The 265,248-nt window shown below is 56.0% G+C and overlaps 7 protein-coding genes and 1 long non-coding RNA gene across 32 annotated transcripts; 6 read left to right on the top strand and 2 right to left on the bottom strand.

Annotated features, from left to right (window-relative positions):
• The first annotated feature begins 77,122 nt into the window (after positions 1-77,122).
• Positions 77,123-100,952, top strand: ADRB2 (adrenoceptor beta 2). Its single transcript, XM_048320071.1, has 2 exons — positions 77,123-78,507; positions 99,542-100,952. Exons 1-2 carry the CDS (start codon positions 77,337-77,339, stop codon positions 99,574-99,576), a joined length of 1,206 nt encoding a protein of 401 aa, XP_048176028.1. The 5' UTR covers positions 77,123-77,336; the 3' UTR covers positions 99,577-100,952.
• Positions 100,953-121,349: 20,397 nt separating this feature from the next.
• SH3TC2 (SH3 domain and tetratricopeptide repeats 2) lies at positions 121,350-142,715 on the bottom strand. 7 transcript variants are annotated; one of them, XM_048320136.1, is made up of 19 exons: positions 141,888-142,715; positions 139,801-140,031; positions 137,844-137,948; positions 135,076-135,180; positions 134,684-134,811; positions 134,181-134,286; positions 133,751-133,894; positions 133,467-133,668; positions 132,931-133,004; positions 132,122-132,317; positions 131,071-131,207; positions 130,869-130,910; positions 128,912-130,597; positions 128,637-128,817; positions 127,155-127,305; positions 126,586-126,708; positions 125,951-126,101; positions 125,010-125,206; positions 121,350-124,771 (listed from the first exon to the last, which is right to left on the bottom strand). In XM_048320136.1, exons 3-19 carry the CDS (start codon positions 137,851-137,853, stop codon positions 124,580-124,582), a joined length of 3,825 nt encoding a protein of 1,274 aa, XP_048176093.1. In that variant the 5' UTR covers positions 137,854-137,948; positions 139,801-140,031; positions 141,888-142,715; the 3' UTR covers positions 121,350-124,579. The 7 variants fall into 7 exon arrangements, with proteins under 7 accessions (XP_048176093.1, XP_048176088.1, XP_048176089.1 ...); XM_048320131.1 differs by lacking the exons at positions 139,801-140,031; positions 141,888-142,715 and adding an exon at positions 139,571-139,703; XM_048320132.1 differs by lacking the exons at positions 139,801-140,031; positions 141,888-142,715 and adding an exon at positions 138,806-139,003.
• An 8,340-nt stretch (positions 142,716-151,055) lies between these two features.
• On the top strand, positions 151,056-197,338 carry ABLIM3 (actin binding LIM protein family member 3). Of its 10 annotated transcripts, none has more exons than XM_048319896.1 (23): positions 151,056-151,352; positions 178,068-178,205; positions 180,367-180,550; positions 180,684-180,796; positions 182,695-182,821; positions 182,924-183,017; positions 186,026-186,113; positions 186,650-186,708; positions 186,939-187,010; positions 187,381-187,536; positions 188,377-188,406; positions 188,915-189,044; positions 189,821-189,919; positions 191,197-191,247; positions 192,445-192,564; positions 192,806-192,870; positions 193,195-193,342; positions 194,017-194,046; positions 194,464-194,522; positions 195,017-195,077; positions 195,276-195,283; positions 195,809-195,889; positions 196,166-197,338. In XM_048319896.1, the coding sequence occupies exons 1-23, from the start codon at positions 151,340-151,342 to the stop codon at positions 196,679-196,681; spliced, it is 2,442 nt and encodes an 813-aa protein (XP_048175853.1). In that variant the 5' UTR covers positions 151,056-151,339; the 3' UTR covers positions 196,682-197,338. The 10 variants fall into 10 exon arrangements, with proteins under 10 accessions (XP_048175853.1, XP_048175852.1, XP_048175855.1 ...); XM_048319895.1 differs by having other exon boundaries at positions 192,430-192,564; XM_048319900.1 differs by having other exon boundaries at positions 151,059-151,352; positions 192,430-192,564; positions 196,242-196,505.
• A 1,707-nt stretch (positions 197,339-199,045) lies between these two features.
• AFAP1L1 (actin filament associated protein 1 like 1) lies at positions 199,046-219,567 on the top strand. Of its 6 annotated transcripts, none has more exons than XM_048320199.1 (19): positions 199,046-199,131; positions 211,322-211,450; positions 211,934-212,017; positions 212,305-212,402; positions 212,540-212,651; positions 212,986-213,084; positions 213,461-213,672; positions 213,925-214,104; positions 214,762-214,848; positions 215,076-215,169; positions 215,296-215,448; positions 215,852-216,063; positions 216,328-216,473; positions 216,787-216,865; positions 216,979-217,093; positions 217,249-217,413; positions 217,617-217,795; positions 218,048-218,176; positions 218,433-219,567. In XM_048320199.1, exons 1-19 carry the CDS (start codon positions 199,116-199,118, stop codon positions 218,454-218,456), a joined length of 2,313 nt encoding a protein of 770 aa, XP_048176156.1. In that variant the 5' UTR covers positions 199,046-199,115; the 3' UTR covers positions 218,457-219,567. The 6 variants fall into 6 exon arrangements, with proteins under 6 accessions (XP_048176156.1, XP_048176155.1, XP_048176154.1 ...); XM_048320198.1 differs by having other exon boundaries at positions 217,614-217,795; XM_048320197.1 differs by having other exon boundaries at positions 216,976-217,093.
• Positions 219,568-220,982: 1,415 nt separating this feature from the next.
• Positions 220,983-232,850, top strand: GRPEL2 (GrpE like 2, mitochondrial). 3 transcript variants are annotated; one of them, XM_048320009.1, is made up of 5 exons: positions 220,983-221,094; positions 225,643-225,811; positions 226,973-227,054; positions 229,004-229,205; positions 230,252-232,850. In XM_048320009.1, the coding sequence occupies exons 1-5, from the start codon at positions 221,027-221,029 to the stop codon at positions 230,406-230,408; spliced, it is 678 nt and encodes a 225-aa protein (XP_048175966.1). In that variant the 5' UTR covers positions 220,983-221,026; the 3' UTR covers positions 230,409-232,850. The 3 variants fall into 3 exon arrangements, with proteins under 3 accessions (XP_048175966.1, XP_048175967.1, XP_048175968.1); XM_048320011.1 differs by lacking the exon at positions 220,983-221,094 and adding an exon at positions 221,273-221,519; XM_048320010.1 differs by having other exon boundaries at positions 229,004-230,344.
• A 2,051-nt stretch (positions 232,851-234,901) lies between these two features.
• PCYOX1L (prenylcysteine oxidase 1 like) lies at positions 234,902-237,915 on the top strand. Its single transcript, XM_048320252.1, has 6 exons — positions 234,902-235,010; positions 235,280-235,486; positions 235,923-236,097; positions 236,178-236,389; positions 236,478-236,618; positions 237,102-237,915. The coding sequence occupies exons 1-6, from the start codon at positions 234,902-234,904 to the stop codon at positions 237,758-237,760; spliced, it is 1,503 nt and encodes a 500-aa protein (XP_048176209.1). The 3' UTR covers positions 237,761-237,915.
• A 435-nt stretch (positions 237,916-238,350) lies between these two features.
• Positions 238,351-244,416, bottom strand: IL17B (interleukin 17B). Of its 3 annotated transcripts, XM_048320331.1 has the most exons (4): positions 242,109-242,365; positions 240,543-240,608; positions 239,361-239,647; positions 238,351-239,173 (listed from the first exon to the last, which is right to left on the bottom strand). In XM_048320331.1, exons 2-4 carry the CDS (start codon positions 240,561-240,563, stop codon positions 238,915-238,917), a joined length of 567 nt encoding a protein of 188 aa, XP_048176288.1. In that variant the 5' UTR covers positions 240,564-240,608; positions 242,109-242,365; the 3' UTR covers positions 238,351-238,914. The 3 variants fall into 3 exon arrangements, with proteins under 3 accessions (XP_048176288.1, XP_048176290.1, XP_048176289.1); XM_048320333.1 differs by lacking the exons at positions 240,543-240,608; positions 242,109-242,365 and adding an exon at positions 244,267-244,416; XM_048320332.1 differs by lacking the exon at positions 240,543-240,608 and having other exon boundaries at positions 242,109-242,363.
• Positions 244,417-248,279: 3,863 nt separating this feature from the next.
• Positions 248,280-257,175, top strand: LOC125333951. Its single transcript, XR_007207023.1, has 2 exons — positions 248,280-248,480; positions 255,040-257,175. It is a non-coding gene; the product is annotated as an uncharacterized LOC125333951 (long non-coding RNA).
• Positions 257,176-265,248: the final 8,073 nt, after the last annotated feature.

The following is a 265,248-nucleotide window of genomic DNA, read 5'->3' as shown; positions in this document are numbered from 1 at the left end:
CTAACCCCTATCAGATGCACTAGAGCTCCTTGGAATATTCAGCAATAAGTCAGAACTCTGAAAAATGGGAGCAGACAGTGCAAAAAATAAAGTCTGGTAACAGACTGTGCTCTGGGTTCCCCACACGCTCTGCTATACACGGCAGCTTCATGTTCTCGTACACAGAGCAGCACAAAACAAAACTCAAGCTGAGCATATTTTTCCTCCATAAAGATGACATTGCAAATGTGTTTTTTGGAATTAAAATAGCATAGCTGTTTGTAGAGTTTCTAGTCACCACGGTGAAAAGAACTGATGGACAAAGGCGTTTTTCTGCCATCAATTTCCGTACATAATCTTCATACCAAAAGCCCAGACAGCCTTTGGGAAGGCTGGCTTGTGTTGATAATTAAAATCCCAAACGTATGAGATAAGCTGAGTGCCAAATGCTGAGCACTTTGTCATCTGAGAACAAAAAGGCACAGAGCTCATCTGCTTTATTGGGTCCAAATGGGAAGGTCAGGCCTGGTAAGAAAGCCTAAAGAACAATTATTAGAGTCTGAGCACATGCCTACTAATTACAACAAAAGCAGAAATTCCTTGTCTGTGCAGACATTTAAACCAGATCAAGGAACCACACAGAGCTCAGTTGTTTTCATTTCAGATTTTATCTGAGGGCCACATGGGAGTTTGCCTATATATACAGTGTATAATCAAAGATATTGTAGAATCACAACATCAATTAGGTTGGAAAAGAGCTCCAAGACCATCGAGTCCAAGCTGTGCCCCATCCCCACCTTGTCCCCAGCCCAGAGCACTGAGTGCCACGTCCAGGTGACACCTCCAGTGGTGGGGACTCCAAACCTCCCTGGGCATCCCATTCCAATGCCTGAGCTATGTCAGGCTGGGGAGAGGGATCGAATATCATTTATCCAAAACTGTAAGAAATTTGGAAGACAGTTGCAAAGTTTCCTAGGAGTAGGCGTCGATGTGAGTATTTTATCATCGGAGTATGGTAATCCTGCAGGGAAATCATGGATTGTGGGGAGGCACTTGGGATGCCCACTGGGGGGGCTTCTCCCTCTGGATATCTGCTGCCCGGTGAGATCCCAAAACTGCCCCTCACTGAGGCCCAGGGGGTGGAAACACAATGTGACTCTGTTCCATAACAGGGTGGCTGCAGGGCTGCGGGCTGGCGTGGGAAAGTCTGTCCCCAGCAGCCAGCAGTCTGCTTGTGGAGCCTTGGAAAAACACACCAGAGCTTGTTATTCTGCCTGTTTGGGGCTGAATTCTTTCACTGGATACCTCGTTGTTCTCACACGGAGTATGGAGCACATATATCTGTGTTTGTGTGCATAGAAACTCTCAGGATGGGCCAAAGGGAATATTGACAGCCTGACCCCACATTTCAGGATGAACTTGCAATGCACTAACAAAGTACTGAAGAAAAAAACAACCCTTTCTTGAAATGGATTATTTCTTTTGGAGGTTATTCCTCCTTAAAATAAGTTTCCCTGAGCTTTGCAATCAGAGTTTCTGCACTTCAGTCTCAGTTCTGCTCCAACACCCACTGAGGCCTTGGACAAGTCACATAAACTTGGCTGCTCTGTTTCTATCAGTAGATCAGTGTTTGTCTGCACATCTCTTGAGGGCATGGCCAGGATTAATTAATTCTTACCCTTTTTGACTCTCTAACTGCCTGCAGTGGATGGGATGTAAAACACTGAACATCAAAAGTGACTTTTCCCCAATGAAAGGGTATCATGGATTGACTGTCCCCCAGAGGTACCACTGCCCTATGTGGTTATGATTATTTGGGGGGGATCACAAACCCTGCAGTGCCAACAGCTGGAGGATTTTCTTTGGGCACAAATCCTACTGGACTGTGTTGCCCTGGGAGCACCGGAGGGATGGGGTTTGTGGCCAAGGAATGCAGTGTGTAGAAATCCCTGAGGAGATCTCCACGTGCACTGTGCTGGACTCTGGAGGAGGCACCAGCATGATCAGAGGGATGGAGCAGCTCTGCTGGGAGGAAAAGGTGGGAGAGCTGGGATTGTTCAGCCTGGAGAGGAGAAGCTTTGGGGTGACCTCAGTGTGGCCTTTTAGTGCCTGAAGGAGCTGCAGGAAAGATGGAGGGACAGGACAAGGGGGAATGGATTCAAACTGCCAGAGGGCAGGGTTAGATGGGATTTAGGGAAGGAATTGTTCCTTGTGAGGGTGGGCAGGCCCTGGCACAGGGTGCCCAGAGCAGCTGTGGCTGCCCCTGGATCCCTGGCAGTGTCCAAGGCCAGGCTGGACAGGGCTTGGAGCAGCCTGGGATGGTGGAAGGTGTCCCTGCCTGTGGCAAAGGAATTGGAACTGGATGATCTTTAAAGTCCCTTCCAACCCAGCCCATTCCACGGCTCTGTGATTGCCAGGCTATTTCCTATATAATCCTATATAATAAAATATTTCCTGCACTTCCCCAGGTTTTCTCTCCAGCTGGGCGCTTGCTGTTTGCTCGCCGTCAGTGGTGGTGGGTTTTGCCATCACATGATGATCCAGAGTGATAAATCCCTGTTCTCTGATGATTCAGCTCTGTGTGGGAACAAGGATGAGATGCTGACAAATTGCATCAGCACTGAAACTTCTCTCTCAGGCATCCACATTTTGATTTTTAGTGGTGCTGCCCAGGACAGCACTATCAAAGTCTTCACATTGTAAGTGAAATTGTTCCCAGATTTCTTCCATCCTGCTTTTGACAGATGGGAAAGGGAGACACGGCTGATGAGGTTATCAGCCAAAGGTCCCACAGGAAGCAGAAGCGGGAAGGAACTGTGGAGTCCAACTGCTCTTTTTCCTCCTCAGACTCTGAAGAGATTCAGCAAGTTGCTATTTTCAGATTTACTTCCCCATGGCTCTTCCTGAAAGCTGCTGAGGCTGTAGCCTCATTTTCACAGGCTGGAGGTTTCCCTGAACAGCATTTCTGTTTAGATGTGATTTTCAGGAATGCTGGCTCCCATTCCGAACTTTCCACCAGCAAATTTTAGGCTGATTCCAATCCTGTATAATCCATCCCTTACCAAAGTGACTGGTAGCGATCTCCACCACCCAGAGGCAGCGAGGCTGCGTCACAATGATGTGAAACCAGGCAGGGTCTGTTTGCCTGGAATGACCAAGGGAAAGAAAAATGCAACCGAGGAATCCCTGTGGCTGAGGAACCCCACCAGACACCAGGACATCCCGAGCTGGCCAGGGATGAACAGAGTGAGGGTTGTGTGTGTCCTCCAGCACCTCTCCAGGAGCACAAACCCCATTCCTAAAGCCTTGGCACACACCTCTGTTGCAGGAATTGCTGGCTTGGGAAGTTGGAGCTCCTGAGGGAATTTCCATCGTTGGATCATTGCTGTGAAGAGCAATGTTGTGCTTCTCTCCCGATCTCTGCAAAGCCCTCACCTGCTCCTGGGAGCTTGGGGTTCTTTATCCATCTCTGTTAATAACAGGAGGAAAAGTGATGATACCACTTGCTTTAAACATTTCTGCAAAGCTGTGAAGTTTTGTTTGCAATTGCTGGAGAAAAGGGGTCACCGGAATGGCTAAAAATCACTTTTTAATGTGCAGCATCAGAAATGATGGTAGGAATCTCTGGAAGTGGTAGATTCCACAGTAGGAACCAGGTTGGACAGGGTTTGGATCAACCTGGGATAGTGGAAGGTGTCCCTGGCTGGAATGAGATGATCTTTAAGGTCCCTTCCAACCCAATCCATCCCATAATTCCATGATTTATTGCTTTGTCGCATCAGGCAGGTTTTGCTAATCAAAATATGCATTAAAAAAAAAAAAGAAAAATGAACCTTGACTGCTAAAGCAACAAAAGTGAAACACTGCTTCCCTCCTGTGGTGACCTCCCTGATTGCACAGCGAGACGCTGCAATAAATGGCACTTTTTAAGTGATTTTTAAAAAATTATCATCATTATTCGGATGCCATTGCAGCCAGGCAGTCGCTCACATCCCGCTGTCCTTGTTACAGCCCCGGTCTGACGAAGCCCAGCTCTTGCTGCTCAGCCAGGCTGGAAGCCCTGAGAACCTTATCTCCTCGCAGGCTGCTCTTTGTGGCCAGGTTCTCCTCTTTCAGCTGCCTTTGAGCAGATTCTCTGCCTGGCTGGGTGCTGCAGTGTTCCATGTCACTGTGCTTAATAATGAAGGGGCTGAGCAGCAGCGGGACAAAGGGAGCTCCCACCCCCTGCACATTCCCGGTGCTGCTTTGAAGCTGGATCACGGAGCCAGCACAGGGAACAGGCCACACTTGGGCTGTGGTGATGCCATTCCTGCATGTTCTGCCATTATTCCATTCATTTTGTGTTGTATTAATATTTTATTGATATCTGGAGGCTCATTCAGGAGCTCGCATCTCCACCTGAAGTGTCCGAGGATGGTTGGATGGAGCTCGGAGCAAGCTGGGCTGGTGGAAGGTGATCTTTAAGGAATTGGTGGAATTGGGTGATCTTTAAGGCCCCTTCCAACCCAAACCATTCCATGATTCCATGACACTGAAGTTTGGATGTAGGATGTGGTCTGCTGTAGAAAAGGAACATAGCAGGGACAGCATAAAAATATCTGTGATCATGAATAAGCGAGAAGAAATAGGGCAAGAGATTTGGAATTCCTCTTTTCCCTTCTTTTTGTTGTGCAGGAATGAAGGGATGCACAATCAGCGGTGACAGGATAAGTCAGGGATGATTAAAGATGATTAATTAAAGATTAATTTTTTCATTCTCCCAGACAACCAACAACAGGAGGAGAGGGAACAGCCTCAGGCTGGGCCAGGGCAGGCTCAGGGTGGACAGCAGCAGGAATTTCCCCATGGAAAGGGTGCTCAGGCCTTGGCAGGGGCTGCGCAGGGAGGTTTGGAGTGCCCATCCCTGGAGGTGCCCAAGGAAGGGCTGGAGGTGGCACTCAGAGCTCTGGGCTGGGGACAAGGTGGGGATGGGGCACAGGCTGGGTTTGATGATCTGGGAGATCTTTTCCAACCTCAGTGATCCCGGAATTCTGAGCAGAGAGTGGAAGAAATGAGCAACACCCAGGCCACGCTGCTTCTCTTTCAGCTCTGAGCTCATGAATACCAAAAGTTCCTCTGGGAGAGAAGTTTGTGAGTTGCCTCATTCCTGGGTTTTTAACTCCCAAACGTGAAGCATTTGCAATCAAAGAGCTATTCCTAGACAGAATATACAGACAGGCCTCTCACTCAGGACTGGAAATTGGGTTCATCTGAGGAGAAATCAGCCAGCTTTTGGCGGGAGGAGAAGGAAGGGTGGAAAAGGAAACATTCTCCCTCCTGTCAGAACGCTTCTGATAAAATTAAAGCTGGAGCAGATGGGGATGGTACAGGCTAATGTTCCCATATGGCAGGATCAATCAGGCACAGAATATGCTGCTTTAAGAGACGTGTGAAACTGATAGATGTTAATATTCCAAATATTTTAGCTTTGGATTTTGAGCATTCTCCCAGGCTGTGGAGCTGGAAGAAGATTCCCGTGCTCAGGAAGGGTTTGCCTGGCCTGCAGTTGTACTTTGGTGGGACATTCATTCCTTCTCTCTATCCTCAGCTGGCTGAGCTCTTGCTTTGCTTCCTGCTTGGTGCTGAGGGCAGGGGCTCAATCAGAAGGGAAATGGAGATGGGGAAAGGAGCAGGAACAGAAACAGAGACAGGGAAAGGAACAGGAAGGGAAATGGAGATGGGAAACGGAGCAGGAAGGGAAATGGAGATGGGAAACGGAGATGGGAAATGGAGATGGGAAATGGAGCAGGAACAGAAATGGAGACAGGGAAAGGAGCAAGGTCTCGCTGTGCAGGCAGGGCAGGGCCCCTGTCACTGCCAGGTGCTGCCTGTTCCATGGTTTTGTGGGACACCCAGGGCAGAGACACTGTCAGGAACCAGGACCTGCCACACTGTCCCTGCAGCAGTTCATTTCCACCTAGAGAAAAGCAGGAATTCTTCCCAGCTCTTAGTTCCTAATCCTGACAGGCAGTGTTCAGAGGTGAAGTATTTAGTGAATGATTCACTTTTATAGGACTGATCTTTGCATGGAAACGGGGAAAACACCCCAAAATCCCAACCTGAACAACCCCCCAGCGTGGCAGGACACATTCACACCGAACTGGTGGATGATTTCACCTGGCTGTACATCAGAATCTTCTCTCTTCTTATCACTCTTGTCTCTGAGGAGCTTATTTCACGTGTGCTGTGCCTCTACGGAGTGGTGGAATTGCACCAGGGGTGCTAAACATGGATCAAAATCTGTTTGGAACTTCGGACCATGATATTAACCATGAAAAACAATAACGACAACAAGAGATCCTGGCTTGTGAGCACTGTTGTTTGTCCCTCGTGCTGGACACGGCCTCGGGATGTGGAATAGGATCCCATTGTTGTATTCCCAATAAACAAAGAGGCAGATTCTCCTCGTGCCTTATTAGATGGTCTTTGTATGGGTGGAGGAAAATAAAGTCTGTGTGGGGCAGAGCAGGTGTGAAGGATCCTCCTGGGCCAGCCCTGCTGGGGACGTGGCCTCCAGTGCGTGTGAGGAGCCCAGGGAGGGGGACAAAGAGAGAACCCATGGATTCAGAGGGATAAACATCACTTTAATTTCATTTTCGACACTCTGCAAAATATTCCCAGCAATTTAAACTGAAGGGGTGCAGGGGTTTGAGTGACTCTTCAGGGCTGGGAACCTCAAAGGGAGATAGGTCAGGAGTGGTGCTAAGGAGGAGTCTCCAGGATTCCTACAGGAAAATTCCCTGTTTTGTTGTGGTTAACAAGGAAGCCTGGATTTGGGACAGCTCACATCCCACCTGCAACCTGCTGATCAGAGATACTCATGATAGGAAACACCTGAAAAGATGGGAAAATGGTTTAAATATTGGTATTTATAACATGGGAGCATCATATTCCTGCCCGTGGAAAAATTAAAGACTTCTTAAATCTGTGCTCCAGGCCCCTTGCTGCTGGCTCTAAAACACTCCATGTTTTTGGGAATGGGAGCTGTGAGTGTCAATTTCTGAGGTGTCCTTTGACATTTGGCTTCACCAGTGTTCAGTGCCAGGTCTGGGGGCTGGGCTGGCTGAGCTCTGTCACAGAATTCCAGGATCATTTTAGTTGGGAAAGCCCTCCCAGGTCATGGAGTCCAACCTGATCCCCACCTTGTGCCCAGCCCGGAGCTCTGAGTGCCACCTCCAGCCCTTCCTTGGGCACCTCCAGGGATGGGCACTCCAAACCTCCCTGCGCAGCCCCTGCCAAGGCCTGAGCGCCCTTTCCATGGGGAAATTCCTGCTGCTGTCCACCCTGAGCCTGCCCTGGCCCAGCCTGAGGCCGTTCCCTCTCCTCCTGTCCCTGTTCCCTGCCAGCAGAGCCCGACCCCCCCGGCTGCCCCCTCCTGTCAGGGACTTGTGCAGAGCCACAAGGTCCCCCCTGAGCCTCCTTTGCTCCAGGCTGAGCCCCTTTCCCAGCTCCCTCAGCCGCTCCTGGGGCTCCAGCCCCTTCCCAGCTCCGTTCCCTGCCCTGGACACGCTCCAGCCCCTCAATGTCCCTCTTGCACTGAGAGCCCCAAACTGGACCCAGTATTCGAGGTGTGGCCTCACCACTTCAGCTCTCCCCTAAAACATTTGAATGCATAAACCTTGGAAAAAGAAATGTTCTTTGTCAAAAATAATGATAAAAAAAATCTCTGCGCTTCCACCATCTCTGTCAGTGTCAGAAGTAGCTGCACACGTTGTAATCAGAAAAGAAACACTCTGAGCACAGGCAGAAGAGATGAAGTCATTTGTGTCCCCATCCTTCCAGCGAGGCTTTGTTCCTTATCTCTCACTTTGCATCCAAACATTTGATTTTTCCTGCCTGAGCCTGGGATTCTGCATTTGTCCTCGGCGAGTTTCAGCTGACAGATCCCGTCCCATTATCCAGGTCCATCTGAATTCGGGAGCTGCTCTCTGTGTTGTCACAGCTCATAAAGCTGCATTATCTTTGCTATCGGACAAATCAGTTGTTAATGGGCAGAAACAAAACGAGCAGCTCTGGCCCCACCTGAGTTGGGGGCTGCATTTTCTCCTGCTGAGGCACCAAAATGACAGGGCTTTGTTTGTGTTCCTGCTCTGCTCCCATGGCCCTGCTCACGAGGCTCTCACGCAATCCTGAGCACACAGATTTTTACAGCCAGGATATCTCACATCTGCTTCTGCCCTGTCCATCGGGCTGTTACTGTCAGGGGAGGAAACCAGGCTGATTTGATGTGATTTGCTCCTGAGAAAGCCATGCTGGCTTTTTCCTCGTAATTTTATCATCTTCTAGGTGTTTATATTGATTCTTTCATCCTTTGTCCCAGGATCTTGCCAAGAAATAGAGTTGGGCAGGCTGGTGGATCACTCCTGAGGCTCCTTTTTCTCCTTTTTTAAAGCCAGGGCACTGTTTGTGTCTCCTGTCCCTCATGTCCTGTCACCACCTTCTCAGACATCCTCACTACTGCCTCAGAAATTTCCTTGGATGGTTCACAAGTGTTCTGGGGTGAATTCCTTCAGCTCTGCTGACTCCAGGACATCCACACATTTCCAGAGGTGTATTCCAGCCTGGGGTCAGCTCCTTTCTAGCACAAGGTGAGAGAAAATGATGGAGCAAAGCAGATTTTCTCCAAAACAGAGCCCACACAAAGACAGGCGAGCACCCAAGCTGGGAAATCCTGGCCTCCACATCCCAGGAATTCTGCCTCTCCCACAGATCTGCAGGAAAAACGAGGCTGTGATGTTGCAGCAATTATCTCTGATAACTGCTGACCTCCTGATGCTCCTCTGAGCTGCAAACCACCCTCGTCAGGCTGCTGGGACGCTCTCTGAGATGTTGGTTTCGGACTCAAAATGGTCTGTGAGGATGTCTGGGACCCGCAGGAGGATGTGGAGGTGCATCCAAGGATTTCTGGCAGCCTGGAACTTGCAGGTGGGACTGTGAGAAGGAGTTGGAGGATCTGAGCACGGAGCACTCTCTGGGCTGGGGACCCACTGGTCCAGGGGATAATTCCTGTCCGGGGTCATGTCACAACCTTCAACAAAGACCAGGGAGCTCTCTGCATCTTTATTTGGGTTCATTTTTGCTGGTTTGAACCCATCAAACTCACATTGGTGCAGCTTTACAGAAATGAGAGATGCTGACTCTGAAACCAGTGCCTGGGACACTCCACATCTTAATTTGGGGGCTTGATCTGGCCCACAGAGGGGGCTTCAAAAAAAAAGAAAAGTGAATTATCGCTGGGCAGGCAGGAGGGGAGAGCCCGGTGTCAGCTTGCAATTTCCAAGTTGTTTATTTCATTTATTAATTATTAACTCCCAGCCTGTCAGGAATACATTTACAGTGGGAATGAGAGTGGGCAAGATTAGATCATGCTCATACCTTCCCGAACAATTCAGCTTTTTATTAAATTCCCGTTTATGCTGATGAAATTATTTGAGGGACTATTAACAAGATCCATAAAAATCCCAACTCAGTGCAGCAGGAAGTGGAGGGTTTATGAGGTTTGTGAGAAAGCATTTATCACCTGGAAACACATCCCGGGTAGCTCAGTCCAGTTTGCTTTTAATTTAACTGCTCAAAAGTGACTGGATGCCTTATTTTGTTCACACTTAAATCACCCGAAGCGTTCCAGAGCAGGACTTCCACCGCATTAAGCTTCAGACCACTAGAGAGAGCCAGACTAAAGTCAATGCCCGGCTGTGCAGCCTGAGATGGGAACGACAGCTCAGATTCAGAGCAAATAAATCAAAAAGTGTGATCAGAGCTCCTGCCTGGGTCTCAGGGCTGAGGTGCTGCACCCAAAGGGCCAAGGGCAGCTCCTCTGCCTTGGAAGTCTGGATCCATCTGTGCCAAATGGATCCTGCAAATGCTTTGGAAATTCTGCCCTTTCCATGGATGAGGTTTCAGCATCACCCAGTTCTTGTCCTGGGGCTCTCAAGGAGCTAAATCCCTTTATTGAGGGTTTTAATATTTTATTTCTTGCTTTTCAATTTCAAGGAGCTGATTTCCTGTGTCTAGGGAGATCTCTAGTCTCATATCAGCTATGCCAGGGGTAAAAATAAACAACCAAGGGGATCAAGGAAATTCCTTCTTCAAGGGGTGACATTAACACAGAATCATGAGAAAACTCACCTCAGGAAAAAAACCCAGCCGTAACAGCAGGCTAAATGCAAGTTTTTAACTTGTAAAACAATATTTACTCATAAAAACTGGCTGGCAACTCAAAAAACCGCAATCCTAAACAACCTGTATCCAGCAGAGCCATTTCATTGTGGTTTGTGGCCCTGGCTTTGAGCAGCTCCATCACTGGCAGGGAAGGGACACTCAGTGCAAGGTGACACACACGGGATGAGTTAAATTCCAGCATGTGCCTGTAAATGAGATTTTGGGGAACCTGTTTTCAAGAGCAAGCCACCCGATTTGCTTCCTGAGGGAGGAAAACACACAGCAAAAGAGCAGAAATCCATAAATTCATCAGTTTGGTTTTTTTCTTGGAGTCCCCAGGGCCGTGCCAGAGGTCCTGTATGATGAGCTAGGAATGATGAGAGGCACAAATTGCCCTCTGCAGTGCAGTTCTCTCTGGGTGCTGTCACCCAGCAGTAAAATCCAATTTACAGGGGCTCCATGCTCCCCACCTCCATCCTCAGCATTGTTTGCAGGAGGGTGCTGCCCATCCCAGAGGTTTCTGTGTGTTCCACCTGCAGTGGACCGAGGGGAGAGGTGGACAAAACCCTCCCCAGCTGCCTTCTCTGCCCAAGGGGGTGTTGAGATCATGACACCCTTGATTCCTTCGGTCTCCTTTTCCCGTTTTCCCATGTAAATGTGTGCTTCCTTTCCTGAGCACCTCCCATCCCACCTCACACACTTTCTCTGAGGGAAGGCCCGAGGCTGTGCTGTTCCCTGCTGGAGCTGATTCCATCTCCCAGCTCCTCAGCCACGTCGTGAGGAGCTGCTTCAGCCCCCGGCCTGACAAACACAGCGCTGAGGAATGGTTTTTCCACTTTGCCAGGCAGCGGAAAAAAGGCTCTCCTGCCACTCCTGGAGCCATGCAGAGACGAGCACTTAGTGGGCTTTGGGGAACAAAGCATAAATATTTCAGAAGGGTGCTTTAATAAGTGTTTGTTTGCTCAGAAGCTGTTGGTTCCTTCTTGGGGAGTTGCTATGGTAAAACCACGTTGGTTTAAACAGCAATAATGATTCTCTCCTCGTGTCTGGGTGTACGGGAGCTCTTGCAGATCCCAGTGTCACCAGTAAAGGGATGGGAAGGTGGGGATGGAAGAACAGATTTTGTCTGATGAGATTTTGTCTGATTTTCTGAGCACGTTCTGGTACTGCCTGTCCCAGACTTTGTGTCAGGGAACGGAGGCTTCAAAACTCGCACAGGACTTTGAATTCCATCCTCTCAGCACGTTATTCCTGGATTTAGGAACACCCAATCCGCCCAGGTGGCAGAGATGGGGGATGTCATCTGCTCCAGCACCTTTAGGAAAGGAGCTGGAGTTGATGCTGGAGAACTGCTGCCAAAACGTGCAACAGAGGCAGACAAAACATGAAGAGCCAAAAATAGAAGGGCTGCCTTAGATAAGGGGCTGATGGACTTGCTTAAAGCTGTCTTTCTGTATTTATGGCACAGATTCCGGCGTCTCTCACTCGGACTCTTCAGGAGTGCTGGCTGCTCTCTGCTCAGCAGGAGCACACGGCCCTCCCTGTGTCCCCAACGAGAGCAGCAGAGCTTAGCGAGGCACTGCTAAAACCCGGCCAGGAGAGGGAATGTCCTTTGTGCTGCTCGAGGCTTGTTGACATGGGAACGGGAGCTCATCACACGGCATCTCCTTTCTTTCACACCAGCAGGGAACTTTCAGTATCCAGCCCCAAAACCAGGCTCAGAATGCCTTGTGCCGAGGCCAGGCTGTTCCCCTCAGTGGTCAGCTGTCTCTGCTCCCCATTTGGATTCCTGCTGTGTGCCACAGAAAAGCGGGAGCTGGCACATCCAGCCTGGGCTGGGTGGTTTTTGTTGGGCTCTTCTGCTCAGCCTCTGTGTGTGACTCAGGAAACGCAGGCTGGTGCTGCTCCCTGCTCCTCTCTGCCGTGCCTGGATTCAGGGCATCTCTCCAGCACCTTGGACGTGGTAAAAAGTCTTATATTGGATTCAAAAATTGTAACTGCAGGAATCAGGGTTCTGTAGTGTCTGGGGGATCCTGGGAAGCTCCCTGGAAACACACCCTGGAATAATGGAAGAACCCCCTCAGCTGCCTGCCCACCCCGGCTGTGCTGCTGCAGGAACGATCATTTCCCACATTTCACCTCCACACTTCATCTCCCAGCCAGCTCTTCGTGCTAAAGCTCTATTAACGATGACGTGACACCTCTGAGATCCCAAAAAAGCCCCAAAGCTGGGATCAGCAGTGAATCAGCTGGCAGAGCACAGCAATCCCCTGCGCTCACTCCTGTCACCTCTCAGAGCTCGGGACAGAAATGGCATTGTGAGCTTGCTGTGCAGGCAGAAAACCCACCCAGGCACCTCTGCAGGGACACAGGGGACTGCCAGCTGGGCTGGGATTGGGATAACACATTTGTTGTGTCCTGTATCTCCTGAATTTTCTCTTGGCAAAGCGGCACCTCTGTGCTTCACATGACGAAGCTCGTGTGGCTCCGCCTTGCAGCTGCTAAGATTTGGTCGAATTTATTGCCAGAAGTTCAAAGAAACCCGGTGACTGCTCCTCAAACCCTCTTCACAATCCACACAACATAAACACATTGTATTTCCAGCGATTCCTTTCTCTCTCCCTCCACGTGGGTTGCAAATTAACTGGGGAATAAGCACTGCAAACATCAATAAATGCTTCATCCTGCGGCCTTCGGGCTTGGTTATCCACCAACAACTCCCAGGGCACAGCCAAAATATACAGTTCAGTCTCCGTGGTGCTCTGGTTGAACACCTGGAGAGCAGGACAGGACACTCCACTCCTGTTTCCCTCTGCTGCTGTAGCCAAAATTGCCCCTGACGTGGCAGAGCTGGGCAAGAAATTCCCAAGTGAATCCAGGGATGTAACACAGGACAACATCCTGAGGGCTCTCAGGAGATCAGAGGCCACGGAGAATTTTTGGAAATTCCTCAGCAACAGCACTGTTTTTACGGACAGAACAGGTCCATTTACTCAGAGCAGAACTTTCTGTGGGAAAAGTTCCCAAGAGAATACCAGAGGCATTGTTGAACCTCAGGTTTGGAGCTGGGAATGCTCAGGGATGGGATTCTCTGAGGGATTTGCTGCTTAAACCCATCCCAGGTTGGATTTTAGCCTTCCCTCCTGCCCACCACCCTCCTCCTTTCCCACAGTGCCCTGCAGGGAGCAAAAGGATCACTGGGAAACCTGGATGTGTTTTCCATACGGAAAAAAATCCTCCTTTCCACCTCTATTTCTGAGAATTTTCACCTGGCTTTAACCCCCCAAAAAAGAAGAAGAAAAAAACCCCAAAAAAGAGAGAATGGGGTGACCCAGGAGCACCCCAAGCAGAGTAGGGATGGGAAGGGATTTGGGGACATCCTGAGCTGCCTTTGGGGGCTTTGGCTCTGCTGAGGACTGGGCTTCCCTCGGCATCTCTCCCTAGAAATATTCCAGGACCTCAACTCCCCAGGAAATCCATTCTTGTGGTTTCCTCCCTGCAGCAGCAGGGCAGGCTCAGGTGGGATGTGGTTCAGGATCCCACAGGCTGAGGTGGCCAGGGAGAGTTCCCACTTCCTTCCAGAGAGTTTGGAGCAGGTTTTGGAAAATAAACAAAGCCCAAACAAAAGCTTGTCCAGGAGCAGGGCTGGCTGCTGCCCCTGCAGGTGCTATTTTTACACCTGAAGTGTTTCCAAGCTCCCAAGAGCAGGTCCAGAGGAGACAGCCCATGGGAAAGGCTCTGCTGAGCAGGAGAGGTTTCTTCCTGTTTATGAAGTGCTGAGATTGTGTTTAAAGCAGGAGGGAGGGACTTTGTGGCCCTGCTGCTCAAGGAAGCCCCGGCTGCAGAGCATTTCCCTTGCCTGGCTCAGTGGCCAGAGAAAACAATTGCAAAAAAACCCCAACACCTCAAAAAAAAAAACCAACAAAAAAAGCAGATTTTTGCCCTCGGGTTTGGCTGAGGGTATGAAAGAGAAGAATCCGGGTTCCAAAGTGGATCCCATCCCAGTCCTGCCCTGGAGATGAGGATCTCCATGTGCACTGGCTGTGCTGAGCTGTCCCTCCAGGCATCCCAATTTGTGTTCCCCACGGAGTAAAAAACTCCTTTTACTGCTCACAGGAGGCCAAATCCATTCCTCACAGGCTCCAGGAGCTCCACATCCTTCCTGTGCTGGATCCAGCATTCCAGAGTGGAGCAGAGGGGCACAATCCCTTCCCTTGGCCTTGTCCAGGTCCCTCTGGATGAGCCCATCCTTCTTCAGGTGTGTCAGCCACAGCCTCACCTTGGGTCACCTCCACGTGAAAATTCCTTCCCCCAAAGCAGGGGCTGCCCTTCTCCTTTCCCTTCAACTGCAGCCTCACAAGGATCTGAGGCATTCCAAAACAATTCCCTTTTCTCTGAACATCTGAGGGTCACCCAGCTCCTCCTGGTCCTTGCCCAGAAGCCCATGAGCAGTTTGTGCCGCTCTCCTGAGCTCTGTGACTGCTCAGGGCCTGGCATCAATGGCCCAAAATGACCCTAAAAATCCCCTCCTCGGTGTGGGGTTGTGGCCTTGTTGGTGCTGGGGGTTGGCCCTAAAAGGTTTTGCTCTCACCAGCTGCGAAATGCTCATTTCCCCCCAGCCCAAAGGCAGGGAAAGTGAAGAGGGAGATCTCTTTTCCTGGCTCCCAAATGCTCCATGTCCCTGCTGGCTCTCCAGAGGAGAAGGATGAGGTGTGCGTGTCTGGCAGGGCTGTGTTCCCTGTTTTCCCTGAAATCCAGGCTGGATGCAGCCAGGGGGGGTTGGTGGGGCTGTGCAGCCTCGTGGGAGCTCTCCTGGTACCCACTGAGTGCTGATGGAGAGCCCACAGCCTCCTCTGAGCTCCTGAATCCCATAAAACCGGGCAGCCGCTGCATTCCTGGAGCACCTGGAGCAGTGTGGATAAATCCAGGCAGCATTCCAGGGAGCACAGCTCCATTGCCCAGCTCCCAGCACGGGGAAAGCTCGGCTTTGCTGAGGATGAAGCATCCCAGGGCAGGGAGTGCATCGTTCCTGGTGAGGCAGCAGGGAGCCCACGCCACGCGTCCAGGAACAATTCCAGGTTTGGATGCTGCACACGGGAAGGGAATAACTCAGCCCAGCTCCTCAGCCAAGCTTTGGAGAGCTCAGGGATGATTGCAGGGTCAGCAGCTCCTTCCAGCGAGGGTTCTCTGTGTGTGTCCAGCCCTGTCCAGCACCTCGGGGCTCTTGGGCCAAGGTCCAGCTCCTGGACGTGCTGGATCTCACACGAGGTGTCCTTTGTGAGCTTGCAGAGCATCAGCGCCTGGATGGAGCTCTGAGCCACCTGGACCAGTTGCAGGTGACTCTTTGACAGCAGGGAGGTGGAATGGGAGGATTTTTAAAGTCCCTCCCAACACAAACCATTCTGGGATTCTGGGGTCACGGAGAAGCACTGGCCAAACCCCACCCAGGGATGGTCCAAAACATGTCCAGGGTCTCAACCTGAAGAGAAACATTATCCTAATTCAACTCAAAACCTTCCATTTTGCTTCAGTTTTGGATAATTAAACACTTTCAAACCTCCTTTTTTTAAAAAAAAACCCTGATTTTGCTTTGTTCTTTGAAGAACATGTCAGCTGTGAAAACAAATGAGATTTAAAAATTTAAATTTCAAATTTAAAATGACTTTGGTTTTAGCTCCTAAACAGACCATCTGGCTTTAAGAATATTGAAACAATGTGGGCTTTGACTTTATCAAAATGCTTTTTTCCCCCCACCTCAGCTTCTGTGAGTGGAAGGATTTGAAAAATTCAGCCTTTTTTGGGAGAGGAGAAACAATTCCCACGGCATCCTCTTCCAGCTCCTAAATCTTTCGCAAGTCTCAGCTGCCTCACCCTCAAATTCTGCTGTAATCACAGGCTTTTCACCCAATAATTGTTTACAGACAGCTCCTACCTGTTCCCATCTGTGCTTTATCAGCAGCCTTGGCTGGAGCAGCATTTTCTGTCAATAACTGCCAGGAGTTCCCAGGATACCAAATCTGCTTGGGCCACGTGGATGCTGAGAAGCTCAGAAATTGCTGGGGGAAAAACGAACCATCAAAAAGTCCCTTCCAAGGGGGAAAAGGACCAAAAAATGATTCAAAAGCACCATCAAGAACCTCTTTCCCAGCTTTGATCCCTCCGGGGATGTGGGATGTGGGACGTGGGATGTGGGATGTGGGATGGGGCAGCTCTGCCAGGAGCAGATGGGAAGGGAAAAGGAGACAGGAAAAAGGAGACAGGAGAAAGGAGAAAGGAAGAAGGAAAAAAGGAAAAAGGAAAAAGGAAAAAGGAAGAAGGAAAAAAGGAAAAAGGAAAAAAGGAAAAAGGAAAAAGGAAGAAGGAAAAAGGAAAAAGAAAAAAGGAAAAAAGGAAAAAGAAAAAAGGAAAAAGGAAAAAGGAAAAAGGAAAAAGAAAAAAGGAAAAAAGGAAAAAGGAAAAAGGAAAAAGGAAAAGTGAAGGTCCCTCTGGATCCCCTGACTCAATAAGGCAATAAATCCCCTTCACCCAAGAGGTTTATCCAGTTCCTCTGGGCTGTTTTCAGCAGGGAAGGGGTTTTTATTATGGCAATTCAATAAATTCGCAGGGATTCGGGTCAGGAACCTCCTGGCCATGGCAGAAATGCAAAGCTTCAGGAGGCACCCATCCCATTATGGACCTAATTTAATCTCTCTGCAGATAACTGTGATAAGGGGCCAGCTTCATCCTCTGTTCCTCCTCTCCTCATTCCCTGCAGGAGAGAGGTTTCCATCTCCCAACCCCTCCTGTAATTTCTCCCTCTCTGCTGCTTCTTGAAATGAGCTGGAAATGATTTTATTTATCTGGTCACATTCCCCTCTCTGTGGTCTCCACTAATGGGTTCTCTCTGCCCCTTTCTCCCTCTCCTTCTCTCTCTGGGGTTTTTCCTGCTGTGCACTTGGACCTTTTAAAGTGTTCCCAGTGATCCTCCTGGAGAAACAAGGACAGAGGACAAGGGAGGAACCCTCTGGGCCAGGCTGAGCTGTTTTTAGGGACATCAGTGACCCCCTGCACAGCCCAGGCTCTGTTATATTTATTTTATAGGGAATTTATGGGATAAATACACTTCTGTCAGTGCAGGGGTGGTCACAAATGGGATTGGCTGGCGAAATTAGGGTCAGAGTGGTTTGCAGGATGGGTTCCCTTCCTTGGAAACCCTTCTGGGAAGAAATTCTTCCTGAGAATTCCCTGAAACTCCCAAACAACGCTCCTGACAGGGAAGGCAGGTCTGCCCTTGGATTCTTTTCCATCCTTTTCCCAGCAGCTGTGGCTGCCCCTGGACCCCTGGAAGTGTCCAAGGCCAGGCTGGACAGGGCTTGGAGAAGCCTGGGACAGTGGGAGGTGTCCCTGCCCATGGCAGGGGGTTGGAACAGGAAGATCCTTCCCAACCCAGGCCATTCCATCATTCTGTGATAAACAGGCAATAAAACTGGATCTCAGAACGTCTGTAGCTGTTAACAAAGAACCTCTCAGTGCTCCACGCTGTTATTTTGCTGCTGCTGATGATGGGAAAATGGGCAGGGAGCAGTCAGGAAACATGGCCAGAGCTGCTGATTAGTGGCAAATTAACACCAGGGCCAAGCCTAGAAGGGCAGAGTCCTGCCGGGCAGTGCCTGAATGTAACCCCAGCAGAGCAGCTCCTATTTGCACCTACTTCTGTAAAATTAAGCTTTATTTCTCTACTTCTACTGAATTTGGGAGCCCAGCTTTATTCTCAGAGGGAGAATATTGTCTCCAGAGAGACTCTTGTGGTGCCTGGGACAGAGGCAGGGGTCAGAGCACTGCACCTCCTTCATCCTTCTGTCCCCCTGCCATCCTCTGCTCCAAGCAGGAGCGGGAGACTTTATTGGCACCTTCCAAGCCATAAAATAAACGATCCCAAGAGCCCAAGGCTGAGTTTGCATTCCGTGCAGAGCCTGGCTCCTGTGCAAACCCCAAGGGAACTGGCAGCTGGCTCCTCACTCTTCCACTCCTTTTTTAATGAAGTGTGGTGGCACTTTGGGGGGGACCTGGATGCCATATGGCACCCCCAGTGACCCCCAGACGGGGCTGGTTGTGAAAGTGGCATGAAATGAAAGGCAAACAGCAGGGCTGTGCCAATAAATGAACGTTCTGTCCTGCCCAGCCTCCCCTGGGCCGTGGGGAGGAAGGTTGGTGGCTCACCAGCTGTTCCTCACCACAGATTATTTGCAGTTGCAGAATTGCTCATTTAGAGCCACTCTGGATGCTCTGGGCTCCAGGAGATCCCACATTCCCAGGAGTTGGAACAACAACAGATTGGAAGGGCTGTCCCTCCCCAGCTTGTCTCAAAGACCTTTTGAGACCCCCCAGTGTGTGTTCCTCTGTCTTCCAGCTCCATGGGATGTGTAAAATAAATTCCTGCACTTGGAGGAAGGATCATTAAGCTCCTCTCATTGAACTCACCACGAGGGGAGGAGGGGGTGTAAATGAGCACTGCAGGGTTTTTGTTCATTCTCGAAGCAATGCCAGAGCATCTTTTGCTCCAACTGGAAATTAAAAGCTGATTTTCCTGTTTACTCTCACCCCAGACTCAGCCTTGGCATGTGGAGCCTTGCAGGTCATTCCTGCCATTGATGACCGTGGCACTGAGCTGTATCCCAGGATTTGGGTCTAGGTGGTGGCGTGGCTTCAGTCACTCTCCTGGGGCTCTGCTGCCTGTGCAGGTGGAGGAGTGGAGGCACAAATGTGCATTTTTAGGGCCACTGCAGCAGTGCTGAGGGTGTGGCTGTGTCTCACTGCTCCCAGATTCCTTCCCACTGCAGGTGAGCACAGGGATGGAGCTGAGGGAAAATGCCTGAAGTAATCAATAGGAGCCAGGGAGTGGGATGAGCCCTGCAGGGGAGACTCCTTCACACAGAGATTTTTGCCTCCTTTTCACAGAATGAGAATGATTTGGGTTGGAAGGGACCTTAAAGCTCATCCAGTGCCACCCCTGCCATGTCAGGGACACCTCCCACTGTCCCAGGCTGCTCCAAGCCCCAATGTCCAGCCTGGCCTTGGGCACTGCCAGGGATCCAGGGGCAGCCACAGCTGCTCTGGGCACCCTGTGCCAGGGCCTGCCCACCCTCACAGAGAACAATTTCTTCCCCATATCCCATCTAACCCTGTCCTCCATCAGTTTGAAGCCATTCCTCTTTGTCCTGTCAAATTCAGCTCAGAAATTTGGTGTCAGGGCCAAGCACACGAAGCAAGCCCAGGGAATGGGACAGGCAGCCCCTGACTGTGGCTGTGTTTTACCTTGCAGGGGTTGAGCTGTGCCGGGTGCTGCAGTCAGTGTAAACAGCAGGGTGAGGGCAAGCCAGGCTGGGCCCACAGAAAACAACCTGGCGTTTAATTACTGCCATTATTAATTCATTCCAGCACCTGAATGTGAAATGAGAGAGGGATTCAGCTCCTGAGTGACCCAGAGCTGCTCTGTGGGCCTAAGCAAGGGCCTTTCATGAGGGGAGGTCACTCCATCCCAGTGATGGATGCTGGGCAGAACCTCCTGTGCCACGGTGATTATCCAACTATCACAACAACTCCTGTCTCCTGTGGGTCTTGCCAGGCAGGATTTGTCACTGTCCTGCCCCAAATACCCACCCCAGCTGCCAGGGGAGCAGGGGCTGACTGTGCCTATTCACCAGCCTGCTCTCCATGGCGGGCACTGAACAAACCAGCCAGTGTACCAGGGCTGGGCAGCTGCCACCAGCACCGGGGGCTGCAGCAATGTTCCACCTTGCTCTTCCTGCTTTTCCATCCCTCACAGGAAGAGCTCCTTGTTTCCATGCCAGCTTTAGTGCTGGCGCTGGCCCTGCTTTGGTTGAATGCTCTCCTCTGAGAGCAGCTTTCCGGGAAGGACAGGGGCATAGTTAGGCTTTACTTTTATGGCCAAGACAGAGAGGCTGTGGCCAGGTCCAGCTCAGAGCTCAGGTGAGTGGCTGAGCCCAGAAATGAGTGTCACCATGTCCCTCTGGCTGTGCAGCACACAGAGGGCACAGGGACAGAGCTGGCAGTGCTGAGGAGCAGAGCTGGCACCCAAACCGGCCCAGACACCAGGGCTGGCTCGAAGTGATGCCCAATGTTCTGCAATTTATTCCCCCACAGCACAGCTGGGTTGAGCCTGGAGTGCCAGGACAAGGGAATAGGTTCAAACTAGCAGAGAGGAGGGTTAGATGGGATACTGGGAGGAAATCCTTCCCTGTGAGGCCCTGGCACAGGGTGCCCAGAGCAGCTGTGGCTGCCCCTGGATCTCTGGAAGTGCCCAAGGCCAGGTTGGACAGGGTTGGAGCAGCCTGGGACAGTGGAAGGTGTCCCTGCCCATGGCAGGGGTGGCACTGGATGATCTTTGAGGTCCTGACAGTAAAGTGAAGTAAAACAGTGCCCCTTCCTCCTCATTTTCCCATTCTGCCTGTTGAGGGGATCCGTAATAACTTGCAGCGGACCATTAAGAGTCACGTGGCGTTCCCAAATCTAGAGGGGGTGAAAAATCCCTGGCTCATATTTCTGGCCTTTTTTCCTCTGTCTCAGACCAGGTGTCCTCTGTCCCATGCTGCTGACCCCACTTGGCTCACTGGTGCTAAACAGGGACAAAGTGGGCAGAGAGAGGCTTTGCTGGCTCAGCACCCCTGGCATGGCCAACATCTGCTGCCACCCCAGGGCTCCTCTGTGCTGCTGGGAGAGGGGATCTGCGGCACAGACCTGCCCAAGTGCAGATCCCATGTGTCCCTGGCTGCTGGCCCTCTGCTCTGGCTCCCTGGAGGTTTCAGATATAACCTGCTTCGTAGCTGCTATTCTGGGGGCTCTCTGTTTTCTCCTGCTTGAGCTCCCCAGGCATGTGCTGCTATTTTTTCCGGTAATGCTCAGCATTACTCCACACATTTCTTTTTAGAATAGACACTTTTAGCCCTGATTATGCAATTATTACTCCCCAAAATAATTTGCTGTGTGAGCTGTGGGGTTTGTTTTGGTTTTTTTTTTTCCCCAAATAAAAACAGCAACAGATTTTGCTTCATTTCTTAGCCCTGCCAAGTGGTTTTTCCCAGGAGTAGAATGGGCTTCTCCAGGGAATGTGTGCTTCCCAACACACATCACTCCTATCAACGTGTCTAGCTCTGATCCCTGCAAAAATCACCAAACAGGCCCAGCTTTCATAGTCTTGGACAAGCAGAAAAATATTTATAGGAAAGGAGGACAAGACTACATGGAACTGTGGGGACAATTGCAACATTATTCCCAATTTGGGAGGGCTAAAAACAAATCCAAAGCAGAGGAACTCAGTGTCTCAGCAAGGTGTGATGGTGTAAAAGCACCATGGGATGAGTTTTTTCTGTCTGAGGGAATGAGAGAAGCTCTAAAATGCTCAGCAGGGCTATCCCAGCACCCTGCCTGTGCTCTGCTTCAGCTCCAGCCCTGCTCCCAGTCCAGCTGTGCCCTCTCCCAGTCCAGCTGGGAGCAGCAGCTTTGTGGTTCCAAAGCTGGAGTTGCTGCCAGGCATTGAGGGGGAGCCACAGGGACAGAGTTTGCTGGTGGTGGGGGAAAAGTGTCTCCAAACCTCGTGGGGTTTGGTCAGAGAGGTGGAAGCTGAGCCCTTTGGGACGCTTTCATTGGAGAGTGGTCCTGGTGTTGGGACAGAGGGAATTTGGGAATATTCACCAGCTGGATGTCCCTGAGGAGCCTGAGCACGACCCAGGGTGGTGGCAGATGGCACATGGGCCTGCAGGGAGGTGTCTCCTGCTTCCAAGCAGGGGCAAAGTGAGGGCAAGGGGTGCCTGTGCATCGATACCCCCCAGGACAGGAGCCAACGAATGCCATTGACGTCAAAAGTGACCCCGCCAGCGCCGAGTGTCCCGTTACAGGCAGGAGCATTTAGCTCCAGGAAAATGCCTCCCTGCTGGAGCTGTTGCTGCTGCCAAACATGCCAGAGCTCCTGGTAGACTGGAGAGTCCTCCAAGGAAAACAGCACAGAACTCGTTCGGAGGAGGGACAAGATAAAACTTCCAAGCTGGGCAAAGTGAAGCAACTCCCGATAAAACTCCGGAGGCCAATCTGCCTCCATGCCCTCCCTGGCCCCACAGAGCCACTGTGTGAAGAGGTTCTGAAATTCAGAAAAGAGCCTCCAGAAGGCTCTTCATGCAGGCCTGGCAAGGATGATGCTATCCCATGTTTGTGGGATTTAAGGACCGAGGCCAGCAGAGGAATCTGCTCCCCGGGGTTTGCCCCAGCACCTGGATGGAGCTGAGCCAACAGGACAGGAGATGGTGCTCAAAGCCTGAGCAATCCAGGCAGCCCTTCACATCCCCGTGCCTGCTGTCTGCACGTCCTAAAGCTCCGTGGCAGGCCAGGGGGAACACAGCAGTTTTCCTGTAGGGCTGGGATGGGGCTGGGATCCCCAGGGATGCTCCCTGGATGAGCTGGGTGCTCTTCCCGCCAGGGCTGGAGGTGAGCAGCCAGGGCTGTGCTCTCCAGCTGGCATTCCTGCCCCTGGGGAAGGGCTCCAAGGTGAAAGAAAGGAAAAAGTATTTTAGACTGTCCAAGGAATAGCTTGTGGATGTCTGGGAGAGCTGCTGGAGGCACCTGAAGCTCCCGTGCACTGTCTCAGGTGTGACATCCACAGCAAGAAGGAAACCATGTTTGATCTTTCCTTTTTGCTTACCATTTCTCACCTTTGCATGAGAACCCACTTCCAGCCCTGTAAAGAGCTTTTTCTGGGAGAGAGGTGATGTGCTGGGTGCTGCCCACCCCACCCTGGCTGCCAGCAAATCCAGCCTGGTTAAATATAGGCTCTGAGGGAGGCCTTGGGAGCAGCACTTCAACCTGAGGTCCTCAAACATGCCTGGAAAAATTCCACTTGGCATCAGGCACTTCACCCTCTGCTGCTGTTCCCTGCTGCTTTTATCCACACAGGATCTCCAAGCTCTGGGCTGTGGAATAGCTGCTATTTTTGGGGGGGGCATTCGATATCTTTCCATTCCCTGACCATTCCTGAAGGTGCTGTCCTCTCCTCCAGGCTGGGACACAAACAAACTTCCCAGCTGGATTCACTGGATTGCAGGACCAAGGGCTGGCTGGGAAGGTGTTGGGAGGCTGAGGCTGATTGGTACCCAAATATTCCCCATCTGCTTTGGGATTTTTCTGTCACAACCTGTGCAGCAGTACCTTTCAAGAGCTCCCACATTTCTATTTTGAACTGCTGCTTTTCCGAGAAGGAATTCTTGTACCTTCTCTTTCCACCCAACATCTGTGGCTTTTGTTAGGAATTTTGGCTCTCGGAAGAACAAAATGCTTTGAGCATCTGTTCTGTTCTCACACCAAATCACACCTCAATCACCCACACAGCTCTGTAGCAGCCGGGGGGTTTGGCTGGGATTTCGGTGTGGAGAACATGGATTTCACAGCAGGGCTGATGCAGAGGTGCTGTAGGGAACCTGCCACAAATCCTGGGGGGATATTCCAGCTGCTTTTTTCCCTGCCCATCCCTGCCAGGCAGCTGGAAGCAGTGAGCTCTGCCCAGTGCAGGTGTGCAGCACAAAACCCCTCAGTTTAGACGTGTAGGATAAGCCTGGCCTAAAGCTCTCCAGACAAACACAGATTTTTGAAGGCGAGGGGAAAGGTGCCTCCTGCAGAGGTGTGGGAGATGCCTGAGGGTTTCTTTGGTGATGTCCCACTCCTCTGATCCCAAATTTGACAGACTTGCAAAATCCTGCTGCTTTTTCCTGAGCTGGCTCCCATCTCCAGGCTCGATCCTCACTGCTGTGAGCTCACGCTCCTGAAATCATGAGTGAGAGCAGGAGGTGGAGAGGACACAGCAAACACCAGATGAGTTCTTTCTCAGGTTTATGGGAGGGAGTTTGTGTTGTAAAGCTGTCAGGAGGGTGGAACACGCAGATCTGGGGAGTCAGGCCTTGCTCCCCCACGCTGGCCAAGCTCCTGTGCTGTCCTGGTGTCACTGGCAGGGTGGAGACAGGGCCTGGCTGGGCTCTCCATGCTCTGATTTTTATTTGTTTGGATGCCTGATCTATCCCCAGTTGAAAAAATCCTGCCTGCTCCTCAAAGAGCTTCCTGAACTTACCATTGCAGGGGCAAGAAATCCAGATTTCCCTCATTCCCCAAAAACCCAAAACCTAAATACGACCTCATTCATGCCTGCAGAGCATCCCTCTCCTCCTGCTTCCATAGAAAATGCTATCAGGAGAGCATTTGGGTATTTTTAGCTCCTTTTAATTGAAGTGGCAGCTGGAAAGCAGGAGGAGAGATAGCACCACACTGCCAGCCAGCTCCTACAGGTCCAGCAGCTTCCACATGGACACGTGGGGATTCAGGACAGGTCCCTGAGCACCTGGGACATGTTTGGGGCAGCTCTGAGAAAAGCCACAGCAGCCAGGAGCTGTAAAAACTCTGTGTCCTCCCAATCACCAAGCTGAGCCACAAGTAATTCAGGTTGTCACCCTGCTGTCCCCAGCCCCAGAGCACAGGCAGCACTTTTCTCTCCACTGCTGGAGGCCTGACGAGTCTGGAGTCAATATTTGCCACCCCTTGTGCTTGTTAGTGGGAAGAAAACATCTCACCCAATGGTTTTGTTGTCCAGTCTGTGTAAATGTTTCTATTTTAACAAGGGACAGTGAGCAATGAGAGCTCTGCCCAGTGCAGCTCTGCTGTCCCTCCAAGCCCCAAACCATGGGGGTGCCCCCTGTTCTCCCCATGGGGGATCCCTGCAGTGGGAAGGGCACCTGGAGGGCTGCAGGCAGCTCTGGGGCTTGTCTGTGTCACCCATCTGAAAATCAGAGAATCCCAGAATATCCTGAGCTGGAAGGGACCCACGGGGATCAGAGCCCAAGCCCTGGCCCTGCCCAGACCCCCCAACAACCCCAGCCTGGGCATTCCTGGCAGCGCTGTCCAAACGCTCCTGGAGCTCTGGCAGCCTCGGGGCCGTGCCCATTCCCTGGGGAGCCTGGGCAGTGCCCAGCACCCTCTGGGGGAAGAGCCTTTCCTGATATCCAACCTAAACCTCCCTGACCCAGCTCCAGCCATTCCCTGGGTGCTGTCCCTGTCCCAGAGAGCGGAGATCGGAGCTGCCCTCGGGAGGAGCTGCAGACCTCGAGGAGTCTCCCCTCAGTCTCCGCAAGCTGAACATTCCAAGTGCCCTCAGCAGCTCCTCCATGGCCCCTCCAGACCCTTCCCATCCTCGTGTCCCTCCTTTAGATGCTCTCCAGTAGTTTTAGATCTTATATTGTGCTCTAGCAAATTTTTCCAGGATTTAGTGCCCACTCCCAAGTTTTTAGGACATCTCCAAAGCTCTGGTGAGGCCGTGTAACCATCCATGACCACTCTTGGGCAGCCAAGTGTGGCTGTGCTGGGCTCACTGCTGTTCTCTGCCATGACATTAAAGGCAGCAGAGCTTTTATTGCTGTTGGGGATGTGAGGAGTGTGGAACATCCAGCTGGACTCCTTCTGTCTGCAAAATGAGCAGGCTCAATCTGGAAACAGTTGGGAAGAAAACAAATGGGAATCACTGCAATGGCTTCTTTCTGAATTTACCTCGGAGAGGAAAATGCCCTTTCCCAGTTTTTCATGGTACAAGGAAATGTTCACACCTCAGAAACAGGGTGGTAAACGTGGTTAATCTAAGGACTACCAGCCACAATTAATTCCCTTTGCAGTGTCTAATGGCTGGAGAGGATTTCATCTCACAGGATAAACCCATTCCAAGGCAATTTCCTTTATTATTCCAGCTTGCAAATTGCCTGTTCCTATTGGGCTTCGACGCAGGTCTTTTGAAATTTAACACATCTGCCAGTTTATAAAGTCATTATTTTTAATTAATAGATAAAGTTCCTCCGTTATTCTCCGAATTAACTCCAGCTGAGGAGGAGACAGAGCCAATAAGTGGCTGTGTGTATTCACTGGGAAATTCTCTCAAAATGCTGTGATTAAAGGTGGAGAAAGGGATTTGGGCTTTATTTGGGCAGATAAATGGAAAAGCAGAGTGAAATATTCCTTGCAGATGCCAACCTGCCCTGCTCCCATGGACCAAAGAGGAAAGTGGCCTGGGAATGGCAGCGACCTTTTTCTGGGAGCACTGGACAGTTGTCCCTGTCCTGCTCCCCACGGGGCTGAGCTTGGTCTGGGTTCAGAGCAGCTTCTCCTGCAAGGTCTGGACACACATGGAAAGGTTTGGGAAGAAGGAGGAGGTGGAGTAAGGATGGGAAGCTGAGGTTCTTGGCTTTTGCTCGGCCTGCACCAGTGTCCTGGCATTCCAGAAAAGCAGTTTGGAAGAGGGATACCAAACACTGTGAGTTTATTCCTGGAGGATTCTGGAGGTCTCTCCTGGCTCCTTGAGGACTCTGTGATTAAAGAGCTCCACTTGACCTGGCGGGTTTGCTGTCAGCGATGGAAAGATTAAATTTAGGACAAATTGATTATTCCACAGTGATGTGTCTCAATAGTGAGGCAGGAGTTGAAGGGTAACAGAGTCCCTTAGAACAACCTAAAAAATATATTATTTTTACATCAAAGTAATTCCTGGATCTTCCTTTGCCCTGTGTTGTTCATGGCTCAATCACATCCATCATCATGGAAAGGGTTTTTCCCCAGGAACAGTCCTGGCTTCCAAAGGAGAGGTCACAGTGACGGAGGGATAGGGGAGAAGCTCCCAAAATCCAAGTGGAGAAGGCAGGGTGTTCTCACAGAATTCCATCCATGGGGGAATGGGAGGCAAGGAGGGAAAAAAAAGAAAATAAACAGTGAAGATCTGTCAGGGTTTAAGAATCTGTTAAGGTCAAACATCAGTTTAAACATGAAATCCAGCCCAAGCACAGCCAGATCTCAGGAAATCACAACTGAAATATAAACCAAAAATGAGATTGTTTATTTGGCATCAAATTGGACTTTTCAGGATATTCTTTTCAAGTCATAAAGATGAAGAAATTGTCTCAAATTGAAGTGGCCAAAGAAAGAAGTGCTGTGAACAGTTCAAGCCTTGCTTCAGTGACTGGCCAGGCTGGGTTTATGAGCTGAGAGTATTTCCATGGACGTTCATGGGGTGTTAAATCAATCCACAACTTCAGAGACTGAACATGGGAAGAAACCATGGTTATCATTTGATTTTCAGTGCAAGGCATGAAGTTTCATGGGACACCTCCAGTTCTGGTCCCTCCTGCTCTGTTTATGCAGCAGCAGAAGTTTTCAGGGCGATGTCTGCAGATCACTGGGACCCAAAGGTTGCTGAGAAAGGCAGTTTCACACATTCTTCACAGCAAACCACGTATGTGACATGGAGAAAAAAAACCCTTTATCTTCACTGGGAAAGTTTTAGCTGTCCATAAATGAAAACACACTTGAAAAGCTCTTGGAAAGACATCAAAGTTTAGGCTAAAGGCCAAAAAAGGACAGTTTTCTTTGTTGCTATAAAGGGCGAAGGAGCCAAGCCACAGACAAGGACTGTCACTAAACTGTCTCAGAGAACCTCAGGGTGGCAAAGCCAAAAGCTTTGGCCCTAAAATTTGCCTGAAATGAAACTGGGGATTAGACCTGGGAGAGTTGGGATTGTTCAGCCTGGAGAAGAGAAGCTTTGGGGTGACCTCATTGTGGCCTGAAGGATCTCCAAGAAAGATGGAGAGAGATTATTTACAAGGGATGGAGTGACAGGACAAGGGGGAATGGCTGCAAATGGACAGAGCTGCTTCATCAGGCTGGAGCTGTTCAGAAAAGGTTCCAGTCTGAGGGGGTTTCATGCATGGGATGTTTAAAGGGAAAACAGATAAATGAGGGGAGAAGTGCAATTCCGAGGCTGCATTCGGATGTTTCAGGCAGTGGCACATTCCAAATGTGTAAACAGGCACTGCTTTTACTGCACCAGGATGTCCCAGCAGAGGGTCTGAACAGCTGAGGGATGTGGGGACCTCCTGGTCCAAGGCCTGGCTCTACCACGGCATTCCACTGGCTCCTGGATTTAGGAAGTAAATCAGGAAGATAAATTGCTTGACAAACAACAAAGGTCCAGTTAATCCTCACCCTGCCAGAGCCTCCCCAGCCTCACAGGAAAGAATTACTTCCACATATCCAACCTAAATCTCCCCTCTTTCAGTGTGCAGCCATTCCTCCTGTCCTGTCCCTCCAGTTCCTGATGAATTGTCCCTCTCCAGCCTCCTTGGAACCCCTTCAGATACTGGAAGAGGCTGAGGGGTATCCACACAGTCTTCTCTTCTCCAGGATGAATATCCCCAACTTTTTCAGCCTGTCTCCATAGGGAATGTGCTCCAGTCCCCTTATCAACCTCGTGGCCCTATTACAGACCAATTTTTCAGGAAATTCAGGGGAAAATGCAGGGGAGAAACTGTAAATGACGTCCCCTGAAGAAGATCAAGAGCGCTGTGAAAGCTTGGAGAGAGAAAGGGAACTGCTGAAGTGCTGCAGTGAATTCCCAGCACAGTTTCACTCCATCCACCCTCCTCCAGATGTTTGCCTATAAAAGGTTCACTTAAGCTCCATTTCTTAGCTAAAAGGGTTGATAGCAAAGATCTTTATCCTCTGCCTGGCTACTACTCTGATGAGCCAAATAGACAAGCCCTGCCAGGGAAGAGCCTGTTCTGGGAGCTATATTTGTAGCTGTGAGAACACAAAAAGTTATGCCTTTGGAAAAGAATTCCCTGATTTCTCAGATGTCCTTCTGGACCCTGGCCTGGCAGCTCATTTCTCTATCTCCAGTTTTCATCTCCAGATTCCTCCAGTTGAGCAGCCAGAGGTTCTGAAGGCACTGGCACTCCGAGTTCTTGCTGCCCTGGAGAAACTCATCCTCAGAGGGTTGTTAATCACTGGGTTTGTTATCCTGCAAATGGGGGCAGGGACGGAGGAGCCTGGATGGATTCTGGGAGCTGGTGCAGAAGCTGGGGAGCCTGCGCTGAGCTCACTCCCTTCCAGAGCACCACAGAGACAAAGCTCTTCCAGTTGTGCAGCTGAAATCCTGCACAGGCTGGAGGCTCCGTGGCCTGAGGAGCAGGAAGGAGATGCACCCATGGGACACTGTCCTGTTCCCAGCCACATTTTAGGGTCAGATGAACACACAGCCCTGTTTGAAGAACCAGAGTGACCACACTGGAGCCTCAGCATGTGCTGGGGATGTTCTTGGCCTCCCTATCCTGCTTTGTTATTCCCTCATCCAACCCTGGCCTCACTTCCCCGCCAGCGCCCACAGACCTGCACAAAGCTCCTCCTTTCCATCCACTTTATTGTTAAATATCCCAAAATCCCAGCAGCTCAAGGGACACCTTTTCCATTTGGTTTCTTGCTTGCCCCTGGCAGGTGGGGAGGAAACTTCCCCTCCTGCAAACAGCTCAGATATCTGCTCCTGATCCAGTGTTTTTCCATTTTTCATGGAGTCACTCCCAGCTGTGAGGGAGTGGACAGCTGCTCCTGGCCCCAGAGGTGAGCAGGAGGGATCAGCCAGGGAACATCTGTCAGTGGAGAAGGTTCGGGGCACGGAGCTCAGTCCACAGCGTTCGCTCCCTGCAGCTCCCGGCTGCAGGAACAGCCAGGAAGAAGCTGTTCTCCCAGGATGAGCCAGGAGAGGGGATACAGGGAAAAGAGGGTCAGTGGTGGCAAAACAAAACACATTCAATGCTGACAGCCTGCAGGGATGGGCCAGGAAATCCAGCAGTGCAGGAGAGACTGCAGGGAAGCAGCTGGAGGAGAGGGGCTGGAAGGGGGATATCTGGGAAGGGCTGGAAAAGCCCTGCCTGGAGTGTGTCCCTCCTTCTGCACCGAGTGGGATCTTTAGGCTGGAGCAAAGGAGGCTCAGGGGGGACCTTGTGGCTCTGCACAAGTCCCTGACAGGAGGGGGCAGCCGGGGGGGTCGGGCTCTGCTGGCAGGGAACAGGGACAGGAGGAGAGGGAACGGCCTCAGGCTGGGCCAGGGCAGGCTCAGGGTGGACAGCAGCAGGAATTTCCCCATGGAAAGGGTGCTCAGGCCTTGGCAGGGGCTGCCCAGGGAGGTTTGGAGTGCCCATCCCTGGAGGTGCCCAAGGAAGGGCTGGAGGTGGCACTCAGAGCTCTGGGCTGGGCACAAGGTGGGAATGGGGCACAGGCTGGGACTTGATCTTGGAAGACTTTTCCAACCTCAGTGATTGTTTGATCCCAGCATCTCTCCAAAGCCAGGGACCTATTCCCAGTCTTTTCACAGTCACAATTCTCCCCCTTTGTGGGTGACAGCTGCTCTTGCTGGCCAGCAGAGCGTGGCTGGAGGAAGCCATTAATTTGTTTTTCTATTGAAGTTTGATAAAAAAAAAATGTTTTCTTGTGACCATGACCAAGAAAGGAGGCAAAAGCACCAGGCAAATAAACAGTGCTGAGTGTCCCTCAGAGCTCTGTTTATGCTTCTCCCCTGAAAAACAGCTTCTCCCCAGTGCAACGCTCCGGGATAGAGCTGGGAAAAGGGGGAGAGCTGGGAAAAACAGCCCAGGCAGAGCAGGGGGTCCCTGTCACTTGTCCACACAAAGGGACAGCCACCCTGAGTGAGGTGGGGTCATGTCCAGCTGGGGACAAGTGTCCTGCAAGAGGCATCTCTGCTTCCCTTTCTCATTGATGGAGGGGCTTGTGCACATCCCAGCAGGAATGTGGGAGAGGAAAACCCTCCTGGATTTGCCCTGAGCCATCCTCAGGAGACAAGAATGTGTCACCTGCAGGAGCAGCGATGTTCAGGATGGACAGGCCAACATTTGCCAACGTTTTCCCTTCCTTCCCACTTGGAGCTTGGCTGCCTCTGCTTTTCCTCACAGTGCCAGAGATGACCACAGTGGTGCCAGCTTGGTCTGAGAGCAGGTGGGAAGCGGCCAAGCCACCCCCAGCGTGTCACTGCCCATGTCCCCAGGCAGAGAGAGCAGCAGGGACAGACAGGGAGTGCAGGGACGAGGGGCTGTGCCACACACGTGGCACCTGAGCTGGCAGTTCAGTCCTTCTTGCCCTTATTCCATCTCTTGGGACCCAGCCAGACAATATTGATCCCCTTGGAGGTGAAGGGATAAATGCTGGCACCTGCAGCTCTGGTCGATGCAACCCAAATCCTATAAAACCCCCCCCCAAAAAAGCTGCACTGAGATTCCTCCCTGGGCTGGGTTTGTTGGCAGCTCTTGCCCGGTTTAGGCGGCACAGGTGGGCACATTCTGGGAATCAGGGGCTCTCCTGGCTGGAGAGTTCCTGTTCCATGGCCTGGCTGCAGAGTGGACATGGAGAAGGTAATTTCCCTGAACTAGAGCATTTCTGAGCAGTGCCATTCCCAATGATTCTGTTTCTAATCCCTGAAGGGATTTTACAGAGAGATTGGGAAGGACGAGGCTGGATCCATTTTGGAAGAGCTGTGATGGTTTGACAGAGAGGAAAAATCCTGGTCCTAACCAGCACATTCCTGCAACTGCTCTGCATTTCCATAAGAGGAACTGGGCCACAACCTGCTTGAATTGTCCTCAGATCTGTAATTTTCCCCCCAAAATGTAATGTCCTGTTTGTGAAACCTCCCAATTCCTGACCTGAGCCCCCAAAACAATCTTTGCCTTGCTCCTTCTCGCTTTCAAAGCTGTGTTTCAGTGCTGAGCAAAGCAATGCCCACTCACAGATTGTGTTTACAGCAGGATTTTGGATCTTCCAGTATGAAAAATGCTGCAACTATGTCAGTTATTCCCTTTCCCATCAGTGCAGAGCAGAGAGTTCAGTCCCCTTTGGGAAACTCTTCTCCATAATTAGGAAAGTGTCACGGAAATTGTTTATCCTAATCAGGGAGGCTGGCACTGTGAAGGCTGTGAACTCTGCAAGCTCCCCCAAAACAAACTGAGCTTTTCTGTGACCCCTGGTGGGGTTTAGCAGAGAGCAGGGGACTGAGGGGAGGATGTGTGGCACTACTGAGGCAGATGGAACTGTTCTGATGCCACTGGCCTGGCAAGGATGGTGCTTTGCCAGTGAAAGTCCTGCTTTGGGGCCATTTCCAGTGGTTTTCGCAGTGAATTTTCCTGAGGGAGTTGGTTCTCCTCCACATGGGGACAGAGGTGAAGTGAGGCCAAGCCTTGCAGGGAGAATTCAGCTTCATTTTGGTTGATTGGGGAAGATCAGTTAAACAGAATTGGAATTTTGACCTTAAAGCCCATCCAGTGCCAGCCCTGCCATGGGCAGGGACACCTCCCACTGTCCCAGGCTGCTCCAAGCTCCATCCAACCTGGCCTTGGACACTGCCAGGGATCCAGGGGCAGCCCCAGCTGCTCTGGGCACTCTGTGCCAGGGCCTGCCCACCCTCACAGGAAAGGATTTTTTCCTTCTTGAAGATTTCAGAGTCCTCTTCCTTCTCCTGCAGAGCCCAGGTCGCCCCCACAGACAACAGAGTGCTGGCAGGAGGTGGCTGGGAGAAGATGGAAATATCCCAAACACACCAAGCTTGCTTTTTCCTCTTTTTTTCCTGGCATCACAAATGGATCGTGGAAACAAAAGGTGGAAAAACGAGCAGAGCATGAATACAAAAAGCAAATGTGGGGATTCTTGGTTTGTGCTGGGCTGAGCCATGGCCTGGCTGGTGTGGGACACTTGGTGGCACTGCAGAGGTGGTGAGGTGGCAGATGGCACCTCCAGACCAGCTGCTGGGGAAGGAGCAGCATTCCAATGCCAGTTTGTGTGGAAAGGCTCTGTCCCCCGGGATGCAGCTCAGGGATGTGTGACTGTGCCTGAGTCATGCCAGGCTCTCTGCCAAGGGGCTCCATGAGCTGGATCCATGTCCTGCACAGCCCAGAGATTCCCATTGAAAGCCCTGTGCCAAATCTCCACTCTTTGGAGAGCCGTTCCAAGGAGGAATCCCACCTGGGGGACACAGGAGTGGCTGATGTGTCAGATGGATCTGATGGAACACGTTTGGCTGATGCAGGTGTACTCAAAGATGGTTTTGGCCCTTTTATTCCACTGCCGTTCGTCAGCCCTCATTAAACCCAACCCTGCCCTGACAAAGCACTGGCAGCGAGACTGCAGAGCTCAGCTTTGTCCCTGGGACAACTTAATCTTCCTTCAGGCTGTGGCTGCTGTGGAATAATAAAGCGTCCCTGCTCGGATGTGCTCTCCCAAAGGTCACATCCTTTCCCAACACCCTCTCCAGTAGCCCCGGGCTGTTGTGGGAGGGGAAGGGAGTTTCTGTCCCCACGAAGGGATGTACTGCCAGTCCCTGCTCCCTGCTCCCGTTTCAGAGTGTTCCCCCTGCCCTGCCCTGCCAGGCTGATGCACCTTTGGACCGGCTCCACTGCTGGAGGAGCCCCAGCCCAGTCTGAGCACCCAGAGCATCACTGCAGCTTCTTGCTGGACTCGTGTCTCTCAGGGTTTGCTTCTCCCCATCCTGTGCATCTCTGCACTCCCAGGAAGATGCTGCTGTGAGGGCTGGTGAATCCCACAATCATAAAGGTTGGAAAACACCTCCAAGGCCATCAAGTCCAGCCTGTGCCCCATCCCCACCCTGTCCCCAGCCCAGAGCACTGAGTGCCACCTCCAGCCCTTCCTTGGGCACCTCCAGGGATGGGCACTCCAAACCTCCCTGGGCAGTTCCAATGCCTCACCACCCTTTCCATGGAGAAATTCTTCCTGAAATTCCCTCTTTTCTCTGTTTTTCATAAGCAACTTCTCAGACCTGTTTAACTTTCACCCTGCTCTTCACGTGGCCTTCATTTGTTCTCAACTCTGCAACAAATCCACCTCCTCTGCAGTGCTACAGCCTCCATGTGCCTTTGCAAAGTTTAATTGTCCGGAGAATAATTAAGCTGAGCTTCTCTTTCCCTGCTGTGCAGCAGGAAGGTTGTAAGAGCAGCTGAGCTCTGCCACTGGGGTTTGTTCCAGCCCTGTCCCTACACCACACCTGCCCTCAGTGGGGTTGGGGCATCCTGGCACCGATCCCTCCTTCCCACAGGACACCTTTTGCTCCTCACAATTAAGGCAGGAGTGACAGCAAAGCTGCGGCTCCACAAAGATTTTGTGTGATGCTTCTGCACCATGGTGGTCAATCCTGAATTCCGGAGGGGAAAACACCTCATTTGACCCTGTTTTGGGGAAGTGTGCCCTGCACCATCCCTTGCTGCTGCTGGCGTGTAAACCCAAAACCTCTGTGCCAACTGTGGGACAGCTGAGGAGGGGACAGCTCACTGGCCACAGCCTTGGAGGTGACTTTGACTTTGGTCCTACAGTGGATTGATGGAGCAGAGGGAATTTTTTTAAGTAGGAAGCAATGGAGATGGATCAGGATCCTCCCACAGCTCTGTACCGTGGGACTGGTTTGTTTGCCATTTGAATTATTTCTTTTATTCTTTAACTTCATCAGGGCTCAGAGAGGGATGTGGAGGCTCCTCCTGAAAGCCAGCACTCCAGAGCCACTCATTCCCAGGGAACAACTGCTGGGAACTTCACCTGGCGTGGCACAAAAGCTCTGCTGGTTGGCAGCGTGGACAAAGCCTGAATGGATAAAAAATATCCCAGGAATGAGAGGTGCAAACAGCTGAACCCTGGCCAGCCCAGAGGGAAAAACGCTGGCATATGGATATGAAGGGCCTGCCAGGGAGCAAACTCTGGGGCTGCTGATCCAACGGGCATCCCTGCAGGAATTGGGATGGAGAGGTTTGGAGCACAGTTGTGGGAGGGAGTGCTCCAAACCCACCGCGGTGCTGAATTTCCAGCTTGCTTGGACCTGACAGCAAATGTCCCCTGTGTGTGACCATTCCAGGCCCTCAAGGTGTTTCCTACATCCCCCAAAGCTGCCTGGCCCGTTTAGGATCCCAATCCATGTGCTGGGAGTGTGGTGGGAGAAGGCGGCACTGAGGACTCAGCTGTCCCCTGCAGTCACCTCAGGGCTTCTGGAACACCAGGGCTGACTTGAAAGGGGCACAGCTCGTCCACAGTTCACATCTTGGGGGGATGTGTTTGCACATCTTGGGGGGATGGGTTTGCCCTTCTCACTGGAGGAACTGCTCAGACCAAGGCTTTTCTCTCAGGGCATTGCACACTCATATTTACTTTCAAACCCTTAAATTCTATGTCATACTCAAGACACTTCTCCCAAGGAGCAAGAATTATGAGGCTGTAAAAAGGCAATTTGTCAGCTTGGAAATGCTGTTCCAAGCTTTGATGGATTTCTGATAAAATTTGAGACCTGCCTTCCAGAAAACAATCAGGAAGGTTACTGGGAAAGCAGGAAGGTTTGGGAATGTTGGGTGTGAGGGAAATGAGGACATCAGAGGTTCTTTCCTGAGCCTGAGTGAGGAACATGAGCTGAGCTGATACTTCTGGAGAGCTGAGTCACCTCTTTGTAAGGTTTCTTGCAGGGTGCTGGGGCCCCTCTGCTCTAAACCATCATCTCAGTGTGGAGAACCCTGCAAAGTTGGTATTTCCATGAATATTTCATGTTTAATGTGAGCCAGAAGAAGGAGCAATGCATAGTCAGCTGTGAGTTCATCCCCAGGAAATAGGATCACTTCAGAAAACACATGGAACGCGTCACTGCTCATTAATTATGCAGAACTTAATAAATTGCTGGATACAGACTCAGCTCAATTGCTCCATTTTTCCCGTGCACAACAGAGTGGAACTAAGCCCTGCCAGATTTGGGTTTCTTGTGTTTCAATTCCTCTGGGGGGAGCATGTGGACATTTCTTATCAGAAACTTGGAGTGAGAAATAACCCTCTTTGCTTATCAGTGGCTCCTGGAGCCTGATCAAAGGATGTTTGCTGTGCCACGGAGCTCAGTAGTGCCTGACTTGGAAGGAAACTCGTTTCCTGCCACGAGTTCTTCCATGCCTTGTTCTTGGATGGAATCTTTATCCCTGGATCTCCTTGTCTTTCTATCAATCCTCTGTTCAGATGTACTCCTTACCCAGGGGAATGCTGCCAAGGAGATCTGTGGGATTTTGTCCTCAGTAGATTGAAAATTTTGGGGAAAATGCTGTTCGTGGGAGAAGGAAATGATTTACACATTTTTGGGTCAGGTTTTGTGAGTGTTTGTGTCCCACAAGGATTTCCCTTCCCCCAAAAGTGCTGAAGTTTTTTATTTTGACAACTTGAAAGAAACCTCTCAGCCTCATCTTCCAGAATCACTGCTCGGTTTTTCCCTTTTGAAGTATGACCTATATTTTAGAGAAAAAGTGAAAAAGAAGAACCAATGCTCCCCAAACAAAATAAATCTCTTATTTTGGGTCCAGTTCATCTTTTTCACCACTCTTTTGCACAACAACAGAGGGGAAAATGCAGCTCTGCTCAGGCTGAGCTAATTAATTTTCCTCTGCTTTCTTTGTTCACCCACAGCTGAGAAATTGGCTGTTCCTACAGCTTTATTTGGAAATGGGCTGGGAAAGCTTCTTATTCAAACAGTGAGACTGTAGGAAATACCCCAGGGATCTCAGGAGGAATAACACCAGGGGACAGCACTTGGGCTGGGAGCATTCCTCTCTTTTAAAATCCCGTTTTTTGCAAAAGAGAAAGAGAATCCCTGGGAATTAGCGAGGGTGATGGCTGCTTTTCAAGGAGCAGGGTGATACAAATGATCCCAGTGCCAGAGGTGGTTCCCGTGGTGCTGGGAATGTCACCGTGGGGCAGGAGGAGCTGCGGGCCAGGCGGAAGGGAGGGAGTAGGGCCTGAGTGACTGAGGCACTCCATGACAGGGCTTTGGCTCTGTTTTCCCGAGTTATTTTTGCTCCTAACGAAGCCCTGGGCTGGTGGAAATGAGCTCAGGAGCTCAGGGCTTCCTGTGGTCACCTGCCAAGGCAGAGGCGGCCGGCCTGGGAGGCTGCAGGGCCTGCCCAGGCTGTGCCAGCCCCACCACGCTCCCCTGGGCTGTGCCAGTGTCCCCGGGCTGGCCAGGGGCAGGGGACAGCCCCCACATGTCCCTCAAGGGACTCCTGAGCCACAGCCCCGAGTGTCCCTTCTTGGACTCTGTGTCCGGCCCAGGGCTCCAGCAGCCTCCCCAAAAACACAGCAGAGCCTGTCTGCATCCTCCCAGGGGATGTTCGCATTCCCAGACCGCTTCCCAAGAGAGCACTTGGCTTTTTCCTGAATTGCTGAGTGTATTCCAGAGCAATTCCACAGAAAGCCTGGGATAAATGAATCTTTTCCTCTGCTGTTCCAACTAGTCCACGACTTCATTTAACTCTTGGGACACTGAACTCATGGGAGGTTTAAGTTGTTTGGAAATGGTGCTGCAGGAGGTGGAGAATGGAGGTGGCTCAGCAAGTCCTGCTTTTCCTGTGGATAACGTGCAGCTGGATACTGCCAGTGGATATGGAATACTGGACACTTGGCTCATCAGAGTAGTAGCCAGGCAGAGGATAAAGATCTTTGCTATCAACCCTTTTAGCTAAGAAATGGAGCTTAAGTGAACCTTTTATAGGCAAACATCTGGAGGAGGGTGGATGGAGTGAAACTGTGCTGGGAATTCACTGCAGCACTTCAGCAGTTCCCTTTCTCTCTCCAAGCTTTCACAGCGCTCTTGATCTTCTTCAGGGGACGTCATTTACAGTTTCTCCCCTGCATTTTCCCCTGAATTTCCTGAAAAATTGGTCTGTAATAGGGCCACGAGGTTGATAAGGGGACTGGAGCACATTCCCTATGGAGACAGGCTGAAAAAGTTGGGGATATTCATCCTGGAGTCTGGGACTCCCCATATAAGAAGGACATGGAGCTGCTGGAGCAATTCCAGAGGAGGCTGCGAAGTTGCTGAGGGGACTGGAGCACCTCCCATATGGAGGGGCTGGGAGAGCTGGGAATGTTCAGCCTGGAGAGGAGAAGGTTGTGTGGAGACCTCACAGCCCCTTCCAGAGTCTGAAGGGGCTACAGGGAGGCCGGAGAGGGAACTTCATCAGGAATTGGAGGGACAGGACAAAAGGGAATGGGTTCACACTGACAGAGTAGGTTTAGATTAGATATCAGGAAGGAATTGTTCCCTGTGAGGGTGGGCAGGCCCTGGCACAGGGTGCCCAGAGCAGCTGTGGCTGCCCCTGGATCCCTGGCAGTGTCCACGCCAGGCTGGACAGGCTTGGAGCAGCCTGGGACAGCGGAAGGTGTCCCTGCCCATGGCAGGGGTGGAATGAGATGATCCTTAAGGCCCCTTCCAACCCAAACCATTCCATGATTCTAAACCAGACCAGCAGAGGGGGAGAACAGGTCCCTCTCACCCACATGGTGCCCTTCTCCTCCTCCCCACCAGCTCAGTTTCAGCTCCCAGCCTTGGGAATGTGTCCTGTGGATCTCTCCAAGATGAACACGGTGTTCCCACTGGCCTGGGGATCGCTGCCTCCTTCTGTCTAGGGATGGGAAAATGAGCAGGGAACACTTCAGCATCCTGATCTTTCCCAATGAAGTGCTGGGTGTGGGAGGGCTGCACAACCAGCTCAATGCTTTTTGGGCTACAGCAAAATTCCTCTCTAATTCCCCAGCTCCCAGGAACATGGAAGGCCTATCCTGGAGCAGTTTCCAGCAGGGACACCATGAACAAGTCAGCTTTAATCTTATTATCTCAATGATGCTCTTAGCCTAAATCAGCCTGGCATCCTTTTGATGTATGTCCAGGATGGATTGTATCTCTCCCTGTTGGAAAGGCCACGGAGAACTCTGTTCCTGGGCTGTAAATAAAGGGAGAAAAGAAAAATCTTCCTTGTTGATGAAGTGTTTTACTGGCAAACTGGCAGCACAAGGAACGAGAGAGAAAGAGGAATGATCAGAGGTCAGACCTTCTGAAAATAGCGTGACTTTTGGGGAACAAAGCCCCTGCACTCCATGAGGAAATCCCAGGCACCAGCACAGGCTGGGATGGCCCTGCTGGAGCAGGAAGGTGGCACCAGTGACCCACTGCAGCCCCCTCCAACCTGACCCATCCTGGAGCTCTGGGATGTTCCAGGAGTCCATACCTTCACATCTGATGATGATAGGAAGCAGTTTTTCTCTTCCTTGTGCCAAAAAGAGCTGAATGAAAGCCCTGTGTAATTCCAGGGCGTGGTGGGTGACAGCACCATGATATCACTGCCTGGCAGTGCCAGCACCCTGCTCTCATGGCACAGCCCGGTGCCTTTCCAGGTGTGGCAGCAGGAGATGGGATCTCACCTGCCTGAACATTCCAGCGTGGCACTGACTCCTCGCCCAGGGAAGAGAGGAGGAATTTTGGCTTCAGCCCCACACTTCAAACTGATCTCAGCGGGGTGGTTGCGTAAGTATTTTAAATTTTTTTGAAGACATCATCTCATAGGGTTATTTAATCAGCCTTTCCACTGTTGGATTTTTTGTCTTCACAAAGCTTGAACCAAAAAAAGGGATGGACCAGAAATGAGGGTGAACCTGCCCAATCTCCCTGTTCAGGCCACAGAACTAAAAGTCAGCTGAGAAAGGAAACACGGGAAGCTCAATCAGATCTCCACAAGTCTCTCCATGCCATGAGCATGGCTACTAATGGACACTGATAAGGGAAATAATTCATTTTTAATTGTCAGGATTGCTCTCTCAAGCACATCCCTCCAAAGCTCCTTTTGCTTCCCCAGTGCTCACCCTTTGGCTGAAGCCCCTTTGTGAGAAGGACTCAGTTCCCACGGGTTTCCAGCTTCCCAGCCCTAAACAGGGATGTCGAGGTTGCTCAGAGGCTTGGGTCTGCTCAGATTCCTGGATCTGTTTCCATCCAGGAGAGTTCGGGGCTGTGGGTGAGGAGAGGAGCCTTGCAGGAATTAAAAATAGGCAAGGCAACGCAGGCTGCAGCTGGCAGAAAGTCCAGCTGGCATAGTCAAGGGAGATAAATTCCCGGGAATTTTAGGGTTTATGAGAGAGAATAATTCCCTGTTTTTCTCTAGACCCGTAGGTCTGAGCATCCTCTCCTGTTCCAGAGCTGTGGGTGCTGCCTGCTGGCCTCCGCTCCGAGCCGTGCCTCTAATTGTTGTAATTAACTCACTGTGTGAGAGTTAATTACAACACATCACTGCCTCAGAGCCCACAGAGGGAAAAGAGACCTCTTGGCACAGCCCATCCCACAGGATCAAATCCCTTTGCCATCGATTATCGGCTTTCCCAGGGCACTGATTTGCCAGAAATTCCCCTCTGGGCTCCGGGCTGAGGAACCTCCCTGGCCCCAGGGAATTTTTGTCTCTCAAGTGTGAAATTGCAGCAGAGGGGAAGTGGAGAAGGGACATTAATTCATGGGACAGCTTTGCAAAGATAATTTGTATTTCCCTCATGCAAATGCTCCAGGAATATGAATGACCTCCTGCAGGGACTGCTCTCAGTTATGTTTTGTTGTCGGAACTAAAATCAGGGATTGAATTTACCTCGGACACAAGGTGGTGGGCAGCAATGGGATTGCCAGGAGCAGGAATTTGTCCCTGTTATGACAAGAATATTCTCAATATGACATATCTTATCATTAATAAAAAGCAATAATTTTAATTAAAAATATAAAAATTTCTGACAGGTGGAGATGCTCATTTGCAATGCAGATCCCTCCAGTGCTTTTATTTGGGAGGAAAAGGATAAAAATGAGCTGGTTCCAAGGGATTTTTTTTTCGCTTTTCATAGAATCATGGAACCATCCAATGGTTTGGGATGTAAATATTCAAGGCCAGGTTGGACAGGCTTGGAACAACCTGGTCTAGTGGAAGATGTCCCTGCCCATGGTAAAAGGTTGGAACAGGAAGAGCTTTAAGGTCCTTTCCAACCCAACCCAGTGTGGGATTCTGTGATTCCAAGAAGGAGAACGCAGCCATGGATATTTGTCCTCAGAGCTCCTGGTGGTTATTAAAGATAAAGGTTGGAAGGAACAATCTTTTCAAAGCCAACTCAACACCAACGGCTCTGGGAGAAAAGCAAAAACCTTCAGGGACTTGAAAAATGGTTGAGGAACATTCAATTGGGGATTTTTAGATGTGAGTAGAATGAATATTTATAATAGATTATAATAAATATGATATAATAATATAATATGTGTATGCCTAATATATATCTATAATACCTGTCATATATCTACATATAGTAATATATTACATGTAATATATATATGTGTGGCCTGAGTTATTTAAGGTCTTAGATAATACATGAATTATTTGATGTTTTATATATAGCACATGGCATTAAAAAAAACCAAACCCTCAGCATCTGCCAAGAGAGCCCAAAAACTGTCTCTGGAAACAGCCCAGATCTTTTCCAGTGCATCTAAAAAGAGCACCTGCGTTCAGCGGTCAGCAAATGTTGCCCAATTGATGGCAACTGTTGTCAACATCAACAAAAATAGATGGAATAATGAAAGATTTCTGCTGACATTCTCAGATACAACGTGTGCAGCTTCCACCTAGCCACAAATTCCATTGGCTACAAGCTGAACAGATTTTTTAGGGAAAAATTATCTGGGGGGAAGCTGCCAAAACTCTCATTATTCCCTTGGTGAATGCAATTATTGCATTGCTGGTATTGTTCATGTTGCTTTTTAAAATGTTGTCATGTTCATATAATATTTAATAATATCATATTTTGTTCTAAAAGATAAAAATAGATTTCAAAAAGCATCAGGGGCCGATACCTCTTCTTCCACTGTAAATGTTCCCAAGCCTTAAAGAAATCCCAGGAGTCCCATCAGAAATCTATGACATAAAAAAGGGCTGATTCCTGGTGCATCTGAACTGAGCTCAAAGCCCTGTGGAAGGATGAGCCTCTTCCCTAAATAACTGATCCAAGTGTTGCTGGAAGGGAAAGGAGACAGGGAATAAATCCTGTTTTTTCCAAGTGTTATTAAATTAACTTTTCCCCCATCGTATTATTGGCAGAAGTGCCTGATTTGAGCTGGGTGAAATATTCCAAGATGCCAGGATTTTTCCCATAAAGGAAAAATACATGGGAATTTGATTCCAGTTGACAAGTTGGGAATCATTAGGATAAACAATCTCCTTAGGAAACTAACCCATCCTAGTCCCTGGTAATTGTTGTGTAAGTTCTCGGCGTCCTGAAAAATAAATTAATTAAATAAATAAAGGTGGGGAGGAGGAAAGTAATTAAAATAATTGGCTTCCTAATTTGCTTGATCAGAAGCAGCAGCATGGATTTGATTCCCTAGGACAACGTGTCCTGCTTTGGAAAAGGAGGAAACACTCCTTGTCCTGCTCCAGTGGGAGCTCCAGAGCAGCAGAACAGGCTCAGTTTGACTCCCATCCTGCCCTAAAAGTGCTGGTATTTTCCCAGGACAAATTCCAAGGCTGGAGGAACCGATGGATGAAGTCGACAGCCACAGAGAGCACTCATGGAAAAGCCTCTTTGCCTCGGGTTTGAGAGGGAGCTAGAGCAGGTGCTTTTCCCGTGGATTTTTGGCAGCGGGAGTTGCTGCTCCCTCAGGGTGGGATTGGCTCTGCAAAGATTGGGCACTCCCAGACCAATATTATGAGGTTGGAATGTTGGGGTTTTTTTCTCCAGCCAGGAACTCTTTTCTACAGTTCAGAAACTCTCAGCAGTCAGGAAAATTAAAGGAAAAGAGGAAAATTAAGCATAAAAACCTCCAGAACTCAGAGAGCTACAAGACATGAACAACTGGCGCTGTTTTCGTGGAATCACGGAATTATTCAGGTTGGAAAAGACCTCCAAGATCATCAAATCCAAGCTGTGCCCGATGCCCACCTTGTCCCCAGCCCAGAGCACTGAGTGCCACCTCCAGGAATTCCTTGGACACCTCCAGGGATGGGGATCCAAACGTCCCTGGGCAGCCCCTTCCTTCTGTGAATCCAGCAGTCTGGCTGCTCTCCTGGAATCCCACCAGATCCCTCTGGATTGTGGCTGGAGTCGGTGCCTGTTTGCAGGGGCTGTTCCTGGGCATTTATTCCAGATTTAGGGTCCCCACTGGAAGCCCACAGTGTGTGAAGAGGGAAGAAAATCTCCCCATGTGCTGGCACACGGATCTGCTCCAATTAATTTCAGGGATGAGCCCCTGAATGCTGCACACTCATCTCCCCACCCTTGACCAAGGTGCTTTTACATCAGGAGCCTCAAATCCCCACTTCCCAACTCTCCTTTTCCAGAGGTTTTTTTGCCCAGGCTGGGTAAGCCTTGCTGCAGGGGAGGACACACACAATAAACAGCTTTTCGAGGCTGATTTAATGCCTCACCAGCTCTCCCGTTATTAATCTACCCACAGAGGAGGTTTATTGCTGTGTCTACCACAGACTGATAAAGATTATCACGGAATTAATTCCCGACAAGTGTGCTGTTAGGCTTGGAGCCAAATGCTCCGAGTTATCAGTGTGAATAAATACTTGAGCATAATTTCTCAACGAGCTTGTCTTAAATGGACTTCTAAGGCCAAACCTCTGCAAATAAACGCTGGGGAAAGTGAAAAGAACAAACGTCACCGGGTTCTTGCATCACATCCAACAGATGTGACATGTTTGGTGCAGGGCTCAGGGTGTCTGTGATCCAGAAATACCGCCCGGGTTTCCCGGAATGTGGCAGAGCTTCTCCTCTGACCTCAGCATCTTCATCCTCCTTGAAGAAGGAGCATGCATCCTTCTTGGTTCTTGACCTTCTGTCCTCACACTTTCTGTCTTGCACTTCCCAGCAGAGCCCTGAGACTTTCATTTTCAGTGAAATCCTCCTGCCGTTTCATTTTCGGTGAAATTCCCTCCTTTCCTGCTGATTCTTTCCAAGGAGCCACCAGCTCAAAGAGACACCGAAGCTACAGAGGCTGGTGATGAGCACAGAGTTCAAAAGCAGCCAGAAACGTCTGGGCATCGGCCAGAAGCGTTTTCTGTTTGTGCAAGTGACAGAAGAGTTTCCATCATCTGTTGAAAAGTGATCCTAAAAATAACTTTCCCTCGAGTGCTGCACAGCCAGAGACCTGTGCAGAGGACACGGGTGCTGGCAGCTTGGGGACCTTCACCTGGGAGAGGAAGGGGAAGGGATTTGAAACTAGGGAAAGGCCAGGACCTTTCAAATACTTCTTGGAATACTTCCAATCCTTTTTCTTTCCAGCTCATCTCTTGCCTGGGTTGCATCTCACAGTGTCAGGACCATATTCTTGCTGTCCGTATGGAATAATCTTGCATTTCCTTTACTCTGGGATCTGCACAATTTATCCAACCCTCTTCCTTCCAGGAGGAGTCACACTGCTGCTGCTGCTACAGGGGAGGTGTCCCAGCAGGCTGCAGTGAGGCTGGAAGAAAACCTCTGGGAGCCTTTTAGAGACTTGGCAGCACCTCCAGCTCCTGTCTTAGCTAAAGGCTTCTTCATTCAAGGTGCTGGAGCACCAGAGTGGTGCTATCCTGCCTGGATGATCCCCAAAACCCATCTATAGGCTCCTGGAGCGGCCACAGTAGGGGGAAGGTGGTGGGAGAGAGAAATGTCCCCAGGCTAATGGTTTTTTGCAGCAGGGCTTCACAAACACTCCCACAAGTCAGCCCATGGGTTATGAGGAGATGGGAACTGGGCCAAGCTGGGCCCAGTCCCACTGTGGAACCGGTGTCTGTATCTTAAACAAACCAGTAAAGAAAAGCAACGTCTCATCTTTGTGTTGGAAGATATCCCAGCACAAGGTCTGTTTGCCCGCCTGTGGAAACTGTGGTTGAGGAGGAATTTGGGAAGGGGAGCAGCAAAAAAGTCAATGTTTTGGGGTGGGATGGAGCCAGCTGACAAGTCCATGTGCCCAGCAGGTCAGGCTGTGGTGACATGGGCTGCTGTCCTGCTTCAGGGCTGGCGGCAAGCTGTGCCTGTCCCCAAACAGGACACGAAGGAATGATGGAGACACTCAGACATATAAAATGTGGGATGTGGTTCAAACCCTGCCACTGGCAGGAGAGAGGAGCTCAGATTTGGCCAGTCCTGGTGATCTGAGCATTTGGAGAAGGCAAATGTGGATCTACCTCTGCTTTGAGGGGCAGAATTGTTTGTGGAGCCCACCAAGGCTCCCAGTGCAGCTTCCTCAGGGTTTAAAAGAAGCCGTGACATGACCACGGCCTGCCAATAACTGCAGGAGACAAGTGACACAGTTAAGTAGAAAAAGGATGAAAAAAATCCTGCTGGCATTCCCAAGGTAAGCAGAGCAAGGGAAATACAAAACTGGGCAAGCAGAGGGCTTGTCCTTGTGGGAATCCTGTGAGCTCTTCCCTTTATGAATCCTGTGGGCTCTTCCCTTTATGAATCCTGTGAGCTCTTCCCTTTATGAATCCTGTGGGCTCTTCCCTTTATGAATCCTGTGAGCTCTTCCCTTTATGAATCCTGTGGGCTCTTCCCCATTGGAATCCTGTGTGTCACATCAGGCAGTTCACAGTGCACTCTCAACAGGAGTTTCTCGCCAAAACTATCTCCCTTCTTCACCCATAAAATTGTATTTTAAAAGAATTTTGTTATAAACGGGACTTATGAAGTTGGCCTTCGTAATTAGCCTTATGAGGGTTTACGGAAATAAGGGATTGGTATATGTAAATTATGTAAATAGGTTAGTGTTAATTGTTCAGGTTTCTTGTTACGTGTTTTCGTTATGTGTTACCGAGTTGAGCAGTTAATTGCTCCGGTTACATTTAATGAGTCATAGTTAAATCAGAGTGTATGTATGTTCCAACTATCCCTGTAACGTCCTGGTTCTTGTCGTTATTAAACAGTCAATAATGTTCAATTATCACGAAATTCTAATATAAAGGGTTATGGCCAACAAACGTTGAAGGGGACTTTCCAGAAAGTTCTCCGTAGAGTGTCGATCAGGATTCCAATCAAGACGAGACCCCTCCTGATCTCTGAGCATGGTCCAAGTGGGCAGACCCAGACCGAGCCTGCCCCGAGTGGGCGCCATAAAGTTGTAACTTTTCTATTTTTCAAATTCTGTACTGCTTCGTGTGTACCTGTGAAGTTTCTTGTACACAGGGGTGTGCCGGGAACCTCAAGTGGATCTATGCTCCCTGACTGACACTCTGAGGGTGTGAGGGCAGCTGCACGGGCCCTGCTCCGTGTTCCTCTGCTCAGACCAGCCACACAGCACTTCATCTTTGTGTTCTGGGCGTCCTAATTGTTATTTATTCCTTTGTTAATAAATCGTTTAAAACTTCACACTGTGACGCGTCGCTCTTCACAAATTTTTAATGCTTTTAAAAGTCCCCGACTGCCGCAGAGGGTGGGGAGTATCCAAAGCTTGCTCCTCCTGCCGCTGCCTGGAATGACCTCGGCAGTCCTGGCAGCACCTCCCGGCCCAGGAGGAGCAGTGCTGCTCAGGAAACTTTATGGCAGCAATAAAACATTCTACACCTGGATTTGGGATGCCTGACCGCTGGAAAATGCTTGGGAAAGGCGCTGGTGGAGCCCTTTAATTATGGTTATTTCGGAGCATGTCTACAACAAACCTCAGTTGCATCAAAATAAATAAAGCAACAAATCCTGGTGATGCCATTATTGCCGTGAAGGGGAAGCTCTCAAAGGTTTGCTGAGGGCACCCTGCAGAGGTTTCCAGAGGCTGAAGGTGGCAAATTGGCTCCACGGTTTTTCCAGGAGAGGAAGCCCATGGGGCGAGGCAGGGTTGGACCTGAGCCCTCCCGGCGCAGCTCAGGCGGGGTTTGCAGGCTCTGGCTGCGGCTCCTGCGAGCCAGGCTTTGTCCCCATCTCCTCTCTCTGATTGCCGGGCTGTCCCCGGGAGGAGCAGGGTGTAAATCACTAATTAACGCCTCCATCCAATTTGTGCTGCTTGGACATCTCCGGCACGGGCTCCCGGGAGAGGGATTCCCTAATCTGTTCCTAATCACCGAGGCTTCAAAGCCACTTAAAAGGCTGTGCCTGCCGCTTGTCCCCCTGCAAACATCCATCACATTCCCTCCGATGCCACGGCCGGGAATTCTGCAGCGCGGGGGAGGCTTTGGAGCGCTCGTCCAGCATTCCTGACATCCAGCTGGTTTTATTGGCAGCGGCGATGATGTTTTAGGAATCCCCTGCTGTTTGGAGGGGATTTCAGGAACAAACAGGGCACCAAGGGCAGCACTTTTGAGTATTCAGTCAGGTTTAATGCTGCAAATACACTGGATATGAGTTAAAAGGTTTGGGAGGCAGCGGGAGGGACCAGTGTGTTCAGCATCAATCCGAAATAGAGAATGTGAAGTAAGAAACTCAATAAAGACATTTTAAACCAACAAACTGATTCCCAAATAAACCCAACCCCCTCCCTGGTCAAATCCGAGGTGTTACAGCAGCCTTTAGACATTTAAAACTTTAATAATAATATAAAAAATTACCGTAAGCACTTATTGAAGTTGAGGCAGCAGCAAATCTCATTCTGGCTTAAACTCAACTTGGTGACACATTCTCATGGCAGGGGGCACATCCCAGTGAGTGTGATCTGAGAGGAAATCACATTTTTAATTCCTCCTGGCATTGCTGCTGGTTGCCAACCTGCTGGAAAATGGCATCACCAGTAATCAGAGCACAGTCCCAGTCTGTCACACCGGTTTGCCAGCCTGTTACTGGGAGGACTTTTCTATCTGTACATTTATCTGTCTTTTCACCCTGAAATATTTGGACAGCATCACCAATAAATAAATAAATAAATAGGCTCTAATTTGATGCATGCAATCAGCTGTGAGCATAAATTTTCCCCAGCAGCATTTAAATTTCCATCCAGCCAGTATTTTCCTGAGTAATTGAGAACCGAAATCTCATCCCCAACAGGGTTTTGATGGAGGCAGCGTGGCTGATTTCTTTAATTAGTGGCAATCATGCAGCATTGTATTTAAAATGTACACACAGCAAAGATGGGGGACTCATCTTGAGCCAGGGGCATCTTTGATGATTTCAAATGTGGAAGTTTCTTTGGCTCACAGGTGAAAAGGGGTTTTGGCTCAGTCCTGGGGACCAAATCCAACCCTTTTTCCAGGGGCCATTCAGTGCTGGAAGGGACTTGAGCAGGGCTGTGCATCCTCACTCCTCCTGAGCCACCTCACAGAGAGGGGCTGGAAAGCCTGAGCATCATCAGGAGCATCCCAAACCAGGCCTAAAACTCCTTCCCTTTCATGAGAACCAAAGCAAATCTTTTCAAAGTTAGTTATTCTTCCCAAGAGATTCATTTTCAGACCAAAAAAAAGAGATTTTAAAGCTGTTTCTGTTGCCAATGTGAAGAGCTCAGTTAGTGTGGATATTGTGATGACACCTTAACAGGCTGCTGCTCATCTCTGGGGTCTGTGGGACTCGGAACACTCTGCTCTTCACATCCCAATTTAGGGGAATCAGGCCTTAATTTGCCCTCATAAATGATGTTCTTTCCTTTCGAGTTGCATCATTTTGGATGTGATCCTCCTCAAGAGGCAGGGACCTTGTTCAGCAGCTTCCTGGGAAGGGGAAGGAGCCCTGAATGAGTTTGGAAAACCAAACTGGCTGCTCCCAGCAGTGATGTGGGGACAGAGCACAGCAACAGCTCTTCCTGCTCTGTCCCATCCCAGTGGGAACAGCCAGCCCACCTCCTCCAAATCCCTGCTGAGTTCTGCTCATTCTCTTTCTCCCATTTTTGGGGGAGAAATGGCCCAATCCTGACCATCCCTCGATTTGGGCAGCTGATACCCAGCCCTGCCTGTGCTGGGAGTTAGGTTTTTGCAGTGTGGGAGGGTGTGGTGGTGTTGAAACGCTTTCTATTCCTTCATCAGCATTCAATTTATTTAAAAAATAAATAAAAATCCCCGTGAGCCACAGTGGATTGTTTGATCAGCAGAGAGCTGGTTAGCAAAGGAAAAAGGGTGGCTGAGCTCGGTGCAAAATTCTTGGAAATAATTCAGGGATTGCACTGGAAGGAAAAGACCCCAGGGCAGATGTGACCAGAGGGGGATGGAATTCAGATTCTGCTCAGTTCTCTCAATAAATGAGGAGTCTCTGGGTGGGTACTCCCAAAAACAGAGAGGAGCTGCAAATAAGGGTGCTGAGCCACCTTTCCCACTGGAAGCTGGTTTCCCTTGGAAGCATTTTATGGGATAAACTGGGAGATAACAGCACTGTGTGTGTCAGAGAATAACTGACCCTCACTCCCATTACATCCCCGAATGCTTTCATCTCCCTGCTGTTTATGGCCCAGGATAACAAAATCCCAAAGGATCCAGGGGCACCTTTTCAAGCACAAGTGCTGGAGGGAAGGAACCCAGCCCCAGCTCTCCGGTGCATCCATGGCCAGCTGCTCCTGTTTGACATGGAAATTGTGCCTGCAGGCAAAACCTTGGCACCTCTGGGGAGTTTGTTTGGCCTCAGAGAGCCCTGGAGCAGCTCAGGGATGCACAGGGAGAACCTCTGGCATTGAATCCACCCTCAGCAGACACAGGTGATAGCTTCAGGAGGCTCTGCTGCTGTTAGGGAGCACTGGAATTTCAGGAAATCGTTGCCAAATTGGCTTTTGTGCCTGTTCATCATCATCAGCCCTTCCACAGCGGGGTCTGGGCACGGACAGAGATGAGCCTGGGACAGAAGGGATGGGATTGGGATGCTTTGGCAGAGCTCTGCAGGAGGATTTTGCACAGAAGCTGCACATTCTCCACTGAGTTTGGCACGTTCAGCCCTCTCCAACACCTCTGGCATTTCGCAGAGCAGAGAAATAGATGCCAAACTCATGGATGGCTCCTTTGGATGCTCAGGCAGAGCCAAGGGAAAGCAACCAGCCACAAAATTCCTTCATGAGGATCTTTTTTCTAGGCTGGGAGGGGAAACTGGGAGAAGCTTTGTGGGATGGGGCTGCCAGAACAAGCTGCATCCATCACCAGCTCCATTTTTTTTCCCTGGAAGAAGGGACAGCTGTTAATTTATTTCTTTGTCTCTGCTCCATGAACAGGATCAGGGAAAAAACCTGGAAACAGTGGGACAAAATGCCTCTGCACATGGTGATGTACACAGAGATGGAGGATTGATGCTTGAAGCAGTGGAGGAATTCCAAACATGTTTTCATCTTCTGCATCCTGCCTTTCATGCCTGCAGCAGTGGGAAAAATGTTGTCTTTACACTTCTGCCTGGAAAAACAATTAGGAATGTTAATTGCACTGCCCAGGAGGTGGAACAGGGGCTGGCCAGGAAGGAATTTGTCTTTGCTCATAAACAGGAAGGCTCAACCTTTCCCACCATTCTCCGGGAAGGTGTCGGGAGGATTTCAAGGAGCTGGAAAATGAGACTTCAGTGGGAAAAGCAGCACAAGGAAGAAATGAAAATAGGGAACAACAAAGCCAAGGCACCATCCAGGAGCAATCTCTGCTCCCCTCCTGCTGAGGGGAAAAGAAGGATGGAGGCACCTCAGCTGCTCTTTGGAAGTTCCCCAGAATTTTCCCAACACCCAGGAGCACCCAACATTCCCCCTTCTCCCCTAAATTAGAGTTTTCACGGACAGAAGTCTGAGTTATTCACAGAACTCTGTGTCCTGCTCATCTCCACCATTATGGACTGATGGGGGTCCCATGGAAAGGGATTTTTGGGAAGGAAACCATTCCTTGCTCAGGTTGAAACTCTGAAACCCAGTGTTTCTCCTCAGATTTTGACTTGGTTGTTGAACCTCGAGGTTTTCTTTCAGAAACATGGCTTTTATGGTGGAAAATGTGACAGATTTTCCTGATTTCAGGTCTCCACCTTCATCCCTGTGCCGAGTGCAGCACGATGCAGGACACTGGCAATGTGAACTCTGCCCCTGCAGGCTCTCAAAGCACCTGAGCTGGGGCTATTGAATTAATTTCATTTTTTTTTCCTGCAGAATTTATGTAACCTGGCCCACGATTTTCCCTGCCAACAATTCCCAGTGGAAATATAGATATCAGATATGAGCTCTGGTTATCTCTGGATAATCTGTGTGCAAAAAAAACGGGTGAAGCTGAAAGTTTTGAGCCTCCTTTTGCGTTGCTTTTCAGGTTACTTATCCTCAGCTCTTCCCAGGACACAGGGAACTAGGGCAGGGCACTTGGATAACACCAGGCAAGTCATTTCCCCTCACTTTGCTTCACTACTCCCATCAGGAAAAGGGGAAAGAGGAATATTAACTTCTCCTTGAGGGGATAACGAGCTGGCTGCAGGCTCCTGAGCTGGACAGCCCATGTGTTATTATTTAATACTGGATAACCAAAGTCATTTCCCACGGGGCTTTGGGATAACATGGCCTTTAGTGAGTGTTAATTGACTTTTCTGTGAAGCACCCGATCTGTGCCTGCATCCCTTCATCAAAGCTGTAACAACACAGCCTAAACGTCCAGCAAATATTTAAAAAATCAAGTTTCCGTTGTGCTCTGCTTGCCAAAAGTGGTGTGCTGGCCCTTTTTGCAGTGATTCAGAGTGTCCGTTCTCCCTCCTGGCAGTGCCAGCCGCCGGCAGAGCGCTGACGTCCGGGATGTTCTGGGAGCAGCTCTGCCCCCCGGCCCTGCCAAACAGGAATTGCTGCCGAGGTGCCCCAGGGACCTGAATCCCATCCAGTGCCGAGGCAGGGCAGGAGCAGAGGGTGCTGTGCCACAGCTGAGGTTTGTCAATGGAATCACGGCCTGGAGTGGCAGATCCCAAAGGAGCAGGGCGCCATCTCCCTCCCCTAATTCCCAGAGCCACCGGGAGTTGTTGGCAGGGAAAACTGTGGGTCAGGTTACATAAATTCTGCAGGAAAAAATTAAAAATGATTCAATAGCCCCAGCTCAGGTGCTTTGAGAGCCTGCAGGGGCAGAGTTCACATTGCCAGTGTCCTGCATCGTGCTGCACTCGGCACAGGGATGAAGGTGGAGACCTGAAACCAGGAAAATCTGTCACATTTTGGCTCTGTCACATGACCCACTTTGGGTCCTGGCCATACTGGATGAAAACAGATGGGTGAAGACAGATTTCCTGTAGGGATATTCGGCTCTTTCGATGTTCCCCCTCCTGCTTGGAGCAGCCCCAAGCTTTTGGAGGATGTCCGGGAGCACCAACCATAGGGATAATATCCAACTGCAGGAATAACCCCCTGGAACAGGGCTGTTTATTCAGGGACATGCCCTCATTTGTAACTTCTGGGCAAGTTCAGATGGCTCCAAGTCCTGGGATTCCAACCAGCACTTCCTGAATAGGGAACAGAGGTGTCCTGGCACCAAGGGGAGCTGCCTGGAAAGGAGCATCCCTGTGGAGAAACTGAGACTCTTTGTGTGCTCCTGGCACAGCCCCTGGCACAGCCCTCGCACTTTTCATGGGGCTTTTTCTTCCCTTCCTGGCATTCTGAATTTTCTTTCCTTGGGAAGCTCTGGGAAGAGGGGGCTGCCAGCGGTGCTTCCGCCAGATTTAAAGAGGGTTGCTCCCCACAATTACTGTGGGGAAAAATGCAAATTCCCAGCCTGCAGAATTCCTTGGCACAGGCTGTGCCCAGTGCTGAGACCCCCTCCAGCCCTGGATAACCAGGAGCAGCTGCCCTGGGCTTGCCCAAAATCTCTGGTTTTGGTTTATATTCCTTTTTATTGAGGAACACCAAATCAGAATCCCAGGATCACTGAGGTTGGAAAAGATCTCCAAGGTCATTGAATCCAGGCTGTGCCTGATGCCCACCTTGTCCCCAGCCCAGAGCCCTGAGTGCCACCTCCAGCCCTTCCTTGGGCACCTCCAGGGATGGGTACTCCAAACCTCCTTGGGCAAGTCCAGCGCAAGATGAGCCTGGTCTGTCTGCAGGAACAACATCCAAAGTTTGTCCTTTCAGGTTCTCTTTCCAAACCGTGGTTTCTTTGAGCCCCTGGCCTTTCCAGGGATGGATTTGTGAGCTGTCATTGTCACCTGGGGCTGGCCCAAAGCCCCCATGTGCCATCCCAGAGTGAGCAGAAAGTCCTTCGGACATGGATGATTCCTGACTGCTCCAGCCAAACCCTGCAAGGCTCTGCCTTTCCCTGGGAGCCTCCCAAACCATCGGGGCCTGCTGGTGGAACCAGCCAGGAATCATCTCCCAGCCTCAGCTGCTGCCCAGCAAAGTCTCCCTTGCTTGTTCCCCAAAAGCAGCAGCTTGGTGTGTCTCCCTGTGGGTCCCAATTATTCCTGTCAGTCCAACATCCCACTCAAATCCAAGTGATTATCCATGGATTATTCACAGAACAAATGTATTTGCACCAAACGCACACGCCCAGGCTCAGGAATGACATAACTCATGCCTTGGGTGGTCAGCAATGGCATTATGGCCTGAAGGTATTTCTGGGACATCTGTGATGGATTCAGAGCAGTCAGCAAGGACTTGGCTCTTCAGGAAGTTTCTGGAACTCCCAGTGCACTCCCAAGGCTTTTGCTGATTCCTTGACAGCTTTGGAGGAAGTTAATTCATTGCAGGAGGTAAAACTGTCAGGAAAGGCTCCTGAGGCCATAAAAAGCCTGTCTGAGTATTTAACTGGAGCTCGTGGTTCGTGCAGCTCCTGGAAGGACAAGGAAGGATTTAGGATTGGAAACGCTGTGCAGGTACTTGGAGGCTCGGTGTCAGAGAGGTTTCAGCAGGATAATTCCCTTCCTGCTCCCCTTCCTGGGCTTGCTTTAGACACATATTACAGTCTAATCCTCAGTTTACTATTTTTTTCCTGTCCCAGAACTACAGAGGTTCAGGATTTAGGAGTGTGAGGCTCAGTGTGCTTGAAAGGAGCTTTCCTGGAGAGTCAGACTCGCAGCAAATTTTCAAGGATTCATTTGAAATCCCTTCTAAGAAGGCTCCTGCCAAGCCTATCCAAACAACAGGAGCTTTTCCATCCACCCTACTGGGCTTTGGGAAATGCTCTGTGGCACAGCAGGGAGCTTTTGTCTGGCAGAACAAGCTCTCCTGAAAAGAGATCGGATATGGGAGCAATCCAGGTGGCCCTTGGTGGCCTTTTATTTCCTGGTGCTCACTGGTTCCGTTCTCCAGAGGGAGAGCAGAGAGGCTCTGCTGGGAAAGGGCTGCACAGGGCCTGGGATGGGGCTGCGCTGGTGAGGGGGTGATGCCACTTGGGGGGAGAGATGCTGGAAAACAGGCAGGAGGTGTTTTCCCAGTTATCCCTGCCACTTCATTTGGATGAGATCCATTAGCTGTGCAAGGGAAAAGTCCAGGTATTTTATGCCAGGCTGGTGAGGATTTGGGAGAACTGTGCAGAGCTGGTGACTCCCCATGAAGGGCTGCAGCTCCAGTGCCAGGGCCACGTGGAACAGCGATAGTGGGAGGTACTGGAAAGGGGCTGTACGTGCCTGGTTTGTGCCCTTGGAGTTATGGTTCTGTCCTTTGCCACTCGCTGATGTCCAAACATCATTTCCAGCGGTGCTAAAGAGCTTATGAAACATTCCCATTTCCCACTTCCCCAGGAAGGAGCACCACAGAACCCCTGTTCTTTCGTGCCTTCTCATGGTTGAGCTCATTCCAGAGGTCAAGTGGAGCACAGGAACTGTGGACACCTTCCCTGGGAGGTGGACATCCCTCCAGGAGCCAGGAATTCAGGGGTATTTATAACCTGTGCCCAGGGAGAGGAGAGGGCTTGTTTTAAAGGAAAATAGGCAGGAACAATCAATATTTGGGAGACTTCTGCTTCCTTCAAATTCCAGCCAATACCAGGACAATTTTTTTCACTGGAGAAAGAGGTTACAAAGGAGGAAAGCTGCTTTTGAAGGCCTCTACCCCACAAATATCCCCAAAACTTCAGGGAGGTGAAGCAGGAAAAATGCATCCTGATAATTTGTTTGTGAAGTAACTTGGGAGTGACACAAACTTCTCCCTGGAGCCCAATGTTCCCAGAGTTGTTATCCTGCTCCCTGGCTATCAAATAATCAGGAGAGGCAACGAGGAGAATTTTGGCTCCTGGCATGACCCAGTTTAGAATCCCTCTTCCTGGGAGAAGGAGAGGCCCGATCTCTTTGGACAGAGGGAAAGCTGGGATCACAGCATCCTTCCCAATAACGCAGGGGAATTCCCAATTTGCATTTGTGGGGTTTTTTCCCCACCCACACAAATTGGCAGTGGCTGATGGGAGGACAGTCCATGTGGGAAGCTGCAGGGCAAGGATTGGAAACTGGAGGAAGAGGGAACATGATGGTGAGCCAGAGAGAGAATTATCCAGGAAAAGGACTATAAGGAATTGTAGGAAAGAAGGGAAAGAGCAAAACCAGGATCAGATGAACAACGTGCTCAATGGAACAGCAAGAGCCAAGGAAGGGACAGCCTGGAGAAACAGAGGGAGAAAGGAGGCACCTCACCCCAAATCCCCTTGGCCACTGCCACAGCCAGCAGGGATTTGGGAACGGCAGCAGCCGAAGGCTGTGAATGCAGCAGATTTGAGGGAGGTGGCTGAAGAGCAGCCCAGGGATCCATCCCATCGCAGGGAATGTGGGCTGCTCTCCAGCCCTGCGGGGTGAAGGGCACTGCACTCGCCCCAGGAAGACGCCAGGCAAGGCACCAAGAGCACGAAAGGAAACAAAACAAAGTCATCGGCATTCGGTCGGGACTTCAAAGCTCCGTGCCACGCCCGGGCCAGTTGTTGCTGTTCGGGCGGGAGCCAGGAGCCAGGGCTGGAATGAAGAGGGGAAAAGCTGCTTTATCTTGTTCTGCTCGAAACCTGTGTCAAACCGAGCACCTGAGAGACAGGGAGAGAGGAGAAAGACTCAGAGCTGTGTCTCCAAATACATCTTAGGGCCATCAGACCACGTTAAAAGCTGACCTAGGTGACATTTGTCCTCTACATTAGCTCAACGTCAGCATTTAGCACCCAAACCCATGAAAATTCCCAAGTTCCCCGGCTGCTGAGGGATCCCAGAAAACGCCACCTCACAGCCAGCCTGGAGCTGAACTTAGGGAGGAATTGTTTGGTGGGGAACAGTTGGAAAGCTGCTCTTGCAGAAGGGGTTTGTTGACAGAGAAATTGGGAGTCCAGAGTTTGGTAAATATTTTTTAAAAGCTGGAAGTCTGGCTTATGTTCACAAATGAGTAAAATTAAAGTGCTGACATTCTTCCCAGGAGTCTCAAGGGGACTCACATGGAAAACTGCTATGAAAAGTTTATAAATGGTGGCATCACTTGTTAATTTTATTAAAATGTGTGCCCGCAGAGCAGCACTCAGGAACGACTGCCTGGGGGGTTTTCAGGCAACCTGCTCCAGTGGAAGGTGCCCGTGGTGGGGGGCTGGAAGGAGCTGATCTTTAAGGACCCTTCCAACCCAAACCATCCCGGGATTCTGGGATTCCAGGAACCAGCCAGCAGAGGAGCCCAGCAGAGGTGAAGCCAGCACTTTTTGCCATACGTGGGATGTCAGCGCCTAGATGATGAGCAGCGACTTGTTGGGATGCTGTGACTTGTCCTTGTGCCTTGGGGCTCCAAAATCATCACTTTGGGCTGTGGGAGCAGTAGAAGACGTGGCTGTTCCCAGCTCCATGTCCACTTTTGTGTGATTTGGGGCTGTGGGGTTGATGGAGCTTCCTCTTGTGCTGTGATTCATCACCTGCAGCCGGGGTTGTGTCACCCCAAGTGCTGTGGCAGCGTGGGCAGCGTGGGGCTGGCTCTGCCTCCTGCTCTGTGCAGCTTTGGGCATCACAAAATAAATGTATATCGAGTTATTGGTGTCCAAAAAAAGGGCTGTGAAGGTGGTGAAGGCCCAGCCTGGAGTGCAGCCTCCTCTGACCATCCCTGCCCGACTCATCCCCCAGAGCAGTGGGATGTGGAGTTGGGGTCTAGGCTCTGACTCTCAGCCCTGCTGGTTTGAGGTGCAGCTTCTCCAGGAGAGGTGGCAACCTCTGAAATCAGCCCTGAAATGAGCCCAGCTCGTGTTTGGATGGCTCATGACTCAGAGGTGTGAGTAAATGTGAGAACACTCTGCAGCACAGCCGCTCTGATGGGAACACTCCCTCTTTCACACGCTTTGGAGGTGATTTTTTTTAAAAAAATAAAATCTAAAGGGGCAGAATATGAGCAACAGCCAAGGAATTTATTTGCCCATGTGCTTCCTACCTCTCTCTCACATCTCTCTTCTCCTGCAGCTTTGCCCATGGTGCAGATCTGGGTGGAGTAGAGGGAATAAAGGTTAATTTTCTTCGTGGGAATCTGTGTTTTTTCACATGGGGTGGCTGCACTTGCACACTTTGCTCAGTGAGGGAGGAAGGCAGAGCTCAGGGGGTAGTGGCAAGAAGAAAAAAGCAGGTGAATGTTTCTGAAGCAACATATGCTCAGAGGAAAAGGTTGTAGAGATCTTGGCTAAATATTCCTGAGACAAGAACACATGTCTGTAAATGGAACTGGACTTTAGGGGGAAATTATTATGGGATCAAGGGAGAACACGGCAAAACAGGAGTGGGGTGGGTGCAAGAGGTGATGGAGAGAGCCTGGGAATGGATGTCCATGGAAAAACACTGCCTGTGGCACCTCACGTGCCTCACCCAGGTTAAAAACCAGCTCCAAAAGGGAATTTGGGTTCCTGATGTCCCCCAAGAGAGGCTGGGTGTGTCTGGTGCCTGGGCTGGCATCGGGTTCACATTTATGCAAACCCCCCCAGCAGTGGCATCTCTTTGCCAGCTGCCAGAGTGAAATTCTTGTATTTTGAAAGGCCTCACACATGGAACATCAAAAGCAAGAGCAAGGACTCTCCAAGCTAAATCCAGGCTGGCAGAAACCAGTCCCTGTGTGAGCACGGAGAAAAGGCTGTGCACTGGTATCTGGGTGGAGCTGGGTTTGGGGATTAGCTGAGATCAGTGAGTGACTCCAGGGCAGCAGGAGCTGATTTCTGTGTCTGGGGCCTGTGAGAACCAGCTGGGAGTGACTGAGCCAGGCGGGATCCCTTTGGAAACCATCACACCTCACCTCCCTGCAGTGCTGTGCTAAAGGCTGAAAGCAAAGCTGTCCAGCTGAGGTGGCAGCCCCAGGTACCTGGGACATCTTCAGCTTTCATCATCCAGACCAACTGCTCTCATTTTTTACCCAAAATAGAGCATGGGAATGGTCTTGAGAGCACCTGTGATGTTTTTATCCAAGGCTGTGGAGAGCACAACAGCCTGGAGCAAAGGAGGCTCAGGGGGGACCTTGTGGCTCTGCACAAGTCCCTGACAGGAGGGGGCAGCCGGGGGGGTCGGGCTCTGCTGGCAGGGAACAGGGACAGGAGGAGAGGGAACGGCCTCAGGCTGGGCCAGGGCAGGCTCAGGGTGGACAGCAGCAGGAATTTCCCCATGGAAAGGGTGCTCAGGGATTGGCAGGGGCTGCCCAGGGAGGTTTGGAGTGCCCATCCCTGGAGGTGCCCAAGGAAGGGCTGGAGGTGGCACTCAGAGCTCTGGGCTGGCAACAAGGTGGGGCTGGGGCACAGCTTGGATTTGATGGTCTGGGAGATCTTTTCCAGCCTAAATGATTCTGGAATTCTGGGAAGTGCCACTTTTGGGTGCCACTGAACCTGTGCTGACAGTGGGATAAGAGACAGAGCAGACACTGGAAGGTTCTGTAAGACCTTGGAGACACCAGTGAGAAGAAGGCAGGAGAAACAGTAATTGGGAGTAAATGGAAATAAATGGGAAGGTTCGAGCTGCTGACACATGAAGGGAAATGGAAGTGGCACAAATTAGGCAGTGACTAATGGGACACTGCAAACAGAGGGACTCACACACCAACGAGGAAAGGAAAGCAATTAGGGGGATAGTTAAGAGGAATGGCATGACTAATTGAAGGAAAGTGTCAGCTGAATGTCAGGAAATAATTCCTAAGTGGGAGCAGCTCAAGGCTGTGGAACAAGCTCAAAATGAGATTTCCTGAGCTGTTCAACCCTGAGTGAAACACTCAGAATCCACCACGGACCTGGCGACAGCCCAGGCCTGAGCTGCTTCTATCGGAGCCTCTGCTCTTGTCACAGTTGTTTTAAAAACAAAATGATGTTCAAGTCCATAAAACACAGCTAAATTTCCACTCAGCCTTCGCCACAGGAATCCTTCATTCCTTGAAGCTCCTGGTCAGGCACAGACCTTTGGTTCCATAAAACAGCCACGGAAAGATCTCCAACACTGATTGAACGTGTTTGCCTCGAAGCCTTCCTTCTCCTGAAGTTCACAGAAAGCCAAACAACCTCAAATCCTGATTTTATCTTTATTGTCCGCCCTGGAAGGTGCAGTCATTTTCTGATTCATTTACTCCTGTGGCCAGTGCCAGCTCGATCCCTGGAACTGCCTGTCTGGGAAGCTGCTGCCTGCCTGGGATGGGTGCTCTGGTGTTTTCCAGCTCAGATGGAGCTGATTTCCACTTGCCATTCCTTTTTCAACATCCCCTGTGCCATGAGAATAGGAAAAGAGGTGGAGTCCCAACAAAACTTGTGGAATTCTGAGCTCCAGGGGAAGGGAATCCCAGAATTGGTCATAAACTCGTGGCACAGGGAGTTTGTGTTGATCCGGAGTTTGATATCAAGAGATAAGCAGCACTTCCAGATCTTTGCTTCCATCCCTGATGAATACAGGGCTGCTCTGCAAATCTGGGCTGGTTCCTGAAGTTTGCCAAGAGTTCCCACCATCTCAGACCCCACTGGCAGGGAAATTCCCTGCAAATTCAGCCCATCCTTGCTTTCCTTCCTGTGTCCCACGCCACAGCTCCTTTGTGACCAAAGAAAACTGGATGTGGCACTCTGGGCTGATGACAAGATGGGGATCAGGCGCAGATTGGACTGGATGATCCTGGAGATCTTCTCCAACCTCAATAATTCTGGGATCCCGAAAGATTTCTGGTATTGTTTTGAGATCCTGGAGCGGGAAGCTTTCCTGAATGGAAATTCCTTCCCAGCCTGCCGAATCCAGCTGCCTGTGGGATGTTGAAATTCCTGTGGTGACTTCAGAGCAGTGCTAAAGGCTGACTGAGAAGTGTCACACAGCAGAGGTGTCACTGCAGGACTGATTTACACCATAATGTGAACTTCCCAATCCTGGAAAATTGGGAACACAACTCAGCAGTGAGGAGAGAGGCTCCCTGGGGAAGGAGTGTGAGGCAGGCACAGGGCTTGGACAATTATCCAGGGACAATTCCCACCACACTCCGGTGAACTCTGCTCTGCTCACCACGAGCCATAGCAAGAGGCAATTAATATTACTTAACTTTTGGCTGGTTTTCCCAAATTTGGTGTTGTTGACTCATTTGGGAGCTGCATAATTTCTTGGGAAAGGTGAAAGGTTTCCAATCAGCCAGGACAGAAACAGAAAAAAATCACTGACCCTGTGGTGGATGTGGACTTTCCTCTGACCTTCAACTGCAGTTCCTCAAGCTGCAGTTTTTAATTTTCATTCTCGTTTTTAATGCAGAGTAACTTTCTTGTAGCCTCAGAGTTTAAATTCGTTGCTGATTTCACTGATTTGTGGCATAATGTTGTAAAATTTCCAGCTGGTTTTGAACAGAAAAGACCTAATTTGGGGTGTAAATGAGTCACAGACCTCACAGGTTACAAAGAGATGGAGGAAGAGAAAAAGAGACTGGGAGGGTGGGACGATGACATCCCTTTTTATGTGGCACTGATGCAATAGCACAGATAAGGAGCTACAAAGGCTACAAAGGTGAAAGTAATTTACGTTAGCAGAAAATAAAGCATTAAAAACAAAGGGGTTTTTTTGGGTCACTCATTGAAAAATGAGCTCCGCCTGCGGGAAATCACCAGCGAGTGGCACATGGTGAATGTCTGCTCAACATCCTGAGGGCTAAAAATGTTCTTGGCACTCCAGGCCCCAGCTCTGCCCGTGTCCCTGTGCCATGCCACCCTCCAGCAGGGCATGGTTTGTCCCTGCAGTGGGTGAGGAGGAGCTGAGCCCTTGGTAAAGGACAGCTTGTGGTGGCCTGGAGCTCTCTGTCCCCTTGGAATGTGTGGTGTGTCCCATCTGGGTAGTCCAGGATAACCCTGCAGCCCTTCCCAAACACGCCTCAGGGCAAAGGAATCGGGATATCTGTGCAGCTGATCTTCCAACAGCAGCTTCTGCAGAAACCAGGGAATTCCTTGGGCTTCCCCTTGGGAAAACCCAGTGCCTCAAGGGGAATCCCTGTCCTGGTGTCACAGGAATGGCACTTCCCGACAGGAGCTGTGGCCTTCTCCTCCCTCTGGTCCTAAATTCAGCGGTACCGAGGCACAACTGTGTCTTTGATCCATCAGGATCAGGAGAGCAGGGCTGTAATTCCTGCAGCAGCTCCGCAGAGGATCAGGAATCCTCAAGCACAGCCAGGGCTGGGGGGCAGTGCTGGCTGTGTGCCCCACTCCCCCAGGAGTCAGGGATGCTTTGCTGAGTTCCCACCTCAGCTGGAGCTCGCTATCCACATTTCCCTGGCAGGAGAAGCTGCTGAGGGCAGGAGCAGCCCAGATTTGCTGCAGGGCACAGGTGCTGTCTTGCACTCAGCCAGGTTTCTACAGGGACCCATCTTCGGGCTCACCTCAGAAATCCTCACTCGGAAAACTGTGGCTATCCCAAATTCCTTCTTCCCTCCGTTCTCCCCCAGCCACAAGCCCCATACCTTCCTTGTACTGGAGCAGTGCTGGAAGCTCTGTTCCTGGAAAGGAGTCATCGAGGGACTGATTTCCATCTCCACTGCGGGCACCAGCACCGCAGCAACTGCTGGCTGCACTCTGTGTCCAGCTGCTCTGTTCCCATAATTGAGTGGATCTGTTCGAGAGCCTTGTGACCCATCTGCTGGCACTCGGTCCTGGAAAGAAAAATAAACACTGAATTTTCACTCTGCTGGTTTTGCCTTGAGTTCTGTGCCCTCAGCAAGATGTCAGCTCTGTTCTTCTACCGTGTGTGCATGAGGAAAGCCTGGAGAAGGATCCCTGGGAATCTTGTCCAGGGAAAGATTTATCAGCTAATGCTGAGCTCCAGCAAAGTTTTCCCCACACGTGTCCAGAATTCCTGAATTCCTGCTCCCAGAGCTGCCAAGCTTCACCTTAGGGATGGAGAGATCAAGAGGAGGATGAGGAGGCTGCAGGAACAGCTTGGGGGTCTGTGACCCTGCCACCCTCCCACTGCTGAGCGGGACAGGGAGGATGAAATCCTCTGGGATTTGCCATCCTGTTTGTCACCAACCAAGGATTGGCTTCTGCTGGTGTCAAAACTGCTCAGTGGGGATTGTAAACCCCAATTTGGGGTGGTTTCCATCACGACAGAGATGCTGAGACCTCTTGGTGTGTTGTCTTTAGACTTTCCTTGGAAAAGGTCTGGTCTGGAGCAAGGTGGGGACACACTGAGAGCTCCCTGTACAAATCCCTTGGGAAGCTCTACATAAAGGGAAGCCAGCTGAGCGCAGAGGGAAATAAAAATCATCCAGAACTGCATCCAAGCATGACTTGTATCCTGCTCTGCATATCTGTGGAAAATTGGTGGCCAGCCCGTCTGCTGTGGGAAGCCTGTGGGGTGACAGCAGGATGGGACATCCCAAGGGGCCCTTTGGGGTGCGGGTGACTCCAAGCAGCCCATCCCTGGCCCTGTGCTTCCTGGAAAGCCGGGAGCTGGCTGTGGGAGCAGGGCAGGGGAGATGAGACCTTCCAGCTCATCGTGCTGAGTGCAGCACCCTGCTCCGCGTCGGACAAACTGCTTTGCCCTTTTCCAGAGCTGCCTCCGGAGCTCTCGGGGTCACGGCGGTTCAGCCACGCCAGCTCTGAGGCGGAATTTGTTCCGTGGTGAGAACCAGCGGGAACTCCAGGCTGTGGATCAATGGGAGATCCGTGTGCAAACTGCATGGAGTGAGTTGGTGATGGACAGAGAGGCTGAAGGCTCAGGAGTGGGCGAAGAGAGCAGTGGGACCATTCCAGGCCTCCACTTCCAGGGGTGTTGCAATGCTGGTGATGCTGAGCCTGTGGATAGTGGGAAAACACCCAGGAAATGATGGGAATTTGCAGGTTTGGGCCATGAATCCAGTGTTTCTGGTGTGGGTGTCCGGTCTAGTCATGAATATCAGCCTGTGTCCCCCACAGCTGGCAGCACACACGTGGTGACATGGCCTTGGCATCATTTAATGCCAACATGCACAAATGTCATATTCTGATTGTAATTAACGAGTTCTAATTCAGATCTCATCCAAAAAACCCTGCCAGGATGAATTTTATTTGCATGGACTTTCTGCTCATTCTCCTTTCAATGCCAAAACCCACTGGATATTGCCCAAACCCATTTGAAACGCTTAAAAAATTCTGCTTCATCGCTGCATTACTTGGTCTCCAGGATCTACAGAAGTTTCTGCTTTAAAGATGTGAAGGAATTTCTTCCTGACTTTTCCAAAGTATTTTACCCCCAGGCACACAAGCGGGAACGTGGCAGTGAAGTGTTCTGGGTCTCTTCCCAGCAGTGACCCCACTCTTAAACAATCCGCTCCCAACCACTCCCCTGATCCAGTGTTCCCACCTGGCCAGGGTGTTGATAAGGCAGGAGGCTGGGATGATGAATTGATGGAGGTTTCCCTGTGGAATCAGACCGTGCCATGATGGATTCCTGACGTCAGCAGGCTGTGGAAAAACCTGGAATCCCAGAAAACACGGCCAGATCCTGCTGGCCTGCTCTGGGAGCAGCAAACAAACACGAATTCCCAGGATAATGCCTGGAAAAGCCTTACCCTGGGCATGGTGCTGTGCTCCTGCTCTTTTCCTGCCGGGATTGGAGCCCTGCAGAGCTGGCAGCTCTTCCCTGCCTGGTTCAGAGCTTCAAAGCCTGCTGGTATTTCCTTTGAGTCGTCTGGGAGAAGAGGCTGATAAGGCTGGCCCGGGGCTCAGGGAGGTGTCAGAGCCTCTCTGTGCCTGCCTGGAGCTGGAGATTCCTCCAGGGACATTCCAGGGTTGGATTTTAGCTCTCCTGGGTACAAACTAGGACGGCTCCTGGCAGGAAAAGCTCCCTAGAGAAGGTCAAGCCAACAGGAACCACTTGAAGAACAGATTTCACACCATGGAAGAGGGTTACATGTTCCAAACCCCGTACCCCAAAGGTTTGCAAACTTCCTCAAGTCCCTCTGTGATGTTTCCTGCTTCCAGACCAAGTTTGATGCACATTTCTGACCCTCTGAAGGTTTGGAAGCACTTTAAGGACTTTTTAAGACAATTTCGTTGTCCCTGTCTGAACAAGTCAAAGTGAGCGTACAAAACACATGGATAAACTTTGGAGTAGCATCCCTGTGCCTGACTGTGCTCTGGTTCAGGGGGAATTCCATCGTTTCTTCAGCAGGAAACACGCTCGGTGCTCTGATAAATGTAGCAGGGATGGAGCCAGGACTTTGCATTTCAGCACAGGGTTTGTTCAGAGAGACCCAGGGGAGCTGGAGGAGTGATAGCTTCCACAGGGCTCAGGCAAAAAGCTGCATGGGGTCACTTCCACCCCTCACTTCCAACTTCCCCTGCGCTTCCCTGAGGTTCTTCCAAGACAAACAAACCCCTGTTTGCCGAGGTTTTCCCAACCCTCCCTCTGACACCAGAGGAGACAAATTCCCCAAAGCTTTTTGCAGCAACTGCTCCTGAGGACTCTCCTGCTGCTGCTTCCTCCCAGATGACTCCAAGGTGCCAGGAGATCCTTCCTGTCCCATCCAGTTGGCTTCACGGTGGACGAAGTTGGAGAAAATAAATGGAAACCCCAACAAAGCTCTCGTGTGCTGTTGAGGGAGCTCTGCTTGGCATTAAAGGAGATCTGCTGCCAGGCTGCTGCTGAATTCCAGAGTTTTATTTCCTGGGAAAACAAGTGACCCAACAGGGCCGAGCTGCAGCTGGAAGAGGATGGAGTGGGATGGAACTTCCTCACTGCTCCAGGTCCTGTGGCAGTGGGAGAAACCTTTCAGGGCATACAGAGAGCGTCTGGGAAATGGGAATTGCTCTGTTACTGATTGCCTGCGTGTCCCTGGGCATAATCTTCCCATATTTCCTCTTCTCTTGGATTACAAAACAATTGTATTGATTCTGTTCCTCTGCTTCTGCAGGGAGCAGTGAGGACCTTGAGAGGCCTTTGGTCTTCCAAGTCGTGTAGATAGGCAGAAATTTAAATACACGTGTCAGACACTGAACCTGGTGCCAAGCAAAGGGATCGAGCTGGGAGAGGTCATCACAAAATTATGTCTCACTCTGGATTGTGCCAGAAATTCCCTTTGGTTTTCTTTCCGTGGCGAGAGGCTCTGTTTACGTCAGAAAGAATCTTCAGCCTTTCTGCACCAGGCTGGGAAGCTCACAGAAATCCTGGGATGAGGCTGATGCTGTCCAGGGTCTCGGCCAAATGTGCTGTACAAATCCCGGAGTTTCCTGCACGTTCCAAGCGTCTCCAGATGAATTTAAGATGTTCAGGATCGAGGAGACGTGGAAAAAGGGGATAAACCATGGATGGTGTCCTGTAACACCAGCAGAACATCAATCCTGCACGAGAAGTTTGTAATTCCACTCATATTCCCAGATGGCACCACCAAACGAGGGGAAAACCTCCAGAAACTCCTTGTGGTTTCAGCTTTAATAACCCTGATCCCCATTCCCACCTTTCCTCAGTCTGGAAAAGCAGGATGTGTGAAGGTCCCTGACACTGAACTGACATTTTAATTGATTTTCTTATCATCTGAAGCGTTACCAAGTCTTGTCTTCCTCTCCTTCTGATTAGCCTTCTGTTGGAAAGGAAGAGGAGAATTTCAGAAAACACCTCCCAGCAGGAAGCAGGAACATAAAGAATGATCCCAAGGAGGTTTTTATACAAGTGGCCAAACTTTTACCTCCATGGACAGTGAGGAAACTTTTCCCAGGTGTTCTGCACACCTGGAACAGGAGGAAAAGTCTATTTTTCCGTGGTTTTGGTTTTTTTTTTTTTTCAGGAATCCTCCTTTTAAATGAGTTTTGGATAGAGGAATTCAGCACTAAAAGTCTTTAAGTATTTATCAGTCTTATCATAACCAAGAATCAGTAAATGCCTTCTAAATCTTGCCTTTATACAGAAAACAAACCTATTTTGTTATGTTAGTGCTTCTGTGTCTAAAGTAGGAAATCCCCAGTTTTTATGGATTTACCTTTCACATTATGAAATATTCCTCCTAGCCCTTAGAAACCCATTCAGTTCTGCTTTTCTTGTGGTAAACAAGAAGAGCTATCACCCCTATCATAAATGAGTTTTGTTTTTCTCTCACATTAAGCTCTTTGTCTCCTTAGGAAAAGCAGAGACACATCCAAAAAGTCCTTTCCATGCATTTTTTGATGCACAGTTTTCCTCATTACCTTAAGCTCAGAGGCCAGTTAGGATTTCCAGGAGTTCTCCGAGCTACAACTCTGAAATGTTGTAGGATTTAAAATGCAAGGAGAAATTACAGCCACAAGCTCCTTTCAGTGCTCACAAATGCAAACCTTCCCTGGATGGAGGAGAAGGATTCCCCTTCCCTGGATGCAGGATATGGATTTCGTGTTGTTTTCCTATTAAAACACTTTGGGACTCTCGACCTTCCTACCCTACATGGTCAGATATGAAGACAATTCCCTGCTCGGAGCCCTGCCAGCTGATGGCCCAATCATTCCTCAGGGCAGCGTATTCCATGCCCTGAGGATGGAGTGCAGGATGGAAATCCACAAGGATGAGTTGGATTTCTACCCTGTGGAATTGTTCTCAGGGCAGAGCCAAGCCCAGCTCCACCGGGATGGGGGATTTTAGGGATACCCCTTGGAGACTGGCTGCAGAGCCATCTGCTGCTGCTGCCCGACAGGAAGCTGTAACAGGATCCCAGAGGAATCACCTTTCCAAGGCAGGGAGAGCACAAGGGTCATCCCCATGGAATACCAAGACCAGGAGCTCTGGAGCAGGCAAACGGAAGCTGGAATGTCTTATAATTACAGGTGCTGCCTGGGCACTGACAAATTAATTGTTAGACAGTGCTGGCTTGTCAATACTGCAAAAATTCCCTCTAATTGCACATTGCTTCTTCCCTCTCATTCCACCTTTTCCTCTGCCTGCATCCATGGGAACATTTATCCCCGGAATTCCCTCTCTGTGAGCTCACGCATCCCATCCCAGTGTGCTGGAAAATGAACCTTTAATCTGAGAGGGAGAAATTCTTTCCAAAACAATAAGGAAAGAGCTGCTTCTCTCTTGGAAATAGGTGAAAACATTTTTGCAGCAGCCATTTCATTTCTTTCCTCTTTGTTTTTCCTACCCTGTTAACATGTTTTAAAGTTAATTACGATATTCCTGTTGTCAGCAGGGCTCTAGAAGGGACTCAGTGCATCTCTGCTCCATTCTAAGGCAAATTTTCCCTTCTCTCCTGAAGCACTGAGGGGATAATAAAAAAATCTTCCACAGGACATTAAAATTTTCCTTCCCACCAGCAGCTGTGAGTCATGTCCAGGCACAGAGGTTTTCCCTGGGGAACAGAGGAGGTTCATTAACACCCACAGCAGCTCCTCCAGCCTGTGGTGCTCAACACCCTCACTCATCCCATTTGTCCCTTCAGATCCAGCCCCTTCAGCTCTACTTTAATAAAACAAACATTCACCCTTAGGAGGATTCCTGACTTTCTTAAATCTCCTGTCTTCTTCCAAGAAAGGCCCTTTAGGCTGCTCTTTTTAGTCCTCTGCTGTCCTGAACTATAGGAACAAAAGGGGTTTTAATCAATATCTCCCAACTATTCCGAGCCTGGAGCAAAGAGAGGTGCAGGGAGCAGGCACAAAGGTGTGGTTTGTGAATTTGGATGCTGGCAGGCACAGATTTGCTGACTTTAAGGAATTAAAATGCGAAAAAGTGGATGAATGAACCAGGAAAATCCACAAGATTCAGGGAATCCCCTGCCTAGAGGAGAGAGCCCCAGGATTTTCCCTGTTCCTCTCCTGCAGAAAGGATGGCAGTGGTGCCTTCCAGGCCTTTCCCTGCCCCAGGGCTCTCCCAGCTCCTTGGTTCTGCATCCATAACATCTCTGATGTCACTGCTGGTGGCTCAGGAGCAGGAATGGGGGGATTAAAGGAACATTTCCTGTGAAAGGGACACCCAGGTGCACATGGCCTGGATGCCAGAGCCCTCCTGCACTCCAGAGCTGTTCCCTGTGCTTGTTGGAGGGCTCATAACCAAGTTCCTGCCCCATTCTGATGGTGTCTCACAGAGGGCTCCAGGCAGGAATATTTTCCTGCCCTCCCCTGTGGCGCTGACAGCATTTGAATGCCCCAGCTCCAGGCGCTGCACGAATTTAGAAAGATTTTATCTCCAGAGAAGCATCAAAGAGCTGAGGGCTGGGTGTCTCAGGGCTGGGTGTCTCAGGGCTGGGCCAGACGCTGGAATTCCTCCCCCCACAGCGAAATTCCTGTGAACTGGGGTCTCCCACATCTCCCACAAAAGCTGCTGACTTCATTTATAACAACAATAACCCAGACTGCGAGGACTGGGTAATTAATGAGCTTTAAATCTCTGGGGGGAAGGAAAGCGTGGGTGACTTGGCTGGTGATGACAGTGCCAGGGCCAGACCCACGGCCTGCTGGTCCCACTCTTGCTCCCAAGGAGGAGGTTGTTACTCTTGGCACCACATTCCAGAGAGATGCAGCCACTCCAAGCTCCTTTACCTGCCCCAAGGAACCATCCACATCCCTGGCTGGGAATGCTGGACTCAAGCTGCCAGCAGGTAAAGGAGAGGGGTGATGTTTATTTTAGTTTAGCTTATTTAAAGCCTTATAATTACTTTTCATCTGGCTGTATCCATAATTATTTATTCTGGGCTTCGAGCAGGACTTTCCCCTTTCAAACTGCACCCACTTGAACTCAGCAGCTGCCTTAACTCATGCCATAGGAATGAGCTGAGATTTCCAGGGAAAGGGAATGCAAATCTTCCTGTGAAATCAGCTACAGCCACCCTGCAACTCTAAATCTGGACAGGGACAGGGCTCTTTTCCAGATGAAAATTCTGGGATGCACTGCCTCACATCAGACACTGGATCTGTCCCACACCTCCCTGTGCCTGTAAAATCCCCCACAGCCTTTTAACCTCAGCCAGGCCCTCAGGAAGTGATTTCAGATGTTGTGGAAACTAAAGGAGTGAGTTGCTCTCAAATGGCAGGGACAGGAGCTCCTTCCCCTCAGTCACCTCTTGTTTTTGTGGGACAAAGCCTGGTGCTCCCATCAGTTCTTGGTGGTGACAGCTCCTGCCCTGCCTTAGGCCGAGCTGAGTGTCCAAGCCACCCACAAGATGCGGCCCCAACCCTAATGGGGACATTGTGTTGCTGTGATCTCCTCAATCTCTTTATTTCAGCAGTTTAGGAGGTAAAACAAGGATCTGTGCAAATATCTGGCAAGAAACAAGGGATTTATAAACCGGTGACAGACAAGAATTCCTGTTTGCTATTCCCTGGTGTCCCTGCATTGTCAGCTCCGGGGTGGAGATGCTGCTGGGTGTCTCAGGGCTGGGTGTCTCAGGGCTGGGCCTCTTGTTTTTGTGGGACAAAGCCTGGTGCTCCCATCAGTTCTTGGTGGTGACAGCTCCTGCCCTGCCTTAGGCCGAGCTGAGTGTCCAAGCCACCCACAAGATGCGGCCCCAACCCTAATGGGGACATTGTGTTGCTGTGATCTCCTCAGTCTCTTTATTTCAGCAGTTTAGGAGGTAAAACAAGGATCTGTGCAAATATCTGGCAAGAAACAAGGGATTTATAAACCGGTGACAGACAAGAATTCCTGTTTGCTATTCCCTGGTGTCCCTGCATTGTCAGCTCCGGGGTGGAGATGCTGCTGGGTGTCTCAGGGCTGGGTGTCTCAGGGCTGGGTGCCTCAGGGCTGGGCCTCTTGTTTTTGTGGGACAAAGCCTGGTGCTCCCATCAGTTCTTGGTGGTGACAGCTCCTGCCCTGCCTTAGGCCGAGCTGAGTGTCCAAGCCACCCACAAGATGCGGCCCCAGCCCTAATGGGGACATTGTGTTGCTGTGATCTCCTCAGTCTCTTTATTTCAGCAGTTTAGGAGGTAAAACCAAGGATCTGTGCAAATATCTGGCAAGAAACAAGGGATTTATAAACTGGTGACAGACAAGAATTCCTGTTTGCTGTTCCCTGGTGTCCCTGCATTGTCAGCTCCGGGGTGGAGATGCTGCTGCTGGACCACACCTGAGCCTTGAGAATCAAAGCTGCTAAAGGGACACAGACCTGCGGAAGGGGCGAATTTGAGCTTGCCAGGGCTAATTTTAGCACGAGGCAGCCTTACATCATTTTCCTCAGGGCTGGCAACATCCAAAAAAAAATTAAAATAAAATCAAGCCCAGATTAAAATCGCCCAATTACTACCGCGCAGCAAATAAAAACCCTCGCCAGAGATGTAATCTATTGTGCCATTAAATCCCGGTACCACACAAAGCCCCGGTCCCAGATACCATCTCCGAGGTGGATGCCGCACACAATAGCCCATCTAAAAGCAATTACTGGCATTGTTTAAGGAGTTAAACTGGGTTTGTTTAAGGAGTCAAGCTGCGTTTGTTTAAGGCGTTAAGCTGGGTTTGTTTAAGGCGTTAAACTGGATTTGTTTAAGGAATTAAACTGGGTTTGTCTGACATTCCAGAGGGGCTGAGGCGCGGAAAGAGCCCGGGTGGTGCCTTTCGCTTCCAGGGGCTGCTCTGCCTTCAGCGCCACTTCATGAATGAGAAAATGAGGATGGAATAGAAGAGGTGGGATGTGCGACAGGAGCTGGGCATGGGCTGCGGAACTGCCCCGGAGCAAGGGAATGACTCAAACAGGGTTCACAGCACGGCCAGGCTGAGAGGGAGCGAGCGGTGGGAGGGTGGAGAGGGAATTCTGCCTGTTGGACACCTCACCCGGACACCTTCGTGCTTCCCACCCTTCTTGCGACCAGACTCGGCCCCCAATTAAGCAAATGAGGTGATCGTAATCAATTAAACAGTCTTTGTATGGTCTGGGAGTGGCTGTGTCCAGGATTCTCAGTGTGATGGTTTTTCTCAAACCCAGTCACTTCTAAAGGATCCTCCTGTCCCCCAAATCTTGCAGAACTCAGCCAGTGACTTTCTTTTAGGGCATCCATTCACTTCCATGCTCAAAGCAAAATCCCCGTGACAATTCCCACTGGAATTGTCCGGTGCCTGTGTAAAATGGGAGGACTGAGGGTTCAGCCAAGCAGAGTTGAGGCAAGCCTGGGAGTAACCTAAGGCCCTTTGGAACTGTGATTTTCTTTTTCCAGCAAGGTTTTCAGGGAAAGGATGGGATCTTTTATGTTATAGCCACAGAAAAAACCAAACTTTTTAGGACTCTCTTGTGAAGTTGCTCAAAAAGAGCTGACAGCAGTGGATGCCCTCTTAACATGCCTGGAGGAATAAGGAATTGCTGCTTGTGCTTCATTGAGGGAAAACAGAAAATCATGGGCACAACGACTGCAAAGGTCCGTGGGATCCAGCAGGAAAAGGTGATTAAACCAAATTCAACCCCCTTGGGTTTGCCCCAGAGGAAGAACATCCCTGCAGCACCCACCACAGCCATCCCACCCTGCAGCAATTCCTCCTCAATCCATCCCCTCGCAGCTGAGGCAAAGCTCAGCAGCCACTCAGCTATTTTGGGTTTGATACGAGGCAGATTTGATAAGAAAGCTCTCAGGAAAAACCGAATTTCCTCTTGGACTCAGCAGAACTGGGCACATATTCCGGCACACGGAGTTCCTTTTCCTACAAGCTCATGCAGCAGCCTTCTAAAATTAGGAGTGAGGTGGAGATCTGTCCTCCTTGCTCACAGAACCAGTGTCCTCAGCTCCAGAACTCACCTTGGGGGCACAGCAGACCCTCCTGGATGGAGAGGTGGAGAGGGCAGAGCTCCTTGTGCTGTTTCCATGGAATATCTCCTGTATCCATGGCCATTATTTATGGGAGTCAGAGCTTTACACCACCGGAGGTGCCACACAATTTGCCTCCTGCTTAATGACACTGAGAATTGTCTGAGCAGCTCAGGACCCCGGGAAAAAGGCAGCGAAAAGGTTTTAAATCAGAAGGCACCTTCAATCCAGCCAAAATTCAGTGCATTTGTCTCGGAATCAGCCTTGGCCTCACACCATGAGTGTGCACCTCCAGCCCAGGCTGCCAGGAATTTATGGCCACATTTAGGTGACCTCATGTGGCCCCACTGCAGCTGGCTGGTGTCCCCTGTGACCTGCTGGTGGGGGTGATGGAGCAGAAGCCACTCAAAAAACCCCCACGTGTGGCAAACTCCCTCTCTGCAGCCTCCCAGGAAACCAGATCTGGGACAGGGCAGGAGAGCTCTGCTGGCACCACGGGTCAGGGGGCACTGGCAGGATCAAGCTTGAAGTGGGAGGTGTGGGCTGGAGACAGCGATCTCCTGTGCTTGTGAAAACCATGTTCAGTCATGGGAAAAGCAGCGAGGAGAAGAAAAAAGTGGCGATAAGCATCTTTTATCTGCGGCTGTCGCTCCGCTGCTCTCTCCTGCTTCCTCTGCTGCCCTCGTGTTGTGTCCAGGGTTGATTTACGGACCAGCAGCTCAGTCTTTGGCCCAGGGACGATGAATGCCTGGTGCTCAGCTGTTCCAGCCCTGTCATGTTCCACACAGATGCCTCACTTCTCACCGGGGTCATCGCTCGTGTCCAGCGGTTTCCTTTTCCCTTGGTCTGGGCTGAAACACAGTAATTGCTTCCCTGCAGGTGCTGGGGCTGCAGGGGTTAAAAGCTGGGGTCTCCCACACCCAGATACCCTGGAGATGCACGGGGAGGAGCAGAGCATCCTCCAGCCCTGCTGCACAAGCTCCTGCTTTGCTCAGTTTCCCTTCCCTCGGGTGGGATGAGGTGGGGACAGTGGCACGTATGGGAGCTTTAGGGAAGCGCCAGGGTCAGGCAGGAGCTGTCCCAGGCACTTCACACCACCCTGCAGCCCCCAGAGTGCAGCAGAACCCCCTCTGCAGGGCACAGCGTGGGCAGTGTCCCTGGGGGCAGAGGTGGCAGCATCACCCCCTTCCAATGAGGCAGGAGTGTCTCTGTCCCTTCTACTGTCCCTCCTGACACAGGTGAGTGCAAAGGGAGCCCTGGGCTTTCCTCCTGCTCCTGGAGCAAGGGGACAGCCCAGAGCTCCCTCCTGGCCATGCAGGGAGCTCCAGAGAGAAATGAGCCAATAAAAACCCCACTTTATCACTCAAACCCTATTTCTGATTGCACCGTTCTTCCAACAAGGATAAAGGAGAGATTAACGGGGAGCAGAGAGTCAGGGCTGGCTCCCTCTCATGGCTTGGAGGCAAGAGAGGAAATGAGGAGCCAGGAGGCTGCACTCTGCTCCCCCAAAAAACCTGCCCAGAGCACCATGACCTGACCCTGCCAGGCTGCTCTGAAGCAGGAGCTTGAGGGAGCCTAAAGAATCATGGAATGGGTTGGGAGGGACCTTAAAGATCATTTAATTCCACCCGCTGCCATGGGCAGGGACACCTTCCACTGTCCCAGGCTGCTCCAAGCTCCATCCAACCTGGCCTTGGGCACTGCCAGGGATCCAGGGGCAGCCACAGCTGCTCTGGGCACCCTGTGCCAGGGCCTGCCCACCCTCCCAGGGAACAATTCCTTCCCGATATCCCATCCATCCCTGCCCTCTGGCAGTTTGAAGCCATTCCCTGTGTCCCATCTCTCCAGGCTCTTGTCAATAGTCCCTCTCCATTTTCCTGTAGGTTCCCTCCGGCACTGGAAGGCTGCAATTACATCCCCAGAAGAAGGCACAGGTGACCCACACAAAGCGTCCCCGTCCCTCCTGACAGCCACACCCGGCACATCCAGAGGAATGCAGCCGGAAAAAGAGGGGAAACAGAGGGAATCCCAGCTGCCAGGTTGTCCGAAGGGTGCCCGGGTGTAGCTTGGGATGGGCAGCAGGGGCTGGTGTGAGCCGGCAGCCGGAGGAGGAGCGATGCCTCCCCGCTCTCCGCATCCCGCTGCTGCCTCTTCACACCCTCCCCGCGGCGACACCACTTCCCTGCAAGGAATTGCACAAATTCCTCTGCCGCCAAACACTGGTTTTGTTGAGGATTGCCACTTCCGAGCGCTTGCCAAGAGCGTGATCTGGCCAGGCTGCTTAACTCCAGAGTGTTTGTGATAAACATCTGGGCAGGCAGGGTTTAAGGAGCTGCCAGCATCCAGCTCCTCACAGTCCTCAGGAAAGTCTTCCATGCCCCAAAGCCCGGCTGTTTATTCCAATTAATGTCAGTTGGGCTGATAAAAGTGATTATTTCTCTCTGCTAGCCCTGCTTTCTCATTGATCCCACAGGCTGCTCTTCAAATGCCACTCAGCGAGGAGGGAGCACACATCCAATTATGAAAAGGGAAAAGATCAGCGTGATGACAAAGCACCAGTGGGGCATGAAACAAATGAGCTGTGTCTGGTTTTGACACCTTCCAAGCCCAAGAAACCCAGAAGGAGGCATTTTGGGGTTTTCCCTCCCCCCCAAAAAATTCAAACTGAACTGTGTTCATAACATCTCTGAGGTTTGGTGTTGTGTTTGCTCAAAGAAGAAGCCTTGAAGCTGCTGGACATCTAATAATTACTCAAAAGCACAGGTAAAGTCATGCAAACCTCAAGAGCAAGTCAGACTTGGGGTGATGGAATTTATTTTCATGTGAGGCAAATTCCTGCCTTTTTTTTGGAACCTGTGGTCACTTGTCCCACTCGATGTGGGCCACAGCTGTGTAGTCAAAGGCAAAAATCGGCTCAAGCCATGGGCCCACTCTGCCACACCTAAAAGGTGAACAAAGATTGCCAAAGAGGAAATCGAAGGAGAAAATCGAGGAACGAAAATCAGCATTGCTCTGCTTCCTCCAGCACGGCCTCTTAACCAAAGCCCAGGCTGAGGTTTCTTCGAACAGAGCGCAGCAAAGACAAAATATCAAGCTGTAAGCAGGGCTGGCTCATCCCTGCACCCTGGGCCACAGATTTACAGAGTCCTGCAGCAGCCTCTGGAGAGGGATTGCCAGAGACAGGGATTCCTGGATAAAACACTTGTTGCAAAACAGAGAATTCGGCTTTGTCTCTCTCAGAGCTGGGGTTTCCCACCACATCCCCAAATCTGCTTCTCTTCCTGGCAGGGCCCAGTGCTTCCCACAAGGCTGAACTTCTGTGGGATGAACATCCGTACGTTTATTAGGATTGGGCATTTAAATCTTTTGGAGTGCTCGGATTTGGTGTCAGAATACTCAGAAACAGCCCAGCAAACTCACCTGGACACTACCTGACATCTCAGGTTCCTCCTAGAGCTGTCACACCAGCTCTTACAAAAAAAAGGGGGAATAGGGAGCTGAGATAAGGTGTAGCTCCCACACCTTCTGCTTTTCCTTCTGGTTCTGCTCCGTGCTCCCACTGCTACATCTCCTCTGTGCCCCTGCTCTTCCAGCAGCTTTTGGCCGTGTTTTCCCTGCAAAGTGAGCGCTGCTGGCCCGGGAAGGGAATGGATATTGCACCCAGCCAGGGCTCTCTGAGCCCCTGTGGGTCACAGCCCTGCCGGGGTGAGGTCTGTGAATCCAGCAGGTCCCAGCTGTACCCGGGCGTGTGTGCAGGGGATGGCCCCGTTTATCTTATTTATCTTCTAGGCAGGGGAAGCTGCAGGTAATTAGCTCAGATCATTAGCTCCTCCCAGCGCCCCTGCTTTCCCAGATGCCTGCAGTGGGAGGGGGTGATTTCTGGATCTTCTGTTCCCTGTCTCTTCATTTTTAAACCTCTGAGGTGTGTGGATGCAGAGGGGGAGTGTGGAAAGAGCAGGGAAGCTGCCGGTTCCGGGAGGTCCCTGCCGAGACAGACACTTCATACCACTGAAACTGCCTTTAATGTCATTTCCTGATTCTCATCTGCCCCTCTGCTTTAAACCACAAAACTTCCTCCCTTCTCTATAAATAGCCCCAGCACAGCAGACATGGACACCCAGCGGGCCGTGCTGTGGGGACATTGGGGTCAAGACTGCAAAAAGTGGGAAACCTGGCCCTGGCACCTGGCCCTTGGCACCACAGTACTGCAGGAAAAATGAGGCACAATCATGCAAACCCATCAGATTCCAACAGCTGATGAGTTTCAGATAAGATTCAACATCAATAAGTGTTTAATTGCTGACAAAGGCAGGTGTCTGGCACTGCCTGTGCCATGGGAGGGCCGAAGTGCTGCATCCAACCAGGGACCGACCTGCAGCTGCTGCTGGTGGCATTGGGGCAATCTGGGCAAAAACGAGTCTTTATTTTCCCCCTTTCTGTGGCACAGGGAAGTTTTAGAACCACAGCTTTCAGCTGTCACCTCTGAAAGCCCCCGGGGCCAGCAGAGTGAGATGTGTCTCTGGGAGAGTGGCGTTGGTTCAGAGTGATGGCAGAAATGAAACTCCAGAGGCAGCGTTATCTCCTGTCAGGCTAAGAGGAAGTTTTCAGGATTCCTTCGCCCTTATTTAGCAAATTTGTTTGTTTTGGAGGGAAATATTTGTGATAGTGCCTGGCTCTGACCACATGCCTGGCTGCAGCATGGCCGGCCAGAGTGTCCAGTGGTCACTCCCTGCCTGGTCAGTGCTCCCAGGAGTGAGGGGCGTCTCTATCCTTGACCAGCTCTGAGATTTCTGTGGCTCCCGCACTTGGATACACCCACTGGGGTGCAGCAACAGCACCGAGCTGGGGACTGACAGGGATGGGGACCTGGGTGACATCCTGTCACGAGGTGTCACCAACGAGGATGGGCTGCCAGGGGTTCTCCAGTGCCAGGAGCCCCAGAGTCCTCAGGATTTTCCCGGTGCCGTGTGTCCTGGTGGCACCCAGGGAGCACACAGGATGCGTGGGTGAGGTGGGAACGCTCCGCGCAGGCAGCGTGGGGACATTTGTGACACAGGGCGTGCACGTGGGGCACTGCAGGCAGAGGCCAGGCGGACACGGCGGTGCGTGGAAAGCACAGGGTCACGCCGGGGCGGGGAACAGGAGGGGGCACACACGGAGCAGGGAGAGCCCACGGTGCGGGGACGCGGCGGGAACGCGGCGCCGGGGCGGGGACGCGCGTGGGGCAGGCGGGGGTGGCCGCGGGGTGCGGGGGGGCTCGGGGTGCGGTGCCGGCTGCCATTGGCTGCGGCGGGCTGATGTCACGGGCTGCTGTCACTTAAAAGCTCCGCGGCGCCTAACGGGCTGGGACACGGGCTGGGACACTGCCGGGACACTGCCGGGACGGGACGGGACGGGACGGGACGGGACGGGAGCGGAGCGGTGCCAGGTGCGCGCAGCCGAGCGGCCCCGCACCTGTCCCGCACCTGTCCCGTATGCGCGGCCCCCGGAGCGGCGCCGCGGCTGCCGAGCCCTGAGCAGAGCCGAGCCCCCCCCCCCCGCCGCCCCCGGGGCTGCCGCCGGGCCATGGCCGCGGCGGGGACAGAGCTGCCCGGCGGCAACGCCAGCGCCAACCAGAGCGCCGCCGACCCCACGGTGTCGCGGGACGTGTGGGTGGTGGGCATGGGCATCCTCATGTCGGTGATCGTGCTGGCCATCGTCTTCGGCAACGTGCTGGTGATCACGGCCATCGCCCGCTTCCAGCGCCTGCAGACTGTCACCAACTACTTCATCACCTCGCTGGCCTGCGCCGACCTGGTCATGGGGCTGGCCGTGGTGCCCTTCGGGGCCTGCCACATCATCATGGAGATGTGGAAGTTTGGGAACTTCTGGTGTGAGTTCTGGACCTCTCTGGACGTGCTGTGTGTCACGGCCAGCATCGAAACCCTGTGCGTCATTGCCGTGGACCGGTACTTCGCCATCACCTCCCCGTTCAAGTACCAGAGCCTGCTGACCAAGGGCAAGGCGCGCGTGGTCATCCTGGTGGTGTGGGTGGTCTCGGCCCTGACCTCCTTCCTGCCCATCCAGATGCACTGGTACCGGGCAGACCACGAGGACGCCATCCGGTGCTACGAGAACGAGATGTGCTGTGACTTTTTCACCAACCAAGCCTACGCCATCGCCTCCTCCATCATCTCCTTCTACCTGCCCCTCGTCGTGATGGTCTTCGTGTACGCCAGGGTCTTCCAGGTGGCCAAGAAGCAGCTGCAGAAGATAGACAGGAGCGAGGGGAGGTTTCACACCCAGAACAAGGAGCAGGAGCAGAAAGGGGGAGCCGGGCACCGCCGCTCCTCCAAGTTCTTCTTGAAGGAGCACAAGGCCCTCAAAACCCTGGGCATCATCATGGGCACCTTCACGCTGTGCTGGCTGCCCTTCTTCATCGTCAACATCGTGCACGTCATCCAGGACAACATCATTCCCAAGTACGTGTACATCCTCCTGAACTGGCTGGGCTACGTCAACTCTGCCTTCAACCCCCTGATCTACTGCCGGAGCCCCGACTTCAGGTACGCCTTCCAGGAGCTGCTGTGCCTGCGCAGGTCCGCCCTGAAGATGTACGCGAACGGCTACAACAGCAACGGCAGGAGCGACTTCAACGAGGAGGACCACGGCTATCCCCTGGCCACGGATAAAACCTGCGACTTGCTCTGCGAGGAGGGCTCCTTCCCTCGCCCCGAGGACTTTTTGCACGGCAAAGGTACTGTGCCCGGCGGGGCGGGTGCTGGGGGCTCCGGCGCGGCACGCGGGGGTGGCACAGAGGAGCCTTTCCAAGGAGAATCAAGCTCCTTATATAACAACAGTGATTCTCTTCTAGAGAGCGCCTGAAACCTAATGGCTGCAGGAAACCCCAAACTCAAACTCTCTGCAAAGCGGGGCCGGCCCCGGGCAGGCGGAGGGGCTGCCGGCAGCCCCCCTGGTTCGGGGGTGGGGGATGCGAGGCTGTGCAGAATGCTCGTCCCTGGAGGGACTTCCTGGCCGTGGCCGGGACTGAACTACCTCATGACCTTGCTGGGAGCTGGGAGCGGGGCTGGACCCCCCATGCACCGGTGGCAGCCCCGCGGGACTGCTCCCGGTCCCTTCTTCACAACGCAGCTGGCGGCCGCGGGGGTGGCAGGACACCTGAGGCCGGGGCGGTAGGATTGTCCAGCCCAGGGGACGGCGCCGAGGTGGCATTGTGCGACAAAACGGCGGGGAAGGGATGCAGGGAGCGGGGCTGAGCGCGGCTCGGCAGGCTCGGGGCTGCTGCCGGCGCTGAGTCAGTTTGATCACCGCCCAGGAACTGCGAGCATTTCGCGGGGCTTTGTTTTGCCGAGTGCTACGGGACTTTCTGCAGGAAAAAAAAAAATAGAAATAAACGGAGCGTTTGCCTAGAATGTGAGCCTGTGCCTGCGGGACTCAGGAATGTGGCACTGGGAAGTCGGGTGACACGCGGCGACAATCACAGCCCAGCGCTTTGCGGCCAAGCAAAAGCTTGTAAAGCGCCCGGTTTGTTTAACTCCAGGGCTCGGATGACAGCGAGCCGGGGAGGTGGGAGGGGAGGAGGTTTGGATTTTCCATGGCACCTTGGAAGCGCAGCTCCGGCCGCGGGACGGCTGCAGGTCGCTTGCGGTGCGTGCGGAGGGGTTTCTGCCCCGTGTGCCAGGCTCTGCCAGGCGTCCCCGGGCAGGACAGGGCTGCCTCTCCGGGAACAGGACGGTCCCTGGCTGGAGGGGAGCGGCGATTTGGTCTGGGGGCGCAACCCGCTGCGACAGGCTGGACCCGCGGCCGGGAGGATGTGCAAGTGCGGGGTTCTTTCAAGAATACTTGAGAAAGGTGCAGGAAAAACCGCTCCCGGGACCTGCCGGTGCTCCGGGGGCCGCGGTGTCCCGAGGGATGCTCGGGAGCCACGGGGGTGTTGGTGGCGTTGTCGCTGGGGCCGTGCCGTGGTCAGTTTGGGGGTGTGGGGGTCGCTGGGTGCCCGGCAGGGCTGGATGGGTTGTGGGTGGTGGGTGAGCAGCCCGGAGCCGAGTCCCGATGCAGGAGGAGGCAGAGGGGCTTTGGGGCAGCGCCGTGCCCCGTCCCGGAGGGGCCGTGCTGGGATGGGGGTGGAGCGGGGTTTCGGGTTACCGACACCTCCCGGCAGTCCCCGTGTGGCCCCGGCTCTCCTGGCTGCTCTCGGGACCTGCCCCGAGCTCCGGTGCCGACAGGGCTGGAGGGGAATTCCCCCGGATGGGCAGGGAGCAGGGAGGGTGTCACTGCTGCTGCTCTCTGCTGCTGCGAGGTGTGGGGACAAACTCCTCGAGCCCTCACACCCCTCAGGGTAAAACCCAAGGCTTTGGGAACTCCTACTGCTCCTTTTGTTCTTTCCCAAAGCGGTCCTGATGGAGAAGGGTGCTGGGAAGGAGGAGCAGCTGTAGGAGCCCTCTCCTCTAACCCTGTGACTGAGCCGGCTCCTCTTGTCACCTTCGCAGCTCAGCACTGCAGCAGGGGCAGGGAACGTGGCTGAGAGCCCTTCCCTCATCTTCTGTCTGCCTGTGCCCTCACCAGCAGTGCCCCAAGGCCTCGGAGTGTGAGGCAAAGGAAGGGTGTGGTGAGACGGTGACACTTTGTGGCGTGAGAGGCCGCAGGGCAGCCCCTCAGATAAACATTAACAGGCTGCTGAGCACGGGGCACCCGGGGCAGGAGCGGGGCTGGCAGTCAGGTGCTCTTTGCTTCGTGTTGCACAAGCACTGAGAGGTGAGAGGCTGTGGGGTGGTGTGGAGTCGGTGTAGGAGCACACTCGGTGTAGGTACACACTCGGTGTAGGTACACACTCGGTGTAGGTGCACACTCGGTGTAGGAGCACACTCGGTGTAGGTACTCACTGCAGATGCAATGTAGCTCATTGCAGGCTGTGATTATTAAATAGCATTCAGGGGAAATGAGAATTAACCTTTGATTGCAGAGATCAATATCTCCTGCTTGTTTTATCTCCTGTATTTTGGCTCTCGCCAGGCGCCTCTATTCTGTGATGCCCAGTGCACTGTGGGTTTGAGGGTAGCAAGGGCACAGAGGGACAAGGTGTCCCACAGTGATGGGGTCAGGCCAGCCCCCAGCAGGCTCAAATTCTCACCAGTTTGAGGCAGGACCCTCTGGCACAGAGAATTCCCATGCCCACATCTCTGTTGTGGTTTGTATTTTCACTGTGATTAATTATTTGCATTTCGGTAGCACTCGTGGAGCAGGATTTGTTGTCCAAATAATCGCTCTGTTTTTTTGGCTGCCTCTTCTTACTTCAGATATTGTGGCTGTGGGTAGCCAAAGCTGAGAGTTGAGCAAGTGATTATTTACAGAAGCACTCCAGCATCCAGAGCATGTGGACGTGGAAGGGACAGGGAATTTTGGGCTGTTTGCACTGGACAAGTGACCTCGGTACTGCAAAGCTCAGCTGCAGTGTCAGGAAGCCTTTGCAGTGGAGTCTGAGAGCTGAAGAACTGATTTCTTTCCTCTAAGGCAATGTTAGTAAAACTGGTGAAGTAGAAACTGCGCTGTTCTGGGGGCAGCTGGAATCAACAGAGAGAAATATTGGAGGAAAAAATATTCTGGCACCACCAAAGCCAAACCTTTCCATGGTTGGAAAGAAAGAGCTTTGTCCTGCTAAAATATTTTATATTAAAAAGGTAGTTTTAGAGACAAGTTAAAAAATGGAGCATTGAAGTCAGGAGTCGCTGTTTAAACTGGATTTTAGGATTTTACACTGGCAGAGAGTTGGCTCAGCTTAAACACATCTGACAAAACACACGGCAGTGATTTCATCCGAGGGAAATCAGTGACAGATATTAAATTCTTCCTGCAAACAGAGCAGGCCAAAGCAAATGCTGTGCTGCTGACTTGTACCTCCTGCCACTGCCACAGAGGTGGGGACACAGAGGGGACACAACCCCCAGGTGCTGGTGTGCAGCCAGCTGGAGCTTGGCCCTACATCCACTGCTTTTATCCACTTCGGCCAAACAGATTGGTTTTGTTTTTCAAGTCTTGGTGGAGTGAACGTCACAAACACGGCTTTGGTGTTGTTACAAAATACTGCCCTCGCTGTGGGTCACGCTTGGGATCGGGGCAGCTGCAGTTCCCACATCAGGGGTGTCTTGGCTTCCTCCCCCAGCACAGGAAGCTGCTGGGTTATGCCAACCCTTTGCCTCTCGGGAGAATTCCTGGACAGCTTTGGCTGTCTGGGCAGCCAGGGCTGGAAACGCTGCTTGCTGTGGCGCTGGGGAGATGTGGAAGTGAACAGGGAGCTGGCAGAGGGAAAAGGGTCTGGGTGCAGATCCCCACCTGGAAGTGTGGCTCGAGCTCCTTTTGAGGACTGGCTGTTCCCAAAGTGCCTCAAATCCCAAATTGTTCAGCAGCTCCTGAAGTCCAGCGTTGCCCATGGGTGCATCTTGCACTGGCCTGGGGTGTCAGGGCTGTGCCTGCCCCAGGAGCTGGGCCCCACCCTGGGGTTCAGGTGAAGGTGAGGCCCCAGCACAGCAGAGAGGGAGGGCAGAGATACCAGTTATTAAATGCCCCCAAGTGTTTGAGAATCAGCCAGGGATGAGGAGTGTGGAAAGGAGAGCCCGCAGAGGGAGCGGGTGTGTGAGCAGCACCCAGCGTGCTGCTCCTCAGCTCTGGCCCCTCACAACTGCTGGGCTTTGCAGAGCTTGTTGCAGGGGTTATTTACTATAAGAGTCGTGTTCGTGCCACCCCAGGAGGGCACTGCCAGGCTGGCTGGCAGTAAACAGCAGCCTGGACTTTATCTCCAGCATCTCTTTTCCTTCTGGGATAGAATCACAGACTCTTTTAGGCTGGAAAAGGCCTTGAAGGTCAAGTCCAACATTAACCCAGCATTCCTGTTGATCCAGATCCCTTTGCAGAGCTGTCCTACCCTCCAGCAAGCCGACGTTCCCCTCCAATTTAGTGTCATCTATGAACTTAACGAGGATGTACTCAATCCCCTTGTCCAGATCATTGATGAAGATGTTAAACAAGACTGGCCCCAACACTGAGCCCTGGGGACACCACTGGTGACTGGTCACCAGCTGGATTTATCCCATTCCTCACAACTCTCTGGGCTTTTAACCCAGTCAGGTTTATCCCAGTGAAGAATGGACCCATCCAAGTTAAAGTTTCTCCAGGAGAATGCTGTGGGAAACAGTGTCAAAGCTTAATTAAAGTCCAGGTAGGCATCATCCACAGGCTTTTCCTCATCCACGGAGTGGTCATCCTGGCACAGGAGATCAGGTCCTGTTTTCCAGCCCAGGGGGTACCTGGAGGACAACTGCTCTTACTCCAAAAGACCAGGAAGGCCTTGAGTACCTCAGCCTCTCCCTCATCCTTTGTGTTTCCCCAACAAAGGATGGAGGTTCCCCTTAGCCCTCCTTCTCTTGCTGATGTATTTATAGGAACATTTTTAATTGTCTTTTCTGGCAGCAGCCAGGTTAAATTCTAGCTGGGTTTTGGTGCCTCTAACTTTTCTCCCTGCATCACCTCCCTTCATCCTTGTTGTCCTGAGTTTCCTGCCCCTTTTCCAAAGGCCCTAGACTCTCCTTTTTTCCCTGAATTCCAGACAAAACTCTCTGTCCTGCCAGCCTTGTTTTCTCCCCTGCCGGCTCATCCAGCACACCAGCACAGCCTGCTCCTGCACCTTTAATTCCAGCTCCTGCTGCCAGGAGTCTCAAACCTCCCCCCAGACTGAGGGAAGGGCTCTGTCCCTCCCTTTGCCAGCCCTCTGCCTCCCGGTGTTTATTTTCCCTGGGAGATGAATCCATTTCCCAAGGAGATGGGTTTGTGAGCGCTCTCATTCCTCTGGCAGGAGGGAGCATGGCCTGCCCTGCCTGTTCCCTTCTCTGCTCTCTGTCAAAGTGCCACCCTAAAAGCAGCAGGGAAGCTGAGGTTTCCTGACCAGGCAGTGCCTGGCAGTGTCCCTGGGCTGTGGGGACGGAAGGGCCACGGGGGGAAGGTGCTGCTGCTCTTGTCACAGCGTTCCCCCCGTGTTCCCCTCCCCAGCTGCTGGGGCAGCCCCTTGGCTGACCCCACTGTTTGGTAACTCCTCGGTCTGCAGTGGGATCGGGGCCCAGAGCGGTTCTGCAGGTTCAGGGGAGCACAGGCTCTTGTGAAAGCTGGCCTGGCCTGGTTGTTGCTGTCGGCAGACAGGCAGTGCCACTCCAGGCTCCCTGAGACCGGTGTTTCGCAAGATGAGGGTTCCTTTCGTCACTGTTATCCCACTCTGCTTGGTTTCTCAGCTCCGCGGCCACCTCGGCATCTCCTCCCTGTGCAAAAATCTCTTCCAGTGTGAAAGCTTGGCTGTCTCTAAAACTCCGACCCAGCAGCCCCAGCATTTCCCCCCCTTGTTACACTTTTATTGGAGCTCTTCTGCAAGCAAACATGAGCGCTAATCTCCCTTGCTGGGGGCAAAGAGAGCATTTTGCAATGAACACACAGCCCGGGCTGTGAGGATGCTCTCACTTGGCCACACCCTCTCATCAACACATTTCTGTGGGGCACCAGCTGCCCCCACAGCAGCCTGGAGGTGCTTTCTGTCATATTCCAGAGCGGGTCAGGAATATCCCAGCAGCACTGGCTCCTGGAGATGCTGTTCCTACAGCTGGTGGCACGGGCAGACCCTGTGGAACAACCTCTCTCTGTCGTACCCTCGTGTTTGCCTGGCACGAACAAAGCCCAGCCAGCTCAGTTGGGGTTTTAGGGACACAGCCTGGGTCCAGCCGGAGCTGGAAACGGGAGTTTCCACAGCTTGGAAGGAGGTTCTCTCTCCTGGAGTGTTGTAAGAGCAGGACACAACCCCGATACCCCTGGATCGGGCAGTTGGAATTGGTGTGGGTAAAGGTGCTGAATCAAGCACGATATTTAAGGGGGCACCGAGCTTTTCCAAACTTTCACATGAAAAAAGTGGATTTGCTGCTCCTCCGTGCGTGACATTTCAGTTTTCCCATTTTCCCTATGGAAAGGAGCATCCAGCTGAATTTCTGTGCGATATTGCCAGTGCCAGTGGGAGAGGATTGGGAAATATTTCCTTGTTTCCTGTCCTTGGTAGGTCGTTTTTGCACAAGTGCATACCTAGGTACGTGTGTGTGTCCATTGTCTGTGCACAGCAGTACGTAGATCTGTACATAAACAGGGAAGTGGAAAGGCTTTGCTGTGCCAGCTAAATGCAGAGATGAAGATCTGTATGTTCAAAACTCGGAGTATTTATTGCAGCTCCTACTGACTGACGTGTTTAAATAAAGAGGGTTTATGGGGTTTATGCTCTAGTCAAGTGTGTGTGCTTAAAGCCATTTCTCCCATGTTTTCCAACGTTTTCCCAGTGAATCCTTCAGGGCTCATTAAAGAAAACCAGCGCCTCAAGGAGCAGGGAGGAAACACAGTGTGGATAAAAATGTCATGAATTTATGCAGTGCTTTGAACCCTGGCAATGGGGACGGGGTTGTGGGTGCTCAGCACTCTCTGGTTTTCCCCTCTCCCATCAGGATCTGCAGACAGGGGTTTTAAACCCCACCTGCTTCTCTGTTTGGACTGGCAACAGTGGCAGCCTTGGATGGCTCCTGTGTTCCCACAGCAGCACTTCCAGCAGCTGGGAGGGTTTAATCCTCTGTTGCTGGTCACCAGTGCCAGATCCCCTGGGACTGGGAGGGAGCTGCAGCTTCCCCAGCTGTGGGGGCTTGGGGTTTGGGCTGGAAGAAGGTGATGGGGTGACTTGTCCTGCAGGAATGGGGTGGCAGCAGGACGGTGTGGCAGGAGTTAGGACTTTTTTAGGATTAAAAAGCTCATGGAGGTGTTTCCTTGGATAAACATCCACTCTCCTGGCCTGTCCTCTGTTACCGGTTGTCCTGATGTCCCTCTTGCTTCAGGTGGGGCTGAGGAAAGACCATGAGTGATGCAAAGCAGGATCGCAGCCCAGCATGTTGCAATGACAAGGATTTTGTGCCCTTTGTGCCACCTAAGCCCACGGTGGAAGCCTTGGCAGCAGAGGCCACTGTGTGCCCAGCACATTGCGAGGCTTCTCCTTTCCACAAAGAACAGCAGGGAATTGGTGAGCAGCTCGGACAGGGGGAGATTGCACCAGGCACTTCCAAAACACATCAGATGCCCGAACTATAATAATTTGTGCTTTCCAGGTTTAGAGAGCCCCAGCCATCGCTGACTGCAGGAGGGAAAAATCAGCCAGACCTTCGGCATCTGTGGGGGAGCAGCAGCTGCCACCCATCTTCCCCTGTTCCTGTTAAAACAGGACATTCCTGCAGGGGACATTCCACATCCCATCCTGGAATGGTGGTTGGTCTTAAGAGGTGCTCAGAGCCAGTCCTGGTTTCCCAGCACGAGGTGATTGCCCCGAGGATCCCAGCTGGCTCTGGTCCTCCAGGAATGCCAAAGGAAAGGCTTTGGGGAGCCACAGTGGCCACTGGCAGAGCCTGAGGGCTCACAGACACAATTCCACAGGCACAGAAGCCACAGCAAGGGGATCTCCCAGCCCTAAAAACAGTCCCTCAGCAATTCAGGGAGGTTCAGGCTCTGCAGCCTCAGCCCAGGCCTGAGAAATGCATAAACAGCCAAGTGGCCTCTGGCAAGGCCCTTCCAAGTCCTTTTTCCCTCATGTAAATATTTTTTCCTCTTAAGTGTATGCAAGTGTGAAAAACCTCTCCTTAGTCTTTTTTTTTTTTTTACCTCCCTGGCTGAAGGAAATGCTTGTTCATCCCTGGGTGGGAAGAGCTTCATTTTGAAATCTTGCAGCTGAAGAGCCACGCTGCTGAAAACATTTCTTATCACCCCCAAAGCCATCCTGCAACCAGATTAAATGGTGCCTGTCAGGACATGACCTCCTTGGTGGCTGTTGGATGGAGGTCCCATGGGACAGCAAATTGTGAGGCAGCCTTGAAGAAGTCTTCAGAAGCAGTGCAGAATATCCCTGGGACTTCAGGATTCCAAAGCCTGAAAGTCCCACCCTGTTGTGTTGGACATGTGAGTGGAAATGTGAGGCAGTTTTTTCTGAGAAAAACTGGAGCCCTAAAATCAGTTTCTTGCTGCCTGACCCTGAAATCAAATGTTTTTTTCATATCAGAAGTCATATTTTCTGATAGTTGGTTGTGACAGGAAGTGTGTCTGTATGCAGCAGAGCTGGTGGGAGCCCCAAAATATCTGCAGGAGAGCAGGATGGGGGAACTGGGTCAGTTCACTGGGGAATCTGTTCTCACTGCTCAGAGCTTTCCTCCCACTCCATTCCCCTCACCTGCTTGGCAAAGGCTGGGATCAGGCTGCTACCCCTCTTTCCCAGCCCTCTGCCAGCTGAGCTCTGTCTCCTGAGGATCAGCAGTTGTTGCTGCTTGTGGTTTCTGAGGCAAAAAGTATCAGTGCCTTGTGCAAGAGAACGATGCTGAGATAAACCTTTATCAGCCTGGCCTGGTGGTGAGGCCTCAGCAGAACCCAAACCCTGCTCTGATGCTCTGCCTTGACATGAGAGTGGCTCGTGACCTTCTTTAGAGAGCCAAGCCAGGCTCATGAGCTGGGGTTCAGCTTTACAGACAAAAAATCCCTTTGGCACAGCACTGAGGCAGAGGGGAGCTGCAGAGGGCAGGAAAAAGGGAGAGCACAGGCACAGAGAGAAGGTTTGTGACTCACAACAACGAGGCCGTTCTCAGTGACGTGATTTGCGCCGCTCACTTGGAGCTGGCCCCGTGCTTCCCTGTCCCTCCGGGGCTCCCTGCTGCAGAGAAAGCCCCTTCTTCAAAGGGGATCCTCGGGGTTCCTATTTATAGCAGGAAAAGTGCTCCAGGAGAGTCTCCCAGCCCTGAATGAACATCTTCCTGGGAGCAGGGCATGCACAGGCTGTTCCCCTGCAGCCCCGGCCCCTCCTGCTGACATTTGCCAGGCTGGAAGGGACGCTGGCATCTCCCTGGTGCCGCAGGTGGTGCCACACGAGGTGGTGGCACAGCCTGGCAGGGCCAGGAGGAGGCAGGGCCAGGGCCAGGCTGCTCCAGCGGGGCTGCCCGGCCCCTTCCGTGGTGGGAAGCGAGGGGAGCGTGCTGTTCCCAAAAGGAAAGGTCAGAGCTGGGGGTGAGGAGCCTCCAGGGCAGAGCCAGCAGTGCTGGCTGGGACTGTGGTTTCGAGGCAGGACTTGGGGATGTTGGCCAGGAGAGGCAGGAATTGTGGCCAGGAGAGACAGAATTAATTGAAGATGGGCGGAAAGGATTGTTGGTTTGAAGGGAAGCATGAAGGGCCCTGCAGGAGTGCAGGATGAACAATTCCTACCGGCCTGGAATGTCCCCCTGGACCTCAGAGAGACCCAGCATGGGGTGCTGGGTCCATTGCAGCTGCTCAGGTTTGGTCTCAGGCTGGGCTGGCTCCAACCCTCTGATTCCAAAGCTGTGCTAAGGGCTGCAGGATGGGATTTTAGTTCGCCACCGTTACATGGCCCAGCTTTGGGAATTTTCCTTTCCCATATGATTTACAAAACCAGAGGCTTGCAATAAACTCAGAGTGGATTCAGGGATGGTTTCTTTCTCTGTCCAAAAATTCCATTTAGCACTCAAAACTTGGAAGGGGAAAGATAATGGTAAAACTGGACAACTGTTTTAGGACATGTTTGGACAACTGCAGCTGTCTAAGGAGGCTCCCATCAGCTCTGCCATGAAAGTCAAATCCAGCACTGAGTGGTGATGGAAGGAATCTCTGGAACATTGGTAAAGGGAAAGGTGGAGGCAACCAAATAACAGAGGCAAAGTGAAATATAGCCCAAGGAGAGTGTAAAAAGATGGGGAAACAATTCAAGATGAGAAATCAGTCCTAGGAGGGAAAATGACTCGAGCACCAGCAGGAAACTCAAGAGGCTGGATCCCCTGGAAAGGGAGGGAGAAGGCAGGAATGGGCTGCAGAAGAGGAAGCAGGGCTGGGAAATGCTGTGAGAGCAGGATCTGCACCTCAGTGCAGGCAGCCTGACCGGTGCCTCTGCCCTCCCACGTTGGCCATTCCCCTGTCTGCTCCGGAGCTTTGTGGGGAGGAAGGTTGCCTCTGGAATGAGCAGTAGCTTTGCTTCCTTCTCAGAGCTGCTCTGCTGCCTGCCAAGGCACGGCTGGGAGGGTGTGGAGCAGGCGTTCCTGTCATTCTGGAGCCGTGGATGCCTTTGGGGTGAGTGTGTGACAGGTATGGAGACAAATCAGGACAGCCGTGCTGTCCCCCTGCACGGGGATGGCCACGGTGATGAGGAGGTGGGAATGGGGAATCACAGAACCACTGAGGGTTGGGAAAGACCTCTCAGATCATCGAGTCCAACCTTTGACCACTTTGCCAGCCCGAAGAGTTGGAGGGGAAATGGGGTTTTCCCAGCTGAAGGGCTGTGGGAAGGGGTTGGGTACCTGGGATGCTGCTGGGCTTTGGCACCAGTGTTGCTCCCAGGAGTTTTGCTGCTCTTAGTTTGCTCTTTATTTATCACCCTGGGGTGTCTCCACCCCAGTGCCAGGGGAGTTGTCCAAGTGTCCAGCCTAATTTATACTCCCAGAGGTGGGAAGGGGAATGTTGGTTTATTTTTAATGACAATCCCCTCTGCCTTGTGCCATGGGGCTCCAGTTCTGGGAAAAGCAGAGAAAAAACACCCCCAGGCAAATGAAACCATTTTGCTTTTACCTGCAAATGGCATCAAATATGTCCATGATGCCAGGCAGCAGCTGTGGTTCGTTTGGAAGGACCAGGTCAGCGTTGTCACCTCTCCTGCTGTGTCCACCCCACTTGTCCCCGTGGTGACCAGGGCTGTGGCCCTGCTGTGTCCAGCGCCCTGGGAACAGGAGCACCACTGTCATTGCCACTTTGCTGAGGTGATTTATCCTTGGGCAGCCCCAGAGGAGGTGAGGAGTGGCCCAGGGAATTCCAGACTTCCCATGGGAAGGTGGCAACCCACAGGATGGGGACCTGGGCAGGACCGTGGCTGGATTAGGGATGTGAAGCATGACCCAAATCTGGACAGGAGCTGTCCTGCTGTGCAGGGAGCCCTTGGAACATGGAGATATCTGTCCAATGTCTGTATCCACCCCTGAAAAGCAGCTGCCTGGGTTTTGCAGTCCCTGGGTAGAGATGGTGCTGCTGCTGACACACACACAGGACTTGGGGGTGCCCAGATGTTCCTCCCGGCTTTGTGTGTAATTCCTCAAGACCTCAGTCCTGTGTGAGGCACCAAGGCTTTGGTACGAAGGGCTTGCTGAGCGGCAGGAAGACAGAAATGCAGCGTGAAGGTGTCACCCTGCTCCGAGGTGACAAAGAGCGGGGCCCAGATTAGAAACCAGTGTGTGCCCTGGTGACTCATCGCCCATCCCGGTGCCACCTGCCACTGCCGCCTGCCAGGACCCTGCTGCCTGCAAGGGCACCGTCCCTGCTCACATGCCCAGGAGCTGGGAGAGAGGATGCTTCCCAATTACCGCACATTGTCCATCCTTGGCTGCCTCAGCAGGAATCTGAGCCCCAGCCCGATGCAGATGCACCCAGGGATGAAACCCTTCTCTTTCTTTGCCAGTTTTGAGGGTGTCTGGGAGACACCTCCGTCCAGGTCTTTCAGATCACAGGGGAGACGAGACACCAGAGCTGGACCCCCGAAGGATAAGACACAATCCTTCACTCCAGTCATGCAATCCTTGCCTGGCAGTAGTGGAAAGCCATTTTCTGCTGTATTTTTTCAGTCTTGAGTAATCCTAACCTAGAAGTGACTGCATCCCCTTCGAGCTTATTTCATTAACCTTAAGTACCTGCTAAATTCTCTTCCTCCAGCCACTGAGGAAACGGGTTGTGTTTGCAGAGAACTTTCTTCCTTCCCCCTCCCCTCTGGCGTGATTCGTCCGAGGGTGCCTCTTTCCATTTCTCGAGGACGCCTTATGTCTCTGTGAGTGGAGAAGCCAGAGGTGATTGCATCAATGCAAACGGGGCCGGAGGTGTCGCAGGCTGATCGTAGCAATTTCGGGACAAACGCTAATTATAGGGACAGCCAAGCCGGGCCCACTCTGGGGCTTCCCACGAGGAAATGCCCTGTGGGTTCAGCCAGGAGTTCCAATTCCTTTTTGTTACAATTAATAACAGAAACGTGCTGATTTCTGGAGGAACCACAGGGATGGTTTATCCTGCTCAGAAGTTGCTTGGAAGTTTTTCAGGCAGTGTCTTTGCAGAAGGAAAGGGGTGTCCACCTCTTCTCTGGATAGATGGGACAAGCCAGAGGGACATCACCTCCTAAACCTGTGTCTCCTGCCCTTGCTCTGCGCTGCTTCTCTCCGCAGGAATCCTCACCCCCATCCACGGCTCCCTCAAAGGATGGCGATGGGAATAACAAGCACTTTGTTGTTAATGATAGAGACAATTTAGAGATGAGCTGCTGAGGGATTAAAGGGCTGCTGGACTGGTTTCGGAGGTGAGAATAATGGAGCTGAACAAATGTGTGGAGCTGAATAAATCCCACCCGCTCCTCCTTTCATCTTCCTGACATGGAATCCGTCAACGTTTGACTTCCAGTAATTTATGGAAAGCTCAGTTATCATTCCCAGACCCTTCTTACGGATTTCTGTGCACGGGAACCACTCTCTCATTGCACAGCACAGGTTTTTATTGGCCACTTTATGTGATCCTGAGCTCAGCTCTGTCCTCCTGCCTTCATAGGGAGTCTTGGGATCACCAGGGTGGAGGAACCAGACAATGTCACCCAGCTCTGTAAAAAGCTGGGGTCCTTCAGATTTCAGTGCTGTTATAACTATGAAGGTGATTCAAAATAAAATACACCTGAAACCCTTCCATATCAGGCCCTCCAAGAGCTGTAGGTGAGCTCCTTCAGCTCCTCTCATTCCTGCACAAGTGTTGGGACCATCCATTTCCAAATGGGGTTTCAGGTCACAGCTGGGCCTCTCAATCTTCCTAAACAGGAGGGAAATTGCAGTAAATAAGTGACCAGAATGAAAACCTTGCATCCCCTTAACATCCTGCCCCTGCCATTTCTGCACATTCCTGGACTTTTCCTTCTGCAAGGGGTGTCCGTCTCGTTTCCAGCCCCATCTCTGGGAATCAGGAGGACAGACGGGGCTTGCTGTCATTGTGCACAACTGGGATTTGCCCTGGAAAGGGCGGATAAAGCAACCCCAAGCTCCTTGGCTGAGGACAGAAGTGCTGCTGCTGACAGGGGCATGGGGGCAGGGCTGCATCCATCGAGTGCAGCGGGTCACTGTGACTGAAACCATGAGATCACCAACGAGCCGAGCTCCACCCCGCAGGGAAATCTTTTTATATCTCCCCACGGCAGATGCCAACCATGTGCTCACTGCCTGCAGAAGGGGCTTGCCAGGGAGCCGAGCAGGAGAGCCCCGCGGGCTGCGCTGCTGTCACCGCTGGGAGCCGGGCTCTGGGAAAGCGGGTTGTGTTTACCCAGGTGCGATGCCCGCTCCACCCGTGGGTGCCTGGCCCTGCCTGGGTGCTGTCTGAGCTGCAGAGCCTCTGCAGGGCCGTGTTGTGTCTGCCTGTGATAGCATCAGCACCCGCTGCCAGCCCCGCTGCGGCGGCGCCGCTCGGCTTTGGTGAGGGAACCAAAGCTCGCTGTGAACCCAGCCGTGCTGGAGCGTTTGCCACACAGGTTCAGCCCTGTAAGCCCTGGGAGTGTTCACCAGGCCTTGGCACAACTCCTGTGCTCCACCCTCTGATGTGGGTGAGGAGGATCAGGGAAAAAATTAGGGATTTACTCTCATGGAGGAGCAGCTACTGCTGAGCAAGCGATTGCCCGAGGCGATTTTGGGAATGAGATTTAAGCTCTGGAGCGGCTTTGGAAACAGTTAGTGGGGATGTGTTGCACAAGAGGCCAGCTGGGGCTCTGTCCCTCTGCCTGCCCCGTGGAATTGTGCATTTCTGATCCGATCATCAGTGATTTAATGGGATGGAAGATCCGCAGGATGCCTCAGGAGCAGCGTCCTCCAACATCCAGTGATTTAACCAAAGTGCAGGAATTGCTGCTTATACTCCTCCAGGTTGTCTGTGTGACTCCAGCAGGAATGAAATAGATGTGTCTGCGATGGGGTTGCTTCTGTGGGAAGTGAGAAATGGGGTCAGTTTTAATCCATGAAGTTCCATGAGGAGGGGGTGGGAAGGAGAGCTCATGGATGCTCCTCACTGGGCAGAGAATGAGGGGCATAAAGTCTCCAAAAGAAGATTTTCCTCTTGCCCTCAGGTGGGAGACAGCAGCATGAGCAGGTGGAGAGGATATCCCTGGTTTTGTGGGAGGGAGCAAACCCCTGGCTGAGCGCTCATTTACCAGGCGCTGTTGGACTTCCTACAATAAAAATCCTTCTGCATTTTCCCCTGACACCGAGATATTTTGCCTAAAACAGTCAAACCGACCGCCCCAACTCCATTTACAAGTTTTCCAAGAAATCCTCGGAGCGGTCGGAGGAAATCAGAGTTCAGAGCTGAATTCCACAAGCGATGACGCCGAGTCTGGGGAGGGATTTGCACTGCTGCAATCCAAATGTCCACAAATGCTTCTACCTTAAAATGTGGGATGTTTTCGGTGTGGATCCCCTCCAGGCAGCCACAGGCACCAGCTGATCCCCCACTTCTGTCAGATCCTTGGCTCTTTCCCGTCTAGAGGATCGTTGGTTGCTATTTTCTTGTGAGGATTTGGTAGTGTCTCCGTGTTTTTTCACATTCCACGACCTCCTGAGCTTGGCACGCAGCAGTGCTCCCACCTCTGTGTTTCACAGGATTGCAGGAACCGGGAGGGAACTCTGGAGATCATCCCAACGTCCCACCAGAATCCCCTGCTCGCAGCAGGGCCAGGGAGAGCAGCTTGCTCAGAGCTTTGTGCTTGGATTGTGGCAGGAGGGAACTGAAATCTCATCCCAGACCTTCCTTTGTGCGGAATCTAAAGGCAAATGGAGGAGAGAATTCAAAATCCCATCCCAGACCTTGCTCTGTGTGGAGTCCAAAGGCTGGTGGAGGAGAGAATCCGTTGTTCCTACAGGGAGAGCGTTGTTCTGCTCATTGTTTGGCTTGGGTTTAAGCCTGTATTAGTTGGAGTATCTGCAGAGGAAATTGGGTGTAAGCCAGGCTTAAGGACAAGTCCACACTCTGCTGGCATCACACCAAGAAAAGGGAATTATAGTGCCACAAACCAAGGGAAAAATGTTGCCTGCGTTGGTTTAGATGGGATATTGGGAAGAAATCCTTCCCTGTGAGGGCTGCCCCATCCCTGGCAGTGTCCAAGGCCGGGTTGGATGGGGCTTGGAGCTTGGGGTAGTGGAAGGTGTCCCTGCCATGGCAGGGGTGGCACTGGATGAGTTTAAGGTCCCTTCCAGCCCCAGTCATTCCATGATTCTATCCCTGCTCCCTGCTCCCTCTGTTGGGAACAACATTCAATCTGTTCCATGATTTTAAAACCCCCACAAGACCCAAAGCAAACAGTGTCCTTCCGCTTCCCCAAAATTCAACAAAAGAGAGAAAAAAACCCTCAGAAAAGCTGGGACAAGGGAAGGAGAGGGAAATGGGATAACAGAGCTTTTAAAAGCCTGTTGCTTTGCAGCTGTTGCCATCCTGGCTGCTTTCCAGAGGTACTTGGATGATCCTCTGCCAGGAAAAAAAGAAGTCCTTCAAACCCATCATTTGATGGGGACATTATTCCTCAGCAAAGGAAATGAAAATCCAGGTTGGGGATTTCAGAATGGAACTGCACCCGTGTGGGAGCCGGGGATCTTCACTCAGGTAGATTTGAGCAATATCCCAGTGCTGGGAGATCCTTCAGGTGGGGACTAAGGACACAGAGGACCTGGATCTTCAGAGAAGTTTGATGCCACAGCCAACAAGTGGAGATGTGGAGTTAATCCGGTGCCTGGCTGGTGGGGAAAGCTGGACATGTGCTAAGGACTGACTGGGAAGTTGTGTCCCAGTTTGGCTTCGTGGCACTGGCTGCTGGATCCCAGTCCCTAGGAGAGCTCATGGGAAAAGGGGATAAAATAAGCACAACCTGGTGCAGGGGAGGATGGCAGGGGAGAAATGCCCTCCCTGGGCTGGTGGATGCTTTGTAAAGTGTCCAGAGGCATTCTCAAGGCTGGGACCTGGGAGTCAGGGATGAATTCTGCAGGAAAGGTGCTGCAGCAAACCCAGGAGCATCCCCCTGTGTCACCTGGAACATCACCTTGCACAGCCAAGCACGGAGGTGCCCGAAAGCCCAGGCTTGGAACAGCAGAGTGGGAGGGATGAGGTGGAATTTTTTCCTTTCCTAGATAAAAGCGATCATAAAACAGACTAAATCTGGGGTTGGGACACTCTGGGGGTTTTTTGTGTTACACCTTGGCTTCTTATCAGGCATTCCCAGGTTCTTCTTTCCCCTTGAGCTGTGCAGAAGCACCTGATGGTTCCTCTCTTGTTGCTGTGCCCTGGGATCCCTCTCACACCCTGCACTTGGAGCAGATGCTGTTTGAAGGTTCCGGGAGGAATTGTTGGCAAATGGGGGATGACAGGTTGCAGAAACAGGATAAAATAGCAGGAGTTTCCAAGGAGAGACTGGAGAGGCAGGAAAGGAAAGGGGGGGCAGTCTGGAGATGAGCTGTGCCAGGCCTGACTGGGCTCTGAGACCCCTGCTGAGGTGCAGACTGTGCAGGGCAAGGCTGGCAGATTCTCCTGGTTCCTGGAGGGCTGGAGCAGGAAATTCCATCTTTCTCTGCCCTCATTCCACCCTGAATCCTTGGATTGCTTGGGGAAGAGCTGCTCAACTGCCTTGCAGAGAGCTGAGTTAGTCCCAGGGTTGGGCTCCATTTCCATGGAGCTCCCACGGAGGTTTCCACAGGGTACACTCCAAATGGAAGGAAGCAAATCTAAGATTTATGGAATCACAGAATACCAGAATGGTTAAAAATCATCTCGTTCCACCCCAGCCATGGCAGGGACACCCTCCACTGTCCCAGGCTGCTCCAAACCCCGTCCAGCCTGGCCTTGGGCACTGCCAGGGATCCAGGGGCAGCCACAGCTTCTCTGGGCACCCTGTGCCAGGGCCTGCCCACCCTCCCAGGGAAGAATTCCTTCCCCATATCCCATCTAAATCTATTCCCTTTCATTTGGAAGCCATTCCCTGTGTCCTGTCGCTGCTGTTCCTGCTGATTTGCAAAACCACTTAGTGCAAAGCACTAAGACAATCCACAGGGAATTTTTTTCCTCTTCATCCTCTCCTTGACCCCTTGGGAAATGTCCCATGGGAGCCATTTCAAACTCCCCCTGTGACTCTGTGGGCAACAATCCATTCCCATTGACTGGAAAGGGAATTTTGACTTTCTCATCAGCTCTTCACCCTGTGGAATGGCTGTCCTTGAGCCTGGGATTAATTAGGACTAATGACCAAAAATGTCATTATCATCAGGCTTCCACCTCTCCTAGGGCTGTCCTGAACCAAAAGAAGGGAATGTAAAGGAGTGAATTCCACCTGGGAAGTTGTTAGCAAGACCGTGCATCCCTTGCTTTGTGGGGTGTGGCTGATTCACCCCGCTGAATCCAAGATTCCCACAGGTGAACAGGCACTGCTCAGGACCAGAGGCTGCAAGGTTTCCTCGGCCAGCTTCTGTTTTGAATATTTAGCTTTGCCTTGTGAACCTTGAGGAATTCAGCTCCCAGGGCAGAGGAAATGTTGGAAGGGGTCAGGCGAGCTGTGCTCTGTCCGTGTCACTGGGAGCAGCCAGCAGCATTCCAGGCCAACATCTGATTTTGTGCTTTTACGAGGCAGATGTTTGGGAGAAGGGATGAGCTGTTTACTCAAGCTGCCATCTCCCAGCCCTCCTCCCTCCGCGCGCGCTCACGCCCGGAGCCCATAAATAAAGATTCCTGGGATCATGCCGCTGTTTGGGCTGCCCTGTCTTCCATCAGGACAAGCTGCCAACCCTGCTCCCCCTGCACCTCAGTTGCACTGGGGAATAAATCAGTGAGGGCTAAATCCTCTCCCGGCGACACGGGGATGAATGCGGGATGGCCGCGCTGACGTCGGCGCTGGCATGGAACTGCGAAGGGGAGTTTGACTCCTTGATTTCAAAGCAGTGCTGCTGATTTACACAAAAAGGGCTTGGGCTCAGCCTGTCCTAGGCCTGAACAGCAAGGCGGGGTTTGCTCTGGGACGCAGCGCTGACGGCAGAGCGGTTCCGTGGATTTTGCTGGAATTAAGTTGATGGAAATGAGTTGTAGCTTGAGCACGCTCTGGGTCTCAAAGAGCTCCAGATCATTAATGAAGGAAAGGATAAATCCTGGGGAAAGTGATTCGTGCCATTGCCCGACATTCCTCCAGGAGAGTCCCACAGGGATGAATCCCAGCCTTGGGGTTGTGTGGGGCTGATGATGGAGAGCAAGGCAGTGGTGCCCTCACACCCTGATGGACACCAGGCAGATGTCCGTGGAGGAACCGGAGATCCCAGCTGATCCCAGCATGTGGAGGAACAATTTCCACCAGGGGAGGAACTGCCCCTGGAAGTGGTGCCAAGAGCTGGCCTGGAGGGGTGGGAATGCTGCTCTTGGCTGCACTTTTCTCCTCCAAGAGGACACAAAAATTGTTGAAGGCAGCAGTCAGGGTGTTAATCCTTGCTCGCTTGTTCCTCTAGATTTTCCCACCTTTTTTTAAAGGATTAGAAGTGAAAGAATGTAAAAGAGGTGCTGGCCCCCCTCTGCTGTGGCTCCAGCCTGCAGCCTGTGGGTTTGAGCAGTCTGTGGATATTTCTCCTTGAATATTAATATTAATAAATATGGATATGAAGTGGATATTTCCTCTTGAAGCTCTAGGGCTTCCCAAACAACCTCACTGCCTAAAGGGAATTTGTAAAGGAGCCTGGAATTCTGGTGGCTGCTCTTGGGGAAGCTGGAGAGCCCAGTGGGCACCTCAGGGCCTGCCAGCCTTGCCCCATAAACGCCCCTGGACACAGGGTGATTTACACCCCTCTCCTGGTGGCACCTGGCCAACTCTGAATTGTTCATGAGTGACTTTTTTAATGGCTCGGAGTGGCTCGGGTTGGCCAGGGTGAGATGCAGTCATGTGTGGCACGGCTGCTCTCAGGGTCCAGGAGGAGCCGGAGGTGACCTGGAGGTGCCACCGAGCAGGATGTGGGGTCAGCAGCTCAGGCTGGACCTGGCACCTGCTGAGAGTGACCCAGAGGTGCCTCCTTGTCCTGCACTCAGCTGGAAGGTGCCCGTGGAGGTGCAGGGAGAGGTAACAGAACCCTGTCCCGGCTCTCCCACCCGTTTTGTTCTCACTGAATGGCTGCTCACGGTGGAGTCTGCTAGGAGGGAAACCAAACTGGGATTGTTGCCATGGAAACTGGAGTTTGGATGGGAAGCTCATCCAGTGGGGCAGCAGGAAGAGGGCTTTGGACTTCTGCCTCCTGTCAGACTGTGTGGCTCGGGTTGGAACACCACACAGTCATTACTGTGATAATCTTGTAAGATATCCAGAAACATCGACTTCCTCTGTTTTCCTGGGAAAAACGAAGCCAAGATCTCAGCCCCCGGCCTGGGAGGGATGGGGGTGATGAGCAGCACCACTCTAACGAGCAAAGCTCTCTAATTACGGCAGCAGCAATTAAGTCCCAGTGGTGAGGGATGCAGAGCTGGAGGCACAACCTTGCTGTGCTCCGTGCTTCCGTTTCCTGAACGCAGAAATGGAATTATTTTGGAATATTCCCTTTTCCTTCCCACTTGAACTCCACAAGCGGCTTTGCCCTGGGAACTCTGGGAATGGTTCAGGCTTCCTTGGAAGCTGACAAGCACCATCTATAGGATTGCTGCAGAAGAGGCCTCGGGATCCCAGCTGAGGAAAAAGGGCAGAGGAGCTTCACTCTTGAGTTTCCAGATTTGTTCTGGAAAAACTCCAGCGTGCTCAGCATTCCACAGCACACGAAGTCACGGCTTTCATCACCCACCCCTCATGTCTGGCTGGATTGTCCACCCTGGATAAACTGCTGGGCCTTGGTCCCACAGGGGAATGTTGCCTGTGGAAATTGCTGGAATTGCAGAGCCAGGATTATTTCACACGGGGGTTTTCTAAAGAGCTCATAATCTGCAACATTTCCAGTTTTCCTCAGGAACTGCAGGGACAGGACAAGGGGGAATGGCTTCAACCTGAGAGAGAGGAGGTTTAGGTGGGATATTGGGAAGAAATTCTTCCCTGAGAGGGTGAGGAGGCCCTGGCACAGGTTGGGAGGGAAGAAGGGAGGGAAGAAGGGAGTGAGGAAGGAGGGAAGGATGGATAAACACACTTTGCAGGGCAGATGGAGTGCAAATAATCTTTTTAAAGAGATGCTGGCAAGGGACACTGGTGCAAATCATCCCTGTCACGTTGGAACTTCATCCTTGATTTGCACAAGAAATACAACTCCAGTTTGGATACCCAGAATTCTTCCAAGAGAGGCATTGTGTTCCCAAAGAACAGATACGGGGTTTTTTTTCCTCTCTGCAGATCCATTTTGGCTTTAAAGCTGTTTTTTTCTCCTACACGCACAGATGATAATCTTTTACATGTCCATATTAAAAAATATCACTTCCAGAAAATAAAAACACAGGCATATTCTGTACTTGTTCCTTTCTCTATCTCCAAATTAATTTCCCATTTTTCCACCTGACTTTTCTGTCATTTGGTACCTCCACAACCAAGGAAAGAGGTTTAATCTCTCCCCTGGCTTTGGCATCTGAATCCCTCCTCTATCCCAACCTCTCCAGGCTAAATTAATGCTGTTCTCCTTCCTTTTGTTTCCCCACAGAGATCCCTGGATGCCCAGGAATGGTCGAGAGCTGAATGATCCAACCTCTGTTCCTCACCACCCTGAGCTCGTGAGGGCTCTGGAGAGATGGAGTGGGAGCACGGCCTGGCTTCCCTGAGCCTGGGGATGCTGTGGGAAGTGACTGCCTTGGCAAAGGTCCTCATCCCAACCCATCGCCCATCGCACAGCGCCTCCAGGAGAAGCTGGGGAAGGACAACCAAGGGACCAGGAGAGGCTCTGAGAGCCTTGGAGGACACTGGGAAAGAAGCTACAGGGAGGGAATGGCCAAACCATGACAAAAGGTGCCGAGGGGTTTTTTTGCCCTTGGAAAACCCTTTCCAAAAGGGAGCACCAGGGCCAGGTGTGGTCTCCAGGTGGTTTGGAAGAGGCACAGCCAGGTCACTGCCTCATGGCCAGGTCAGGAGAGCAGTAGGATGTGCTCATGGCAGCCTGTCCACGCCCTGCTTGGGGATCCAGGTGAAACAGGAATCTGTCCAAGACCAAGAGAGAGAAGCGTGGAAGATTCCTTCTGTTCATTCTGTGCTTGTTTCTCCTTCTGGTGTCTTCTCTGTCTACCTCTTCTTCTCTAGAGAGCACGGGGGGCCCTGACTGTCACAAAGGAGCAGAAGGATTGGCACAGGGCAAATCCTGCCCCGTGCACGTGGAATGTGCCCTTCGTTTGCTCCTTGCTCCCAAAAACCTCCAACTGTCCTGCCTGGACCTCGGCCACTGGAAAGGCTGGGACCTGGCCATCCCTTTCCTTGCAGGAAGTCACATTTTAGCAGGACCAGCCACCCTTGGGAGCCAAGATTTACCGCCTGAGGCTCATGACAGAGCATCCATCCCTCTCCTGCAGCTGTGGGAAGGAGCACATTGAGCTCCTGATTTTGGACCGTGGAAAACCCATGGAGCAGAGAAAGAGATGGAGGGAGTGATGGTCTCAGGCAGGAAACAGCAGGAAAAACTGACTGAAATCCATAGGAAAATGTGCACCTTGGACTCGGCCCAGCTGCAGCTCTCTGGTCACTGAGCTGCTCCCGGAGCTGGGCAGAACGTGCTGGTACTGAACTGTGGGAGCCCCATCTCAGACCTTCCCTCTCGGGCTTCCAGCTGCAAAACCTTTCCCTCAAGTGCAATCCTATTTATTTATTTATTTTTCTCGCTGCTTGATGTGAAGCTGCTAAAGGAGCCCCCTCCCCACAAACACCCAGGGCTGTGGGAGGGCACAGAGCAGAGGGGCAGGACACAAGGACACCTCCCAGCAGACCAGGAGCAGCCTTCTGGTGAAGGTGTCCTGCTGTGCTGGGAGGGTTGGGCTTGGTGGCCTTCAAGGGTCCTTCCAACCAAAACCATTCTGTGGTTCTGGAAGATTTGAAAAGGGTGCCCCGTCCCTGGAAGTGTCCGAGGATGGTTGGATGGAGCTCTGAGCAGCCTGGGATAGTGGAAGGTGTCCCTGCCCATAGCAGGGGGGGGAATTAAGTGATTTTTAAGGTCCCTTCCAACCCAACCCATTCCACGATTCTATGGACACGGGGTGGACACGCGGGGCAAGAGCAAAAGCTGAGACCAGAACTGCTGTCCCTGGGGTGAGGGTGCAGTTTTGATCTTTCAAGGACTAAGAGCCAGCTGGGCAGGGCTTTGTCGGGAAGGACAGAGGCTGCAGGGCTGGGCAGTGCCGCTCTATCCCGATTTTCTTTGTGCAGGGTCTGTGTCTCTGCGAGAGTTGCTCACCTGGGGGGCTCTCCGGTGCCCTGCTGCTCTCCCACAGCTCCCATGCTTTCAGGATACCCTGAAATCCCTTGGCACAGCTCCCAGCTGCTCCAGGAGAACCTGATTTCTCCCTTCCCTCTGAAGTGCTTTGTCCAAACCTGCCAAAGGGAGATATTTCCCAACAAGAACCTGTTCCTCAGAAGATTCCTGGCTGGCTCCAGTCCCTTATTACACACTGGAAACACTGTCCTTGGGATTGTTTCCAGGTTAGGGACATGCAGGGGATCATGGCAGTTCTCTTTCTCCCCAATCCCTGATGTGCAAGGTTGCAGAATGGAAGGGATGAAGCTGTTCCAATCATTTTCCAGCCCAAAAGCAGGGACCTGCTGCTTGCTGCCTCGCAGAGCTGTCCAAATCCCTCTGCCCGTGACCCTTCAGGCTTGTTCCATGGATTCCATCCCCTGGTGGATCTATTTTTAGGCGTCCTGACCCCGGGGTTATTGTGCTGTCCCCTGGGCGGTGGCTCCGTGCTCCATGGCAGGAGCTGCTGGGAGTTTCCCACCTGTGTTTTCCCCTGGAAACTTCATTCCATTTTCCCCAGTGCTGCTCCTCAAGCACCTGCTGTTCCTTTTGTCCTGCCACTCGACCAGTGCTCCTCTTCCCCTTCCAAGAGCCTCCCTGGCTCCCTGATTGCTGCCGCTCCCTGTCCTTCCCGTGGCTCAGCACAGGATGAGCCTGGGCATTAATGAGCCTGTCAGAGATCCAAAGCCACCCTTGGAGCAGCCTCTGGGCTGCTCGCTCCCTGCTGTGGGGTGCAGGGAAGGGGCAAACAGAGCCTAAATGGTTCAGTGTTGGCACTGAGCACTCGTATCCCAAAATATCAGGAAGAAATCCTTTCCTGTGAGGGTGGGGAGGCCCTGGAATGGATTTCCCAGAGAAGCTGTGGCTGCCCCATCCCTGGAACGGCCGGGTTGGAGCCTTGGAGCACCCTGGGATAGTGGAAGGTGTCCCTGCCCATGGCAGGGGATGGGAATTAAATGATCTTCAGTGTCCCTCCCAACCCAACCCATTCCGGGATTCTGTGCTCCGTTGGGGAACAATCCCTGGTAGGGACAAGTGCACGGCCAAGGTCCAGCTCAGCAAAGCCCAGCCTAAGCACTGGCAGTGGGGATGCTCCAGTATTCCCTGTGCAGCTGGACTGGGAACGGGTGGGGGAACAGGGAATCGTGGTCTGTCCTGCCTGGAAATCGCACCCACAGGCTGGAGCTGCAGCTCTGCATGGAAGGAGAGCTGCAGGGAGCTGGGAGCTGGCGTGGGGAGCTGTGTGTGCAGCTGAAGCACCGTGGGGAGGGCCAGAGCTCTGTTCCTGTCACCGAACAAATCGTTCCGACAAATAAAGAATGGAAAGCCCTGCTCTTGCCACTCTTCTTTTCCACGAGTGGCACCACAGGGAGGGGCTGCACGTGGCCTGTGGGAACAGAAAGATGCCAGGGCAGTTTGGGAAGGGCTGCGGCTGCCAGAGGGAGAGGCTGGATGCAGGCAGGATGACCAAGGGGGTTCAAAACACGGAGTGCACCGGAGCAGGTGGCAGAGCCTCTCCGTGGGTTCCTGGGGCTGGCGGGTGATGGATGGCAATAACTCCAGGTGGGAATGGGCTGGGGGACCCGGCTGGAGGGGAGCTGAGCAACAGCAGGGCAGTGGGCGTGGGACTGCGGGAGGAGGAGAGGTCAAAGGAACCAAGGAGGAGGAAAAAAGAGGGTGAAAGGCGATGAAGAAGGTGCTGAGAATCCCAAGGGTTTCACAGGATGACGGCAGAGGAATCTGGAGTCCCCTGTGTGGCCCTGTGCTGTCCCCTGGGCTGGTTCTTCACCCAAATCCCAGATCAGCTCCTTGATTCCTCCTCTCCATCCCAGCTGTTCTCCGCGGTGCCCCGGGGCAGGGTGGCACTGACAGCCGTGCAGCTTCCCAGGACCGTTTGGCAGGGGAAAAATTTGGTCCCCAAACAAGGAAAGAATCAAAATGATACATTTCCAACTGAATTACTGACGAGACAATTAATCACCACAATTAAAACTAGAGGAGATCCTGGAGAGCCCTAATCCATAAAGATGCTCCAGGCAGCAGCGCCCTGGGGGTTTGCACTGCTCCAGCAGGAGCTGCAGACAGCACTGCCAGGGGAATTTGGGAATTGCATCACAGCGCAGCCGGAAAAGCTGCACTGATCCCTGTGGGGTCACCCCCTGCTTTTTGGTGCCACTGAGAACCCCCAACCTCAGCAGCTCATCCCTGCTGTCTGAGCACACTCCCAAAGTCACCTCCTGTGCCACCCACCCGCATCAGAGCCTTGCCCAACCTCTGAGGCCTCCAGCGTGGATTTTCTCCAGCTCCCATCCTTTGAATCTGGATTTACGGAGCTCTGGGTTAAGCCCAGGGTTTTGGGACTGGATAAACCCTGAGCCTGATTTGCCAAGAGCCCACACAACCTCCAGACAGCCCAGAAGGTGTCCAGACATCTTCCTCAAGTTCCTAAAGCTTGAGAGCAAAGAGCTGCGAGGAGACGATTGCAGCACAGGGCTGCAATAAACCCTCTCTTCATCCTTTCATGGTCCGAGGTATGAGCACGAATTTCGGCAGCTTCGAACCTCCCGAGAGCAGCATTGCACATCGCTCTCTCAAAGGGCTGCTAAAGAGCATTGTTAAGCCGAGATGTCAGCGCTCGCTGGCTCAATGGGGCTGTTTTACGAGGCACTTTAATCCTTCCAGGAATCCAGCGACCCCTTTTCCACCGCGGATCCACTCCTCGCTCCTTTTCTGTCCTGTTTGTTCCCCCGAGGCTCTGGCGCCGTCACCTCCGGCAGCCTCGTGGCTTCCAGATGTACACGGGTTCCTAAAAACCCCACATTTGGCCGGATTTGGGGCTACCCGGCAAACAGCAGAGCCTGCAGGGAAAGCAGGGGCTTCTCTTGAGACCGCTGCGATTTTTAGGGTCATTTTGTCAGCAGGGCTGCCAGGCCCTTGCAATACCTGTGGGATGCCTTCCTGTGGTGCCCTGCGGCTCCTGGGCATGGGTTTTGCTGGAGGATGGAGGAGGATTGAGGGGCCGCGCCCTCAGAGAGCCACGGTCACCCCAGGCAGAACCACATCCCCTCGGGATGATCCTTCATCTCCCAGCATCCTTTAAAATCCCGCTTTAAAATAAGCAGCAGGTCCTTTCCCTGCCTTCCTTATTTCCCTTTTGGGGGTTGTGTCTCTTTCCCTGCCTTCCTTATTTCCCTTCTGGGGGCTGTGTCCCTTTCCCTGCTGCCTTAACCCCAATACCATTCCTGAGGTTTTTCCAACATCCTCAGTTGGTGCTTCCTGGGGCACAAACTGATTTCTGGGTCTGACAGCCACATTTATTTCAATTCCAAAGGCACAAATCCCAGAAAACGTTGGATTAAACAACCCCAAGCTGGTGGTTTACCAGCATTTTGATTGCTGTAGGAGAGTGCTGAATTCCCAGGTGCTCTGGGTTGGTCTCCATGGAAATTGGTAGAAATCTTTGGATTGCACAGTCCTGAGGCTGAGGTTTTGTCTCATCAGCTGAGGATGTGATGGGGGCTGCTCTGCTTTGCTGTTTTTGTCAGTGAAATTCCTAATGAAAATGGGAATGTGCCCAGCCCAGGCCGTCACCTGACAGCGGGAAACGAAAAACAGGAAGAAGGGGCGGTACAGAAATGGAAATTACGGTCATTAAAGCCCCAAAAATCCCATCAAAATAAATCTGGGCATTATAAACACTCGGCTGCTTCATCCATGCTGCTTCTCCAGAGCTTGTTGTGGCTGGAAACTGGAAAAGCAGGGAATTATCCAGCGCTGCTGTTAACCATTAACTGCTTTGCTGCAGGTTCTGGCTGCAGCCTGCTTGGAGAGCCTGTGTTTTTAGGAGTTAATTTTCCTTCAAAGGCCACCCAAGCCAATAGAAAAGCTGGACAGGAGTCCAAGGATGCAGGTGACAACGAGCTGTGTTTGCAATGGCAACCAGGCAACCGAGCAGGGAGCTCCAGGTGGCCCCAGGTGGCTCCAGGTGTCACAGCAGCCACATGGGAAAGGGGCTGGGCCTGGAAGCTCAGGATCTAAATAGTCAAGACGGGACAAGGAGGAGAATAAAGACAGGCAGAGGGGACTTCCCAGAGGCAGCAACAGCATCCACAGGTCAGGGAAACGTCAGGAAATAAGGGCCGAAGGAAAGGAGGATTCTTCATCAGGGACAGACAAAGAGGGATGGGTCCATGAAAGAGGGGATATTTAGGCTGGATATTGGGAAGGAATTCTCCCCTGCAAGGGTGGGCAGGGTGCCCAGAGCAGCTGTGGCTGCCCCTGGATCCCTGGCAGTGCCCAAGGCCAGGTTGGACGGGGCTTGGAGCAGCCTGGGACAGTGGAAGATGTCCCTGCCCATGGAATTCAATGATCTTTAAGGTCCCTTCCAACCCAGCCCTTTCCATGATTCCGTGGCTCTGGGACCATCCCACGGTGGGATAAACTGCCTCTCTAGATGGGATATTTTCCTACAAAAGCTTTGGAGCAGCTCAGCTGGAAACATCTGCATCCATCCTGGCAAATCCCGGCCACTCTCCGCAGCCTTTTCCATGGGTCTGCACTGGCACAGGGACCTGGCTCTCTGGGTTTGCCCCTGGGCTGGGAACACAGCAGTGCCCTGCTCTGGGGAGCAGCACGTTCCCATTCCCGTCCCCTCACGTTCCCATTCCCATCCCCTCACGTTCCCACAGGAGCATCGGCCGCTGCTTCCTGCGAGAAACATCGGAAAAATCGTAGAGCCAGAAAGGAATTCCACACCAAGCAGGTTTGGGGCGAGGTTCAGTGTTCTGTTTGTCAGCTTTGAAAAATCATTTCAGATGTTTGTTTGTAGAAAACAAAGAAGTCACAGCTCCCCTTTCTTTGTTCCCCGTTCCAGCGGGAGGGGAGTGCACTGACCCAGGGATTGTTCCTCTTCCTCCCACTCTCCTTCAGCTGGAGAAGTTCTGTGATTTTGATGGGTTTTAAACAGCAGAGGAGGAGGGTGGGGGAGAAATGAGAGCACCCTCTGCATCATCTCCACAAGTGCATTCCAGGACAGAGCAAACAAAGAGGAAATTAAATTTGCCACTTCTCTTTTATCATCCAAACCGAAGCGAAACAAATGCGTCAATCCAAAATGAAATTCTCCCCGTTTCAGAAGCCTCCCCCGAGAAAGTGTGATCAGAAATGATTAATTTTTTTGGAGAAAAAAGACGGATTTGATGGAATCGGACTCTTTGATCCCCAAGCTGTGGCTAAGCAGGGTGCAAGGGCACTTCCAGCTCTCCATCCTGTGGCTGCAGTTGGATATTTCCTGCTGGTCCTTCTGCAAACTCTGGATGGTTTTGGTAAACAGGCAGAGAATCCCTCAGACATCCCGCATCCCATGGGAAGCCAGGCACAGGACAGATTTCTTTTGTGAGGATTTTGTGAGGATTTTGAGAGGATTTTGTCAGGACAGGTAAGAGAGGGGGAATCCCTGCTTGGTCTCCCATCCTGCCACCTCCACCCCAAGCTCTGGTGCATCCCAGGTGCTCCTGCTGGGATAACAGCAGGAGAAATTCCAGTGGGCTCCAAGCAGCCCTGGCTCCAGGGCATCACCTGTTGTTGAGGCTGCCCTCAGAGGGAGCTCAGAGCTATTTTTGGAGCTGCTTGAGGGCATCGAGGATTAACGAGCCCCAAACGCACAAGAGAGAGCTCGGATCTGCTCAGCCACAAACTCTGCCCCAGCTGGGAAAGGAAGGGCCAAGCTGGGATCCTTGGGAAATTTAGGTTAAATTTTAAGGAAAATTCTTCCGTGGGAGAATGGGTGGCACAGGGTGCCCAGAGAAGCTGTGGCTGCCCCTGGATCCCTGGAACTGTCCAAGGCCAGGCTGGACGGGGATGGAGCAGGTCCAGCTCCCAGCTGACAGCACTGGGGACAATCATGACAAGGGACAGGCAATGCAAAGAGCAGAAAAAGCCACACAGGGACTTCACAGGGCAGGATTTTCTTGCTGAGAGGAGCCAGGTCACGTGGTGGCACCCATGGATGCCAGAGGAGCTCCGGAGCTGACGTCCCTTAATAAAGATACATGGAGGACATGGCCCTGGAAAGCTTTCAGAGCTGTTTCCATCCTCCTGCAGCAAACCTGGCCCTTCTCCTGCCCTGCAGCTTCCCCTCTCCCTTGGGTGCTGCAGGCAGAGGGGACCTTTAGCCCAGCAGATGCAGTCCTGAAGCCTCATCAGGGCTCCTTTCCATGTGCACGCCAATCCCAAACCTCCAGCAGCTGAGGGGGTGTCTCCCAGTTAAATAAGCCAAAAAAAGAGGTGGTGACTCCACTGCTTCTCCTGCCCAGGAGGGGCATCCCTGGAGGTGTCCAGGGAAGGGCTGGAGGTGGCACTCAGTGCTCTGGGCTGGGGGCAAGGTGGGGATTGGTCCCAAGTTGGACTCGATGATCCTGGAGGTCTTTTCCAACCTTTCTGTGATGCCTTAAGAGGCCTCCTAGAAACAGAGACTGGACAGGAGTAAGGGAATACAGGCAGGGATTTATTTGAAAGGCCTTCAGAGGTACCCCTGGGGGCCAGAGGCCACTGCCCAGATGGACCCCAAGGTGGACCCCAGGTCACGAGTTCTTCACACTTTTATAGGTTTGGTTCATTTGCATAGCAGGGTTAATTCTCCAATTAAAGCTTCAGTTAATGATGGAATTTCCCCAAGCTTGCCCCCCTTTAGAGGCTCTTTAGTTTATACTTTTTGGGCCTAGGACAGTCTGGGTGACCTCGGAGAGCAGACCCAGACAGGCTTTGTTATGTCTGCCCAGCACAGAGAGCAGAAATGAACAGGCTACGAGAGACTCCAGAGTCGCACACTGGGCAGTGCAGGATTTGAAAAATAGAAAAGTTAAAACCTGAGGCATCATTTGACCCCGGGATTCTGTGACAATGGATGAATGAACAAAACACAGCACCAGAGAAGAGGAAAGGCAGTGGGGTCAGGCAGAGGGGACACAGCAGCACAGGGAGCCTGGAATCACAGCAGCTCTCCTGAGGAAAATTCCCTGAAAACTTCAGGAGAAGCCCAGGGTTCTGCCCCCATTTCCTTCCTCTTCAGCACTGATCCATAAAACCCCCGTGTGCAATGGGAACACAGCCAAAACCCCAAAGCAGTGGCCAGCATTCCCGATATCCCGAGCCTGCAGCTCTGGAGCAGTGCGGTGCTGGGCTCATGGAGGCAGCCAGGTTTAGCTGCAGATGTGTCCCGGGGCAGATTCCAGAGGATCCACAGCTGGGGAGTCATGACTGGCACAGCCCAGCCCCAGCAATCCAGGATTTCCCAGGGAGAAGGGAACAAGCCCATCCCCAGAACAGCAGTGAGTCCCAGGTCATCAGCTGGGACTTCCCTGTGCTTCTCCAGCCATCGATTCCCGGGGTGGCTGCACTGGGAAGAGCCGATGGGCAGTTCCAGGATGTGCTGGAGCCTCATCCCACGGCACGGCCTGGAATTGTGGAGCTGTGTCAGCCCAGCAGCTGCATTTCCAGGGCTGCTTTCCAGAGGGAACCACTTTGAAGGAAGGAAACCCGTTTTTAAGGATTTTTCTTTGCTTAGCTCAGCACTCAGCACCAGCTGCCTGATGAAGGAATTCCCTGAGGGATCCCTCCCTTGCTGAGACTTTTTTCCCTTGATTTTCTCCTTGCAGTGGGGGATAAATTTCCTCAAAACCACCCTCACCTCTGTTTCTCTGCCACAGGCTGCAGGAGGAGCCTTTCAGCTCAGCACTGATCCTTCTGCATGGCTGGGGAGAAGACACAGAATCCCCATCTGTCCATGGACACCTCTTCCAGGATATTCCGTGTCCCCTCCTGCCACCCAACAGTGCAGTGAGGCCAAACTCTGCTCTCCCTCTTTCCCAGGCAGGGAAGGCTCTGCAGAGCACAGATCCCAGTTCCCAGGCAGAAGAAGGGAGGTTCATCCCTGGCCGCTCAGCTCGTTCCCTGTCCGTGGTGTAAATCCCAGGATTTGGGTCTCTCCTACTGCCTGACGTGTGGAGATTCCTCCCTCTGAGCTGGGTGGGAGCTGCAGTGAGAAAATGAGGTCATTTTAATTAAAAAAAAAAGACAGAGATAATGTCTGGGGAAGGAGAGAAAGGAGAGAATTTCCACTTTCACTTCCAAAACGCTCTGCCAGCTGAGGGGTATGTGGGACACTGGGAAAAAGGCTGGAGAAGAAAGACTTCCAGAGAGCCCTGAGGATGAAACGTTGAAGAGATGAATTTCACCCATAAAATTCCTGCTGCTGCAGGAATCCAGGCTGATAATCGGATTGACAACCCTTCAGATCTCACTTAGGGGTCTCCTGGCTGCGTCATGCTGAGCCATCCCTGTGACCTTTGGAATATTCGGCTTTTTGGGGAGAAGCAGAGGGGGAGCTGTTCCTTTGAAGAGTTGAGTCACTGGAGAGCCCTTCTCGCTTTCTGCAGTGGGGTGTGGGGATACCTGAGAGATGAACCCAGTTGGTGCCTGAGAGATGAACCCAGTTGGTGCCTGAGAGATGAAGCCAGTAGGGGCCTGAGAGATGAACCCAGTTGGTGCCTGAGAGATGAACCCAGTTGGGGTCTGAGAGCTGAACCCAGTTGGTGCCCGAGCAATGAGTTCAGTCGATTTCTGAGCGATGAATTCAGTCGATTTCTGAGTGATGAATTCAGTCGATTTCTGAGTGACTTCTCTGATGGGACAAGCGACAGCTGCTGCCCCAGCCCTTCATCCAAGGTGACTCCATCGAGTAGTGCTGGCTGAGCTGAGCTCGAAGCTGGGGCATGTCCCCAAGGGGAGGGACAGACCCAGATCCTGCGGATGCAGAGCTCACCTGGAGCCCCGGGAGCGTGGCTGCCACCTCCAGCCCTGTCCCAGGACAAGGAGGGGGTGACAAACCCGTGGCACTCTGGGGGACATACTCTTACCTTCACTCTCAGCCCTGCAGGCAGATCTCTCAGGGCACTGTCAGGCTGTCCCCTGGGTGGCATTTCCAGCATGAAGTGTCCCCTCAGGTCCGCAGGGCGGGTCTGGCAGCTGGCAGACTTGGCTTTCCTCTTGGCACCTGGTTTGTTTGTCATGGGAGCTCTGGTCATGTTCCCCTGAAGGTTTTGAGAGATAAATAAAGCTCCTGCCAGGCAGGAGGGATTTCTTTCAGCAGCAGCCATTTATCCTTCATGGCTTTTCCTAGGATTTATTGCCTGGCTTTTCTTCTGGAGCAGAAAAACTCGGAGGTGCCTGGAAAATGTCCCTTCTGCCAGTTTTTGGGGGGTGTTTCTTGAACCCAAACTGCATCTCCCCCCTCATTTAAATGGTTGTAAATCCCACATCGCTCCAGCCCCTGCAGCCCTCACACACAGCCAGGCCCTCCAGAGATCCTAAATTTCTGCTTTTCCCCAGAAACCTCTCCCAAGACCTCACATAACCCAACTTCCAGGGCCCCTTCTCAGGGGATTATTGGAGGCAGAAAAAGGAGCCCGACTCACCGTGCCCTGCACCTGCGGCTGGAATTCCCCCCAGACTCGCAGCAGGGCATGGCAGGGCTGATTTTCCATCTGCTTTTCGGGATTAACCCCGCCCAGGGCAGTGCCCTGACTCCATCCTGCCGTGGGCAGGTGTCTCTGCGGTGACAGAAGTGTCCCTCACGCCTGGCCTGTGGCCTGGGGAATGTAGCAGGGGCTCCCAGCAGCTTCTCACACACACACATCCCTGTTTTCCTCCATTTCCCCCCCATCCTCAATGGTTTTGAAGCAAAAGCATGGAAAATCACCAGGAGTTCTGAGTGGGAATTTCCATCCAGAGAGCTGAGTTGTGTCTGGATTCCCGGCCCAAGTGCAGGGATAAATCCCAGTGTGAGATGCATTCCTGTCTTCTAGTGATTAATGCAGCCTCCAGCAACATCCAACACTTCTGCTGATGCAGGAGAATTTATAGGCAAGAGGATCATTTACTGCGTTAGGGACTGAGTAACAGTTCTTTCAACCCACCCATCAATAAATTAAATTAAATTAATGGAAGTGGTCATTCCCCCCATGCCAGGGAATCCCTGAGTGACCAAGGCCAGGTTGGGATAGTGGAAGTGTCCCTGCCCGTGGAATGAGATGATTTTTAAAGTCTCTTCCAACCCAAACCACCCCATAACTCTGTGATTTCTAAAGACAGAGCTTTAGTCTGGCGAAGCCTTGTAGGGAGAGAGTGGGACAAGAGCAATAAAGAGGCTCTGACATGAAATCCCATTAATTGCAACACAATCTGGCAAATGTGTTGCTGGCTGCCAGATTTGCTCATTCTGTGAGCAACTGCACTCCCACATCCCTTCACCAGGAGCTCATTCCCCACGTAAATCACAGCAGGATCCTTCTTCAGCCGCAAGGATTCCTCCTGCTTTTGCATTTTTAGCTGTAGTTTCTGGTTTAGAACACGCTCTGTCCCTCTGCTGGGGCTTTTTCCTGCATTTTCCTGGAGCAAGCAAAGCATGATCCCACCAAATCCCTGCTCTGCGTGGAGCCAAAGCCCAGCTGCCCATGCAAAGGTGCCTGTGGTCAGTTTAGGTCCTGCCACGCAAAATCAGGGGAATTGTGACCTAATTAAGGAAATAAAAAGTGAGGTAATTCCAAAAATAGCTCATGTGGGTGGGCAGACCCTGTCCTGGGCAGTGGGGCAGAGCCAGGCTGGACCCCCAGGCCAGGCAGGGTTTGGGGTTTCAGCCTCTCTGTGGGTTTGACATCAGAACCCACACCTGGAACTCAAGGGCTCGGTCAGGTCGGAACATTTGTGGGGGTGCAGTGAAACCCCACAGGATCCCAGGAGCTGTGTCAGTGGCTGGGGGGTCTCCATGAGCAGACACCGAGCTCCTTTCCCTTTCCACCCTGGGAAAAGCCCTCTCCCTGTCCCTGGGAATGGGCAAAGCTCGAGATGACCCCGCCAGAGCCAAAAGCTGCAGGTGGAGCTGCACAGAAGAGGCCAAACCCAGCCCCGCAGAGCCCAGGCTGGCCCTGTGTGGGATGGGGGGCTCAGAAGCTGCTTTCTCATCCAGGCTTCCCACTAAACCACAACTTTCCCTGAGCCCTGCTCCAGCAGACCTCATTTGACATGGAATTCTGTGCACCAGGCCGGAGTGTCTGTTTCCCAAAATATCCCTGACAGGTGCCCTTAAAATCCTGGCACCAGAGTCACAGCACCGAGCGAGATCCCAAAATGGATTTCATCTCTTTGAGCCCAACCAGATGCAACCCTGGACCTCCAGGTCATTTTTATTTGTCCAGCTTCTCTCAGGAACAGGGACTGGAGAGCAGGAACATCCCCGTGCCCACAGCTCCCATCTGGCTGCCAAGGCACAGAGCTCAGGGCTGGGGCAAGCTCTGGGTTAAAATCTGGTTATTAAAATTATTAGAGAGGTTTCTGTGCCCTAATTAAGGTGCAAACACAGCCAAAGTCAACAGTAGAGATTTTTATTTAACAGTAAATGTGAGGTGCAGGGGGATGGGCAGTGTTTGGATGGATGGATGGATGGATGGATGGATGGATGGATGGATGGATGGATCCAAGAGGAAATTTGGAACATCAACTCCATCCCCTCCTGCCTTTTGCCTTCTGAACTCTCCTGCAAAGGCAGGAAGCTCTCTGCAGGACAAGCACCACGTTTTCCAATTGTTAGTGTCCCTAGGGATGTCATCGACTGGCAGAGAGGGATTTTGTGATCCTCTGCCTCCGCTGGGACCTGTCCTGTCCCCTCTCCCCCAGCCTGGCATTCCTGGGCAGGGCCAGCTCAGGCTGCAGGAGCTGCAGGAGCTGCAGGAGCAGCTCTGCCCTGCCCGTGGTGGCTGTGGGGACCCCGGAGGTGACAGTGGCACGGGTGGTGCATCAGTTGTGTGATCACACAGGGCCTGAGTCCTTCAGAGCTGCAGGATTTCATTCGAAGGCCACAGGGGAATTCCTCATTTGTAAAAATGCACTGTGTTCCACAGGGAAAAAGAAAAAAAATCCCCAGGGACGTGACTGAAATCAACCCAATATCCAGCAGCGAATCCAATCGAGTTTTCCTGTTAAGCACGGGTCTGGAGAACATTGGATTGAGTCACTTACGGCGCTGAATCGATGGGAATCTTCGGGAGTGGCTCCAGCAGCAGGAGCAGTTTGTGCTTGCAGAGAGATGAATGTTGGTGCTGCCCAGTGCTGCAGTGCCACCCCTGCCACGGTCCCCACGGGGGGAGGGGGGTGACACAGGACGTGGGCCACCAGGGAAGGGTCCCCACAGCGTGGCAGCTGTGGAAAAATGCCCTGGAAATATGTAGGAGGCTGTTGTGCGGCAGCTGGGGAGCCCTGTGGTGTCACAGAGCACAACCCACAGGTTTTCCAGGGCTGCTGATAACAGAAACCACAGCACCAGAGGGTCCCAGAGTGGGACAGGTTCGAAGGGACCTTAAAATCATCCAGTGCCACCCCTGCCAAGGGCAGGGACACCTCCCACTGTCCCAGGCTGCTCCAAGCCCCAATGTCCAGCCTGGCCTTGGGCACTGCCAGGGATCCAGGGGCAGCCCCAGCTGCTCTGGGAATTCCATCCCAGCCCCTCTCCACCCTGACAGGGAAGGAATTCCTTCCCAATACCCCATCCATCGCTGCCCTCTGGCACTGGGAAGCCATTCCCTGTATCCTGGCACTCCAGCCCTTGGAAATTGGTTCTCTCCATCTTCCCTGTAGCTCCTTCAGGCCCTGCAAAGCCACAGTGAGGTCACCCCAAAGCTTCTCCTCTCCAGGCTGAACAACCCCAGCTCTCGCAGCCTTTCCTCCCAGCAGAGCTGCTCCATCCCTCGGATCATCCTGGAGCCTCCTCACCCAGGACCAGAGGATGCTCTCCCCATCCCTCTGCACTCTCCATTCCCAGGATCAGGCTCTCAGCTCCCTCACCTGGACCCTCTGCCCACCCCACAGAGAACTCCAGGCAGACTTTGACATGTCCTGGGACTGTGCAACGAGCAAGAGAGCTTCACTTGTACAACTTCCGTCGCATTTGCAGGTTTAGAGCAACCAATTCCATCCCTTTTTTCCACGGCCAGAAGGAAAGTCCCAGGGAATTGGAGTGATGCAATCCCTGAATCATCCTGTAAAGAGCAGTGGTGGGCGAGTGCTGGGTGTGAATCACACAGCTCCTAATTGCAGCCCCCGCTTGGCAGCCAACTGCCCAAGTTGTTGCCTGCTGTCCTGTTTTTCCTTTTCTTTGCCCATTTGACAGTGGCTGGTCATTACAGCCTTTTTTGTTTGGACTTTCTGAGCCTGTTGCCTTCGGCTCAGGGGTGCCAGTAATTTTTTAATGAATTTTCCCCAGATAGAGACAAACAAAAGAGCCGGAGGAGAGGGTTTGATTTCCAGCCTCTGGGAGCGCTTTATAAACAGCTTAGCTGATTAAAAAGACAAGGGTGCTCTTCTAATAGCAGGTTTTGTCAGGGTTCAGCTAATTAATTTCAGAGGAAAATGGAGCATCTTGGTGAAGCAGCCACTTGAGCTCCTTTCTCTGTTCAGCTTCTCTTTGGCTTCGTGATAAAATTTCTGTGTCTCATTTGAAGGGGGTTGGAAGTTAAGGATGGTTAAGGTCCCTTCCAACCTGGCCAAACCTCAACCTGCTGCCCAAATCCCTGGAAAATGTGGGCAGGGTGGGAATGAGGAGCTGTCCATGCTGCAGCCTCAGCATCCCACAGGATAACACAGAGGAAAAGTTGCTGGCAAATAAAACGAATTCAAATTAACCCCCCCTGTCCTCTCCTGCCACACTGGGGGCTCCTTACTGGTAAGAAATCAGGTGTGAGAAGAGAATGGAGAGACTGGCATGGAAAACTGGGATTCATGGAGTGGGGAGAAGTAGCAGGGAGTCTGTGTGACCTCCCAAAGGTGAGGGGCCAACCATGTTGGGGAAGATGAAACAGGAAAGCCTTATAAATATGATTGCCTGACAAAAGATTTTGGGAATATGAAAACTACAGGCAACATCGAAATGAAAGCCACTTTTGAAATACCAGGTCTTAGTTACTGAACAACTGGAAAACAATGGTATGGCCGACTGAAGTAATCCCCTCTTGATGGAACAATACCCTCTGCTTGCAGGCAGGTCCAAGGGTCAGAGCAGACCCTACTAGCTCAGCAGAAGGGGTCCAAAGAGTAGTTTTTAGAAGTTAAGATGTAACACTCTATGGTAATATAAGAACTCTTATAGGCTGTATGTAAATGCTATAGGATTTGTATCTTGTATTAGATTGGTTAGTGACAATTAGAATATTCAGTACAGAAGATGATTTATTGTATTGTAACCAAGAGTCCATCCCTTTCCACTCCTCTCTTCCACTCTCATACTCGCTCTCTCTCTCTCTCTCTCTTACCCGCTTACTCTCTTGCTCTCTTGGGCCTGCTCCGAGCTGAGTCTGGCAGCTCTGAGCAGTGCCCCTATACCCACGCCCTTTGCAATAAACCGCATGTTCCAAGATCTGACTATAGAGATCTCTCGTCTCCGTCCGTCCGAACCCACCTGAGTCCCTACACAACCCCATTCCCAGTTTTGCTTGGTTTTCCCTGAAATCCTGATCATCCCTCAACTCTCCCAGGGCTGGGAAACACCAAGACAAGCGAGGCAGTGCCAGGCTGGGGGAGCTCAGCAGAGCCCAGAACTCCTTCCCTGGGCACCAAAAAATCAGGATACTGCATCCAGCAGGTCCTGCTGGATAAAAGCAGGTTCGTTTCTGCAATCTCCAACCCCGTCCCTACTGCCCTCCCCTTGCTCCACCTGTGAAATAAATGTCTGTTTTTGTGCTCGGCCTCTGCCTGTTCCCCCCGTACTGCTGGGGAAATGAAGAGCTGTGTTTATTCCAAATGGCTTTATTGGAGCACCAGGAAGCACAAATCAATTCCCAAACAAAGTCCAGTGGTACCCCAGGAATCAGAGCTGACAAACGCGGAGATTTGCTGGGTTAAATTAATAGCGAGGCAAGATAAAAGGCAAGGCAGGCCATAAAATGAGTCAGCTACAATAAACTCCCTGAAATTCAGAGCTCAGCAGTAAATAAGCAGCAGAGGGGTTTCGAAAATCAACATGGAAAAGCAAATTCTGGGAAGGCCTGAGTGCATTTTGCCACGGAGGAGTCGCTCCTGCCTTTGCTGCCTGGTGGGGGCTGCAGGAGGAGAGCAATTTCACAGCAAAACCTTCCACTTTTGCAGCTGTTTCGAGGAGAGGAAAATTCAGATTTCTTCGTGTCCTCCTCTGGTGCTGCTGGGACCAAGAGCTGGGGCTTCCCTCTCTGGTTGTGGTTTCCTGCAGAGTTTGGCAAACGCTGATTTTTGGCAAATAAATGAATGGAAGAGGTCAAGCCCTGGGCAAAACGGGAGCAGAGCGGTCAGCACCCACCCCGCAGGACTCCCAGGCACCTCGGGAAGCATCACCCAGGGCTGGAAAGGTGATGTCCTGCTGGGAATCACCCGGGAATGCCGCCCTGGGCGGGCGGGGTGTGGCACAGGGGGGATCTGGGGATGTTCCCTTCCCCCTGCTGGAAGCAGCAATGGGAATTTTCTCTTTCTCTCCTTCCCCGGAGATACTCTCTTTGTTTTTTGGGGGGTTTTTTTGAGTTTAATTAATATTACCTCCTTTTCCCATTGCAGCGAGGTGCTCTCCTAAGCGGCTTTTCCCACTGGAGCTGTGCTGGGATGTCCCCAGCAGCCACCTCTGGTCGCTGCTCATCCCCAGTGACAGGGACCGTCACCCAGGGCAGCACCTGGGGCGCTGCCGGCTGAGCATTTCCCCACCTTCTGTGGGGCTGCCCCGGCTTCTTCCGCCGCTCCTCTGCCCTCTAATTAACTAATGAGGCGTGATGAGGCCGTGACGTGCACAGGGAGTGACAGGGCCGCCGAGTGTGGCGTTTCCCTGGGGCGCCCTGACAGGATTTGGGGGGGGATGTGGTAATGAACGCTGAAATGGGAGCACCTGGGGAGTGAGAATCGCTCAGAAAGGCGCAAAATTCTTCAACCCCGTGGGTTTTCCTGCATTCCCAAGTGGCCACTGCTGGAAGGAGGGGTGGGAGAAGATCCTGCTTTTCTGGGAGTCTGTCCCTCCTCAAGGCACTGGGACACAGATTTTTTAACCCCCCCCCCTTTTTTTTTTTTTTTTGAGGATGTGGCTAAACTTCTGGAACATTCCAGGCTTGGAGCTAATAAAGCTTAAATTCTGCTTAAATTAAGTTACAGGTTCATCCCTTTGAGTTTCATCGCTTTTTGTTTGTGAAACTCAATCCAATGATGCATAATAATAATAATAATAACAATAACAATAATAATATTAAAAGATTAGCTGACGAGCAGGAAATCAATCCCTGTCTCCTGGGCACTCACTGAGTATCAGTGATTTTTTAAAAAAATCCATTTTTTTAAATAAACATGTAATTACTGTCTAACTAAAACTGAATTAACAGGTTCGGCCGACGTGTGCCTGGGTGTGCAGCGGCTCTGGCTGCTGGGGGTGATTTCTATAAGCTCCAGCTTGGGCTGGAAGAGATGCAGGAGCAGCTCCTTGCCATGGTAACCCCTTCCCACCTGCCAGCCCGGGCTGTGTTTTTCTCAGGCAGGCTCTGAGTTTGAGGTGCTGTCCCTCAAAAACTCATCAACCACTGGGTGCAGCCCCAGCCTTCCCAGAAAGTCCTGCCTGCAACCTGGAGAACGTGGAGAAAATGCAGGATTGCCTCTTCAGAGTGAAGCTTCTGGCACCGAGCTGGTGGAAGAGAACTAATTAAATTAAATATCAGGAAGAAATTGAGGCCCTGGCACAGGGTGCCCAGAGAAGCTGGGGCTGCCCCTGGATCCCTGGCAGTGCCCAAGGCCAGGCTGGACGGGGTTTGGAGCAGCCTGGGACAGTGGAAGTTGTCCCTGCCCATGGCAGGGGTGGCACTGGATGGGCTTTAAGGTCCCTTCCAACCCAAACCAGTCTGGGATTCTGGGATATTGGCACACAAATCCCAGCACAGATCCCAGATCCATCAAGGCTGCTCCTTCACGGCTCCCAGGGTGAGGTTTAACTCCTCCAAGGCCGAGCCCTCCAGCCAGCAGGAGTGAGAACACAAAGTGTGGGCTGGGAGGGAGCAGAGGAGCTCCCTGAGCGTGGCTGGGGGAGCTCTGGGAGGTGCAGGAGGGTGATGTAGGTGTTTACACAACCTCAGAGCCTCATAACAGTTATCTCTTACTGGAGTCTGATGTGTGAGAGGCACTGCAGTCACTCAGGACAGGTTTTGGCTTGAGCTGAGTAAATCCAGCTTAATTAATGCTCCTTGGAGCCACATTCCCAAGGGAATGTGCATCCACTCATCTCTGCATCCTCCGGGGGCTGAGATCAGACATCCCAGGAGCTCAGGGTGATGGCTCTGGCCCTGTCACTCACCTCGCTGCCTGTCCCCGAGAGCCACCAGCACCAGGCACAGGGTGACACCGAGGGCAGCTCCCAGCAGCCTTCTGGACGTGACCTCTGCTGCATCTTTTCCCCACTGAAGCACCACTGGAGAGCGATTTTCCAAGGGGTTTTCCTCAGAAATATCCTGCAAAGCATCTCGGCACTGAGGACATTCCATCTTCCTGGTGCCTGGTTCCAGCAGCTCTCCAGGTGCCATCCCCTGCTCCTTTTCTGCTGCTTCAGAGCAAGATGGGAAGAGCAGGACCAGCAGAGGAATGGGCTCCCAGGGAGCTGAGCAGCCCAGTTTACACCTCCCAAGGCATCTCCCGTTGCTCCTGGGATGCCCAGGAAGGGCTGCATTGGCAGGTGGACGGATGCCAGAGCGATTCCACATCCCCACAGCTCCCTGGAGCAGCTCCAGTCCCCCTTTTCTGCTGCTTCCCTTCCTTCCTCTCCCACAGCGCCGCTCTTCGTGTCAGATTTTGAGAAGCGAACCCAAAACAAGGCAGAAATCCAGATGTTGGGAGAAAATCCAGCCTGCCAGGGATGTGGAGGACTTTCAGGGAAGCCTGGGGAGGGGAGGACAGGCGCTCAGAGAGCAGCAGCTGGCCCAGGGACACCCCTTTGTCCCATCGTGGTTCGTGTTTACTTTTTGTATCAGCCAAGGCCTCTCGCCCTGGTTTGAGGGCAAGGAAAAGGAAAGGGCTCGTTTCCCTAAATCCCACAGGAATGGCAGCTGTGGTTTGGCAGGGCTGGGCTGGGAATGCTGCGAGAGCCCGGCGGTGGCTGGGAGGCTGCTGAGGGAACGACCTTTAGCCTGGAGAGCAGGAAATATTAACGAGCTGTTAATTAGCCCAGGGTTTCTCTCACCCTGCACTCGTGCACAGGTTTGGGCTGGGGGGTGTTGGCAGCATCTCGGCCACCCAAAAAAAGCATGAGGAGAACAAAATGTGGTGGAATTTCGCTGTGGCATCACTGAAGCGACATCTGCTGAATTCCACAGGCAGCAGCCTTCCTGCCAAAAAATAAACCACCAGAGGTCCAGTAGGATTTGCAGAGTATCCAGCAGAGACTCTTTCCTAAGTGTCCCTTAGGCTGTTGTGTCTTTCCAGGTGAAAGTACAGCAAGATCAAGGGAATTCCAGTGGAGATGAATTCAGAGAGAGCAGAGGGGCCCATGGTGAAGTGCTTTGTGCCAGTTTGTAGGGCAGGTTCAGAAAGAACTTGAGAACAAAGCAGCTCCTGCCTGGGAGTTTATCAAAACAGCATCAAGAAGGTTTCAGAAGAAAATCTGTCAAGCCCAGCAAAGGATCTTTGAGGAGGAGTTCAGCTGATGCAGGAAGAAAGGACCGAGAGAAGGCAGGACAGGGACAAAGCAGATCCTGCCATCCCCAAATCTTCTGGGGTGCCAAATAACTCCCAAAATAGGCACAGAAGACAGAGATGGCTCAGGAGCTCCTGCCAGGGTTCCCAGGGATGCATCCCTGCCCCTCAGGTGCTCTGCCACCACCCAGAGCACACAGCTCATCCTTCTGCCACACCATGAGGCAAAAGTGGGAAAACGCAGCTGATGGGTCAGGGAAATCTGGGAGAGACTCCTGGGCTCTGGAGTCATAAAGGAATTCACTAAATCCTTCCAAAGCACTGGAGGAAGGGATTAATATTGCAGGAATATTTTAGGATCGAGCCTGGCTTGAATCTCAGACAGGGCTAGGAAAAAGTTGTGCTTCCATTAAACAATCAGCTGCAAGGAGCTGAGGGTGTCCCAGGGAGGATTAAACCCCACAACCAGTGAATAAATCCTGCAGCAGCTGCTCCCCACACACCAGGGTGGGTTTGTGCTCTTGTGTGGCCCCAGAGCAGGGGGAAAACAAAGAAAAAAACCCAAACACAACAGCAAAAGAAAACCACCACCCCGTAACCAGAGCACAGAGGGAGTTTGGTTATGTAAGGATTTATTCCTCCTTCCTCAAAACCCATCTGCTGCTCAGGAGCTCTTTTCTGTGTGTTCATCCCGATCCCTGGACTGCATTCCAAGAGTCTCCAGGACCAAATGCAGAGTCTTTTTACTTTCCCTCCCCTCTCCTGCAGTGTGACAGGAATTGCTGGCACTTATGCTGCTTCCTACACTTGTCCCCAGTGCTGTGGAGAGAAGAGATTCTGGTGCCACTTTTCCTGCCAGGTTCTTCCCAATTTTCCTGCCTGGTTCTTCCCGGTTTTCCTGACTGGTTCTTCCCGGTTTTCCCACCTGGTTCTTCCCAGTTTTCCCACCTGTTTCCTACCTTTTTCCCTCCTGTTTTTTTTGCTTATTTCCTGTCTCTTTCCTGCCTCTTTCCTGCCAGTTTTCCTTCCCGCCTGTTTCCTGCCTGTTCGGCACAAGAAGAGAGAAGAGGAAGGAGAAGCAGCAGGGAAGTGACTCTGGATGGGGAACAGTGAGGCCAGATGTAAAAATAATTCCCAGTGGGGGTTTGAAACTTCTTGTGCTGAGGTGGCATCAGGCAGGGGGCAGTCCTGGAGCTGCCACCTCTGCTGGCACTGCCCGCAGCCACCTGAGTGTCCCTGGCACAAGGTGAGCTCTCAGGGCAGGGCCAGCAGCAGTGCAGGAATTCCAGGCCTATTCCAGCTCTTTCCATCCCTGCACACCTCAGTGCAGAGAAGGAAATTTTATTTAAGTTGCTGCAGCCACAGTTGGTGACTCCTGGCTCTGGCTCAGCCTCAACCCCTGCTCCTCCTCCGCCATACATATTTATGAGCCCAATTATCCCTGAACAAGCAGGTTGCTGTGCAAACAAATGATTTTTAATCTAAATTACCCAGTTTACACACTCCCCCCAGCTCTGCTGAGCAGAACAGCTGGTGTTTACCAAACTCCTCATTACCGATCCAGGCAACACTGGGAGATGCTGCCCAGAGAGGAGCGGCCACCTCTGAGATAAGCTGAGCTCGAGGTTTATCTCTGCTCCTCCACATCCAGCCCAGTTTGCAGCACTGTGCCATGAAGGAATGATGAAAAAATGTCTGCTGATAACAACTGCTATTGTTGGGTGCTCTATTTCTGCAGGAAAGAGTCATTTCCACGAAAACCCAAATAAATCCAGCTCTCTGCCCATATCTGTATTTCTATTTATCAGCATTTCCTTTCTCCTGATTCCACGGGAGGCTCACACCAGAGCTCAGATGATGCAAGAATTATTCCTGCCGTGGTATTTCCACTGTCCAAGAACGAACATATGTGAGAGAAATCCAGCCCCTCGTTATTCCAGGCCTGAAATGGCCCCCTGAGGCATTCAACAAACACGAGATCACGGTGCCAGCGCCGGGCTTTACGTCAGGACTGGGAGTGCTGGTGCCTGGCAGGTCAAACTGGGGAAGGATTGGAGCAGCAAAGCCAAAGCAGGGATGTTCCTGCAGCTCCCGGCAGCCTCTGGAAGCGCTGGGAAGGAAGGCGCTGCTCTGAGCGGCATGTGCTGCTGCACGTGGCTCCCACCAGGCCTATTTCCAGCCTGGCTGGCTGCAGGGAGCAAGGAAAACTCCTGGCCTGGGCATGGAACAGGCAGTCACAAGTGGCTCAGGAAGGAGTCACAAGCCACGGCACACCTGGTGTCGGAGGAGATTTGATCCATCCTTCCCCTTTCCCCTATTTCTGCCTCTGCCCGTGGAGAAGGAGGACGCTGGTGGTCGATGCCTTCTGCAGGATAATTCCTGTGTTCCCACATTCCTTCTCTTCCAGCCTTCTCCTGGAGCAGCAGCACAGCTCTGGCCAGGCTCTGCACCCCTCAGCACCTCGAGGGTGCATCCCTCCTGCTGTGTCCCAAAGAAAGCCCCAGGAATGAGGGACAGCATCCCCTTCCTGGACAGGATGACAACCCCCAGCCTCCAGGAGCTCAGCCACCACCTGGTGACCTCCTCTGGCACAAAGTCCCTAAATTTCTCTGCCCAAAAACCTGATGCCTGGAGGGATGGAATATCCTCATCTTCCCTTGGGCACAGGCCCAGGATCTGGTGCACACAAACAACAGCTTTAAATTTCAGTGTATTATGGATTATGATCAGCCCTGGCCTCCCTGAGCTCTCATCCCACTGCACCACAGCACGTGGGAGCAGACAGGCAGATGAGGGAGAGGGAAAATGAGCTTTTATGGATGGTCCCGAGGAGGAAGACTTTTTTTCCCTGCAGACACCACAAATTTGGTTTGCTGTGATTTAAGGAGGACACATTTGGTTTCAGAGCAGCTCCAGAGTCCCTGTGAATCAGAACATCTCTGTTTGACTCCTGGAGCTCGGCTGAGTTAGGCCAGCTCAGACGCTGAGCCTGTATTTTAATCAAAGCCCTCAGAGCTTCCCGAGCCATCCCAGCTCCTCTCCACAGCCTGATATCCAATCGTCCATCTTCCTCCTGGCACAAAGATGTGAGACGGTGCTTTTCCCCGCGTGTGGAAAGAATCATAGGAGGTTAACGGGTTGGAATGGTCCTTGAAGACCACCTAGACAAAAAGAAAAAGGGGAGCTGCCTGTAAAACGGCTGGAAAGATCCTTTCCTGGCTCGGAGAGCACCAACCACCCGCACTGAGATCAGCTGAGGAAGGTTTCGGGGACCCCGGAGCTCGCTGGATTTCACCCAGGATGAAGATTTCCCTCCTCCGGACTGGGGTCTGAGGCTGCCCGGCAGCACCGCAGGAATGCTCGGTAAACAAGCAGTAAATATTCATCGCCCCGGTGACAAACGCCTCGACGGGATTGGAAGAGGAAGCTGAACTCAGCGTTTGCAGAGAGGAGAGAGGAAATAAATATTCTGCGTTTAACAATCCCAGGCAGGGCAGCACGGGCAGGGAGGTGGCGGAACCGGCAGCGGGGTCTGGCTGTGAAGCCCCAGATGGCCACTGGTTGTCAAAGCAAAGAGATGAGCTGGGAAAACTGCTCCTGATTCCCTGCGCTCCTGCCCGGAGTGAGAGCCGGGCTCGGGCTTTGCAGGGGAGCCGCTCTCGCTGCAAAAAATGGGCATTTATTGCTCTCTGGTGGCCAGACGGGCTGAGCAGCAGAGCCGCGCACTCCTGCCGTGCGCCCGGGAGAACCACTCAGGCTGGAAAATCCCCCTAAGATCACCGAGTCCGACACCAAACCGTGTCCCCAAATGCCACGTCTACATTTTAACACCTCCAGGGATGGGGACTCCAGCACTTCCCCGTTCCAGGGCTCTTTTCCTGTGCTCCTGCTCCAGACCCTGAGGCTGGATGGTGGGGCTGGGGTGAGGGTGGGCTCTGTCTCTGCCCCAGCAGTTTTCTCTGCCCCCGGATGAGGCTGGACCAGCCCCTTTCATCCTCCTCACATCCCAAATTCTGTCTCTCACTGCCAAAAGCTTTGGTGGTGCTCTTTACAGGAGAGGGGTTTGGCAGAGGTGTCATCACAGACCTCGTGGAGCAGACGAGGATAAAAACCAGGCATCAATAAAGGAGTTGCTATTTCAAACACCTTTGGGCCAGGCTGAGCTGCTCCAAGGTGTGGGGCAGCTGTGGGGACAGGCAGGCACATGGCAGCACTTCCCTGTCCCCATCCTGGGCAGGGCACTCCTGAACCTCCCTCCAGGAGCCCAGCCCTGCTGCACCCCCAGCTCCAGCACCGCTGCTGGCACCTCATCCTGCCTGGATATCCTGCCCTGGCTGTGCCACCTCCGCTGTGGGCACAGCCCTGCTCCTGAAAAACAACAGAAGGCTCCCAAAGGCTTGGGACAAGGAGCCCAAACCCTTCCAGCTCCTCAGGACGTGGCGCAGGACCTCTCCTGGAGAGCACACGGCCCTTGCACGGCGCTGCTGGACGGCTCCCACTGGTGTCCCCAGGGTGGCAGATGGGTCACACCACATGGCCACCTTCGCTCAGCCACCGGGGCCGGTCCGTGGCACAGCCTGGCGTGCCCTCAGGTCCCCCTGGGGCTCCGGGGATGGCACCCAGCTTGGCACGGAGCAGGGCTTGCAGCTCCTGGTCTCCCAGCTCGGCGGCTGCGGCGAGGGCCAGCAGGAAGTAGGAGGCTGCATCCTGTTCATCCTGAGCAGAAAGCACAGGGCCGGCGTTAGGAAGTGGCTTCAGTGGAGGTCATGGGGCAGGAGGGAGCTGGAGCAGAGCCTGGGGGTTCCAGGAGGACCCAGGGACACCCGATTTCACCGGAATGGTGCCGAGTGCCAGCACTTCTTTCCAAATTCCCTCCCCCCCACACCAGAAGATGTGATCTCCACCCTCAGCTCTCCACCCAAGCCACAGCACCACGGGAAACCTCATTTCTCACCTTCAGCTTGTGCAGGGCCAGGTTGCCCAGGTGCCAGTAGACCTTGCAGTAGTACAGGGCCTCTGCTGAGCTCTGCAGCACAGGGGGACGCATGGCCAGGGTCTTCAGGTAGCAATCCTCGGCCATCTCATACATGTGCAGCAGGTCATAGGCTGCGGCCAGGCGGTGGAAGGCAACCAGCTCCTGCAGCTGATCCCCTGGAAAAGAGGTGGGTGGAGTCAGCCAGCTCCTGCCATGGATATCCTGGAAAAGAGGTGGGTGGAATCAACCAGCTCCTGCCATGGATCCCCTGGGAAAGTTGCTGATCCAGCTCAATCCATCCCCAGCCCTGCTGAGCCACTTTGGATGCATTTTCTCAGCAGCCTGGGGGCATGGACACCTTGGAGAGGAAACAGAGCCATGGGCAGGGCTGTTGGTGCCACAGCTGGACAGATGGGCCCAGGAGTTTATCATTTTTTACAGTTTTTTTTGGGTGCTGGAGGTCTGTTCCAAGACTGGTCCCATCCCAGACATTTCAGCTGGCATTTTGCCCATCCAAGCTATTTCTGTAATGGGAAGGGGTGAGGTTTTTAGGAGAACCAGGGCAGAGAGGAACTGCTCAGTCCTGTGCCTTCAGCAGACTTCCTGTGCTCTGGGGTAGCAAAAACCCTCTGCTGTCACACAGCTGGAAAAAGGGGAAATGGCCTAAAAAAAAGGCATGATTTAGGGTATGTCCAGCAGCCTTAGGAAAGCAGGAGATCCCCTTTTCACATGGACACTGTTCTCATGCACAGGAGCCAGTGACTCCCAGTGCCCTGTGGGGGAAAATCACTGACTGACCAGTGACTCCCAGTGCCCTGGGGGTGTAAATCACTGACTGACCAGTGACTCCCAGTAACTTTTGGGTGTAAATCACTGACTGACCAGTGACTCCCAGTAACTTTTGGGTGTGAATCACTCACCGACCCTGAGGCTGAGCCTGGCTGCCAGCGTGGCAAACTCCAGAGCCTTCTCATAGCCCTGCAGGCCAATCTGCAGCTCTGCCAGTTTATTGAACAGCCTCAGCTCTGTCTGGGTGGCCTTGAGTTTCCTGGCCAAGGGCACAGCACCTCCCTAAGGAGAGAGAAAAGTGAGGCCAGGGTGTTCCTGGAGGGATCAGCACTGCCTGAGAGGGGTGGCAGAGCAGCAGGACAAGGACCAAGGCAGGGCATGAGGTGGTGGAGCACTGCAGGTTTTGGTTTTAGTCCCTTCTTTCCCTTGAAAATGAGTTTTATATCCCAGAGCGCAGCTCTCAAAGCCTGAGCCTCACATCTCTGCCCTTTCTTGGGTGCCTGGAGTTCTGACTGGGTGTCCCCAGGAGTGACCAGCTCACACCTGACACCACCAGGATTTGTAATGGAAGGAGCTCGTTCCCAATCCCAAATGATCTCTGGGATTTGCAGAAACCATCTGTGCTCCAGGCCTCCCACTCTGGCACCCTCAGGATCACCCCATCCCTGTCCACCCTCCATCCTTTTGGTCTGCCCTGGGGCACAGCCCCCCCCCAGCCAGCACCTTGTGGGGACACAGGGACAGAAGTGCCCAGAGGCCTCCATACCCTGTAGAACTCCACTGCTCGGTGCCTGTTCCTGCTGCCATTAAAGAAGGTGTCACCTGCTTTCTCGTAAAGATCCATGGCCAAGGAGAAGTTGTCCCATTTCAGAGCAGTCTGGATGGCTGCCTGGAAGGAAAAAGGGGGCTGCAGTGACATTTGGAAAGGCAGAGACATGGGTGTGATTAAATAAACCCCAAATTTTAGGAGCTGCTCTTCCAGTTTGCAGCTCAGCCGAGAAAATAATGCTGGAGATGGAGAGAAGCCAGGAGCCTTCTACTGCAAGGACTTCCCTGGCACTTTTCCCTTATTTATGGATATTTCAATGGGAATTGGTCACTTGGCACATCCAGCTTCCTTTGGCACTCCTACATCAATGAATTCACTTACTTTCACCCCAAAACCATCTGAACTCAGTCAATAGAAAGGAAGAGAGGAAAATCAGTGCCTGAGGGGAAGGCAAGAGCTCCTCCTTCCAGCAGCGGGTTTACAGTGCTCAGAACTTCCCCTTCCAGGTTTTCCAGCCCCAAAAGGCTGTGATGGGAATGGGACAGCTCCAGCCACCTGCTCCATACCTGGAAGTACATTTCCACCAGCTCGTCCTCCTGTAGAAGATAATAGAGTTTTCCTGCCTGCAGCCAGGCCTCTGCTGCCTTCACAGCCTCCTCGAGGTCGATGAAGATCCTCAGGCTCTGCTTGGTGCAGTCCAGGGATTGTCTCAGAGCCCTGTGATGGCAACAGGCAAAAAGGCATTTCAGAGTCTCTCTCAGCTGGCCCCACACCACCTCCCCATGGCACTGATCCCCTGCCCGCTCCTCCTGCAGTTACCAAAGTTTGAGGACAAAAGGACTTTCTGAACTCTGAGCAATGTGCCCTGATAGGACCATGCAAGTCTCCATGCTTTAATGCTCAGCCTTTAAGGGTCATTTGGCCACCTTAGGACAATCCAGGACCCCAGCAGTCCCACCCAGGCTGCTCCTCGCCCCGGTGTGATAAAGAGGGGCTCATCCAGGTCACCTGCAAACCCAATTTTTCCCCCTAAACCAAATCCCAAAGTCAGTCCCAGCTCCACATGGGAGCACAGGCAGGGAATGTTTGTACTTACACCTCCCAGACAGCACCTGGCACCCAAACCCCCACCTCAGCCCATTGTTTGGCCCTTGTGCAGCCAGAGGCATCTCTGGCTACGTGTCCAAGCCCCTCTTCCAGCCCCTGCTCACTGGAGGACACAAGGACAGGCAGCAGGATGAGCCAGCAGGTTGGAAACAAAATCAGCAGTGTCCAGGGCAGTTTGTTTGCTTGGTGTCCCTCCAGCTGTCCCGGGAGCCCAGGGAATGGGGTGCTTTGTGATCCTAAATAGCACCGTTCCCATGACAGGCATCTGCTCCCTGAATACCTTCCCCCTGAACTCACCGTGGCCTGGCTGGGGAGGTGAACATCCCAGCTGGGGACAGCCCTGCCCATTTGTCCTTCTGGGACGTGGGAGCCTGCTCTCCACTCTTTGACCCATTTGCCTTCAAGGCCTGTGGCCTGTCCCAGCCTCCTTCTCTCCTCTCCTGCCCAACCCCATCAGCCCCACGCAGGTGTCAGGCAGGAGATTAAAGGTGAGCTGATACTGGGTTTTAAGCACCTTCCATGGGTCCTAAGTCCCTCCCTGGGGACAATCTCCCAGCAGATATAGGGAGGGCAGCCTTGGCAGCTGAGGCTGAACCCAGACTTACTCAAAGAGCAGATAAGGAGCCTGTTTTCACCGGGGAGTGGTGATTAATCACTGGATAAGCCTCCAAAGGAAGCAATGAATTCCCTGTCACTGGGTCAGCTCTGCTGAAGGCTGGACGTCCTGGAAACCTGTGTTTGGCCAGACTCCAGTTCTATCTGGGACAACGTTTGCCCAGCTTTGGCTGGCATTGAGCTGTTCCCTCTCACAGCACAGTGACAAATCTCAGAACCAGAGCTGGGAGGCAGCTGGAGCCACCACACTCCTTCCCACCCCGCTCGAGGGACACCCCAGGAAAGCCACTGCCCTCTGGCAGCATCCAACAGCCCCAGCCACTCACTCAGGTGTGCCCAAAGCCTGGTAGAGCTGGCTGAGGGCCTGCCTGGCATTGCCCTCCAGCTCCCTGTCCTGCAGCTGCCGTGCCAAGGACGCCCAGTGCTCGTGGTAGGTGATGCAGGCCTGCAGGTCGGGGCACACTTTGCTGTAGAAATGGCACAGACACTCAGTGGCGTGCAGCTGACCTGTGTGGCACAGGGAAAGGGAGAAGGACAGGTCAGGGGACAGCGCTGGGGACCTGGCAGGGTCGAACACTGCCCTGCACCCCTCTGTACTCACTCCTCAGGTTCTGCCACTTCAGGGCAAACCCCAGCGCCAGTTCATAGCAGAGTTTGGCGTCTTCCATCCTCTGCCTGTCCACCATGGCCTGTGCCAGCCACAGCAGCACCTGTGCCAGCTCCACGTCCAGCTGTTGGTGTCCCTGGAGCTCGGCGTAGAGCCGGACTGACCACAGCAGGTAGAGCTCGGCCAGCTGAGTGGCACCACACGAGAGGCTCAGCTGGCCCAGGTTAGCCAGGGACACGGCCTGATTCCTCCTGTTCCCCGTCTCCGTGGCCTTGTGCAGGGCCCGTAGGAAGTTCTCTGCAGCCTCCTGAATGTGCCCTTCGCCCCTGAGGGCCATGGCCAGGAGGTTGTGCACGGCCCCGCCCTGGGTCTCGCTGTCCGTGCCACGCAGTGACCGCAGCAGCTGCCGCAGGATGGCCCCGGCTGGGCCCGGCTGCTGCTGCAGGAGGTACATCCACCCCAGAGACAGCGAGGACTCAAAAGCCTCCTCCTCCCCCATCAACCTGCCCAGGGCTGCAGCCCTGGCTGCATAACAAACTGCCCCATCCAGCGCCCCGTGCTGCAGGTACATCCTGGACAGGACGGCGCAGAGCGTCCTCTGGCTGGGCACGGCTCTGCCCTCGCAGCAGAACTGCAGCGCTTGCTTGAGGTACAAACAAGCCAGTGCTGGGATGCTGCTCCTGTCCAGCTGCTTCCCCAGGAGTTTGGAAGCGTTTTGGAGGATGAAGCCAGCTCTCCAGATGGGCGTCGGTGTCCCCCTGGTGCCGCTGGGGACAAAGGACCTGGCGGAGGCCAGCGCGATGTTTGGCAGGCACTTCTTGTCGTAGAGGTGGCACAGGGTGGCAGTGGCATCCAGTGGGCCAGCACAGGTGCTGCTGAGACACTGGAGATGCTCCAGAAAGGGCAGCACCTCCTCGGTCCTGCCCAGCTGAAGGAAGAGCTTGACAATGAGGAAGCAGATCCGGGCCTCCAGGGGAGCGTTGCCCACAGCGATGGATTCCCTCAGGATGTACGTCAGGAGCTCCAGCTCGTTCTCCGAGCTGAAGGAGCGGCCAGGCAGGCACACGAGCAAGGTCACCGTCTTCCCCAGCAGGCAGGAGAACTTGTGCTTCATGTTCTGCTTCAGGTAGATGGAGGCCAGGCTCACGTGCAGCGCTGCCAGCAGGGGCAGGTCCCCAAAGCCCCTGTCCAGGACACTCATGGCTTCCTCAAAGTACACCCGAGCCTGGGAGAACTTGACCTTTTTGATGCAGAGCTTACCCAAGAGGAAACAGAGCCTGACGTGAGCCCAAACTGAACGAGTCCTCTTGGCCCAGTTCCGGGATGTCTCGAGGTACAGGACCAGTTCATCCTCATCAGAGAAACCATAAAAAGTGGAGTGGAGAAAGGAAAAGCTGAGGTCATAAAAGCTCTGAAAACTGGGCACAAAATTGTCTTGGTTTAGGAAGGTCAATATGGGGTCAAAGACATCAGCATCCTCCATGTGCCCAGCATTGAGGTCAATGAAGAATTTGGGATAATCCAGGTCGTCCAGCTTCTCCAGGAGAACATCTTCCAGTGTGGCAGGGGCGGCTTCACTGCCTGGGCTGGACAGCTCCGAGGTGCTGCTTGTAGCCCAGTCATTGATTTCCTCCCAAGACTGGAGCACTTGGATTTCTTTACTGCCACGGAGAGCAGCCTCTGGAAAGGACAGGGAAACCATAGTGGGATTAGAAAGAAATTCTTCTCTGTGGCTGCCCCTGGATCCCTGGCAGTGTCCAAGGCCAGGCTGGATGGGGCTTGGAGCAGCCTGGGACAGTAGAAGGTGTCCCTGCCTGTGGCAGGGGGTGGCACTGGATGACCTTTAGGGTTCCTCCCTTACCTAAACCATTCTCTGATGTTTCCTCATGTCTAAATTCACCCTCAGAAGTCATCACCAAAGCCTCCCCCTCTGTCCCCTCCTCATACTCACCTGGTGGCACTTTTGGGAACATGGCTGTGGGTTCAAAACCATCTGTACAAGGAGACAAACAGAAAACAAAACCCCAAATCCTTGGCCAGTGTCAATGTGCAGAAATCAGCCGAAGTCCCAAATCCACCCACTCCAGCAGCTGCCCCCAACTTGGGGCTCTCCACGGGGATCCAGGGGCTGGGAAAGGAGAGGGGACACTCACCCAGCCGGTACACAGAGGTGATGTCAGTGTGTGCCAGGTCCCCCAGGAGGGTGGCAAAGCGCTGCTCGTCACCATTGCAGGGCACATGCAGGACCGGGGACTTCTCCTCTTCGCTCAGAAACACAAAGCCCTTTCCCCTGGGGTGGAGCAGGAGAAAAGAGTCAGCGTGTCCCCAGCCCCTGACACTGCAGCTGGCCTGTGGGGTGGGGTGGGGTGGGGTGGGGTGGGGTGGGATGGGATGGGATGTTTTCCCATCCGTTCTCTTCCTCCCACCACACAAGTTCTGCTGCAGATGAACACAGGATTTTTGGACATCTTCCCCATCCAGGTTCTCCATGAAGGAACAGAAAGGTACCAGAGGAAAGGACCTATTGGGTTTTTTTGGAATCCAGAAGCCACAGGACAGCACCTGATCTGCTCTGTCCCTTCTGGAGCATCAGAGAAAAGTGCTGCAACTCAGCTTGAGTGACTCTGAGTGAGGAAAGCCCAGCAGACCTTGGTTAAAACCTTGTCCTCCCACACCCATTCTTGGAGAAGAAGCCTTTTGGGATGGGCATTGAACGGGAGCCACCAACAGCCTGAGTCAGGGTGGGATTTGTCACCCTCCCTTCCTGGACAGGTCTTGCCATGTCCTCGGGAGGGTGTGGGATTCTGCTCTGTGCCAGTGGCCATTCTGCCTCCACATCCAGGGGCAGGAGGATGGGAAGCAGGACTTGGTTTCCTCAGCAAGGAATGCTCTCTCCACCCTTGCCAGGCTCCCAGCCCTTCAGAGCCACAAACTGAAGACATTTCTAGGACAAACTGGGAAGCCAGCTTGCAGGAAGCCAGATTAGCCCGGGGCTGGATCTGTTCCTCTCCAAGAACCACCTGAGGCAGGTGCAAACATTGCTTTGTCTGGGCTGCAGCAGAGCCTGGCCAAGGCTTCTGCTCACACCTCAAACCCACCCTCTGTGGAGGTCCTGCAAAGCAAGGCTAGGCTCTCATCCAGCCTTGAGCTGGGATTTGGAGCCTTCCCTCCCTTTTCTCCGGGATTTAATTTAAATAAACTCACAGAGGTTCGCAAGCCTCGGGACTGACGTGTCGGGTGGGAATGAAGCCGATGCTCCCGGTGCTGAGGGATTTGCCCACAAACCAGGGGAGTCCCGGGATGAAGAAGCCAATAATTTCTATGTGGTCTCCTTTGGAGAAGCTCAGCTCATCCCACGCTGCTCCTCTGTGCTCCTTGGTGGCGATGCACCTGCCTTTGACTGGGAAAGCAAGGCAAACAAGGGAATGTCAGTGGGATCCCTGCTAAAACCCCCTCACTGGAAAAGACCTGGGCAAGGAGAGGCCATGATTCCAGCTGGAGATGGCTGCCTCTCTCTCCCCTAAGATTTACTGTGATCTTGGATCCAGATCTCTGCCATTTCTCCTTGAGGAGTGGATTATGATAAAAAATAAAGGAGGGATGGATGAACTCCACACTGGAAATATGGAGCTTCACAGACACCGCCCTGTCTCAAGTCTGCCAGGAGTGAAATCTTGGACAGTTCAAATGTCCATCCCTACGTGACCAACTCCCAGCTGCAGGGACCTCCTGTGTCCAGCATGCTCTGAACTGGACTGGGCTGGGGTTGGTGGGTGGATGGTGGGCACAGGTTGGACCCTCACGATTTGAAACCTCACTCCTGAAAGAATTAAAGGAAACATAAAATTGAAGGAACACACAGTGGCAGAAGGGTGTCACCAGCAGCTCTCTGCTCTCTGTGTTCCTCAGATCATCCTTCTAAGCACACACAATTTGCAAGCTCTGATCTGCATTCCAGAGAGGCCAGAGATGCAGTTGTGGCCAAATCCAGGTTTCCAAGAGCTGTCACTCACCAATGGCCTGGGAGCTCGTCCCGCTGATCTCCTGGGAGAGGCCAAAACTCACAGCATAATTCTTCAGGAACCACCTGCAAGGCAAAAGGGACCCTCACTGGTCCTCCCTGAGCAGTCCTGTCCTCAGGCCAGCCCCAGGGATGGTGTCACACACAGGGGAAGAGCAGGATAAATTTGCCATCTTTGAGGAAGATTTCTCCAAGTAAAAGGAGCTGTGGGTGTCTTTGAGGCTCAGCCAGGTGACCAACAGGAAACCCCACTTTAGGCATTGCCTAAATTTTTTCTGCCACTTCTTCATCTGTAAGCCAGAGATAATGTCCTGACCTAAATCAATACCTTACAGAAATGACAGCTGAAGTAGGAGCATGTCCTTGCTCTGTCCCACTGGCAGCACCTGCACTGATTCCAGTGGCTGTCTTTATGCCTAATGTGGATCCTCATGGAATTGTGAGCAGTTTCACAGCCCAGCCTTGGTGCCAGTCATGCATCAGGATCAGGAAAAGATCCTGCTTTGAGCCCTTTAATTCACCACTTACTGGTAAAAGGGCTGTGGTATCGGCTCCAGAGCTGTCGCAGGCACCACGCCTCGCTGCCCGGTCAGCAGGGACATCCCTTCCCACTTGGAATCCTGTCCAACACTCTTCACATGGATCAGCTCATTCCTGCAGAGCTGCAGGCCCTCCTCACCCTCCTGCTCCGACTTCCAGACTCCAGGCGCTGCCCTGGAGAAAAAGTTCCCTGCGGAGGGAAAGAGTCAGAGATCAGATCGGGGCATCAGCACAGGGCTCCAGCAGAGGATTTTCAGGAATTCCCATCACACCTTCCTGGAGGAGCAGATCCATGTAGATGGTGGCCAGGTGCTCTTCATCCACGGTGACCCTGAGCTCTGTGTCCTCCACCAGGGCACAGTCCAGCCAGAACTCCTGGCCAAAGAGGAGCTGCTCCAGGCAGGTCCCCACATACCCTGAGAAGCCAAGAGGGGGATCAGGGTCAGCATCTCCCTCCCTGGACAGCAGGAAGGGTCTGTGGGGACAGACATAAGGCAAAAGCTTCTAATTTTGTCTCCAAAATTTCCCAAAAGGAATCCTCCTGAGTGTCTTCCACTGATCCAAACAGAGATCTCATAAACAGTGGACTGCAAAGTTTTCCAGTTCATATTCTCCCTGTCCACCCTGAACATAACAGCTCTGTAGTGTCAGACAACGCCTTCTCCAAAAACACTTCTCACACTTAGAGCTTGGAAACGTTACCTAAAGTCAGATACGTGGAAAATTTCCAGACTTCCTCCAGGGTTTTGAAGGTGAGGAAGAAGCGATCCTCATGTGCCTGCACACAGACCAGCCTGGCTGACAGCTCCTGCACAGCACAAAAGCAGGATCAAGGGAGAGTCCTGGAGCCTTGAAATCCAGCAGGGAAGGAGAGTTCAGTCCAGGCTGGGATTTGTAGCTGGGATTTGTTTATGTAAAACCCAACCTGAGAACTCTGTGCCCATCCAGAGCTGTCACCTCCAGCAGGGACATGGATTTGGTGATCTCAGCCCTGTGAATTCCTGGCTATTTAGGGTCAGATCCCCCAAAATGGCACGAGGCTCAGCTTTGCCTCTCACTTGCCATCATTTCATCTCCCCCATCATTCCAGTCCCCTCCAAAGTCCCCTGCGGTGGCTTGGGAGGAACTTCTCATCTGGGTTTGGCATTCCAGCACACATCCCACCATTCCAGGAGCACCCCAGCGCACTGGGATGGGGTTTCTACCTTGAACAGGGCACAGACATGTCTATCATCACTCTCCAGAGCCCACAGCTTCTTCCTGGCAGCTTCCTGGAGCTGGGAATTGCGGCATCGGGAGGAGCGGCTCTCGACAGAGAAGGAGAGCGAGATCTCTTGGAAAGGAGAAGAGCAGCATTAAAGGGGAGGAGGAGCTCTGTGGCACCCAGAGCCACCCCTGCCACCCAGAGCCACCTCTGCCACCCAGAGCCACCCCTGCCACCCTGCCAGGCCCACCAGAGCCTCCAGCCTGGCTGTGATGCTCAAACAACACCAGCCCAGCCCGTCCTCCCCCTTCAGCCGCCAAGGTGAGACTCGAGGCACTGCGGGGGTGGATTCAACCACAGGAAATCTGGGAGATCCCACAGGCAGCCCCTTACCTGGTGGAAAGCTGTCCCTGAGAGCCAGCAGCACCACGGAGGGGTCCGGGGAGCCGTGTCCTGCCTCGGGAGCGGGGCTGCTCTGCTCTGTCACCCCAGCCTTACCTGGAGAGGAGGGGACACAGCAGAGCTGCTGGAAAAGGTGGAAGAGGTTTTGGATCTTCTGCCTCAGCTGAGAGCTCCTGGGAGCACAGCCCTGCAGATCTGGCTGGGGATTGTGTGGATCTGGAGCCACCCTGAAGTCTCACTCAAGGTTGGAGAGATCCATGAGACTGGGGCCTAATTCCATCATTCCCTTGTTGTCCAGCTTTTTTTTCCAGTGCTGGAATGGCTCTGGAGCGAGGAGATTTTCCCTCCTTGCTCCTGGACAGACCCTCACTGAGCAGATTTGTTAAAAGGGCGAATCCCCAAGAGAGATTTTTCTGGAGGAGGCCTCAGCTCCCCAGCACAGGAGAGCCAAGGCCTTGCAAAACTCTTTGAAAACCAAAATGAGATTTTCTCCTCTGGTGGGTATCCCACATCCAGGCTGCATTCTCCCTGCTCCACACACCATCAACTATTGCCATAAAGGATTCAGGGCCTGCAACTCGAGGTGTTAATTATGTTAACGAGGGCTGAGGCACACAAAATTCCCGCCTGCTCTTCCACAGCTGCATTGGTGGCAGAGGGATAACCAGATTAAAGCCCAATTTCTGTCAGTAATCAGATTGGGTTTGCAAGAGAAACACGTACCTGGAGATGTGGAGTTTGGTAAGTCCCTGCTGTGACCACAACTCTGCTCTACAATTCTTTCTATGGAGCCAGCTTTGCCAGTCACTCACATAAACTGGGATTTGCTAAGTCACTCACATAAACTGGGATTTGTGTGCAGAAATATAATTCTTATTTAGAGAAATAGAATTCTGATTTAGAGCTAGCAAGTAGAAAAGAACAGCCCAAGGCTGGACATGTCATGAAGTAGTTTTTCTTTGGAAGAAAAAGCCCTACACTGAACAAAGTCTTAGCAAAGGATTTCATGTGGCAGCTCCATCCCTTCCACATGTGGGGGAAACGGAGAAGGGGAAGCGAAAGGAGGCTGAGGCAGAACTAAATCTGAGCTGGCTGCTGCCATTGCTCCACTCCCGCCTGTCCTCGGCCCTCCCTGTGCCCCAGCAGACCCTGGCAGGGCCTGGGGATGGGTACCTGCTGCCCCTCCCTGGGATGGGTACCTGCTGCCCCTCCCCAGGGATGGGTACCTGCTGCCCCTCCCCAGGGATGGGTACCTGCTGCCCCTCCCTGGGATGGGTACCTGCTGCCCCTCCCCAGGGATGGGTACCTGCTGCCACTCCCCAGGGATGGGTACCTGCTGCCCCTCCCAGGGATGGGTACCTGCTGCCACTCCCTGGGATGGGTACCTGCTGCCCCTCCCCAGGGATGGGTACCTGCTGCCCCTCCCTGGGATGGGTACCTGCTGCCACTCCTGGGGATGGGTACCTGCTGCCACTCCCTGGGATGGGTACCTGCTGCCCCTCCCCAGGGATGGGTACCTGCTGCCCCTCCCTGGGATGGGTACCTGCTGCCCCTCCCCAGGGATGGGTACCTGCTGCCCCTCCTGGGGATGGGTACCTGCTGCCCCTCCCTGGGATGGGTACCTGCTGCCCCTCCTGGGGATGGGTACCTGCTGCCCCTCCCTGGGATGGGTACCTGCTGCCCCTCCCCAGGAATGGGTACCTGCTGCCCCTCCCTGGGATGGGTACCTGCTGCCACTCCCTGAGGATGGGTACCTGCTGCCCCTCCTGGGGATGGGTACCTGCTGCCACTCCCCAGGGATGGGTACCTGCTGCCCCTCCCCAGGGATGGGTACCTGCTGCCCCTCCCTGGGATGGGTACCTGCTGCCACTCCCTGGGATGGGTACCTGCTGCCCCTCCTGGGGATGGGTACCTGCTGCCCCTCCCTGGGATGGGTACCTGCTGCCCCTCCCTGGGATGGGTACCTGCTGCCCCTCCCCAGGGATGGGTACCTGCTGCCACTCCCTGGGATGGGTACCTGCTGCCCCTCCCTGGGATGGGTACCTGCTGCCCCTCCCCAGGGATGGGTACCTGCTGCCCCTCCCTGGGATGGGTACCTGCTGCCCCTCCCTGGGATGGGTACCTGCTGCCACTCCCTGAGGATGGGTACCTGCTGCCACTCCCCAGGGATGGGTACCTGCTGCCCCTCCTGGGGATGGGTACCTGCTGCCCCTCCCCAGGAATGGGTACCTGATGCCCCTCCCCAGGGATGGGTACCTGCTGCCACTCCCCAGGGATGGGTACCTGCTGCCCCTCCTGGGGATGGGTACCTGCTGCCCCTCCTGGGGATGGGTACCTGCTGCCCCTCCTGGGGATGGGTACCTGCTGCCCCTCCCCAGGGATGGGTACCTGCTGCCCCTCCTGGGGATGGGTACCTGCTGCCCCTCCTGGGGATGGGTACCTGCTGCCCCTCCCCAGGGATGGGTACCTGCTGCCCCTCCTGGGGATGGGTACCTGCTGCCCCTCCCTGGGATGGGTACCTGCTGCCACTCCCTGGGATGGGTACCTGCTGCCCCTCCCTGGGATGGGTACCTGCTGCCCCTCCCCAGGAATGGGTACCTGCTGCCCCTCCCCAGGAATGGGTACCTGCTGCCCCTCCCCAGGGATGGGTACCTGCTGCCACTCCCCAGGGATGGGTACCTGCTGCCACTCCTGGGGATGGGTACCTGCTGCCACTCCCCAGGGATGGGTACCTGCTGCCACTCCCCAGGGATGGGTACCTGCTGCCATGTTCTTGTCCTGCCACCATTGTCCCCAGCGCTGCAGTTGGTCCCAGCGGGGCAGGAGCTCAGGGGAGCGGGGCCAGCAGGACTCACACTCCTCACCTGGGGAACACGGAGGGTGGGCAGAGGTGTCCGGATCCCTGGCAAGATTCTCCCTGCCCGAGAGGTGTCCGTGGGATGTGCCACAGGAGGTGGCAGGTGGGACACTGCTCGTGCCACCTCCGCCAGCAGCAGGACAGAGCCTGTCCATGTGTGCCCAGTGCCAGGAAGGGGCCAGGGCTCACTCTGGCTGCTCTCAGGGTTCAGTGTTTATTTTCATTTGGGCCAGAAAGGGAACTGGGAGCTTTTTTTTTCAAGGGACCAATTGAAACTGTGGCTGGGGAGTTGTTCCCGGTTGTGCCAGTGACTCAGTGACCTCCCCGGTGCCAAAATATTTTGTAAGAGTGGGCAGGAAACAGCTCCAGCCCCGAGCCAGGCAGGTCCCAGTGCTCAGGGCTGCACTCCTGGCCCCAGGGCTGGGTGCCCGTGGCACCTTCTGGCCCTGGCTCTGCTGGGGGACACGTGGCCACAGCGGCTGGCCCTGAGCCATGTCCCTCCTCCAGCTCATTGGGACATGCTGGAATGGGAATGGTGCCTTGGGAGATGCCAGCACCCCACGGGCTCTGCTTGGGGGGCTCCTGGGCAGGGAGGGTGGCAAGGAGAAAAGCCAACAGCATGGGAATAAGCCAACCCCCCGAGTGATCCTGTCCCCTCCCTGGCCAAGCGTGCTGCCTCACTCCCTGCACACCCCAGTCCAAGAGGAGGGGCACCAGGAGCCATCCCAGGAAAGGCAGGCAAGGAGCCAGAGGGGCCAGTGCTCAGCGCCAGAGTGTCCCCAAGGGTCCCATCCTGTGGGACAAGCGCCACAGCCACAGCTCCCGCAGCCCCGCCGCGACAGCAGAGCCCCGTGGGCACCTTACCTGTGCATCCCAGCGCCAGGTCCTGGTGCCAGGGGGTCCCCAGGCAGCAGCCCATGCGTGCAGTGACACCAGCAGTGACACCAGCAGTGGGCTGGCAGAGGGCTGGCAGAGGCAGGGCTGCTCGCTGCCCGCCCGGCACCGCGGCTGGGCACGGCCACAATGCACAATGCCCCCTTTGAGCGGGCACTGGCACGGCGGGGGCGGCGGGCACGGGCTCAGGGAAGGGCTTGGGTTGGAGTCACAGCATCAGTCAGGCTGGGAAAGGCCTTTAAGTCTGGCCACAAACCTGATACTGCCAAGGCCACCACCAAATCGTGTCCCTAACTGCCATATCTATGTCCTATAAATGCCCCCAGGGGTGGTGGCTCCACCACGTCCCGGACGGGCTGTGCCAGTGCTTGACAAGCCTTTACATGGAGAATTTTTTCCTATTATCCAACCCGAACCTTCGCTGGTGCATCCTGGGACCATTTCCTCTCCTCCTGTCCCTGTTCCTTGGGAGCAGAGCCCGACCCCTCCGGCTGCCCCCTCCTGTCAGGGACTTGTGCAGAGCCACAAGGTCCTCCCTGAGCCTCCTTTGCTCCACTCTGCCTTTGCCTCCGGGAGCGCAGTGCCCATCCCACATGGCACATTCTTGGCATTCCTCCTGGGGACTCCCTCGCTCTGCCAAGCCTGCCCCAGCTTCCAGCTGCTCCCTCCCAGCTGATCTCCGCCCAATTCCAAAGGCAGAGCTGTTCCCGACGCCGCTGCCAGCACCTCCCTCACCTGTGGGGACACCCAGACCCAGCTGGGGCCCGTCCAGCATCCTCCATCCGGGGCTAGCTGTGATCCTGCACTTCCTCCTTGCCCGATGCTTTTCCCGTGTCACTGTGGGGACAGCTGGCAGCACCACGGGCATCTCTGCCAGCTACATCCAGGTGAGTTCCTGGATCTCACAGCATCCAGGGGTGCCGCAGCCCAGGCACTGCGGGATCCAGGGGACTGGCAGGGCTCACCTCACCCCCGGGGTCAGGGCTGTCCAAACCCCAGATCCAACACCGCCAGGGATGAGCTGGCTGCTGTGCAGGATCCCTTGGGCTTCCCAGGATGAGGACGAGTCTCATTCCCTCCTTGTTCACATCCTCAGACCTTTCCCAGCCCCCAGGATCAGGATTTGGGGTGGCTGGGTGGGCTCACTGCACTGTGGGTGGTTTGCAGAGCATCTCTGGGCAAGAACAACACAGCCCCTGCAAAATAAAACCCAAAAGGTTTAGGGAGAGAACTTAAGGAGGTTTTTTAGGGATGGATTTTTACTCCAGCAACCAGCCAGTGCCACCACTGCAGGGATTTGTGTGCTGGGGTTGCTCCAGGAGCATCCCGGGCTGCATCACAAGCCATGGCAGTGCTTTGAACTTCTCCAGAATAGGGAATAATTAATCCAGGGAGTAATTTAGGCCAGGCTGGATGGGGCTCTGAGCACACCGGTGTGGTGGAAGGTGTCCCTGCCCATGAACAGAGGTAAACTTTAAGGTCCTTTTTAACCCAGACTTGGTGGTCTCCATGATTCCATGACCCAGAGAGGGAATGTCAGGATTCCCACGGCTGGCACAACTGCAGTGCCCCTAAAGCAAAGCATGAGCAGTACCTGGCTGTGGGAATGGCAGGATGGAACCCACCTGCATGGAGCTGGCTGGGAATTTCCACACAAAAGTGAAGCCAAAGCAAAAGCCTTTGCAGGGAGGGTTGCACTGAGCGATGCTCCTGCACAGCCAGAGCAGACTGGAGGAGCGGGGATTCCTAATCCAGATCTCCAAATCTGGGGTTGCCTGGAGAAGGGAGCATCCTCTCCATCATCCTGCCGAGCCCCAGGTGTCGGGGGGTTCTCTGGGCTGGGGTTTGCACTCCGAGCTCTGGGGCTGCAGGAAGGTGAGAGCTGGGCCAGGCCAGCGCTGCTCCCCCTGTGGCAAAGGCACCGCCCGTTCCCATCCCTCGCCAGCCCTGGGAAACTGCACATCTAAAAACCTCCCCGAGCTGACCTAGGGGTGCTCTGCCGGTGCAGGAATCAGAGGGGGAGCTCAGCCTGCCTGTGCTCGGAACGCACAGATGGAATTTTGTGATGGATTCAGGCACATCTTTACACAATTGCGGCTTTGGTCCCGTGCTGTCCAAGCTGTCAGAGCTCGAGCAGGGCAGGGTTCTCAAACAAAGCTTTTTGCCTTCCTCAGAAGGTTCTTGGTTTCAGCAGTTCCTGCTCACCAATTAGCATCAATTTCTTCTGCACAGGGGAACATTTTTTTTTTTTTTTTTAATCCACAGAATGGGGGTTTTTGCTCATTTTCTAAACACAAGTGTCTTCCTCTGTGGTTGTGAAATTCCTTTTTGTTTTTAAGTCTACCTTAGAAACTCAGCAACCAAACCCATCCCTGTACAAGCAAAGCTGTCACCTCCTGTTTGACCTGAACTGGAATTTGCCTTTTGGCCAGCAAGCTGAAAACCTCCCATTCCGCTTCCTACCTCTCTGCCTCTCGACAAATCCTGGATGTCCCCCAGAGGGCCCCCATTGCTGCAGCCTGGCCTGGAAAAGCCCGGTCTTGAGAAGTATGGAATATTTCCTGGAGTCTCAGCCTCTTCCAGATGGGGGGTCTCTGCCTGTGCCAGCTCTCCAGGGGCTCTGTTCCCTTTGCAATCCCAGTGCCAGCCGGCCACGCTTCCCTCCCCTGGGCACGGGACGGGATGAGAGCGGCTGTGCAGGCACCCCTTGGCACGGGAACAGAGCTGGCACCGACACCGCAGCTCTCCAGGGCTGTCACCCGGCCCCACCCAGCCCTGGCACCAAACCCCCTTTCCCAAACCCAGCTCTGGTTTCTCCCGTCCGTTCCCAGCACCCAAACCCAACCTGTCCCTCCCCACCGTGCTCATCACTGCCGCAGCTGAGCCTCAAATCCAGCCTTCAACTCCCCAGCTCCGCGGCCCAACCTGGAATTCCAGAGGCGCTGGATCGCTCCAGCACCTGCCACCAGCGCGTCCCGGCTGTGTGTGCTCAGCTGGGGACAAAGGGCACAGGCAGGGGACAGCCCCGGCGACAGACAGCGGCTGTACTGACCTGCTCCCAGCTCCCAGCTCTGCTTCCCTCCCGGGGAACTCCTGGATGAAATTCCAGCCTCTCCAAGCCCCGAGGGAACGCTGCAGTGCCGGGATGGAGCTCCCAGGGCTGCGGACGTGTTTGCGGGGCGGGCGAGCGTGCCCAGCGCTGCCACTCCCTCACACGAGGGCAGGAATTCCTTCCAAGAGCTCCTTATCGTCCTGGGAACCTCCGCTTCCCAGCAGAGGTCAATGAGTTACCCGGGGCTGGGCTATCAACAGGACACCGCCGGCTCCCGGAATTCCCAGGCACCGAAACAATTCCAGGGAGGCTTTCCAGGGGCTCGGTGTGGCCAATCCCAGCCGCAGGGCTCTCCCATTCCAGCCAGGAGCAGCCTCTCCCGGCCTCACCTGTGTCCTGCTTGCGGTCCTTGGGGCTGGGAACCTTCCGTCCTCGCCGTGCGACAGCGAAATCCCGGGAGAGGCATTCCCGCCGAGAATTCCAGCTCCGAACCCCCCTTCTTGCCTGCCAAAATGCAAATCCAGGCGCACAGAACAAGAGATCTGTGGACCCAGCAGTATTTGTGCATCCCGGCTAAAGTCCGCGGCAGAGGGAATTACAGGGAATTTTTTCCCCTTGGAAACAATGAAACAGTTAATCCAGAGCTTTCCCGATGTTTCTGTTTCCTTCTGAAGCCGCCCGTTCCTCGGCAGGTTCAAAAACGACGCCTCGTGGCTTTTCAGCTTGTTATTTCAAACTGAACCTGAAAGCAAAGGAAGTCAGCCCAGAGCCGGCTTCACCGGAGGAAAAGGCAAACAAAAAACATGAAAGGTCTCGTCTGAGGCCAAAGAAACTCTTGGTTCACGGGTTTGATCCTCTGGTACGGGTGGGAGCACCCACTTTTGGGGTGAGGTGGAGCGGAGCTTTCCTTCCCTCCGCCTCTGCAATGCCCGCGGGGGAGCGCTGGGACACGGGCAGGAGCACCGGGGCCATTTCCTGGGGCCATTTCCTCGTTCCAGCGCTCTGCTTTTGCTTTCCTGGGCACCGAGCAGCGATAAGCACCTGCCCCCTCCAGGTTTTCCACCCTCCTGCAATCCAGGACCCCTCGGGCTGCGCACCCGGAGAACCTGCCCCAAGACTGGGTGGCTTTGGGACAGCATTTTCCCGGGTGATTTTTGGCAGCTGGGGCACTGGGGAAGCGGGGTTCATGCATGGCTGAGGACACGGGGAAATCTCAAGGCTTTCACAGCCAAACTGCTGTGGCCAGTCCCTGAATGCAGCCAGGCTGGCCTGGCTTTAAGGTGTTCCTTCTCATCGATGGCCCTCACTCGGGAATTTTCTTCCACCTCCAAACCCTTCCCTACTTTTCTCAACACAAGGCAGTCCAAAGCTGCGGCTGCTGCACTGGGAATTCTGCTCCATCCCACAGCTAAAGGGTTAAGAGGGCTCCGGGGCTGAACTGAGCTGAACTCAGCGCTTCGTGTTCAGAAATGCTGAGTCCTGCTCCTCTTGTATTGTTTTCAGCCAGAGCTGGAGGAAATGAGCACTCTTGGAAAACTGGAAAACTGGAAAACTGGCTCTGTGTGTGTTGGATGGATCCGTGTGGCTCCAGAGGCTGAATCCTCCACTTGTCATTCCAGCAAAAACTCCAATAGCCACGGCCATTGCTTTGCCAGCAACATAATAGAGCATCTCACGGAATGCTGTCAACATTGAACAAAATATTGATTTTCTCTGTCAATGTTTAGCTGTGATATAGAATTTGAAACTGGACTTTGCAATATTTCTTTATCAGATTCTACTGCAGGGACTGTAATTATGAATTTAGAGAAGGGATTATTCAATATTTCAACAATTATTCGCCATATTGGCAATATATTTGATATAGATTTATTTCCACGGGTGGATTCATCAAAATTTTTATTCTGTTTTGTAAAATTGAATAAAGGCATGTAAGATAACGGTATAGACTGTCATTACTAACATCTTTTAAAACTGACCCTTCAATTCTTTTTACTATATTTCCTACGTATGCAGAACCTGCAATCATATTAAAAGGTTCTGGAAAGAGCTGAAATGCTCTGACCACAGCTGCCAGCTCCACCACTTGAGGAGAACCTTCCACTTGAGAAGAACAGACAGGACCAGCCTTTGCCACACCGGGAGCTGTGGTTTGGGGTCCCCTCCCTGGCACTGGGCTGTGAATGCCAGGAATCCTCGCTGCTCCTGCCCCTGAGCACTACTCCAGAGGCAGCAGCTCGGTGTCACCACCCAGGGGAGCAGTGCAGGGTGTGGGGTTGCACTGGATGATCCCGTGGGTCCTTCCAGCTCGGGATATTCCCTGATCCACGCATTTCAGGGTGTGAGGGGCATTCAGGGCATGCGAAGGGCAGAGCGCATGGCGCCACAAGCACCATCCCTAAGGAGCTTGTCCTAAACTTTGCAACAGGAATGCCTTTCCCTGCCCTTCCCCCTGTGCCCAGTGTCACCTCAGGGACATCGTGGCGTGTTTGGGGCCCGGCGTGGCCTCCTGCAGCCCTCGGGAGGGCTCCTGGACTCCCCAGCCAGCAGCGCTCGGCGCATCCCTGCTGGATATGAATGGTCGGAGCCATTAGATGGCAGCAGGAACCGCTGCTCAGCATCCCAGCATCGGAAAACGGGATTGCCGCCCTGCTGCCCCCAGCAGCTCCACAGGCTGGCAGAAAAAACCCCAAACCCTGTGGGGCTGCAGAATTGGGACCGCCAGGAAAAACGAGGGAAGGTTCCGAAATAGGGGAGCAGCATCCTGAGCAGCAACAGGGACACGAGAGCCGGGTCTGGAGGACATCTCCAGAGGAAATAACCCTCTGGAGCCCTTCTCCAAGGGATTTTTGGGAGCTCACAGCTGGGTATGACTCAGGAGTGAGTGGTCAGCGAGGCCACACGCAATTCCAGCGGGGATTTTATCGTTCCTGAGTTAAAGTCACCCCGGGTCAGGTAATGCTCTGGCAAATCCCGCTGGGAATGTCCAGCCAAGGTTCATCCAGGTGCTGCCTGGATGGAGCTGACTGAAAATCAGCAGGAAAAACTGCTCCAAACATCAAAGCTGCTCTCCTTTGAGAGGTTTCCAAAGGAAATGGGTTTCACTTGGAAATGCCTCTAGAAAATGAGACTTTCAAAATACTTCATCTTCATGTTCAGTTTCCCTTCCAGTCTCTCGTTTTCTTTATTATCCTCTGCTTTTACCCTGGTCCTATATTGCCACTGGAACAGAAATAAACAGGCCAAGGAGAAGGAAAGATGACAAAGTGAATTTATGTGAACCACCCCATCTAATTCCCACAGCTGGAGCTCCAGCTGAACCATCCAGTGAGGGGACCATATTTAGAGAAATCTTTGGATAAAACAGAAAAAATATCAATATTTTTAGACTTCCCTCTGGAAGAAAAAGAGAAAATCTAATTAAGAAATTAATTGCTTATGCTGATCTAGGGGGTTTTTTTGAAGTGCTTAATGATCCGAGCTTCTTGTAAAGGTGTTGGTCTCGATGCCATTTCCTTTTAGAAAGCAACAAAGCAGCTCAGCGAGGCTCAGCATCTTGTTTTGATATTTCCAGGGTGGAACATTTTGATTTTTCGACTTCCAAAGCTTTGCTGCTTTAATTTTTTGTCCATAAAGCTGAGGCTGAAATCAGAATGAAAGCTTTCAGTTTAAGCCAATTAATCCAAACGCTTTGAATCAAAGCCTGGGATGTTTGCACAGTGGTGTTCCCTGGGAATTTATTTCCAGGGTCTGCATTCCATTTTTAGACTGAGGAAGAGAAAAAAAGTGAGATTTCCTAGAAAAGAGATAACCTGCTGCTTACCTGGGGCGAGCCATTCTGCAGCTTAGAAGCGGAAAAAGAAATTATCTCCCCTTACTTACAGCATTTGGCCTCCTCCTGAGGATCTGGAGACCTGGCCTGAGCTCCAGTCCCTGGAGGTGCCCTAAATTCTGCCAGAATCACCCTGATTCCCAGTTTTCCCGTGGAATAATATGAGGAAGGAAAAGGGAATTATTGTGATAATGCCACTGCAGCAATGAGAAAGCAGCAGCATTTCCCGAGGTGAATCGCTCCTTCTGAGCAGGGGGTGCTCCCTGAGGAGCGCTGGGAAGGCGGGAGGAATTCCAGGCAAGTTCTGGGAGTGCAGAGATCCCAGAGCTGGGCTTCCCACAGGTGGTTCATGCTGGGCAAGGCTGTCCATGAACACCTCGTGATCCCGAGCCAGTGGGAAGAACTCCTTCTTCCAGCAGCCCTCGCTGCTCCGGGGTAACTTCCAAGGGCAAACTGGAAAGAACCCCGACTTCCCCTGCCCTTCAGTGGGACAGCAGGGCAGGTACCTCGGGCTGCAGCTGGAATCGAGCTCCCTGTGCCAGGCAGGAGCTGCCAGCTGGGCTCAGCGGGGCGGCTGTCCCCAAAAAGGAGTCACACGCAGGGTGTGACACCGGCATGAAGCAGCCCTGAGCTCAGGCGTTAAGCCCTGCCAGAGCCTGGGAGCCCCGGCCCTGCTGTGGGACACAACAACAGCTCCTCGACTTTTCCGGAGGGCTCCGGGGTGAAAGATTTGGAGGTTTGGGGAAAACCACTGGATTTCAATGCCCTAAAACTTTTGCCATCGCTGCACCTTTAGCCTGGATCATGCAGCACCTCTCCTCTCCTGGTGTCCTGGTCTTTCAGGAGGGAGTGTGAACATTCCTGAAGTGCAGGGCTTCTGCAGGGCTTGTTTTCACTCACCTGCTGGTGGTTTGGGAATATTTGTTGCGTTTGACCCAGAAACTCAGCCTTGGTGAGGACAAGAAGGGAGGAGGATGCAGGAGGATGGAGCCAGAGGATGGAGCCAGAGGATGGAGCCATCCCTTCGTGGCTTTGCAGGATGGCTCGGGGTACAGATGGGCTGTGGTGCATCAGCTTTGCCTGGAGCACATCCAGATCCCACCCATTCTCCACTGCCTGGGTGCTTTTTTCACTGCCTCTCTTTGCACAGCTCTAAAATTAATGCCTGGAAATGAGAGTTTGCTTGAAAATAATCTATCATTTGATTATCGCTTTAATGCAGGCAGCCCGGGGAACAGCTGCCTCTGCCAGGCTGTGTCTCCTCCTGCTGATGTGGGGAATTGCTGGGAAGGGCTGCTGGGGATACTGGAAGAGAGCCAAACCACTGGCAAATGCCTTGGTGGTGGCTGTGAGGAGGAGGAGGAGGAGGATGAGAGGGGGCCTTTGCTGGATCAAGCACCAGGGCCCCTCTTAGAACACCCATGCCCAGTTCACTGCCTCTGGTCCCATTTGTGATCCAGGGAGTCACAAATTAAAATATTCATCTCCATCACGTGGAAAATAATTCTGTCATCACCAGGAGTGTCTGGCTCTGCACTGGGGCAGTGGGCAGCAGCATCTGACCGCTCCTGACCTTACCCCTGCCAGATCCCACCTCCCAGGGGAACCAGGGACGAGAGAAAAATGGATGGGAACTGCCCAGTGAGGCAGAATTTCCTCCCATGTGTCCATCCCATGACACAGCCCATGTGCCACGGTAGAATGGGGTCTCCGGCCCCCTTAGGCTCCTCTGCTGCCTTTTGGGAACATCACAGCCCTGGACTTAGAGGCTTTTTTTGGAAAATGTCACCAGCTTGTGATGAGTCAGTCGAGCCTCTCTGCAGCCTGCCCACTGCTTCGTGCGAGGCGTGGGGCTGTCCCCACGGGCATCTCCCTGCTGCTCTTTGCACTCAGATCTTCCTGCTGAGAGAGGAGAGGCTTCTGCCGGCAGCGCTCGGGCAGGAGCTGAGCCGGGGGGCTGGGGCTGGCAGGGCTGGGTTTGGCCAGCTGGAGCCCCAGGGGCAGACAGACAGACAGACAGACAGACACATCCGTGCTGCAGCACCCGGGGCGAGGGCTGCAGCTGGGATCTGCAGCCGAGGCATTTCCACTCCTCCGGGGATCCTCAGAGCCCGGCAGCAAAGGCTGTGCACCCAAATGACTCCCAGTGGAAGGGGAAGGGAAAACCACAGGGAGACCTCTGGAAGCTGGTGCCGCGCACACGGGGGGTGTGTGGTGTCCAGGTGTGTCGGGAGGGATGCTTCAGCTCCAAATAAACCAGACACGCCAGAGCTGAGACTGCTGATGGACCATCCCCCCTGTGCCTCGAGGATGAGGGTGTTTATGGGATCCTTTAACTCTCTGACCTCTCCTAACTCTGTCTCTCCCAGCTCTGGGACCTGCTATCCGATATTTCCCTCATCATTCCTCATGTGTGCCCAAGCCCCGCGGGAGTGAGGAGGGATCCCCTTCCCTGGGGGCTGTGGGAGCAGCATGGGGGCTGCCCCTGCAGCCCCGGGGACCAAAATCCCTTCCCAGGGACGGCACCTGAGCACGGCCTCTCACGGAAACGCAGGGCAGAGGCACATGGAGAGGTACTGAGCCCGATTTCTCAGAATTCCTGGTGCAGGTGTGGCACGAGATGGGTTTGAGCCCAGCTCCCGGTGATTCCACGTGCCAACCAGCAACTTCCAGCTCTCCAGCAGGTATCAGGCATCAGGGAAAGAAGGAACTCAGTGACTGACCGGGCGGGGGAAGTTTGGTTCAGGTGACTCTCAGCATCTCACAAGGGCATGGAGGAGGGATAAAAACCCAGTGTCCGGGGTGGGGGGATAATTAAATGAAATTAGCACCTTTTTCTCCTCTGTCCTCTTATTTCCATCACTCCTGTGTCCCTTCCCACTGAAGGATGCAGGGTTCCCCTTCCTCTGCACAGCCTGAGCTCCGTGGGACCTGCAGGTGCTGAACGGAGCCGGAGCCTTGTGGGAAAAGCACATCTAATAATTGCTGTGCAAATTCATGTTGCAGTGCAGAGACACAAAGGGATGAAAGGAGGCTGCCTCAACATCCTGACATTTCCTCCTTTCTGACTTCTCATCTCAGGCATCCCGAACATCCTTTTATGGCAGCTCTTGCAGGCAGCTCCCTCAGACAAAGGAAAGGAAATGGGATTTCCAAAACACCCCTGGGCCGGCGCTGATGGTGAGGGGCTCTGAGCAGCGCCCAGGAGCTGCTGGCAGAGCTGGGGAGGTGACAAGGGCTCCTTGCTGCCACCTCCACAGCACCAAAACTCACAGATGCCACTGCAGGGAGCACCTGCCACCCTGCCCGCCTGGCAGTGCCCACTGCCCTTCGCTACAGAGCAGCTCTGGGACCACCCAGCTGGGCAGGGGATGGAAGGGAAGAGGTTCTGAGCACGCCGTGCTCCTGTGCAGCCCTCTGCAAGCCCAGCCTGCCTGTGCTGGAAATCAAGTTGTTCTAAAGGCAGCAAGTAAACAAGATTTGGAAACCAGGTCAGCAGAAGGAGCTCAATTAGCTGCTGAACTGTGGGGACCAGCTCATGTCGTGGCCTCTTATTGACTCCTCAGATGGGCGTTATTGACACCACACACGTCAGGCTGGCTGGGATGGGGGCCTTTCCTCGAGGAGGGGGCACCTGGACACTCGTCAGGCATGGGAAACTTTATAAAAGGCCAAACTCAGTGCCATGGGACAGCCCGAGCCATCCCAGCATGCTGTGTCATGGAATCACCACAGAGCTGTAGAATGGCCTGGGTTGGAAGGGATCTTAAAAATCACCCATTTCCAACCCCCCTGCCACGGCAGGGACACCTTCCACTGTCCCAGGCTGCTCCCAGCCCCAATGTCCAGCCTGGCCTTGGACACTGCCAGGGATCCAGGGGCAGCCACAGCTGCTCTGGGCACCCTGTGCCAGGGCCTCCCCACCCTGACAGGGAGGAATTTCTTCCCAATATCTAATCTAAACCTCCTCTAAAGCCACTCCCTCTTGTCCTGTCACTACATGCTCTTGTAAACAGCGTCTCTCAATCTTCCTTGTATCAGAAGCTCTGTTCCCCCCAGCCTTGCAGGAACCTCCAGGCTCCCCCTCCTACCGCTCGTCCTGCTCTTCCCTGAAGCCTCAGGGGAAGGGACAGCCAAAGGGGACAGGCAGCAGGGCTTGCAGGGAGCCGGCAGCACCGGCACAGCTCACGCGACCTGCTACCTGTCTAGTCACGCCACAACAAACATCTGCTGCAGACAAAAACAGCGAGAGAAAGGCAAAGCCAAAGGGCCTCTCCGAGCAGCTCTCCAGCCCCAGCAGCGGGAGGGATGCGGCGCCTGTCACGCTGCATGAAAAACCTCTTTCATTAGTGGCAGGGCTGGAGCTCAGATCCGGGAATCACAGCAAGAATCACGGCTTGGAATCCCAGCGCAGCTTCCTGGGGGCTCCGCAGGCTGGCGGGCACAGCCCCGGCTCCCTGGGCTCCTGGGGAGCAGCCTGGGTATGGGTTTGTTCTGATAGGGAGCGTTTCACCCACAAAACAAGGAGCTCAGGGCTTTGAAGCCCTTCCAGGAATCCTGAGGTGCTGCCAGCAGGGAAGGCTGCTCGCTGATCCCGAGGGAAGAGCCCCCTCTCCATCCTGTGCAGACATCCACAGCTCCCTTCCCGATCCTGGCGTGGGACAGACACCCAGGCTGCCAGGAGAGCCGGCGGTGCCAGCCTGGACAGCTGCGGGAGGGAATCTTGGCACTGGAGGAAATCCAGTTTACTGCATGAACTGCATCCCTCTGTCCCGGGACAGCATTTCTGGGATGCCCAACCACGGCGGGGCCACGCTGGAGAGCAAACAGGGCAGAGCTGGCAGCGGTGGCACCCAGGGCTGGGCGGGAGCCCCGTGGCAAGGAGGGACCAGCCAGGGGGTTCGGGGGCTGCAGGAGGGGCTGAGGGCAGGACAGGGAGCAGCAGGGCAGGGCTGAAAACAGGGCAGCTGGAAGGGCAGGGCAGCGCGCAGGGCTGGACTGTGGGCAGAACTGAAGGCAGGGCAGGGCAGTGGGCACAAGAGGGCAGCGGGCCGAGCAAAGCAGGGCAGGACAGGGCAGTGCCAAGGCTGAGCATCTCTCAGCCGCCTCCGGCTCCGTGCAGGGGTCCGTGTCCGTGCGGCCACCGCCCTGCCACGCCCTGCCTGGTCACTCCCCTCCCGGCCCCGCCCGAGTCTCCCGGGCCGGTCGCTGCCCGCGGGCGGTGCCGCCGGGCCGGGGCGGTGCCGGGGCGGTGCCGCCGGGCCGGGGCGGTGCCGGTGCTGCGCGGCCCCGCCGCCGCTCCCAGCCGCTATAAGCGGGCGGCCGCGGCCGCGCTCCGCAGTGCATGGCCGAGCCCCGACCGGCCCCCGCCGCTCCGCCGGGACCCTCCCCCGGACCGGTCCCGGCCGCCCCCCGCAGCCGCCAGCCGTGACCTTGGCATCCGCCAGCCCCGGGGACAGCCGCCGTGGGATGCGTTAGCCGGCGGATCGCACGGGAATATTTCTGCTGGGAAAAGGAGAGCGGCAGCCTCCTCCCGCGGCCGGGGAGCGGCAGGAAAAGCGGATTTAAGGAGCATCTTTGGCCCTTTGTTGGATGAGAAGGACGGGGAAGGAGCGGCAGGATGAGCACTAGCAGTGAGTACGGCGTCCTCTCGCCTCGGCTGTGGGAGTGGGGCTGATACCGCACCGAGCTGGCTGGGAGGAATTGGAAAGAAAATGTCATAACAGCGCTGACAAGCCTAGTGGGATGGAATTTTGGGTTATTTTCCTGCCTGCCTTTTGCTTGCCTGCTTTCTGCCAGGCTCTGGCTCTGCCGTGTTTGATGTGGGCTGAGCCGTGGTGCTTATCTCCACGGAGTACTTTTCTTGGCTTGGGTTTCTGGGGTTTTGGAGGGCAGAGCATCGACTGAAATGTCGATACGCAACATGGTGAGAGGCAGCCAGGAGCGCTCTGACAGGCACAGCCTCGCTGCTGCCTCTGCCTGGGAAGAAATGGATGTGAGGGGAGGAGGAGAAGGGCGAGGAGAGACCCAGAAACCTGAGCAAAGCACAGGTGCAATCCTGAAAAAAACCCAAACCTTCTGCAGCTGGGGATGTGGGTGTTCCTGTTGTGCGTGTGAGACAGGGACAGAGGCACTCATGCGCCGTGGATGAATTTCTAAAGAAGCAGAGCTCGGAAATGTGCTGCATAAGATGAGAACTGGCACCAGGCTGCTCACTTTGGATTCTGTGCCCTTGTTGGAAAGTCTGGGAAGATTGATCAGGGTTGAGCAAGTCACAATCAATTTCTTTTTCCTGCCTGATGTGCTGGGTGACAGCTGTGCCCACCTTGCTGGCGCAGCTTCAATCCCTTGCTTTAAAAGCAGCGAGCCCCTGGCAAAGGAGTTGTTGTCGATGGCCACCTGAGGGGCTTCTTCCAGGGATAACCTCCCCAGGGAAGCCCCCCTGCCCCTCGCGTGGGTCCTGGAGCTGTGTGGGGAGCGGAGCCCTCCCCCAGGCACCAAACAGCAGAGCAGCAACTTCTCCATTGCATTGGCGTGCTGAGGTTTCTCAATCCGAGGGCTTGGGGTGGTTCCCGAGCAAAACACCGTGAAAAATGCCGTGGCACGCTGCGAGGCAACAGAACAGGTGATTCCAGCTCTGTTGGGCTGTGTCACAGGCGAGGAAACTTTCCAGGTGCCCGCTGCCCAAGCCACACCTGGGACAGGGGCAAGCCCCCCTCCCGGGGGAGCGGGGCTGGCGCTGCCTAGGTGGGAAACAATAGGGACTGATTCTTTCCGAGCCTGTAGGATGCCTGCTAACAAAGGGTCCTCCCTCTGCTCCTCTGGGTGAGCAGCTCGGCTCTGGTGCAGAGGACTGGTGGGATCAGTGGCCACCGTGGTCAGGTGGGACTGCTAAGCTTCCTCTAAGCCAATTTTGCCAAATGCCTGTTGGTTCCTTTTGGGATTCCTTCCCAGCTCTTAATAGCTGGCTTGGCTGCTGCGGGAGATAAGGGCTGTTTATGGCACTGGTGTCTTCTAACTCTCAGATCGTGCTGCAGAACTCCTTCAGCTGGGGCCTCCCACACTCAGCGAGGTGCCAGGGAGCCCAACCGCGCTGCCTGCCCGCTGTTCTGCCCTGACTCACGGGGAGAGGCCACGGGGCAGAGCCGGGACTCCCTTGGGAGCTGCTCCTCCTTCTGCCACCGCCTGGCTCTGTGGCCCCGGGCACATCACCCAGCAGTGCCAGCAGCTGCCAGGGCTCTTGCCAAGCCCTTGGGGGGCTCTGCAGTCTTTGCCTAAGTTGCCATTCCCCCCTTTTAAGTAGCCACGTGTTTCAGTCAAGGTTTGGCAACTCTGTGTCATCTCCTGGTCACTCGCTGTGCTGGAGGTTGGTGATTTATGGGTCACTCCAGGTCCCTTTGGGACCACACCAGGGGTGTGCAAACCCTGCAGGGCACTGGCTCTGCCCTGTTGGGCTCCCAGCTGTTTTCCCAGCAGCTGGGGTGCTCTGAGCAGGGTTTGGATGCCCAAATGCTGCCTCTCTCCTGTTCCCAGCCATGGCCCGAGCCTCTCCCAGCTGGCCCTGGGAGGCAGGCCGGGGTGTGGGGCCATCTCTGCCGTCAGCAAGTTCTGGGACCGGTGTGAACACTGCCAAAAGCTGCCTCTGCCCATCGCTGCTGCCTCGCCCAGCTCTGGCCATCCCTCCCCAGCCTGTAGCCCTCAAATCCCTCTGCCCACAAGGCACCAAAAAACAAATCCTGGGAGCCTTGTGCCAGTGCCATCTCCATTTCACCACCCCCACCCCCGATGCCACCTGGCACTGACCTATCATGGGTTTTTTCCCCTTCTGCTGGTGGCCAGTGGCTCAGTGGAGCTCGGTGCCACTTGTCAGAGGCTTCCCAGCCCTGCCAGCATGGCCAGCTCTGCTGTTTGGTTTTTGGCTGTTTTTCCCCTTAATCCTGTAGTGTCTGAGGGCTTGGATGTGGTGGGATCCCCCAGGGGCACTCCAGCCTCCCCAGGCTGCTCTCTCTCCCCTGGTGCCCAGGAGGAGGAGGATGGCTGAAGAAACCAGATTGTGCATAGATTTATGATGTCCAGGTGTACTTGGGCCTGCAGGGCTAAAATTCTGGGGCTGGCAAACCAAGGAGAAGCACAGCTGAGGATGAAATGCCACCATCTGATCTGTGAATTCCCACCACTGCTTCCCGTTTTGCTAACGCTTCTCTCCTGCCTGAAGCAGGTGTGAGGCAGGAAACCTGTGGCTGTGGGCCACTGCTGGCCCCAAGCCATGCTGGTGAGCAAATCTGTGAGGCCTCCAGGAGCTCTGGGCAGGATTTGCTGGGTTTATCTGTGGAGATGCTCCATGCACAGCACACCTGTCCTTGCTGAGGGGATGGGGGTTGCTTTTCACCCTGGATTTGAGGACCCCACGTCACCATCTCTCCCGTGATGAAGGCAAAGCCAGATGGAAATTGTGTATTTAAGGTGAAGAGGTAAAACCACTCGATCTCAGGCCCAAACTGTTATCCTGAGGCTGCAGAGCAGCTCAGGTGGCCCTGAGGGTGGAAGGGGTGGGAAGGTGGCCTCTGCTCCTGGGATTCCAGGAGTGCAGTGAGGGTTTGGAGGGCACGGTGTCGGTGTTTACATTCGTTAGGCTATCACTGCCTCGCACTAATTGGTTACAAATGGATTCCTGCCTTAGCAAGCAGGTCTGTGGTGCTGCTTGGCATTTCCAGGGGAGCTGGAGCTTGTAGGACAAACCCTTGGGTAAGACAACGTCCCTTAAAATCACCCCCTGGAATCTCCTCTGCCTGCAGCCAGCATCTCCCTCGGAATCTGGGCAGGGAGTTTGATGTGACTGATGCTGTGTTTGTGCTGAAAGGGTTCAAGCTGTCACTGCCCCAAGGATTTCAGCCTCTGGAGTGGGAAGGATCCCTTCTGCTGCTCTGGAGGGAGCCAGCAGGTCTGGGTGCTGCAGGTCCATGGAGTGCTCTCCGTGAGTCACCCCGTGGGATTTGCACATCATCCCTTTTGGCCCAGCTCTTTTGGGGTGGGAGAGGGGCTGCTGCCAGTCTGGGCACTGGTTTTGCCAGGAGCAAGGTGCCCCTGGTTGGTCTGGGTCTTGCAAAGGACATCCCAGCTCCTGGGTTGAGTTGCGTTCAGCAGGATCTGGATCAGTGTGGTACTGGGTGATTGGGTGCACAAACCTGGGATCTTCCAGATTCCCTTCTGTCTCCAGTGTGCACCTGGAAAAAGGAGACCAGAATCTGATGGCAAGTTAACTCAGGGTGGGCTGAGCCATTTATCCCCATCCTTGGAGCAGCTGGGAGCCTGTTGGAGCACGGAGAGCTCCCGAAGAAGGTTTGGTATGCCAAGTGGAAAGTTTCATCCCAATCCCTGCCACCTCTCAAATTCCTGCCAAGAGGCTCCCCTGCTCTGAGAAGGGGCTGTGGGGAAAGGCTGGACAGCGAAGCATTTGGGAGGGGAGGCTTCCTGACAGACCCTGGTGAACGCAGCATGTTTGCCTGGTTATTTTTGTCTCCCTTAAATCGTGCTCCCGCTCAGATCGTGATCCTCTAAGCGTAATTATGCCGTAATCTCCAGGCACATGTGGTTACAAGGTGTTTACCAGCAAACTCCATTAAGGCCCTGTATAATTAAAGAGGAATCCCGTGGTGCTGCACATCCCTGGGAGCTCCAGCTCGGCTCCTCAGGCAGGTGATTCACCAGGTGTCCCCACCCTGTGGGGCAGGACCTGCTGGGGAGCACAGGGAGGTTTTTTCCCCCCCATGTTCCAAAGTGCAGGGAACCCGGAGGGATCAGCTTGTTGATGTCATGAGCAGGGTGTTTTCCAGAATCTGGGCACCAAAGGGCACTCCCAGACTCCCTGCCCACATTTTAGTCCTCTCAATGCCCTGACTCCGACAAACAACCAGACACAAATCATCCCCTGTTTTCCTGGGCAGCCTAGCAGAGGGACAATCGCCCATTGCATTCACTCTGCTGCCAGAAAATTCCGATCCCAGGCAGCAGCTCTGTCCCTGGGCTGGTGGATGGGCTCTGTCCTCTCTCCAGGCTCTCTTGCCAGCCCTCTTTCCTGGCAGCTGGCCCTTGGAAGAGCAGGAGCCACGGAAAGTGGCCCTGCAGGCCCGTGGAGTGCGTGCTGTAAGGTCGATTGAAGCGATTGAATTCTTTCAGGGGCCTACCGTGCTCGTCTAAAATAAACAGCACATTTTCTAATCACCAAGTGACGAGTGGGTTAGCAGGATAACAGCATTTGGGATGCCAGCAGGCTGGGCTGGTGACAGGAGTCCGTGTGCTGCTGCCTTTGCTGGGAAGGAGGGAACACAAACCCACCCAGTTCCTGCCAGACCCTGCGGTCCTGTCGTGATGGGGCCATCACGAAGTGGTTGGGACACCTCATTCGGTATTTTTGGTTCTCAAATACATCAGTGCCTGAGCTGGGAGCGCTGCAGCACCTCCAGAAAGCATCTGGGGGTGGAGCGGTCGCGGCAGGAACTGGGATGAGGAGGGATGGAGAGTTTTGCAGGATGAAAGGGAACGTGGAGGGAAGGCCCAGGTGCCTCAGGCGCAGGGATTTTGGTTGTGGGGGATTGGAAGCCTGGAGAAGGGAAGGGGGTTGTGCTGGGCCCTCCTGTGCCCAGTCAGGGTCTCAGTGCATCCCTGGGGAGTAGAACAGCTGGAATGCCTGGTTCAGAGGCACTTGCTGGGACATGTGGTGGGATCTCCCAGTCACAGGTGCTCCCATAGCCCCTGTGGGCACACCTGGCTCTCCAGGAAAGGGCTGATTGGAGTTTAACAGGTCCAAAGTGATCTCTCACAGCAGCAAACTCAGCTGCACAGGTCCCATTTCTCTGCTGGTGGCTCAGGTATTTGATAAGCCCCAGTTTCTCGGTGCATTTTTCAGCTCAGGTGGAGTTTTCTGAATGCTTTATCAGTATCAGCCATGAGCCCTGGCCTGGGAATTGATGAGCTTTCTCCACTGCCTGGGGCGGAGAGCAGAAAGAAAAAGGAGCTGCTGCTGTGGTTTCTTTACCCAGCCTGTCTGACCTTCCTTTCTTCTTCCCCTTGCTGGCCTGGCAAGGTCTGCACAGCCCCAAGGATCGTTTGTTTTTCTGTTCATGGACATTTTACTCCCCTTCCATTTTGAATCAGCTTCTTCCTGAGTCTTGGAAAAGGCTCAGAGCTGTGAAGGTCCTTGTGGGAAGGTTTCTCTGAGGAACGCAGCAGTGTAAGGGGGGGGGTGGGCAGGTGCTCGAGGTTTGAAGCCATCCCTTTGGCTCCTGGTTTTCCTTGGCACCAAGTGGCACATTTTGGAGAGCTGTGGGGTAGGGAAAGCTTTTCTGCTGCAATGCCAGCCTCAAAAACCTTTCCTCAGCCCAGCCTGAGCCTGCAGCAGCCTGAGTTTGAGTCCTAGGATTTGACCTGTCCTCAGAGCAGGGAGTTACGTGACTGTTTCCCAGATATGCAGCCAGGCTGCAGGATCAGACAAGCCAAATGTGGAGCAGGACTCGGTGTGAGCTCCCAAATCCACGTGCTGGGCCCTGGGGAACAGCCCCCCTCAGGAACACCTTGCTTGTGAAAGCACCTTGCAGGGCCCTGCCTGTCCTTCCCAGCATCCCAGCTGTGCTGCCAGCCCTGGGGATCAAGGAATTTTCATGGAATTACAGGATGGCCGGGGATGGAAAGGACCTTAAAGTTCTTGTCCCACCTCCTGCCATGGGCAGGGACACCTTCCATGGACCAGGGTGCTCCAAGCCCTGCCCAACCTGGCCTTGGACACTTCCAGGGATTGCTCTTGCTGGAGAATGGGAGCTATTTTTAAATCCTCTGGGGGACTGGGTGGGTCGCTGCCTGCCTCAGAGGCACTTGCTGGGACATGTGGTGGGGATCTCCCAGCCACAGCTGCTCCCAGCCTGGGTTCCCAGGGGCAGGTACAGAGGGTCCCAGCAGGGTGGATGGCCCAGGGTGGCTTTGTTTCACCCCCTGGTGAAGGAGGAGGAGGAGGGGGCAGCAAAGCTGTGCGTGGAACCCATTCCTGAGGCACGGCAGGAGCCACAGCCCCTCCATGGCCCAGAGCTGCCTCCCTCCAAAAGAAGGGGGTTCCTTACCCTGGCCATGCAGCAGGGCTGGCTCAGGGCTGGTCTGGCAGCTGCTGCTGCCCTGCCTGTCTCCACTGCACTGAATCCCCGAGGGCTTTTTCCTAAAAGAAGGAATCAAATCCCCTCTGGCTGCGCTGGCCGGGGTTGGGGCGGTGAGTGGCTCTCTCAGGCTGGTGTGGCTGCAAGCTCTGTGCCATCCGGGATGCCCGTGGTGACCACAGGAGCAAGCAGGTCCCTGGGCTCACAGCAAGGACCCACAGCAGGTCCCCATGGTGAACCAGAGAGCGGTCAGGTGCTGAGACCAGCAATGGGAAGGTTCTCCTTGAAGCCAAACCCAAAGAAACGAGGGCTGGGGCGGGCAGAGGTCCCAGAGCCCCTCCAGGGTGGTGCAGACCCCGCTTCTCTCAGCACCAACCCGTGTGGGGCACACAGGGGTGAGCAGGCAGCTCTGCTCCGGGTTTCCCCTCTCTCTGCTCCCCTGGCAGCAGCCCTGGGTGTGATGGAGCACGGCCGGTCCCCGCGGACCCTCCTTCCCTGCGCTGTGCCGGGGTCCGGCGTGTCCCTCCCTCCGTCCCCATCCCCCGCTGGCACCTCCCGCGCCAGCTCCGCTGCTCAGAGGATGGAGAAGGTGGAGCAAGGTAAGATGAGCCCGCTCTCAGCTCCTATAAATAACAGCGCCAGCCCAGCATCGGCTGAGGGGGGTGGGGGGGGACCGGCTCCGTCCGTCCGAGGCGCAGCCGGGCTGGGCGAGCAGCGCTGCCGTGGGGCCAGCGCTCGGCTCCTGCGCAGCCTGAGCGCCGCTGTGCCCGCACCCCCGTGGCAGTGGCAGGAGGGCATCCTTCCCCCGCGGTGGGCCAGCCTGCTTCTGGCTCTTGCCAGGCTGTGCCGGGGCGCAGGTGGCGTGGGTGGGGGGTCTTTGGGGTGTGGGCTGGGTTTGTGGCCAGATTTCGGGACAGAAGGGGATGGCAGCTATTCCACAGGGAATAAGCAGATTTAGGAGGGGCAAGAGGGGCTTGTGGGGTTGATGTAGTGCCTGTGGGGTTCAGGAAGACCTGGGTCCTGTCTGTTTGTCCAGGCTGTGCCTTGGGGGTCGGTTTTGCTGGCATTTCCCCAACCTTTTGCCCACGAACCAAGCAGCAGAGCAGCTTCCAGGTGCGTGGGCACACAGGGAGAGCCAAGGCAAGGAAGCCATCCTTCAGCTGGTGGCAGCTGCTGCTCCATCCAGCACGAAGCTGGATGATCCCAGCTTGGAGCCTTTGATCAGGGAGCAAAACCATCCCTTCATCCACCCCCAGATGTGATTTGAGAGAACTTGCACTGGTGTCCAACCATCTGGCCCAGCTGCCCCACCAGGGGAGGAGTGGGCTGGATCTGATCCTTCCCCTCTGGAAAAGGAGGCGCCTGGATGAGCTGGCCAGGGAGAGCTGAGGCAGTGAGTGTGGATGTTCTCCCCTCCCCTGCTTTTGAAAAAAAAAGGAAAAGTCACTGCCTGCACGGTGAGTTATGTGGTGATGACTCCTTCTGATGGGCTACATATAAAATCCCTCGCCTCCCTGAGGATGCTCCCCGTTGAAAGCTTTTATGGCATCTTAAAAATAGCCACAGAGGGGGAGAGAATGAGAAGATGGATAGGTAGGTGGATCCCTAATAAGGAGAGAAGAGGAAACAGCTCGAGAGGGAATGGAAAGACTTTGGTGAACGGCATGTGAGTGATTGCTGAGGGAGGGGGTGGTGTGGCCATACCGAGCCGCTGAGCTGCATGCCCAGCGGGAGCAGGAAACCCTATAAAAAGCCTGCCTGGGAGATCTGTGCCTTGCACGTGCTGGGGTGAGCATCAGCCCGGGCTGTGTCTCCTGCAGGCGCTCGCTGCATTCTACAAGTACCCGTTAAAAATAATCCGCAGCTCTCGGCCCGGCTGCAGCTGCTGCTCCTGCGTGATCCCCAAACAGCTCATCCCTGCTCCTTCCCTGCCCGCAGCCTCAGGCTGGAGCTGAGGGATGAGCTCGCTCCTGGATTTCCCTGAGCTGGTGGCCTTTCCCACCTGGGCTGTGCTCCGGGAAAGGTGCTGGGAGCTGCCTCTGCCCTGGCACCTTTGATTTATAATGCCAGGGGTGAGATGTGGGGATGGTGGCACTGGGCTGGGGCTCCGTGAGGGCACAGCTGCCAGGGCCTGGCTGGAGCAGCATTCCCAGAGCCGCTGGCAGGGGTGCCCTGCAGGGGGACAGTCCTGCTCTGCCGTGTGGCACTGCCAGCACAGCGGCTCCGGGACCCGGGGAGGGGCTCCAGGCCCTTTGCTGTGCTTGCGGCAGTTCTCCCCATCACTCAGGGAAGATTTTCCAGTGTCTCCAAGAAATGCTAATTGCTTTGGCTTCTCTTGGTACAGCACAGCCACTGGGCACAAAGGGCTCTTAGTCAGCTGAGAGATCTGCCAGATCCTCCCTCTGGATCCCCTGGAGAGCTGGTGGAGTCTGCCGTGACCACTGCTGAGCCCCACGTCCGCGGGTCCCATCTTCTCCCCAAGCTGGCCCGGACCTGTGGTCCCGACATCCAGTGGCACGAGGCACTGTGACCTCTCTTTGGGATGTGAAACCCCCCAAACTCACCCCCCGGCAGGCACAGCGTGGAGTCAGTGCTCCCCTTGCGCTGCAGGAAGGGTGGCTGGAGGGATAGGGAGTTTCCCATCCTGGGAATGTGGCAGGAGCCATCAGTGGTGCTCTGTCTGTCCTCCCAAGCCCCTGGGGTGCCACTGCCCACCCCAGCTCTGCCCCTGGCAGGAAAAGCCCTGTGCAGGTGGCTTTGTTCGGTGCAGGCAGCTGGGAAACATTCCTTGGCTTTGCCCCTGCTCGAACTGCAGGGAAAGAACGCTGTTAACAAGGCTCCTCTGTCACAGCCGCCAGCCTGTCACATCCAGGCCATCTCCCTCTTGCTTTCTCGTCTTTTTTATCTTTTTTTTTTCCCTCCCTCAGCTAGACAGGAACCCAGGGAAGCAGAGGCTGTGGGGGTTGGCACTGCCCAACTCTGGGGAATAGTGAGGCTGGAGAGATCCTGCCTGATCCTTGTGGGTGGTTCTGAGCTGGCAGCACTGTCCTGGCTGGAGAGTGTCCATCCCCCTCCCCACCTGGAGTGCTGCATCCTGCTCTGGGATCCCAGCACAGGAAAGGCTGGGAGAGCTGGGATTGTCCAGTCTGGTGAGGAGAAGCTTTGGGGTGACCTGATTGTGGCCTTCCAGGGTCTGAGGGGAGCCTGCAAGAAATGTGGAGAGAGACTGTTTACAAGGGATGGAGTGACAGGACAAGGGGCAATGGCTTCACACTGACAGAGCACAGTTTGATGGGATGTTGGGAAGGAATCCTGCCCTGTGAGGGTGGGCAGGCCCTGGCACAGGGTGCCCAGAGCAGCTGGGGCTGCCCCTGGATCCCTGGCAGTGTCCAAGGCCAGGCTGGACACTGGGGCTGGGAGCAGCCTGGGACAGTGGAAGGTGTCCCTGCCCATGGCAGGGAGTGGAACAAGATGAGTTTTAAGGTGTCTTTCAATGCCAACCATTCCACGATGCTACCTCTGGTCCCTGCTCCCACCTTGCCTGCCCTTGGCTGGGAGCATCCCGTGGGTGTCCAGAGGGAGCACTGGCCAGGAGAGGACTCAGGCAGCTGCCCCAGCCCTCTGTGCCTGCTTGGCTGCTCAGGTGGCAGCAAGGGTCCAGTTTGGGACACAGTTCTGTTCCCTGGCAGGCAGGTTTTGGCTCACTTAACCAAAAGCACAACAAAGCCCGTGCTCATTTTTCTCCTGCTGAAAGGGAACTTGTTCCCTGGAAAGTGCCAGCTCTGCCGGGCCCATTGATTGCTTGTTAATTGTCGCTAATGAGGAGCTGGGCGAAGCGGCATCCAGAGGCTCTTGGGGACAGACTGTCGCTTCGGCTCGGGAGGGACATCTCAGCGGGGAAGGGAGCCGTGACCTCGGCGTGGGTGAGCTGAGCTGCATGAATGGGTTCGCTAACGAGGAGCGCTCCAATTCCTGCGCCTGCAGCTCGGGAGGGCAGCGCCGTGCCCTGACTCGGCGAGGGTTAAGAGGATCCCCGGTGCTTTCCCGTACACAGATGGATTTATTTACACGTGGAGAGATTGGGATGGAGAGGTCTAAACTGATCCCTTAAGAGGCCTCCTAGACACAGAGACTGGACAGGAGTAAGGGAATACAGGCAGGGATTTATTTGAAAGGCTTTCAAAGGTACCCCTGGGGGCCAGAGGCCACTGCCCAGATGGACCCTAAGGTGGACCCCAGGTCACGAGTTCTTCACACTTTTATAGGTTTGGTTCATTTGCATAGCAGGGTTAATTCTCCAATTAAAGCTTCAGTTAATGATGGAATTTCCCCAAGCTTGCCCCCCCTTTAGAGGCTCTTTAGTTTATACCTTTTGGGCCTAGGACGATCTGGGTGACCTCAGAGAGCAGACCCAGACAGGCTTTGTTATGTCTGCCCAGCACAGAGAGCAGAAATGAACAGGCTACGAGAGACTCCAGAGTCGCACACTGGGCAGTGCAGGATTTGAAAAACAGAAAAGTTAAAACCTAAGGCATCAGAACCCACCCTGCCCAGGAGGGAGGGCTCAGCCTCTGTGGCCCATGAGCAGCTGGATGCGATGCCAGGGCTTGGCCCCTTGCCGCCAGGCCACCAGTCGGAGGCCGTTTTGTGCCCAGCCCTGATAAAAGGCACCAAGGGCTTTTAGCAGGAGCCAGCCGTGTCTGCCTGCCCGGAGCTCCCCACGCTGGCAGCCTCCCCCTCCTTTGGAAGTCGGGATTCTGGGCGTCCTGGAGAGCTGAGGAGAGCACGAGTGTGGCAAGGAGGAGGGGAGGGGATGAGGTGTGTGCCGAGCCCCTCGTGTGCCCGGGGCAGTTCATTGCCACGTCCCCATTGTCCCCAGCCAGGTTTGGCCCTGCCCTGCTTGGCTCCTCTTGCTGAGGCTCAGGATGTGGCTGGAGGGGTGTGAAGCCCCCTTGGGAGTGTCACACTGGTGCAGAGGTGTGTTTGTACTTGTGGAGACAGCTCTCCCACGGCAGCAGCTCCCTGAGTGCCCGTGCCCTGCTGCAGCCGCTCCTGTGGCACCCGTGCCGCTCACCTCAGTGGTTCCTTTTATCTCCTCTTTGCTCAAATGGCTGAGCTGCTTTACCAGTCCTTTTCCTGGGAGTGTTCTCAGCTTTTCTCCCATTCCTGCCAGGCTTCCATGTACCTGTGACCTCCTCCCGCCCCCTGGGTACCTCCTCTTGTCCTCACAAGTGGTGGGTGAGGCCCCAGCAAGAGGCTGTGTCTGCGGCTCTGCAGAGGGGGATCTTCCCTCTGGGATTTGTTATTTCATTGGAATAAACAGCCACGTGGGATGTTATTTTCCATCCAGCTGAGGGAGGTTGGAATTGCTGCTTTCTGCCCCAAACCCTGATGTCTGGTTTTGGATTCTCTGCCTTTGAAGTGGGGAGGAGAAGCAAGAGTGGAGCGTGTGGATGCTGCTCGTGTTCTTGCAGGGCAAGGGCTGATGTCAAGGGATTAGTGGTTGCACCTCTGCCTCCTACTCTGACCCTGGTTTGGGGTTCAGGTGAGCCCCAAGCCATGCAATGAAGTGTCATGTACTTTGTTTTCCACTGCTTCCAGGCTCCTTTCATAATGGAGACGGCTGTGGGCTTGGGACTGGCTGTTGCTCTGTGCTCCACTTGAGGGTCTCACTATTCTGACCCCTAAAATACCTTTCAGGGGTCTCAGGCAGCCCTGCACCACTTGGGAAGCAGCAGGACAAAGAGCTGGCACCGCTGGGCTGAGAAATGTGCCTGGACTCCAAAACTGGGGCGGAGTGGGAGAGCCCTGAGCTGGTGGGATGTGTGTGACCCAAAATCTGAGCCAACCCATCTGTGCTGGGGAAGGGGAACAATAACTCCATCCATCCATCCATCCATCCATCCATCCATTCCCTGAGGGTCTCTGAGGTCTGAGAGCCACCTCAGGGGGTGGAAGGGCTCCTCCTGTGTCTCTGGCAGGTGTCACCTCCTGCACCACAGTGGGACATCCTGGGGCTGCCAGGCTGGGAAGGGGGACAGGAGGGATCTCTGCCGGGACAGTGGGGCCGCCAGAAAATGTCTCAGTGGGGCACTCAGAGGGTGGTGGTGCTGAAGGTCATCCCAAGGGGAGCAGCCTCGAGGCAGCTCCATCTCCCACCACCGTTGTTGTCCCTCCCCACGGCTCCCCCCTGCCCCAGCCTTTGCTCCATGACTGTTTGCCTTTCCTGCTTTTTTTCCTTCCACCCCACCTTCCTTTTCTCTTCCCTTTCCCCGTTTCTCTCCTGGCAGCTTTGTTCTCCTGGCTGTGTACCGGGGTTGCCATGGTGACTGCCACAGCATCTCTGCATCCCGCAGGAGTGGTCCTGCGCTGCCCTGGCCATGGCGAGTGGCAGGGCACCCTCCTGCCCCTCCCAGGGGCCACCTGCCACCTCCTCCCAGGGATGGAATTCCCTGGGGACATCCCTGTGACACATCCTGGTGTCTGGGGAGAGGAGGGGACAGAGTGGGGTGGCCCTCAGCAGCTCAGGCTGGGGCTGGGGCGCAGGGCTGGCTGCATGGCACAGCTTTATTGCTGCCAGAAACATTCCAATAAAACCTTCCATAAATGTTTTTTAATGAGCAAACCCTACCTGAGGAAAACAGAGGAGCTGCTGCAGCACAGGGAGTCCCCATGGGTGTGGAGGCAGAGCTGCTGGTGGCCTTCTGGTGTCGATTTGCAGATGACAAGATCTCCTTGCAGTGTGTGTCAGAATTGCTGGGCCCCTTTCAGGAGATAATTAGGATGACGTGTTATTAGCTGATTACTGGGGAAACATACATTTACCGAGGATTTATTCTGCACCCAGCATTAATCTCCTGTATAGCTGCTAAACCCCCATAAATAATCTGATTTTGATAATCAATTGCCATTGCAAGTTCTCCTATAAATCTCAATTAAATGCACATTTAACTCGCATCAAGTTGCTAAATTTGCTTGTGCATGTGCGTCCTGCTGCTTGCCTGGGGCAGATGTCTGGGGATGTGCAAGCTCCAGTCTGTTTTTCAGACAGCCTGAAACCAGAATGGGCTCTGCCAAGGCAGAGCAGCCCCAGGAACAGCACCGCTGCTCTCCCGTGGTCCCACACGGAGAATCCAGCACATCCCAGCTCCCTGCTGCTGCTCCCACGTTGCTGTGCCTGGCTCTTCCAGCCTGGGGTTGGCAGTGAGGGCAGCAGGAGGAGGCTCTGCCTCTGCAGCATCCCAGGGAGGGGAGATGGAATTGCCAAAACCCATGTGGGGGCTTTCAGCAGTGCTTGCCTGGGGTGGAAACTGAGATTGGCTTGGGCTTGGTTGAGTCCTGGCCACCTTTGGGCCACTGTAGAGACTTTTCCAGCCTTAGTGCTGGTGGAGGGCTCAGAGGGTGGGGACATCCTGCAGGGAGAAGGTGACCAGCAGGACAAGGTGCCACCAGCTTTCTTTGGAGCTGGAAGGAGATTCCAGCCATTACCTGGGCTCTGTTTGATGTTGGGGCCACACTGACTTATTTTATCTCCTTGTCTTTGCAAGAACTGCACCTCAGGGAGGGCAGGGAGAGCTGGGTGGTTGTGGCAGAGCTCTGGTGACGTGTTCCGTGATGTGTTCCGTGCTGGGGACCTGGTGGGGGCACGGCAAACGTCCCGCTGCCTTTCAGGGTGTGGGATTTTGGCCTCACCTGGGCTGCTGCACCCCAGAGGTGAGATGGTTTTGGATGGTTTTGGAATGCAGCCCCCCATCCCTGCTGTCTCAGGGGTGTCGGCTGGGGCTGTGATGATCCCAGGACTGCACTGGGGGAGCCATAGAAGAAATTATGAAGCTCTTCAGATGGCTGGGAAGATGTCAGAGAGCTCCTCCTGAGCCTGGCTGGAGCCCAGCCTGCCGATTGTGGTGGTGTGGGAAATCCACAAACGTACAGATGGCAGGAGAGCAAAACCTGCTGCCTTTTAATGGGGACAGCGTCGTGCCCGGCCACAGCGGGCAGCAGCTGAGCGTTAGCAGCTTTGGGCGAGAGCAGGAGCTCTCAGGGCCCGGCCCAGGGGGATTCTGCCTCTCCTGGGGCAGCAGCATGGGCCTGTGGAGGAGCAGGGATGCCCAGCTGTGCACAGCTGTGTGTGCTGGTGGCAGGGCTGGCAGGTGCCACGAGCCCCAGGCTGGCTCCCAGGGGTGGCGTGTGACCGCTCCAGCCTGCTGTGTCCCTGGCACTGCTGAGTGCATCCCTGCCTGGCACATCCTCCCTCTGAACCCACCTTTCACCTCTGCCCGCTGGGGTGGGGTGGTGGCTCACAGAGAGACCTCGGATGCTGCCGTTTGTCACCAGCCTAGCATCACCTTGCCCAGGTATTGCTGCACCCCTCGGGGTGCCCTTCTGTGCCAAGGGGCTGTGTGGGCTCCCCAGAGCTCTGTCCCACGGGGTTTGACCCCAGCATTGAGGATGGGGTTGGAACGATGGAATCAGGCAGCAATGGGCTGGGGATGTGGGGTTTTCCAGCGCTATCCCGTGGGTCAGAGAGGCTGCCCTGCACTGCTTGTGGTGCCTGGAACACCACAGGTGGAGTCCCCATCCCTGGAGGTGTCCAAGGAAGGGCTGGAGGTGGCACTCAGTGCTCTGGGCTGGGGATGAGGTGGGGATTTGGCACAGCCTGGACTCCATGGCCTTGGAGGGCCTTTCCAACCCAAACGATTCTGTGTGGCCACGGGGCTGTCCCTGGCATGTCCCTGTCCCCCCCACCTGCTGCATCCACCTCTGCCACCCATATGCAAGGCCAGGTGTCTCAAATGAACTCCCTGCGGGGTGGGGACAATCTTTTTAGGGCCACATAAAGGCTCCATTTGTTGCCTTTAACAGAATTAGAGCGGGGATCATGGTAGATTTAGAAAAGCAGTCAACACCTTCTGTGCAGGGCCCCTGGAGGCTCTGCTCAGCTCCCCCTGGAGGGGCTTGGCACAGTTTTTGGGGGATGCTCTGTGTTAGAGGTCTGCAGGAGTGGGTTTCATCTCTTCCAACCCCATAATTTGCAGGGAGTTGGATTCAGGAGGGCTCCAAGGGGATGTGGCAGTGCCCTCCCTGCGGCAGCCCCAGATCTGAAAGAGCTCTCAGTTGTTTTAGACAGCACCTTCCCAGGATATAAGAGCAGCTGGAGGAATTTGGAGCCAGCCAGGGAAGTTCCTGCTGGAGTTTTGCCCCCAACTCTGAGCTGTAACTCATCCCCTGGAATGGGACTGGCTGGGGGGCTGCTGCTCTCGAGCCTCCTGTCCCTCTGAGCACGTGCTGGCGGCATTGAGAGGGCTCTGTAACAAATATCCCTGCCCTGCAGCCTATTTCTGGGGCCATCGTCCCCTCTGTGACGCCAGGGCTTGCTTTGCCAGCTGTCACCCCCAGCCCAAATTCCCATTTCGTTGCGTTAATATCCATGCAGTGCTTCTGGATGGGGATTTGATTTCCGCTGGCTCCCCGGAGTAGAAAGAGTTAAAAATAGCAAATCCAACACCCCTCATTCCCTGGCTGTGACGCAATCTCCCAGGTTGGAGTTACAAAGCCGCCAGGAATAGGGTTTAAAATAAAACAAGGGAGTGCTCTGCACTCTGCAGAGTGGGAGAAAGCAGCTCCAGCCTGGAGGAAAGACATGGAACAGCCTCTGGATTTATAAAACACGCAGGAGTTTGTCCCCCTTGCGGTGCTCATGGCCAGATAAGCGATGCTGCACACACACAGCGATTAGTGGGGGAATTCAGGAGGCTCTCAGCCCACCAGGGAATCCACAGGAGAACCCAGGAAGGAATGAGCTCAGTGCGCTCTGCTCGGGAGCACCTTGCCAAGGCTCAGCTGGACACTAAACCCGGCCAGCAGGGCAGTGATGTGCTGGATCCAGCAGCACCGAGGCTCCCTGGCAGCTGCAGGGCGCAGGCAGGGACAGAGCAGACGGATCCTCTCCCAAAAGTGCTCCCAGACTCTGGAAGCAACAGTCTGCTGCAAGGTGGCGAGGTGCCAGCCTGGCTCTGCCTCATCCAACGGGGCTGCTTCTCTGATCTGGCAGAGAAAATCCTAAATCCCCACGTTTCTCTCTCTCAGACGCTGCCCTAGTTTAAAAATGTCAGCTCCTGGCTTTTCTTTTGTAACATTTTAAATATAGCACCCTTTCTGTTTTCTGATGGATGCGCCATATGCTGGGGAAACGGCACCCGAATCCACCGGGCTGGTGGGCGGGGGTTAAAGGGAAAAAGCATTTCCATACGGGAAGCTGCAAACACAAAACACAGCAGCAGCGAGCAGCAAATCCCTCCTGCAGCAGCCAGGAATAAGCTCCTTTCTGTCCCGCCTGTCTCCGGGTGTTGGTGTGAGGAGCGAGCCTGAATGTTTCCATTGTGTCACCTCCTGTCCCGGCCACCCTGGCACTGCCTCCACAGCGCCCAGCAGGAGATGCCACCATCTGACAGCTGCTTTGCCCTTTCCTTTCCTCAGAAAGCTCCTTTGCTGCTTTCTCTTTGGGGGTTTTAGGGGGATTTTCCAGCTGGGATGGGTCCCTCGTGCTCCAGCTCGCCCAGACTGCTGCGGGCCGGGCTGGGGGTGGTGGTGGGTGGGTTTGGCAGCCAGGGGACGGTCCCCTCGGGCTCCCTGCACTCACACACAGCCAGGGCTGTCTCCCAGCACTAAACACAGCCTCCGTTTAGCAGGAAATCTGGCCTCAGCAAAATGATGAGCTCAGGCTTTTCAGCTTTTGGCCGGGACCTCAAGTTTAGATTATTCCACTCTGCACATCCCTCAGCTTTAGGACCAAGTGTAGCCCCTTGCATGGACCCCCCAAAACCTGTCCAGCCCAGCTGGAGCGGAAAATAGCATCCTGTGGGCTGGGGCTGGGTCCAAGCCTCAGTCAAGGTCGCCCCTCCTGCTCTCTCTGGCTGGGGCTCCCCCACTTGTCACACCTCAGGAATCAAATCCAGGGGAGGAGATGGACTTTGGCCACTGCCTGGCTGCCAAGGTGGCTGTGTCCCTCGAGACCACCCTGCCAGGGGAGCAGGAGAGAGGCTGGGGTGGCCCAAAGCTCCTGCTGGCAGTGCCAGCTCAGGTTTGGCTCCATGCCCGGAGGGTGGGGGGGATGCAGTGAGGGATGTGACAGAATCCCAGAATGGTTTGGGTTGGAAGGGACATTAAAAATCATCTCATTCCACCCCCTGCCATGGGCAGGGACACCTCCCACTATCCCAGGTTGCTCCAAGCCCTGTCCAACCTGGCCATGGATGACCACAGTGGAGGAGGGGATGTGGGGAAGCTTTTCATATTTGCTCTTGCTCTGCAGCACCGGAGATTTGGGGCTGTGTCCCCTGGGTGTGACAGGTCCAGCAGGGCACAGGGCAGCTGCTCCCAAGGGCTTGGCCGGACACTGGCTGCGGGGTGGTGTCCTCCAGAGTGTGGCCTCAGCTGGTCCTGCTGCCCCTGGGATTGATTCACAGAGGGCCACCAAGCACAGCCACGTGTCACTGTGACTGCTCAGACGGTTGTGCTCACTCAGATCCCTGTCCCAGGCTGCTGTGTCCCTGTTCCCAGCCCAGCCCCGCTTTTGTGCCCGTGCACATCATCCCCCTCACGCCTCCCCGCTCCTGCCCTGTTTGTTTGCATCCACAACAGCTCAGGCCGGAGTTTTTAAGCTGCACCAGATGTAAGGACCAAATCCCATCCTCAGCCTCTCAGCGGGTTTCCCTCCTCAGCTGCTTCCCGTGAAGCTTCCTGCAGCCCAAAATGCCGATCCCAGGGAGTGCTGCACATCTGCTAGGGCTGCAGGAGCTGCTGGGAGCCGCAGCAAACACCGGGAGCATGGGCAGGGCATGTGTGGGAGGCGAGAGGGCAGGAAGGTGTTTGTGCCTCCTGCCGTGGTGCTGGCCGTGCTGGTGTCGGTTTTGGGTGTAAAAGGGCTGGGTTTGTGCCACACCTGGTGTCACCTGTCCCTGCTGGGGCAGCTCCTCCCTCACTGAGCTATTCTGGGTCTCCTCCACAAGCCTGACCTTGTGTCAGAGCAGGATTTGAGCTCAGGGCTGGGCCCAGCTGAAATCCTCGCAGAGATTTCAAGAGCAGGGGATTGCAGAGGTGCAGTGTCCTTGCTCCTGCCTGGGAAAGTGGCAGCTCACAGCTGTCCTGGGCACCCACCCCAGCACAGGACCTGCCACCAGCCCTGTGGTACCTGGGGACAGCTCCCTGCTCCAGGCTCGCCAGGGCTCCTGCCCTGGGCAGCCATGCATTGCAGCAATTATTAATTAAAATGCAATCTATCCTTTCTCATCCTCTCCCCGAGACAACAAGAACTGCTAAAACATTCTCAGGGATAATAGGGAGGGGAATTAAGCAGTTCCTGGGAAATCTGAGCGGTGCCTTTTGGAGATTTCTCGCTGTTCCTGGAGCCCACGATTCCCTGTCGGGCTCTGCATCTCCAGCCCCACTCTCTGGAAATCCCAGTCCTGCTGGGAATGCAGGGGGAAAAGCGCTCTGAGTGTGATGCTGGGTGTGGGGATGAGGATCTGGGTGTCCCATGAGGGATGTGGGGGGCTCAGCCTGGAGCAAAGGAGGCTCAGGGGGGACCTTGTGGCTCTGCACAAGTCCCTGACAGGAGGGGGCAGCCGGGGGGGTCGGGCTCTGCTGGCAGGGAACAGGGACAGGAGGAGAGGGAACGGCCTCAGGCTGGGCCAGGGCAGGCTCAGGGTGGACAGCAGCAGGAATTTCCCCATGGAAAGGGCGCTCAGGCCTTGGCAGGGGCTGCCCAGGGAGGTTTGGAGTGCCCATCCCTGGAGGTGTCCAAGGAAGGGCTGGAGGGGGCACTCAGAGCTCTGGGCTGGGGACAAGGTGGGGATGGGGCTGGACTCCATGGTCTGAGAGAGCTTTTCCAACTGAAACAATTCTGGGATTCTGTGGCTAATCCTAGTGGAGAGCAGCTCCTGGTGCAAACATGGTGCCGGGAGCAGAGCTGGGCAGCAGCCAGGAGGATTTTCCCCCAAATCCCAGTTCCATCCCAGTTGAGAGGCCTGGCGCGGGCAGACAGGCAGCAGCCTCCCTTGGGGGTCCCAGTCCCTCCCAGTGTGGGGGGCTGTGGAGCCCAGAGCTGTGCTGGGAGGGGCTCCCGTGGTGTCTGCAGAGACATAACCGTGTGAGCACCAGGAGCCCTGGCTGCAGCTGCAGTTCCAGGAGATCCTGTTGCCATGACAAGCTGTAAGAGTGTTATCCAGGAAAAAAAGATCCAGTTGGGGATGGGAGGGAAGGCTGCCAGTGTGGAGGGCACATGGATCCCATGGGAATTGCGCTCTGGTGTGGCTGTGTGGCTCGGATGTTCAACTGCACAGGTTGAACCTCTGACCTTCCAGGGTTACACCTCCAGGTGCTCCAGCCCCTTCCCGAGCTCTGTGTCCCCCAAATTCCCACACCTGGGGGTGCAGAGCCCTGCTCCTGTCCCCTCACCCTCCTCCAGCCCCCAACAGCCATCCTGGCACGGTCCTGGCAGGAAAGGGAAGGTGTCAGTTCTCCCAAATAGCGACAGGACAAGAGGAGATGGCCTCAAGCTGTGCCAGGGGAGGGTCAGGTTGGACATCAGCAGGAATTTCTGCATGGGACGGGTGCTCAGGCCTTGGAACTTCCAAGGGAGGTGCTGGGAATGCTCCTTTGCCTGGGGAGTGTCACTGCAGCCCTGAGTGTGAGGATGGCACGTGCAGCTGGTGCTCGTGGTGCTCCCTGGCCACTGCCAGGCTGGGAGTTCTCGGGATGCAGTGGAATTCTTGGGATACAGCATGTTCCCTGGCTCTGCACAGCCCAGGGTGGAGCTGTCAGGCTGGGGGAGCACTGGCGTGCCTTTCTGTTGTCTGCACTCAGGTCATCAGGTCTGAGGAAGAGCAACTTTTCCCTCTTTTTGTTGGGAATCTGGGAAAATCACCGCAGCAGCAGCAGACAGTGCTTCCAGCAAACCAGGCTGATCCCAGATCCCTCGCTCAGGACACCCCCAGGGTGCTGCTGGAATGGGGCTGGGGGTTCCTGCAGGGCAGGAGGTGAAACCTCTGCTGAGCCCCAGCGGGGTTTTTGGGTTTCCCTGGCACATTCCAGCCCTGCCTGTGTGGGAAGTAAACATCCTGCAGGCAGGCACGGGCAGCTGCCTGCGGCCAGGTCAGCATGGGAAGGCAGTCACGGCTTCCTCCACGCTCATTTGGAGAATAATTTCCACGGATGCAGCCAGAAACAAATTCTGCTGTGCAGGCAGGGCCCTGGCTGTTCGCTGCTCCAGCTTTTTGTTTGTTTTCCTTCCAACCTCTTGATTTTTTCCCCTTGTCTCCTTCCCTCTTTACCCTTCTCCTTTGTCTCCTCTGGGCGTTTTTGACCTCCCTCCTCTCTCTTTTTGCAGCGTGTCCCCGTGTGACCCAGCTCCCACGCTGGCATAATGTCGTGTCACGCCCTCGTGATGCCTTGGCACCTATTTGGGCACCTGCCACACTCACAGCCCTGCCTCCCGCTCCCAGCTACAGGGTGTTCCCTCCCTCGTGTGATGCCAGCGCTGGCCCAGCACCCCCAGCCCCGTGCCCTCTCCCATGGCGGCATGTGCCCCTCCAGCTCCTTGGTGCCATCCTTGCAGCACCCACAGCTTGTGCCCTGTGTCCCACCAAGGGAGTGCCAGCGGCGGGGGGTGAGGGGCCAGCGTGAAGCAGGGGGGAGCAATAACTGGTCCTGATCTAATTAGGGAAGCCTAGGGCTGGATTAGGAGCTGTGGCAGTGGAGGGTTTTTAGCTGTAAGCCACAGATGGCTTTGCCTGGGAGCCAGGAGAGGCTGGCATGGACTGGAGGGGGTTCATAATCCCACCTGGAATACTCTCCAAGCTGGCTGACAGCTTTGGGAGCAGCCCAGTGCTGGCTCCGGGTGAGCTGGGTGGTCCCCGCTGCCCCCAGCCCACTGTCCCACACCGCAGTGCCTGTCCCAGCCCAGTCCTCGTGGATTCAGTGCAGACAGTGGCAGAAGCAGCCGGAGCTGCTCCAGGCTCAGCCTGTCCCACAGCAGATCCCTGCTACCCGTCCTCAGCCCATCAGGAGCACTCAGCCCGCCCCAGCCTAAAAATGTAAATATTCAATAAAGAGCCACGGGATGCTTCTGGGTTTTACTGAGGGGAAGGATCAGGAGAGAAAATCCTCTGCCCAAAGGTAAATCTGGCATTTTCTCCTTGGTGGGAATGGCTTTTATCCGTGGCAGCTCCATGGGGAGCCGTGGGCTGAGCACCGAGATGGCCGTGCAGGGCTCAGATTCACCACCGGAGCCGAGCATCCCGACTGTTGGTCCCTTCCTTTATTTCAGGGATAATTTGGCTGATCCCTCACCTGGGTGCCTCACCCAGCTCTGTGCTGCTGGCACCCCCACAGTGTCAGCTCCTCAGCAGGGACCTGGGGTGGACTCGATGGTCTCAAAGGTCTTTTCCAGCCTCGTTAATTCTGATTCTGTGTCTGGAACAGGCACATGCCCACATGCCGGGGTCACGGCAGCCCCACAGGACGCAGGCTGCGGCTGTCCCGTGCCTGCTGAAGGACCAGCACCATCTGGCTCCCAGCCCATCCTTCCCTTCCTTCCCAAGGCGTTTTTACGGCTGCAGCCAAGCCCTGGCCGCTGCAGGACAGCAGGCAGGAGCCTTTGGCCCCGCTGCTGATGAGAAACCCATATCCCGTGGCCCTGCAGTTCCCACCCTTCCTCCCCGGCCGCCCCTGGGACACAGCACAGCTCCTGCCTGGAGGGGAAATCCTCCCCCTCGCCCTCAGCTCCCCTCTGGAGCCGGCCGGGTCACCCTGGATCCGTGCTGCAGCGGGAGGATTTGGGGTGCAGGCTCCTGGGGTGCCACCTCCTTGTCCCCATACCCCAGCAGAGGTTTCCTTTACCTCGCTCTCTGCCCCCAGCCCGGCCCGCTGTGTCCCATCCCCGGTGCTTCACCCCGGCCTCTCCCTCAGCCTCCAGTGCTTCCAGCAAAATTCCTTCCTGGCCAGTCACTGCCGCCCCTCAGCCTTGACGCCTCCGGGGCTGCTGTGCTGGCAGGGCTGGGCTTCCTCTTCCTGAGCCTCCCCAGCCCTGCTCCCGACCCCCTCCTCACCCCAGAGCCGTGGAATCGGCCCTTCCCGGGGTCTGCCAGCCGTGCCCACCGGGAATGCCCGGTGGGAATGCCCAGCTTTCCTCACCCTCCCCGCTGCAGCTGCATCCCACCGCCAACCCGTGCCACGCTGGTGCCACCACCCACAGCGGGGTTCTGAGAAGAGGATTTCCAGCCCCAGGGACCGCGCTGGGGGTGGGGTGGGGAATTGCTCAGTGCCGGGGAGCAGTGGGAAGCAGTGGGAAGCTGCTGGAAGGAGTTCAGCCCCATGGAGGTGTGACAATTCCTGCCAGCATCATCTGCCCTGCTCCCCCAGCGTCCAGCTGACATCCAGCATTCCAGGGGCTGGATCCATCCCATGGTGACACCCACACCTCCTTACACATTCCAGGGGCTGGATCCATCCCATGGTGACACCCACACCTCCTTACACATTCCAGGGGCTGGATCCATCCCATGGTGACACCCCCTTGCTGCAGGTGCCAACTCTCAGTCCCTGCATCACCCCTGGCACCCACCAGCCTCAGCTTCCCACGGTGGCACTGCCTCTCCTGATTAATTTCAGGGTGAATATTTTGCTTTTCCATGGTCCCTTTCACCTGTGGCTCTCCCAGCACTGTGCAAATATTAATTACTGGCAGTTAATTAAGCTCGGCATGCCCATCCTCCTGTGGAGATGCTGGGTCACAAACACACTGGCAGCAGAGCTGGGTGGGAGCTCCCGGCTACCTGTGGATAATGATCCCAACCCCACCTGGAAAAGCTTCTCCCTGATAGACCTTCCCAGAGGGCCAATGGGCTAGGAGAGGGAAATAGGTGGGAAAAGAGCAGCACCTACTCTGGTCCCAGTAAGGAAGGAGGGGTGGATCTTTAAAGATGCCTCTGGGTGCCCCTGGAAAGCTGCTGCTGGGGTATGTGGGGCTGTGGGATATGGGGCTGCCGGGGGGGAACCCAAGCTGCTGGTGGAGCTGTGCCCTGTTATTCGTGTTGGTGGTGAGCAGCAAACCCTCCAAGGCAGATGGAAATTATCCCATTCTCCTTCCACTCGTGAAGGGCTCGAAATGTTCCAGAGGTTCAGCATTTCCGCATCCTGGTGCAGGGCTGGACGCTGTGCAGGAAGAGCACAGGAAGACAAACAAGGTCGTTGACCCTCCTGAAATGAAGGAGGGGGATTGCCCAGGGGTGGGAATTGCAGATTGTTCATGGGAGCAGCCCTTGGGCACGGTCCCTGCGCCCTCCTGGGGGACTGAGCTCCTCTGCTCAGCCGTGGGGGTTTGTTGGGGGGCTGTCCCCCTGCCCGGGTCGCACACTGGCTGTGCACGGCCACCGCTGCCTGACCCCGGGGCTGCGCAGGGCAGCAATCCCTGACCGGAGGTGCCACCTTAATCCGGATCAGTGGGAAATCTGTCAAGTGCCCACGCAGCCCCGTGGCGCTTCCCTGCCTGGCTGTGCCCTCAGCCCATCAAGAACCGGCCAGGATGCGGGCACAGCCCCACAGGAGCTGGCCCTGGGCAAGTTTTGCGCTGAGAGTGGAGCACAAACGCAGGAATTGTTGGCCCAGATGAGCTCCGAGCAAAACAGGAGCAAAGTGGGGGCAGGTTATGGCATTCCTTGGGCAGCTCCCACCCCCTCTCCACGCCTGCTGTATCCCAGCCTGCGAGGCCACTAATGCTACTTACATTATTAGTGGATTATTTGGGTGTAATGAGCTTTGCCCCGCTCAGCTGGCCCTGTGCTCGGGGCTGTGGGATGTGTAATACTTCCTGCACGGGGCCACAAGGCGGGCAGCTGCTGCCTGGAACACAGGCACACAATGCACCAATGTTCCCGGACAAAATTCCAGCCTGGGCTGGAGATTAAGCACGAATCAGGGAGCTTTGGGCAGCGCTGAACAAAGCGGGAGGGTGAGGGTGCCCTGAGCTGGGTCCTGACCCGTCCCCACGGGCACTGCCAGCAGTGACTGGCTCAGATCCATCTCTGCCCGTGGTGGGGCACAGCTGAAAGCATCTTTTCTATCCTCAGCTTCTTCTCCTCTGCCTTCCTCCCATCAGACCAAGCAAGGGCTTGGCGATGTGTTGCTATGGGCACCAGGAAGTTTTCCCTGGAGACCAGCAGCCCGCACTAAGCGATGCCTGCATGTTCTGACATAGATTATTATTTTTGCCTTCCCCTTTTCTTCATCGTGAATGTTGAAGTGTGGATGAATTCCTGGCTTTTCCCCCTGCCTCTGTCCTGCTTTCCTCTCCCAGCTTTGTGCATTTCCATGGCTGTGTCCAAGGGCTTGGCTTCGGCTTCGTTCTGGGCCAGGGTGTGAGCAGTGGGTGCGTGGGAGGAACTTTCAGCTCTGTAACTCTTGCTCTGCTGGAGACCCCTGCGGGGAAGATCCCTGATTTATTCCAGCCTCAGGAAATCCTGTTGGTCCCCTCAGGCAGCTGCAGAGCTCCTGGGCACCCATTACCATCACAGGAGGTGCTGGATTGCTTTTCCCAGGGCTGGTGCCTCTTGGGTGGGGGTTCCCTGCTCCCTTCGTTGTGTTTGGGACCTCAGAGTGATTTAGGTCTAGACTAATTAGTCTCTGCTGGGCTGAGCTCCAGGCCTGACTCCCATTTTGCCACTGCTCTGCTGGCACTTGGCATCCTTTAGTGTCTCAGGTACCTCTGAGAGCTCTTGGCTTGCAGGGAAGGGAAGTCCCAGCAGCTCTTGGAAGTCAAGGCCGGAGTCTGAGCTTTGCAGGAGGGCACTCAGAGCTTCCCTCGCAGCCCATTCCCAGCAGCTCCAGGGATGGAGGGTCAGCCCATTTCCCGGAGGGAAGCGGTGCTGTGTCTCTGGGCACTTGGCACAGGGAATGGGATTGCACTGTGACAGGGTCTCAATGTCATTTTGACTTCTCCTGCTTGGCTTTTGAAGGCAATAATGGGCTGTTTCTGTTCACTGTCACTTGATCTGCCCCTGGGTGAGTGAGGAGCCCCTGCTGAGTGATCTCCTCTGTCCTGTGCCCCTTCTTCCCTGCTCTGGAGCGACTTCACAGGCTGGCTTTCAATCAGCTGCTTCTCTTGTTCCTGGGAATGCAGTTCAGCCCTGGGTCAGAAAAGCTCCTGCCTTTTGCTGCTCAAGTTGCCCAGATTGTGGCTCCCTCTCAGAAATCTTACAGCAAATAAATCCCGTGCTGCTCGGGCCCTGCCTGCAGTGCTTGGCGTGGTGTCAGCCTGGCTGGAGCTCCTGCACAGCCCAGGCACTGCCAGGTGGGGCAGGGAAAGCAGGAGCTGCTCTGGGTTTTCTCCACGTGTTTGGGAATTGCCTTGAGACAGAAGGATCTGCACGGAGCAGGAGGATTTTACCCTGCTGATGCCGCTGGGCATCACCTGTGTGGTGTTCCCAGAGGGGTGAGGAGCAAAGGTGAATCCCAGCACTGTCTGCAGCAGGAGAATTTCAGCTCTTGCCCTGCCCTGCCCTGCAGCCCCCAGCTCCTTCCAGAACCTCCACGCGCCGTGGGGCCACTCCGGAAGGAGCCGTGGGCCTCGGGATGCTGCTCCTGGCTGAGGAGGTGACAGTCCCACCAGGGCCAAGCACTCGGCTGCTGTGATGTTTGAAAGCTCCTTGACAGATGACTTCTTCCCCCAGTTCCTAAGCAAACAAGGAGGAGCTCCGAAAACACAACAGTTCCTTCCCGTGCTGCTGCCAACTCGGAGCTCGCTGGGCTGTCTCAGAGAGGGTCAGCAGCCACCAGGGCTGAGCAGAGCACTGGGGGCTGGTCCCTGCAGGGTCCTCCTGCACCTGCTATGGGGACAGGAGAGCATCTGGGGAGCTCTGGGATGATGCTGTGACCTCGTTGTCCATGCAGGGACAGGGAGCGGTGCCCAGGTGCTGACACTGCACAGAGCTTGGGACTGCAGACCAGGGAGCCTCTTCTGTGGGACAGGGAAATCCCAAATCCAGACAGGGCTGGGCTCCCATCTCAGAGTCATTGGGTGCTGTCCTTTGCCCTCAGCGCTGGCCTGATGTCCCCTGATGCCACAGCCACCAGACTGAGCTCAGTGCAGTGACACCCAAATCCTAACACACCCTTCCCCTCTCTCCCTCTGCCCTCCCTCCTTTCTGCCAGCAGTTCCCTATCAGCAAAACCCCTACACCCCTGGGAGCGGCTCCTCTGTCATCCAGTGCTACCGCTGTGGGGACACCTGCAAGGGCGAGGTCGTGCGTGTGCAGAGCAACCACTTCCACATCCGCTGCTTCACCTGCCAAGGTAGGATAAGGATGCCCAAAAAGCTGCTGCCAGCTTATCCCACAGCTCTGGGTGCCAAGCAAAAGGCTGGGGACACACCTACCAGGCCCACTGAGGTGTGGTCACACACCTAAAGGGGGCATGTGGTGTGGCACAGGGCAGGCAGTGCCCCTGAGTGGTGCCAGAGCCACTGAAGGGGTGGCCAATGTCACCACCCTGGAGCCCATCTGTGTCTGGGGGCATCACCGTGTCCTTCAGCTGCTCCCAAAGCAGGAGGAGGAGGAGGGGGAGGAGGCACTGCCAGCCTGGCTGAGGTGGGGAGATGCCCAGAGCAGTTCCTGATGGAGCTGGGTGACACATCCCTGCCACCTGCCTGTGGGATGCAGCTGGGACTTGGTGGCCCCCAGGGCTGGCAGGAGTGGAGCAGAGAGGTTGTTTGGGTCCTCCTGGAGCACCAGAGGAGAGCTGCACGGCTGTAAAGCTCGTGGTGCGTGGCGGCTGCTGCTGCTGAAGGGCTCCTCAGCACCTTTATTGGAGCAGCTGCTCTCAACCAGCTTCTGCAGGCTGCAAAATCTCCCGTTCCTGGGCTTTTTAAAGGCCTCTGGTCTCCCAAGCTCCCTGTGCTGAGCACAATCCCCACCCCCTTGGCCACACTGTGCTCCTCTCCAGGGAGCCGTGGGTTTGCTGGAGGTGACGCTTCCCTGGGCCGTCCCCACCCTGCTGCAGCCCCGTCTCCCCGCGGTGTGGGCAGCCCCGGATTTTTGGGAAGGGGGAGTGTCTCGGGATGCCCTCAGGGCTGACCTGCACCTGCAGGGCCCCGTGCTGAGCATGCTGCCCTTTCCCAGCTCGATCCTGCAGGAGCTGAGCATGCAGACAGAGAGCTCAGACAGCCGCTAGCTTCAAAGGGCCCGGGAGCCAGCAGGGAGAGCCTGGCAGCGCTCACTGCCCGATTTCCAAGTGAAAGGGAATAAATAATGAGAGGAAATCCTCCTGTCTCACCTTCCCTCGCAGCTCTCACCTCCTGCCACCTCTGGCTGGCTCCAGCCCCACTGCCTGTCCCTGACGTGTCCCCGGGAGCTGGCACGGGAGTGAAGCCATGGGATGTGCTGTTCCCACAGCAAACAGGGCACAGAGCAGCCTCGTTTTTTCTTGTTTCTGCTTCCTGATGCTGTCCCCAAGCTGCTGGCCTGTCCCTTGTTGCTAACAGGATGTTTGGGACACCCAAATTCCCCCTGCTGGGTACCCCCAGCTGCAGGGAGCAGCTCAGCCAAGGGATGCTCCACAGGACAGGAGCTGCATCTCTGCCCCCGTGGGCCCTGCAGCAGCGGGTCCAGCTGTCCCCTGTCACCCTGAGCTGGCCCACAGGTGCAGGGACAGGACAGAGGGGGCTGAAGGACAAAGCAGAGACCGAGGTGGGCTGTGCCAGCGGGTGCTCAGTCGCTCTGTGGTCCCCTCTCCGCGCTGTCACCTTGCAGGACAGAGGATGGGCACCGTGCCCAGGCCCCAGGATCTCCCTGTGCCACTCCAGTGCCAGGCTCTGCTGCTCTCCAGATCTCTCTGTGGCTGGAGAAGCCGTAGGAGGGAGCTGATGCTGAGGCCGGGGCTGGCCACATCTGCTTGGATTCCTGTGATGGGCTGTGCACCACTCACACTTCCCACGGCAGGGCAGGAAGCGAGGCTGGGCTGGACACCTGTGGAAAAACAAGCAGACAGAGCTCCAAGCCCAAAATCCCGGGAGCCGTTCCCGTCAGGACACGGCTCCGTGTGCAGGGAGCTCATCAGAGGCAGGGCAGGGACGAGACCTCTCCCCAGCTGTCCCTAGGGCACTCCCAGCTCTTTGCCAGCCCTGTCCGCAGCTTCCTGACACCACGGGAGTGCCAAGCGGAGGGGCTGAGCCCCAGCCGGGTGCGGCGGCTCCAGGAGGGGATGCCCAGGCCGTGCCAAGCCGTTCGTGCGCGGTGCGGCAGCGCTGCAGTGCAGGGGCTCTCTCCCGGCTATGGGATTCCCTGTGGGAGCGGCCCCATCCCACAGCCCAACACTGACATCTTGTGGTGCCGGGGGAGGCCCCAGAGCTCTGGTGGGAAGGGAAACCCTCGGAGATACCCGCAGGAAGCTGGAGAGGCGGCAGAGGTGGCTCAGGGACCCTGGACCTGCCGTGACGGGTCCGTGTCCTTTTCCCCAGTGTGTGGCTGCGACCTGGCCCAGTCGGGTTTCTTCTTTAAGAACCAGGAGTACATCTGCACCCACGACTACCAGCAGCTCTACGGGACCCGCTGTGACAGCTGTGGGGACTTCATCACCGGCGAGGTCATCTCTGCCCTGGGCAGGACCTACCACCCCAAGTGCTTTGTCTGCAGCACCTGCAGGTGAGTGGAGGTTGTCACCAAGGGTTTGTGACCTCCTGGAGAAGCCCTTGCCCGGAGCCCCTGTGCTCCCTGCTGGCCCCAGGGAAGGAGAGAGATGAGCAGCTGACCCCTCCCCACCTCTTCTTGGCCGCAGGAAGCCATTCCCCATCGGAGACAAGGTCACGTTCAGCGGGAAGGACTGCGTCTGCCAGAACTGCTCCCACTCCCTCCTCAGCACCAAGCCCATCAAGATCCACGGGCCCAGCCGTAAGTTGACTGCTGTCCTGGGATGGATGCTAAGAGAGGGACCATGAGCCCCTGGAGAGGGTGACAGGACGGGCTTTGGGGCCACTGTGCAGCCCTGCAGAGCCACGGGTGTCACAGAGGTGTGGGAGGAGGGACGGGGCAGTGCTGCGGCTCCACCCAGGATTGCAGCTCACCGCTGGTTTCGGAACTCCCCCGGCCTGTTTGTGACCTTGGCAGGGTCACCACCCTGGCAGGCACTGTCTGAGCTCATGGGGACGTTCTGGAGCTGGGTTTGCTCGGAGCAGCAACCCTGGGAATACTCCTGGGACTGTCCCAGCGCTGGCGTTCCTCAGTGTGTCTGCAAGCACTGAAAGGCTTTTCATGCTCATCCCCTGGGGAACCCCTAGAACTCAGCTGGAGCGATGGGCAAGCTCTTTTGGGTGGGTTTGGCCTTGCTTTAGACCCCAGGTTGCGGGGACCTTCCCTTCCTGCCATGCTCAGCAAGCCCTGGAGGTCAGTGCCAAGACCAGAGCCAGGACTCAGTGTCACCCCTGGTCCTTGTCACCCATGGTCCTTGTCACCCAGTCACCACGGTGGCACTGCTGGTGGCAGCTCAGGTGCCGATGAGCCCCACTGCGAGCCCCCCAAGCTGCCTCCTTCCCCCCAGCCCTCAATGGAGGGGACGTGGCAGGGTTGGAATGAGCCCAGGGACAGGAATTCCTCCTCCATGGGCTCCCAGAGCTGCCCAGAGCCAGGCTCTGCCTCCCTCCCGCCTTCCTCTCCCTCCCCATCCCCTTCCCGGCCCTGGAGCGGGGTCACCCGAGGACACCATGCCTTATTCATGGCAGCTGCAGGCAGACGGAGCCTGCCCCTCCCGCACGTGTCCCTCGCAGCCCCGGTGGCCCTGGCAGTGCCACCAGCAGGGTGGCAGGGGAGCTGTGCGGGCTGCTGGTGCATTCCATAGGGAAGGCATCTCTGGAAGGAGGGTGCCGAGCCTCTCCCTGCAGCCCCAGCCCTGCAGGACCTGAAGCAGGGAACAGATCCTGCTTTTTTCCAGGGGTCAGAAATCTTCTCCCATTGGTCCGGCAGGCAGGGATTTGGCACGGGGCAGCCTGGGAGGGGCCTGTCTGCTCCTGCTTCCCCCTGGCAGGGAGGGGGTTAAGGAAAACCCCCCTCCAGGCAGACCTGCTGCCCAGGGGGAGGTGAGGACAAGGAGGAGCCAAGGTCAGGGGTCCGAGGCCCATGTGCTTCCTGCTCGAAGCCCTGATGGGAGCCAGGGGAAGCAGGGGAGGAAGGGAGGCCGGTAAATAGCGCAGCGGGGCCGGACGTGGCTGCCGGACAGCACAGCCCTTCCTCTGCCGGACACTTCCCACCCTTGGGGACCTGCCAGGGCAGCGTGGCCCCCTCAGCCCATCACAGAATCACAGAATGAACCAGGTTGGAGAAGACCTTTGAGATCATCAAGTCCAACCTGTGACCCAACACCTCCTCATCAATTAAACCACAGCACTGAGAGCCTGTCCAGGGTTTTTTTTAAACACATCCAGGGACGGTGATTCCACGGCCTCCCTGGGCAGAGGATTCCAGTGCCCAATCACTCTTTCTGTGAGGAATTTTTTCCAACTGGCCCTGGCTCAAACTCATCACCCTGAGGGAGACCCCACTCTGTGCCAGCAGTACCTCAGAGGTCCCAGCTGTCCTCCTGGTTCCTGTGCTGGGGACAAGCAGAGGTGACAGATTTCCATAATGAAATGATCCCCACGAGGCTGCCTCAGGAGCAGGGTGTAAGAAAAATCCCTGGAAAAGGCAGGGCGTGAGTGGAGTGCCAGGTCACACAGCCGGGGTGCCTCGGGGTGACCCAGAAGCTGTGGGTGTCCCTGCTGTGCTGCCGTGTCCCACATTCCCTCCTGTCCCCCCAGACTGCGCCGGCTGCAAGGAGGAGATCAAGCAGGGCCAGTCCCTGCTGGCCCTGGAGAAGCAGTGGCACGTCAGCTGCTTCAAGTGCCAAACGTGCGGCATCATCCTCACCGGCGAGTACATCAGCAAGTGAGTGCCACCGCCCCGCGACACTCCCGGGCTGTCCCCGCGGCTGGGCGGGTGGCGAGGGGCTCGCCTGCCGCTCACCCCCTCCTCTCCCTCTCTCCCAAGGGATGGCATCCCGTACTGCGAGTCCGACTACCACGCCCAGTTCGGCATCAAGTGCGAGACCTGTGACCGCTACATCAGCGGCCGTGTCCTGGAGGTGAGTCCCGGGGCTGAGCCGCCCCATCGCGGGCTCTGTGACAGGGACATGCCCTGGGGAGCTGTGGGAGGTGCCACCCTCCATCTCTGGGGGCCGTGGCTCGTGCTGCAGCAGCTCCGTCACAGCGTGACCACCTTCTCCAGAGGGTGGGAGAGGGGAAAACAACACCAGACCTTGGATAGCAGAGCTCGGGAAACACCCACAGTGCCCTGGGGGTGCTGGGACACGTCTGGAGGTGTGGGGACATCAGCCCTAAGCAGCCGCTGCCGTGCCCGGCTCTGCTGTCCCCAGCACGCTCACCCCAGCCCTCCTCTGAGCGCATCCCCGTGCCGGCAGCCTCCTGTTGCCTTGGAAACGCATCCCGCACTGCTGCCCGCTGCCGAGCCGGGCTGAGGGGCTGCAGCACCCTCCCCGTGGGCAGCGGTGCCCGTGGAACACCCCTTGGCAGGGCAGAAACCGGAGCGGAGGGTCCCCTTCGCTGGGAGAGACTTTGCTGGGCAGGAGGAGCTGCTCTGGCAGGGCCCTGGAGGGATGCAGGGACTCCCCAGGGATCCCACCATGGATGCAGGTGGCTGTGGGACACGTTGGGGCTGCACAGCTGCTGAGAGCAGTGAGGGATGGTTTTGGGGAAGGACAGAGAGGTCCATCAGGGCTGGTCCTTCCCATCTCCTGGAAGGGATGTGTCCTCTCGTGTTTTCTGTTCTACCCCAGCGCTGGCAAGGAAAAAAAAAAAGGTGCAGAAAATCCAGTCTGAGGGTAATTTAAAGGCTCAGGAGGCACAGAGAGGGAAGCCTGGTGTGATTTTTAGATGGCACAGAGAAGCAGCAATGCTGGAATTGTGCTCTGTCACTCCTGAGACCTCCCCTTCACACGGCTGAGCAGGAGGGAAGGGCTCCCACACCTCTGCCAGCCCCAGGTTGCAGCTGCATCCCAAAATCAGAGGTCCCATGGCTCTGCAGGTGCTGTGGGCTATGGTGGCAGGGGCCATGTGGGTCTCCAGCCTGTTCCACTCACAGCCCACCAAGGAGTGATCCCCCTCCCTGTTCCTGCCAGTCGGGCTGCCCTGGGAGCTCCAGCCTGTCCAAGGAAGCTGGAACAAATGGCCAGGAGGCTCCCAGCAGCTCTCCCCAGCCTGGGGGGCTGTGTGTCCCTGCTTTCTGCTGACTCCAGGCTCCTGCCGGGAGCACGAGCTCAGCCCTGCAGCAGCTGCCCCAGGCCGGAGCTCACTGGATCAGCAAATCCGAATGGAGCAGGACAAAGCCCTGACATCAACTCCCTGCTGCTGCTCCTCCCCTGGGCAGTCTGAGCCCCGTGCCAGGGTAGAGCATCCTCAGGCACCCACGGGTGTGAGCAGGGTGGTGTCACCCGGTGTGGGAGGGGGGACCTGGGATTCCTGTCATAAAATCGTGGAATGGGTTGGGTTGGAAGGGACCTTAAAGCTCATCTCATTCCAACCCCTCTGCCCACCTTCCACTGTCCCAGGTCGCTCCAAGCCCCGTCCAGCCTGACCTTGGACACTTCCAGGGATGGAAGCCTGAGCTCCCCACCCTCCCTGGGATGTGTTTGCTCCCAGCATTGAACCATCTGTGAATCCAGAGGCTTGAATTGTCCTCTCTGTCAGAGTGTGAAATGGAAAGGGCGCCTTTAAATAATTTTAGGCATTAAGGAGCCTCCTGGTGCTGTCCCAGTAGCCCCCAGGGCGTTCCCAACTGCTCCGAGCTGCCCAGCCAGGCTTGGATGATTAATGAGTCTTTAAGGGACCCAAGAGATAACGAGCAGGTCCTTTCCCTCACTGCTCCACCAGTGTTCCAGTACAAGCTGGAATAATAACCAGAATGAAAGGAGCAAGGTTTGTGCATGGTTTGGAGGAGTTCTGGGTGTTCAGATGGTGGGTGGCTTTTGGAGAAGGTGTGTGGTGAAATGGAAGTTGGGAATGGGCTGGGACATTCCCAGGGAGCAGCCAGCCTCCCTCCACATGGACTGGTTTGGGTTGGCACAGGGCTGTCCCCTCCCTGCACTGCAAAGAAAGGAAGAGGGGTCCAAACTCTCCAAACTCATCCTCCTGCCCATCCTAAAACCTTCCGCTCATTTTTCGCATAAACTGGAGGGACTGGCTGCCATCTGCACCTAAGAACACTGAATTCCAGGTTGATTTTATGGGCAGCCCACGGGCAGGTTCTCAGTTGCAGCAAATTGCCCTCTTTTTTCAGCCCCCTCTACCACAACCCTCTCCTTTAAAAGCAAAAGCCTCGTCTTCCCTCTGCCACCTTCAATTATTCTCCCTCTTCTTTTGGTTTGTTATGGGTGTAAAAAGTTCTTTCGGGTTGAGCTGTGACAGCCCAGATTCCTCCTGCCCTGAGCTGGCTCCCAGTTCCCAGCCCAGCAGAGAGCCCATAACTGGAATGCTGACAGACACTTTGAGGGGAGCAAGCTCCCAATTTCAGCTCTTAACCCTGTCAAAAGAGCCAGAGGAGCAGCCTAGCTTCCTCTCAGCTGGGGAAGAGCCTGTTCCTAGCACTGAAATTGGAGCAGAAGAGGAGAAAAGTTCCTTTAGGGTCAGGAACTGGCAGTGATAGACAGGGAGGTCTTTGGGGTCCCTTTGCTGCTCCCCTGCTGTGACATCCAGGGCCAAATTTGCTGTTTCTGCTCAAATCTGTAGAGAAGGAGCTGATGCAAAGCACAGCTGCAGAGGGCCTTGGCCATTCCCAGAGTGTCAGGGTTGCAGGGACACTGTCCCTGGTGGTTTGGGACCTCCTGGCTCTGCTTGCTGTTGAACATTCCAAGGAGAGCTGAAGGCTCCTGGTCTGACTCGTAGCCCAGCAGGTTGAAAACAGGGATGAAGCCATGCCTGGTTTTCTCCATGGGATATGGAGGTCTCCAAGGCCGCCCCAGACAGTTTGATCACCGTGTCACTGTCTGCAGCAGCGAGGGCTGGCAGGGTCACCCAGGGACAGGGGCAGGTCCGTGTCCTGCCGTGCTCAGGGGCTGCTCTCTGCTCGCCCGCGCAGGCAGGAGGGAAGCACTACCACCCCACCTGTGCCAGATGTGTGCGCTGCCACCAGATGTTCACAGAGGGAGAGGAGATGTACCTGACAGGTAGGGCTGTGACCAGCGTGGCTGTGGGGGGTTCCTGCTGGGGGGAGTGGGGGGTTTGGTTCCTTATGGCACTTGGAGGGGTCTCTTTGTGCAGCAGTGCCGGAGATCCCCCTCTCCACTGCTCCCCAGACCCTGTGCTCTTCCAGAGCCCTGCAAAAATCACTTCTCTCCATGAAATCTTCCCTGCCACTGAACGGGGAACTTTTTGTCTCCCTGCACACCTGGGCACAGTCCAATTTCTGCTCATTCCAACCCAAAGGATGGAGGTGCTGGGATGCCCCAAGCTCAGTGTCACCCCAGTTTAACCAGCAGGAACTGGTTGGGTCACCCAAAATCCACCCAGCTGAGGTTTGGCCACTGCCCTCAGTGCTCCAGAGCTGTTCCATTCCTCATCCTGGACACGCAGTCTCCACTGCCCTGCACGTTCCCGGGGCACTGCTGCAGGTGGCAGGGACGTGGCAGGGGGACCCGGCTGACCCCTGGCAGGGGGGTGACCGTGTGTGGGGCTGAAACACTGTCCCTTTGCTGCCTTGCAGGCTCTGAAGTGTGGCACCCCATCTGCAAGCAGGCAGCCAGAGCAGAGAAGAAGCTGAAGGTAGGCAGCAGGGTGAGGGGCATCCCGAGAGGTGGCATGTCCCAGGTGACACTGTCCCCGGGTCCCTGCTGGGAGTGAACTGCCCAGACCTGGAGTGGCTGCCCACAGGATGATGGGTGGCCGTGGCTGAGGCTGTGAAAGTGAAATTCAGCCCCCAAACCAGCACTTTGCCTGCTCAGGGGTCCCTCCTTGCCATGCACTCACCTGCCCTCACCTCTCTGCCTCCACAGCACAGAAGGACGTCGGAAACCTCAATCTCCCCCCCTGGCTCCAGCATCGGCTCCCCAAACCGTGTCATCTGCGTAAGTCCAGCCCTGCTCCACGCCCAGGGCCCCAGGGATGGGAACAGCAACTTCCCGTGCTGCTCTTCAGTGGGACAAGCCCAGAATTTGGGGACAGCACAGACAAACCCCCTTGTCCCAGCAGCACGCTGTGCCACCAGTGCCGTGGCACAGCTCAGGAGTGCTCAGAGGGGCACAGTCCTGCCCTCCCAGCTCCTCTGCCCTCCCCACTGCTGCCTCTCAGGCCTCTCCTCTTACCTGTCCCTGCTGCTGGGGTGACAGTGGGCTCTGTCTGCCCCGTGCTGGCTCCACACTGCGTGCTCCAGCCTCCCTTCCCTTCTCTCCTCCTCTTCCTTTCCGCCTCTCTGTCTCCGTCTCTCCCTCTCCTTAGGCTAAAGTGGATAATGAGATCCTTAATTACAAAGACCTGGCAGCTCTTCCCAAGATTAAAGCCATCTATGAAGTGCAGCGTCCTGACCTCATTTCCTACGAGCCCTATCACAGATACACGTCGGATGAGACGCTGGAGAGATATAGCTATGGGGAGGTACCGAGTGTCCAGAAACCCCGTGCTGGGATGCACAGGAACGGGGCCCAGTTTGGGGGAGAACAGTGTGGGGCTTTGCTCATCCCAGTGGGAATAGTGCAGGGAGGCAGGAATGGGGCAGGACCTCTCCCAGAGGCTTGGGAGGGTCTGGGGTGGAGGCGAGGTGATGCTGCTGCTGTAGAGTCAGAAAGAAACCAGTGACCTCAGGACATGTGCAAGGACAGACAGCGCTGTGTGAGAGCAGTGATGGACAGGGAATTCACCCATCACCTCTGGAGCAGCTCTGGAGCAGGGCTGCCCTGTTGGATGCTGGCCCTGCAGCCCGGGAAGGGGCTTGGGCAGTGCATTTCTGGAAGTGTGATGAGGAGATGCTCAGGCAGCACACAGCACAGGACTGTCCTACCTGCCCAGCTGGGGCTGCTGGGTGAGTTCAGGGAGCCCATGGAAGAAGAAGGTCTGAGCAGCTCACAGAGATGGTCCTGCAAGAGCACTTGGCAGTAGCATCTCTTACATCCCCACCCCAAGGTTTTGTCACGAGCCTGGAGTCCTGCAGCCCACCCAGGAGCGTGGCCATGGCCCTCTGTGCCCTCCCCCCTCCACAGAGGTCTCTGAGAGGTGGCAGCTGCTGATTCCCCCTGCTGGTTCCTCTCCTGGCCAGGAGCTCCTGCCCAGCATCCTGCCCCAGTCCAGCTCCAGCTGTAGCCCCAGTCCCCCTCACTGCCCGGTGACATGGGGAAAACGAGCTGCTGTGGGACCCCAGTCTGTCACTGCTCCTCTTAACCATGTGCTGTCTCTCTCTCTCTCTCTTTTCCTCCTCACTTTGCCTCCTGCTGCCTCCAGTCCCTGGGGACCCTCTCCCCATACTCACAGGTAATGCCCCTGTGGGCACTGGGGGTCTGTCACCTGCTGCTGCCACACGATGTCCCTGTGCCCAGGGGCTCTGCTGATCATCCCCCTGAGCTGTGGCTGCCCCAGGGTGTGGGGTGACAGGGAGGACACTATCCAGGAGGATCCTGTCCTTCAGGCCCCAAAGAGAGCAGGGTGCAAGTCCTCCCTCCCAGAATGGCCCCAGGGCGCAGCTTCTGCCCTGTGGAGGGAGACACCCATAACTGGGAACAAGCACAGGGAAAGGGACAATCTCCAGGCAAAAAACCTCTGGCTGGACACTGTCACCTGGTGCCAAACCCTGGGATTTGCTGCCTGTGCCTTGGCAGGGGGGAGGCAGAGCAGGCTGGGGACCCCTCCAGCCTCAGAGGACACAGAGTGTCACACACAGAGCACAGAGCTTCCCCAGCTGCCCCAGGCATGAGACCCCCATCCGTGGGACACCTCCTGCCCCAGTCTAACCCCAGTCTCTCCACACCTTCCCCACCCCCAGGACATCTTCGAGAGCTTTGACACGCGGCAGAGACGAGCCTCCAGCCCCGGCTACATCGACTCCCCCACCTACAGCCGCCAGGGCATGTCCCCCACCATCCCCAGGTCCCCCCACCATTTCTATCGCTCAGGTGAGGATTTCAGCTGCAACCCCAGGCTGAGATGAGCTCACAGCACCAAGCGGAGCGAGGATCACAAAAATGTCCCTGGGATTTCTGTGGTTTCTCCTCTGGAAAGGAGGCCTGGGGTGGCCCATGGTGGGAGCAGTACCCAGCTCTGCACAGCCCCTGGTTCTCCAAACTCTTGCGAGCAGCAAGGAGAGGCCGAGAGGAATTTGCAGCTCAGGCATGAGCTGAGGCTCGTGGAGGATGGGGTGGCAGGCAGGTGATCTCCGGCTCTGGTGAAGACCCCTCAGCTGCGTTGGTGGCTCTGGGAGGGGTGTGCAGGCAGCGCTTGTGCCCAGGCAGGTCCTTGCACACGCAGATGCGCATGCACGCACACCCCGGAGCATGGCAGGCGAGCAGAGTGTGCCTGGGCCGTGTCTCCTGTCCTCTGGAGCTGTGCAGGAAGGACTGGAACGCTCTGAGGTCGCTGCGAGTCCCGCTGCACCTCAAGGGCTCCTCGCCGTCAGCCTCCGCAGCACGCTCGGCTTTCCTGGCAGCGCTGGGGCAGCGCTGCCCCGGGCCGGCCCCGCACTGGGGTTTCCTCTGCATCCCGTCCGCCTCCGGAGATGCGGGAAATCTCCCCCGCTCCATCACTGCCGCTGCCGGGCCGCACGTCCCCGTCACACCCCCCTGACACGGGCCGCCCCCGCTGTTCTAACACCGCTGCATTTAACACCCATTTTCTTCTGCCTCTTGTTCTCTCTCTCGGTCACTCACGGCTGCTTCTGCTCGGCCCCGCGTAGGCACCGAGAGCGGGCGCAGCTCCCCCTACTATAGCCAGTTAGATGTGAGGTCCTCCACTCCAACCTCATACCAAGCGCCCAAGCATTTCCACATCCCAGGTAGGCTCCGGAGCGCCCCGCTGCCGGGGGAGCGCCGTGTCCGTGGCATGCCCGCATGTGCCGTCCCCGCTGTGTCGCATGCGTAGCTCCGCCGCCTGCCTAGAGCCAGCTGGCAGCAAGATCTACCCCCGGTAGAGGCCATCCATAAACAGGACCTACGGCTTGAACCCTCCTCCTTCTCCCCCCGTCACCACCCGGAGGTCCCAGAGCCGCCCGGAGTCTGCTTGATCCTTGCGACATCCCCCTTCTTCCTCCTCCCCGCCCTCCCTCCACTCCCCACACGAAGATGAGTCCCCTGGTGAGAGCCTGTGCCCTCCCCTGCCTTCCCCCCAGGATCACCAGCCGGAGCGTGCGTGCCAGAGGCGTTTCCGCACCCATCCGCTACAGATGACTATTTTATACTCCCCCTAGGGCCCGCCGCTCCCTCCCCCCAGAGTCTTCTGGGCTTGCCAGATGCCTGCTCCCCTTCTGCAGGGATTGCAGGGGGCCACCAGGTAAGGGCCACCACCCACTGCCGGCCACGCAGAGCCCACGGGGACGGGGACGGAGCGGGCAGCAAGGGAGAGTGGGTTGGGAAGCAGGCAGAGCTGCCCATCACCCCTCAGCGGGGTCAGAACCCCGCACCGTCCACTCAGCTGCTGGCATCTCCCCCTGCCCCAAAAGCGGCGCAGCCTCCCTGACGCATCTCTGATGCCCTGGGACAGCACCGTGAGGACACCCAGAGGCTCCCCCAGCTCCCCTCCCATCCCTGCCAGGGTCCGGCCCCGCTGCCCACCCTGCCCTGCCCTGCCCTGCCCTGCCCTGCCGCTCGGTGGTTTATGGATGGCCCCCTCCCTGCTCCGCCTGCTCCAGGCTCCAGCTCGCTTTCCCTCCCGACTCGCTCTTTTCTCTCTCTGCTGCGGAAAGAGGCTTTGGCTGATGTTGGCTCGCCCCAGGTAGCTCGCAGGCGGTTCTTGCAGGTGCTGGCACCCCGAGAACCCGCCGCGGGTGCCTCGCTGCCGGCTGGCAGGCTGTGCCCGCCGCCCCGGTGCATGCTGTCGCTGGGTGCTCACTGCATGTCCTGTCACCGTGGGCAGCCGGGGCCGTGCTCCTGTGCCCGTGCCGCCGGCCCGGAGCCCTCCCGGGGCACTCGCGGGCCCGGAGGCGGTTGTGTGATGGAAATGTGGCGTGGGGGTGGTGGCTCCTGCAGGACCCGTGTCCTGTGCGCTCCCAGCACGCCCACACTGACCTCCCCTTCCCCCTTCTTTCTTCCCTTTCTCTCTCTCTTCTCCCACCAGCTGCTGGCGAGAGTAACATCTACAGGAAGCCCCCCATCTACAAGCGCCACGGTACGGTCTGGCTGCTGTGTCCCTGTCCCCGTGTCACCCCGGGAGGGGACCGGCGTGTTCAGGGGCTGAGTGGGAGGTGGGGCAGGCGCCAAGGTGGGACAGATGGACTGGGGGACAGATGTGGCTTTGGACCACGTCCCTGTTGTGAGGGATGGCGCAAAGGCTGGTAGTGACACCGGGGGTAGCTGGGGGAGGGGGAGCAGGGTGATGGTGGGGTGGCAGAGGAGACAAGGGAGTCAGAGCAGCCTCAGAAAAGGGATGAAAAAGGCAACTGGCAGTTTCACATGCAGCCCTGGAGAAAAATCACAGCCCATGCTGGGTGGCTGTTCCAGGGTGAAATGGGGATGCCGCAGGATGGGGAGGATGTTTGGTGGCTCTCGGTGTTTGGTGGCTCGCAGCGGGGCTGGCTTGCACTGTCCCCACTTGCTTCTGCTCACGGAGGGACAGCAGCTCCCCCTGAGCAGTAACTGTGTCTCCTCTCTCTCCCCGGGCTCTCCCTTCCCTCCTGCCCCACTCCCACTGCCCGCTGCTGCCTGCTCCTGCTGCTGTAAGTACCTGCTGGGTCCCCCACGCCTGCCGGAGGTGGTGGGGTGGCTCTGCCACCTCCTGTCCCTGGTGCTCCTTTCCCTGTGACTCTCCTGGTGCAGCAGAACTCCCCCCTGGGTTCCCCCATGTGCTGCTGAGGCTCTGCCCCCAGCCTGAGCACTCTGTGTGTCCCTGCCATGAGGACCAAGCCCTGCCAGAGCCCCTCTGCTCCCCCCCCCTGCTGCCACCTTCCCCTGGCAGAACCCAGAGAGGCCTGTCCCTGCTGGGTCTGAACCTTCCTCTATCCCCTCTCTCACCTCCTGGTGACGGGACAGCACAGGGAGCTTGGTGGCCGTGGTGGGACAGGGATGAGCACGGTGCAGGAGCCAGCACTTGTGGTGCCGTGGGCTCTCAGCCGTTTGGGTCCCTTCCCAGCCACATCAGCGACAGCCCCTGCTTGTCACTGTCCCCACCGCCTGCCTCAGCAGCCTTGTCTCAAGGAGGTGTCAGCAGCTGGAAGGCTGATTATTCCCAGCTCTGCTCTGTGCTGTCCTGGACACGAATCCCTGGCAGTCACTGGGGAGGGAAGAGGATTTGCCTTCATTTGGGGTGGATCCCTGCAGATCCTCACCTTGGCTCTGCCTGTTCCTTTTGCAGACAACCCCTCCGCAGCCACGAAAAGCAAAACCAGCGAGGACATCGCGCAGTCATCCAAGTACAGCCCTGCCTACTCCCCGGACCCCTACTACCACTCCGAGTCGGAGTACTGGTCCTTCCAAGGCTCACCCAAAGGTAACAAATGCCCCCGGGGTTGGGAGAACAGGAAACACATTCCTGCCTCCAAATTATCTGGGAGGGAACCCCGCTCTGAGTTGGGTCTGGACACAAAAGTGGGGTTGGGCTGAGATACCTGCCAAGGTGACCCCAAAACACGAGTCTCTGGGATCCAATGTCCCCATGCAGTTGGGGACTGTCTCCTCCCTGCCTGTCCCCACTTCTGTCCCCATCTGACCCCTCACGTGTCTCCTTGCAGCTCCCCGGGCCCGGAGGTTCTCGTCAGGTGGTGAAGAGGATGAGTACGACCGGGGCATGCACAAGGTGAGTGCCAGCCCTGCTGGGCACAGAGCCAGCACCAAACTGTCCCCAGTTGGCTCTGGGGAGGAGGCTCAGCCCAGCTCTGCCACCCGAGAAGGTGCCACCACCATCCCTGCTGCCCTCGGCCGTCTGTCCCCTCCTGGCCACCCCCAGCATGGGCTCTGCGGGAGAGGGAGAGCATCCCCTTGCCGAGACACCCCCACCCCAGCACCTCACCCTCAGGAGATGCCAGGCCCGTGCCAGGGGATGCTGTGCCCGTCCGTGATGTGCCAGAGAGGGCTGGGCAGGGAAAGGAAGAGTGCAAGGTGGCTTTTCCCCTCCTGCCAGATCCAGAGTGGCATCGGGAGGCTGATCCTGAGGGAGGAGATGAAGGCTCGCTCCAACTCCTACGCAGACCCCTGGACACCCCCTCGCAGCTCAGCCAGCAGCAGAGAGGCCCTGCACACCGCGGGCTACGAGGGCTCCCTCAACGGCTGTAAGGCTGTCCCTGTCCGTCCCTCTGTCCCACCCCACACAGCCACAGCCCCTCGGGAATTTTATGGGGTGGAGAGGGAAGATCAGGACAAGGGAAGGGGTGATGAGAGGTCCTGGGCATGGAGCTGGGCTCAGGAGGGCCTTTTCCTCTCTGGAGGACTCCATCCATTCCCTGTGCCCCAGCTGGGATGGGGCATTGCCCGGTGGGTGTCTGGGCAGCCTGGAAGCGCCGTATGGAATGGCTGAAGGATCCCTTGGGAATGTGGCAGCACAGCCACGCCAGGCTTGCTGTGACCTGTTTTGGGCCCTCCTGGCACCCCAGACCTGCTGAGCAGCCCCAGGGCTGCCTCGCTGGCATTGCTCCTGTCACAGAGCCCCCAGGGCACCCAGCCCTGTCCTTGGGGCCACGGGGGGGCTGGGGGGCACTTCAGAGCCTGGCAGCACAGGTGGCCCTGTCCATTCCATGCTCTCCTTCCTCATGGCACATCTGCCCTCACCGAGCTGTTTGGGGATGCTCAGGGAGCCCCTCCGAGAGCTGAGGGCTGGGAATGGGCAGTTCTGAGGACTGAGGGCTACTGGGAGCCCCAAGGAGGATCTGTGGGGCTGGGAACGGGCAGTTCTGCATGGCATGGGGTGCTTGGCCCTTCCTGACAGCCGGCTCTGCTCTCCTTGCAGCTCCCCGAACCCACTACCTGGCTGACAGCGGTGAGTGCGTGAGCTGGGCCCTCCCCAGCTGCTCCCCCGAGCCCGGGGGTCCAGAGCCCGAGCTGGGGGAGGTACTGGGACCAGGGAAGGGAGAAGGGAAACGAAGAAGGAGCCGTTGAAAGCCTGGGATAGGATAGAGCTGAACCAGGGCAGAGAGGATGAGTCGGGGAAACTGAGAGAGGAGAATGCGTTGCTCTGAAGGGTCAGGTGGGAGGGCTGCCACAGGAAAGGGATTTTGGGGAGAGGAGTATCAGCACGGGAGGAAGCCAGGCTGGAAATGAGCCGGAGGTGGAAGGAGACAGAGCTGGGTGACTGGAGCTGGGAGCACAGAGGTCGAGAGTGGCCCAGTGGGGGCTGTCCTGGGGGTGAGGCTCATTCCTGCTTCTTCCCTGATGCCCCTTGGTGGCTTCTTTGCAGATCCCCTCATTTCTAAGTCGGCCTCCCTCCCTGCCTACAGGAGGAATGGGCTGCACAGGGTGAGTGCCTCCTGCTGCTGCCAGGCATTCCTCATTCTCCCAGGCATTCCTCATTCTCCCAGGCTCCTGCATGTCCCCAGTGCTCCCTTTCCATGACTGGGATGTCCTCCCCCTTCTCTGCATCCCTGCTGTCACTGTTGTGCCAGTCCAAAATGACCCTTATTGGGGTCCAAAGTGCCCTGTCCAGGCAGCGCCTGCCCTGAAACTCCCACAGGGCGATTTTCAGAGGGGTGCTGGTGTTGCTTTCCAGCAGGCACACTTTAAATAATAAATAAATAAAGCTTTGCTTTATATCCTGGGCCCGGGATTGCTTGGGATCAGGAGTTCTGCTCCTGCCTCCGTGTGACCTGGGCTTGTCACTTCACCTCCTCGTGTCCCAGTTTCCCTGCTGGTGGGTGGGGACCTTGGTGTCCTCCCCTGGGGACCCGGGAGGAGCCGCTCAGTGTCTGGAGGAGCCTCCCCCTCACTCCTCCCTCTCTCCATCCCTCCCGCAGCCTCCCAGCGCGGAGCTTTTCCACTACGACAGCACCAATGCCGTCAACTGGGGGATGCGAGGTAAGGGGGGGCTGGGGACCCTGCAGGCATCCCGGGGGCGATGCTGTGGGGCTGCCAACCTCCCGCAGGCAGCTCTGGAAAGGGGGGGGCTGGAGGGAGAATGGGGGGGATCCGGGCGGGGTCTCCACAGCCTGTGGGGGAGGGTGGTGACAGCAGAGGGGACAGCGTGGCTCATGTCTCGCTTCTCTCTCTCCCCAGAGTACAAGGTAAGACCCTTCTGCTGCAAGGAGCGGCCTCCAGCCAGAGGTGGGAGTCCCAGGGATGTGTCCTTGTGTCCCCAGGCTCCTCAGGGGGAAGCTTTACCCTCTGCCTGCAGGCCCTGCACTCATCCCCCTCCATCCTTCACCTGACATCCTCCTCATCCCGGGACTGTGGGGGTCAGAGCAGAGTCCCCTCCCCTCCTGCCAGGTCCCAAGTGCTTGGCTGAGCAGGATTGTCCCCCAGGTGAGGAACAGAGCAGGGGGGTTGTGCTGGTGCTTTGCTGCTCACGCTCGTGCCTGGGTCGTTCCTGGTGTCGCAGAGTGAGCAGGTTGTTCCAGAGCCACCACGGAGATTCAGGGTGGATCAGAGTCACCCTGAGAGCAATTCCCACCTCTCTGTGTCCCACCCACAGCCCTGGAGTCAGCTGTGCCACCCAAACCCTGTTAAATACAGCAGGAGGCTTTGCCCTCGTCCCCAAGTGCGCCCCAGGTGTCTTGTGGCTGCCCCATGGTCTCCCTGTCCCCATGCAGATTTACCCCTACGAGCTGCTCCTGGTGAAGACGAGGGGGAGGAACCAGCTGCCCAAAGATGTGGACAGGACTCGGTTAGAGGTGAGAAGAGCCTTTTCCACTGGGGACAATCTCCTCAGGGCACAGAGGCACCTGATCCCGCAGGGTGGCCCTGGCAGGCAGCTTGTGGGGCTTGTGGCCGTGTGAGGAGCATCTCCACGTCTGCCCAGGAGCACACGAGTGTCAGGGCACTGTCACAGTGCTCCTGCTGCTCCCCTGGCCGGGCAGAGCTGTCCTCTGTGCCGTTGGCAGGGGCAGGAGGGAGGCAGTTCCCGAGGGAGCAGTGCTGGGGGTTGTGTCACCCCACTGTCCCAGCAGGCAGGGGATGCCCTCAGACCCCCAGCTTGGCCCTGGAAGGTGCCCAGCTCTGGCCCAGCCTCCCATGTCTCCTCAGAGGCACCTGTCCCAGGAGGAATTCTACCAGATCTTCGGGATGACCATGGCCGAGTTCGACCGCCTGGCGCTGTGGAAGAGGAACGAGCTGAAGAAGCAGGCCCGGCTGTTTTAAACGCAGTGCACTATAAATATATACATACCTATAAATATATACATAGAGAGATCTCTATATGGCAGCTCTGTATGATTCTCGGGGCTGTACGGGGCACAGGGGCCCTCTCTGCACCCCTGAGAGTGAATTGGAGTCTCGCAGATCGTTGGATGCTCTGTGTTTCCTTTCCTTCTCCTGATTGCTGTATCGATTCCTGGGTTCTCCCTAGACTTGGTGTCTGTCACTGCTGCCCCACAGGGACACAAGGGCAGGGGGAGGATTTTCCTGCTGCAGCCACGGTGCCTGGGGCAGGCAGAGAGCAGGGTTTGGGATGGGAGGTGGGATAGGGGTGTCCCATCACCTTCTGCTCAGCTGGGCTGTGGATTAGGGGTGGAAAAGGCACTGGGCACAATGGCAGGAAAGCGGGATCTCACTGCAGGCTCCTTAAATCCCTCCCTGCCTTTACGTGGCCAGGACTGGGGCACTTGAGGATCCAAAATGCAGAGCTTGGGGCAGCGGACAGAAGTGGTGGGGCCAAGGTGAGACCTGAGCCCCAATCTCTCCTGGCCTGGTGACTTTCCCTGCAAACCCTGGGGTGCTCCAGAGACAGTTTATCCTCCCAGGGTGCTGGAACAGCCACTTTCCATCCACAAACCCAGCCCTTCTTAAACGGAACAGCCAAAGGCACGTCCTGCCTTGGGCAGTTTCTTGCTGCTCTTCAGGTTTGTCCAGGGCTGAGTATTCCAGGATATTCCAGCTGGGAGCTGGGGGAGGGCCGGAGGACAGGAGTGGGAGATGCAGGTCCCACTACCTGCTGGACCTCTCCTGGCTTTTCCTGAATTCCCCATCGCAGCTGCCTGAGTGCCCAATGAATCCCTCTGGGAATGAAGGAAATTCCCTCCCCTGCAAACTCTACATATTTGTATCCCAAACTCTATGGGATAACTTCTTTTTTTGCTTATTTTTATTTTCATAAAACGAATAAGGTCGCTTCCACACAAACATCTTCTCTGGTGTCCGTGGTGCTCTGCTTTCCTATTTGCTCGTCCAGCAGGATTTTCAGGCATACAGCAGGACTGAACAGTCCCAAAAACAGGCCAGGGAACTGGGGGGTACCAGCAGGAGCTGAGGGGACAGCGAGGGATTTACCTTCACCGTGCCATGGGCCACGTTCTGGTCCCCCCTGGAACCGTCCTGTCCTGGTGTCCCCCATGGGGAGTGGATTCAATGCCCTCCCTGCCATCCAAATCTGCCCAGTTTGTTGCCCCAAAATCCATCAGCAGGTTCTCCTTGCAGGGGTTTGCCGGGGTGCAGAGGGCTCAGGGCAGGAGTTTTCCCATCAGCAGCAACTCCAGCTCTGGGAAGTTTATGCCAGCAAGGATAGGGCTGGGGGCTGAGGTGGGCATGGCAGCATTGCCCCGGGAATTGCTCTTGTGTGCTTTAGTGCAGCAGTAAATGAGACGGGTTTATTTATAATTATTTTCCTCATGTAAACCAGGCCTCCCTAAATCGAACTCAACTGTTTGTGGCTGTAGGAATCTTCCCTCTCCAGCAGCGGTTCCAGTGATGAAGCCTGGGGGATGTTATTAATAACAATAATTAACACAACAGCAGGATCTTCTCATTTCCAAAGCATTTTATGGACGGTAACTCTTCTCCACGAGGGCCTGCGTGGCAAAGGTGGGGAAACTGAGGCAGGGCTTGGTTTTATCCCTCAGAGCCAGGGCAGCCTCTCCATCCCCTGCCATTCTGGGGCAGCAGACACTGTGAGGGTCCCCGCTGGTGTCCCAGCACCAGGGACAGACACCCCAGGTGTCACCACTTGTCCTGGAAGCTGTCCCAAAGCCCCAGAGCAGCCGGAGCCTGGCAGTGCTGGCAGCCCTGGACTGAGATTCCTGCCCTAATCACAGCCCCAAAGGTGATCCCAAATTATGGAAGAAAAGTGGAGCTCAATCCAGAATGGAGAGACGATCAAGCACCATCCAGGCAGGAGCTGGTTCCCACCTGGGCATGGGGCGGATGAAAGGGGCCAAGTGGTCCTGGGCTGAAATTGCCCCAAAAAGATAATATCTCCAGACCCATTGCTAATTCACATCTTATATTTCAATTATTGCTTTCCCAAGCCATAATTGGGTACGTGTGAAACCTCATCCCATTTCTGTCACAACCCGCTGTCCCCACAGGGCTGAGCTGCAGCCCGGATTGTCCTGGGAGTGCCAGGAGCCACCGTCCCTGCTGCCACACCTGGGCCACTGTCACACGGCCCACAAGTCTCCCTAGCCCAGGTCGCCGAGGAGGGACAGTGACAGTGGCATGGCCAGGGAGACGCTGGGCACAGCTGGGCACAGCTGGGCACAGCAGGGCCACCAGGAGGGAGCAGATACGGACAGGATTTCGGGGAGGGGAAACAAGGGCTGAGGGCTGAGGGGAAGCTGCGCTTGCTACTGGCTGTGGGAATTCGCCTTTTTTCCCCCTAAAGCGAAGTTGCCGAGCCCTGGCAGGTGGAGGTGGCCCACTCAAGACCCCCCACCCTTCCCGGGGGAGACGCAGCGTGGCAGGGGGACCCCAGGCTGTCCCCGCGGGGTGTCCCCGGTGCCGTGCCGGGCCGGGCCGGTGCTCGGCGCTGCCGTGCGCCCCAGCGAGGGAGGGAGCGAGGGAGGGAGGGGCGGAGGAAGGGATTGGCCGCCCCGAGCCAGAGCCGGCCCCGCCGGGCGGCCGCTGCCCGGGACATTCGCCCGCCCGCAGCTCCCGGGGCGGCCGCGGCTCCCCCGGCTCCGGACCATGGACCGGCTCAGCGGTAAGGGGACGTGGGACGGGACGGGCATCGGGCATCGGGCATCCGGCATCCCCTTCCCGCAGCACAGCGCGGAGGGCACAGGGATGCCCGTGCCCGTCGCAGGGAATCCCCGGTCGCGCATCCCATCCCAGCCGAGCGGGCGCATCCCGGGATCCATGTGGGACCGTGCTCGGAGCGTGCCTTTGCTCCCCACCACTCCTCCAGCAGGGCCGGTTGGGGCACGAACTGGAACCAGTTTCTCTTTATTGGTCGGATGGGGAAAACACCAGCAGCCTGCAAGGGAGGCCGTGGGGTGTAAGCACTTGTTAGGGGAAATTGTGGCCGTGGAAAGGGAGGTGACGTTTCCAGATGGGGCTGATCGGGTTCAGAGGGTTTCCTTGTCTGGGGAAGACGCCGGGAGTCTCCTAAAGCCACGGAGGGCCTGATCCCCACCCTGCTGGGGGGAGCTGCCTTCCCACACGTGTGCGATTCCCGCCTGCAGCCCGTGGCATCGGGCTCACTGAGCTCCTGGCCTTTGATCTGGGATCTGTATAAACCTGCCAGGGCTCTGGGCCAGCTCTGCAGAGAAGGTCCTGGCTTTCTGCTGGGGCTGGCAGGTCCCTGGAGGGAGCAGGGGGAGGTTTGCAGGGGGATTGCTTCTTGCTGCTGCTGCTGGTTGCAGCCTGGGGCTGCGCAGGAGGAGCAGGTGGTGACATGATGGAGCACGGGGGTCCTGGCCCTTGACCTGTCCTTGGAGGTGCTACAGAAATGCTGGCCAAAAATGATAAGAGAGTGGCCAGGGGCCTCTCTGGCTCCACGGGCTGGGACCACGCTGAAGTCCCAGGGCAGCTCAGGAGTGCTGTGTCTGCAGCTCCGGGTCAGCACCACAGAGACCCAGGGGTCAAGAGTTCCCCTTCCCGATGTAAAAGGATGGGGTGGCGTTTCCGCAGTGGAAACACAGCTCTGAGGAGTTGGGGACTGGTGGAAACACAGGCACGGTGTCAGTGCTCAGGGAGCAGTGCCAGTGGCCTGGAGCCCGGGAGGGGACAGGGACATCCGTCCCCCGTGGCAGTGTCCAGCCAGGGTGGCTTTGCCAGCTCTGAAGGAGGGAGCTGTGGCAGGACAGGGAGTGTTGGCAAGTGACACTTGATGCCAGAGCTGTCCTTCAGGGTCCCAGAGGACATCACTGCTGGGGACAGGGGGGAGCAGAGGGTCTTGGCTTCCCCATTCTCTTGTGGGCTGACCTGATGGGAAATTCCCTGTTCGTACCCCAGCCCACCCCAAAAATCAAACCTAGGACCTCATGGCAGGGAAGGAGGGGATGCCCAGCTGTGGTAGCCGTGTCTGGGCATGGTTTGGCCTCTCCACAGGTTCACCCTGCCAGGGAAGAGCTGTTTTATCCCCGTCGCTGGTGCCTGCCACGGCAGCGACAGCAGCGCCTGCCTGCTTTGTTCTGAGTGCTTGTGATGAATTGCTGTTGGCACCTGGGTGGCTCTTTGCTAATGGAAACCTCCCCCAGCCTCTCCTGCTCATCAGCCAGAGCTGCTGGGTCCCTCTGGGGGCTGTGACTCACAGGGGGAAGGTTCCCTTCCCCAGTGACGGGCTGGGTCTGGCGTTAGGCAGGAGCTCAGTGCCCATTCCCAGTCTTTCCCCGCTCCCTGGCAGCCCCTTTCTTCACCTGGAGCTCTGCTGTATCCTGATTTTATCATCTGCCAGTTTCTTCTCGTTGCCCAGCAGCGCCCAGTGTGGCCCAGCTCTACACCAGTGGCTCAGTGGGGGGACTGGTGCTGTGGGCTGTTGGCAGAGTTGTTTCAGGTTGTGCTGATGGAGAACCCGGCTCCCAGTGTGTGATTTGGGAGGTGATCCTTTGCTCAAACACGCCCGTGCTCACACATGGCTTCTCCTCCCTCATTAGTGTCTCTTCCCTGACCTTTTGAGCCACCAGAATTTAGGTCCTGCCCCAAACTTATCTGGGCTCTAAATCCACCAAAGCCGGCGGAGATGTGTCAGGGATAAACTTGGCTCCAGCTCGCCCACAGGAATGGGGAGGCTGCCGGGATCATTCCTGCCCTGCCGCCTGCGAGCTGGCAGCAGGAATCCTGCCGGTGGAAGGGGTCTGGGGTGGTGAGGAGCACAGCCCGGGCCAGCTGTTAGCGCCGGGCAAGTGCCGAGCTCTCCTCCGCATTGCAGCCATTCCTTCCGCTGGAAACTCAGCCTGTTTATAGCCCGGGGGTGTGGGGAAGGGGGCTGAGCCCCTCAGGGTGGGTAAAACAGGGTGGGAGGGTGGCCCTGGGGATGCTGATGGAGCGCTGGAGTTGTTTGCCCCTCTGGATTTTCCAGTATCCGTGGTGTGCAGCGTTGGCCTTCACAGGGAAATCCTGGATCCGCGTGAAGCCTCCTGGCAGCTCCGGAGGGGCACAGCCCTGGCAGAGGAGCTGATGAGAGGGGAGGGACGCTATGGGATAGTGTCCCCCAGCCAGGAGCCCTGGGGACTGCCTTAGCTGTCTGGAAAACCTGCCTCTTTCCCACTTCTGACCTGGAAATGCTCTTTTCCTGTGCAAACGTGCAGAGCTGCGAGGCTGCCGTGCCCTTTGCTGTGGAGCAGCGCCGGAGCTCCCACGGGCCTGCAGGAGGTTCCTATCCCTGCCCAGGAAAACTTTAAGGTTTTGAAGAAGCTGTCTCATCCCGAGCAGCGGGAAGCCTTTTCAGAGGAGAACACTGGGCTCGACCCAAGCTCTGCCTGCTGTTCCGTGGCCAAATCACTTGCTGGGGACAGGAGATAACAGTTGAGCAGAGTGGAGGCTCGAAGTGGTTTCTGGCATCCCAGACTCATGTCCTAACCCCTTAACCCTTCCCTGTTACCCACTCTGGCACAGCTCAGACTCTCTCCTGAGGAACACATCTCCTCCTGCTTGTAAGGAACCTTAAAATGAATGTCACAATTCTCTGTCCTGTAAAATCTCTATTAAATGTCACTGTCCCAGGCCAGCAACAAGACAGTTGGGTTGGAAACCTCTCACTGCACAGACAAGGGGCTGGCACCCGTGCCAGGGCACCCACGAGGTGACAGAGCGGGGAGGGCACCCTGGCAGGCAGCAGCCGCCTGTCATCACCCGGAGGCGCTGAAAGCAGCGGCATTTGGGGAGCTCAGGTCCCTGCGTGGGTTCTGGGCTGACAATCTGCACTGGGGAAGGATGAAATAACCTCTGTGAGCCTCCCCCCAGGGCGCGGCTGCTGCAGCCCCTTCCTTTGCTGCTCCTGATAAAGCCTCCCGTGGCATCAAAGCCGGCTCGTTGGCAGGCGAGGGAAAACACTGACATTTCGTAACAGTTTGGAACAAAAACAGCTTTGCTGCAAGGGGTTTCCACGCTCAAAATACTTTTTTTTTTTTTTTTCCTTTTTTTGAAGTGGTTTCCATGTGCATTTGATCCTGGCAGTGATAAGAGGGAGCTCAGGGAGACGCTGGTATGCTCTGATTGCTGGCAATTAGCAGGAGATGTGTAAGGAGCACTTTGAAGAACGGCTTTGGCTTTCTCCGGGGTTTTTTTTGAGCATTAAACCCACCCGAGTTTGCGATGGGGGGAGCAGCTGCTCATTTTCTGGGAAACCGAGGTTGTGAAGGACAAAACCAGGAATAGAACATAAGGATAAGCAGGTTTGAGAGCTGGTTTTGGTGTCCCGGAGTTAAAAGCAGGTGAACCAGGTGCCAGCACTGGTGGAGCCACCGGCAGGCACCACAGCAGTCGGTCACACCTTGTCACCTTTCCCGCTGGGATATCCCGGTTTTCCTGCCCCTCCAGCCCTGCCCCGCAGGGGTTAAACGGGTAGGAAATGCTGTGGGATGGTGGCCTTGCCGCTGCACCTGATGCTCCCGGCGGAGCTTGGCAAGGGAAGGAAAGGGAAGGGCTGAGAAAATAACGCTTATCCTGCTCGCCGAGGGTCCTCCGGGGCAGCACGGCCCCAGCCCCCACACCCGGAGACCCTCAGCTGTGCCCCGGCCTGGGGACATCGGGACAGGGCTGGGGTGGCCACTGAGAGGGTCCCAATCGTCCCACCAGGCAGGGGGACTCGTGTCCAGCACAGCTCTGGAACTCCTGGGCATTGTGGGGGTCAGGGCAGGGATGCCAAGGTTGGGGGTTGGTGCTGGGCACGTCTCCCTGCCCCCAGGGCCACAGGGGTATTTCCCCCGCTGGGATCTGTGGATTACTGCTCCCACCAGCTCTGTAAAGAAGGATCCATATCCTGCTGTTGATGGCATTCGGGACAGCGGAGTGGGATTTGGGAAAGCTGATCCGCCAGCTCCTTCCTGCAAATCCCTGCCCGTACCCTGCTAGGTGAGGGTTTGGATCCTCCTCCCCTTCTCAGGATCCTGTCACAACCTCCCCGTGTGACTTTTCCTCCCGGGAAGATGTGCCAGCCCTGCTGGCCTCCCCATGTCTCACTCCTGCAGGTCAGGAATTGCATCCCGGAACGTGGCTTTGGGGAATGGGGATGTACAGGCCATGGAGAGGCGTCTCTTGGGGTGCAGAGAGCTTTCCACCCCCACCAGCAGGGATTTTGGGGATGTGGGCGCTGGATCCAGCCCTGGCTGGTGGTGTGGGCTGGTGGGAATTGGGGTTTCCCACTAGAATGCCTGCAATTAGCTGGAATTCCGACTCTTCCTGGAGGCTGAAGTTTGTAATCCCAGCTGTTGTCCTGGAGGCTGAGGTCTGGTGGAGACCAAGGGCTACAGAGAGGTGACAGCTCCAGGTCCCCGCAGAGCCAGCCACGGGCAGGAAGGGGTGACCCAGGGAGGCTTCCTGGTGCTCTGCCCACCACAGAGGGTGGGCACAGGAGTGGGCAAACGCTCGGGGCACCATCCCAGGGCCTCTCCCAGTGCTGGAGGGGAGCCCAAGCCAACCTGTTGCTGGAGTTTGTTTGGAAAAGGCCGACACCAAAATTTTGGTTGGAGGAAACACAGTTTACTCTGGGTTCTGAGTAATGCTAACATCTCTCCTCTGCCTGAAGCTTGTTTTTTATACATTACTCAGCAGGTCTCACCCCTGCCTGACTATTCCTTTAAAGGGCATCTCAAACCTCTCTTTTTCATTCATTATTTAAATGTATTTTCCAGCCAGCAGCTCCCGAGCTCTGCTCCCAGGCTGGTGCATCCTGCCACGAGCCTGCTGAGCCTGGCACCGAGTCCTGAAATGTAGTCTGGAAGTACTAAACCTGTGATCCCATGGGATTTTCCAGGGCTGATTGTGTAGAGCTGGGGCTGGAAACGCCTCATACTCGGGGTTAGGAGCTGAGTTTGGAGGCTGCCCACGGCCTGGGGACACGGAAGGGTCACTCAGAGATCTCTCACCTGGGTGATTTATTTGCTCACCATCTCGCTGTGCACAGCTGCAAGAGGGGGTGACCCAAAAACCACCCCCTGCTCCTCTGGGGTGGGGGCAGCTGCAGCTCCGGGTCAGGGGGATAAAGTTTGCTTTGGGTGAGCTGCAGCAAACAGCCACAAACTTCTCCAGGAGGCAGAGAAAGGGGGGATCAGGCCCTGGAGGAGGGGTCCTGCCCCAGCACGGGGCACTGGGGGGTCACTGGCGGCCTGGCTCACACAGGAGGTGCTTGTCGATGATTTAATCAGCCTGTTAATTATTACCTGCAGCACTTGTGAAGCTGCTGTGAGGAAGGACATTCATGGGGGACAACAGGGGCTGTCCCAGGGGTTCTCCCGGCAGCGATGTCACCTCAGGGAGCCTCTGGTCCCTCTGATGTCCCATGGCTGTGCTGGGGAGCCGCTGCCCAAGGACTGGGGTGCCAAGGGGGCTGTGTAGGGTGAGGGGCTGGGGCTGATGGGGAGATTTCGCACCCACAGCCGTGCTCTGGGTCTGGCACCACCAGGAGAGCCTCGACCCAGCCAGGGGGTGCAGTCAGCACCGCTCCTTGTGGGGTGTCCTGCTGGCACCAGGCTGGGTGGTTCCTGCCACGATCCCCTCGTTCTCCACGTCTCATTAATACAATTACAGAGCAAAGAGGCTTCAGTGGCCCCCCGGAGTGAGGGATGGCTCCTGCAGTGTGGGAGCTGCCAGGGACTCGAATGCAGGGGATAGTCCTTGCCCTCTGCACGCTCTGTCAGCCTGTAGTGACACTTCCCTCTATTCAGGACTGCTGTTCGCTCGTTTTAGAGCGGGAGGAGGATGTGAGAAGCTGTGTCTCCTGCGGGAAGGAGTGCGCTCCGAGGGGGATGTTCGGAGCGTTGCTTGTGTCCGATTCCCTCGTGCAGGGCAGAGCTGTGGCTCCAGGTGAGTCCCACAGCTCCCTCTGCTCTTCTCCCGTTTTTGGGAGGTGGTGAGGACTCGGAACCCCTTCTGTGCAGAGAGCCAGGGTGAGGCAGGGCACTGGGAAGAGCCTGGCTGAGGGAGCAGCTCTGGGCTGGACTCACCTGGTCTCTGCTGGGGTGGGTGAGTGGCTGCAGCAAGGCCTGAGATAAGGCTTTGTGCAGGGCTGTGTGTCCTGGGGGGATGAGCCTCTGCTGGCCAAGGCACTGGGACAGGCCCAGGAGCCTCCATGGGCACTGCTGGAGTGGCTGAGCTGCTGCCACTGGAGCTGTGCTGGGAAAGGGATCCCCGGAGCTGCTGGCAGCGCTGGGGTGCAACTGGAGCAGAGGGGGACACCGATGGAGGAGGCTCGGGAGGCACAGCCAGGGCACCCTTTGTGCTTTTTAACCATTCTGGTGGCTCATCTGCCCCTCTCCCAGGGCTGGAGCAGGATAGAGGAGCCCTCCAAACCCTGCGGGCTCCTCGTGTAAGGGGAGAAGCCGCTGCTTGGGAGGCAGAACCGGGGGGGCCTGGTGTCCCCTCAGGCAAGCAGCTTGCACATTTAGCTCCCAAGACTGATTCTCCAAGGCTATCAGCTAAGGGTATTAATTACTGCAAGGCCACGATGATGAGGTCCCCAGGAGCTGTGCATGGCTGCTCTGCCTGCTTGGAGGGACAGTGGGGACGTGCTGAGACTTTGGGGAACCAGACAAAAGATTTGAGCTCGCCTTGCGCTCCTCAACACTCGGGGATGCTGCTGCAGCAGCCAAATTGGGAGCAGGATCCCGTGAGTTATCCCAGGGAGGGTGGCAGGGTCCCAGCCAGGCCGGAGCCAGCCCCAAGTGCTCAGCTCCTGCTGGAATTGTTGGATGCGGAGTCAGAGGCTCTCCCCATCCGCCCCACTCAAGGGGCCCTTGTTTGCAGGGAGGAGATGATTCATGTGCACCGAGTGGCCCCTCAGCAAATCTTCCACTCTTAGGGGATGTTGCCAGGGCTCAAGTGTGATCATTAATGGTTGGCTTTTCCCTAAAACCCCTCCGGCCTGGAGCAGGACACCCTGGGAGGAGGAGGAGGTGTTTTCCAGGCTGCTCTTCCTGGCTCCACCAGCCCATCCCGGACTGCGCGGCACCCAGCAGGTGCTGAGTGGCTGGGAGCAGAGCCTGGCTGGCTCCTGCCACCTCCGGGGCTGAGCTGCTGCCTCTCTCCTGCCCACTTGGCAGGGCAGTGCCACAGCAGTGGCCGCAGGCAGCTCTGTCTTGCTGTCCCCTGCACAAAGGAACAATTCTGGGAGCGCCGAGCCACCCCCACCGAGGCACTTCCTCGCCTGCCTCTTCCTCCCCGGCGGGAAGAAACCTCCTTGGGAATGAGAATGGGAACAGGAACTGCCCTGGGAGCTCAGCAAAGTGCTCAGGAGGCTGTGGGCTTCCTCAAGGAGCAGCGGTGTTGGGGCCGGAGGGGGCTGCCAGCATCTCCTTGGGCAGGACCCTCTGGTGATGCCCGCGCTGGGGCACCCAGCAGGACATGGGGACACGTCCCAGCACTGTGTGGCTCTTGCAGGTGGCTCCACATCAGCCTGTGGAGAGCTCAGCACGGTTTGTGTGCTGCAGAGAACTCCTCTGGGTCCTTTGGTCCCACAGGCACCTCCCTGCAGGGCTCCCCCAGGGGCTGGGGTGTCACCAGATGCTGTCCCCACCTCTTCAGGGCATCCCAGGAGCTCCAAAGGTTTGTTTGCTGCGGGTGGCAGCTGGAAGGAGCCGTGTGGGGGCAGGCAGAGTGTCCAAGGGCCCTGCCCGTGCCAACAGGAAGGATTTATTTGTGCTTGGGTTTTATTTTAGCTACAGACAATGGCTGTTACTCCCAGCATCCGATTTCCCCTGGCCCCCCTCGGCCCCAGCCATCACCTGGCGCAGGAGGAAGCGCGGCCGGAGGCAGCAGAGCTACAGGATAGGGGTCCCTGTGCACCTCCCACTGCATTTCAGAGCTGTGATTCAGCATCTCCCCTCCCCGGGGCTCTCTCAAGCTGCAGGCTGGGCTTTTCTTGGCATGAAAACTCCATGGGGTTGTTTGATCTCTCCCCTTGCAAAAGCTGGGCCTTTACACCAGGAAACTCCTGCTTTGGCTTGGCCAGAGACTCTTCCTCCTCCTGCTCCTCCTCCTCCTCCTCCTCCTCCTCCTCCTCCTCCTCTTCCTCCTCTTCTTCCTCTTGGCAGGTTACTGAAGCAGGACCTGATTTTGCTGCTGTAGTGGAGCAGAGAGGCTCTGCAGCTGCAGGCTGTGTCCAGACCTTATCTCTGTGCTGGGAAAAGGGTCCTTGAGGAGGGGGGGGAACACTTGTGGGGTCTAAAAATAGAGCTGGCCTGCTGTAGGGTGGAGAGAGGGGCTGGAGGGGATGCAGCTCCTCTGCCAGCACCCTGCTTGGTGCTGCTGCCAGGGCAGGATTTGGCAGCAAGAGAAACACCACCCCGGTGTCCTGCATGGCAGCAGTGTCCTGGTGCTGTCCCCTGGGTCACCCCGTCCCAGCAGAGCTGCCCTGGGTCCCCCCAGCCCATCCAGCCCTGTGGTTAATGCTAAAGCCATCTGCTGCCACGGGTCCTGGCCTTCCCAGGCTCAGAGACCTCATGGACGTCTCCCATCCTGTCACAGCAGTGCGAGAGGCTGTAAACGTGAGGAGGAGGGAGTTTGTGGTGTCACTGTCTGTCCTGGGATCTGTGCAAAGCCTGAGTGCAGGGAGGTGGGGTGATCCCACAGGATTTTGGGTGCGGGAGAAGCCCCAGCAGAAAGCAGCAGGGGATGTCCCAGAGCAGGGTGGGCAAGGGACACAGGGTCCCTTTTCAGCTGTGTCACCTGTGGTCACTCTGACATCCCACCCCCTCCTCCCCAGGAGCCCTTTGCTGTTCTGCTGCCTCTGTCCCTGAGCTCAGAGCCCCCCAGGGCACTGCCACCAGTGCCCCCCCTCAGCACAGGAGCCGTGTCCCCTGTCCCCAGGCCAGCTCTGCGGGGTCTGTGCTCGCTCCCAGCAGCTCTTGCAGAAGTGCCTGTGCTGGTCCTTGCTTGCCAGGTGACCTTGGGTTGGTCACACCATCCCCTGCTGCCCCCCCAGAGCAATCTCCCCTCGCCTCCTGCAGCCCCCCACCCCCCCGTTAACCTCCTTCAGGCTGGAAGCGTAGGAAATTAATTCCTTGCCTCCCTGATCTCCCCCGGATCTCCCCAGATCTGCTCAGTGTGCCCTCCTGGCATCACAGGCCTCTTTGAGTGCCCCCTCCCTCCCCCTTGTATTTTGGAGGATGTTTAACAAGGGAGATGGAGGGGACAGCTCAGCTGGGGGGAAACAAAGGCGCCTTCAGAGCTCTCGGTCCGTGCTGAGTGTGCCCGGCTCGGGGCATTGCTGCTGAGCTCAGCCCCTGCCAGCAGCCCTGGCTTATCAGGCACCCTTAGCTCTGGTGCCCAGCAGGGTCCCCTCGCCCCCCTCCCCGCCCGCTTTGGTGCTATTAATAGAAACCAGGCTGCCCTTCTGCCCTGGGCTGGCCCCGAGCCCTGACACGGAGCTGGTGGCTGTGATGGGACATGTCCTGCGTGTGCAGGGGATGCTGCTGACCCCATGGCCTGGGCTTTGGGGTGTTCTGGGAGTGGGGGGGATGCTGCTGACCCCACAGCCTGGGCTTTGGGGTGTTCTGGGAGTGGGGGCGATGCTGCTGACCCCACAGCCTGGGCTTTGGGGTGTTTTGGGAGTGGGGGGATGCTGCTGACACCACAGCCTGGGGTTTGGTGAGCTGTGTGGGAGCCTGCACAGTCCCCATGCCCTCTGTGAGAGCTCCTGGCTGAGCTGGGGCTGCAGGAGCATGGGTGACCCCCTGGATGTTTGCAGCTGCTGGCTGGACAGGGGAAATCTTGCTTTTTGTCCCAGCTGCTTTCCTGTAGTCCCCTGCCCTGCCAAGCCCTGCAGGGAGGATGTCTCACCTGCCTGGAGATCACCAGCAGATCCCACCCTGCCTGTGCAGCACTCGGCAGCATCGCAGGAGGATTTTCCCCTCTTCCCTCCCTCCCTGCCTCTGCAGAGGGGCACTGGGAGCTGGGTGCTTCCCCCACACCCCACACACGAGGCTGTCACCTGGCAGAGCAGGTCCCCAGCACAGGAGGTGTGAGCAGAGCATCAGCAGGACCTGGCCTGTGGCTGCCTGTTGGCTGTGGGATGTTGGTCCAGCTCAAGGAGCAGGAATCCCATTCCCTGTGGTTGCCTTCTCCTTGCCCAAGGTCTGGGGGGTGCTTGTGCCTCCTGGAGCAGTGCTGAGGCTGGGGCTGCCTGTCCTGGCTTGGCCTGCCCGTGGGAGATGGGCACTGCCCGGTGCTGTGGCCAGAAGGGCTGAGGCTGCTGTTTAGCTTGGCGCTGGGGAGGGAGGAGGAAGCAGAAGGTCTGTGGAGATAGAATGCAGGGAGGCAGGAAGAGCCTCGTGAGCAGCATCCTGGCCCGTGTGCTGGGCCAGTGGCGATTCAGGGTGGGCACGTTGTCTCTGTGCCCAGGGGCTCGTCTTGGCTGGCACTGCTCCGCATCATCTCCCTCCTGCTGGGCTCCCCTTCACCCTTGGGAACACCTTTGGGACTTGGGCAGCAGTGGCTGGCTCCATGTTCCTTATGTGAGGAAGGAGGATCCCATCAGTGGCTCAGAATCCTTCCTTTTCCCTGGGAAATACACCCCGTGCCAGCCCCTTGCTGCTGCCCAGCTTTGCTCTGCCAAGGGGCAGTGTGGGCACAGCTGCAGCCCAGCCAGGGTGTCCCCAAGCTCTGGGGCACACACTGTCCCCTCCTTCGAGCCATCCCCATCAGTCAGCACGTCCGAGCTGCCTCTGTGGTGACCCTTGGCCTCTGCTGCTGTCCCTGGAGACCCAAAGCCAGCTGTGTGCCACCCCAGCTGTGCTGGGAGGATGTTTGGTGGCTGCCAAGAGGAGGGATCGTGCCCTGGGAGGAACTGCAGCTCTGTATTTCTGTGCTCTCCAGAGCTCCGGGGTTGCTGGTGTCCCTGAGCTTGGCCTCTCCCATTCAGGTGCTGGATCCTGCAGGAGCTACTCTGGACAGGGCAGGTGTGTGGTAGAACAGAGGCTCCACTTTGGGTCCAGATCAGGCTTGTTTTGTCTTACCCTGCTCGGTGGAGATAAGGAGGAGACCTGGGATGAGGGTGTTGTTGCAGAAGTGAGGGTGTGGGAGCTCGGGAGTGATTTGGAGTTCAGAGCTTGCCTCGTTCATCCTCCCCATCCTTCCCACCCCTGGCCCTCGGGTTTTCCCAGAGCTCTGTCAGCTGCTGCCATCCCTGTAAATGCTGCATTCAGTGAGGAATTCTTTTTGTAGCCCAGCTCTGACATGGAAACATCCAAGTGTTTTTCAGGAGCTTTGCCACTTGGGCACCCCAGACCTGCTGTGTGCTTTTTCTTTGTGAAAACTGGTGGTTTGAGCACAGCAGGAGCGAATAAATATCCCCCAGCAGATGAGGGGTGGGAGAACATCTCAGGGTGGCATTGCCAGGTGGCTCTGGAGATGGCACCTGGATTTCCTTTCCCTCTTTCCTTCCACCACCCCCCAGTGCCTGGCACAGCAAAGGGGCACCAGCAGCAGTGGTACGCAGTGAGGCAGACGGAGGTGAAGTTTCATCTGTGTGGAAAAATACATGTTCTGAGCCTTCTGATAGAGGTCCAGCAGCCTGTGGAGCTGGTGTTCCCATCCAGGCTTCATCCTGGGGTCTGTGTGGAGGTGGAGCATGGAAGGAGCACTTGGCAAACACCACCTGAGCCGTGCTGGGCCAGCTGGGAAAACCCCTCATCGTGGGGTTTGCCACACCCAGGGGTTCCAGCCCATTTGGCCTTGTGCTAACCCCAGCATCCCCACATTCCCCTGGCTGACAGGATTTTTCCTGCTCTCTCCAGTGCTGGACCAGCTCCTGCCAGAGCTCAGCGTCCTGCTCAAGCTGCTGGACCACGAGTACCTGAGTGCCACCACGCAGGAGAAGAAGCTGGCTGTCTCCACCATCCTGCAGAAGCTGCAGCCGCCTGCAGGTCTGTGTGCCTCTCCTGTCCAGCGGCTGTTCCAGGGGCAGTGGGTGTCTCCAGTAGGGGAAACCAAAACCCAGCAGGGCAGGGAAAAGCTTCTGCAGGGCAGGGCTGAGCCCAGCACCTGCTCAGCGCCCTCAGGGCACTTTGCTCCCTGCTTTCACTCCGCAGCTCCTCCCTGCCCCGGGAGCAGGGCTGGCGTCAGCCCTGCCATGGATACGGGAGGCCTGCTCCCTGCGGAAACGCTGCTTCCCAGAGCTTTTCCTGCCCCGGGTTTGTGCTGAGCGCAGGGGTTTCCGCGGGAAGGCCGGCGCTGTGCACCTGGGGCTTCACAGCCTGCCCCCTTCCTGCTCTCCTGGGGAAGCCACAGCATCCCTGGGCGTTCCTCCATCCCCGCTGCCTGCTCTGGTGGGGTGGGCTGTGTCTCTGGGCTGGTGTTTGTGGGTGCCAGTGCCTGCCCCAGGCTCAGATCATCCCCCTCAATTCCAGGGAAGGATGTGGACTACATGTACGTCAACACAGCGTCCCTGGGCAACGGCACCAGCTTCGTGGAGTCCCTCTTTGAGGAGTTCGGTACGTGAGGGATGCCCCGGGGGTCACTGGGTGGGTGCATGGTCCTGGAGTCCTTTGGAGGGAGGGTGACAGCTGTATCCTTGTGTCCAGAGTGGGCATCATCGCTCCAGGTGCTTGTTCCTGCTCCCTTGTAGCTGTTTGGGGGCTGGCCACGAGGGAACCCACACACCAATGATGCCACCTCCCAGCACCTTCCCAGGGAAGGACGATGGAGATCCCTGGAGGGCACAGCTGGGATGTCCAGCTCTGCTTTCCTGCTCCCTTCACCCTCCATTTACCCCATGCAGACTGTGACCTGGGGGACCTGCAGGACATGCAGGAGGAGGAGGGGGACACCAGCGACGGCGTTGGCTTGGAACTGGCAGGGAACCAGACGGCCAAACCTGTAAGTGCCCGGCTGTCCCCGAGCCAGGTCTGCTCTGCACCTCACAGGAGGTGGCAGTGGCCAGGGTGGGACCCTTCCCGTGCCCTGCTCCCACCCCTGCTGCTGCCTGGCTCACACTGGAGGTGTTTCTGCCATAGGTTCCTGTGGATCCTGCTCCTCCACTGCCCACCACTCCCCCTCCTGAGGATTACTATGAGGAAGCGCTGCCCCTGGGCCCTGGCAAGGCCCCTGAGTACATCACCTCCCGCAGTGAGTCCTGCTCCATCCAGGCCAGCAGGAGGGTGGGGGGAGCCCCACAAGCTGCCCGCTGCATCCCTCACCTGCCTGGAAAACCAGGCAGCACTCAGTGGGTTTGACTGCTCACCCTGGGGAAGGAATTGTATCCCACTTCCTTCCATCCCACTTGTTACTGCAAGGAGTTGTTTGCTCCAGCCAGACCCGGAATGGGGTGATGGGGAGAGATCAGAGCCACAGAGGACCAGTGCTGAGATGTCCTGGGAGAGCGTGCTTGGCTCTGCCCCACTGAGCATCCCTGAGGGAAAACCAGGTGTAGCAGCCCCAGCTCCCTCTGCTTCCCCTGCAGACAGCTCCAGCCCCCCCAATTCCATCGAGGACGGCTATTACGAGGATGCAGACAGCAGCTACCCCGTCACCAGGATAAATGGGGAGCAAAAAAACTCCTGTAGGTATCTGGGTGTCCTCAAGAGGGAGGGGCGAGCTTTGGCAAAGTCCAGCCCGAGGTGGGGCTTGAGCAGTGGGTTGGGGGCTGCTGGGGTTGAGGCTGGGGAAGCACGATTTCAGTGTGAGCCTTGCACAGAAATAAAGCAGCTCAGGGCTCTGGGCAGATGCACCTGGGGCTGGCGCTCGGCCCACGAGCATCCCGCTGGGATTCCAAGGGAAATGGAGATGGCTGGTGCCAAACGCTGCTGCTTCCAGAGGATGACACGGAATCCGCCTGTCCCGGCACCCAGCCCAGCTCGGTCTGGAGCCCGCTGGGCACGGGGAACCCTGGAAGTGTGTGCGGCACCTTTTAGGGTGACTCCCCTGCTTCCTTCCAGACAATGACTCGGATGCCATGAGCAGCTCTTACGAGTCCTATGACGAGGAGGAGGAGGAGGGCAAGGGCCAGCAGCTGACACACCAGTGGCCCTCGGAGGAGGCCTCCATGAACCTGGTGAAGGATTGCCGGATCTGCGCGTTCCTCCTGCGCAAGAAGCGCTTCGGGCAGTGGGCCAAGCAGCTCACCATCATCCGGGACAGCAAACTGCTGGTGAGCCTGGCCTTGGGGGGACAGAAACCCGCTGGGGGGTTGGGAGAGTGGCTGAGCCCAAGCTGAGGGAAAAAAGCACCATCCAAACAAAGCCCCTGCCCCAGGGTTGCCACTACCCTGCAGCACATGCGACCTCCATCTGTGCAACCAGCGAGGGACCCTGAAACCCCGTGCTGCCTGTGAGACCCCCAGCACAGCAGCTGGACAGGCAGGTTTTCCTGAGCCCTGAGCAGTTCTTTCTGCCTCCCTTAGTGCTACAAAAGCTCCAAGGACCGGCAGCCACACGTGGAGGTGCCCCTGAGCACCTGCAACGTCATTTATGTCCCCAAGGACGGGCGGCGCAAGAAGCACGAGCTGCGGTTCTCGCTGCCGGGGGCCGAGGCACTGGTGCTGGCGGTGCAGAGCAAGGAGCAGGCTGAGGAGTGGCTCAAGGTACCACTGGTCCTTCCAGGGGCATCCACAGACTCCCGTTGGCATCTCCCTGCCTGAGCTGGGGAGGGGGCTGCCCTGGAAATGGCCTTGCCCCGCTGGAAGGGGAGGGGGCTTTGCTGCTGTCTCTTATCAGCCGCTTCCCAGGGCCTGGGCGTCTCCGGTGCTGATAGCCCCGGCTGGGGGGATGTTTGCTCTCCCCCTCCTCTTCCCCAGGGCCTTTTCCTGCCTTTGTTCAGGGCCGGGAAGCAGGGGCTGTGGGGAAGGGGTGGCGGGTGGGAAAGGAGCCTCTGAGCACACCACCAACGTGGCTGTCACCCCAAATCGGGGAGAACAGGGTGCTTTTACGCACCCAGGACACGCCACACCTGTAAAACGGGGGTCACGAGGTGTCCTGTGCTGGCAGGATGATGCTGGCTTGGCACCCAAGTTTCTCCCTTCTGAGATTTCCAAAATCCCTGACAAAATGCACAAAACTGGTTGAAGTTTTGAAGGGGCCAAGATGTGAGCAGCCCTGAGCAGGGTTTGCTGCCCTGTGCTGTGGAGAGCAGGACCTGTCCCCGTGGTTCAGCCTGGCGCTGGCACTGAAGGAGCTGAGCCAGGGAGGGCAGCCCTGGCCCTCGGGTCATTTCAAAGTGACAGCTGGGGCTGTCCCTGCAGGTGATAAAGGAAGCCAGCAATCCAGCAGCGGGCGGGATGGAGGCCCCCACCTCCCCAGCGATGCCGTGCAAGATGGAGCTGGATAAGGTGATGGTTTCTAAGGGGCTGTGAGGGGCTGCTGCGGCCAAGCCTGGGGAACACGGGGCTGGGGGACCCCAAACTCCTGGGGCTGCACAAGGAGCCCTTCCCATTGTCACAGCAGCTCTGCAGGGCTGGGAAGGGGAGCAGGAGCTGGATATTCCAGCCCTATGCAGGGGGATGAAGGGCTGGCGGTGGCTGGGGGATGGTGCTGATGGGATTCTGCTCTCCCACAGCGGCTGTCCCAGGAGAAGCACACCTCAGACTCGGACAGTGTGGCCATGGGTGACACCGGGTCCCCGGCCACCCGCAGAGACCACGGCGAGCATGGTACTGTCCCTGTCCCCACTGCCCACCCAGCCAGGGCCAGCTGTGTGCCCACAGCTGGGCAGCATCTGCAGCCAGGCGGGATGCCAGGACACGCACTGGGGTCACACAGCTGCCCTATCCTTCCAGGGAAAGGCAAAAAGAGCGGCCTGGCTGACCTGAAGGGCTCGATGAGCCGGGCAGCGGGGAAGAAGATCACCAGGATCATCAGCTTCTCCAAGAAGAAGCCATCCCCCGAGGACAACCAGACCTCCTCCACCGAGGAGGACATCCCCTGCTGCGGTTCGTGTGGGCTGGGGGCAGAGATGGGGCTGGGGGGTGGGAGTGGGATCAGTGAGGAGTGACATCCTTCCCCCAAGCAGGGCTGTAGGGGGTAAGGGGTGGGGACAAGCTCACTGGGGGACTGTGACACTGCCACAGGCTGGGAAATGCTGCCCAGGCCTGGCTCTGCAAATTCCAATGATGAGTGGGCAAGGGGTCACCCATGTCCCCAAAAACAGGCTTGGGGGGCTGTCTGGTACCAAGCTGGCAGCTCCCCTGGGCCCCGCTGGTTGCGTGGGGGGAAACTTGACGCACAGAAGGGCTGGATGAGTAGGAAGCCATGCTGTAAGCTCTGCCTTGTCAAAGCCTGCCCGAGGCGCAGCTGAGCAGGCGCTGATGCCCTTCCCTCCCCCGGCACCCCCAGGCTACCTCAGCGTGCTGGTGAACCAGTGCTGGAAGGAGCGCTGGTGTCGCCTCAAGGGCAACACCCTCTACTTCCACAAGGACCGCATGGACCTGCGCACGCACGTGAACGCCATCGTCCTGCGGGGCTGCGAGGTGGTGCCCGGGCTGGGCCCCAAGCACCCCTTTGCCTTCCGCATCCTGCGCCATGGGCAGGAGGTGACGGCGCTGGAGGTGAGCAGGGTGGGACGGGCCTTGAGGAACGGCTTGCCAGGCTGGGGGAGCGATCCTTGGGGATGATCAACATCCCATGCAAGCAGTGCCTTGTTTCCCCCTCCCCTGGAAAGCTCAGGGCACCATTTGGGTGAGCTGGGGGCAGCCGCATGGGAACTTGGTGCACAGAGGGGGATTGTGCACAGCAGGACTTTGCGTCAGGAGGCAGCGAGGACGAGGGGCTGGGAGCTGGGCATGCATCCCAACCCTTCCTCTGCCCTCCAGGCAAGCTGCTCCGAAGACCTGGGCCGCTGGCTGGGTCTCCTGTTGGTGGAGACAGGCTCCCAGACAGCCCCAGAGGCCTTGCACTATGACTACGTGGATGTGGAGACCATTGCTAACATCGTGACGGCCGTGAGACACTCCTACCTGTAAGGCTGTGCTCGTGCTGTGCCAGAGGCTGAGTGCTGGGCTGGGGATGGTGATCCTTAGCCCCGGAGACTCCCTGGAAGGGGCTCAGGCTGGGCTGTGGTTTGTGGTTTGCGGCTGTGATCTCAGGCACAGTCAGTGTCCCGGGGTTGTTCCCTTGGGCAGGATGGGAAGCAGAAAGGATTTAGTCAGTGCTGAGGGTGTGGTAGGGTGGGGTCATGAGTGAAGGTGGGAGAGCGATGCAGAGTTGGAAAGGCTCCCTGAGGGGCTGGTAAGGCTGGTGTGGGAATAAAGACCCCATGCCTCCTTGTGCAGGTGGGCCAGCTCCTCCCAGGATCACCGAGCGGACTCCTCCCGGGTGGTGTACGATGATGTCCCCTATGAGAAGGTTCAGGTGGGCACGACTTCACCTGAACTCGTCCTCTCCCACCGCAGTGGCCCAGGGAGCCTTGGCTGGGCTGGAATGGCCCTGCATGTGTCTCAACCCACTCTCCCTCCTCCCAGCAGGCAGAGGAGGAGCCGGGGCGGCCGGGTGGGGCCCAGGTGAAGCGCCACGCCTCGTCCTGCAGCGAGAAATCGCGGAGGGTGGACCCGCAAGTCAAAGTGAAGAGACACGCATCCAGTGAGTCCCCAGGCCCACAAACCTCCCCAGGGCTGCTGGCCAGGGCAGGAGGGGCTGTTCCCCAGAGAGATGTGCAGCCACGGGTGGTGGGTGGGCTCAGCTGGAGCATGGGTGCCATCAGTGCAGCCCCTCACGGGCTCTCCCCGTGCCCGCAGGTGCCAACCAGTACAGGTACGGCAAGAACCGGGCCGAGGAGGACGCCAGGCGATTCCTGACGGAGAAGGAGAAGCTGGAGAAGGAGAAGGCATCGATCCGCAGCGAGCTGATGTTGCTGCGGAAGGAGAAGCGGGAGCTGCGGGAAGCCATGAAGGGCAGCACGGGTAGGTCGGGGCCGTGCAGCTGCTCCGAGACGCTCGGGTACGGAGCCGGGCTGGCACAGGGACACCGGGCTGGCCACGGGGACAGTGTGGCCGTGAGCTGGGCTGGCTGCAGCACTCGGCCGGGCTGGCAGCCCCACCTAGTGTCGCCGTGCAGGAGGATGGGTGGATTGTGCCAACCCTGAGCCGGGTGGTTGTGCCAGCAGGGCCGAGGCTGCAGGAGCTGGAGCAGCGGGTGGCGGGGCTGGAGGAGCGATGCCGGCAGAAGGAGGAGTCTCGGGTCGATCTGGAGCTCAAGCTGACCGAGGTGAAGGAGCAGCTGAAGCAGTCGCTAGCAGGAGGGCCAGCCCTGGGGCTGGCTGTGACCAGCAAGGCTGAGAATGGGGTATGCATCCTTTTTTTCTCACTTTCACAGCTCCAGTTTCAACCAGTGGCAGTGGTTGGGGTGTTGGGGGAGCAGCACAGGGGAGAGGGGACGTCCCTGTGGCTTTGTCCCATTGTGGACAGTGGTGTGTGAATTAGGTATGATCACCTCAACTTTCACCTCATAACAGTTCGTGCTTTTTAAATTTTTTTTAATCTGGTTGTCAATGCTTCTTGGGTCTCCTAAACTTTTCTTGCTCCCCATTTTCCACAGGAAACTACAAACAAGCCAAACGGGGGCCCCCCGGAGCACTTGGTCCCTGTGAACTGTGCAGCAGAGCTGAGGAAGAGAAGCCCCTCCATCATCCCTGCCAACACGGGAAGCGTGCTGCGGAAAGCCAAGGTCCTGCTTCACTCTCCTCCCTGGCCCCATGGGAAACCTCAGTCTTTGCCCCTTGTTTAACCATGAAATCTGGGAAGTGCAGGGCTGGGTGGGAAAGGGAAAGCATCGCCCCTACAATGCCCAGGGTAGCAGTGAAGATGCTTGGAAAATGCTGAGGTGACCGAAAGCCTCCAGTAGGGAGGGAAACCTTGAAGGGCTCCGTGTTGCTTTTCCAGCGCTGTCTCCTCATCCCTTTTTATTTCTCCTTTCTCTGCAGGAATGGGAAAAGAAGCAGACTTAAGCCAGCCTGCCCAAGGCCCTGACACACTGGGGATCACGCAGGAGCTACCAGCCCCCTTTCTCCAAGACACTGGGAGGGTGCTGGGGAGCCGTGGTGGGAAGAGACGTTCTCCCAGCCCCCACCACTGCGGCACCACCAACGCTATAAACCAGGGGAAGGGGGCGGGAGGGGATTTGGGAGGCGGGTGGGGAAGGGGAGTTCCTCGTGGATCAGGGTCACAAACCACTGGGAGACCCAGCTCTGGGGGGAGCCTGCCCCGGAGCCAGGAGTCCGACACAAACTCTGGGTGCAGGAGGAAGGAGGGGAGAGCCTGGGGCTGCCAGTTGGCACTGCCCAGCAGATGCTCCGGTTTTCAGGATCAGCGTGTGTCCAGGCTGACATTTGCCAAAGCAACCAAGGACTTGTTGGGGTTTCTGGCCCCTTCAGGAGCTGCTCAGGACCAGCCACCTCGGAGATGCCGATTGGTCACCCTGCTTACTGCTCCCAGCTCTGCAGGGTCTCATCTCAGGGTTCCTCATGGCTCCAGCTTGCTGTGCCTCAACCAAGTGCCATTGTCCAGTATTTCCTTCTTGTCCTCCAGGCAGTAAGGGTGAGGGCATGCTGCCTTCCCTTGGGAATGAAGGAAGCTCAAGTGTCAGCATTAGAAAGCGAATTACCAGTGGACGCTTTTCACCTAAACAGCTTAGAAGTGCTGCAAAGGGCTAGGGATGGAGGCAGCTCAGCTCTCTGCCCTGGTCCCATGCTGTTTTGGGGGGAGCAGGGAAGGGGACAGGGCTGTCTCCTGGCCAACAGCACATCTACACTCCGGCTGCTGCACTCAGACACAGGTTGGTAAGGCATGTGATCAAAATGGAGCGAAGGGAAGTTTAAAAATTTAAAATAGCAAGTGCTATTGGAGCAGAAAAGAGAAATAGAGTAAGGTCACTCAGCACGGGCAGAAACGAGGGACAGGAATGGAGAGGAAAGGCCCCGGCTTTTGTGTGGGGAACAAGGGAGTCACCGTCACCCACTCACGCTATGGACTGCCACAATTAACCTCTGGAGCTCGCTCTTCCACAGCCCTGTGTTAGTAGCTAGGTAAGCAGCTTTTAATAAAAACGCTGACACTGGCCTGCTGGGTCCTTTGGCGGAGGGAGCAGGGCAGGAATGCTACTCCTGCTCCCAGGGAAAAGGGTAAGGGTGGGGCTGGGGTGGGCGCAGCACCCCTGTGGCAGTGGCCGCTGGGACAAGCAGCCCCCTGAAAGCACATCAGAGATTCCCACACTGGTTTGGGTTGGAAAAGACCTTAAAGCTCATTCTAAGGGGCAGGGACGCTTTCCACTATCCCAGGTTGCTCCAGGCTCCATCCACTCTGGCCTTGGACACTTGCAGGGATGGGACAGCCACAGCTTCTCAGAGCAACCTGTGCCAGGGCCTCAGCATCCTTACAGGGAAGAATTTATTCCCAATATCTCATCCAAGCCTGCCCTTTGCCAGTTTGAGGCCATTCCCCCTCATCCTTCATGCTGGCTCCCAGTTGTTGGCAGCCTTGGCCAAGGCTTTGGGTTTTGGTTGATGTTTATTCACCACAGGTAAGGCACATTCGCAGTCTCTTCCAGTCGTTTCCTGAACTAGAGGTGAAACCTGTCCTGTTCTCGCCCCCTTAACCCGCCCAGCCAGGGGCAGGAGCCGTGTGTCCATGTCCGAGCACTGTGGGGACCAGGTCCGAGCCCCGGGGGGCAGAACCGTGTGCCCATGTCCGAGCCAAGGGGAGCGGAGCTGTGTCCCCGGTGCCCAGGTCCGAGCTCCAGGGAGCTGAAGCCGTGTCCGGGTCCGAGTCCCGGGGGATGGAGCTGTGTCCGGGGCCGAGCTCCAGGGACCTGGAGCCGTGTCCGGGTCCGAGTCCCGGGGGATGGAGCTGTGTCCGGGGCCGAGCTCCAGGGAGCTGGAGCCGTGTCCGGGTCCGAGTCCCGGGGGATGGAGCTGTGTCCGGGGCCGAGCTCCAGGGAGCTGGAGCCGTGTCCGGGTCCGAGTCCCGGGGGATGGAGCTGTGTCCGGGGCCGAGCTCCAGGGAACTGAAGCCGTGTCCGGGTCCGAGTCCCGGGGGATGGAGCTGTGTCCGGGGCCGAGCTCCAGGGAACTGGAGCCGTGTCCGGGTCCGAGTCCCGGGGGATGGAGCTGTGTCCGGGGCCGAGCTCCAGGGAACTGGAGCCGTGTCCGGGTCCGAGTCCCGGGGGATGGAGCTGTGTCCGGGGCCGAGCTCCAGGGAGCTGGAGCTGTGTGTCCAGGCCCGATCCCTGGGACACTGGAGCCGTGTCCGGTCCTAGTCCCGGGGGCGGTGCCGTGTGTCCAGGTCGGAATCTCGGGGGACAGGAGACGTGGCCGGAGCCGAGTTCCGGGGTCCCGGAGCCGCGTGTGCGGCGGCGGGCGGAGCATCCCCTCATCCCCCTCATCCCCCTCACCCCCTCTCCCCTCAGCGCGGCCCCGCCCGCCGCTCCGCAGGGCCGTGTGGGAGCTGTAGTTCCGCGGTGACGCGGGCGCATCGCCGCCGCCGCCTCCTCCGCCGCTCCCGGCCGGCGCCGTGCGGGGCCATGGCCGCCCGCTCCCTGAGGCGCCTCGGGGCCCTGCTGCCCGCGGGCGGCAAGGCTGGCACAGGCAGGTACGTGGGGCGGGCTGGGTGGGATGGCACGGCACGGCACGGCACGGCACGGTACGGGGGGACAGGGGTGGCCCGGAGCCGCGGGGGGGTCGGGGACAGACGTGGCAGCGCCGCGGGGCCGGGCCCGGGCGGGCGCCGCGCCGGCGGCGGGAGCGGATCTAGACCCGGACCCCAACCACGACCCTGATGCGGATCTGGAGCCCGAGCCGAACCCGCAGCCAGACCCCGACCCGCACCCTGCCGGTGCCCATCATCCCCCGCCGGTGCCCATCTCACCCCCCAAAACCCCACGCTGCCGTTCTCCGCTCCTCAAAACGCCCTGGAGCAGAAATAACCCCCGATAACCAAGCTCTTTTGCCGGAAAAGTGATTTTTTGGGGGGGCTTAAATTATGTTCATTATTAAGGCAAAGCGTTTCCGCGCTCGGTAAGTCACGTTGGGAGGTGGTTTCCTGCCGCTGTGGGTGGGTTCTTGTGTCTCGGCCGGCTGAACCATTTATTCATTAATTACGGGTTTAATGCGCTCCTCGGGTTTTGTTTTTGGTGGTGAGGCAGCACATGTGCTATCAGCGTGTTTTGGGTGGTCGCAGGAAGAGAATCCACTTAATTGTGTCAATATTTAGACAGAAAAACAGTGTCCACTCATGCTTTTTTACATCACGGAATATGCCTTAGAAAAGAGAAATCCATAAAGATGCTTTGGTTACTTGAGTGAAGTATGGACAGGTAAAAAGAAAAAAAGCCAAAATGCATGGTAATTTTTTTTTTTGTCTAGATGAGAAACATCACCAAAAGACTCTTTAAATGTAATATAATAAATCTGCAGCACGTAATAGAGGGAGCTGTGTTTGTGACTAAGTGTAAAGATGCATGTCAGAAAATTCTCCTTCTTATATGTATGAAGACTGCTTTGCCCCTCTAAAAAAAGGTGCAACGACTGTGAAGTAGGTGAGTGATGAAGCTGAGCAGGTTTCCATCTTGAAGGATCAGCAGGACCTGCTGTTGGTGTGGAACTCTTCATTGTACACAAATTTTCAGCCTGAGTCACCATCAATGGGAACAGCTCCATGAGCAAGGCAGGGCTGGTGGGGTCCAGGCTCCCATCCCAGGGATTCCATACCCTGGACTGGCTTAATCTGGGAGCCCCCTGCCCAATTTGCAGCCATCCTGTGTGGAGGTGCAATGCACAGTCCTGTTCTCCAGCTTCATTGAGGAGGAATCCTCATGGTGTTAAGAGATCACAGAATATCCAGAGCTGCAAAGGGACCCACAGGGATCATCAATCCAGCTCCTGTCCCGGAACAGAACACCCCAGAAATCCCGCCCTGTGCCTCAGAGTGTTGTCCAAATGCTCCTGGAACCCTGGCATGGTCCCCCCGCATCTTTCACCGTCTTTGTGTCCCTTCTTTGTCCCTCCTTCAGGTTTTTCTTACATTGTGGCAGCCAAAACTGCCCCCAGTACTCGAGGTGAGGCCACCCCAGTGCAGAGCAGAGTGGGACAATCCCCTCTTCCCACTGCATTATCTCTGGAGTCACTCCCTGATGAAACAGCACGAAGGAATTGGGAGTAATTAGATTTCCTTCCAAAGCAGGCTCATCAGAGCTGAAACCAGGGCAGATGTTTCTGTGTGTCTCAGCACTCGAGTGCTTTGTCATGCTGATTTGGGAGGAGGAGGGAGTGTTCCAGGAGAGGTGGGGAAGGACTCTTGGGTTAGAGAGAGCTGATGGTCACTTTGGGATGGTCAGAGGGAGTGTTCCAGGAGAGGTGGGGAAGGACCCTTGGGTTAGAGAGAGCTGATGGTCACTTTGGGATGGTCAGAGGGAGTGTTCCAGGAGAGGTGGGGAAGGACCCTTGGGTTAGAGAGAGCTGATGGTCACTTTGGGGTGGTCGGGCGCTCCAGAAAGAGGTGATACCGTTGTATCCCTGACCAGAGACCCGTTCTCATCATTGAAATATTAATCTTGAAGGCCAATTGGCTTGAGCCATATGGCTGCAATTAACTCCTCTGCTATTTCTTATCTCTTTGGCTTTCTGTGACATCACTTTGTAAATCTTTCTGTAACACCAACTCGTGTAACCCCCTTCACACACCCAGCGACTTCCACGTGTCTGTCACTTCAGGATGTGTCAGCTTCCTCCCGTGGGATCCATGCCTATTTTTAGGGCAGCTGTGATCAAGCCAGTGTTTAGAAGATGGAGCCCAGTCAGTGGGACAGCCTGTAAATAGCTCCTGCCACTTGCAGGGGAGGATTCCTTTCATCCTGCAGGAAGGAGCAAATTGAGCGGCATTTTCAACCCTGCATGACAGACCTGAAGAATTCCCTGTGGAGTCAGGCTGCGGTTCCGATTTCTTGGCCACAACTTTTCCAGGCTGCACGTGGCACCCAGGGCATGTCCCTGCACGGGGGAGCGCTCTGGGGTTTGGGTTCACGGGCTGCAGAGAGAACTCCATGCAGGCAGCTCCCTGCTCCACGTAGGCAGCTCCCTGCAACTGGGACCGGCTCCTCCTTGCCCCTCTCCCACGCAAAACACACCCATCCCTGCACTGTAACCACTGGCAGGGGAAAATACCTCACCAACTTTGGCTTCTTGGGTGCAGAGGAGTTAACTGAGCTGCACAGCCTATTTTTAAATAGAGTTTCATCTCTGAGGGGCCCAGAGATTTCTCAGCTGTGTTTCGGGTTCTTTGGTGTGTCTGTAACGTGGCTGATTTCCATCCCTGCAGCTCTTGGAAATGAAATGTGAGATGATAAAGGACAAAGCTTGTAGCTGGTGATTGCCATGGATATTTTTAAGTGGAAAGAAAGCCTCACAGATTGATTTTTGAAGGCTTGGTGGAGGGGTCCTTCTCTGTCCTCCTCTCCAGTTTAATCTACTTTCTCTAACTTTGAAAAAGTGCTGTTAATCAGCACTTTTAATAAATAATAAAATGAATGTGACAGGAATGTTAAAAGTCATTCAAGATGGGGTCTTGTGCCCCAAACAGCAGCCAGGGATAAAATGCAGAGGTTTTTTCCCCCTGTGTTGGCATTCCTGGAACCCAGATGGTTCTTTAAAGATTAGCCTGAGGAACATCCTATTCTAGAGCAAGTGTAGGTAGAAAAAGCACTTTCAGATTTGTATTATTTGGCATATATAATTTGTTGAAAAGGAATGGTTTGACATACAGGTGATGATTTAAGTACCCACTTAATAAAAACTGCAGATGCAAATGTCCTCAGGTGGGGAAAGGAGGTTTGTCATTAGTGCTGTGGGACATTTAGCAACCTGATATTAGGGATTTAAATGAGGGAACATCTGGGCTGCTAAACACGGGGTGGGAGGAGATGCCTGGTGGTCTTTGGGCAGACACAGATCTCTTGAGCTGGGCTTTGAGGGTTGAGCCAGTCTGAACCACTTCAGGGACACCTCCTCCCTGCCCCACATCTCGCATTTTTGGCTTCTCTTTGGTACTGGCACTTGCACTGATCTGATCTGTCAGCAAACCCGTTCAGGGACACAGAGAGAAAAGTCCTCTTGTTTTATAGGGTGCTTTTTCAGCTGGTTTAACTCCTCGAAATTGAATTCTGCTCAACTCCAGTACTGGAATAAAGGGGGCAAAACTGCTGAAGAGCACTGAGGCCTCATGATGGACCCCAGAACAACCTCTGTGCACGTCTGTGACATTGAGCCTGAGCAATGCAGCCTTGCTAAAGAGTAAGAATGGTTCAGGCCTGGTAATGTGAACTCAGCTGAATCGATTCTGGGGTCTAAATTAAAGTCTCTGTGCAGTGTGGAATTGTTCTGTATAAACACAGGAGTGGAGTCGGTGCCAGCACAGGGATTTCTGGGCTGTGCTGCCTCTCACTGGGTAGATGTGCACTTAGTATATGGAAAACATTGCAGAGGGGGGATAGAAAACATTGCAGGAAGGGGGTGGTGAAAGCTTTGCTCAGAGGAAGAGCCCAGGTGTTCCCAAAAAAGGAGAATACACCTTTCCTTGTTAGGTGTGTACTGCAATATTTCCTGTATGGAGCCGGTTTGGAAGTAAATTGTGTTTTGTTCTGCAGATTCTTCCTGGTGTAAGGTGTGAGAGGGAGGTGTAGTAGGAGAGTGAAACAATCAGGGAATCACTGAATTGTTTAGGTTGGAAAAGACCAGGGAGGTGGTGGAAGTGTCCAAGGAATGACTGGATCTGGCACTCAGGGCTCTGGGCTGGGGGACAAGGTGGGGATTGGTCACAGGTTGGATTTGATGGTCTTGAAGGTGTTTCCCAACCTCAGATATTCTGTGTTTCTGTGAAAATCTGACTCTTCTCAAGGTATGCCAAAGAAGTGGTGTAAAGCCTCTGTGTGCCACGTTAGTCTAAAATAAAGAGTTTTAAAACACCTCTTTGTGTTTCTGTGCTGATTGTCTGTATTTTCTGGAAAGAGCTAAAATTGTGTTTAGAATCCTGTGTACTTTTTTTAAGAGAGCCTGCTTTTAATAACGACACTAATCTTGAATTCTTGTTGACCCTGAAGTTACTCAACTTTGTTTCTTTATTATTTTGTTTCTTTCTTTATTTTAGTTTGTATTTCAGAGGGTCCTCCTGTGCTTTCAGCACTGCAGCTCAGCAGAGAAGTACAGGAGACGAGTGTGGCCCAGACGATCCCAGTGACGAGCCCAAGCACTCCCTCTCTGACTGTGCCTTGGAGCACAAAGCCATAAAATTGGAGGAGCAAGTCCGAGATTTAACTGTGAGTGTGCTGGTGGCATCAGGAGGGTGCCTTTGCTTCAGTCCCCTTGCCTTGGTCTGTCTTTCGGCCCTGGATTTTTCCCTAAATGCTGTGACACACACATAGCTCCAGAGCAGCTGTGCCCTGAGGGTGAGAGGGTGAAATTCCACCCTGCCTTCCCCAAAAACACCATCTGTCAGCAGGGCACTGATGGTATGATCCTGGCAGGAAAAGCTGGGTGTTGGAGCTGGTCACTTCTTTCACAGCCTTGTGGCAGTAGCTTCGTGCTGATTAGCATCACATATTGGCATGAAATCATGGAATATCCTGAGTTCCCACAGGGATCATCCAGTGCAGCTCCTGGTCCTGCCCAGACCCCCCAACAACCCCACCCTGGGCATTCCTGGCAGCGCTGTCCAAACGCTCCTGGAGCTCTGGCAGCCTCGGGGCCGTGCCCATTCCCTGGGGAGCCTGGGCAGTGCCCAGCACCCTCTGGGGGAAGAGCCTTTCCTGATATCCAACCTAAACCTCCCTGACCCAGCTCCAGCCATTCCCTGGGTGCTGTCCCTGTCCCAGAGAGCAGAGATTGGAGCTGCCCTCGGGAGGAGCTGCAGACCCCGAGGAGTCTCCCCTCAGTCTCCTCCAACCAAACAATCCCAGTGCCCTCAGCTGCTCCTCCATGGCCCCTCCATTCTCGTGCCCCTCCTTTGGACAGTCCTTAATATCTTTATGTCACACTGGATCCAGATTATCCAAGAAGGGAAGTCCTTTTAAGTGCCAGTGTGTGGTGGCAATGAGGTTCTATATTGAAGAGCTCACATGACTGAGGAGGGGATTAAATCCCACTGTTCTGGGGATAATCACCCTGAGAATCCTGCACTGAGTGAGAAATCAGCTGCTCACAGAGCTGCCTGCTGGAGAAGGGAGGCTCTCAGCAGCAGCCTGGCAGTCAGTGTTTAGCTGAATTCAGTCATTCAGTGCCCAGAATATTTCTGGCCTTGACTTCTGCCCTTCTGAGGGAGTTGCAGTTTTTGGTTAATCCAGTAGGAGAAGGACTTTTCATTTGTATGAAAATGCAGGAGCCCAGCACAATCTTCTCTTTTTAAAGTGTTTCTGAGGGGTTTCCAGTGCCAGGAAAGGGGTTTTGCCTCCTGGTTTGAAGTGTCTTCTCTGTGGTTGCAGGAGCGATACCGGAAAGCTTTGGCAGATTCCGAGAATGTCCGGAGGAGAACACAGAAGTTTGTGGAAGATGCCAAACTCTTTGGTGAGCAGAAGAGCTGTGTTTGCTGCACTGGCCTGCCTGTCTGAGCAGAAATGCTGATCAGCAGCTTTTCTGTCCCCCTGAGCTGCCCTCCCTCATTCATTGTAAAGCTTGGTGGGATGTTTGGCCTGGACTCTTGATATCTGGGCTTAATCACTATTTTTTCTCCATATCCAGCTGTGTCCTGTCCTATCAGGTTTACCCACAGAATCCCAGAATTGTGACTATTTTTTTCTTTTTTAAATAGTCCCAGTGCAGCTGAGTTTAGTTCTGCTGACTTGGTTGAAAATCCAGGTTCTGCTGTGTGCTGAGGGTTGGCTCTGGCAGGGTGTATTTTATACTCAGCTGTGTCATCAGCTTGTGATCTCCTTTACTATATTAACAGCCTCTTCTGCTCCAGTTCATTGGAGGTAGATGCTGCCTGGGGCAGTAGTTGTCAATCTCTAGATTAGATGTTTAAAACTTCTAAAAGAAATATTTTAGCACCAGTGAAACGAGCTGGATTTGTAGCTTTGGCAGCAGAAGCAGGTGAAGGGGGAAGAAACTGCTGTTCAGGCACTGCACTGTGCCAGAACCATCTCTGAGAATGAAAAACTGTTTTTCTCCATACTGCATGAATCTCAAGAGGTTTGTTGTCAGTTAATTCTAGCAGCCTTGAAATTAGAGCTGCTGTATTTGCTTACCTTCCACCTGTGGTGCTATAAAATGGCTGCTGAGTTTGGGCATCATCAACAACGGGATGATTGATTTTGAGAGGGGTTTTTTGAGCTCTTTGGATTTTATAGGTAGCATGCCTCACACATGAAGAAAAAATAAGCTCTTTATTAGAAATTGCTTACAGAGTGAGATCTGTAGATAAGAGGAAGATCTGAAAGGAGGCTGTAGCAAGGTGGGGTTGGTCTCTTTTCCCAATTAATGAGGGGTAAGACAAGAGGAAACAGCCTCAAGTTGTGCCAGGGGAGGTTTAGATTGGCTTTTAGGAGAAATGGCTTCACTGAGAGTGTTGCCAAGCACTGGCACAGGCTGCCCAGGGAAGAGGTGGGGTCACCATCCCTGGAGATGTTTAAAAGACTCGGTGACACGGTTTATTGGTGGCCTTGGCAGTGCTGCCTTGATGATCTTAAAGGTCTTGAGCAGCCTAAATGACTCTGATTCCGTGAAATGAGTGGTAATTGCTGGGTTTCTGTCTGTTCCTTTGTTGCATCTCCTTCCTCTTCCTTCGTTCTGTGCCTGTTCACATGTAAAGCTGGAGACAGCACCTGACTATTGCCTCATTTTCTCTGTTTCCCTGATGTGTCATTCCAGTTAGGGAGTTATGATATTTGTGTAACTGAGGGACGCTGCTTTTCCTGGAATTTCTGCACTGTGCAAGAAACCACTTGTGGAAATGCAGCCAATCTAACCCCGTTTTTCTAATGACAAAAACTGCCTGGCTGTTCATGACCAACCCAAGCCCCATTTTGGTCCAGTCCCTCCACAGTGCTTTTAGGCTATGAATAAATTGGGGATTTTGTACTTTTGAATAGCCATGCATTGTTTTTGCTTCCCCCCATTGTGTTTGTTCCCTGTGGAATGGCATTCCTATGACAAAATTATGTCAGTGGGACTGGAGCAGGGGGTGTGGAGCAGAGTCCTGAATGACAAATCCAAGTTGCAAAAATCTGTTTGGAGCGACACATTAATGCTCTGCTCTGTCAGGAAGACCAAAAATATAAATGTTCGTGGTAAAGATGTGCATTTCCTGCATATTCCTTCGTTTGGGGAATCTTTAGATGACTCCTAGTGCTGAAGCTTTGGTTCCAGGAACCAGGAGACACCACCTGGTCTCGCTAAATTAAGTTCAAATCAATGAGCAGCTTTAAAGGTGCCTTCAAACCGCTGTGACTTTGTGTCTGTCCTCGCTACTGGAGCTCTGGATGTTCTGTAAACTGTCCTTCACTTCCTTCCTTCAGGGATCCAGAGTTTCTGCAGGGACCTGGTGGAGGTAGCAGACATCCTGGAGAAGACAGCCGAGAGCGCCGCGGGCCAGGCAGAGCCCAGCGATCCCAACCCGACCCTGAAGAAGATCTACGAGGGCCTCTCTCTCATCGAGGCCAAGCTGCAGAGCGTCTTTGCCAAGCATGGCCTGCAGAAGATGAACCCTGTGGGTGGCAGGTACGACCCCTACGACCACGAGATCATCTGCCACGTGCCAGCCGAGGGCATGCAGCCGGGCACGGTGGCGCTGGTCACTCAGGACGGCTACAAACTGCACGGCCGCACCATCAGGCACGCGCTGGTCGGTGTCGCCGTGGAGGCGCAGGAGTGACGTGGCTTCACCTGCTCCACCTGGGACCTTCCTGAGCTGGGGACAGTCCCAGCTGCAGCTGCATGTATTTACTTATTTATTGAGCTGGGTTTGTATCGTGTGATGGCTTCGGGGTCGTGCGCGCGGCGGTGTCGCCGTTCGTTCTGAGGTACTTGTGTGTTTAATAATCCTGTCTGGAGTCCGTGGAGTAGTTGTAGGAGTCCTGCTGTTTGTCAGAAATTTGTGGCACTGTAGCCCCTTTCTCTGCTTATTTCTCCATGAAGGTATGTATGGGGAAGAGGGGAGATAGGGAGAGAAAGGGAAATTCTCTTGTCTCCCTGTTCCATCTCTGAGGGAGACTCCTGCAGTGGCCTTCAGGAGAGGAGCTTCTCTGCCTCACTTTCCACAGCTGTATTAAGGGACTGTAATAATACTGACCTACCTCACAGGGATGTGGTGAGGCTTTTCCCGTGCAAAGCACTGGAAAAAGTCCAGAGGGATGAGTATTATTGTCACCTGGATTTGATGTCTTCCCTTGTCCCCAGACCCCTCGGATGGGGTGAAGATGATCACTTGAAATGACATTTAGGGGCAGCTTTTTCTTATGTTGCTTCAGGACAGCAATCTGGAATTCATGGAATCTCTGTTGTACTAGAGTTGAATAGAGATGAGGGTTTAAAAAGAATTCAGTTGTTAGGTCAGACTAATATTCCTTCTCCAGGTAAAATTCCAGCTTGACTCTTTGTTCCCAAAGGTAAAACAGGGAACGGTGATTTGTGGTGGAGCCAGAAAACTGTCCTCACATGTCTTAATCTCCAACCCAAATGTATATTTTAGAGGAGAGTAATTTCTCTTCCCTGGTGGGTATTTGTGCAGCTTTCAAGCATGATAAACTCTGTGCTCTTTGTTGCAGCTGCTGGCAAAATGGAGCTGTGCCCTTAAGCAGGAAATCTGGACTGTTCTATTTTCTCAGCTCTTCTGTAGAGATCCTCAGATTACACCAACTTCCAGTCCACATTCTGATCCTACTTTCAATGGTCCTAGCAAATATGAAACCTTTTCGGTTTTGATGCAAGGAGAAAAATCTTCTCTGCTCCAAAGTCTCAAGTGCCCTTGAACCAATTTTAGCAGCAGTGAGAAGAAAGCAAGAGAAGCAGAAGGCTGAGGAAGTGAAAGCTGACCTCGAGCTGTCCTCCTGCTTGGAGGCATGTTGTTGTCACAGCACATATGTATTTCCCACTGGCTTAATTGCCTGGGAGTTCATTTGTCTCAGCTGAAAGGATGCAGTCACTGAGGAGGATCAGAATTTAACCCTTTGCAGAGCAGCAAGCAGTCAAATGACAGAAGAACAGACAAGCCACAAAACCAGGAATGGTTGTTTTTCAGGTTGTTTCTAACTGATTTGTTCATCCCTTCCTTTTTTACTTTCTGGAATTGGATCCATAACCTGACAAATGCACTTCCAAAAACGCTTTACTTGGAGTGGATGCCATCGATGGTTTGGTAGAAAATTTATTCTTCTCCCATTCCTTTGCAGGCTTCAGCTGAAAAACCCTTTTGTGGTGGACTTCAAGATTACCACAGCCTTTAATACTGACAGTCTTTCACCTGGAGAGACTGTGTGCAGTCAGTGGGTTGTCATCCCAGAAATTTAGGGAATCTGCACCTTTCTCACCTGCCCCATGCAACCTTTTTTAGTGGCAGCTGTGGTGTGAGTCTGTAGTGGATCCTTTCTGGAGTGTGGATTTCTGGTTCTGAGGGGGGTACTGGAAATTTCAGCCCTGAAACAGCGCTTCTGGCAGCTTTAGCTCATGGACAGACCTCTTGTTCCGTGCTCTTGTATTATTATCATGGTTTTGGAAGTTTCAGAGATAAACAGGACTTCCTATTGTTCTGCTGAGCAGGTCACCAGGGTACGCTGTTCCTCCAGAGAAGAATGGGTAAAATATGAAATGCGGCGCTACAAATCTTGCTGTTCTTCCTCAAAGGTGAGGAACCCATGTCCTCAGCTGGAAGGAACAGTGGGGTCTCTGCTGCCTCTTCAGCCCCTGCTGTATCAGCTGAGTCTTGCAGTGTGAGGGGAGAGCTGGAAACCAACTCTGAAAGTGAAACGTTAATTGTAAGGAACCGAACAGAAGCGCAGGATTTTACACAACAGACAGTTTTGTGTCACAGAGAGGCTGCAGCTGGGTGTGACCAGGAGCGATGGGATCCAAACCCTCTTTAAACTCACCCATGGAGCCACTGGACTGGGAAAAAAAATGTTACAGCCACTCAGTCCAGCTTGGGTTTGCCAACCCTGCCTGTGTCCTCAGCCAGCAGTCACCCACTTCTGCCTTAAGGAAATACCGTAAAATGCACTCCCGACCTTCTGTCTGTACTGAGAGATGGTTTATTCAGCTTGTCTGTCTGGGGGCTGCGTTCACTGAGGCACTGCAGTGTGGCTGCAGCAAGGATCTGAGGGATCCAGTTCCTGTGCAGTCTTTCCCACCCTCACAGAGGCCCTGTTTAATTTGGGGCAAGTTCTTTTCCCAGTCAAACCTACGAAACTTCTGCAGGATCCTATCAGGTTTTATCATTCATGTGAAATGGACCCAGTGCTGAGAGACTCTTTCACAGATGTTACCAAAGAGATAAATCCTGTAGCTGTTGTTTGTCCCAGTTTCTGCTTCCTTTGAAAGGTGAAGTGAAAATGAAATAACCAAACCTGGATTCCATCACAGAATCCAGATTCCCCAGGCAAAATTTGATTCTCTTGCCTTTCAAGCACATTTAATGATGTCTTTTGTCCTGGATGAGATTGTGGAAGGGTGGGTTGAATTTCTCCTTGGTTCTCACTACCTTTTCTGCCCTGTTTGTGTAACTCTTGCAGGAAGGGACTGACCCATGGTCACTTTATCCAATGACTGTTTAATAAAACACAGGAATACATTAGCAGGGCAGGAATAGCAGAGGAGAGGACCTCATGTACCTTTTAGTTATTTCCACACCTGGACAAGTCTCCAGTGGCACTGTCATGAGCATGGCAAGATCTGAACTCTGACCAGGAGCAGTGCAGAATGAGATGAATGTTGCTTTGTGAACCTTAACTTCTCAGTGCTTCAGCAGCAGAGTTTCTGTTGGAAGAGCTGTGATCACTCAACAGCTCTTAGCAGTCCCTTAATTAAAAAAAAAAAAAAAAAAGTATTTAAGTTTTATATTGTGAATAGTGTAGTATTTTTTTATTTTAAAACTCGAGATGTTTTGATATTTCTTGCAAAGTCAAATGAACAAAGCGTTGCTAATCTCCAAAAATCGAAGGCCATTTAGGTGGGGGGAAGATGCATATATATTGTATTTTTTGTGTGTTTCTGTGCTCTTTGTTTACCCAAAGGTTCTGGCTGTACAAAAGACAGAGATGTGTGGGAGCAGCGCAAGGAATTGACAACGACATTTGAGTGGATGTTGGAAAGGGCTGATTTCCTTTAGATGTCCAGATACTGCCCATTTGCTAATAAAACAGAAGAATTGCAGTGACTTCTCTTGCCTTTTTTCCCTGCCCCAAACTGCTGCTCATTCTGACTCCAGCCAGCTGGGACTGCACACTGGAAGGTTTCTTGCTATTCCTGATCCCACTGTCTGTGAAAAGGACCAGAGCAGCACTTGGCTGAACATTTTATTGATGGTGCTTTAGGAGGACTCCCAGAAATGCACACACACAGAGTTGCTGCCGAGGATTCCTGCCCTGACAACCCACCCAGGTGTGTCAGTCCATGGTATTTCCACACCTTCTGCTGTGTCTGTTCCTGGATGACTGCATAGAGAAATGTTTTCTGCCAGCCTCTGGTGGTGTTGCTTCAGCAGAGCTCTGCCATCAGCTGAAATCTGGATATCTGAGTTTATTTTTGCTTGGCTTTGCTGCCCGTTTGCCCCTGCGTGTGCTGTGCTGCAGCCAGCGAATTGTGCAGCAGTGCAGTTAACGGTGGCTTCATTTACGGGCTGCATTCACACCCGTGGTACCCACAGGCAGGCTGTGATTTCAGGGATTTGTCAGAGAAAAGACGAGGCTTTCTCTGTAAGGGTGTGTTTGTAACAGATTTCATTCTCTGCAAAAATAGCTGGGCCTCCATTCCTGCTCTCGCCGTGCCAGTTGGTGCCTTGTGGGTGGGCCTTGTTCTCCCAGAGCTCTGGATGCCCCTGGGCGCTTCTCCCTGCAATAAAAAGCTTTTTCAAAAGACCATTTACAGATAGCCTTTATGGGGTGAGATCCATATTTCCGTGCTAAAGATCTGCCAGCAAAGCCAGCTGTGGTGCCGGGGTGATGTCCCATTGTGGGGGCTTTTCCTCATCCTGCTAAAATGCACGGGCATTTCTTGGTGTAACCACGCCAGGAAATCCTGCTGCTGCATTAGGCAATTTCTGGGGCTTCTGGTTTTCCTCTGCAGCAACAATGAGAGTTGGGAGTTCTCAAACCACCATCTGCAGAAAAGCCTTGGGGCTTGGGGCAGAGCATTTTGCTTATGGCAGGATATTCCAGAACTCCTGCAAGCAGGGAGGGGACTGGGAGCAGTGCTGACCTGCCTGGGAGCCCTGCTGTGTGCACAGCAGATTCCTTGTCGCCCACAGCCCTTGGGGAAATGAGGCTGGTTAAGTAAGAGCTTGTTAAAACCTGAGACGTGCTGCGAAGATATTTGTGTGCTGTGTTTTAAGCTGCTTGGGATCGTCATCTCCCCATCCCAGTGGGATCTGCCCATTGTGAGGGCGAGCTGAGCAAAGGTAATTTTTGTCTGTGCCCACCCCAAATATTCCCACTTGAGGTTCAGGGTTGTACGTGCTCCCCATGCAGGAAGGCTGAAGTGGCTCCTGGCTGGAGAAAGGAAGGGGCCTGTGCTCGTGTTGTGTTTCCCGGAGATAAAGTTCAAGTGGATGCGTTCTCAAACAAAATTCTGCCCCTTGGTAAGGAGCCAGCCCTGGGCTGGAGCAGGCTCTGGGTCTGTAATTACATGTCCAACCTGTTCGAGAGTTTTTGCTCAGCCTTTGCTCTCCTTTGTAATCCGAGTAGCAGCGGGCTCCCGTGGGATGCCCTTGGCACAAACTGCTCGCTGTCAGGCACCTCGTTTTGCCCAGGGCAGAAAGTCCGAGGGAAAGCTTGAAAAGCCCGTGCTGCTGCATGAGGCAGGCAGGACCCAGCCTGCTCCGCTCAGCCGGGGACCGAGCTCTGTGAGCATCACCCGTGTGCGCACGGAGCACATGGAAAGCGTGCCCTGGCAGCACCAGCGGGAGCGCGGTGCTGCCGGGGCAGTTCCCGGCTCGGGGCCTGGCTGTGGGCCGCGTGTGAGGAGCGGAGGGCAGGGAGATGCTCGCCGCGGCTGTCCGCAGGATGCCAGAGTCCCCCGCGTCCCCTCAGCGCCGCTCCCCGCCGGGGGCTCCGGCACCCCGACCCTGCGGGGCCGCGCCGCCCGGGCCCGGCGCCGCCTCCCCCGCTCGTGCCGGGCTCGGGGCGGGGCGGGCGCGGGGGGCGCGGGGGCCGAGCCTGCGGGAGGGGCGGGCCGGGGCGGGCGCTGCCGGCCCCGCTCTCCGCGCCATGGCCCCGCCGCCCGCCGCGCTGCCGCTGCCGCTGCTGCCGGCCCTGGCCGCGCTCCTGGCCGCGCTCCCGGCCGCGCCCGCCGCCCGCGCCGCGCCGCGCTCCATCGGTACGCGGGGGAACGGGCTGGGCTGGGCTGGGCAGCCGGGTGCCCGCGGTGGGGGCCGGCAGCACCGGGCCGCCTCCCTGCCCCGCCGGGGCCGGCGCAGAGCGTTCCGCACCTCTGCGCGGCCGAGGGGCTCCGCGCCGCTGCATCCCCATTCCCCGCGCATCCCAGCGCATCCCCGCCTTCGCGGGGATGCTTCCCCACCGCGGCTGGGGGAGCGGCGGGACCCCCGTGGCCCCGCTGACCCGGCCTCTCGCCGCTCTCGCCCGCAGCCGTGGTGGGCGCCGGGCTGGGGGGCTCGGCCGCCGCGTACTTTCTGCAGCAGCACTTCGGGCCGCAGGTGCAGCTGGACGTGTACGAGGCGGCGGGCGTGGGCGGGCGCCTGGCCACCGTCACCGTCAACAAGCAGCAGTATGAGAGCCGGGGAGCCTCCATCCACGCCCTCAGCCTCCACATGCAGGACTTCGTCAAGATCCTGGGTGAGCGTGGGCGTCCCAGCGCTTGCACGGCATCCCTCGCTGAGCTGGGGGGCTGGGACACCCCCGGGCTCTGTGCTTGGGGCAGTGAGAAGGGTTTCTGCCAGCCCCCCTTGGCACCCCAGGCACGCGGTGATCCCCTTGCTGTCCATGCACCCCTGCCCTGTTGTGCTCTGGAAAGAGAAAGGGATGGGGTGGAATTAGTGCTGGGAGGTTCTTCACAAACTCCCACCAGTCTGTTCCAGTAGGCAGCAGCAGCTCCATGCGGTGCCCCAACATGATCTGGCTGGGATCCCATGCCTTGGGGTCTCTCATTCCTGATGCTCCTCCAAGAGCATCTTCGCCCATGTCCCTGCTGGGATGTGTCCAGCGCTGGCCTTTCCCAGGAGCCGGGCAGCCCCAGGGAGGGCAAGCCACGCGCTCCCTCTGCTCCCGCCAGGCCTCAAGCACCGGCGCGAGGTGGCCGGGAAAAGCGCCATCTTCAGCGGGGAGCACTTCGTCCTGGAGGAGACCGACTGGTACCTGCTCAACCTCTTCCGGCTCTGGTGGCACTACGGCATCAGCTTCCTGCGCCTGCAGATGTGGGTGGAGGAGGTGATGGAGAAGTTCATGAGGTAGGAGAGCCCGCAGGGCTGGGGGGGTTTTCCCTGGCACCGGGGCGTCACCGGGTGCCCCCTGCTCCCATCCTCTCCAGGATCTACAAGTACCAGGCACACGGCTACGCCTTCTCCAGCCTGGAGGAGCTGCTGCGCTCGCTGGGCGGTGAGGCCTTTGTGAACATGACCCAGCGCTCGGTGGCCGAGTCTCTGCTGGAGGTGGGTGTCACCCAGCGCTTTGTGGACGATGTCATCGCCGCCATCCTGCGCTCCAGCTACGGCCAGTCCGTGCTGGTGCCCGCCTTCGCAGGTGAAGCCACCTCTCCTTGCTGTGTGACACTCCTCAGTGTCCCCTCTGCGGGCAGGCTGTGGAGCCACCCTCCTCTTCCTCTCTGCAGGAGCCATGTCGCTGGCGGGAGCCCAGGGCAGCACCTGGGCGGTGGAAGGAGGGAACAAGCTGGTGTGTTCAGGTCTGCTGAAGCTGACCAAGGCCAATGTCATCTCAGCCAGGGTGACAGGCATCTCCCTGCACAGCTCGGGTGAGCCTGGGCACGGCTGTGGGTCTGGGTGCACCAGGGTGGGAGGTTGATGGTGGCAGCGTGGGGGTGCTGGGGCTGGAGAGCATCCTGGTCCTGGTAAGGCACTTGGGAGAGGGCCTGGGAACATCCTCCTGGGAATTTTCTGATCCACTGGGACCCTGCAGTACCTGAGGTCTCCCTCTTGAGGTCCCTCAGGTCCTCCTGTGGCACCATCCTTATTGCAGGCTTGCTCCCCCATCCAGCACAGCAGAAGAATATCTGGGGCCTGGGGGGTGGGCTCTGGAAACATTTTCCCAGAGTCTTAATGAAGTCTTTCTGCCACCCTAAGGTGTCAGCAACTCACCCATAAGCATCAGGTGCTGTGGTCCAGCGCTGGTGTGTACTGGAAAACCAGGGCATGGAGGTCAGGTTGGAAAAAGGAGGGCCAGGGCAGCACCACCTGGGGCTCAGGGCAGCTCCTGACTGTCCCCTGTCTCTTTTCAGAGGGGAGAGCCCTGTATCAGGTCCACTACGAGAGCACTGAAGGCCAGGGCTCGGCTTTCTACGACATGGTGGTGGTGACGACTCCGCTGCACCCCAGCAGGAGCAACTTCACCTTCGAGAACTTCGACCCCCCCATTGCCGACTTCCCCGGAGCCTTCCAGCCCTCCGTCACCTCCGTGGTGCACGGCTACCTCAACTCCTCCTACTTCGGCTTCCCCGACCCCAAGCTGTTCCCTTTCACCAGCATCCTCACCACCGACACTCCCGACCTCTTCTTCCACGCCATGGACAACATCTGCCCCGTCAACATCTCGGCGGCGTTCCGGCGCAAGCAGCCCCAGGAGGCCGCGGTGTGGCGCGTCCTGTCCCAGCAGCCGCTGGACAAGCACCAGCTGAAGACCCTCTTCAGGTCCTACTACTCGGTGCAGGTGACGGAGTGGCAGGCGTACCCCCGCTACGACGCCGCCAAGGCCCTGCCGCCCATCGTGCTCCACGAGAACCTCTTCTACCTCAGCGGCGTGGAGTGGGTGGCCAGCTCTATGGAGATGATAGCGGTGGCGGCCAAAAACGTGGCCCTGCTGGCCTACAACCGCTGGCATCAGGACCTGGAGAAGATCGACCAGAAGGACTTGATGCACAAGGTGAAGACGGAGCTGTGACACCCGTGTGGGGCTGGTGGGCTGGGAGCTTTGGTGTGTGGTAGCCTGGGGAGTGAGTATTTATTGCCTTGAGGAGGCCAGGGGGGCTGGGGGACAAGGGACAGGCTGTGTCCCGGTGACTTGAAGGCCTTCAGGAATACAGTTCCTGCCCAGTGTTGCTGTGTCTGTGCCGTGTGCCTCAGTTTCCCTGTTCCCCTTCCCCAGGCTCTGCTGGAAAGGAGCCTGTGCCTTCTCCTGAAAAAGGGTCACTGTGTTTGGGAGGGATCTTGGGGGGCTTCCCGAGCAAGGCTGGCTGGCACTGGCAGTACATGGGTCCCCCCTGAGCTTCCCAGGTAACACCACAGCCTCTCCTGCCTTCCTGGCTTTGGGAAACCCACAGGTGAGGCTGGAGATCCCATGGCCTCTCCCGTGCCCGGAGCCTAACCCTGCTCCTGTGCCCCAGGGATGCAGGGTGGGCCATCACAGGTCCTGCCAGGTGTTCTGTGTTTCTGGGGGTGTTTGGGGGGCAGAAGGGCCTCGGTGGGAGAAGTTGGGCAGGGCAGAGGGGCAGCGTGAGGGGCCGAGGCAGGGCCAGCTCAGACCAGGGCCAGCAATGCGTTTTATTGAGACTTCAGAAGCTGCCCAAACCACCAGCAGCTCTCCCCACTCCTTGGACTGCCCAGCCTGGCACAGAGGAACTTGTGGGAGGGCTGGGAAGGACTGGGAAGGACAGGAGGGTTGGGAAGGACTGGGAAGGACAGGAGGGCTGGGTGTTGCCCGAGCCGTTGCAGCGATGGAGCGAACAAAGGGAAGTAGGGACTTTGGGAAGGGAGGAGACCTGATTCCGATCCTGATCCTGGTCGTGCCCAGCCAGAGGGACCATGGGCAGCTGCCTCCTCCTCTCCCCCAGCCCGTAGCTGCCCTGAAGCCTCGGGGCAGTGGGTGTCTGGCTGGGTGATTCGCAGGGGCTTCCTCTGCACTGGGTGTCCCCAGAGTGGCTGCTGGGGCTGAGGCTGACGGAGTCTGCAGGGGAATTTTGAGGAGCTCTCGCACAGGGGCTCCCCTCACCCTGGTGCCCAGCCAGGTGACCTCTCCCAAAGGGTTGGGCAAGCTCGGGAAGCAAGAGCAAGCTGGTTAGATGCCCACGGGGAGCTGCAGGGGGTATCTGTGCAGCCTCAGAAGATGCAGGTGCAGCCCACAGCGATGGTCTCCATCACCATCTGGTACTTCTTGTGGCACTTCTTCTTCCCCGAGGGCCTGTGCCCCGCCTCGGCCGTGCCCGGGCAGAGCAGGCGGCGCACGGGCAGCCGGCTGTAGATGGGAATGCTGGCCATGGTGCGGTCCTCCTGCATGGTGAAGGGGTTGATGCAGCCAGTGCAGAGGCACCGTGCCTCGGGGATGTCTGCTGGGATCCGTGTGGCATCGTGGTTTATCCTGGAGGAGAGGGAAAGCAGGATAAGGCTGGAGAGGTGGTGATGGGGGCAGTGGGTGGCCGGGGTGAAATGGGTTCTGCATCTCATCCTGCCACAGCCTCCAGCAGCCACCACAGCCCCAGGTGCTGGAGCCCTGTGCTGGCACAGAGGCACCTTGCCTGTCCCAGAGGTCCCTGCCCCGAGCTCACCTGTAGGCCCAGGGGGACAGGCTCCTCCGGTTGGACCTCCAGAGCCTCAGGTTCACCTGGCACTTGGTGTCCCCTGGCTCGGAGCCATTCCTCAGCTGGCGCACCATGTCCTGGATGCTGTGCTCGTACTCTGCCATGCTGCTGTAGGGGTCATCCGGGGCCCAGGCCAGGGCAGGGGTGGCCGTAGGTGGCCGTGCCAGGCCCCTTCTCCTGCCCTTGGCTGCCTTGCTCTGGTCCTTGGCTTCGGGCACCAGGACCATGGCGAAGGTGAAGATGCAGAGGAGAAGCTGAGGAAGGAGGAGGATGGTGAGCAGCTGCTCGGGCTGCAGGGCTGCCATGGAGGGGGAGCTCTCCCTCCTCTGGGGGATCACCAGGTGATGGCAGGACCACACTGACTTTGGGGTGGCACATTCAGTGCCCAAAGGCAGCGCTGGCCTGCAGGTGAGAAGCACCTGAGGGCAGTTTGCAGGGATGGTGGGCACATGGTCACGGTGAGCTGAGGTGTGTGGCTGCCCCTCGCCCTGCTCGCAGCTGGCAATTTGTGTTGCCCAAAGTGCCCCTGCCTGTGCTGCCCGAGCTGTGCCCAGTCCCCTCCCTGCCCACCCCGAGGCAGCTGCGTGCTGGGAGGGACCCAGCTCAGGCTGTACCTGGGCAGCCTCTGGTTTAAAAGGAGCCTTACAGAGATGAGACAGTCAAGAATGGAATCTTTATCCAAACCCTCCTCTCCCTCTCTCTGTGCTCTGAGGACGGTGAGAGAGAAAAGATGCTTTTTCCTTCCCTTCTCCCTCCGGCCTCGCCGGGCCCAGCTGCCGTGAGCTGCCACCCGGCAGGCTGCCCAGCAGGGAACAAAGTTGCTTTCTGTAGTCCTGCTCCCTGCTATTCGTGTCCCTGCAGCGGCCCAGGCAGCCCCACACCCTGCCCGTGGGTGTGCAGTGCTCTGGGGCAGGGACCGCTCGGCCAGGGCTGTTCTCCCCGGCCGGTGCCGGACTGTCCGGCCGGACTGGCGTGGCGTTGCTGTCCCAGGCTGCTGCATCCTCGCCGTGCCAGGCGTGGCAGCGATGGCCCTGGCAGGCCACAGAGGGCACCTCCAAAGCAAACAACCCCAGGTAAACAAGCGTGCAAATAATTCTGTTCGAGAAAGAAAACGAGGAGCAAGCCCTGAGCCGCCGGGGAGGCACCTACCAGGTTTGGAGCCCGCTCCATGGCCGCGGAGGGGTGCCGGCTGCTGTCCTGCAGTGTGGCCGGTCCCTGCAAACCGGGCAGCTAAAAAGGGAAAGCCCCAGCCCCTGGCTGTGCCCCGCCGGAGGTGTGTCCGGTCCCCAAGGTGCCAGGGAGCCTCGGAGCAGACAGGGCAGGGGGCCAGCGTGGTCTGGGACTCGGCCACCCGTCGCCGCCCTGGGCGCTGGCTCCGCTGGCGGTGGCGACTGTGGTCAGCGGCGGGTCCCCTCCGGACCAGGCAGCTCCGAGGGGCTCTCTTGGCAACAACATGCTCTGGGGAGGGGGTTTGGGCTCTGCTGGTGTCACCGGCATGGTCACAGCCCAGACACGGCCAGGAGGGACACGGCTGCTGGGCTGGCGGAGCAGGAGCTCCCAGGAGGAGCAGGCGTGGCTGTGTCCTGTGCTGGCAGCAAGGTGAGCAGGTAACCTGGGGCTGAGGGCCCACTGCCATCTGCGTGCCACCACCACCGGCAGCTCTGCTGTCCCCAGGAGCCCCCAGACCCTTCTGGCCAGCAGTGAGATGATGGCATCCATCACTCCCTGCGCCCCTGGGCTGTCTGTCCCCAAACCCTTCCCCTTCTGCCGTCCTCCAGCTCCTGCCGTGGGGACACACCAGCTGTGCCCACAGCCGGCCGTGGGGCTGGGCCCTGCATCTGCGGGGTGCTGGTGGGTGCTGCTCTGGCCTCCCGGGGCCAAGTACCGGGGTTCAGGGTGCTGCGGTGGGGGAAACTGAGGCACGGGGGTGCTGGCTGTAATTCCCCGTGCGGGGGCCAGGGGCTGGGATTGCACCCCAGCTCTGGGCTGTCGCTGTCCCTGCGGTCAAGTGCCACGCGATGGTGCTGTCCGCCACCCAACCGCTCCCAGCTCTCCGTCCTTCCCGTCTGCATCCCTCCTCCTTCCTCTCCATCGCTCCCTGCATCCCTCCGCCCCTCCATCCCGCCCTCCATCCCTCCCCGCATCCCTCCGCCCCTCCATCCCGCCCTCCATCGCTCCCTGCATCCCTCCGCCCCTCCATCCCTCCCCGCATCCCTCCGCCCCTCCATCCCGCCCTCCATCCCTCCCTGCATCCCTCCGCCCCTCCATCCCGCCCTCCATCCCTCCCTCCTCCCCTCCAGCCCAGCCGCAGGCGGGCGCCCGGCGCTGTTCCCCACGCTCCCGGGCAGCAGGCTCTGCCCTGCTCCTTCGGTGGCAGCACTGGATGTTGTTTCCCCCCTCCTCCCGCCTCGCTGCACGTCCCCAGGGATTTGAAGGCCCTTGGGCATTGTAGGGCGGTGGGAAATTTCAACCTCCTTTTCCCAGTCCCTGAACTGGGCCTCTAGAAAACTCCATAAATAGGGTAAAGGTCTCTGTACCCCCAACTCATGCTGTCCCTCTCCTCCTGCCAGCCCTGGGATGCAGCAGGGGACAGCCTGGCTTCTCCCATCCACCCCAACCCTCGTTAACATCCCCAAGGACAGCCCCAGCACAGCATTTCGGGGGCTTTGCTGTCCCCTTGGCTGAGATCTGAGCACACAGTGTCCCGTTCCTCACCTCAGGACCTGCCAGAGGAGCCCTGCAACCACCTGCTCGTGCTTCAGGTGTACGGCAGCACCCGGCCTTTGGCCACCAGCATTTTCTGGGCTGCTGAGCCAACCCCTGCCTGCACCCAGCAACTTCACCCCGTTGTGGGACCCCCAGAAGGGCCGGTGGCAGCCCCGGGGCGCCTGCGTGTGCCGCGGCCGCCTGCGTTGTGTCAGCGCTCGGCAATGCTGTTTACACATGAGAGAGGCACAGAGGCATCTATGCCGGCAGCCAATTACCCAGTTTTGATCTTTTTTGGTGAAAAGGAAACCAGGCCTTTTCAGACATGGCCAAATTTGATAAGCTGGGGGAGGCGGGGGCGGGCACAGGAGGCTTTTCCCCACCGGCCTCGCACAAGGGAAGGGGCTGGGATGGGGAGGCTGGGTCATGGCCAGCTCTGCCTCCAGGCTGGGACAGGAGGGCTGGAGGGCTCTGTGTGCCCATCCTGGCTGCAGTGCCATCCCTGAGGGAGCAGGGTGTGCTGGGGTTGGAGTGCTGGAAACCCCCCCAGAGCTCTCCTGGGAGGGGGTTACCCAGAGAGGTGCCCTCAGGTTTTGTACGTGCTCGTCTCTGCTGCTGTCACCTCTTTGCCACACTGCCATGGAAAACTTGGGTGGAGAGCAGGGCCTGGAGGTGGGGAACAGGGATCCAGGTGGGGCAGGAGGGGCTGTGAAGATTGGCTCCACCTGGCCTGAGTAAACCCAGGTGCTTCTTTGGCAGATAACCCTCATGGAACCCACCCCAGCTCAAGAGATGCAGGGCAGTCATGCCATGCTCGTGCTTGGCAGCAGGGATGTGCTGGGCAGGGCTCGTGTGGCAGAGCACACCACGGGGGCTGCAGGTAAGAGAATGCGGGGAAACCAGGCCACAGTTCCATGCTGGCAGAAAACAGCTTTGTGCCTTTTCCCACAGGCAGGAATGTCCCCGTCAGGGTGGGAGCTGCTGATGTGGGGTCTCCAGTCCCCTCTGCCCACAGAGAGTGGTGGGCAGCATCACTGTTGGTGCCACTCTGCAAGGCATGGCCACTTCTCTGGGCACCAGGCAGCTCCAGAACCCGGCTCCTCATGGGGTTTGTGAGGCCTCAGCACACCTGAGCACACACCCACCCCGGGGCCAGGCAGACGCGTCTGGCAGGCGGCTCCAGCACGGCCACATCCCTATCTCTGTGTGAGCAACATTTTCCACTCATCAAAGGAAAGCTCCAGCGAGCTGTCCTGGCCAGAGCCAGCCCTGTGCCGTGGTGGGAGGAGGGCCAGGCCTGGGGGCCTCCCATGTCCCCCCAAAACCCCCCTGGCAGGTAGTGCTGGCCCAGCCAGAGCACGGAGCTCACATCCTTATTTGCACAACGGCTCCAGAGACGCCCGAGCCAAAAAGGCTTATTTTAAGCTTGCTGGAAAAAGAACATTGTTTGGTGGGAATTAAAACTCCCCGTTCTCAAAAAAGGGAAAAACAAAAAGTGCTTAATTCTGCCGGCTCCTGCCATTGCATAAACACAGAGACACGGCACGGCTGGACAGGGCGGCCAGGAATTTATTGCTGGCATCGAGCGGGATGGGTGCTCTCCTCCCAGCAGCTGTTGTGGGACAAGGACTCATCCTCTTCTCTGCCCGCATTGTCCCAAAAGCCCTCATCCTGGCAGGACGGGTTTTCCCGAGGGAGGGAGGGGGCATTGCCCCGCTGTGGTGCCCGGGTGCCGCGGGCAGGAGGGGTGCCCACGCTGGCAGCTCGCTGGCCCGGGCTCTGCATCGCTGCACAGTATTATTTACACAGCCCTAATCCAGCTGTCCCGGCGGCCCTCCTGCCCCCCCCGGGCGGGGAGCTGGGCGATGCTCGGGGCTGGCTGTAAATCACGCCCTTTGGATCCCACGCGGCAGATAACAGCCAGATCTGGGCGGCGGGAGGCAGAGCCGAGCAGGGCTGTCCGCTGGGGCTGGGGGCCGCGGGGCCAGCAGCACCCCGAGCCGCCAGCCCCCGGCTGGGAGGCTCCGGGGGGACCGGAGGCGTCGGGCCAGGGCTGCCGGCAGCGCCGGGCGGGCGGGGCGGGGGAAGATGCGCGTCCGGCACATCCTGCGCGGCCCCTCCGGCACATCCATCACCCGCCCGGCGTTTACAGCACGGCGCTGCTTACACGATCCAGACGTGCAGGTTCCTCCCGGCCCGCTCCTCTCCTGCCTTTTGTTTTCTTTTGCCTCCTGCTGCTGGAGACAGAGCATCTGATGGAAAAAGCCTGCTCTGCCGCTCGCCGGGCTGGAAACAGCCGCTTCCTTCCGTCCCTGCCCGGCACAGCGCCCGCTGCGGGGCCGGTGGCTGCCCCGGTGCCGCCCTGCCTTGGTGCTCTGGGTCTGGTCCCCGATGGTGGCACTGGGGGGAGGTTGGTGTGAGGGCATGGCACTGCTCCCTCTGGGAGCTCTGTGCGGGTCAGTCTCAGGCCCCCATAGGACAGAGGGGGACAGAACCACGGTCTCCTCCAGGCTGGGAGGCTGCAGGGACCACTGAGGCACTATCTGGACATGGGTCCCCTCATCCTGCCTGGCCCCATACCCTGCTCCCTCCGTGACCCCTGTGCTTGCCCTCTGACCTTTTCCAGCCCTTTGGGCTCCTGGCCTCAGCCTGTCCTGGCTGTGCCCCACTGCCCACCAGCGTAGAGCATGGGTGGGCAATGCTGGCTTTCCAAACAACTCAGTTCTCTTTCCCCCTGCAGCTTAAGGCAGTCGGACACCAACCCCTGAGTGCTTTGGAGGGGTGGCTTCATTTTGTGCTGGATTGCAAAGGTCAGACAGTCCTGCCAGGGTGCCCTCTGCATCCCAGCTCCTGGCTGTGGGAAAGGCTGGTCCTTCAGCCCCGTGTGGGACACACGGAGCAGCCTGGAGCCTCCCCACCGCCTTCCCTGCAAGGCCAGAGGGCTGGAGGATGCTCCCAGGGATGTGCTGCCAGGGCAGCAGTGCCCTCTGGGTCTGTGAGGAGAAAGCCTCTTATTTTAAGGGCTTTGGTGGCTTTTTCTTGTGGGCAGGAGTCCAAGTTCCCAGGGCAAGGCGAAGGGTGGAGGTAAATGGAAAGCTGGGCGGTGGCACTGACGTCTGTCCTGGAGGGTTGTGCTCAAGCCAAACTTCTCTCTGTGTCCCTGGGCAAGGGATCACATGCAGGGACCTCCAAACTCCTGGGGAATCATCACCAGGTGGGAGCTGGTGGTTTGAAGTTAGAGCAGACAATCTCCTGCCCCGGTCCCCCTTCCCTGCTCCTGTGTGCTGCAGTCCAGGGAGGGAAGGGATTTACAGGGCAGCACAGGCCAGTCCTGAAGGTCACCTTCAGAGCTGCCCCAGCCCAGCTCGCCCATTGATCACTGTCCTGCCCCTGAAGGGGCTGAGGGAGGCAGGGGCTGTAATAATATATGGGCTGAGAAATGCCCTCCTGCCCTCCAGCAGCCCCCTCTGACGTCAGGCAGCAGATGAAAGGGTTGTAAATTTGGTGTGTTTGGATGGCTTGTAGGAGAAGGGTTTCTCTTATCACGTCCCAGCCTCTTGGGAAGCTGGGAGCAGCCCTGGGGCTCCTTCTCCATCACTGCCCAGTGGCATCACCCTGTTTGCAGCCAGTGGTCCCCTCCCCACCTGCCTGGGACGGAGCTGTCCCAGCCACTTGACCCCTGCCCTTACACCCAGCCAGAGAGGCTGGAGGTCAGCGGGAGCTGGGAAAAAAAGTCACTTTTGTGGAGATACTGAAACTGAATCCGTGGTGAGGAGGGATGGCTGGGCAGCATCTTAGCAAAGGAGTAACAAAAACAAACCCGCACCAAGGAATCCTGCTTTGCCCCAAATGTTTTTCTTATGGAGTTGTAATAAGACAAGAGCTGTAAAGATAGTAACCTCCTAAACATTACCTTATTAAGGCTTCTCAGAAACCACAGGGCACGACCCCTCTGGGTCATGGAACAAGAGCGCAGCATCCAGCGAACAAACAGAGGCTAACATTACATTTTTCACTTCATTTAGGGAACCTGGTTTCTAATTATAGTGTTTGTTTAATGGCAGCCCGTGGTTGTGCCTCCCTCAAAGCCAGCCCCCCGAGAGCACAGGGAGAGGGGATCAGCAGGGCTGGGAGATCTCCCTGCTGGATCCCAGGGCATGGGATGGGGATGAGCCTGGGGACAGCGAGGGGTTTGGGGATTGGAAGCAGTGAGGGAGGGTCTGTGCCCAGAGAGAGCCCCAGCGTGTCCCAGGGACATCCCACGGGCGCTGTCCCAGCTCAGTGCCGTGCACCAAGGTTGTTGGCAGCAGGGGAAGGGGATGTCCTGCTGTGGGCTGTGCAATGCCCATCGTGTGCTCAGTGAGCCTGGGCTCATCTCCGTGCCCCGGTGACAGCGGGCACACCTGCTGGGAGCCTGCTGCTCCTGGACCCTGGCAAAACCAAGGCTTGTGCTGCCAAGGGCTGCTGCATCTCTGTGTGTGCAGCAATTCCAACAAGAATTGGCGTTTTTTCCCAAGTAGCCACCGGGAAGTGCTTCACCACCTGGCTGGCGGCTCTGAGTCCTTGCAGGACACCAGATGCCTGTCCCTGCTGGGCCTGGGCATGCTGCTGGCAGATCCAGGCACTGCTGCTCCCATCCCTGCTCTCCTGGCAGGTGCTGGGCAGATTTCTGTTGCCTCATCCAGCACAGGCTGGTTCCCAGTTTCTCCTTTCCTGCAGCTGGCAGGGAAGCTCCCTCCGGGATGAGGGATGTCCCCGGGACACACACAGAGGTGCTGAGAGGATGTTCAGCTCCTGCAGCAGTGGCTCTGGTGCTGAAGTGATGCTTAAATCTGGGGGGGGCATCAGGGATGCCAAGCACTCCACACCATCCCTGTGCAAAGCCTGGCATGATGGCAGAGAGGCCCTGGCCCTGCCTTTGGGGCTGTCCCAACAGGGTCAGGGGTCTGGGGATGGTAGGAGCCCTCCCTGGGATGTGTTTCTGGTCGAAGTCCTGCCCTGCCAGACTCTTACTCATTTGTCCCCTCCACTGTGCCTGTGCATGGCTCAGGATCCGGCTCCTTCCCACAAGCCAGGACCCTCTGATGGACATGAGACCCTAGAACCCAGCTCTGTGCTCCCCTCAGGGAATGTCACCACCTTGGAAAGCCAGAGCTGGAGCTGGCGGTGTCTCCCTGCGCTCCCCAGCTCTCCCTCAGCGATTTCATGCAGCAGAGGCTGTTCCTGCTGCTCCAGAGCTGTGCTCCGTGCTGGATTCACTGCCCAGGGGGGCCAGCACAGCCCTGCGTCACCCAGGCAGCGCGGCAGTGTCCGGAGCAGGGACAAACTCCTTCCTTGCCATGCGGGGGCCGATGGTGCAGGAGGATGAAGGCGCTCGGTGCCGGCTGCTCCCCGCCCCAGCTGCCAACTGGCTGCTCTCTGTGGGGACCCAGTGCCGGCTGGAGGCCGTACATGGACTCATGGGGCCGGTGCCAGAGCTCTCACACAGGCTCCCCGTGCCCCTGGCACCCGGGAAAGGCCCATGTGCCCCGCCACCACCACCCCGCAGGGATCCCAGCCCCGGGGACACTCAGGGACTTCACCCTGGGCTCACAGCAGAGCCCCGGTGCTGCCACAATGCCTTTTTTCCCAGGCCAGATGGAGCTTTTCAAAGTCATGGGAGTCACGGGACACCTCCAGCCAGGCCAGGGAGCATCTCCGCTCTTCCTCCGCTGGCCGGTGGGACGGGCGCCAGCACCGCCCTGGCTCCCCAGGGCCATCCAGCCCCGCTGGACCCCCACCCCACGGGCAGTGGGATGCACATCCCCCCCGTGCACGGTGTCGGGAGGAAGTGAGTTATTCCAAACAACTTTCTCCGGCCGGCACGGCCCGGGTTCCCAGGCGCGTCGCCCTGGCCGCTCTCCTCCCCCTCGCTTCCCCCAACCCTCCTTCCCTCCGCTCCCCCTCTCCGCCTTAATGACTTCCACATGGGCCTCTGGCAGCCCGAGCCAAGCCTCCCAGCATTGTCTGAAATCTCCAAATTTAGAAGAAATATGAAAATTGTCAAGCGGCCCTTCCTTAGGGGGTAAAAGCAACACTGGGCCTCGCGGCGGCGGTGGCGGCCGGGGGCCACGTGACGGCCCCCCAGCCAATGGATCCCCACGGCGCCCCTGACAGCGCTGCCCGCCGCGGCCTGGCCTCCCCCGCCAGCGCATATAAGGTAAAAAGAAAAAGGTTTTTCCAGCTTCTGAGGAGCCTGCGAGGAGTTTTGCACCCAGGGCTCCCATGCGGGCCGCTTCCAAAGGGCCTGCCCGGCGTCGTCGGGGTGCCGCTGGCGGGTTATAATGTACCGGGCACGTGGCCGTGTCCCCGCGGTGCCCCAGGGCTGGTGTGGGGTCGCAGGTAGGTGGCTGTGGATGCAGGGAGCGGGAGGGGGCACGAGTGGGTGTGTGGGGCAGTGGGGATGGGGAGGTTGGTGCTGGGGCTGCTGTGCAGGGTTGGAGCTCCGGCTGTGCCCGCTGGAAAACACAACTCCTCCGGCATCCCCCTGTGGCAGCCCAGCCCGGGATGCTCAGCACCCCGGGAGGTGAGCGGAGCACAGCCACGAGCAGGGAAATGTGCCGGGTGTTGGGCTGGCGAGGAGTGGCCGAAGCCTCCTCGGGGTTACCTGGGCAAAGGGGTTCCCCAAAATCTGTTCCCTTACAGCTCCGTCCTGGCGCTGGCCTTGGTGGGGCTCGCCCAGCTTTTCAGAGGCGGGCACGGACCCTCCGGGGGCTGGGGGAGGAATTGCTTTCTGCTCCGCGGATGTCTGGGATGGAAAAACTGGGAAACTGGAGGCTCCCACGCAGCGGAGACATGGAACCCCTGCTTGGCTCCTCCGCCTGTGCTGCTGCCGCTTTTGGGGAGAACGAGCTGGGGAGGGAATGGGGCCGGGGCTCGCTGCCCGAGGCTCGCAGGGTGTTGCAGCCGCCGTGACTGGGAGCATCCCGCTGCCCGCGGCTTTTGGGATCCCGGGGCCAGCCCCGCCTGTGCCCTGCTTCTCTCTATCCTCCGGGAATGGCCCCGGCCGGCCCCACGGACGTTATCCCAGCCGGGGGCACTTCCCCGGCTCCATCGCTCTCTGAGGGAATGGTGGCTGCAGTGTGTGTGACCCTGCGGGGGCTGAGCCCTGTCCTGGCCGCAGGGAAGGGCACGGGGAGGGCAGCAGGTGATGGCCAGCAGGGCTGCTGGCCTTGCAAAGGCTCCCCGGGTGGTGTCTCCTCCCTCAGGGCTGCCTTTGTGGGGTTTATGGCTGGCTCTGTGCTCTCCCTCTGCTCCCAAAGCGGCGGCAGTGGCTGTCCCCTCCCAGTGGGTCACCTGGGGACACTTGTGGCTGCAAGGTGCCGTGTCCTCCTGCCTCCTTCCTCTGCAGGGACAACCACCAGGTGTTATTTGGGTCCACCACAAGGACAGTGGGTCCAGCCAGGACACAATGATATCCCTGGGGGGGTACAGGTTCTGTAGGGGCTCTGTGTCCCTCTGCCATGGGACAGTGACAGTGACCAGGGCACTGCAGCCTCTCAGCCACCATGGTCCCAGTCTGTCCCCACTCTGCTGCTCCTCCAGAGCTTCCCACCGTTGCTGGCTGCTCCTGGGGAAGCGGCAGCATCCTGGCACTGGGATGGAGTTGGGGAGCCAGGGGTGGGACATGACCTGTGTCCCCATCCCAGTGGCAATGTCCCTGGCACGGGGCTGTCCTGCCTGTGCCCAGCCTGGCTCCCCAGACCCCATGCACCATCCAGGGAGCCCTCCAAAGGATGATGGAATTGCCTCCCCGCTGCCAGCCGGTGGGAAAGAAGTCACCACCCAACAAACACAGGCAGACGCCTCCGCCAAAGCTTTCCCAAGCAGTTATCAGCAGGAATTCGGGAAAGGCTGCGTCTAGACAGGCTGCAGCTCTGGGTGGCTGCTGGATAGAGTGGCATTTCCCTCTACACTTGTCAGGAGAGAGTCTGCAGATGATTAAGAGCCCTTTTTTTCCCTCTTCGTCTCCTTTTCTGTCCAAGAACCACCCTTGTCCCTGATCAGGCTTTTCCGTGGCTTGTTCCTCTGCAGCCCGGGGTAACCTGCCTTTGCTCATCCCTGGCATCCTGCTCCTCTCTGGGACTAAGGGGGAAGAGCCAGTGCTTGGTGCCTGGTGGTTCATCCTGCAGTGGCTCCTGGAGAGCAGGGCTGGGATGAGTGGCTCCTTCAGCCCATGGCACCACAGCCTCCTGGTCAGTGACTGCTCCGGCCGTGGCACCGCAGCCTCCGGGTCAGTGACAGCTCTGGCTCTGCACTGTGCCGCTGGTCACTGCCACTCCACGGCAGGGTGCTGGGCAGTGGCGTGGCACAGGCAGGAGCACGGGCAGCGCAGGGGCTGTGCCAGGCTGGGGACCCGGCTGTCCCCAGGGCAGCCCCAGCACCCGAGCGTGTGCGGGGCAGAGGCAGCGCCAGCTCAGCAGTGAGGCAAGAGGCTGGAAATCTGAGCTCTGGGGCTGTTTCAGCATGTCCTGGCCTTGGCTGGGAGCAGAAAGGAGGTGATGGGAGCAGACTCCCTGCAGAGTCGGTGCCTGGGCTGCAGCTGCTGGCTCCAGGTGAGGGCTGCTTTGTGCTGGTGGACAGGCTGGGGATGGTCATGCTGTCCATGGGGAAGGGCACTCTGGAGGGCTGGCAGGCCCCTGGGCCAGCCCTGTGCCCCCAGTAGGCACACAGCGTGTGTGGCTGTCAGCTGTGGGGGTGACAGATGTGTGTGGTCACCCTGCCCAGGCGCTGCGTGAGGTGACACATCCAAGCAGGAGCTTCCGAGCAGCAGCACCTTCCCTGTCCTACCATCACTGGAACCTGCTGTGTGCAGCGCTGGAGCTGCAGGGGATGGCCAAGGAGCAGGAGGTCCTGGTGGGGCTGCCCAGGGCTCTGGCAGCCCTGGAGGGCACCGGTGCCACCTGTTCCCAGGGGATCTCAGGGGGCTCAGCCCTGGCTGGGTCTGTGCTGCGATGGGCTGTGACGGTGCCGTGCTGTGGTGGCAGGGACTGGGATAGCACTGGCAGTGCTGGAGGCTTCCCACCCTGGGCCAGCAGGACCCGTGGGGACTGGCTGGTGCTGTGGTCCTTGCCCTGAGACCTCTGGGAGCAAGCAGATGTCCCCACTGAGCAGGGACAGCCTGGGCTGAGCTCTGCCGGGATGAGCAGCTCCCCGTGGACAAGGGATGGCAGCAGCCAGGGCCGGGTGATGGGGCTGTGGGGTCTGATGTGCCATGTGTGGGGCAGATGCTCTGTGGTGGCCAGCAGGTCACCCTGGTCTTGCTGTGGGACCAGCTCAGTGGCCACTGGTACTTAGGGGAACGTCTCTCTCCTGGCCTGGCCTTTTTAACTGGGATCCCTCACTGCAAATTTGTCTTTTGTTTTTTTCCTCTCCCTTTTCAACCTTCTTTTTTAAATTTTCATTTTGATTCTTCCCCACCTGCAGCCCCACAATTCCTGCTGGAGGCTCTGCAGGGGAACGATGCCTGTTACACCAGTCCCAGTGTGACTTTTTGCTCCCTGTTTTTCCACACCTCATCTCCTGAGTGCTGGGAACTGGAGCCATTTAGGGCATTTTATTTTAGTGATTTTTACTGCTCGGATTCGTGGGCAGCAGGCAGGGCTGGGAAAACTGGGAGCCTGTGAGGGACATGAATTGCAACCTGGGCTCTGTTGGAGCAGAGATAAGGGGATAGAACCAGGAGAAGCAGCCAAAGTTGTGGCAGCTTGAGGAGCACACCATGGGCTGTGCCTCTGCCCAAGGAGACAGAGCCTGGCTGCTCCCTGCCCGCTCCAGGCTCTGGGAAGCTCCTGCATGCCCACCATGCCAGCTGTCCCCTCAGCAGCTCCTCAGAGCCCTGCAAGAGTGGGATGAGGAGCAGAACCTGGGAGCGAGGAGGATGCTGGAGCAGCCTCCCTGCCCTGCTTGGGAACCGCGTCCATGGGGAGCTCTCCCCGCGGCGCTCCGGGTTCCCACCAGCCCTTCCCAGCCGGGCTGGAGGCCGCTGACGTGCTGGCCTGTCCCCTCTGGGACTTCACCCTTGCACCACTTCCTGCGGGCCGGGAATGTGACGTGTAAACAGAGTGGGAAGGCTGGTGCTGGCCTGGGCTCCCACGCTCCGTGTGCCCCAGGGCCGGCCCCGGCGCCAGCAGCATCCCCGTGCCCCAAAACACCTTCCAGGGCTGGCACGGGGAGCGGACATGGGGCTGGGCACGGGGAGCGGCTCTGGGGGGAGGAAAGCAGCCGAGGATGGGGAGATGGTGACGCGAGGGCCGGCAGCAGCGGGGAAGGGCTGAGGCCGTGGGAAAGGCGGTGACCAGGCTCCTGTGTGCCTTGGCTCTTCCGTAGCTTCCATGGCTTCTTCCAGCCACGAGTCCCTGTTCTGCTGCTCCTCCCCGAATGGAGACTCCTCACCCCCAAGGCAGGCTCTGTAGCTGGAGGGTTTCAGCCCCTCACCACAGCACTGGCACCAGTGGGTTCTGCATGGCAGGGGACAGCGGGGTCAGTGCCCTTCCCTGCGGTGACAAACAGGGAGGTGGCAGAGGCCTCGTTTGTCCCTCCAGCCATCCATGCCATGCCAGGCCGTGCCACCACCAGCAGAGCCGAGTGTGGAGGCTCCAGCTCTGCAGAGACACCAAATTAGGTGATTTCTCCCTCACCCTGGCCCCACAAACCAGATGCTCTCTCCCCTCTGCACCCATGCCCTGCTCGCAGCCCCCCAAACCTGCTCCTTTGTTCTTGGCATCATAATTCATCCCAGCAAAACCCAGCGAGCAAGAGCAGCATCCCCCTGGGCCCCCTTGGCTCGTCCCCAGCAAGGGAGATGGGGGGAGATGGGGGCTGCTTGGGCTCCAAATCTGCCTTTTTGACCATAAAAGGGCAGGCACGCAGCCCCGGCAGGAGGATGGGAAAGGGAAGGCAGAGCTATTTATAGCTGAGCATCAGGACCTCAGCCTGAACTCGGGGTTAATCAGCCTGTGACCAGATTAGGATCTCCCCTGGCCCCTCCATTTTCTCATAAACCTTTGATTTAATACCAGCGCTGGCGAGGGAAGGAGGGAGGAAGGGAGAGAGGAGGCACCTTTCCTCTGCAGAGGCCACCCTGGGCTGTGGGGGACAGGATGGAGACACTGAGGGATGGGATGGAGATGTTGGGAGAGCTGGAAGGCCCCAGTGGGAAGGAGCGTTGGAGCTGTCCTGCCACCAGCTCGTGCTGCAGAGTGCCAGGGAGCAGCATCCCTGTGGAATCGCTGCAGGGACCCAACAGGCAGCAGGAGCTGCCCTGGGGTCAGCCCCTTACATTCCTGGAGCTGAGTGAGTCCTTCCAGCAAGGGCACGCTCTCCTACATGATCCCAGTCCTCAGCACCCAGGAGAGGTGTCTGAGGGGGTTCTTGGGCAGGATTTACCTTGCCTGGTGCTACCTTGGTGGTGTCATCAGGGCTGTCTGGGAAGCTGATGGATTAAAGATTGTCTGGGGCAGGGATGGGGTTCTGATGGCTGGTAGAGATCTGGATTTTGAGGGCCAGGAGGAGGGGAAAGGGCTCCTGCATGGGATCGAGCATCACCCAGTGCCTTCCACCCTCCAGAGAGCAGGGAGCTGCTCACAGCAGAACCTTCCTGGCCGGGGGGCTCGGGCGTCCCTGAGGAGCCCCAGCCTGGCCTCGCAAGGCTGGGGAATTTCAAGGAGGAACAAATCCCAAGTGCAATTAAAAAAGGACATTTCCTGCAGCGCAGGCCTGCCTGGAGAGGGGAAAGGGCGCTGTGTTGTAACCGCGGGGAGGGCCGAGCTCTGACTCAGCCCAGCGCTGCCGGGAGCAGCTCGGGGTGGCCACGGAGCTCTCTCAGAGCACTCGCCCACTCCTCGCCCTCTGGCATCGCCAGCAGCAGCAGGGGACACGCAGGGACACGGCTTGGGACAGGAGAGGCTGGAGGTGAGCGGCGGGTCGGGGCACGGGCAATGCCAGCAGAGCTGCTGTGACCATGGAAGGTGCCAGGGGACTGTCCTGGCCATGCCCTGGGCACCTCCAGACACGCTGAACGTGGGCATGCGGCAGTGGCTGGTGGATCCCCAGCATTGGCAGGACCATGATCCAGCCATTTGTCGTTCTGGATCCTTCCGAATCCGTGTGGCGCGTTGGCACCCGCACGAGTGGGATGAGCAGCCTGGGGCTGGGGCTCTCCTGGCTCGGGGGACACCGGTGTCCCCCCCACGGAGGTGCCCCAGCAGCAGTGTGAGTGTGGTGACCAGAGCGTGCTGGTGGCAGTTGTCTTTCGTGGGAATTTGGGAGAAAACCAAGTGGAATCAAGGGGGACAGGGCAGGCCCCGCAGTGCTGGGGTTTTGCCCCATCTTGGGGACACTGCTTGGGGTGTCTGTCTGCCCTGGGACCCTCTCTGGGGCAGGGCTGGGTGGGCTGTGGCGGATGTTTTGCCTCCATCCCGGCGGGATGCGCAGCCCGGCGCATTCCTCCGGAGTTTCTCGGCGTTTCTTCCCCCCCCCAGCACCTCCCCGGGGACGGCAGCTGAGCTCTCCCAGCCCTGCACCACAGGGGCAGACAAGGCTTTGTCCTGTCTTTTCCCACCAGGGGACGGTGGCAGGGGGAGGACAGGGCCATCCCCAGGCCCAGTGCAGGGATCCCCTCACACCTGGGGACCTGGAAGTCACTCCCAGGAGAGGAGACGTGTCCCACACCTGTGGGCTTTGAGAAAAGATGGCTTTGAGCAACAAAGGGAGGATTTTGAGTGAGTGTTTTAAGGTTTTTTGCGTGCACAGAGCTGTTGGCATTGCCGTCCTCAGGCCCATGGGGTGCTGAGCACCCAGAGGGGCCCCACAGCTGCTGCCCAGGACAGGACCCAAGGGCTCGTGGCTCCACGCTCAGCTCTTCACTGCTCTGCTGACTCCCACCCTCTGTGTTTTACAGGCTCAGCTCTGGCTGTCCCTGGGGTTTTGAAGCTGCTGAACACACGAGAGGATGGTACAGCCCCCCGAAATGGCCACCACGAGCGATGGGCAGAGCTGATGTACCACCACGCCGCCACAGGGGCACCACCGCAGGCCCTTTCCTGGGCACAGGCAGGGACAGGCCGTGGGCTTATTTTGCCCTGCCCAGTCATGCAGAGGGGGCTGGAGCCCAGGGACTTGATCCCAGAGGATGGATGCCAGGGACTGGCTCCCAGGGACTGGATCCCAGTGTACAGATTGCAGGGCACGCTGCAGTGCCTCACATCCCTCCTGCAGAAAGCACAGCAGCCCCTTCCCAGGGGCGTGCAGGGCGCCAGGCAGAGGCTCTGTGAAGGCAGGAGGGTCCCTGCAGCACCTCCCCTGGTTCTGGGTCCCTGTGGCTCTTGTCACACTTGGCCAGGGCTCAGGGCTGGCCTGGCCATGGCTGGTACAGAGACAACGCCGTGCTGGCCAAGGCTGCTGCAAACTGTCTCTCCTGAGCAATGGATGCTGCAATCTTGGGGCTCCCCAGGGCTCTTTCCCCCCAAAGAACAAGGGGCAGCAGTGGGGGGAGCCCAGCCCAGTGCAGGGGGTGGTTCCTGCCCCGGGTCCCAGCTGGGTGCGTGTGGCCGGGGGGGCCGGGCCGGATGCAGGGGCTCACGGCAGAGATGCAGCATCTGCTTCTCATCAGGCTGCTGGGGCTGTGATAGATGGTCTGTTTATCAGCTTCAGCCCTGCTCAGGATGTTAGTGTTCGCCTGAGAAGGATATTTTTGGGCTCGGTCGCTCCCTCTATCCTCCCTCGCCTCCTGCTTCCCCCCGGATCTTCGCTCTCCAGGCCAGGTGGGCCGAAGCCTTTCCAGACCCAAGGGTGGAGATCCAGGGAGCTTCTGTCCCACAGCCCCTGGTTCTTGCCCATGGGAAGGGCTGGGCTGGGCTCTGCCAGCCTGGGGATGGATCAGGCCAAGGTCTGAGCTTGGGAAGCTGAGGTGCCAGCCAGCTGCAGGCTCTCCTGGCGACAGGGACAAGGACAAGGGCAGGGAGGGACAGCAGGAGCTTTCACATGCTCCTCATCCTCTGGGGCAGGGAGGGATGTGCTGCGTGGCACCCGCAGCCCCACATTGTCCTGGTCACCCCCATCTCCCTCACCCTCTTGCCCAGCTCTGCACCAGCTCTCTGGGGGGATACATTTGGGATTTAGAGGCAGCCCCACCACATCCCCATCCCCTGTCCCTGTCTGTCCCTGCAGAGCTGGGGCCAGGCTGAGCTTCCCAGCCCAGGCCTGTGCTGCCATCATGCTGGGGACACGGGCACACAGCTCTGGAGGCGGGGGACACCTCTTGGCCCGCACCCAGACACAGCCTGGCCGTGTCCCCACCCACGGCCACGCAGCGAGGGGGACCCCGGACACGTCCATGTCTCCCAGCCCAAGGTGCAGTGCTGCATCTCTGGTCAATTGGGAGTCTGAGATGAAGCACTGTAGCTCGGGAAGGGAGGAACTGCGCACCCTGGGGACCCCCCCCGCTGGGACAAGTGACACAAGGAGAGCTCGGCCCTGGCTGCAGGAAAAGGGCTCATCCCAAAGCTCCCTGCAGAGATCCAGCAGGGATAGGAGGGTGGGGAGGTTTTTCCTTGCAGCAGAGGGACCCCTGTGTCTGCTGGGGACCCCCAGCCCGGCTCTGGGCACCAGTGGGAGGGGTCCCACAGAGATGGGAGGGGTGGGAGCTCCCCCCATCAGCCACACACGGAGCCGGGAGAGCGGCGAGGACGCGCCGGGCTGGCACAGAGCCCGGGTTGCCGTGTCCTCAGGGTCCAGTTTTCCCAGGAATCCCTTAGGCACTAGGTTGGGGATTCCTGGAAATACTGTTCTTGGGGCCACGGCTCGGCGGCCCATCCTGTGGGAGCCACAGCCTGCGGAAGAGCCGGGAATGGAGGTACAGGGCCACGGGGAGGGGTGGGAGTGGGAGGGGAGCCCCTGGAGATCCCACACAGGGGGTGATGGATGTCCCCGTGGGTCACCACTCACTGCCAGGGGATGTGGCTGGTGGGTAGGTGGCCTCACACCCCTCCTGCCCTGCCCGGGCCACCCAGGGTCAATAAAGGTCTCCATTCCTGAGTGACTCTGTCCTGGCGGGTCCTTTGGGGCTGGGAGCAGGGTGGGACCCAAGGGGGTGGTGCCAGCACCGTTCGGGGCAGAAAGGTGGGACAAGAACCACCCTGGGGGCTGCTTTCTTCCTCCTGTGCTGTCGCCCACCATGTCCCCCATTCCCAGCCCTGCTGAGCTCCTGCAAAAGGAACGCTGATGTGTGATCCTGTGAGAGCATCTCAGGCAGCAGCTGCCTGGGATGGACTGGGGGCTCTCCCTGCAGCCCCCCGGGCATCCTGCATCGATCCCTGCCTGCAGCCAGCCCTGCCTGCACCAGGGTGGGTGTGGGCAGCACTGGATGGAGACAGAAGAATCCCAGAACCATTTCGGTTGGAAAAGCTCTCCCAGCCCATTGAGTCCAAGCTGTGCCCCATCCCCACCTTGTCCCCAGCCCAGAGCACTGAGTGCCACCTCCAGCCCTTCCTTGGGCACCTCCAGGGATGGGCACTCCAAACCTCCCTGGGCAGCCCCTGCCAAGGCCTGAGCACCCTTTCCATGGGGAAATTCCTGCTGCTGTCCACCCTGAGCCTGCCCTGGCACAGCAGGCAGGTGCAGGCAGCGGCTGGGCAGGCCGGCAGGTGGCACTGCTGCCTCGATGGGAGCAGGTAGGGACAGCCCTGCCCATTCCATCCCATCCCATCCCATCCCGTCCCGTTCCGTCCCGTCCCGTCCCATCCCATCCCTGCCCATCCCGCACTCGCCAGTTCCCAGCATGGAGCCCCCCGGGCCACCCCACAGGGGCTCCCCCACGCCTGGCAGCAGCAGAGCCGTCCCCAGGCCAGCAGCAGCCGCTGTCCCCCCCTTCCCACCCACCGCTGTCGCTGCCCCCTGCCCAGCTCACGCCCTGCCCGCCCCCTGCCAGCCCGGGCGGGTGCCATGGGGACAGGGACCCTGCTTGTCCCTGCTCCAGCAGTGGATGAGCCCCACCCCTGGCTGTAAGAACAGTGCAGGGGACACCATGGGCTGGTCAGCCTGGCCTCCGTCACCCCACCAGCTCAGGCGAGAGGCCCTGGTCCTCCAGCCACCCCCACCAGGGACAGGACCCCGGGGCCAGCCAGGGGATGCCACCAGCCCCACGCTGCTGGGCTGGCACACCCCACAGCCGTGTGCCCACCTGGCCTGTTCCCAGCTCCGGCAATGCCACCGGCCCAGCCACCTCCCTGCCCATCCCACTGACCCAGCGGGGCACAGCCCACCCTGGGGGACAGTGACGTGGGCTGCGACCCCCCACACGCCCCATGCCCACCTCCCCTCGCTGCCTGCTCTGCCAGGACCTGGGAACTCATCTGGAGAGATGGAATGGGCACACAGAAGGGTTTGGGGTCCCTGGATGGGCAAGGAGAACCCGCCCAGGAGGACACCCCAAAGCCAGCTGAGGGAAGGCAGACATGGGGAAAGTCCTTCCTGCCCCTCACGAGAAGGAAAAGTGGAAATCACAAAAGCTCTCTGGAGATGGAAAGCCCAAATCCAAGCGTGCTCCTCCCCGTGACAGCACTGCTGGTTTGCCACGGCTCCAACCGCTCCGTTTCAACATTTTCCAAGCTTTTGTTTGGATTTTGGTTGTCAGGGGGTTGCAGGACATGCCAGGGCACGAGGGGAAGCCATGTCTCTCACACACCCAAATTAAAAAAATATGGCACTTAGTGGAGGAAATGCCAGCTCAGAGAGCTTTGATTGTTTCCTTCTTTCTTTCCTCCCCCTTTTTTTTTTTCAGCCAGAAAATTCATCAAGGTTGACCCTGTCCCTGAGAGAGATTTAGGTTTGGGCAATATTAGTAATTTCTGGCCAGAAAAAGCTCTTTAATTGGAGAATTCCTGATTGCCCAGGGCTGGGATTCAACATCCAGCCAGGTGGTTTCCTTGGAATTTTCCAGGTGCATCCCCAGCTCCAAGCACCGGGATTATCCCCAGCTCCAGGAGTGCTGCCCCAGCCACCTGACAGGGAAACTGAGGCACACACAACTGTCTTGCATCCAGAACAACCCAGCCATGGCTCTGCTCCACCCCAGCATGGTGTGGGTGAGGATGCCCTGGGCACCCACCACAGGCGCCGCACGCTCCCTGCCTCAGTTTCCCTGCTGTTGGCACAGGATCCCTGCAGAATGCTGAGCCTCCCAGCACAGCTCAGCCTCCCCGGCTGGCCCAGGAGCAGGAAGGGAAGGGAGTTGTCCTGACTCAGCCGGCAAAACCGGCACCACCTGGGAGCAGCAGCAGCCGCTGGCACCGCCCCGGGCACGGAGCAGGGAGGTGGCAGCAGTGGCAGAGCGGGGCTGCTTCCCTGCTCATTCTTCGCCTCCCTGCTCCCGGCAGGATGAGCTCCACGTGTTCGCCGCTCTCTGCAAAGCACCCAGGAGGGGAGGCCAAGCTGCCATGCTCCCTTTTTTGGGGGCAGTTTTTCCCCTTCCAAGAGTCCTGGGCTGGCCCCACGCTCAGGGCTCCCTGGCAGTGCCTCCCTGCCAGGGTGTGCGGGGAAACACTGGGATATAAAGTAAGGGAGTGGTGGGTGCTGGTGTGGCACCCATGTGCCTGAAACCCTTTGGTGCTCTCAAGCCATCCCCAATTTTGCAGAAACTCGGTGGCCATAAATCCTCCTCTGTCCCCAGGACCACCTGCTTGTGCTTCCCTACTTCGTCTCCGTCTTCTCCCAGAGCCAGGTATGGCCACATCCCTCAAAAAAATTTATTGGGGGTCTCTTAGAGCCTTGCTGGAGAGAACCATGCTGGCAGCCAAACCCCATTCCCAAGAAAAGGTAATTTCTTCCCCTATATTTATTTATATCCACAGGCTGCAGGGAAACAGCCGTCCCTGTGCCAGGCAGGGAGGTTTGTCCCTGTGGGGTGGAGGTGGGCAGAGGGTCTGGGTGTCAGAGGATGGTTCCCCTCACTCCTAGAGGCCCTCAGAGCAGTGTTTGGCAAACCCAAAGGGATTGGGGAAGGGGCAAAACCTCCCCCTGCCCCAGGGGGGGCAGTGCCAGCCCCACGGTGGCCACGCTCCCCCCGTGGCCCACAGCCACAGCCCAGTACCTCAGCACTTCGTCAACGGGCAGCAGCAATCGGCTTAAAAATAATCCCCGGCCGTGTCCTGCACTGGCCCCGGGCTCAGGGCTGCCAGGGGGGCTGGAAATGCCCCTGCCAGGGCCCACAGGGCATTGTGAGTCAGGGCTGGTGGGTGCTGCTGTGGCAGCCCTTGGATGACGCTGGCACACACGTGTCACCCCCGGCAGGGCAGCTCACTGCCCTTCTCCAAGCTCCTGGGATGGTGTGAGGGTGCCCAGGTGCCAGCCCCGCGTGCCCAGCACGCTCAGCCCTGTGGGTGTCACAGCACTGGGCCCCAGCGTGGTTGGGAGCACCCCTGGGCTGGGGAAAGGCTCCAGATCGGGGCTTTTTGCAAACACAGGTTTTCCACGGCTCAGCAGGGCTGGAAGCGGAGCGTGCGCTCACCCACGCACCAGGGCCCATCTGCGTCCCCAGGGCTCTCCCGAGGGTCCCTGCTCCTCCTTGCTCCGCACAGCCCTTCCCGGGACCCTCCACACCCACCCCTGGCTCTGGAGAGCGGCCCCCAGCTCCCTGAGCGGCGCTGGAAACACAGGAATGGGAGCTTGGGCAGCTCCATCCAAGCAGGACGGTGTGGTTCAGGCCTGGCGTCTCCCAGCATCCCAGGGACCCAGCTCAGGAGCTGCCCCCCAAACGCAGCCCCACAGGGATGAGCTGCTCTTGCTGCTGGGATGGGATGGGATGGGATGGGATGGGATGGGATGGGGGAGAGGAACGGGGCAGCCATTGATGCCATGAAGATTTTTTGCCTTTTCTTTTATCCCCCTGTTATACCTTTTTTACAACTTCTGTATTCTCAGTGCTTTTTGCCTACATTCTTGGACTTGTTTGTCAAGCTGAGAGACTAAACATTTTAGAAGCTTCATAGTTAGGGATCAGTGTGCCCCAGGCCCCAAGGTCCTCTCCAGAACACATTCTGTAAACTCAGATAGAACCATCCAGGGGAAGGCTCCTTGGGGAGGGGGGGCTCACTTGAGCCTCTCATTGGGGAATCTTTGATAGATCTGCTAATTAGTAACACCTATAATGTTATACCCGATCTTTGGTGGGGGTGTGCATGGAGGTGCATTCGACCTGGACGTGTGCACCTAAGGATCCTTAAAATAAATACCAAGGTAAAATCCCTTTTCCCCTTCTAACCGTGTTTGACTCTTGGTTTTAAGACCAGGAAAAGGCATCACCATGGCCCCCCAGGAGCCCTGGAGCAGGGAGCGGGGTGGCAGCCTGGCAGGGCTGTCCCTGCCCAGGGGCTCAGCTTGCCCAGCACTCGAAGCCACCCAGCCTGGGCTGGCAGTCACCACCCTCCTGAGTCAGCAGCAGGCAGGTCGCGTCCCAGCCGGGCTCGCCAGGCCTGCCCGGCGCGCCCCAGCGCCTGCGGTGCCAGAGCTGGTGCCAAACCCGGCTGCCGTGGCCAAACCCAGCTGCTGTGGCCCGGCTGGGCACAGCGGAGGTGGGTTGGGCACTGCCAGCACCCCCCTCACCAGCCCTGTGTCCCCAGCATGAGGGGTCTCGGTGGGAGCCCCCAGCACAACTCCAGGGTACCCAGAGCCGTGCCCAGAGCCGTGCCCAGCCCATCCCGGGGGAGGCACAGCCCTGCCCGCTCACCCCGCTCCCGAAGGCCTCCGTCAGCAGCTCCCAGCCCCAAACCTGCTCGCCCGGCCCCGCTCCCTGCCTGGGGAAGATGAACCTGCCCAGGGAGGCACAGGGCAGGTTCCCACCGCGTTTCCCTCCTTCCCGCACGCCGTGGGGCCTGGGATGAGGGCGGGTTTGGATCCTGCTGGGGCTGGCTCTGCCCTGGGAGCACGGGCTGAGCCCGGAGGGGCAGCAGCAGCTGAGGGCCCTGCTGCCCGCGGGCTGTCATCAGCCAATATTGACCCAAGGCACAGCTCCGCCTCGGCGCCATGGGCCTGGCTTCGGCCTTATCTCTCCTCCTGCCCTGGGGGAGCAGCCCAAGTCCTCCCACCGGGTCCTGAGGCTGCATTAACCCCACCCCGGGGCTGGGGATGAGCTCCTGTGCAGGGTAAACCAGCGCAGGACCATCCAGAGCAGGGCAGTGCCATGACCAAGGTGGCGGCACCCTGTACCACGCCTAATCCTGCTCCAACAGATCCTCCCCGGGCAGCAAAAAGACACGAGCTGGCTGTGCCTGTGCTCCCAGCTGGACTTTGGTCCCTGCTCCTGGGATCCAGAGGCTGCAGCTGGCTCCCTCCATCCTCACTCAGCTGCATGGAAACAAGCAGGGCAAGCTAAACAAGCCCAGCCACAGAGATGGGAGGCAGAGCCTGCACGGGGCAGGGGCAGGGAGCTGCTGGAATGGGCCCTGTGGGATCCCCTTACAGCAGGGGCACCCCTGGGGTGTGCACAGCCCAGCCACAGCGGGGAACAGCAAGCTCACGGTGTCCCCTGCCCCAGCACTGAGTCCTTGTGGGGGTCTGCACCCCGGGGCCCTCTCCCCAGCAGCTGGGCTGCCACCAGCAGCCCCGAGCCGAGCAGTTCTCGAGGCAGGAACACACACAGCGCTTGTCTCCTGTCCACCAGGGAGGATAAAACCCCATCCCGCCAGACCAGGGCTGCTCCTTCCCTCCCAGCAGCCACAACCCAGACTTTTACTGGCCTCTCCTCCTGCAAACAAGCCAGGGCTGGGCTTTCACACGGCCTTTGAGGGAGAGAGTCAGCCCCAACCTGCCCTGCACAGCTTCACACTCCAGCAGAGTCCTGGAGCTGCCGAATGCAGGCGGAGCTGCCGCAGCCCACGAGGATTTCACCTCCCGGCCTTGCCCCAGGTCTGGCAGCTCCTGAAGTGGGTCCATCCAGCCTCGGAGAACAAGGAGAAACAGAGCAACTTTGTACTTGCCCTCAATTAATGAGTGACCTATTTAGAAGAAAATCTGGGCTAAGTGGGATGAAGGAGCTGGAACCGGCTGCTTGGGGGTGGCACAAAATTGCCTGAGCCCGGCAGCTCCAGAGTCACTCGGGACAGAGCAGCCAGCTCAGAGCATTTTAAAAACTGCCCTGCAAGTTTTTATTGCCAGGGAAAGAGAAGCCCAGTCTGGAAGGAACCTCATGCTGCACATTCCTTCCTTCCTGAGCCCACCAGCCAGGGGACATTTCCAGCCAGCCCCAGGGACTCAGAGGCAGGTGGAGGGACAGGAGAGAGGCACAGGGTGGGCCAGCAGTGGCTGGGGGCTCCCAGGGCTGTCAGCTGATGAGGTGGGAGCAGTGCAGGAGGGGACCTTCCCTGGGGTGAGCAGCCAGAGCACGCGTTCTCCCGATGAAATCCTGCTGACAGCAGGAGCGGCGTGGCGGCTTTGAGAAGAAGGCGTTGGTCGTGCCCAGGGAGCACGCTGAGAGGAGAAGCGCTTATCTGACAGGACGTGCAAGTCCGAGGCGTATCTCAGCCTCCAGAGCTCTGCCTCCCGGAGCTGGCAGCCTCCCCTCCCGCTCCCAAGCCTGGGAAAGCCGCCTGTCCCAGCCCAACCCCGGCAGGAGCTGACGCTGCACCTGGAGGCCTCTCTGCAGGAAGGAGCTGGGCTGGCAGCTCGCACGCTGGAAGCCAAAAGCGCTTCCCACACGGCGCTCAGCTCTCCATCAGCAACACCTCCGTGCTCCAGCTATCAGGCAGAGCCAGGCGAGACGCCGCGGGTTTATCACGCTCCTCCTGACGGGAGCTGGAGGAAGGAGCAGCTCATTCCCTCCCCAGCTGAAAGGAAAGCGCTGTTATTTCTGGAGCTGGGCGCTGGGGACTCGGGAACTGGGTGGGTGGGTTGGAGAGGGCAGCCAAGCTGAGCGGTGCTCACCCAGCAGATGTGAAACACTTCCAATCCTTCATTGAAACTGATGTGCAGAGCACCGCTGGCACTCACCCGCACCCCAAATTGCAGCCACAGGTTATCCAGGCAGGCCCTCAGCTCAGCTGGCACTCTCCCAGAGGATGCAAGCCCTGACCTGGTCCTGCCATGCTCTGCCCGTGCTGCCAGACCACTCCTGGCTGCTACAGGAGCTGTTCAGTCACTCCAGCAGCTCCAGCACCACTCCAGCCTGGCTCCGCTGCCCCTCCAAACCCCCTCTGCACTCAAAGTGCTGCAAAAAACCTTTTCCTTAGGGGGAAAAAGATATGACAGGTCCCTGAGCAACTGTCCCGCTTGGGGCACACTCCGTGGGCTGTCACAGGCCCAGGGTGACCTCAAGGTGCTTTGTGTTCACCTGAGATCATCCACGGCGGGGTTTAGCACAATCAGGGCTCTTCCCAGAGGTGCTGGCACAAAGCTGCAGGGTGAAGGACGGCCTTCCTGGAAATCCCCAGCTTTCCCACTCCCCTGGGCATGCTGGCCTGCAGGCTGGGAGCAGGCAGAGCTGTCACCAGCTCCAGTGCCACCTCCACAGCAGCTGTCCCCACACTGGGGTGCTCCCTGCTGCTCCCCCACACCAAGGTGAGGACCCAGGCAGGGCAGGGGGAGCAGAGTGCAGGTGGGGCTGAGCTCAGGGCTTTGCCAGCACTTCTGAACCCACTCCAGAGCAGACATGCAGGTGTCCAGAGCAGGGCACACCCTGAAGTGACCAGCAGTGAGCTCCAGGGTGGCTGGAGAGCTGTGGGAGAGCTGGTGTGGAGCTGGGTCAGCCTTTAGCTCCCAGAAAGGCTCAGAGAAGGGCTCCAACCCCAGCTCTGTTACCACAGCAAAAATAAAAGCAGCCATGGAGCCACAGAGTAGGCTGCCCTGACCTTCCAGAAATGGGATTTGGGCATAAACACTTCTTTCCTGGAAAGTGTATCCTGGCATTTGGGATTCCTTCCCATCCCACAAAGCTCCCCTTGCGACACCGATCCGGGAGTACCTCACATTCCTGCAGGACCTCGGCTCGGCCACGTTAACAAACATCAGCAGCTGGGAAGTTATTTAGAGCAGCAGGATTGCTCCCGGCGCTGCTTTCCTCTCCCATAATCTGCCAGAGGCCCGGCCAGCACTGGGTGACGGTGCCACGGCTCCCCAGACA

This window comes from Corvus hawaiiensis, chromosome 15, assembly GCF_020740725.1.
Source record: "Corvus hawaiiensis isolate bCorHaw1 chromosome 15, bCorHaw1.pri.cur, whole genome shotgun sequence".
In the NCBI taxonomy this organism is placed as follows: domain Eukaryota; kingdom Metazoa; phylum Chordata; class Aves; order Passeriformes; family Corvidae; genus Corvus; species Corvus hawaiiensis.
The sequence above is the reverse complement of the archived record's forward strand: the minus strand, read 5'-3'. Positions and strand labels throughout refer to the sequence as shown.

Excerpts from the sequence above, each read along its gene's own strand:
- ABLIM3 (XM_048319895.1), top strand. Across the intron at positions 189,045-189,820 it reads CCACCATTTCTATCGCTCAG|GCACCGAGAGCGGGCGCAGC; the intron begins GTGAGGATTTCA and ends GGCCCCGCGTAG. Across the intron at positions 193,343-194,016 it reads CGAGGGCTCCCTCAACGGCT|CTCCCCGAACCCACTACCTG; the intron begins GTAAGGCTGTCC and ends CTCTCCTTGCAG.
- AFAP1L1 (XM_048320196.1), top strand. Across the intron at positions 215,170-215,295 it reads CAGAGACCACGGCGAGCATG|GGAAAGGCAAAAAGAGCGGC; the intron begins GTACTGTCCCTG and ends CTATCCTTCCAG. Across the intron at positions 217,094-217,248 it reads AGTGAAGAGACACGCATCCA|GTGCCAACCAGTACAGGTAC; the intron begins GTGAGTCCCCAG and ends CCGTGCCCGCAG.
- GRPEL2 (XM_048320009.1), top strand. The coding sequence starts at position 221,027 with ATGGCCGCCCGCTCCCTGAGGCGCCTCGGGGCCCTGCTGCCCGCGGGC. Across the intron at positions 221,095-225,642 it reads GGCAAGGCTGGCACAGGCAG|TTTGTATTTCAGAGGGTCCT; the intron begins GTACGTGGGGCG and ends TCTTTATTTTAG. Across the intron at positions 229,206-230,251 it reads ATGAACCCTGTGGGTGGCAG|CTGCTGGCAAAATGGAGCTG; the intron begins GTACGACCCCTA and ends TCTTTGTTGCAG.
- ADRB2 (XM_048320071.1), top strand. The coding sequence starts at position 77,337 with ATGGCCGCGGCGGGGACAGAGCTGCCCGGCGGCAACGCCAGCGCCAAC. Across the intron at positions 78,508-99,541 it reads GGACTTTTTGCACGGCAAAG|AGATCCCTGGATGCCCAGGA; the intron begins GTACTGTGCCCG and ends GTTTCCCCACAG.
- SH3TC2 (XM_048320129.1), bottom strand. The coding sequence starts at position 138,096 with ATGGACAGGCTCTGTCCTGCTGCTGGCGGAGGTGGCACGAGCAGTGTC. Across the intron at positions 132,318-132,930 it reads GACGAGCTCCCAGGCCATTG|TCAAAGGCAGGTGCATCGCC; the intron begins GTGAGTGACAGC and ends TTGCTTTCCCAG. Across the intron at positions 125,207-125,950 it reads CAGGCTCAGCCTCAGGGTCG|GGGATCAGCTGCAGGAGCTG; the intron begins GTGAGTGATTCA and ends CCTCTTTTCCAG.
- PCYOX1L (XM_048320252.1), top strand. The coding sequence starts at position 234,902 with ATGGCCCCGCCGCCCGCCGCGCTGCCGCTGCCGCTGCTGCCGGCCCTG. Across the intron at positions 235,487-235,922 it reads GGACTTCGTCAAGATCCTGG|GCCTCAAGCACCGGCGCGAG; the intron begins GTGAGCGTGGGC and ends TGCTCCCGCCAG. Across the intron at positions 236,390-236,477 it reads GCTGGTGCCCGCCTTCGCAG|GAGCCATGTCGCTGGCGGGA; the intron begins GTGAAGCCACCT and ends TCCTCTCTGCAG.
- IL17B (XM_048320331.1), bottom strand. The coding sequence starts at position 240,563 with ATGGAGCGGGCTCCAAACCTG. Across the intron at positions 239,648-240,542 it reads TGGAGCGGGCTCCAAACCTG|CTTCTCCTCTGCATCTTCAC; the intron begins GTAGGTGCCTCC and ends CTCCTTCCTCAG. Across the intron at positions 239,174-239,360 it reads CTGTCCCCCTGGGCCTACAG|GATAAACCACGATGCCACAC; the intron begins GTGAGCTCGGGG and ends CCTCTCCTCCAG.